Here is a 288,358-nt window from a genome sequence, read left to right on the forward strand (position 1 = left end):
ATCATTTCAGATAAATCCAAACCTAAAAACCTAAACTAGAGTTCTCGTCATGGTCCCACATTGTCTGGAGATGCTTCCAGAAGAAAAATTCCTGGAGCATTTGTTTCAGGCTCAGCTGCCGCCGCCGTCGACCCTTGTGTCTGAAATTCAATTCTGAGGACAACTGCTGCTGGTCCCTCACACACACACACACACACACACACACACACTGAACCAACATCTATAAAGAGACCCCTAAGCGTTTCCGTTCATCTTTCTTCTCCTCTACTGGCCGCAGGCAGGAGTCAGCTGCAGTCAGGATGGCAGAGTAAGTTATTGATCACACTGAGGGATGACTTTCTGAATCCACAAAACTCACAGACAAACTCTTATCGTTTTCCTTCTTCTTCTTTTTTTCTATAAAGAAAAAAGATGTCGACGTGCCGGAGGAATCATCTCAAGGTACAGTAAGATGATGATGATGCCTCGAGTTTTTAAAGTTTCAAATTTGTGTTTGGTATGTTGCTCTCCTGTTATCAGTCTGAAATGAAATATCATCATCACCATCATAAATTAAACATGGTATTTTATTAAGAAAAATATGATATGATAATAATGAGAAACCCACATTTTTTCCTGTACATACAAACCATTTATTTAGAGATTTACCATTTATTAAACAACCAACCAGATTAAGGAGAAAACAGCAGAAAAAGACTGTCAACATTAATACACTGCTGCTTTTTTTCATTAAACTGACATTTCTAGTGCAACTAATGAATAGATCATGAAATATACAGTATTACTTTTTGCCCTATCAGCAGCTTCTCTGATGATGTTGATCAGTTGTTCATTGGTTGTCCAAAAATTTGGTTCATATAAAGGCATTTCCCAAATTTATATATACAGTACTGTGCAAAAGTGTTAGGCACTAAAAGTGGAGTGAGGAGGCTTTTAAAAATAATGCCATGAATAGGTTTTATTTGTCAATTAACTACAAAGTTGAGTAAGCAGAAGAAACCTAAAGTAAATCAATATTTGCTGTGAGCAGCTCGGTTCACCTGTACGCAGTGTTTCAGGTACTCGGCAGGTCGGTTGTTCCTGCATTTCGGAGAACTTGCCACAGTTCTTCTTCTGTGGATTTCAGTGTCTCAGCTGCTTCTGTCTCTTCATGTTAATCCCAGACTGACTCCATGATGTTGAGATCAGGACTCTGTGGGGGCCGAACCATCTGTCGCCTTGTTCTTCCTGTAGCTGAAGATAGGTCTTTATGACTCCGGCTGGATGTTTGGGGTCGTTGTCATGCTGCAGAAATACATTTGGGACCAATCAGACGCCTCCCTGATGGTGCTGCATCATGGATGAGAAACTAAACATCTAAAGTGCCTAAAACTTTTGCACATTATTGTATATGTTCACCGTCCTCAGAGGATTATTCCCCCTTAAGTCAGAAATGTGTTTTTCTTCTTGTTCCTTCAGTTGGATGTTTGAGCTTCACTGTGCAGAATGATGTATGCATAAAGATTATTTTCACATTTATCTCCTGAAAGTGGAAAGTTTCTCTGTGTTCCACGTGAACCTATGAGCATGGTTTGCTCCTCTTCCTCCTCAGAGCTTGCTGCTGCAGATCGGTGAGGCGATGCTGAAGGAAGAGGCAGAGGAGAAGGAGAAGGAGAAGATGATGTACATGGAGGAGAAATGCCCTGATCTCTCCATCCCTGGCTGCATGCAGGAGCTCCAGGTAAACCTCGACCACCTGGACGACAGAAAAACACTCACGGATGTTCACTAAACCCTTCACACAAACATGACTGATGTAGTTGTTGGCAGGATGAGTGTTGTGACTGTAGAGCTGATGTACAGTTTTAGTTCAAGTCAACTGGGTATGTGCTGTACTTATTCTATTCTATTATACGGTATTTCGTCTCAAGGCCGTCCGTTTTAATTTTTTCTCCTTTGATTCTGACAAATAAAGTTTTATTGTCAGGTTTTAATAACAGAAGGCTGAAGGAAGAGCATTGTGTTGTTGGCAGATGCGGCGCGTTCGACTACTGTTTCGGACTTTCTGCCATCAAAAGGTGTTTTATAGCCTGTGATTGTAAAATGTGAAGTTGCTCATTTAATTTTATATTTCCAAGAATATGTGGCTGAGGATATTTAATATGAAGTCATCTTCCTCAATTAATATTGAGCCACGTCATCCAAAAAAGCACTCCACCATAAAGTTTTACCTGTGAGGAAGCTTTGTCAGAGACGACCAAATGAAATCAAGCAAACTTACCTTAACACAGCAGCTATTGTATTGGTATATCAGATAAATAGTTACATTTTGTGTTTAAAAAGTCACTTAAGCATTTTATTGTGAAGTCCTTGTTAACTTGAATAATTAGGAATTAGGACTGTAACACGAACTAGGAAATGCACGTGCCCTGTGAACTGGGGCATTGTCATCCTGGAAGAGACCACTCCCATCAGGATACAAATGTGTCATCATAGGATAAAGGTGATCACTCAGAATAACTTTGTATTGATTAGCAGTGACCCTTCCCTCTAAGGGGACAAGTGGGCTCAAATCATGCCAGCAAAATGCCCCCCACAGCATAACAGCAATCACACAATAATAAAGATCTGGATAACAATAGTGTGAATCCTGTCGAGGAATATTGTGTTGTATGTAAATAGCTTATGCTATATTCAAACAAACACAGAGAGCAGAAGATATATGTCCGTAACACAAAATGTTCAGAGAGTGAGTCCCCTGTTTAGTAAGTTGGACATGTTTGTGAAAAAAGTTTCCATCAGCAATATGAAGACTCATCTACTGTCTCTGTTTCCTGCCTGTCACCCCACCAGGAGCTGTGCCGAAAACTTCACAAGGAGATCGATCTGGTGGACGAGGAACGATACGACATGGAGATCAAAGTGAACAAGTCCAACAAGGAGGTACGTCTTCTAAAGTTTGACTTCCTGTCACCTGTTTGTTCATTTAAATACATATAAACTGTAAACCCAGTAAGTTATTCTTCACAGTCAGTTTATTCTGTCTGTTTGTTTGACTCTCACTGATTGTGACAATGTTTTACACCATGTTTTATTCAAACTAGAGCTCATTTGAATTAGAGCAAATTGTCTTTTTCTTAAATTGTGCATTGTGTTTCTGGACAATGAACAATATAAAACATTAAAGCTAAAAGGTTTTACAAGGCGACACAACCCGCCTCATTTAAGCCGATCATAGGTGTTTAGACATACACACTTTCCTACTACAGATAGTCTGAGTAACTGTCTTCTCCGACAGATCGACGACCTGAAGTTGATGGTTCAGGATCTGAACGGGAAGTTTAAGAAGCCGGCCCTGAAGAAGGTGCGGATGTCGGCTGACGCCATGCTGGCCGCCCTGCTGGGGTCCAAACACAAAGTGTCCATGGACCTGAGAGCCAACCTGAAGCAGGTCAAGAAGGAGGTGAAAGAGGAGGTGGGTGATTCAGATTTTTTACATTAGACACTGAAGGACAGTTTCAGCATGATTACATTTGATGTTTGACGTTTTCTGTGTTTTTATCTCTGAAATCAAAGTTTAAGATAAAACAACAAGCCATAATCGTCATTATCGCCACCTCATATGTGCTTTAAATCTACCTGGCTCTTGTTTTTGCTCATGTTTCTCTCAGGAGAAGCAGACCGCCGACTGGAGGAAGAACATTGAAGACAAAGCCGGGATGGACGGCAGGAAGAAGATGTTCGAGACAGAGGCCTGAACTCCAGTGTGTTGATCTGCATTATTCATTTCTGTGTATTACTGTGCGTCTGTGTGTCCACATTGTTGACAAATTGTATAAATAATAAAAAAGAATAAATCATGCAGTGTTTTTGTGTTTCATGGTAATAATTCAACAGAATTTAATTTAATTCATGACTGAAATAACATGTTCTACACAGGTAAATCAAGATACATTTCAGGACTACAAGTGGTAACAAGGAAACAAGAGAAATCAGATACTTTAAAGTAGAAAAATTAAATGAAATAAAACAAGATTTAAAGAAGGAAAAACAAACAAAACAGATCAAATACATCAGAACAATAAAAATATAATTTAAACCATAAAAAAGGCCTTTATAAAGAGTTTTGAGAAGTTATTTACATATATGATGAATATTATTATTAGTATCATTATCATTATGTAATAATAGTAGTATTTAGGGAACACTTGAAAACTGACATAAAGGTGAGTTTGCAGATTTAAGCTGGCAAATAAAACTCAATTTTATTCATTTCTGGCTGTTAATGATAATATTATTATTTTAATTGAATTTAATGTTGTGTTTTTTTAGTTAAGTTAACGGCAAACTTTTGTTAATTGAGTATGTTTCTTTTTTATTGCCTTGTGTGAAAATCACATATGTGCACATGACATTAAACAAACAAACAAACAAACAAACAAACAAACAAACAAAATGTTTACACATTCCTGCAGTTAAAGCAAAATGTAGAGTTATACATTTAGTTATATATTCTGAATAGTCAAATGACAGAAATGTTAAGAAAAATAAGATCACAATGAGGAATGTAGGCTCTGGATGTGGGAAACAGCAGTTTGGAGTTGAGGGAAGATGTCTTGGGCTTGTTGTGCAAAGTGTTTGCTTAACATGTGGGTAGTAAAATTGTGCAACCCATCATTTTATTCTTAATAGCACAGCTGGATCACGAGTAGGAAACTGTCCTGAGGCCCTGAAAACTCCAGTCTTATCTCCAAAACATTCATTTGTTTGTCCTTTTTCATTACCAAAATGTATTTATTTATTTATTCATTTTCTGTTTAATCATTAGTATCAATGTCCTTTTTGTAATTACATTATAGTTTTGTTAAATGCTGTTACACATATTCAATATTGGTGACTGTTTGTCATTTCTTCCCCTTTTCAATAAAGTTTTAGGGTAATTTCTTTTTTCTTCGGTCACGTGAGGACGTATGACGACATGAGCTAACCTGTGATACTCTGCTGAAAGCACTTAAAGGAAACCACAGCAGCAGCAGTAACAAAAGCAGGTTAACTAGTAAAATAATAGAAGTAACCTGTTTATCACCTTTTTAAAGAACAAGACAAGGCGCTGTGTGTGGCGCTGCTGGCCGCTGATTTTACCCAGAAACAGCCAAAATGACGGCGGCGGTGTTTTTCGGCTGCACCTTCATCGCCTTCGGCCCGGCCATCGCTCTGTTCCTGTTTACCATCGCCCGGGAGCCGCTGAGGGTCATTTTCCTCATAGCAGGGTGAGAGTTAACGTACCTTCATCACAGCAGAGTGACAGGAAACTTATCTTTGTCAAAATGGGGCGATAACAACACTTCCCTTGTGTTTAAATGGGTAAACGGCAGTGTTTACCAGAGCTAGCCTGCGAGCTAACAGACCGCTTCAGTAGCGAGCTATGCTCTACTTCCATTATCGGACAATGTGTTAGTATACTTCATTTCCTTCTTATTGTAAACCCGCACAATCACCCAGTCAAAGGTGTTCAGACCTTTATATAAAGACACACACATATATACATTAACCATTCGACAACTTTAGAGTCCAAATATTTTGTGATCATAGCTTCCGACTGAAGACATTCTTCCTGATGTTCTTCCGATCCTTTTATCAGCTGGTATCGTAAACTGATCTCCTATTTAGTTATGATGATGTTATTTTAGAGACAAGGAACAATAATGAAAAGGGCCAAACAAGCACTATCATGGATAATGGAACTCCGAGAATGTCCGATAATGGAACTGTCTATGACGAAGGGTTTGAATGGGTGGCACCGATTGTCCGTCACTTACAAACAGGCTGAACTTAACTCCACACTTAAGTAACCTCAGCTGCTTTGACATTATAAAGACAAATAAACGATCGTTTAATAAACAGTACAGAATCAGTACATTAGCTCATTGTTTTTTCTGACAGTGTACACAAGCAGAAGAAATTAAAGCTGCACACACAAATTGCACAAGTGGTGTTGAACTTGAAGTTCAAACGGCTGTCCAAAATTGAAGACAAACAGTCATTTGACAATAATATAAAAGATGGGTTTGCAATTTTTCAAGTCTGTCTTAATACAGTCAGGAGCACAAATGAACATGTAATCATTCCTCCTGTTCATACTGACCATTAGAAGATCCCTTCATAATGCACTTACATTTTAAGTGATGTAGGACAAAATCCACAGTCAAGTTTATCTGAAGCTAATATGAAGCTTCAGCGTCCAAATGAGTCAAATCAGGTAGATATCTTTCAACGTTACAGTCTTTTAGAGCCAAAGTTCCTCTTATTGTTACTATACTTCCACTGCAGCTCAACAGGGAAACACTGTCCTTTAATGCTTTCCAATCTGTCAGTGGTCAGTAGTGGCCTAAAGTGGGTTTGTTGGAGGTTGCAGGTTCAATGACCAATTCTTAACTTTAAAGCTCTCTGCGTACATAAAGAGTTTAAAATGTTGAGTTTGGTGACACTGTGTCGAAGAGGTGTTGATTCAACTCAACTCAGAAGGTGTTTTACCTCCTAGACAGCGTGAACGAGGGGTCGAAGATAAATATTAGAAACACCTGAGATTTAAAAGCTCATCCTTGACCTTTATAAAAAGCAGTTGACAACACAGCCTCAAATCAAGGTCCGTTTAGTAGCTGCTCTGAAACTTTCTATCATTATCTTGATTGGCAAATGTGATTGAAAGTTCCAGAACAGCTACTAAATGGACCTTGAAGTGAGTTTGTTTTGTTCAGTTTTGTTTTTGTTTTTTTTTCTTATTATTATTTGGTGCTGAATGGAGCAACCTGCCATTCAATGTCAAGGGTGATGAAATTAACATTCATGTCCGGCTGTCTTGTGCTCAGTGAGTCGTAAAGGACACTTCTGCCTGGTTTTGTACCTAAAATAGACAGCCTGTTGAAAAGTGAATGCCCTGTGTGAATTACTTACCTTAGAGCACTTATTTAGACAGTGTAAGACAGTCTGTCTATGTAAATATACATAGAATCAGGCTGACATTATGCAAAATAATACATTCAGGAACTCTCTTTTTTTCATATAATTAATCATGTATGTTATGTGTGTTTTTTTTTCCCTGTCAGAGCGTTTTTCTGGCTGGTGTCTCTGCTGCTGTCGTCTCTCGTCTGGTTCATCTCGGTTCAGATCAGTAACAAAGAGAGCGCATCGCAGCAGAAAGGTCTGCTCATCTTCGGCGTGGTGCTGTCCGTCCTGCTGCAGGAAACCTTCCGCTTTGCTTACTACAAGCTGCTGAAGTAAGTCACGGCTTTCACAGCTGTTTGATGGTTTCACACACTGTTGTTCTCAATTATTCAGATTATATTCACTCTGAGCCTTTTACCATCATAATGATTGTTATCAGGTTTCCATCACATCCTTTATGACAGAAATTTATTTTCAGAAACTATTAATTTAATCTTTAATATCTTGTTTCTGACAGGTGAGTTTTTACTGCTTGTATTTAGAGCTGCAACATTTAGTTGTTTAAGCGATTAGTTGATCACCAGAAAATTATTACACAATTATTTTGATAATCAAAAAATCATTTTTAAAGAAAAATGCCAAAATTATACTGGTTGCAGCTTCTCAAATGTGAGGACTTAAAGGCTTTTTGTGTCGTACATGATAGTAAACTGAATATATTTGGATTTTAGACTGTTGATGAGACAAAACAAGACATTTGAAGACGTCGTCTCGGGCTCTAAGAAATTATATCGGGCACTTTTCACAGTTCTGACATTTTATAGACAAAACGATTAATCCAGATAATAACTGTCAGATTAATTGATAATGTAAATAATAATAAATAGTTGCAGCCCTACTGGTGTCGACATGTCTGTGAAATAATGACCATCACAAATCTGACTGAAACATGAACAAGCTGTATTTATTAAAGGACCGGAAGCTACTAGATCAGCTGAGATCAAACATTGTTGTGTCCCAATTCCTGTTTAGTAATTATATACATTATATTCTACATACTAATCTTTATAGTTATACAACAAATCAACATACCTTAATATTTTACTAACAATAAATTATGTCATACATGTGTGAAAAATGTCTTCTAAAGATTATTGTCTTGATGAATCTGTTATTGTTTTGTCTATAAAATATCAGAAAATAGTGAAAAATGCGCTTTCTTAGAGCCTGAGGTGACATCCTCAAATATCTTGTATTTCTTATCAGCGGTCCAAAAAATCCAAAGATATTGTTCCCAAACTTTTGACTGGTTCTGTGTATGACACATAAAAACTTCAAATCCCCACATCCAAGAAACAGAAAATGTTTGTGATTTTGACTTATTAAAATAATTATCAAAATAATTGAAGATTAATTTTATGTCAGTCGACTAATAGTTGCATCCAGCTCCATTTCCTTTGTGCATTGCATTGTGGGACAATAGTGTCCATCGACAGCAAAGTCAAAAGACTTTTTTCAGGAGCCTTAATTGTGTCATTTTTCCAGTGTGGACACACGACACACTCGGACCAGCTAATCAGCAGCTACTGGAGGCCTCTACAGTTTTAATATGTCTGAATGTCTTTGCTGCCTAAAAAAACAACTTATTTCAACACGCAGAGACTTGAAACTTATTTGAGTCATGAAATCCATGACGGTGCAGAGAAAAACCTGTCTGATGCCAAAACTCTGAATTTTATAACTAAAGCAAGTTTCAAGTTTGTACAGGAAACCAGTGGAGGAGCAGAAGGATGCAACAAGTGTTTAAAACTGTAAAATGCTACAATATTTCTACAGCAGTAGAAAGTGTGGCTTTGTGAAAAAACATGTAAAATGTCAGCCATGTTTGTTTAAAGGTCAGTCAGCTGACTGCAGTGTCGAGACAAGGCGTCGATTGTGTGACAGTAAAAAAGACACAAAGTGAAGAAAACAGAAGAAATTCCAAACAGTTCACTTTGTTGTTACAGAGTTATTTTTCCTCAGTCAAAAATCTGATGGACACAATGACACATTGTCAAACAAATTAAAACATTTTTTGTTTAGATTCATTTATATTCAACTTTATTGTCATTGCACACAGTAAATACCAGTAGCAAAAAGTATATATAGAGATATATACATATAAATTAATGCACATAATTGATTATAGATCAGAGGTTCTATATGATAGAAATAATAGATCTAATTGTGATGTATAGAAAATAAACAAAACAATATACAAACATGTAAAACAACTGATATGTACAGTAGGAACAGAACTTAATAAATAGTATTTACACTACAGTAATATATAAGTAAATTTTGCACACACTTCTGTACTCACTAATCATCATCATCATCACAACTTGAGGAGTAGTTTCAGTGTTTTTATCTTCTTCGGTGTCACAGTTCGTCCCACTTTTCCCGCCTTTCATCTTTTTCTTTAAAGGCTCATTGTTGCAGCTCGTGTCGTCTTCCGTTCGCTGACATACATGTTTCCTATTGACGCTCTCGTTTTACGGCGTCACAGTGACACTAAAAGCCGACATCATGATGTGTGTGTTTATGTGTGTGTGTTTGTTTTCCTGCAGGAAAGCCAATGAAGGCCTCCTCACTCTCAGTCAGGAGGAGACCATGCCCATCTCCATACGGCAGCTGGCCTACGGTACAGTTTGTCTTCATATCTGTTGCTTTAGAAAAAGTTTTAATCCAGATTTTCAGCTGCTGAACAAGATGATTATATTTTTGTTGAAACCATGACCATGGTTCACCTGTCGTCTCATCACCTTTGATATTTAGATTAAAGTGTTTAAAAAAAATCAGTTTTTGAGGGGGAACTCCAGTGATTTTGCACATCTAATTCAGTTTATTTGTCATGGTCGCACTAATCAGCCTGTGAAAATATTTGTATGATGTCTTTTGTGGTTCTTTGTCACATCTGAGAACATAAAACTGAAGATGTCATCGGGGTTATTTTGGTTTGCGGTTGGTGACTTTAATGGAAAGCCTGTGATATAAACTGGGGGACTGGACTTGTGGGTATTTACCAGGCAGAGAGGATCTAATGAAATGTGCGATCAAGATGCATCATGGGAAGCGTAGGATGAAGGTTGTTTGGAGTTTAACTAGAGATTAAAAGTCAGGATATCTCTGTCTCTGCTGCAGTTTATCTTTAAGCCTCCACGCTGAGGCCGGAGGATTTATGTTATCAGGTTGTCCGTCCGTCCCGTTCTCATGAACGTGACATCTCAGAAACGCCTGGAGGGAATTTCACTACATCTGAAACAAACGTCCACTTGGACTCAAAGATGAAGTGATTAGAATTTGGTGGTCAAAGGTCAAAATCACTGTGATCTCACAAAAAATGTTTTTTTCGCCATAACTCAAGAATTCATATGCTAATTATGACAAAGTTTCACACAAATGTCTAAGACGATAAAATGATGAAGTGATAACATTTTATATCAAAAAAGGTCAAAGGTCAACTTCACTGTGACATCATAATATTCTGCAAAAACACTTTTTTGCTCATTATTCATAACACCATAACTCAGGAACAGAAGGAGAGATTGTGACCATATTTCATATTTGATCAGATACTGAATCAGTGACACTGATCTCGGTTCTCGGTTCTAATCTCGGCTACTTTGCAGCAGTGTCCGTATCTGAAGCAGCGTCAGGCTACTGTCAGCTTTATTGACCAAACATGTGAACACATGCAAGGAAAAATACACTTAATACCTTTTTATTAAATCCCTTTAAAGTCTTCACAACAAATATTATGAGTCTGGACAGACATGGACGTAAACTGCATGTTGACTGGTTGGTGGAGGTAGACAGGTGGTATTTGTAGTCTTTTTTTTTAATCTGTCTCACTCACGTCCCCGATATTATGGAGGAGCAATACTACCTCACTGGAGTAAACATAAACACATAACATACACAAACATGTTGATATAATTTGGTTATTCAGTTGTTCTCTGGTGGACAAAGTATGTTTCTAAATTACCTTCAACACATCTTTAGCATTTCTGTTGCTTATTGTGTGATATAAACACTATGACTGATATTGTGATAAGCTAATGTCAGCTGATAACGCAGCTAGAGCAACAATCACTCCATCGACAGAAAATTAATTAAATCAAATCTGAGGATTTGATGATTTCTTTGTCTCCTGTGACAGTAAACTGGATATTTTAGGGTTTTGAAGATGTCGCCTCAAACGATCACAAACATTTTTCACTATTTTCTGACATTTTACAGCCAAAACTAGTGATTGAGAAAATAATTGGCAGATAAATCAGTAATGAAAATGAACAGCAGCTGGACTCTAGTGTTAAATGTTCCTCTGTTTTTTTGTTCTGTCTCAGTGTCCGGCCTCGGCTTCGGCTTCATGAGCGGAGCGTTCTCCGTGGTGAACATCCTGGCTGACTCTGTGGGGCCGGGGACCATCGGGATCCACGGAGACTCACAGCACTACTTCCTGTCCTCAGGTACCAGTTCCCACAGAAACTTAAAGCTCCTGGAAAGGCAAATCCATGATTGGCTATTAATCATGTAATTTGGGATCTAATGTGCATATAGTAAACACCTAAATAGTATGAGAACAGCCTTTGACATAGTCTATGTAATTCTTTAGAAAGTTTCTCTCCCTTCACTTGTTAGTGGGTTGCATTTAGGCGGGGCTAAACTAGGGAATTTATTACATAATAAATACCTGCCCAATCATATTTAAGATAAAGATGATTGACGTGGCTATCTGGCCAAGCTGACTTCACAACACTCTCATCTCTCCCATGAGAAAACAGTGCAGTGCACTTTTCTTTGCTTTTAGCTAGAATGAGAATTCAAATTAGCCTGATATGGTTTGAAAGTTACTGTGTTAAGCTAACTAGCAGACTTGGGTACACCATTAATCACTGAGTAGATAAGTAGCTCAAAAGTGTAGCATAGCAATGCTAATGCTAACCCTTTTATGTAAGTGAATGAAAGATGCTAAAACACTTAGCTTTGTAGTCTGGAAGGTATAGTTCAATAAAAACAGATATGTGTCGTCTACTCTATTCTGCTAGTTAGCCAATTACTCAAGATAACCAGTAGACCACTGGGGTAATTGATAATAAGCTCAAAAGTTTTGAATAGTAAAGCTAATGCTAACCGTTTCATGTAAGTGAATGGAGAATGCTAAAATGATTAGCATCATACTCCGGGAGGTATAGTTAAATAAAAACAAAGATTTGGTTGGTCTAACCTGTTTTGCTAGTTAGTCGATTAGTCACGCTTTCTAACCAAGTAGGGTCCATTTCATAGATTTGGTATTTTATTCCATATCAGCAAAACGTTTTAGTGAATTAATAGAAAATAAAACGGTACTTGAGCTGAAAGTGAGCTGTCAATCAAACGTGATCTGAAATGGTTTGAGCAGCCAAATGAGCTGTTTTTGAGCTCAGTTTTCTAATAGTTATGAATGTTTATTTTCATTCAGATTTTTGCGGATGCTTAATGAGACACTCAACTTTGATATCATATATGTATTTTTATGATTTCAAGCCACGTTTCAAGAGGCTTTAACGTTTTTTGGACAAAGCCGAGTCCATCAGCTATTAGCTACTCTATGTACTTTGCCATTTTGATGGGAGTTGTCAAAAGGCATTCTGGGAAATATGTTAGATGAGTCCTGCATGTAGCGCTACACTTTTTTTTATTTTTAACTATTTGTTTTTTCAGCTTTCATGACCATGGCCATCATCCTCCTCCACATGTTCTGGGGCGTCGTCTTCTTCGACGCCTGCGAGAAGCAGCGCTGGTGGGCGGTAGCTGCTGTCGTCATCAGCCACCTCATCGTTTCTTGTTTGGTGAGTAATGAGGGGGGGGGGGGGGGGGGGGGGGGGGGGGGTTAGGGTTAGGGTTAGGGTTAGGGTTAGAAGAAACAAAAGCAAAAGGCCGTGCTGGTGTGGTTGTGAGGCTTGTTTGGTGTTGATTTCTGTTTCCTGTCTTCTCGTGCAGACCTTCCAGAACCCGGAGTACGTCGCCAGCCTGGTTCCCACCTACGTCATCTTGTTCCTGATGGGCGTTTGGGCGTTTTACTCCGCCGGCGGCTCGCTCAGAAACCTTAAACTCTGCCTCACCTGCAAAGACAAGGACTTCCTGCTCGCCAACCACCGGCCCAGATAACGCAGCACGCCAGGCAGCGTGCAGGACTCTCTATCCAAAGATCACCGAGTTCACACACACACACACACACACACTAAACACAGTTAAGGAGTGTTAACCCTCTGTTAATCTGCTTTTTCACTTTACACCCACTGGGGTATTTCATCATCTAATGTCCACAAGAAAAAAAAAAACAAAACAGTTAAAAGCAGTGAGTGTTTCCCGGAGGAGAGACGCAAAGATGGAGATTATTTTTTATCTCTGACAGTGATTCATGTCTAGTTCAGAAGCTCATTTTGTTTGTATGGATTTAATTCAGATCTGATGAAAGCGTTTTATTCAAAAAATCCAAAATGTTTGGGTAATAACAAGGTGAACAAACTGGCAAAAGATATTTCAACTCAGTCTTTAATTATTAAACATATTCCAATGTTTTCAACTCTTATCAAAGCTCATCAAAGCTTTCTTCTTTCAAATGTGTCATCTTTCAAAGGGTGGATTTATCATTCATGAACAAAACTCTTTGTGTATATATTTATGCATTTTTAATTCCCTGATATGTAGATAGTCACAGGTTTTCACCTTTTTTTTTTCCAAGTTGTGATGCATCATCTTTAGTCTTTGACTTTAAATGAACACAGCAGCTGAGAGGAGACACGACTGGTATTTATTATTATTATTTTAATCCCAGTTAATTTGAGATCTTCAGGACATGGTATAGATTATGTCATCATGACTTGTTGTGGTGAATTATTTTGATTCTAAACTGGACTATTTATCTGCTAATTTGAAGGCTAAAATGCTCAAAATTTCCATTTCAACAAATGAAATTTGCACAGTCATGGACATCACTATGTTTTTTTAAAATACTGTTCCAGCAGATAATCTGAATGTCAGCACAGTGATCACAAGTTTTGTCTCATTCTGAGAGGCAAGACGTTCAAACTGGCAGTGAAGATAAAGTGGAAACAAGCAGAAGAGGAATTAAAAAATTGGAATTGGTCAAGAATTCAGATTTTACCTTTGAAAGGCTCCGACACCTGCAGCTTCTGTCATTTACCTGACAGAAAATTAGCTTTTTTATGATGATTGGGAAAAGATAAATGTTTAATATCTCCAGGTAAGAAGATAATAAAGTCTTTATCTAAAGGTACCCAGAGTCAAATAAAAGCTCTTGGCTTCTTTTCAGATTAGCAGACGGTTTTTTGTACTTTGTTTTTCCTCACCATTATAAATAATATACACCATCATAAACTCATAAATAAGAACATAAGCTGATGAAGGTGATCTTTGAATGTTCGATTTCTTTGTTGCCTTTTTTTTTTATGTTTTAGCTGTTTGTGAGCGAGCGCAGGAGTTGATGTGACATGTTAGTCATTCCAAACAACGAATGTTTTTCCTTTTGCACCTGATTTTTGTTGTTTTTGTGTGTCGTCGTCCTACTTGTACAGTTTGTGTCGGTTACAATCTGCCGTGTTTTTTAAATGAGGATCGGCCGAGTTTTAGCGACTAGTTGTGTGTTCAGCGTGTCTTCGGGCTGACGATTAACTCCAGACGGAATTGAATTTGAAGTGTTAACACACGTAAAAATTGATATATGATTGAAGAGAAGTGGCATATATATGTATATGTGGCGTGTGTGCAGGCTAGTTGTTGATCATTTTTCCCACAATACATCAGTGAATGATTGATGTGGATCTTGTATCTTTGGTTAACTTTACCAGATGCACTCCAAATATTTACATCTTAATTTAAAGAACAAATAGACCTCTGAGTTTGCTGATCTTGTTGTCATATTAAACAAAACCTAGTAAAAAACCACCTAATTCTGGTTAGTTTGGACTTAAACCTTCACTTTCCATACCCTCATTTCCCATCATTCTCGGGGGCTCGTCCATGCTGATCACACAACCTGCGTCTTTAAACTCCACACAGTTTGACCACTTTGATTTTTAGGCTGTTAAAGGATCATTCCAGTCATCTTTGGTTGTTCAATTCTTAAATAAATCAGATTTTTTTTGGTGTTTTGGTTTCTCCTCATGTTTTTACTTAGACATGAATGCCTGAGAATAAACAGGAAGTATGTAAGAAATGCATGTACTGTAAATATCAAACTGACTGTTGTAACTGAATTTTTATGATAATTGATCAGTTACCTAAATTGATTTAACTGCAGAGTGAATTTTGTTGGTTTTTTTTTAAAAATCAAGATTGAATAAAGAAAAAGTTAAAATAATTGGAATGATCCTTTAAATCAGACCTTTAACAGTGAGAGAGAGAACATGTTTGTTGTCTTCTTATGTTTATATCTTTTTATGTTTAATGTCTTTTAATCTAAACATCACAATCTGTTGATTTCATGTTGCTGCACACAAACCTGTTGAGAGGAAAAAGCTGATAAAGTTGTGGTCATGAACTATTAAAAATTAAGTGAAACAACAGTTTGGATCTACACACAAGCCTACTTTATGATTTATAACTTTATGTCAACAAAGACTCCATGAAACTCTTATTTAACTCAGCAGATATTCTGGAAATATGTAAAATACTGATTAAATAGAAGCTTCATCATGAAATACAGTTTTCTAGAAACTGAATCGAGAAAGGCGAGTTCATATATTTGAGCTTCTTTCTTAAATGAATTTTTCTGTTTGTATTCCTGAATCATTAAATAATCATTTTGAATGTTGGGTGTTATCAGTTCTGTGTTTAAAGAGAAATTAATGTTCAGCCAGATGCAACTAAATGTTAATTAGCTTGTATCTTATCAATAGTTCATTAGTACATTTAAACAATCATTTCATCCGAATTTAACACTGTAGATGCAGAGTGAGGGTCTCTGGCACAACTTCACCTACTTCCAAGGTGCACGGAGAAGGGAAATAAGTCTAGAAAGATGAGAACTCCTGCAAAACACCTGTAGTATGAGGGACAACTTTATTAGTTGACCGACGCGTTTCTGCTTGTGGCCTTCATCAGGGTCATCATAAAACATAAAACACCATTTAAATAAAGTAAGTTGGGTATGAAAAAAGGTGAAAAAAAAATATAAAAGACAATCAATCATATACAAATAGACACATATCAGCCAATGGGACATCTACATCTACTTTGTAGAATATTTATCTCGACATCTACTTTGTTTATGTCCCATTGGCTGATATGTGTCTATTTGTATATGATTTCACCTTTTTTCATACCCAACTTACTTTATTTAAATGGTGTTTGTAATGTGTTTTATGATGACCCCGTCGAAGGCCACAAGCCGAAACGCGTCGGTCAACTAATAAAGTTGTTCCTCATACTACAAGTGTTGCGGGAGTTCTCATCTTTCTATCCAAATTTAACACTGTCAGATTTTTATCAGCTTTATTTATCTTTGTTACATCCTTGTATAGATTATTTGTTTCAATTTCATGATTTTTGACTTATTTTTCTTTTGGAAAATGATGTAATATTTGGGATTAGGAAAGCTCACTCTGGTTCTACTGAAACCTTCTTTTCTTCTGAGTTTTTAAGTCGAACCACTTGTGTTATTGTCATTAAACAACCCAGCAGTCCAACATAAAACCACTGATCTGAATAATTAATGCAGCCCTTAACAACAACGTTTCTATCAATCGTTGTTCTGCAGCTCAACAGCTTCATATTATTTTAACATAAACTTTTAAATGCATTTTTGCTCAAAACGAAGCTTGTGCATTTTGTCCTCCATCATTTACATTGAAAGCACATTTGAAGAAGAAAACCTGTTTCAACGCTCATTCGGACACCTGACTGTTGTATTAAGGCAGACTTGAAAAATTGTGAACTCGTCCTTTAAGTCCTGCTGCAACATCTCATTTGATGCAGAAACACATAAACTACAACAGAAAAAAAAAAAGTTCTCTTCATGTCATTTGGGACCTTTAATGAACAGTCTGCAGGGCACAAAGCAGGCGCCAGGTTTCCAGCACTGTGTATGTATGTGTGTGTGTGTGTGTGTGTGTGTGTGTGTGTGTGTGTGATGGGACAAAACCTTGCATACTTCAGAGAGATGCTTGCTTTCACATCCGTGTAGACCAGGAGCTGGAGAAGAAGGTGATTAAGACACTGACAAGAAATAAGAAATTATTTTAACTTCTTTTTTTTTTTTTTTAACTTTGCTTCCTAAACCTTCCCTCCAGTCTGCCCCCCTCCCCCCTCCTCTCCTGGTCCTGTTTCCATTTATGAAAGCAGACACCTCCCGGCTGGGCGACACAAAGCCTGTCGGGGTCTCTGAGGGCTCCAGTCAGTCAAAGGCCTTTTTTTTTTTTTTTTTTTTTTTTACCGGGACAGCAGACAGACAGACAGGCAGGAAGTGTTTCCTCTGCCGAAAACCAGACTTTCACATGCCGGTGACACCGGGGTCACCTCCGCGATATTAAAGGGGGTTTTCTCCTGAGATTTGTGTTTCCTGTCAGGTATTAGGAGGCTGTATGCTCGGGTTCAGATCAGGTCGTCATGGTCTGAACACGAGTTCACCTGATGAGAGATAAAAGAGAAACAGATTAAGGGTTTCCCTTTGAAACGCTATTATGGAAAAGGTTTCTCCCTTGAATATCTAAAATGATAAGAGAACAGGAATAAAAGCCAAAAAATCCACTAAAGGCCCCCAGAAGCTAAATTGTTCATTACATCAAAAATGCAAATGTTGCAATGTTGCAGCACATAAACTGGGAACAAAAAGATGATTCAAATCAAAGTGAGCATCTTGTTCATCACTGAGCAGGTTTCTAGTTTGCAAAGTTGATGTTTTAGCCTGCAGGTGGTGTTAGAGGAGAAGACGGATAACTGAAATTAAAGATCCTCCCCAGACATGTTTTAAGATGTATAAAATACTCTGTTTTTAATAATAATGTGTCTTCTACTTCACTGTAAAGTCTGTTCACAGTGTTTGTGTGCTTGAGGCTTCAAGTTTCCACATCACACTTGTATAAGTTGCACACTGGACCACGATTGGCTCCAAAATTGTTGTGATGTCACAAATCAGGCTCAAAGGTACACGCCTTAAAACTGTGAAACAACAGCGATGGTGTAAGGTTATTGTGTGTCACATTGTGTGAGACACTTATGATAAACTCTTGGTCACAGTCTGTGTCAGACTATTTGACATTAGTTTGATGCTGTCAGACTGTGAGATGAATGTATAGTGAATCATAGCGCTACGATGGAAATAGAAAAAAGTAAATGAAAGCAGAGAAGCGTCATCAGCTCGTCATCCGTCTGCAGCTCTGATGTTTTGAAAATTCAGCAAAGTTTGTGGACGTATTTAGACGTATGAAAGGTCATGCTGTCTACATGTCATGTTGTGTTCTGATTGGTTGGTTTGTAGATGTGGGTCATAGCAGCAGCCACGTTGTCACAATTTTGCTTCAACATGTTGTTGGTCACCAAAGCTCCAAATCCGTCGTCCGTATACGAGTCTCACAGTGAAATCTACGACACTGTTTTTGATTGACAACCAAAGATTTCACTATTTTTCTTTCACGATTGTCAACTTTCTTCACCGACAGCCCAGAATCACACAGTGTTCAACAAGCACAGAACATCAACTGAAGGAAGCAAAACACATTTATGACTTGAGGGGGACTTTAAAGACTCATTTAAAGCTGTAGTGTGGGACTTTTGTCTCCCCCTTCTGGCAGTGAGAGTATTTACAAAAACACTGTTGACACGTGTTTACGTCATCGGCTCTGCTGTAGTCTACTCCGTCACTACTGTAGCGGCTGTAAAACAGTGGATAAATCGTTTTAAGTGTCACACAACCCCCGCAAACGCCTCACTATCAGAATTTGAACCATTCGGTCCGATAATATTTAGAAAGTCTAGAAGAGCTGCATGATTAAATTAGTTTATCCCCATTCAAGTTATCAGAGGACTAACTGGAAGTTAGCTGGCTCAGCTGGCAGAAGTCTGCATTCATGCATTCATCCGACCGGAATATCAAACCTGATAACAGATTAAAATATATATACTATATACTGTGAAATACAGCGAGATGTACGTGGTGGTGATTGGTTTAATCAGCATTGTGTGAACTCATTTGGCAAGAGCTTGAATGTAATGGACGTTCATTTATATGTAAAAGTTCTTTGTTGCATTTCATATTCATTTTTCATTCAATACATTAGTTAACTTTCTAATGTGCTGCAAACTGTACTATGCTTTATTGTATAATATTCATGTAAATTTTAAATTAAATTCTTATTGTGTGAAAGAAACACTTTTGTTGTGTTTCAGTCTCAGTTCATCCGTCACATCAGAGTCACATGTGCAGCTCAGGAATAAGAAAAGAGGATTCATCTTGTGAAAGATGCAAAATCTTGTTTTTATCCTGAAAATCCTTCTCATTTTCATTCAGTGTGATAAGTTCCAGTCCCTCCACATGCTGCTGTAATGCTCCACTGACTGCAGACCACAAGGGGGCGATATTCAGTCCTGAACAATTACACCTGTCAGGTTCAGGTGCTTTGAACACGTTTCAATACAGGTTTGTGCGGTTAGATTCAGACTCAAACTGATATCATCTCACAGGTTTAGGTGTTTGGTTAGTTATATTTGGAGTATGTTGAATTTTAATGGGAATTATATCACAAATTGAAAGTTGAATCTGGAGAGGTGGTTTCAGTTTCAGTTGGTGGCTGCAGTTTTTTTCTGCAGCAGTATAAACTCATCATAGCAGAACACCTATCTGGCTCTCTGGCCCCGCCCATCTGCGCGCTCACCTGCGCATATTTTATGCTAATGAGCAGGTGCAGCGGTTCTTGAGGCGCGCGGCGGGCCGCTCGGGGGTGAGCCGGATGGAGCAGCGCAGGGAGCAGCGGGAGTCCAGCCGGAGGGTTTTCACCAGGTGATGCTGTCCAAACCCGACTGACTGCGGATCCGCGAAACACGAATGGATCCCTATTTAAGAGTTAGCTGGAAAAGGCTTTTTCACTTATTATCTTTGTATTTTATCCTAATTTATCAAGGTGAGTCTCCTCTGAGTGAAAACCTGCACACGACTCTGATCTGCTGTTTACAGCGCAAGAAAAGTGAGCTGTGATGTCAAAGTGAAAGTGAGAAATACAGAGATAAATTTATATTTATTGTTACATAAATTTAGACTAAATTAGGAAAATTAGATATATATATATATCACTTTATGTGGCAGCTCAGCCTGCAGTTTAAACTGTTCTCGTTGATCTTAAACTGGGTTTGCTGTTCAGTCTGATTCTGATTCTCTTTATTTATTTATTTATTTATTCATTTATTCCTGTATTTGTGTATTTATTTATTTATTTTCCTTGATTTCAGCGCAACTTTCCTGGAGTGTTGAGAGAGTGAACGTTTCTAACTGGGATGAATTTAATAAGTGAGTTAATTTTTACTATTTAAATAACAATAGAAATGTGTTTTTATAATTTTATTATATAATTTTATGTTTTTTGATGTTTGATTTATATAGTATGATGTTATGTGTATTATATGGCCTATATCCATACATCTATATCTATATCTATCTATCTATCTGTATATAGTCAACACTAATTTTTCCTGCCTTGCTATTCATATAGTTTTTAATTTAGAATAATTTATATTTATAATAATAACAATATTCAAGGTACATAACTGTAAACAGAGCTGAAATTATTAGTCAATTAATCCATTAATGACGTAGTTGAGCAACAGAATAGTTATCTGCAAAAATGTTGATAACTGATTAATCTTTTAAGTCACTTTTTAGGAAAAATGACAAATATTCACTGGTTGTTGCTTCACTAAAGTGAATATTTGCAGTTTTACTGATTAATTGATTAATTATTGATGACCTACTGTTCTGTGAAAGTAAATTGAAAGAGGATATTTGTCTTTTGGATGCTTGGTTGCACAAAACAAGCAATTTGAATGTGTCAGCTTCAGAAATAGCAAAGGTCATTTTCCATAATTTTCTGACACCTTTTAGACCAAACAATTAACTGGTTAATTGAGAAAATAATCAGCAGATTAACCCATAATGCAATTTTGTTAGTTGCAGCCTTAGTCCCTACTTATGTTTATTTCAAGGAGCAGGCAGTGATTGTTTGGTTGGTTGATAGTTTGTTTTTTTGGCTGTTTGGTTCTCTGGTGGTTTGGTAGGTTAATGGTTGGTGGTGGGTTTGCGGAGTCAGGGGGGCAAAGCAAGAAGCAGGGACAAACCTCTCCTTGTTCTCTCTGTCCCAGCAGCGGGAGCAGCGGGATAAAGCAGCAGAAATGGGACACCGCTTCCCAGGGAGGGCAGGTAGGCAGCCGCATTGATCATTGATGCTGACGGAGCTGCTTCGGGCGGCGAACACACAGCCAGAGATCACCAAAAAAGCTGCGACGCTCACGCCAAAACACAGAGCCAGAGAAAAGAAAAGAACTGTCGCCTGACAGCCTCTATTCACATCATTTTATTCCCAATGTTCCAGTATTTCAAGTAAAACTTCCAAGATTTTCACTATTTTGTTTACAGATGTAGATTCATGCACAATAGATGAATTAATTTAAATATAAAAGTATGTAAATATATAAGCATAAATAGGACAGTGTAGCTGTAGATGTAAATTGTCATGTTTTCTGAATTTTTCACAAAATTACACCTTAAAAAGTGGCAGTGATTGTTTTTCATATTAGTTTAAAATGTCTCTACACCTGCTATGTATGCTTTGTGTTTTTTTGGACTCTGTAAAATTATTTTGGTTATATTCAAATTAATTTATATTTAATAACTTTATAAGTTTGGGTCATTTTCACTGTAAAAATCCAGGCTAGTAGAGTCCAAACAGCCTGTAGTTTTTCAGATTAGACAAGTGTTATAATAATATATAAATATTTAATATAAAGTATAAGTATAATTAGGTATAAAGTAAATAATATGAATGATAAGTATACATGTACAGTATTCCTGCACAAAAAAGTACACATTTCCCATAAGAGCTGACTGACACTGTACCTAGATGACACATAAAGAAGACAATATATGACCTGAAAATCTACTTTGTTCCCTACTGACGTCCACTTTTATTCAAGCTCCTGTAAAACCTCAGCATAGTGAAAAAGTGAAATAGCTTCACAGTGACATTTTCCTCTCAGAAACAGACATGTGATGGAGTCCCAGCAGGAATATACAGTAGCTGCTCTGTTGTCTCGCTTGTTCCTCTATGAGAGCCTCTATCAGCCTGAATGCGGTCGCTCCTTTTGTCCGGCTTCCCTTCAGAGAGGCGTGAGAATCCGGTCCAAACTATAGAAGTTTGTAAACGAACAAAGCAATTAGTAGCACAGGTCACAGGTCACAGGTATAGATAGCAGATCTATCTCATGTCAGATCTCTGAACAAAACACTTCACTCATGGTTAAATCATCGTATCTTGACGTCTGGATTGACTCTGCTTTATTTGTGCTTGACCTGCTCAGTCTCGATATCTCTGATACTGATCGGTGATTAATAATTCATAGCCATCCACCCCCTGAACCCCCCTGCTCGTCACCTTTGCCATCTGCTTTGTTCCTGCTCTTTGAGATGAAAGCCTTTGGTTTAAGAGCTCAGGTATCCAGGGAGGCTCAAAGTGTAGAAACAACATTTGACTGAGTGCTGATGTATTTTTAAACCAAAGCTTTTATTACTATTTACCTAGTCAGTTCAATATCTGATCTACGGATACGTTTTCATTGCTGAACATACCAGAAGTCAGTTTTATTCTTGGAAAACCCTCTGAAATCTTCATAATCCGTTCAGCCTAGAAAAACTTCCCCACGCTGCTTACAGTATCTCGTAGAACAAAGATCCTCCTCCAAAATGAGAAAACACACAGGGTGGAGGCAGAAGAGGTGGTGTGGGGGTGGTGGAGGGTAGGGTTGTCGACCTGGATGGGAAAGCTGTGTTGGAAGTCACAGAGGAGTCATTAATGAAGGTTGGATGACAGGTCTTTTCTCTCGAGCCTCTTCTTTTCCCAGCGCTGCCTCGGTTCCATCCTCACCAGTCAGGACTCTGGTTCGGAAACAATGAGCGTAATTCTGGGAGGAATTTCGCCCTAACAAAACGCAGAATTGTAAAAGTTTAGGGTGTCCCACGTTTTAATCAAATCTTTATTAATCTGTCACCTGAGAGCTGAGCTTGTTTCTCAGATTTGCTTGATATTATATTAAACTCCTGGAACTTCAGTGGGATTAATTAAGAGAATCAGACTGCGTTACAGACTTAGTTTTGGTTTGCTGAAACTGGCTCCTCGCTTACCTTGTCAAACTGTGCCAAAGCCCAATGTGAAAATGATTAGATTTAATATATTTAGCTGGAAGAGGCTCTGAAACATTGTTATGTGGTATTAAGTTGAGTTGGTTGAGTTGGTTGCAACTCTTGCATGAAATACCTGTTGATGTGTAAGTTTCTCTTCTTGAAGGACCTTCAGATAAAAGCTGCTGTATTAGAAACCAACTCATCATCCTCCAGTGGATCACCAGTCAGCCGGACCCCCGGGTCCAACCTGGCGTCCTACAGCTCAGAGAGGCCGCCGACCTCCAGATGGAGCCTCAGCTCTGACCAATCATCTGCAACCACAGTACCGTCTAGTAAAATATCATCAACAACAGCTTCAGCCATCCAATCACCAGCTAGCCAATCATCAACCACTACAGCACCAACCAGCCAATCATCAACCACTACAACACCAGCCAGCCAATCATCAACCACTACAACACCAGTCAGCCAATCATCAACCACCACAACACCAGCCAGCCAATCATCAACCACTGCAACACTATCCAGCCAATCATCAACCACTGCAACACCAGCCAGCCAATCATCAACCACTGCAACACTATCCAACCAATCATCGACCACTGCAACACTATCCAGCCAATCATCAACCACTGCAACACCAGCCAGCCAATCATCAACCACTGCAACACTATCCAACCAATCATCAACCACTACAACACTATCCAGCCAATCATCAACCACTGCAACACTATCCAGCCAATCATCAACCACCACAACACCAGCCAGCCAATCATCAACCACCACAACACCAGCTAGCCAATCATCAACCACCATAACACCAGCCAGCCAATCATCAACCACCACAACACCAGCCCGCCAATCATCAACCACCAAATCACCAGCCCGCCAATCATCGACCACCAAATCACCTGTCAGCCAATCATCGACCACCAAATCACCAGCCCACCAATCAACACACACCAAATCACCAGTTAGCCAATCAGCAACCACCAAATCACCAGTTAGCCAATCAGCAACCACCAAAGTACCAGCCCAACAATCGTCAACCAAGACAGTGCTCCCTAGCCAATCACCAATCAGCAAAACATTATCCAGCCAATCAAAAACAAGCACAGCACCATCTAGCCAATTAACAACCAGTGCAGCACCAGGCAACCAATCATCAATTAACTCACCAGCATCCAGTCGATCACCAGTCAGCAAAGCACCAACCAAGACCAAACCTAGCCAATCACCATCCCGCCAAACACCACTGAGCCAATCATCAACCAGCTCAAACACATCAAACAAATCCTCACTCTCCTCAACATCTTCTAACCAATCACCAACCACTTCGATAACAGCTAATCAATCCATAAGCAGCTCAAAATCACCACACCACTCATTCTCTAGCTTTACATCTCTTAACCAATCACTGTCAAATTCAGCACCATCTGACCAATCCTCGACCAGCTCAGTGATACAATCAAACCAATCATCATCCAGTTCAGCATCACCAGGAAACGCAGCCAACGGAGCCTTTTCACCAAATGAGCGTCCAGTTAATACTTCATTGCTCACCAGACAGACGAAAGAAGCTCTGAGGTCGTCGATTCGTAGGATTTCAGGTAAGTTTAGAGAAGTTCATATGAATACTGAATGTGTGTATTTGGTTTGGTACAACATCACAGGTCTATATGCCTCAGACTTAAATATGTTATAGATTTTATAAGCAATTTCAGCATCTTTCAAATTGTTCTAACTGCATATAATTTTGTTGTTAAAAAATATTACTCCTGGGGAAAATTGGTGCAATCTGTGTATTAGTTTCTATAAATGAAGTGGCTTTAAAAGAATGGCTAGACATTTTTGGAAAATAAATAATAAGACGGCGCCCATTTATTCCTATGAAAGTTGCTCAGTGACACATGAAGCCAAAAAAGTCAGATATAATAATAATGTGTCTCTTTAAGACTTTCCAACTTTTATAAGACCAAATGGATAAAAATCTGAAAATAAAGCCAGTAATTTTGCAGGGGTCATGATGCCCAGAAAAAATGTATTCACTGTTTTACAGCTGTTACTTTTCCAATGATTGTGTGACAGAAATGTTTTTTGGGTAAATGTGCATCACAAGATGGACCCGGAAGTTGTAATTACATGGTTTGGCCACTATGTCAGCCCAGCACTGTTCTTGGGGGCCTGGTCTGTGCACTAGGTTGTGTCTATATGGTAACCCTAAATTTGCAAAACTCTTGCAAGATTTGTACGTGTTGTTCCTTCATTGTGTGTGTTGTTTGACACTGTACAAAATAATGATGTTTTATGATGTGACAACGCTGTGGTTAAGGTCTGATTAGGTTTAGGCACCAAAAATACTTGGTTAGGTTTAGGGAAAGATCATGTTTTGGGTTAAAATGATCACTCACGCAAGATCCTTCGCAAATCTAGGGTTACTATTGAGACACGACTGTGTACTAAGTAGAGCTATAGCCAGAAGTTGACAGCTTAGCTTAGCATAAAGACTGGAAGCAGGGGAAGCTTGGTTGTTAAAGTTCAAAAATACATTTAGCAACACATCTGAAGTTCACTAAGTAACACATTGTATCTTGTTTGTTTAATCCGTACACAAAATGAAGTGCAAGATCAACAAGTTGTGGTTTTATCAGAAGTTAAATGCTGGAACTACTTTGTGATGAACAACAGCCTGGAGCAGTGACTTGCTGTAGTGTTGTTGTCAGCATGAAGCTATACCAGGCTGGTAGCAGAGACTTTAGGTCTCTGTGCCTCTAGTTACAGGACGTAACACCCTATGACCACAACTTGTTATTTTTACATTTCTCTTTGTGTATGGAATAGAGAAATTAGATATGACATATCCTATAACTTAAGAGGAGAGTGCCAGGAAAGCTGTTCCCCCTCCTTTAGAGTCTTCATCATGTTAAGCTAAGCTAATCTCCTCCCAGTCTTGCAATACCAGACAATCCAAGATCTCCACCTACTGAGGTCTGGGGATTTCTAAATGCACTGTGGTTGCTTGAGTGGCGGCAAGAACAGCTGCTTAATAAACCTACGGCCCTTACATTTTGACAAGGACATGCCTTACTGGAAATGATGCTCTCCCCCCATTCTCATAGCGAACTGCGTATCACCCCACCAATATGAAGGGCCTCCCTAAAGACTTTGGATCGGTTCTGCAATGCAGGTTTTTTTTAAATTGTTGTTTCCACTCAGTTTTAACAACGAAACCTGGGAGATTGTCCTCAGTCTCTGTTAGCAAAGGGTTTAGAGACTGACGTGTGAATCTAATCCCCTCCTGACTCTAGCTAGCAAGAAGGCTAATAAGTGAAAATATTGTAGTTATGGATACAAACTAGCTAACATCATTTGCTTGTCTGAGATCGGATGCAAACTTCAATGTCTGTTGTCAAAGTTGGACCGTTTACCCACCGTCCACCATGCAACCTCCATGGCCTTACTTATCAACATGCAACATAAACTGCACACTACTTCCTGTAGAGTGTTTGGTTGCAGGATCATCTCATGTCAACATATTTGGTTGATTGGGCTACACTAAATAGAAATGAGTTGCTCTGTTTGCTCTTTTACCTGTTTTGTTTGTGTAAGGCATTAGAGACGTGACATCACTCTGCAGGAGTTGTAGATAAAGAGGTCTAACGTTCTCAAACGGTTACCTCCTGATGCCATTTTCGAAGCGCTACAGACTGTGTAATGTGTCTTTAAACAGAGCAACAAGTAAGCCCTCTGTTTTACTTTCCCCCTCAGAGTGAACAGAAGGAAAATAGCTTTTATCTGATTCATTAACTCCCCCCCCCTACTCACCCATCCTCTGTATGGTACCTGTGCTTGTGTGGGACGTGGCTGACTGGGCAGACATGCTGTAAGCCCACTGAGCAGATGGTGTTACTGCAGGATGAGGAGCCATCGGTCAGTGACTGGAACATTTGTTGGGGCCCCACAGCTCCCTATGAAGTCTGACGATGTAACCTGCAGATACTCAGAGTCAGTTGTCTGTATCAGTGGTTCTTAGCATGGTTGTTCAGAGACAGTTTTGTATTTGACAGCGATTTTGTGGGATATAAATGTATTAGCTTATCAGTTCTTTCTTACTGTTTTTCACCTGTGAATTACTGAATGAAAAAGAAAATGAAAAAGAAACCAGAAATCCTGCATATTGCCAATCATTTTGTTTATTTAGTCACAATGTTTCAGTCAGTAGATCTTTATTTTTCATAGTAGGTTCAGGTGAAATAATGAATGATGAAATTGGTGAAATTGGTATCAGTGAAACAAAAATTATAAACAGTTTTCCAGTGTGAAGAGCAGCTGTGTAATTGTTTGTTTTCTTGTTTTTCTCTCAGCGGAGCCATGTGTGTTTCCCTGCCTGAACGGAGGACAGTGCGTTCAGTCGGAGTCATGTGACTGCAGCTTGTATCAGGCCACCGGACGCAGATGTCAGACAGGTAAACCGCACAGCTGTCATTCCTCTTTATTGAGTCTAAAAATGTTGTGAATGAGAAACACAATCATTAACCGGTTCAGATTTATGTTCTAACACTACATGAACAACAACGTCGGGGCTTATTTTTACAGCATGAAATTAAAGCTTAATTAAGGTTTAATGAAAAATTGGTTTCTAAACTGAATTAAACATAAATTAGTTTTTAGTTTGTTTCTTTTTCTTGAGTTTATCAACATTATTTGTTTCCATGGGTAAGAATGTGTCACAGTGCATTAACACTGAACGTTACTCACACTTGTTTTGAAGGAAATAATTTTGTTTACGTCCTTTTATGAGTTATTATGAGACCAAATATGAGTTTCCAAAATTAGAATTCATTTTGTACAAAACAAGGCAACAAGGAACTAATTGTATTAGTTATATAATAAAGTCCATTATAGGATGAACCAAAATATTATCTAGTAACACAAGTCAAAAATCTGCTATAACTATCTTATAATAAGATATTTTCTTTTTAATATAAATCAACTTCAGTGTTGTTTTTAGTGCTGAGATCTGTCTTATTCTGCCTTGTTTAAATAAACATAGGTATTAGAACTGAATTACAATTCAGTTAATTGAATTATGCTTCAAAAACCTCTGATATTTATGTTTTCTCTCCTCTGACTCATCTGCTCAGTTCCAAATCCCGGCTTTGAGAGGGAGATGACGTGCAGGACGTGGGGTCAGTACAACTTCGAGACCTTCGACGGCCTCTACTACTACTTCCCCGGTCGATGCACTTACACTCTGCTGAAGGACTGTGAAGAAACCACTCAGGCCAGCATCGTCGTCCAGGTTAGTTCAGACTCAGCTGCACCGGCACGAAATAAATCCTCCTGACTAGAAGCTGCCCAGAAGGTTTCGGTCCGACGCCTGCTTCTAGTCGGGGAAAGTTTGGACTCAGCGGCATCCTGATCCAAAACACACTCTCCTTCTTTCTGACTACTGTGAGGTTCAGTCTCAGCCTGAGGAAAAGATTTGCTCTGAAGATTAGTGAAAGCTATCTGGTTATTAGAGTCAATTACCATTAAATACTGCAATTACCCACTATGCCTTGAAAGCATCTGCAACAGACCGGGACTTTGTTCCCCTGAAAAGGCAGCAGATACCGTATCTGTGTATGGGAAAACCAAACAGGGAACACAAAAAGATCCAAATGCATTAAGACCACTGATAGTAATTTAATGATTATAATGAAAAAAACATGTTATGGACTAAAATAAAATGTAAAACAGGCTGGAAATGTAGAAGCAAGAGCTTGTTAGAAGGAGGTAAGATGACATTTTCTTTTTTAATGGATAAACCTGAACTTTCTTCAAGAATGCTGTAAATGGCAATCTGAGATGGGTAGAGCCGGCTACAGAAAGGTTTTCTCTTGTATCTTTTTCCTTCAGATTATTTCTTTTTATCTTTATACGGATCCCTAGTAGAAGGTACAGTACATGCTGCTCTTCCTGTGGTCCACAGAAAAGACATTACAGACATAATATGGTCAAAATAAAACATGTAACTCAACCCTCCTTGACTCAAAAGCTGAAAAAACTCTCTCAGACAGGTAAAAATCAGGCATTTTTTAAAGAGTTAAAAGGATGAGGCTGGTGTTGTTCTACATTTTTCTAAATCTCATGAAAAGACCCAAAACAACATGTGTTCGTCTGTCTCTCATGACTTTCCTGCCCTTTCTGAGGCACTCAGCCTTAAGCTAATTGGTTCCTCCAGAAGACTTAAATCTTTAAAAACAGCACACAAACATATAATTAAATTCTTAAAAAGGCTCAGTAGTTTCCTAAAACAGCTGCTCACTGTAACTTTTAGCAAATGTTACTACAACAGGCGGAACTAGTGAATTTGTTGGGGACTATTTTCAGCAGCGGATGAATACACATTTGGTGCTCCAGTGAGTATTTCTGGCAGCAGGATGGTGTGTGTGACATTAAGTCAAAACAACTACAGTGTGTTCGTTCATGGTGATGAAGAACATGTCACCCAGTGCAACAGTGTGGCTCATTGATGTGTTTTTAATAGTTTTTTGGACAACAGTTGAGCTTTAAACAGAGGAATAAGATATATCAGACTTTGGATACACACACAATACTTGATAATAGAATCAATTTACTGTTGGTTTTTGGGTCTTTTTGTGGGATTTGTTGAGAATAAGAAAGATGTAGAAGAAACACTTTATCCTTTAAAAAATAAAGTAAATGTATCACTGTAACTTTCACTTTGAGAACGCCAGACTGACATTTTGAAACATTTCATATTAATACATCACATTCAGGAACACTGAGCAAACTGATAAAACATAACAGGATTATTTTCAGTCCCTTGCTGGTTCTTTTAAAAGAAATAACTTAAAGACAATTTTCTCTGATAGCTGTGTGAATGTTCAGCAGTCGACTGTCAAATCTCAGATGTCACAGCGTCCTTGAATGCAGCAACAAGGAAGAGCAGGGACTGTTTAAACTCTCTGTTTGAGATTTGATTTATTGAACAGGACAGCGTGTGCAGTATTAAGCATAAATGATGCACTACACCAGAGTTAGCTTGAAGCTAATTTGCATCTGTAGTCCATCACAATCAAAACATACAACAGCACAACAACAAACAGTACAGAGTTAGAGAAATTATAAACACCATTCATCACCATGAACATTTATTCCCTTTTATTGTCAAAGTTATGTTATCACTGAGCCTAGTTTACATTATTAATTTTTAATTGACATTGTGGGTGTATGTGCTTTTCATGGTGTACTGAAATATCTAAACTGGAATGCTTAGAAGTGAGGAAACCAGTCAAAAAACTGTGTGGAAAGTGGAAAGTTCTTTGTTGTTTTTTTAAAGATTTGTAGTTAATGGAGTAAAAAAAACATGAAAAACCATCAGTATGATGCTTTAAAAGGTACAGAGCCTGTCACTGCTCCATTCTGACTGTTGGAGCATTTAAACACAAACTGTTTATTTGTGCACCACTTCAATATAAATACACACATTTTGATTAAATGTTGCATCTTGCTATTTGCAGGTCCACAATGACCCGGGCTGTAACTCTGCTCCTTATACCTGCCAACGGTCCGTCAGCCTCTTCCTTCCATGGGAGGGTGAGGTCCGACTTCACGCCACCAACGTGACCTTCAAAGGCCAAAGGTCAGCAGTATAAAACAAGACAAAACATCTCTTTATATAAAAATATATTGATGTTTTTATTGTTTCTAGATCCTCTTTCTCTCCTTTATATCAGGATTTTTTATTTGACATGTATGCAAGACGCTCTAAAAGTTTATTCATGCATTTTTAAAATCTATACTTATTCTTCATTTGTATAACATTTGTTGAAAAGGAGCTTAAAACACTATATATCAGCCAGTCTGAGCTCTTTACAGAAGACAAGTTGGTATCTGTATCATCGTGGATCCACTGTCTCTGTATCCAGTTTGCAGCTGCCTCATCACATCCACGACCTGCAGCTGGAGCAGATCTCCCAGTATGTGCTGGTGACGCAGCAGCACGGTTTCACGCTGGCCTGGGAGGGACGCAGCGGCTCCGTCTACATCAAACTCAGCCCAGAGTTTGTGGGCAGAACCTGCGGCCTGTGTGGGAACTTCAACGCAGACGTTCAGGACGACCTGAAGACCAGCTACGGTACGGTTTTGTGTAAGCGGTGCTTTGCAGGTGTTGTTCGACAGCGTTTCGACGATTAGATTTCAACGTGTTGTAAGAAGCTGTTTCACACTGAAACACAGTCATCTCAGTGCTTCGAACGATTTCCAGCAAGTTACTTAACCGGGTTATCACTCGGAAAATCTGATAATGAGGTGTGAGAGCCGCCCAGCTTGTTCTAAAGTTTCGGGTCACCTGCGTGAACCTGGATTTTAGAGGACCAGATTATAATCAGAGAGTACTTAACCACAAAAGAATCCTGGTGTAATCACATCCAGATAGATTGTAATCTGTGTAGAGAAACCTCATTAACAGAAAAATGTAAATGCAACACAAACAGCCCACTCACAGCAGCTACAATGACAGACATCAGCTTAAGTGTTTTGATTGAAACAGGAAGCTGAACAAACAGGCGACATGGACAGTAGCCATGGATTTGTTTTAATAAATCAGATATTCTTTATTCTTCATCATTTTCTCATTTCCTACCTTCCAGTTGGCAACATAATCCATCACAATCATGAGCTGTGTGTCTGGAAATCACATGCTGAAGATAAAGAATAAGAAAAAACATAAAAATGTTGATTCTGAGAAAAGATTAAGTTTAATTTGGTTGTTTCTTGCATTTGAAAGATTGCTGGTCAGCAGAGTAGTCTCAGTTATCAGATTTTGACATGTCCATGAACGCACCAGAGTATTTAAAAACATGCATTGCATTACTACACAACACATCATAACTTTGATCTAACTCATGCAATTCAAGCTCCATGTACTGAACTAAAAACTTGGGATAAGCTTTGGAAAATTGTCAGCTGTGATGTAAAGTTTACACAGCATAATCTTTTTTAGACATTGATGATGTTTTTTAATGACACACATCCTGTTCCTCTCTCTCTCAGGTGTTCTGACTCATGAAATAGAAATGTTTGGGAACAGCTGGGTGGAGTCGGAGCCGCATCAGACCCGATGTCCGGCGGTGTCTTCTGGCTTCTCTTCACCTTGCGCTGCAGTGGATGCTCACGTCCTGCTGGTGAGCTTCTGATACAAACTGTAGGCTTCTCTGCTGCAGAAAAACCTCAGTAAACACAACACAAAACCTGACTCAGCAGGTACACATGTCAGTGACACAGCAGGTTAATGAAGTGATCAGGAAACGTTGAAACAGTTGAATGTACTTCAGTCAAAGAGTGAATTGTGAGATAATGTTTCTTCTTTCATTTTATTTATCTTTCATCAAATTTCACTTGTATTGCTGTGTATGCTTGAGATGTTTTTGCAGTTTTTTAACAGTTGTGAGTGAATGGTTTTTGTATTTATTGGATGATAATTTCTTTTATCTCTGCACTTGTGTTCTTATTTATTGTGTTCTTCTTAAATTGTTCTTATGATGTGGTTTTTGCAGCGATTCCTTTTGTCCAAGACGAATTTCTCCTGAAGGAGACAGTAAATGTGACCTTGACCTTGACCTTGAGTGAAAACTTTGTCTTTGTGTGTTTTTGTGGCTGCAGAAAGTGGAGGAGGTGTGCGCCATGCTGCTGGATCCGCCGTTTCAGAGCTGCCACGACTTCGTCAGCCCGCTGTCCTACATGGCCAGCTGCTCCAACGACCTCTGCATGTAAGAACAACAGACTCAAATTCCTTGTGTTCATTTTGCTGTGATGGTGGCCTTCAATGAAAGGTCAGGAGGTCACCAAAAATCACAAAGGTTAATCTGCTGTGGACCATGAATATCCACAGCAAGATTTGTAGAAATCTTTTGAGCTCTTATTGTCCAATTAAATAAATAAATTAATTGTCCAAAATGAAAAGGATTTATCCTCAGGGGAGCATGGATGTGATGAGTTAATGACATGGTGAGTTCTTGAGATATTTCTTGTGCACAATTGGAAATCACTATGGTTTATCTTCTGGGGACCATGACTATCATTTCTACACTTCATGGACATCTGGCATGTAGTTGTTGTGGACAGTATTCTGTCTCGCCTGCCGCTAGTGAGACAAAATACTTCCTTTATCTTGCCAAATATATTTTAAATGCATCAGGAAGGTGTTTGAAATGGATTTCCAAAATGGGAGGACATGTGAGAGCGTATTTCTGGAAAATATTTCAGAGACAGAAATACATTTCAAAGACCTTTTTTAAAATGCAACTACATCATTATAAAAAAATCTATTTGAAATGTGTTCAAAAGTAGATAATTAGCATATCTTTCCTTTTCATTTGGAAGTTCATGCTGGACACCTGATGCACCTGATGACCCCCCGCTGTGTTTTTTTCTGTTCTTAAAAAGGAGAGAGGAGAGCGTTTCACTTCCCCTCAAGTGTTTTCCTTCACTGACTCAGTAGGAAATCTGAGTCGGACAGACGCGGGAGTGCTGCACCATCTCCGGGCTCTGATCCAGCACTTTAAACTGGCATCTAGAGCTTAACTTGTGGTTGCACAGGAAACACTTAGAGTCAGCATTTATTCAGTAGTGAAAGATGCGCAGTTAATCAATATTATTATTTGTTTGTCTTGCAGTAATTACAGCCGAGTTATGGTTCTCTATTATGGGTCATGCTCCAAAAATTTGTTCCAATGCCAAATTTTTTCAGCTACAATCTTTAGCTTAGTTGGAAGATTTTTTGTCCTCCATGATGGAGACACAGCTGGTGGGTAGTTGTCCAGTCTGATAAGTTTAGCGTATCTGGCTCTGTGGCCACACCTTTCCTGGCTCCACTCAAAAAGTCCTTCTCTGTTTGTTCCTCCTTCCTTGAAGGTCGGGTCCCAACGGTGATGTGGTATGCCAGGTGTTCAGCGAGTACGCCCGGGCCTGCGCCCACGCTGACCACCCACTGCACGACTGGAGGCGGCGCATTCCTCAGTGTGGTACGTTTCCTCTCAGCCAGGTGTTTGGTACCTTGAGCCATGAAGGACTGAAAAGGTTGTGAGTCCAATCAAACAATACACTGGCTGAATTCCCATTTCCCTGTTTCTGTTTTATGGAAAATGCAACAATTCTGGATTTTGAAACAATGAAATACAGTTTCCGCTCTGTCAGGGTTGTCAGATTCGTCTGCTGCATGGGGAAATCTTTTGTGTCTGTCTTCACAGTAGAAAGCTTTACGTTTTTTGACGTCTGTTTCGTGTTTCATTTTTGCGACCAGCGAAGCAGTGTCCTTTAGGTCTGCATTACATGGAATGCATCAGCTGCTGTCCGGCATCCTGCAACCTGGAGCGGACGTGCATCGACAGCAAGCTGGCCTGCCTGGATGGATGCTACTGTCCTGATGGTGAGTTTGTAATCAGGCTGTGTTTTGTTGTGCACATTAACCTGAAACATCTTTCTGTAAATACACTTTTTGTCATTTTTCCTGTTTTGTCTTTTATGAAATATCACCAATTAACGACTGATTAGACACGAGAAAAAAACACATTCTCCATCTTGCCTGTATTCTGATGTTTTCAACTCTATCCTGCCTCTAAATCTGTCTCTGTTGTTGTCTCTCCTCAGGTCTGATCTATGAGGATGGAAGCTGTGTGACGCCCTCCGACTGTCCCTGTGAGTACCACGGCATGTTTTACCCATCTGGACAAACACTGCAGGAGGAATGCAACAACTGGTGAGCAGCATTTGACCTCTCTGTCACTTCCAATCCCATTGTTGACTGTGGATGACAATATTTGATCTGTTACCACTGTGACATCAACCTGAAGAGGAAGTTCTGCTTGACCTGTGCAAGTACTGTTCTTTCATCACATAAAATTTGTGAAACAACGAGGAGCTTTATGCTTTTGCAGTATTCAAATAACATCTCTGACAGCACTCAATCACAAATTGACAAACATGTACAAACCTTATTTTCCCTAATAACTGTATTTCACTCCATTTGGACCTTAAATGAACCATTAAGACCATGCATTACATGTCATCATCATGCATAAAAACACAGGATATTATCCTTTTAATCTTCTCAGATCTGACCACCTGGATCTGTGTGTCCAGTTTCTGTCAGTGATCCTGCTGATTAGTTTAGCCTTTCATGTTCCCAGAGCCACCTGTGGACGTCTCTGCTTTCTGTTTCAGCACATGCGTGGGTGGAGTGTGGAACTGCACCGACTACAGCTGCCCAGGTTTGTCTGCTTGTCCTCTGTAGGTGGTTAAATTTTTACTCAAACTGCACTGCAAGTCTCAGCAAAACACTGTGATAGGTGGAGATTATTTTGTTTCAATCCAAAGATGCTCTCAGGAACTCGCCTTTGCCTCAGGCTTGGTTTCTAAATCTGAAGCTTCCTACTTAGCGAACTAGGAAGGAGAAAATGTTTCCTACTTTTGGAGCCAAGGAGGTAACGTTTTCTAGTTAGGGATGAACGACAAAGGAAAATTTTGCCTCGCCTGTAGGCTGCAGCAGGACGAAGAGACAAAAAGCTGCAGACATAATGGACAGGAAATCATAGAAACATTCACATCCCATTAGATCAAATCCTGATTTGATAAAATGCTGTCAGACCAATTTATTCACCTTTTACCCAGTCTCCAATGATTGTTGTTTTAATGATTTCTGTGGAAGAAAGGTTATCCGTCATGAACCTCAATCAGTAGTCAAAATAGGAGGAAAAGCAGGGACACAAGACTCTGGTTAGATCAGATTGGTCAGATATTTAGACTGTCGGGGCTTCACACCTGTGCAGATGTTTCTTTAAGAATCTTCACATCCCACTTGCTACCTAAAGTTTTATGTTGCTTCATAGAACTTACAAGAATTAAATATTTCTCCTTTCTGGCTCCCTAACTATGATAGTTCTGCTGGTTCTCCCTTCCTTGCGGTTTTATTATAAGCTCCTTTGAGATGAGCCCGGACTCGTTCAAGGGAGCAAGGACTTCTTCCTTGTTCCCTCCGTATGGTGCAAGGAGATAGGTCATGAAAGGCCAAACCTTCCTAGTTCAAGAACAAGGAAGATGGAAGCTTCCTTGGTAGGGAGAAGGAAGTTTAAGGACAGAGGGGAGAGTATGAAAAGAACAAACTTCCTAATTAGGATGTAAAAAGCTGTCCTGGACCAGTAGAAAGGAACAAGGTTGCTTCCTAGTTAGGGAGCAAGAAAGACTGAAGAGACATTCACATACTGTAGTCATGAGTTTACTGATATTATGCTTAGAGACTTTAACTCAGGAAATCTGGCTTTGGCCAATCAATTAGAAGAGCTCCCACTGATTGCTGGTGAAGTTCTTGTGGGCAAGACACGTGTTCGATCGTTCCAAGTTGTAGTTTTTCTTGGATAAATGAAGACCATGTGTGAGAAATGTCTCATCCCTCTCTACAGGCGAATGCTCGGTGACTGGCGATATGTATTTTCAATCCTTTGACGGGCGGATCTACACCTTCCCAGCTACGTGTCAGTACGTCCTCGTCAAGAGTCGTAACTCAGGGAGGTTCACAGTCACCATCCAGAACGCCCCCTGTGGAGCTGTGAGTCATATTTAATCTGCGTTATTTTTGTTTTATTTTAAAGATATGATCCTTCTTGTTGAGTTTAGATTTTTTTTTTCTCCTTCTGCCTTTGAAAAAAGTGTCCCTACATTTCGGAAACTCTTGAACAACTCTTCCACTTTAGCCTCTTCAATCAAACTATTCATGCTAGCTTGGCTCACAGGTTTCTGCAATTTGTCTGTCATGTAGATCATATCATAATTTAAGTGCTCGCTAATCCCTGCTGAGCCCAGGTCGTTTTTGTTCGAGAGCCACATTGCGACTGAGACGGTGCGCGGATGAAAGCGTCTAGGAAACGTCTCGATCAACCCTGGACAGATAATGAACATGAAAAACGACAAAAGGCTGAGAGCTTCTTTTCCTCTCCCCTTCTCTATAAGCCTCCAATTTCCCAGCAGCCTTTGAGCTGCTCAGCAAACAGGGGGGGGGGGGGAGCAGGGGAGGAGGCGAGATATAAAATGTCCCACTCATCAGAGCAGAGGCCCGAGACCTCTAACAGCCAACTGAACAGGATTACCTTATCTGGCCTGACTGACAGAGCTGTGGACGGCTTTGTAGTGAAGAGGGAGGTGAAGAGAGGCACTGGAGGGGTGGGGGACTTGGACAGAGAGAAGGTTATGCAAAAACAAGAGGTGAATGATGGGAAGAATAGAAGAAGGAGGGGAGCGGGGAGGTGGGTGCTAAAACCTTTCGGCTATGGGGCTCTGCCACTTATGAAAGAGACGATTCATAGAGGCAGATTGCTTACTGTCAGCGATGCACAGCGCAGGCGTCCTTAGTTTGAAAATATCAGAGTGGCTGAGCTGGAAAGTAACTAAGAGAAAGTAACTAATTATACTAAGTGTTGTTTTGAAGTATTGCCGAATTCTTTGAGTATTTGCATTGCATTGCATTCAATTGCACATCACTGTACATTAAATCTATTTATCTGTCTATTAGATGAAGAAATCAAAGTAGATTTGATATTACATACATTTATCCTCATATACATATAAAAATATAGCTAAACTTCATTTATATATACATATATATATTTACTGATACATTGTACCAACAGAACAACAGGAAATTATAGCTAGTCACAGAAGATAAAGTAAGCTAATCATCTTTAATTTTACGTCCCCCAAAGTCCATCTTTTTTCAAATGCATCCACCATATTTTTTATTTTGTGAGTCAGTTTCTGACCTCTTGAATAGTGCTTTCCCAGCTTGTTAAGTCTGGCTTTGTGGTCTTTTATCACCCTTTTGTGATTTGCTTCAATCTTCTAATATTCATGGTTGCTGGAGAATGAACCCTTTGTGACTCCTCCACCTTTCCTCTGGTGCTACATTCAGACCAAATTTCCATGTGCACATAAGACAAATGTAATTGTGCCGATTGCCATTAAGTTTGCTGAACACATTCATGCTCTCCAGAGAGTGAATCCCTTTGTTTTAAATGACCCTCAAGACAAACATTTCACTTTTAGTCTGACTTCTGGTGGTGCTCATCATTCTGGAGGTCGTCCTCATTTTTCATGGTGTGTTCACACCAAACACAAAGCCAATTTGAATTTTGCATCTATTTGTGTCTTTGCATTGACTTTGTATGTATTCTCGACGCGTGAAAAATTTGCTTCAAATTTGGTGTGAACACTCCATGTTGCAGCCCCGCGGTCCGCCCTGCCCCGCCAATCGCACAGCCGGTACACACAGCTGTTCAGAAAGTCGCTGGTGCTGCAGCTTGATTGGCTTTCTTGATGTGAGCATTTATCACAACAGGAGGAGGAAGCGCTGCATGGTTCTGATGACTCATGCAACAGGTGCTCTTTAGCAGAGCAGGTGAAAACACACAAAAAAACCCAAAATCCAGGAAGACTTGCTGAATATTTGTCTGTAAGTGGCACAGACAACCATGGAGAAAAACTAAGGAACTCCATCTTCAGGTGAAATAATATAATAAATATATTCTTTGAGCATAGACAATCAAACAGACCAACGAGTATCGACTCTAAGACCCCGACGAAGACTTAGAGTCGATACGCGTTGCGCCACTTAAGGACAAATATTCAGCAAGACTTCCTGGATTTTGTTTTTTTTTTGCTTGTGTTTGAATTTTTGAATTCGTCCCGCCTTCTCGTAGCACCGCCAGCTTGGTCCACGTTGCCAAGTATCCCAGCGTGCTTTGTGCAGCAAATTAGTCACTTCCCATAGACAATGAATGAGTGCGGATTTTGTCGCCAGTCAGTTCGCGTACAGTGGGGCGCCACCATAACAGTTTTGTATTGTGTGGAGTATTGCACATTGCAGCCTCTTGGGGCTACTGGTGATGCGTTCATTAGGTTTAAAAAAAGAGAGATCTGTAGTAGTTTTTCCACCACTGCACACTGTTAATCTGACAATAACAGTTCATCATACGTCATGAAGCGGATGATTTATTTGAAAGGTAAATTGTTTGTATCTTCCTCCCGCTTTTTGTTGTCTTGTCTTTCCCTTTCTTCCCATTATTTCACCCTCATTGTGCGTCCTGTTATGTGTCTGAATTGCTGCAGTTTGGGAAAATTCCAGCGTGCTTTATCAAGCCACTTTGTCTCAATTGCAGAATTTGGACGGGGCCTGCATCCAATCAGTTAACCTGGTAATTGACGAGGATCCAAGAACGGAGATTACACTGAGTCATGTTGGAGAAGTCTTCATGGCCGGACAGTACCGCATCTCCCTGCCCTATTCGGACGGTAACCTCCTCATCTTTTATCACCTTCCAACATTGTTCACATCCGACGCTCATCTCCTTTCAGTACTCTACAGGTTATGGCAGAGAAGGATTGAATGACAGCTGATCTATTGAATGGAAATGTTCCCAATACTTTACTGGGTTAGCGCTTCTATTGTGTTGCACAAAATACCTTCCCTCTGAGTATTGCTCCTTTTTCATACCAGTGTTTTCATCGCTGTGGTATTCTGTTGATGGAGTCAACAGTCCTTTGTGTGTTTTGTGCTCAACTGTGTGAGAATGATCAGATATTTTGGTACCTTAAGGAATACAAACAACACTACCACTTACAGCACTTTATGTTCTGTTACAAACAGGTTCTGACAAAGTACTTTGCATTCCTGACTCAATGTAATTGTTCTTCCTGACAATACAAACTACTCACAACAAATTACAGACATAAAGAAATAAAAATGAAATGAAATCTTGAAGTACAGACCCAAACAGATCCACAACTTGTACTGAAAGTTGATCAATTAATCTTTTTTAGCAGGAAATTAATTGTGTAAATTGTTTAAACATTTATCAGTCCAAAAAATGGCAACAAATTCACTAATTCCAGCTTCTAAAATGGAGGATTTGTTGATTTCCTCTGTTTAACATCATTTTGGTGTAAAACAAACAAACAAACAAATAACCCCAAAAAACAAAGACACCTTGTGCTGCTGATACTTGCAATATGCATTTAACCTTCCTGTTGTCCTCCCGGGTCAAAATTGACCTGACTAAACTTTAACATATACCAGTCTGCCATAATCCATCAACATATTTTCCTCTGATCTCAACTATAGTTAAAATAATTCATAATTTCTTAGTAAGGATACTGTTTTGAAACCATTTCAATTTTTTTGATGGCAGCACATAATGACACCTGTCGTCCTCCCGGGTCAAAATTGACCCAAGGACAACAGGAGGGTTAATGAGCTAAAAGATTGACTGGTTAATTCGAGAGATAATTAATAGCAGAAATAATAATTAGTTGTAGTGCTATACCCAAGACACAATACAAGTCACTGTAAAAACAGAGCAGGAAAAACACAATTTATAAGTTGATCTGATTGTCTGTAAAGGCTGGTTAAGTGGACATGGTGATGTCATGTTGAGTTTGAAAGCAGAAACTATTTCAGCGATCTGAAACAGTAAACCTTAGATTTTCTTTAGATTTCTTTCCATCTGCTCAGTCAGCATACAGAGTGAAATCATCTAACCTGAGGCGCCAGATGGTTTGTTACACAGAACCATCTGAGAAGTCGTCCTTGGAAACTGTTTGGAAAAGGGCGGGCACTTTCAAAAAAATACTTGGCAGATGGTTGGATGAACCTTCTGTCTATCACTTTCTTACCTTGTGAGGCAGCTGGATTTGCGGGATCACGTGAGAATCCTCATAGGACGCTGATTGATGCCTGAAAAGATGGATTCTTGCGTGATGTTGTGACCGTGTTAATCCAACTGACTCGCAAGGTAAGAAATCAACATCCATCAAATATCCAGGACAGTGTCCACTTCCTGTTGAAGGTTTTTGACCACTACCAGCAATGTTTTTATGAAGGAGTCCTCATTTTGTTTGTATCATCATGCACATGCACATACACTTCTGTGAAATGTTTTCCTCCTCCATCTCTTACAGACATCTTCCACATCCAGGAGCTTTCGTCCATGTTCCTCCAGGTGAAGACGGCGTTCGGCCTGCATCTGCAGTACAGCTGGAAGGAGTTTCGTCTCTACCTGCAGGCTGACGAGCTGTGGAAGGACGACACCGTGGGGCTGTGCGGCACCTTCAACGGCAACATTCAAGATGACTTCCTGTAAGTGTGCGCCGACTGACCATTGAGCCCTCCCGCGCCCTCCGTTAACCCCACCCGAAATAATAAAAAGAAAGAGCATACTCCTGTTTCAGAGGCAGAGAGAGAGAGATGACGGTGAAGTACTTTCTCTGTCACACTCTCTCTCTGAAATGCACACTGGTCAGGCGGCTCGGCATCAAAAGCCTCGCTTTCTGATCCGCTCTTTTAAGCGGGCCAGATGAGCGCCCGACTGGACGCGCCACTTCAACAAGGAATTTACTGTTAGTGGAATAGGGGCTCCACTGTGCCATATCGCAATGGCCAGCTAAAAAGGGCGGATGTTGTCTTACAACTGTAAATGGATATACGTACATCACAGTTGGTGACTGAAGTGGTCGTACGCTACCAGAAAGAAAACTCACTTTGCCTGAAGCTCTCCAAAAGCAACTATGACGACTTGTTGATTCCTGTCTTCTGACTTCTGTTGTGTTTTTCAAATTTTGTTGCCTTAAAGCTGCAGTGGTTAACTTTTATCGATTAATAGGGTTTTTGTACAATAATAGATCAAATTTGCAGAAACAGAGGTAGCTCCTGTCCTCTGCTATTCTCATTTCAAAATGAAATATGTGGAAACCATCTGACCAATGAGGACAAGGCTGAGAAGGGAGGCAGGTCAGTCACACTTAGCCTGTTGGCAGTATCAAAGAGTTTGCTGCAGTATCAAAGTCCATCTGCCTGCTTCATCAGACTGCAGAGGGGGATTTAGTAGAGAGATGCTGAGATGGCAAAACTAAATTTCACATTTATTGGCAAATGTTCCCCAAGTGTACATAATCTTCCACCCTCCCCCTTGTTTGTTGGGTTTGGTGGAAAATTGACTTTTTCAGGAACATTTCAAGATGGTGCCACAATTATCATTATTATTATTAATATGTTTGATAAGTGTGTCTGAGCCTTTGGAGTCTTGTAACAAAACCCATGTTGACAACTGTGAATGGAGGTGAATGAAAAAGTCAGTTATTGTGACTATTATACAAACCCTGGCCTATAAAACCTATTTTTGCTTGATCTGCATGATAAAATCTAAAATTAGCATGTAGATAAAAAGTAATACACTAATAACTGCTATTGCAAGTGAGCAGGTATATAGCTGTATATAGTATATGCACAGGCTTGTACATTTTTAAATTGTTGAAAAAAAACATGCAGATTTTATTTAGGAGGATTATTTAGGAGGGTAGTAGTAGCTACTGTTGTGTTGGATATAGCTAGCATTAATGCTAGCTGTGCTGTTGTTGCACTAGATATCAGCGTGCTCACATTTGTTCTTTCACAGTGGAAATTTTGTGAAATATGCTGCAACAGCTACCTTTCAAACACAACAATCAAAAGGTGGCACATCATTCACAGGGGTAGCTGGTGTAGTATACTTGACAGTAGCAACCTTTGATCGGCTAATCATCAGTTTTAATGTCGGGAACTGAAAGAGAGTTTGTGTGATGCATCTATTAAACTGCTCGCTGTTTTCAAGCTGGTAGTGAAGCTGTGCTCTTGTCTTCCTTCAGGTCGCCATCTGGTATGATAGAAAGCACTCCTCAGCTGTTTGGAAATGCCTGGAGAGTCTCGTCAGCGTGTTCTCCCAGCCTGAGTACTCCTCAGCTCGACCCCTGTGACACTCACCAGCAGGCCGGTCAGTTTCTCCTCTTCCTTTAACTTTTCCTGTGTCAACAACTCCCATCTGATTGAATGTGAGTGAAGAAGAAGACGATGTTTTAAATGATGCTCGTGTTTATTATCTTTAAATTTTACTCTATTTATATCCCCAAAACATTCCATATGTTCAATGTTACAGTAATATTAGGTAGAAAAGGAAAAGCTTCTCAATTAAAGCTATAATATAAGATATATGATATAAAAATATACAATGAATGAAGCATGTTTTTGATATTATGGTGCTTATATGAGACATAGATTTACATTTTTAAAGTTTATAGTAGCTTTGATTGTGAATATTTAAAGTATAAATCTTGAAAATGAATAAATTGAATTGGTTTAAACCTTTATTTCCACATTTTGTACCACATTTTGTACCACTTTTTTGGATCATTGATTGAGTAGTAAAGTGTATTTATTTTCAGCATGTAAGTGTCTGCAGCTGCTTCATGGTAAACTTCTCATTAATTCATGCCTTGCTTTCTTCAGCTTCCTTTGTGAAGCAGCTGCAGTCAAATGAATGAATAAAATCTGTCTAACAGTGGACAGGTAGGCAGTAGATTATAACCTGTTGTGCTTCTCCCACTGAATCTCACCTGTAACGTGATGCCGACCTGCTCTCTTCCCTGCTCAGTGGCCTATGCCTCAGAGATGTGTGACGTACTGAACCAGGATCTGTTCTCCGCCTGTCATGAGTACCTCAGTCCGACGCCCTTCCATCAGCAGTGTCGCTCAGATACCTGTAAGTGTGGGACGCCCTGCCTCTGCTCTGCGCTGGCCCACTACGCTCGCCACTGCCGCAGATTCTCCGTCATCGTTGACTTTCGATCGCACGTTCCCGACTGTGGTGAGTGTTCAGCACATTCTACCATGCTGACACATTTTGTCTGCAGGTTTGTTTGTCCCAGGATTCACAAACAACTTTTACTAACAGCTGGATTTATGAATTTATTATGATGATGTGTTCAAAGACGGGATGGATCATCGGGGGCCTTCCTTGAAATCTGATTAGCCATCCATGGTGCAGCTCGCTCTGTTGTTTTGTTTGTGTTATTGTGCCCAATATCCCAGCTCACTGTCGATGTTCACAGTTGAGTTTCAGAACATCAACATATGGGGATTTTGGGAGCACCATCGTAAAATCAGAGAGCATATCTTTAACTCAGACTGACCAGAAATCATCTGAAATGTAAAATTACCTGTTTTATAATAATACTTTATTTATTACCAGATGGGAAATAAGTTGTTACAGGAGAACTAGATGGTGACCATAAACATATTTTAACAAAAATAGGTTTAATACCGGGTGTTACTGATGCGAATTAGCATCTTAAAAGTTTACAGCTGATTAGATGTGAGGTGATAGTTTAGCTAACAGACAAATGCAAACTAGTTGTTTAGCCGTGCAGAGACCAAATTACAGGTGAACCTCAGTCATTGTTAAACATGCACAGAAGAACCTACAAGCAGACAGACACAATGACAGTAATAGAAGTATGTACTTTGCATTTAGTACAGATAAATTGATGTACAGTTGTATATGTTCATGTATGTTTGTGTGTGTGTATGGAAGCAGAGAACGGACGGACTTGCAATTATTTCTGCAATGCTGTTATCTCAAGATCACAAGTTAATTATTTTGTTATCTTGAGAAAACAGGCCTTGTGATCTTGAGATAACGAGATAATCAACCTATTATCACAAGAAAACAAAAGGTTGTTTCCTCTTATTACTTATAATGTTTATCAGAGATCAGGAGTGCCATGCCAGCATGCATAGATGGTGTCTTGACAACTGTGGCAACTAATTTAAGCTGAAAATGTCAAATCAAGGAGTACCCATTATTGATCAATACATCAGACTGTCCTTATATCAAGGTCTAACACAGGCCTGGCTCCATTAGGGTTCTTAAAGGGGCTTAGCCCCCTCTGTTGTATTTTTTGCCCCCTCTATTTTAGCTTCATGTATCTATAGAAAAATAGCAAAAACAACAAAAGTAGTGGCCGAGATATATGTAACTATTGCTTAGCTGCTGTTGTTTCAGAACCATGGACAGCGCTACTGTTTGTTGTGTGTTGTGTGTACTGCACATCACATGACAATTTATTTTGTAAGAATTCTGCTGGTTTGGAGTGTCGGAGAATGACTTTGCCGGTATAATTTTAGGCTATTTGCATAGGTGTATGCTTGGGCCACACTGTCCATAGTCCTGAGACGGATTGGAGGAGCCTCAGTCAGTTATGAATCCTGACAGGTCATGACAGTGATCTTGAAGGCTGAAATCAGGTGTGATCAAATGGACCTGTGATCTTGAGAAAACAAATGTTGTTTTCTCATGATAAATTATCTTGTTAGCTTGGGAAATTGGCCTTTTGTTTTCTCAAGATAACAAGATAAATTAACCCGTTATCACGAGAAAACGAGCTTTGTTATCTTGAGATAACGAAATAATTAACTACCAGTAATAATTAATTATACCAGCTAAACATCAATATGCTAGCATTATCATCGTGAGCATGTTTGCACGCTAATATGAACATTTAGCTCAAGTTCAGTCTCACAGAGCAGTAAGCATGGCTGTGGATTCTTAGTCTTGTTGAAGTGGTAACATTTCACCAGTGAATCAACGATTTAGCAAAAATCTCTGCTTGAAATTGTTAAACCTGTTAAGGAAATTAAATGTGAAGATGTCGAGACATTAGAACAGAACATCCAAGTAGCTTTGTGTAATAAGTTAATCAAACTGAGCAGACTTTTGCCCTGTAGATTAATGAGGTAATATTGAAATCTGAATCTCACATTTGAGCAGTTCTTGTGGTTCTTGCTAAATCTTTCCGTTGACGCTGCAGCGGTCACCTGTCCTGCCACCATGCAGTACGGCACCTGCGTGTCATCCTGCCAGCGCCGTTGCTCCGCCCTCTCCGTCCCGCAGCACTGTGGGGAGGAGTGTGAGGAGGGCTGTGTCTGCCCTCAGGGATCCTTCTACAACCACCGAACACACACTTGTGTGCACAGGTAAGGCTGGCTGAGGGGGTGGGGTCGCCGAGTGGAAATAAATCAAGAAAAACAAATCTTAATCAACCTTCATTTACATTTTTTGTGCAAAATAGCAACACAAGGAGAAACTTATAACACTTGTCATTGTAAATGAGACTTTCCTATAACATTTTTTAATGTAATCAGACAATAAAATTTCTGTTATTTTAGTGTTCAGTACAGAAAGCAGGTAGGAATCAGTGACCAGGTGTCCTTGTTGTGTATCGGAGTAGCTCCAGCTCTGCCAGCTGCGGTGCTGTGGAAGGTTATGAAGCCCGTTAAACGACTGTCTGGCTGGAGTCGCTCCACCAGACAAATCCTCTCAAAGTGATATTTGTATCTGCTCTGAAGTTTAGGTCAGCCTTTAAGTGGAAAGCCTTGTATCGTTCCTGCAGACGTTATAGAGCCAGAGGACCTCGGTAATTGGGCTCTGCCTTTCAGGCGGCTCTGCTCTAGAAGACATGCGGCTTAATTCCTCTTAAATGTCCCAGGTTTTTACGTCCTAGTGCAGCGCGGTGCCTTACTTACCATGTGATAGAGTTACATCAAGGAATTCACCGTGAAACCCCCCTTTCATTCCCACTCGGGTTGGGGACAACACAGATATCTGATAACCAGTGAGAAAGAATTTGTAGTACAGAGGCCGATGTGTGGCGTTGGCCTATATGTTACAAAGGCTTTCAGCCTCTGCTAAACAGTTTTACCGCAGTGTAAATCCTTACACTTACAACTTTTTTATTTTTTTAATGTTTAGAATTTTGACTAAGCAGAAGGAGGTTTAGTTATGGATGCAAGCATGCTTATTTGTCCTTTATCCACTCACCTGTAATAATCTGCTTAAAGGTATACTATGCAGGATTTTCCCCAAAACAATGTATAGACTCATACAAAAGTAATCCCTCTCAATCATCACTTATGACCCACGGGAAGTGTGTGGCGGTGTATGTATCTACAGGGACTCTGCCCTCTGCCTGTATTTTCTTATTTTCTTATGATTTTGCTGTGTTCGGGACGTTAGCCAATAACAGTGTGCAGGTGTGAGGTCGGGACTCGTAGCGTAGTGACCAGGTTACATCGCTGTCTCCGTCTCTCTCCTCTCCTCTGCTCTGCTCTCTGCTCTCTGTGTCATGGATGTATAAAGAGCTGCAGGTCTGTGTGTCTGCTTGTCCGAGGGCGGCGCTGAGCTACACACACGCAGAGCCGAGAGGCCACAGCAGGACAGGATGAAGCTCTGCATTCACACCAAATCTGGCAATGCAACACCTTCCTGCAGGGTTGTGCAGAGGTGTGAACATAACCGCTGTGAAACAATCAGAAATTTTTATTTCTCAGATTCACGGCTTTGGCTCTTCATTCACTCTCTAGCTGCTCTCTGAACCGGTGAGGAGGGGCCAACTTTGAATGCTGTGTGTTTACAAACACCAACTGACAAATCCTGCATAGTATGCCTTTAAGATAACACAGAGCCCGCTTTAGAATAATTAATTACACAGTAATGAACAAACTAAGCAGCATCTGGTTTACATCGCCAAAAGCCTGATCCTGACATCTAACAAACAGATGTTGCATCTCTCACATTCATAGTGATATTCTCCGTTGAAGTCACATAATTGCATCATTGATAGTTGGTCTTGTGTGCGTTTGTGCATGCGTTGTTTTTGTTTACTGGTGTGTTTTTCCAGGAGTGAGTGTCCCTGCAGTTTCCTCGGGGCCGATTACGAACCGGGAGATGTGATCATGACGTCAGCAGGTGTTCAGTAAGATCCTCCTCTCCATCTCTGTCTCCCTGATCTTAACCCTCAAAACATTCCTACATCTTAATGGACAATTTCAGCTTTTTGCTTTCTTTCACATTCCCCAATCCATTCATGCTACTTAAAGATGACGATTAAAGACATTTTTCAGTTACTTCAGGCAACTAAGTTAGCAAACCATTAGAGACAGCTGAGAAAGCAGCTAGAGGCTGTAATTCAGTTAGTTAAGAAAATCCATTACTGTGGTTGAGAAGCTACAATCAGAGCACTGATTAACAGCACAGAGACAAAGCTGTCTACTGCTTAAGTTTCTGGTTCACTGTGGGTCAGATTTCCTTGTGTTTCTTCAAATAAAAAGGCTCTGTGGTTACAACCCAGACATGCAGACAAAGTACTCCTCCTTTTTTATTAGGGGGAACTCAGCACTTGCCTCAGAATATTTACTGTGAACAAAGTAGGAGTCTAAAGCTTCACTAGCGCTCCCCTACTGTAGGAGCTACAATATCTGTTACACCCCACAAAATGAAAGAGTTAGATAGTGCAAACAACATCCTGCTGTTCTGCAAGTCTTATCAGTCATGTAGGGAAAAAGGTAAGTCATAAAGATGGTGCTAGAGAGAAAGAATAATGAAAAAGAACAAATATTTCCAATTGTGAAAAAAAGATGTGATGAAAAATGAACACAGACTACAATCACACTGGAATCGCCCTCAAGAGATCATTCTATTAAATTTAATGTATATTAACGTATTAACTGCCCATGTAATTAATGTGTTTACCTTCATTGTGTTTCATCTGTGTTCCCTTGTAGACTCTGTCTGAACGGTAAACTGGTGTCCCAAACATCAGACAGTGGTAAGTCACTCCGATCAAAAACTGTTTTTCAGTTCATTCTTGTTATTTCTTAAGCTGATATTCAGCAAGAAGATGCTTTGTTCCACATTGTCACATTATCATGTAATTATTCTATAATAATTATAAAATCCATGTTCGTACGTATTTGTCTGTGTGACTCAGTCTTTGAAAGTAACAACCATGTAAACAGGAGGCACATCAGACCTGCCAGTCAACACTGACCTCCTCCGTCTCTTTCCCACTCTTACACCACGATTAAGTACAACCGCAGATATACACTGAACCACAGAAAAACTATACTAGTTTTGTAATTGTTTTCATTCTTGTATTTAGTTGACTTTAATTACAAGAAGCTTGTGGAGCACAAAACACAGGAGGAATGGGAATAGAGCAACACAAAATGTGTCATCTACTGTTTCTCAGTGATACTCAGAACTGCTAAACGCTCATCTTCACTGTGAGTTCTTCTTCTTCTCCTCTTGCAGACAGGTTGTGTCCAGCAGGTCAGCTCTACCAGAGCTGCTCAGAGGGGGAGGACGGCCTCCCGCCGGGAAGGGGCGTGGCCTGTGAGCGCACCTGTGAATCCTACCTGCTCAACCTCACCTGCTCGACACACGAGCCCTGCGTGGCTGGATGTACCTGCCCCCCTGGGTGAGTGACGTTTTGAGTGACTCCTTTCACTTAAAATGACGTTTTCTATTTTTGTGCGCATGATGTATGATAACACATTGTTCCACTGACAAATAGTTTTCAGTGTACTCTTAAGTGTAAAGGCCTGGTCGCACCAGAAAGTCAAACTTTGAAATTAATCTGAGCATCTTCGCAAAATACTTGGTTATAGCAGCCTGGTGTTGTAATGTCTACTCGCAGGGTTTGTTGTTGTATTTTGTTTTTTGGATTGTAAATCATTTTGTTTAATTAAGAGTTTAATTGAAGATTAGAAAAATCTCTCTGAGCTAAAGGGGTTTGTGGTTGCTAACGGGACAATGAGTTCACACAGTTGATTCAACAGACATATTTGTACCATTAAGTCCTGTCTCATAGCGGTCAGCAAGCTTTTCCTCTTTACTCAAATTTTGATTTCAGCGAACACAATCTAAATTTGAATTTCTTTGTAAAAGCAATATCTCGCTAAATTTATCACACATTTTCTCCATGTGTTGCAACCATTTTTTCCACTGACTGGCCCTGAGGACATGTCTGTTTTTTCCTGTTGACTTCCTTTTTTGGGAGGGGTGACATTTATATGTGTCAGTTCTTTAGTTGAAAGTGGAGAAATCACAGGAAAAGAGGAGACAGAGAGAGATTGGGAATGACAGGTCCGCAGTGAACCGGGGATTTTGATAGTCTTGCTTGGCACCTTAGCACCTCGGTCACCATGGTGATTCTACTGTTTATGACCAGAGAGTTTTTGACTCAGAGGATGAAGGATTTTGTTACATAAATACAAAGATCCCCAAACTTCTGCTAATGTGTCACTGAATCTCCAAATGTTCCTCTGCTGATTGTCGACTACTAGCCGACTGTTTGCCGTCAGGTATGAAGGTGTCTTAAGTGTATGAAGGTGATTCATGTTGATGCTGCAAAAGAGCACGACCTTTTTCTTGATAAATAAAGGTCACAAAATGAGTGTAATGTAGTCTTGGTGAAACCTAAAGCTGTGAGTTCACCAGACTGACCGTGTCACTGAAGCTGAGATCAGGAGGAGGTCGGGCTGCAGGCTGGTTAAAGACTCTCAGAAAATGTCACACAAGCCTCAGGGACCAAAAAATCCCCCCCCCCTTCCTGGTGACGCTGGTCACTACATTCAACACTATGTCCTGTGTAATACATGTAGTCAGAGTCTGGTAGTGACCATTTCTTGCTCACTATCAAGTGATAAATCACACATAATAAAATGGCAGACACATTAAATTGTGGGACCATAATGTTTCAGACACAGTAGGCCCCATTCTTCTGTCAGACATTTTAAAGAGACTTAGCTCCATGTGCCAACTATTTTTGCTTCTAGGACTCAAGGGTGTGTTAAGAGAACCGGATACTGTGTTCCTTCCAATGAAGTATTGCTCATCTGCATTGCATGCGCTCGTAATAATTTCTCAGGCCTCTGAGTTTTTGATTTGTAGAGCTCTTGAGTCTTCCTGTGGCTGAACTGGCTGACTTCCTGCTGACTCATGAGTACCACAAGAATAATTTACTGATCCTGGTGGTCAACTTTTATTGGATCTAATGGCTCAAATTCTGATACCACAGAGAGCCGTGTTTGTGATGCTCAAAAAAAAAAAAATTCATACATCATTCAACAGCTATTCTTTTGGTAGTGATTGCTTGGACTGCTGGTCAGAGTGACACAAAGCTCAGTCTGCTCTTGAGCCAAAATGTAAAGCCAAAGGGTATTAAACCATCTTTTTTTTAAAAGGTTTAAATGAAGCTTTCTGACTGCAAAGTCAGGTTGGTCGTTGACTTTAAAGAAACTTTCCAAGCCACGTGTTGATACTTTGAGATTTAAATAAATTATAGCCTTTCTGTTGAGCCTTGAAAATGACAAAAACTCTCCCAATACCTCAAATTAGATTAGATTAGATTCAACGTTATTGTCATTGTACACAGTAGGTACAGTTTAGCATCTAACCAGATAGTGTAAACAGAAGCAAGTGCCTATAGATATATAAATAGATAAATAAGGATAGACTGAACAGTATGTACAGTAGATTGAGTCTATGTAAAGTACAGTGTAAACAAGAAGTAGTTATACACTGTAAAACATGTATATTCCCTTGCCTTATGTGGGGATTTTTTAGGGGTGGTATTTTTCTTGCAGTGTAGTGGTTACATTATTATAAGAAAATAATACATTTTTGTACCACTGCAGTAACATGTCAATCACTGCTACTGGCCATGTTTTTACACAAGTCCTAGATTATCTGTGGGAGACAGAAATCCTTAAAACCAGCAGATGAGGTGGCCAGACATCATCAGGTAGATTACAGTCATCTGATCCCCGTAATCCCTTTTGGCTGTCGGCCTGAAAGGAGGGTTAAGTGGTTTCATTCTCTGACATCAACCAGGAGTCATCCTGATAAGAATATGCACAGGCAGGGGTCAGTTTAAACACGTCCAGGCTTATAACACTTTTGCACAGATAATATATGGTAAATGGTAAATAGACTGCATTTATATAGCGTTTTTGTAGTCTACTGACCACTCAAAGCACTTTACAACACATGCCAACATTCACCCATTCATTCACTGATAGTAGAGGCTGCCATGCAAGATGCATCAGGAGCGATACAGTGGTTTTTATCCACAGTGCTTTACATTGTTTCTAATGCTCACTCAACCATCAATACACACAAACCAGTGACCCAGCCATCAGGAATAATTTGGGGTTTGGAGCTGCCCCCTGATATATCTGCCTGATGGTAGATCTACACCTAACAACAGGAGCATCTTTGGTTGTTAAAGTTAAAGAATTGTGACTGACACATTTTTCACAGTTGAAAAATAAACTTATCGGTGCTCTCTGGAGAAATCTAATGACCACATTGTTTCTGCATTACCTCAAATATACCTCAACATATTTGGCATTTTTGTATTGCAGTTTCATAATACTTACTAAGGCTGATAAGATAAGATATACTTTATTGTCTCAATAGGGACATTTTTCTCAGGCTCAGCGTTACTGCATCACAAAACATTCATCTCCCAAACATACTTTCATACATACATACCCTACATCATTCATACAAAAACAAACAAATAAACACAATAAGACCAATGACATAAAAACCACTACAGCTTATAAAACCAGGAATATAATATATGATAATATCGGTCATGCTGATGTATTGTTGGGATCTTGTCAACACAGCTGTTTTTGTTAGATATGTCTATTGGTTTAAACAACCACATTATATAAAAGTTTATCCCAGAAGAAGTGGGCCCATATTTTGCAACAGTTTGTCCTCAAGCCAGTAGGTCAAAACTTTCAAAGGGATAAGTTCCATTATTATTCTGTAGCCACTATGAAAAGATGTAAAGGTGAACAAAAATCCCCTGAAGCAAAGCCTGGCTTCTAGCACCAAACAAAAGAACTAAAACACATTTTAATCTATGATCAGTTGAACAACACAGGTACAAAATGTCATTTATATTGTCAAATAAATTCTCAATTGAAACCTTCCTCAGGTCAGTCCCGTTCTATAAATAACATCAGTTTTTGTTCATCTATCATCATCAAACACACTGCCAGGCAGAAAAGGTTACTCAGGAACAGAGATACTGCAAGCTCATTTTGACGTCATTTCTGCAGATCTCACCAGCGTGATTCATGAATTCCCGTTCAGCGCGTTAAGCAACATGACCTTTATGGTGACACGAACCCAGCACACTTCAAATCCAGTCATGGGTTTGAGTGTTTAATAATTCCCTGGAAACCTGATAGAAGTTTGCAAACTAATTTTGTGTGTAAACGAACACAAAGAGATCTCGTTCAGCCGGATGCTCCCACAGCTGTATCAAGTGCAGTAACGGGAAGGTGGAGGGGGATTTAAAGGTTTTCCCGGTGATTACCTGATGCATGACATCAGTCTGGAGTGATGAGTTTTTGTTTTTTAGTGGTTGTTTGGACAAAGACAGACTTTGAGTTTGGCTCAGATTGAACAAAAAAAGTTTGAGATACATAGAAGTTTGAATGAAACTGAATAAAGCTAATTATTGACTGTCTAAAGTTGTTTACAACCAGTGAAGAAGTCCAGTGAAAAGCTGCAGCAGCAATTTAGTAAGATCTGGGTCAGAAAACAGTCAGTTAACACACATCAGTGTGCAGTGCCAAGCCCTTCAGGGTTTCATGTGTTAGGGCTGAGACATCCTTTTCTTGGGCTGTTCGTTGGGGATCATTCAGAGACGTTCTCCCGGCTGTTCTTTTGTATACATTAAGTACAACACAATGTTTTACATAATGTACAACTTGTGTGACACTAACTGTTAAAAAAAAAGCTTTTTTCTTCTCTGTTTTGAACCACCTCCTGACAGGAGTTGGATCAACTAAAACATGTTGAGCTTTGGTAGGCGCACACATGAGTTCCTCTGTGAGCCCCTGCAACCAACCGTAACCTTTAAACAGCCGTCTCCTATAAATTACGTTCATATACAACTGAATTACAACAGCAAATATGTTTTGCTAATTCTGGATGAATTATGTTTTCTCTCAACATAATGAAAAAATGTCGTTAATGTTAAATGTTGTTATATTTGGCAATGTTGATATTGAACATATGAGTAACATTTTCAGTGACAATGCAATGCAGTACGATACCTGCTAGAAGAAACTACAGCAATATTCAAGTTTTAAAGGTTGGCAGTGCTTGGTTAAGGTCAGGGAAAGATCACGGTCTTGAGTCAACACAGAAGAAAGTCTGTAACGACTGAAAGCACAACATGTTTATTGACATTTAAGTGAAACCACAGTCTTTCACTAACCTTAATCAAAGTTCTTTGTTGTCCTAAACCGAACCACACATGAGACCTCAAGCTACGAACACCAGTCCCTGCTGTCAGACTCCTGCGTCTTTTACGCCTGCTATCCATCCTGGCGCCCTTCCTCCAACTTTGGAGTGATATATTAAAGAGGTGCTTCATTCATTTGAAAAAAACATTGCCTGTGAACAGAATCCAGGCTGCAATTACATTTGCCAATGCAATGTAATTGGGAAGACAACTTAGTAATATATAAACACAGGGTTGCCTTTAATACCATTCGTCTGTGTAGACCTGCAGAGACATTTACATGTATCTTTGTAGAAACATAATTCTAACCTTACATGTATGTTTTTAGTTGTGTATATAAAAATTCCCACCACAGCATTCCCCGATGAGAGTCTTTACATGAGAAGATGTTGAGGAACTGAACCTGATGGTTGACGAAAAAGCAGATTAAATCTATAAGTAAACATCAGGCCCAGAGCTTGTGTATGCAGACAATGTTTGTGTATATGTGTTGGAGGTGAAATCTGAAAAAATTACATTAAGTGAAAATTAATAGCAGCAGTAAGAACTTTGCAAACTTTTGAAGGAAGCTGTAATGCAAGATTGTTTTTATATGGATGCATTTAGAGAGCCGTTTTTCTCATGAAACAGTCAAAATTATAGCACCTTATTCTTCCCATTGATGATGATGAACACTAGCCAAAGACTTCAACAATATCACAAGATATAAATCCAATAACTCAGCTTTGTTTTTGAGTGTTCCATCTATTTTTCCTTCTATTTTGCCTTCTATTTTGCATTTATGGGACTGCAACAGCATCAATCACATTCCCAGCTTCCAAGTTTTGGTTTACTAAAACAGACAGCAGATGATAAGCAGCTGCTCCCTCTGTCGTACTAATAACTACACTTGGATGATTATCATGAAAACAGAACTCAAGTCATCTGCAAGGTATTTATCTGCAGCAGGACTTAAAAACCTCTAATGGGGAATAATTAGCTGAGGTGCTGACAGAAGAATCCATTGTGTTTCCATTCACAATGGCACACTTTGTTTATGATCAAAATGTAGACCATTCATTCATTCCTCATTCTGTGACAATTAGCCCAGCTGAACTCATATGAACCTGGACTTTGGGACCATACAGCATACCAGAATTTGGTTCTGGTTACAGTGCTTACACACTGTACATAAATCTGATGTGTGCCCAGTTTTTGGACTACGCTGGAGATGTTTGGGGTGTTATAGATAAATACAGAGTGATGCAGTATAGGAAAAGAAAGCATAAGATACCTCAAACCTTTCAGTTAGTCGAGATGCGATTTGGGACGTCAACTGTCAGCTGTGTTGACTAGAAATATCAAAAGCGAGCTGGGAGAACATTTTGGGGATTTGGGTGATATTGGGTGCCACACCAAAACCAGGAAGTATATCTTGTTTTATTTAAGAATTGCAGTAAAAAATGGTGAGAGGAAATTTCAGGCAAACCTAAAGTGAGAACATATCTACAGTATGTCATCCTTTACATGACCGGAGTACAAAGTTTGATTTGTGCCCAATTTAGATCTGGATCTCACATTGCTGAGGTAAATTGGAAGCATTTTTTATTTCAATGTGGATTATATCGTGATTTAAGATATTTTTATACACATTGTCACCTGATATGTGATGGGTGCAGGCTTCTATATGTGTTTTCCAACAACTGATTTTACTTTGGCATTTGGAGCACTTTTTAGTGATAGCCATCCACCAATTGTTGTTTCAGGTATTTGATATTCTATTCTTTTGTGTTGTTTTGCTTGAAACAGTGTTATGTAGTTGATAGAACAATCGTACGCAGCTTTTCTCAGTATCCACATATCATTCATCTATCACCTGTTCATATTGCCGCAATATTTTTGTAAGTTCAATGTTACTTAGATACCTGCCCTGTTAGCATAGTTTAGAAAAGCCAACTTTGGGCTTCAAACCGGCTCCAATGCAAACAAGTTTGAAAATGATCTGGAGTTAGAAAGAAGTGAGGTTACCAGACCTCTGTAGCCTGCTCCTAATCTCTGCTGGACGCTAGCAGCTGCAGGCTACATTAGCTGCTACTAGCATAGCACACCCAAATCTTTGTGACTGAACCGTTGGCGGTTGAGTTGCATTGTGGGTAATATAGGCTCCAGATTTTTTGCGTGGAATAAAAAAGATGATATTTCATCCTCTCTTTCTCATTTTTGTTGGTAGCTTGTCTTTGTGCTAGCAGTTAGCAAAGCCAAGAAGCTGCCTGTTCACATCTTGTTAGCGTATGCTTTATGCTAACAATATGTATATGCTTTTTTTCATGCTTTATAACATAACAGCTTCTTTACAAACTAGAAATTACATTGTAAATACATAAAAAAAAATTTAATGGATTAAGATGATACTAGACACAGGTTTGGGTCAAATAATTCCAACCTTGTGTTAATCTCAAGTATTTCCACAATACAATATAAATCATGTTTACACCAGACACATTTAAACCATGTTTTTGAGTTGTCAGTCTACACCTTCACAGCTTATACTTGCTTCACTTGTGCGTCATGCATGCAACTCAAAGCTTATTTTTATGCTTCAAGTCTGCTTTCTTTTGATTTATGGCCGTACCTACTGTACGCCGACTGTGTCTTCAGCTGTGAGCGTTGTTAAAATAAGTTTGAGTGAATTATTATGAAAAAATCGAGGCAGGAAGAGCCGGGACACCTGCCTCGCTTCTTGCAGGAGTCCTCACTTTTTCTTTCATTTAATATGGGGAATTATTTCCACAGAATGTTACTGATATTATTTGATCAGTTGTACATTCATAGCTGTGTGACCTGTTCCCCTTCTGTGAGCTCATTAGTTTGTACAATGATTTCTGAGCAGGTGTATAAAACCTGGCACAGCACCAGATGTATCTCACACTGCAGGCAACCCATTGCACTGTCTGGCTCGCCAGTCGCCACACTATGCAACTACATCTTCCTCCGGCAGTTTTACATCGTCAGATAGAATTAAACTCAAAATGAGGGCTATGTTTACGAGGATTTATTCATAATGTGCACGTAGGTCAGGAGAATGAATGATTTTAGAATCTTTGATCAGAGTAATTGATACAGAAACTTGGCGAGCGGATAAAGGAAGCTGTTAACACCGTTTTATCTGGGGTGTAACTCTACTCAGATGAACCTGAGGTTTGTGGCGAGACCATTCAGTATGTCACTTCATTGTCTGCAGCCTCGCCAGTGGATATAGCTCAACCCTGGATATTACAAGATAGTTATCAGCTTCGTCTCGCGGAGTGGAAAGCAAATGGAGGGATCCACACAAAGACTGTTTCTCTCTCTATCTCTGAGAATCCTAATTGTCTGGTTTTCTCATGTAGCTAACGAGTGTTACTGCTTTTCATCCACAGTCACCCACCCCCGAAACTCTTTCTCTCTCTCGTTTCCTGGCATCGTTCCGCTCTGGAAGCTAACCTGCCTTGGCTCTGCCTCTGTCGTCCTCTTGGCATAGGACAGTCCTCATATCTTGGTTAGAAATGAAACACAGGAACTTCAAATGATGATTATGTTACAACTTGATGGCATCTTAGTAGACCACAATTCTTGAATAATAACATCCATTACTCCAAATTAGATTGAACTGAGTTATGAGGCTCCATCGTTGGCCTATTGATGATTTAAATCAACAACTCGTCCAGGTGTGTTCTCACTCTGATCGGCTTTACATCTCAGGTGGGACTACTGAACATCTATTGGTCGTCTTTTGTCCGCTGGTGAGAATTCTTTGCTTAAACGTCTGAGAAGTTCGTAGTTCGTCAGTGACTTCCAAAACAAGTGTGTGCCGTGTAACTGTTCCTGAGATTACGTCTATGAGTATTTTTAGACCTGCCATGTTGTGATAATGGTCTGGTTAGGTTCAGCTCTCTAAAACTATTTGGATAAGATGAGGAAAATCTGAAGATGACTGTTGGTAGGAGATGGGATACAAACTCTTATGTCACAGTCACACACCTGACATCCTGGTTGTTGGTTGGTTGCGTTGCGGCCGTATAAAAACGTCAGGCTACTTATGACTAGGGGTACAACAGATCACAAAACTCACGGTTCAGATCATTTTTCAGATCAGCAAAAAAAAAAAAAAAAGGGAGACATATAACTTTGCTTTCCATTTATTCTGTAAAACACTTAAAGCAAGGAACTTTTGCCCATGGTCTTAAATGAAAACAACATTCAAGATATCCAGTGTTGAAATAAATTCTAAAAATATATAAAATATTCAATACTCAGCTGTTAAATTGAAGTGCAATATGAGGCATGAACAGCCTGTGTCCACATTATCAAAACATAAACACGTCTTGTCCTGCAGCTTGTTGTACGAGCCACCAAACAAACATTCATTGCGAACGTCATTTAACAGCTAGATAGCCAATTAGCTGCTCAGCTGCAGCGTATTAAACAGCATGTAAACATACCTGCAGATGTTACTTTGGACCCGTTAGATGCTGTTTAGGTTGTTGCTCTTAAAAATCCCTGTTAGCGACACACTGTCTGTTCATGACTAGCAGCCACAACAGTTTGTTTACTTTGTCTCCAATGAGACATTCAATTTAGCAGTTAATCTTTGGTTCACATGCATGCCGCATGTACAGATCACGGATCAACCACACTCTGTTACACCACTGCTTATAACAGACATTTAAACATACAGTCAGGGTGTGAACTACAGGGGAGCCTGAAGGAGCTAGCTTAATAGGACATGAGTTCCCCTGAAAACATGATTTGTGCAATTTTTAGGGGTCTCTAAAATATTGACAATATGCTCTTTTTGCCATGCATTTCTATTTTTCTGTATAATCATCATCATGGATCATGTGCAAATTAGGCTATTATTGATATATGATTTATGCATGAAGCTGATTCATCACTAATTCGCTTTAATTAAGATACCGGCATGCATGCTATTCCTGCCATCACCACTGAAGCGTGGCGGCGCAATATCATAAACTTAACCCACTTTAACTCAAAGATCAGAAAAAAACAAACTGCCTTAGTCCCATTTAGTACGTGTGTTACTCCACATTTTTCCAAATTGCCATTACTCATTTCTCTTTGTCAGCATATAAATGTCAAAAAGAAAAAAAAAAGTGAGCTCCCCTGAAAGCCATGACGTAGTTTGCACTCAGCTCACAGAACTAAGCAATTTAAATTGTTTGAGCAAGCAACCAGTTTAGTCTTGTGATATCTTGTCATCACTCAGTGTAGACGTGCATTTTGCTGAAATGTTCTTTTAGTTGAACAATATTTTCCCACTAAATGGCAGCATTTTGCAGCAGCCTTTGAGGGCTATTTGATGTTATATAGTTGATGTGTTAAGAGATGTGCAGCATGTTCAGTGCATGTCTGGGTTGTTCAGTCTCTTTTTGATTTTTGATGAGTTTTCCAAGAGAAACTGCATCTTTCTTCCTCTACACTGTGTTTTTTCCTTGGTCCTTGGTTGGATTCTGTTCTCATTGCTAATTCATCTACAGTTCTCTTGTTACAGCAGTGACATAGTTAGCTTTATATATGGCATTGTGGCACCATAATTTGGTGTTTGATGTTATTATTCTCAATAGACAAACAAAGCAAAAGTGAATTTAGCATCTGGCTCATGGATGTTTAAAACAGGATACATCTGAGACCCTAAGACTCCTGAAATAAAGAGCCACAGCTGCAGGCTTTAAAACCAAGAGAAGATATTTGTGCATCATCAGAATCTGTTCCACTTAAACCACCACATCCAGGCTCCATTTTCATTATCAGTAAGTGCAGAGTTTGTCTGTAACAAAATGTGTGTTTGCCCCCAGCTTGCTGAAACACGGAGATGAGTGCTTTGAACCTGGAGCCTGCCCTTGTCTGTGGAAAGGAAAGGAGTACTACCCCGGCGACAGAGTCTCCTCCCCCTGCCACCAGTGGTACGTTCACATGTTCCAGCGTCTGATATTCCACATACAAAATCACATCAAGCTTTCACAGAAGACTTTAAGTTGAATGTCTGGTGTTTCCACATGTTGACGGTACTTTGTACATTCCTTTTTCTTCCTTACTTCGGTGGGTTTTCATCAGCTTTTCCATGGCATACAAATTTGTATTGCCTTCAACAGGCATCCTCCAACAATATCTGTCAGAATTAAGACAAATCTCCAACAATGTCGCTAATTTATCAAAGTCAGATTTTGCCTGAAAGCGATGAATCCTGAGATTGTCAGAGCAGCAAAAGTGGCCACCTGATATCCATAATTCTCTGTTATCACGGGGCAGAAAAAGGCTCGGAAAACAGAGCGGGCCCTTGTATGACTCTTTGATTCCCTCGGCTTCAGGCTGTTCATCGCCGGTGAAAGGAAACACTCTCCCAGTGATCTCAGTCTTTCTCCCATCCTTCAATTTCTTCTTCAAGCCACAGCCAGGGAAGAAGATGTAGATGACAGCCTAATAGTGCAATGAGCGGTGATTCAACCTTTTGACAATTAACTGACCACTTTTCTGCCTGCTGTAAAACCCGAGGCTCTCCACAAAAGGAGGCCATTAGACGTGAAAAAATGTCCTTGCACTAAGTGGGAACAAGTTGATGCTGAATCACTGAAGCTTCGCTGTCTTTGTAGTGTTTGCCAGCACGGGACGTTCCAGTGTGTGTTTCATCCGTGTCCATCCATGTGCACGGCTTATGGTGATCGCCACTACAGGACGTTTGATGGCCTCCTGTTTGACTACGTTGGTGCATGCAAAGTCTATCTTATAAAGGTACTGGGAATATTTAACCAAAACTGTGGTTTAGCATACTTTAACTTAACTTTAACTTGACTAAAAGAGTGCTGGGGGTACACACCTCTCAAAAAACTTATACAGATGCTCGAGCAAAAAACAAACTGAAGGCCAAAATCAGACACAAGATCTGCACACTGCACCGATAGCCCCGACAAATTTAATAGAGCAATGTTTCAGTCTAACAGAATCTTCTTCATTGTCAAACAGGTAACACAAAGCTGAACAAACAATAGACACATTCATCTCTCGGGTGATTGTAATCTGCAAGATTGAGAGTCAATCTGCTCTCAGACTGAACCGATCAGATCAGAGCTGGATAACGCTCTCTGATACTCCCATTAAAGGACAAGACACGCTGCTGAATAAAGGGCAACAATAGAAAAGCATTGAGCAAAATATACAAAAAAATACATCAAAAATTCAGCGTAAAGCATGAATCACAAAAATCATCCTAAGAAGAAACAATTATCACGAAGACCACTAATTGAAAAAAAAAAATACAGTTTTTGTTTTTGGGGTGGAGTGTTTAATCAGTTTTTATTGAAAACAATTTTTCACAGCAGTTTCTAGTTAGCAAGATCCTCTTGTGACAATGACAGCTCAGAAAATTATTGTGGTAATTAAGTGAGGAGAAACATAACATACAGTGAGCAATGCCTCCAGAGTTCCTTTAAAGGTAAATTCTGGTATTTTTCAACCATCATTTTGGGTCTAAGTGACTTTTTGATTTTTTGGAATCAGTCTGGTATTGAGTGAGATGGCTTCAGCTGGTAATCCTTGGGGGCAATTGCGCCCGTCAAAGTACGTCCACTAAAAGTGCTTGTTTTAGCCACTGACAGGCTCACGTTGTTATTATAAGTGTCTGACAATGAAAGTAAACACAGGAACTAGCCACCCGTTGCAGCATTATGGCTAACTACATAGAGATCTATATCTAACCAAACCACCTGCATATTCATCCGTGCACGCCGGTTTGTTTACATGTATGAGGGTGACTGTCATCATGGTTGGACTGTAAGGAAACTAGAAAGTTAGCCATAATGCTACTATGGGTGGCTGGTTCCTGTTTATTTTCATTGTCAGACACTTATAATAACAAGCACATTGACGTTCGCAATTGTCCCCCAAGGATTACATTGCACCTGTTTTGCGGCTGCCAGCTGAGGCGCTCTCAAACAGTACTGAACCAATTCCAAAGCATTTTATCCCCATTAGTCACTCAAAATGATGGGAAAATAGGGTCCAGGTTGAAAATGCTAGAATTTCCCTTTAAGTAAGTAAATAAAAATGAAAAAGTTAAGAGTTTTTTAAATCCAGTTTTCTCCTGGCTTTATGTGTTATTGATTTTTCCCTCATTTTTAAATAAAAAATGCATTAACTGAATGTTTACTGTGATAGATTACCCATCTCAAGCAAGTTTCAATACTGATTTCATACATTACTGAAACCAGTGGAAAATCAATCTAAATAACAAAATGGTCCCCAGCAAAAGTAAGACGTAACTGATTTGTCGGCTGTTTGTTGTTACTGAACTTAAACAAAAAAACATTTTTATGGATCTTTACAATAGAGTACACCAACAGTATAAACTCATTTCTTAAGTTATTAATACCACAAGCAACAAAGTGGAAATTTATGGTCATATCTTTAAAAAAAAGTGTGATAAACTGAAGACAAAGTCACGACCATAAAAAAAGACTTTTACTCTGAAGTAAGTTAAAAACGCTGCTATTAAGTTAAAGGATGGGTTCACAATTTCTCAAGTGTGTCTTATGAACATTGAAACATGTTTTTCTTGCTGTAATCATTCCTCCTGTTCATACTGACCATTAGAAGATCCCTTCATAATCCCTTACAATGGAAGTGATGGAGGACAAAATCCACAGTCCTCCTTCTGTGCAAAAATGTATTTAAAAGTTCATCTGAAGCTAATATGAAGCGTCAGCGTCCAAATGAGTCAAATCAAGTAGATATTTTTCAACTTTACAGTCTTTTTAGTGCCAAAGTCCCTCTTTTTGTTACTATACTTCCACCGCAGCTCAACAGGGAAACACTGTCCGAGGAAACACAAAGAGGGAATTTGATGCTAAAAAGACTGTAAATATGTCAGATATCCACTTGATATGACTAACTCAGACTGCTGAAGCCTCATATGAGCTTCACATCAACTTTTAAATGACTGTGTGGACACACTGTGGATTTCGGCCTCCATCACTTACATTGAAAGCACATTTGAAGGGGATCTTTTAGTCAGTATGAACAGGAGGAATGATTACAGCGAGGAAAAACCTCTTTCACTGTTCATAAGGACACCTGACTGTTGTTTTAAGACACACTTGAAAAATTGAGAACTTATCCTTTAAGTTATGTTAGATTCAGTGTCAACAGCACGTGTTTTCTCTCCTCCACAGAGCAGCGCTGATGTGATGCTCAGTGTAATGGCTGAGAACGTCGACTGTTTCGACAGCGGAGTCATCTGCAGGAAATCACTGCTGATCAATATCGGAAGATCCTTCATAGCGTTCGATGATGACACTGGGAAGCCAGTAAGAGTCACTTTTTAGTACATTCTCTAGATTCATTTAATAATCATACCAGCAGCACACTGGCAACATAATCTTATAAAATGAATATTGAAATTATTCTCCCCATGTAGAACCCATCCAGTGTAGTCGACAGGAAGCAGAGGATGTTCATCTGGCCGGCTGGATACTTCACAGTGGTTCATTTCCCGGAGGAAGATGTCACCGTCCTCTGGGACCGTAAGACCACCGTCCACATCCAGGTTGGACCTCGCTGGCAGGTAGGATTATTGACCACTGCCTTTAACTGACTGACTGGATTGTTATGATGGCTGTCAGTGAAATGTTAAATTAAACGATGTTGGTGATGTGTTCAGGGGAAGCTGAGCGGGCTGTGTGGGAACTTTGACTTGAAGACAGTGAATGAGATGCGGACACCCGACAACATCGACTCCCCAACTCCACAGGAGTTTGGAAACAGCTGGACCGCAACAGAGGTGAGTGACACATCACCTGCATCATCATCATCAACCCTGTGAGGCCTTTTAATCAGTCGCTTGTTGTTTGTTTTCAACACATTCATCATTTATTAATTTAGTTTAAGCCCTGACTTCTTAACCTCCAATAAAAGTTGTAATTGAACACATCTGTGTGTGTGTGTGTGTGTGTGTTTGTTCAGTGTGTGAACAGTCCAGATATCAGACACCCCTGCAGCCTCAGTCCGCTCAGGGAGCCCTTTGCAAAGCGGCAGTGTGCCGTTCTGCTCAGTGAAGTCTTCCAGGCCTGCCACCCAGTGGTGAGTAACGGTACAACAACAACTCTACTCAGTCTGATTGCAAACAGATTATCTTTTAAAGTTAATAAATTACTTTTAACCTAATATAACCCAGATTGGTGGTTTTTGCATCTTTTTGTCTTGAATGAAACACTCACTCCATGTTATTTGCAGTTACCTCATAAAGGACAATATTTTTTAGATAATCAATATTTTAGGTAAATTAAATAAATCCACAGATAAATAAATAGATAATATAAATTAAATAGGTTAGATAGATTTTCATTGGAGTATCAGTTTAAAAGTCCTTTGTGATTTATTTTGACCTTCAAGGTTTGTGTAAGAATGGAGAACTTTTATACTAAATGATTGTTTCATTCTTAGTGAATGCTGAACAGTGTTTGTTTTTCTTTGTGCTCAGGTGGACGTTACCTGGTTCTACATGAACTGCCTGGCGGACACGTGCGCCTGCAGCCGAGGAGGCGACTGCGAGTGTTTCTGCACCAGCGTGGCGGCATACGCCCAACGCTGCTGCCACCAGGGCGTTCCTGTCGACTGGCGCTCCCCTTCTCTGTGCCGTAAGTCAGAAAGAAAGGAGTGAAAAACCTTCATTATTTCTTAAATCTCTGTTTCGAGAGATAAATCTGAAGCCGATAACCTATAACACCAATTAAACATTCATCATTAATAAACCCATTAGTCACAGCTCATAAACCCTCAAAGTGGTGTACAGATATGAAATACCAAAGTATCCCAGAGCTCATTGTCCTTGTCCTGTCATTTTGTCTTTCCTTTTCTATATGTTTTACTTTTTCTATGACTATTCTCTGCTGACTGGTGAACTCTTCTGTTCAATTTGTGCGTTTCTTATTGTAACTTTTTTCTCTGTGTTTTGATAAATCACATTTTATATATTGGTTTAGTTTTTGTTTCTTTTATAAGTTGTTGGGAGGTCTATTGACTAAGCTTGTGGCTAGAAAATAAATATTTTCTTAAATATGAAGCATTTTGTAACTTCTATTACAACCATCACTATTGTTATTAACTGTCTCTCTTCGTCTCTCTGCAGCCTATGATTGTGAATTCTACAACAAAGGTACGACTGTCTCTCCACTGACCTAAAAGCTACAAGACAAACTACATCACACACTCAAACACCAACGTCTATACTTACTGAGTTTAGATATATAAATGATGTGCACAGCGCTTACAAGGTATTGATAAAATATCCTGAGCTGAGTGTTGATGTGATGTCAGAGGGATTTGGGCGAAGATTTATTCATCAAAACATCAACGGTATTTTTTTCTGCAAGCATGATTTAATACCACTGTGAGATATAATATTGGTGCAGCAAGAACATCTGTGATTAGTCAATGGGTTGTTATTGTTGATTGATTATTTATTAGTGTGTAATGACCGTGGGAAATGTTGTAGTGAGTAGTTATGGGAGATAGTTAAAAAGTTATGGGAGTGTGTCCAGGAATGGAAACTGGAGACATTTGGACTCAATTACTGAAATTTAAAGGACACTACTCGTGTTTTTACAAGTTTAAGCTACTTCCTTGGATGTTTGTGTTTGTGGCAGCCAATAGTTTTCAACTAAAATGCATTACCTGGTAATTGTGTGGCGTAGCGTGTTGTTTAAGTGCAGATTAACTTAAAAGGTGTGTACTTCACACCACCATGTGATGATGGTGTAATAGATAATAATGCAGATTTTCGTGGAAAATTAAACAAAAGTCTCAATCCAGGCTTCTGAGTTGAAGACTCCTTAATCACATGTCTCTGGGATGCATTGTGTCACTGCAAACTTCGTAGAATAAATGCATCATCAGTAACTCATATCGCATATTTGTGTCTGCCTGCGACCAGTGACACTCCATGTCACTCTCACTTCCCTTTCTTTAACATTGACGCCTTAGATTCGGGGTCATTGTGTGTTTCAGATGTATTTCGAAATTTGCGACTCTCCCTTCACAACCCACAAGACGCACATTTACACAAGACAATTATTGCATAAAAAGGTCATAGATCATAAAATCTGCGATTGAATGACTTATTTCAGTCTAACAACAATGTTCACTGTGATAGATTACACATCTCAAGAGTCAAGAGTCTGCTAACTGATTTTCACATGATACATGACATGAATGGAAACCACTAGCTTCTTATAGTTGCAGGAAAAATACATCCAAAATTCAAAACTGAGCGGTAACGGTTTGCACAATGGTTATTTGTGATGTAAAGTATATGGGATTTGTTGCATATGAGCTAAAACTGCATTACTACTCTGTAACAGTAATCTCTGCTGAACTAACATGGCCTCCTGTCTGCAGTTCTTGGTAAAGGCCCCTTCAGGTTGATCCCCTTCAGGGATCGGACATCGCTGTTGGCAGCCGCCAGGTCCGGCGGCTCCGTGTTTGTGCAGCGGGGAAACATCACCACCGCAGCTGGCTTCCTCTCGCAGTTCATGATGACGCCGGGCCTCAGCAGAGCCCGACCTCATGGTGAGTTTGTTTTATTCGAACTGCAGGGTTCAACTTAATTTACAGAGCAGGAGTCATTTCAATGCAAGAACTTTCCTCTGTGCAGCACTGTCCCTCCTCTCTCTGCAGTCTTCTCCTCCAATTTTGCTTTGGAGAAGATTTTATTTTATGTTTTTCAGCTGCCAGAAGTCACAACTTTTATCTGATAATTAGATAATGTAAAAAAAAGTGCACAAATTGTCCTTAAAAGTTTTATAGTGAATGGCCTTGAAAGTTTGGAACCTAAAATCAGGTTCAGGTAATGAATGAATCTCTCCCTGAGATCATTAACACATCAATTGTGTTACTGGATTTCATCAGTATTTCTTGATTGACAAGATCAGTAAAAAAACAAGTACAAAAACTGTTTTATTTAACCCCAAACATGTCAATTATTGATTCTTTAAATAACTGCAAATCAAGAATATTTCTTATTCAGATGTATCACAAAGGAGTTTAACATCATGCAAAAGACTTCATTCTTCTCAGTCTTGTGGTAGTAATATTACTCTCTATATGAATATTTATCAGAGATCTTTCTTTCCTCTTAAGAATTTATATTCTAGCGAAGGCCCACATGGAAAGAAGCACCAGATGTTACAGCTAATTGAGAATTCATATTTAAAGAGCTGTATGCATGAATTTCCCGAAACAAGACCTCTGCAATCATGGAAATGTCCCTGAATTTAATGTCTAAGTGAGTGTGGGAACCCTGTGGTTAGTTGAGAGGCTTCATAGTTTTATTTTACACTCATTTAGTGTCACTGTGGAAAAACAAAGTGTATGCATTACTAATGCAGGATACAATGGAAGCGGTATCAGTGCATGAAAGAGAACGTCTGTAGTGGAGTTTGGGAAAGTTTGATCATTGTGTAGATACCAGTGATATGTTTTCCTGTAAGCAGAATACAAAAGGCTGCTGAATAAAAAAAGAGTCACACAAGACTCACAAAAGTAGTTTGACTCCTACAACTTGACTGTATCCCTAATGGACTGTGAGAAATCAGTGTCTTAAGGAATCTCTTTAACCACAAGTTATCATATCTTAATGACAAAATAGGCTCTTTCCTTTTAAAATTGCCCAAATGAGCGTTCGAGAAACACTTCATATCAGAGTTTTTTGATCCTCCACCTCTATGGCTGAGGTCTGGTTACGTTTAAGCAATTAAAACTACTTGTCTCCAGTGTCAAAGTCACACACTTTGTACATCCAACCATCCATCCAACATCTTCTTGTGTTGGTATAACTTCTGCTTCTTCCGTAATTGCAACCAAGAGAGGACACGCATCATTCCCATGATTGCAAGTGGTTGCTTGAAGAAAACACAATATATAGGATGTTTTAATGCAGTATTAATAGTTTTTTTGGCTACTTGCAGGCAGTGGAAAAAGCTGAAAACATCAACAACTTATTAAGTTGTGATGGCCTATCTAGCTGCAGGGAGTAACATTGTTTTGGTCTCCACCAACTCCTGCGAAAAATATCAGACCTTCCAGCTAGTGGTGAACTTTGTCTGTCTGCCGTTGTGTCTGTTGGTGTTGTGCAGGTAATGCACAGCGAATTTATCAGCTGCTTTCTGCGGCTCAAAACCAAGTTAATGAAAGAAGTGAGACTGAACCAAAAGAGTAAAGTTTCCAAACAAAGACAAAGAGCTGAAAGACACTAAAACACTCCATAGAGCTGAGGGGAACTGTCACATTACACACAATCATTTGATAAATTGTTAATGTACAAATTTTGATAGATGCAGCTTTATGTGTAAAACATGACCGATGTCTCCAATGTTAAAACGTTCAGTGGTTCTGTGGATCCATATGTGTCTGCAGTAGAGCCTCTTATAGATGTGAACAGTAATCATTAAATTCTTTACTTGATCTGGACCTCAGTAGTGAGATATATAATAAGAAATTATTAGCTTGTGTGTAAAAGTACATTCTGTTCAAGAGGATTTTTAAAAATGTCAGTTAGCATTGATGATTTCCATAATGTAACACAGAGCTGCCTTCCTGTGATTTTGTGAAAAAAACATTTTTGTCTGATCGACTGTGTATCGTGGAGGCCAGTCAATATTGAAAAATCATTGAAAAGTACTTGAATTTGATGTCCAGGTAATTTCCACCAAATATCAGGCGTTGACATCCGGCTCCTCACTGCATCATACAGCAGACTCATTCTGCTCTCTTCCTGTTCGATGGCTTCTCCTCCTCCAGTTAATCACAGAATCAGAGAGTTTCAGAGTTTCTTCCCGCTCCGACTGAAACTCAGCCTGCCGGCGTTCTCCTCTTCCACTATTTCCTCTGCGTTTGACATTATTTTGAATGATTTGTGCGTCCCAGTGAAAACATTGACGTGGGAGATGGACGGCACAGTGGCAGACGGGTGCAGGGATCAGATTGCCAAATGCTAATATAGCAACCTGAGCTACAAGTCGAGGCGAAGGCCGGTCAGCAAGCCAAGACTGGAACAAGCTGGTCGGTTTAGTGTATCTGAGATGTGATATCTGCTGCATTCAGGCTCATTCTCATAACAAATGAAGCTACAGTTTATACTATTAAGTCTAATATAACATTTTTGCTTCATTGTTTTCTGAGAGTTACCAGAAGAGAATACACGGTCATTTAATGCACCATTTCCATTAAAATTAAATCAGTCTGGGAATTCTGTGGGGTTGATGGTTTGATCCCAGCTCCTCCTGTCCATTTGTTTTTGAGCTCAGTCAGTTCTGTTACAATCTGTATGATCAGTAATGGAGTGTGTGTGTTTGGGTGAAAATATATTAAATATCTCAGTAGCCGTCTTCTGAATGCTTCCCTGCTTTCTCTACACAGACACATCACGGGTTTCCTTTGAGGCCGCGGACAGACCCAACTACTTCCTGTATGCAAGCCCCAGCGGCCAGGTGAGGCTGGCCAAGTGGGAGGAGAGCGAGGCATTCTGGGACGGAGCCACCTTCGTGCTCCACAGGGACACCTGGATCTCCGGCTACGACTCGCTGGAGTCCCACGCCAAGCCCGGCTTCTTCATGCACGCCACCCTGCCCCGCCTCCACCTGCTCAAATACCGACACACCGACAGCTTCCGCAAGGCCACTCTGTTCAGACTGACAGGTCAGCAACACTGATATGACCAATGCGCAGTGAACGCATCACACACTGCTGTTACTGGATTCCTGAGGATTCCCTCACACTGAAAGACGCAGTGTGTTGTCATGATAGCAGAGCTGCCAGTCACCCATAAAAATCTGATTCAACAGCGAAACAGATTAAAGTAAAACTGGATTTAAATTCATTTTTAAATTCATCTAAAACATTCAGCCTTTCCAAATGTCTTCTGCAGCCTCAGTAGGAACTGTTTGCTTCCTTTACGCAGAAATATTTGCAGAATTGATCAGCTTAACACCAAGAGAAAAGAAAAACAACACAATAAAATCTCATAATTACAAAATAAAGGCTGTGTGATTAAAGAAGAGAGGAGATGATCTTATCATTTGTACATTTGCTCAGGTATCTTTAAGGAAAATTCATGCAACTTGGATCTTGTTTTCATAGTTTTGTCCTCCACTTATTACACTTTTATAATTCATAGATTTCTCTCTCGCATTAAAGAAGTCATCATTTTAATGAAGTCAGTTTTTATTTATATACTGTAACCCAATATCACAAATCCCAAGTGTACCTCAGGGGACTTTACAATCTGCACTGCAGCATACAACATCGTCTATGCTTAGACCCTTGATTCGAATAAGGTAAAAATTCCTTAAAAAACCCTTGAACAGGGAAAAATATGGAAGAATTCTCAGGAGGAGCAACAGAGGAGGGATCCGTCTTCCAGGACGGACAGATGTGCGATAGATTTTGTGTGTACAGAATAGACCAGATAGAAAAATTACAGTGTGGAAAAACAGTATGACAAAATGATAGATTTTTAATGATAGATAGTTTGATAACATACGTATATGAAGAGTCTGTTCAAGTTATCATAAAGAGAAAATGTTTACAATTGTTTTTTTCTTTGGTGAATTCAACATACATCTGTATCACATTTTATTAATTGGCAAAGCTGGAGTTTTACCTGATGAGAGTTAGAGATATTGTCATTAAAAAGGCATGTTGAAGGTTCCACACTATATTTTTAACTTCACTCAGCCATCAATAAGGATCCAGGAGGTTCAGCTGGTCGTCAGCGCTCCTCTCCAGGGTCAAAGGTCAGCACTTGTCTGCCTGCATACTCAGCTCAGAGAGCAGCCAGGATGATCACTGCTGCTAAAAATAAGAGAGCATTTGTTTTAGTTAATGGAAAAGGCATAGCAGCCAATAGCGGATTGAATTTCTTGCTGACAGCAGTGAATGCTGTACGCGCTCAGAGCAGGAGATCGGAGACGTTAAGCAAACACTAATGGCTTTCTAAATTCATCACATAACTGTTCTATGAAAACATTTATGGACCATTTTTAGCCGGCCCATATTTGTAGTGTTATATACTTGTTTTGTTACCGCATCAAATTTTCCTGCAGATTGAGGGCCATCAAGATGATTTCTCTGCTTACTGTATGAGCTGTTTTATTGAGACTATAAAGTATATTTTAAGTGTTGACACCGCTGCAGCTGACAATACTTTCTTTAAAATTCCAAAGATACCAAATATGTAAAGATGAACAACAACTGTAAAATGTGAATAAATTGATGCATGTAACAGAATATTTTCCATTTGATGTACTAATGCAACCATTAAAACTTAATGAGAGGTTTGGATTCACCTGTTCTGCTTTCATTTTACCTCTGAGATCAAATCAAATTCTAACGTATATTTCAGTATCATGCAGTGTTATGCTTCTTGGTGCACAGCAGTAACACATAGCTACACCTGGTTCTGAGAGAGAGTTTTATACCTAACTCAAGGCCAATTTAGACAAGCATACAATGCTGCGGTCATGTGATGTTGAAGTGAAATTGTTAACTATTTGTGTGATTTTTATCAGGCCCCGGCCCGGACGTCCCGCCAGGTCCTCGGTGTCAGTGGAGGTACGACTCCTGCGTCACCCCCTGCTTCAAGACCTGCAGTGACCCGACAGCTGAAGCCTGCGTCACCATCCCACAGTGAGACCTTTGACCTTCTTAACACAAAGCTACTCTCTACTGGACATAGAAGAATACATCAGACCTTAAATTAAACATCAGATGTCATCCAGCTCTCATCTGGTTGGATCCTTGTGTTTGACTACAGCTGCAGTCTTTTTTTTCTGAAATTTTCATTTCAACTATGTTTTTTATTTAAAGTGAGCAATGCATCCTGGAACCTCTTCACCTTGTAAAAAGGTTGTTTGTTTCATTCCTCGAGTCAGAATTATTAGTTTCAGTAGTCAACACTGTATGGCATTTTCTTTCTGGTACACAGAGATGATGGAGGACTCAAGTGCACGACTCTGGAGACAGTTCAGTTGTGAGATCAAATGTCTTTACTCAGAAACAGGGTTCGGTACACAAGAAGGCAGTCGGTCAGGCAACAATCCAGAAAAAGGGCTATGCAAAGACGAGGTCAAAAACACGTGCAGAGATCTAGAAAACCAGGAACAGTAAACAGTAGAAAAATGCTGGAACGCTTGACACTAGGGATGAAAACAAACTGGCACAAGGAACTGGGAGCACACAGACTAAATACACAAAGGAGGCAGGTATAATTGGACACAGGTGAAACACATTAGGGCGGGGGCAGACGATCACAGGGGTGGGAAACAAACGAGGGTAGGAAGTAGGGATCTGAAAAGAGAAGAGAGGTGAGTAACACAAAATAAAACAGGAAGTCAAGCAACAAAAATGTGGAACGAAGAAAACATAACTTGAGACACTGGACGAGACATGACATACATGTTTTACTATTTTCTCTTCTCTTCTTACCATAAATCTGTTACAATTTCAAAACAAAACAGAAAACACTGAAAACGTGTAGCTGATGTTTAAGATGATTGAGGCTGAAGCTCATTCATAGCTAATGGCTTCTTGACGTGACAGAAACGAAGACATCTGCTGTATTTTTACATGGATATTACATGTTTAGACTAACAGAATGATGCTAATGGTAGATAAGACTAAACATCAAGTTTTACAGGTTTGTTTGGATAAGACAGTTTCCTATGGGGTTCTTCATAGCTGTGTTTGGCTCTCTGTACAGAATTGAGGGCTGCCTTCCTGTCTGCCCTCCACACATGGTCCTGGATGAGGTCACCCGCCGATGTGTTAATGTTGAAGACTGTGAGTATCCCCCTGACTGATTTCAGTGGTGTTCTGCTTCAGTGATTTCACAGATTTGTAATTAAACCAGGATGTTTTGTGGTGGGATTGTTGGAATAGGGAGGTTACACAAGAGATTGTTTGAAAGTAGGTAGGGGTTCAAAAATCTGTCAACATTTAATTCCATGCAGCAGATTCACCATAATGACCAAAAATCACCAGAAAAAAACCCACTGTATACTTTCCAACAGATATCACAACTTAATATCAATCCGAATTATGACACAAAATGTATTCACGCTCTACTGGCTGATCAAGAACAATTGCAATCAGCAAAACAATAAGAGTTAAAAAATGAATGAAGCAAAAAAAACATTAATTTGAGGTTGGAAGACTCTTGCATGGAAATCCTTGCAGGCAAAAGTTGCAGACAAAACAATGCAAAACCAGCCAAACAGATAAAACAATACAGAGAACAAAATTAAAACCTGCAAATTAGCAAAAAAACAAACAAACAAACAAAAAAACAAACAGAAACAACAATGAATACAATAAAATTTTAGTCACCTTGATTTAGGCCAAAATCACACAGTTTACATTACTACTAACTAGCTGACTTACTTCTGCTAACTTCTGCATGTGTTCACAAATTTCAATCAATCAATGTCATCAGGCAAAGTCCAAGAACGTCCGAAACATGAACGGGCGCGTAGAATCTAGGAGACACTGAGCTGCATTTTAAGAGATTTCCAGTTACCTGTCTTAAACTTAAAGTTAAACATAAAGTCTTAAACTTTGAACAATCTACTTTTGTTTATAGAGTTTAAACTGTTTTTGATGTTATTACTTATACAGAGTACAACAAAGCTGCAACATACAGACAACTACTCAGTTAACAAAATCTCAGGCGATCATTGTGTGAAGTCATTTAACTATATTTTAGCAGTAATAGTAGGATTTCAGGAAACATTGTTTATTATCATATTATTTATGATATTTTTCCTACTATAATTGTAGCATAAAAAATTGATACTGGCACATCTCTACTGCTAACCCAAAGCATTCATAATCTAAGTCTGTCGAGCTCAGCCCTTCTCTAACACGCTTTTTTTTGTTTGGGTTCAGGCATTAAGGTCCCAGTTGCTGTAAAGCCTGTAACACCATCCATTCCTCAGCTGACATCTGCAGCTGTCACCACTGCGACCATCACAAGCTCTGCTGCCTCCACCACACCTCCCAGCACCACCACCATCACCACCACCGCATCCTCCACCCCTCCACACACAGCTCCTACCACTAAAATCACCACCACTGTTCCTGCCGTGAGCACACAAACAACTTCGTCTAAGGCACCACCCGCCCCTGACAAGGCAACCCAAACAGCCACCACTTCTTCTTCTGCAGCTCCTGAACTCTCCAGAACAGCAGCAACCCCACCTCCTCCAACAGCACCCCCTGCTGTCAGGCCAGAGGTGGTGGAGCTGCTGTCTACGGTCAAAGTGACTGAAACCCATCCCACAGCTGTAACAGGTACAACAGATTGGACGACCAGTGCTTTAAGCTCCACTATCAGCCCCTTCAGCCCCAGCACGTCCAAGACGAGCAGTGCTCCCTTTGCCATCACTGCGCTGTTCTGGCTCATCTCCTCCACCAGGCCAACTGACTCCTTAAAGCCACACTTCACCACCACAGCCACGACCCTGCAGCCATCTACCACCAAAGTACCAACCACAAGCTCCATCGAGGGGCCAACCACCATCACTACCCCTCCCCCTGTGGTCGTGCACCCAACTGATGAGATCACAAAGGCTACAACACCTTCAGCTGTGGTTATTCCAATTGTAACCGCTTCTAGTCCAGGCCCAGTTGAGGTCTCAGAGACTTCTACAGTTACAGACAGAACTACTGTTCCCAGAGCAACCACTACCACGGTGTACACAGACACCAGCACAAAGCCTGTAACAATGGAGAAAGTTCCTCCAACAACGACTACACCCATCCCTCCTGGTTTACCAAGCACATCCTCCACAACCACTTCCCCTCTCCCGACCTCACCTCCTGTCGAAACAGGAACTGTAACTCTGCCTACAGTCTCTTCAGCAAAGACTACAGAATCAGTCACACCAGTTGCACCTTTCACTACCAGTAAAACAACACAGCACATGAGTCCGGAGACAACAATACCACCTGTAGCTGTGGTTACCACAGAGAGGATTGTGCACACCACCCCTACTGAACTGACAACCTCCACAACAACTGCTCCTGAGTTACCAACATCAACCCCAATCCATGTTGCACTGACTACAACTGCACCGCCTGCTACCTCAGCTACTACAGACTGGCAAACAACAACAACAACAAAAGTGACTATACCTGAATCCACTGCGTCTAAAATACCTACGGCTACCACAACAACGGCTGCACCTCCACCTCTGAAGATTACAGACACCACAATGCCTCCTACTGTGTCCATCTCCACAACCTATACTGAGAGGACATCTTGGTCTGCCGCCATCCCAACAACAGCAAGAACCACTCCGACCACAACCTCAAGACCTCCAGAGGTTCCAGAAACTTCCACAGGTTCTCCTGCCACAACAAAACCAACTGTACCACCAGTGTCCCTTACAGAAACTACTACTGTACCACTATCGACAACAGCAGAAAGCTCCACCCGTCCTGTGTCTACCACACGGACCTCCCAGCCGTGGCGACCACCCCATTGGGAGACCTCCTCCACCCCGGTCTACAGCCCCACAGCTAAGACTACACCAGAGCTCACCTCTGAAACTGTCATCCATGTGGTCAGTTCCACTAAAACTACTGAAGTGCCTCGCCTTCCAGCAACAACAAAGCCGGTCATCACCTCTGCCACATCAGCTGCTGCCACAACCACCACTGCCACAACTACAGCGTCTCATGAAATCTCTACTGCAGAATTTACAGTCACCACAACCAGGAAAGTAGTTACACCCCAGCCTCCACCTGTGCCTGGTGCTCCTGAGACACCGCTCACCACAATCCCTACAAGCGCTCCACCCAGCGTTGTCACCACCACGCTCAGACCTATCACCGTACAACCAATCACGGAGACAACAAGCCCAGTGACAGGCAGAGTGGAGATGTCAACAACAACAGCTACAACTACACCGCCTCCATCTTGGTCTCCGCTACTCACAACTACTTCTGCTGCAACTCCAAGACAAACAACTTTTGCAGAGAAAGTCACCACCCGGTTGGTGTCAACCGCAAGAGCTACACCTGCTCCAACAACTACCACCATCACACGGACAACCACCCTCAGGACGACACCCAGAGTTCCTGTCACAACAAGATTTACTCCCAGAATCACGTCGACTGAGAGGTCAACCATCCGGCCAGTCACGGCAAGGGTTACCATTGCAACAAGACCCCCAACAGTGGCTGTTAGATCAACCACTCTCGGCTCACCGACTGTCACGCCAAGCCCCGGCACAACAACAGTGTCAGAAGTGCCATCTACAACTGTTGCAACATCTGCTGAGCCGGTCACTACAGTGAGCACGACTGAGCGTGCCAACACAACCATTGGAGCTCCCGGCACAACTACCACAACTGCCCCAGGTCGAGTGCCTGTTCCCACGCTAACGACAATCACAGTATCTACAGCTGTGCCAACAACGGCCACCAGAGAGTCAACCACATCTGAGAAAGCTGTGACAACCAAAGAGACTGAGGCATCACCATCCACATCCCAACCAGTGACTCCTCCACCTGATGTGCTGATCTCCTCCCAGCAGCCTGGTATCCTTACTCCCACTACAACTTCACTCCCAGCAGCCACATCAGTCCAAACTACCACTCCAGACACAAGGGGTTATACCAGTCCAGCGGCAACGACTCCTCCTTCACCAGCGTCTCCTTACACACCACTGGAAACGACCAGACACACAACAGAGGGCACAATGTCCATGGCTGTATCACCTACAAGGATATGCACAGTGGGTTCTGTTACTTTACATCTTCCTTTTAATCTCATAATTCATAATCAGTTACAGGACAGCTCTATAATTTAATAATATGTCCAAGTTCTATATGTTTCCCACCCATTTAATGTTAATTCTGACTACATGTACATTTATTTGTGGACCAAAAAAAGCCGCAAGGACAAAGAGATGTTTTGAAAGCTAAAATTTAAAATAAGAAAATATATACAGCAGCAGCCACTGTACAATGTCTCTTTCTTGTGTTTTTCCAGCTTTAGTGTAGCAGACATATTTATATATACTATTTCCTGCTTACGATTACCTCTGTGCTTTATTTTTCATTTGTGTGACTTCCAGTTTTTTTTTATTTCTTTCCCTCCAGCCTCCATATGCAGAGATCGTTGATGATTGCACCAAGTACATCTGCGTCAACAACCAGCTCGTCCTGTTCAACAAATCCCAAAGCTGCCCCTTCACCCCCGACCCGCCTAACTGCGGCCTGCTTGGCTTTGCCATACTGGTCAATGGAGACAAGTGCTGCCCTCAGTGGGACTGTCCATGTGAGGAAAACACACAAAAGATTTCACTACATTCTATGTATGAATTTCCAATCGTGTGCCAATTAAGATCAGAGAAAACCCAGTTCCAGTGTCAGACTCTGTTCATAAGCCTGCTTTAAATTTGACTGGACTGAACAAGCTCTTGTTTTTAAATTTGTGCAGACCGATGTTGTTTCCCAGAGAGGTATGGTTGTGTCAGCTTTTCATCGTCATCTCTCCTGTATGTTGCAGGTCGCTGCTCGGTGTTTCCAGACCTGAATGTGATCACGTTTGATGGGAACAGCATTGCCATCTACAAGGCTGCCTCTTACATAGTGACCCAGCTGCCCAATGAGACTGTCAGTGTCCTTGTTCAGGAGTGTCCTGCTGACTCTGAGTCACCAGTGAGTCAATATTACACTCACAGGGGTTCCTTTAGTGAGATGTGAATGTAAGTCACTGATTTTATTTGTGACTTCAACTGACTTTCTTTTCCTTTCCGAAGCTCCTCTGGAATTTCACCAACCTGTGTCTGGTGGCGCTCAACATCACCCACAAATCTGACCACATCATCATCAACAGGCTGCAGAGGAGGGTAAGGTAGATTTTTACTTCTGTCACATGAGCACATTAAAGCTTTACTACTGATAAATACATCTGATAATGTTGACTTTTCTCTCTCTCTTTTTTTTGTTCAGCTCTACGTCAACTCACGCTATGCCAAGCCTCGATTCAAAAAGTTTGGCTTTGAGATCTACGACACAGGCAACATGTACCTGATCCGCAGCCCGGCAGGTCTCAAGCTGCAGTGGTACCACAGCACCGGAATGATGGTGATCGACACCGAGAACTCCAGCAACAAACTTCCCACCATGGGCCTCTGTGGTACGAATAGTCTTGTAGTCCTGCACTGGTATTAGTTGTTTTTTGCATTGTGCATAACTCTTAAGTGCAAAATCATTGTTTTCCCATGGTTTGATCATTTGTGTTAATTTTTTTATTTGAAAGTGGAGCTAAACATGGAGCCTACAGTCACTTCAGCATGTCATTTTGTTTATGAAGCCAAATTTCTCTACATTTTCTTTGTTTGTTTAGATTAATTGAGATAAGAGCTCTAAATGAAAAGAAGGTGGGAAAGATAAGTGCGTAGTTGCCTCTGGGTTTTGATTTCCTTAAGATTGAATTGAATCTTGTGGAATAGATAACTTTAAATAAAGACTGATTGGTAAATTTAGACCTCTGATTTACAGACAAACAACAATTTGTATAGATGTTTACAAAAATATCAGTGAGAACTGCGATATAGACATCGGGTTCCACCAATATCCTGCTGATAAGTGTGCAGCAGATGGCAATATGGTGACCATTACCATTACTGGTCAAAGCCTTTTCATTCAGGAAAAATGTGTTTTAATGAGAAGATTAAAAATACATAAAATTAGAAGAGAAATATTTCACTTGACTGAGATCATTTCTATCTGTGTCTTTGCGAACCCCCTCACACCCATCCAAGGTTTCTGTGATGGAGACCCAACCAATGACCTCACTTTGGCCAACGGCACCACGGTGGGTGGGAGCGAGGATCCGGCTGTGTTCATTGACAGCTGGCAGGTTCCCAACACCACCAGCTACATCAGCCACAGCCGCCGCCGCGAGCTCAACTGCTCCACCAGCGACTGCTCTAGCTGCCTGGTCATGCTGCAGGACCACGCCTTCTCCTCCTGCCACGCCTTCGTATGTTTAGCCATCTGTGAACTTGTTTCCAGGTTCCTTTGCATACAAAGGGACCAGTATCTTAGTAGTTTCCAAACTAGCCAGAGACTGTGTGTGAACCCAGACAGGATGTTGTTCAGGTATTAAAGGTAATACAGATTGTATTTCCTGGCAGGATGAAAAGATTTACTATAAAGACCTAAATGTATTTTCAACCAATTATCAAAACCCCACTGATGTATTTACTTTATCAGCATTGTTGCTCTCTGACTTCTGAGTAAAAGATGAATCAGTCAATAGATGTGCATAATTTTAAATCTCCAGCATGACATATATCAGAATAATTAGATTACTTAAGAAGAGCAGAGCTGTGGTGGTGAACTGCACTTCACTAGTGTTTCCTAATATATAATGATAAGATTACTATTAATGAGTAGCTTTGAATACAATTTATCTGATTGTTTTTTGTTTCCAGGTCCCACCGAGCACATTCTGTGAGGTTTGGGTACGAGACTCGGAGTATGTCAACAACCATTGTGTGGCGCTGGCTGCTTACGTTGCTTCTTGCCACAAATTCAACATCTGCATCAAGTGGAGGAGTCCAGATTACTGTCGTAAGATTTCCGGCTGCTGTTAAAACATTCAAGTAGTTGCAGTTTCTCTTTGAGTAGGAGAGAAACAGTTCTGTTTACACAGCCTAAAATAGAGATTGTTCAAAATGTTTAAAAACAAAGCTTTTAGCCGAGTTGTAGTTGACATCTGTGAGAACAGCAAAAGTGAGTGGTTAACATGTAATGTGATTTGATTGTACTGTAATTGGAGCCAAATGTACTGTATTTACATACCTATTGAGGCTGCCAGCACTTGAATAAAGTGCAGGATCACTGAATCTTAAAAATACAAAATCAATCCATCAAGCTGGAACCAGACAAAAACGTATGCAGCGTTAAAGCCACTGTCCTCTTCTCGGGACTGTGTGGGCATGTACAGACCATTTTTTCAATCAGCACAATCCAGAACATCTGCTTCCACCATTACTTTTTAAAGTAAAAATCTAGTAGGTAGTAAGTAAGTAATGTGTTTGAGGCACTGACAGCTTTATCTCTCTTCTTGCAGCCTTCATGTGTCCCGACACTCTGCGATATCAGGCTTGTCTACCTGCCTGCACATCTCAGTCCTGCCCCAACCACGACTTCGACTCGGACCCGGACCAGTGCTCGGGCCTGACCGAGGGTTGCGTGTGCCCTGAAGGAACGCTCCTCCACCGGCCATACTCTGCCCTCTGCATCCCCCCCGACAAGTGTGGTAAGAACACATTTTACCTGTATATACAGAGCAGGAGGCATCATAGAGGGGCATGAGGTCGTTTGGGCAATTTACATACCTCAATCGCCATGACTGTAAAGTTTTTGATTAATGCTTTAAATTTGATAGAACTTGAAGAATAGATTCTTAAAGAAACCAGCGTTGCAGAACGACGGCCTTATTTTTAAATTAGACAGTACCTGTTGTTGTTACACAGCATTTAGTCCCTCAATACTGTCAGCTCATAACTAATGAACTAGATAATCATGGTTGTATGTGTGCATGTGTTTGTGTGTGCAGCCTGCACCGACAGCTCTGGCGTTCCTCGTGCACACGGCGAGGTGTGGAAGGCCTCGAAAGACGCCTGCTGCATGTACCGCTGCGACAACGACACCATCGTCCCCGTGGAATACAACTGTTCCAGCGTTGCAGCACCTGTGTGCCGTCGAACGGGGGAGGTGATCATTAGCCTGGCCGACGACACCAGCTGCTGCCCGCACAAAGTCTGCGGTGAGTAACTGATTCAGCTTTGCGGTCACATCAGCAAACCTGATTGATTATCAAAACTGAGGCTGAAGCAGATGTGAAAAAAAAAAAAGATAATGAGATGATTTGTGACTCTGCAGTGTGTAATCAGACCCTGTGTGACCTCCTCCCTCCTGAGTGTAAATACGGGGAGAAGCTGGTGTCATACTACAGACAAGACTCCTGCTGTCCAGACTACGCGTGTGGTGAGTTTCTGTCTGATCAACACACTCGCTGATGTGTAAACTCTCTGAAAAATAGACTCTGATGACTTTACCCAGTGTTAAAACCTCCCTGTATTAAAAAAAAACACAAGGGTCTACATTGGTGGAGGCATGTTGTTTCAGATACCTGTACAAAGATGAAATACAATCCACTAAGTCCATTTTTAAAATCAGTATTAGTAACTTTCCTAATCACAAAACACTACAGTCTACGAGGTGAACATCAGTTACTTTAAGTCAAGTGTAGAAAGCATGTTCCTTAAAAGCTCCCCTGTAACATGTGGACTGTTACACTGATGCAAGTAAAAACACGTTTTTGTAATATTAAGAGGAATCATCTTGAATCATCACGGGTTAGAAATGCACAGATGTTAAAATGTTAAAATTATACATTCAAAACTGGATGGTCATAGAAAATTTCCCGAAAATAAATGAAAACATAATTAACACCATCAGCTTTCTTAGACGGATAGAGTTAACTCCAAATTCAAGTATGTGTACAGCTGTGGACTTACAGGAAACTGGACAACCCAAAAAGTCACGTAATTGAAAAGAGATGTTTCACACGATACACAAAACAAGCATCCAGTTTGCTTTTCTTGTGCAAACGCAGTGGTGCATAGAGTCCATATCTGGCAGACATTGACAAAATTTACGTCATGCGTACCTTGGCTGATCCTTGATTTGTCCTTTTAGATGAGAATATAAATAGCACTCTCATATCTGTCTCTTGAATGTGAAGCTATAGGTAGCAGACGGTTAGTTTAGCTTAGCTTAGCACGAAGACTGGAAACAGGGGGAAAACAGCTGGCCTGCCTCCGTCCAGCAGCCAAAGAATCTGCCTACCAGCACCTCTAAAGCTCACTAATTAACACATATATCTTGTTGCTTTAATCCCTAAAACGAACAAAGTGTAAAAAGAACAAGTTGTGGTTTTATGGCAGGTTATGCTGTGCTACTTCTTGGCCGGGAGCAGTGACTAAAGGGAATCTCCCGCGGCTGTCTGGCAACAAGAGACCAGGAACTCACTGCATCTGGCCAAAAACCACTCAGGCACCACTATTCCCTGTAAAACCACAACTTTTTGTGGTTTGGACACATCATTTATATTTCACGGATAGACATGGATGTGGTTTCGATATTCTCATCAAGAAAGCAAATAAGTTTATTTTGTTGAACTCTTCCTTTAATGTTTCTGTTTCTGTTGTGTGTGTGTGTGTGTTTTAGAGTGTGATCCTGAGCTCTGTGAGTCAGAAGTTCCCGCCTGCAGAGACGACCACACTCTGATTGCCACAAGAGCCGACGGCAGCTGCTGCCTGGCCCACATCTGCAGTCAGTTTAAAAAAACCAAAACTATCTTCTGTAACCATTTAACTGTCAATGAATCATCAGCAGGTTAACTTAAATATCGTCAGTGTGATGAATGAAGTGTGTGTTTCCTGCAGTGTGTTCTTCGTGTCCGGAGACGCCTCCTCTCTGCCAGGACGGGGAGGTGCTGACGGTGGACAGTAACACGACGGACCGCTGCTGCCCCAACTACCAGTGTGGTCAGTGCACACACACATGCACCCCACAAGTTTGTGCATCTATCCTTGTTAGGACCTTGCATTGACTCCGTTCATTTTGTACTGCCTAACCCTAACCCTAACCATAACTCCTAACCCCTAACCATAACCCTAACCATAACCCCTAACCCTAACCATAACCCTAACCATAACCCTAACCATAACCATAACCAATTCATGACTAACCGCTAACCCTAACCCCTAACCCTAACCATAACCATAACCAATTCATGACTAACCCCTAACCCTAACCATACCCCCAACCCCTAACCATAACCCTAACCATAACCTTAACCATAACCCCTAACCCTAACCATAACCCTAACCCTAACCATAACCCTAACCATAACCAATTCATGACTAACCGCTAACCCTAACCATAACCATAACCATAACCCTAACCATAACCCTAACCATAACCCTAACCATAACCCCTAACCCTAACCATAACCCTAACCATAACCATAACCATAACCATAACCAATTCATGACTAACCGCTAACCCTAACCCCTAACCATAACCATAACCATACCAATTCATGACTAACCGCTAACCCTAACCATAACCATAACCATAACCCTAACCATAACCCTAACCATAACCCCTAACCCTAACCATAACCCTAACCATAACCATAACCATAACCATAACCAATTCATGACTAACCACTAACCCTAACCCCTAACCATAACCATAACCATAACCAATTCATGACTAACCCCTAACCCTAACCCCTAACCCTAACCATAACCATAACCATAACCAATTCATGACTAACCGCTAACCCTAACCCCTAACCCTAACCATAACCATAACCATAACCATAACCATAACCAATTCATGACTAACCCCTAACCATAACCAGGACCTTAGAAATGACATTTTTCTGCATTAGGACCGAGCTTTGGTCTCCATGAGGACCATTGGTCCCAATAAGGACAGAAAAACACGTACACACACACACACACACTTTTTTATATTTTAGCTAATTTTATCAGCGGTTATTACAAACTTGTACCCTCTTAACTAATCAACCTCACAATGTTTTTAGTTTTTCCCCCATGTCTTTTCACTTTTTTAAAAACATTTTTTCAGTTTTATATTTTTACATTTACAGTTGTCCATGTATTAGTCTTGTCCCTGCAAATGTTCTTTTATGTGATATGTCTCTGGGATAGACTACAGAGGGATTATGAGATGGTAAATATGTCATTCATCTTTTCTCTTTCTTCACTTCTTTTTTGTATTTTTCCTTGTCTACTATACTTATGACTTATGATACCTGAAGGGTGGGCTGGACTTAAAAATCTGATTTCTTAATTCTTTTTTTTGTCTGATGAGGGGAGAAATTTGAAGAATATTTGAGGAACTGTTCTTAACATACTCTTTTTCAATAAAAATATAAAGACACAAACAGCATACAGTCATACAGATGAAAACACAGCTTAAAACAGCTACGAATACATAAATGACTGGCATGTTTTTACTTTATGTGTGTGTGCGTGTGTGTGTTTTTGTGTGTGCGTAGTGTGTGAGCCCTACAGATGTGCTCAGCTCAGTTGTCCTGTCGGGATGTCGGTGATGTCCGTGTCCAATCTGGGTCGCTGCTGTCCCAACCAAACATGCGGTACGACTCGTAAAACCACTGAAAACAGCAAACATGTAATAATATGATATGAAATGATGCGTTTGTGTCACGTTGGACGAACCAGAACCGCCTGATTTCACCTCACTTTACTTTAATGGCCGTGTGACCACGTTTTCAGTACAGCATAAAAAAGAACACTTTGTACACAGTGTCAACAGCAGAAATAACATATTACACAATAAATAATTATCACAGTATTTCTGGATAATGGAGATTTGCATGTAACACAATACAAAATGCAAGAATTATCAGATTGTCTCCATTTGCTTGGTCTTGAAAAGTTTGTTAAAATGATTCAAACTCATATTTTTGTTTTTAAATTAATGAGATCAGATCCATTTCAATATAAAAAGGAATTTAAATAGCTAAAATCTGATTTTTTTTTGTTTCTACTGATATAGAAAAATGTGTTGGTTGAAATATGGAGATGATGATGATTCATGTTTTCTGTTTTCAGAGTGTTCCTGTGACAAAATCGCCTCCCCTAAATGTGATTTGGTACGTCCTGACTTTTAAGATTCAGTTTGTTTGGACATCTACAGTAATTATGTTTTTTTATATGATATATGATATGATATACGGAGGAACTCTCTGGGTGTGTGTGTTATTATGTATATCCTGTCAGAGAGAACTGTTTCTGGTGGTTTTCACCTTCGCACACTAATCAGAGGACATCATGTTTCAGCTGAGAAGGCCTTTCTAAAACTAAATACACAAAAAATGCATAAAAAACTGACAATAAAGCTTTAATCTTAGTTCCAGACATAACTGACATCCTTAAGATAATACCCAACAACGCAATTTAAAAGTGACTCTATGTACTCTACTGTGTTTTGAATGCAACTACATGAAATCTCTATGAATTTTCTCTTTAACACTGCCTCTCTGTGTGTTTTAATCACATTCTCTGTGTATGTGTGTCCCTCGTTCTCTGCATGTTTTCATGTAGTTGCTGTATACATGTGTCTGTGGTTCTCATGTGTATCTTTATTGTTTCATATGTCTTTTTTTCTCCATTTCTGTGACCCTGGCTCTGTTCTCTCTTTGTGCTCTGCAGGGAGAGGCCGCCCAGCTGGACCGGGCCTTCCTGTCCGACCCACAGAACCAGTGTGCCTGCAAAAGATACAAGTGTGGTGAGAACTGCTGTTTGTGTTACTGGCAACAAAAATAATACTTAAAGAAGATGTTAATTGGAAACCATTGTAGATATTTTTGCCAGTTTCCAAATAACCCTGTGTAAAACCCCTGACCTCCACTGTGTGTGTATGTGTGTGTGTGTGTGTGTGTGCAGTGCGGGAGGCGGTGTGTGTGTACGGCGAGCGAGGAGTGTTGCGGCCGGGTCAGACCCTGGTGGAACACGGTGATGACGGCTTGTGTCACAGCAGACAGTGCAGCCGCAGCCTCGACCCATCGAGCGGCTTCCACCTGCTGCGCACCAGCAGCACCAACTGCTCCGCCCACTGCCAACCAGTAAGACCACAACTCACACACCAGTACACCCCGACAACAGATCCAGGCATGAAGTGCTTGAACTTTTATAGACCAATTTTGTCTTTTTCCTCATCCTTTTCTTCTATTCCTTCCTCTTCCTTTTCTTTTTCAATAACACTATCTGAATTTAGAAAAGAACCACAGCAGCCAAATCTCCTTCACACACAAGTAAACTCTCACCCATTATTCAGGCAACAAAGATTTCACCATTCTACCAGAGGAATGTGCATGATTGATTGAAGTTTCAAGCTTCTGCAAGTTAAATTTCTAGGTAGAAAATAAACCCCAGGCTCTCTAATTTTGTGCTTTTGGTACATACATGCACCACATTTGTTTTGTGATCTGTATTTGTATGCCTTATAGAGGGAGGAGTAGTGTCCACACCTTCTGAAATGTAATCCTCTTCATCAAACTAATGCCACAAAACTACCAAAAATATGTTGGACACAAACATACTATGTGATGTTGTGCCTTGATCCACATTGACGCAACACACTAAAGGAATGCGTGTCTGCATCCACAAAGGCACTTCTACACAACCAAACATCTAACTCATGTAAACATTTTTTTCCCTCATTGTTCTGTTCGGTCGCTTTCTCTGCTTGTTTCTGTTTTCTGATTTCAGATTATTTTATTTTTTTAACTAACAAATCCAATCTTGAATGTTTGTGTGTTTCAGAATCAGATCTACATCCCTTCCAAGGACCAGTCGACCTGTTGTGGTGTTTGTAAGAATATTTCCTGCCTCTACGAACATGAGAACGGGACGACAGTTCTCTATAAGGTAAGACAAGTCGTTCTGGTTTCACATCTGAATGACATAATATACAGTTTATATATCATATATACAGTATTAATTGAACATTTATCCTGAATATTGTCTGTACTTTTTTAACCCGTGTAACCTGTATTTTCAACAAAGCTACCTTCCAAAGTCAGTCTGGTGCTAAAGACGTCTTAAAATCATTAAATAAATGTTTTTGACAAAATACTCCAGTTCTACTTACTATTTTTTCTGGAGCATTCAACCACATCTCATGGTCTTCATCAGCAGATGAAGTTGTGATAATGTAACTCAAGTAAGGAACTTTAGCCATGTGACCCCCACCTGTATACGACCAGCTGTTATCACAACTGAACCGTCTCCATCCACTTAAGAAGACCATTAGATGTGGTTGAAAGCTCTTGAAAAAAAAAAACTAGCAAGTGGCCTGTTTCTAAGGTCAAGAATGAATTTTCACATTCAAGAAAACTGTTGTGAAAATGATCTTATTCATTAGTCATTGTATATCCAGTGTATGCTATTATTTAATTTAATCCAGTACAATATTTTGTCATATTTATCAAATTGTATTTTGTAATTTGATCACGATTAGCTAAATTAGCAAATGATGCTTATTCAGCTCACTCCAGTTGATACATGTTTTAGTTTCAATATAGATGGATGAATAATCCTTGAATCTGAAAATGTTTGTTTCCAAATGATGCACTGCAGTTACAGTAAAGACATTCTGGCTCCACAAGCTGCAGACTGTCCCTCACTGTGGTTTCATTTCTCATTGGTAACTCTGAGTCGGAGCCGTGAGCAGAGCTACTGTCTAGTCTTAATTGCAGCACATGTTGTGTCTGCCCGGTGTCTTTACAGCCAGGGAAATCGTGGGTGTCAAACTGCATGAAGTTCGACTGCACAGACACTCTGTCTGGACCGACACTCATCTCCTACTCCTTCAGCTGCCCGCCCTTCAATGAAACTGAGTGCATGAAGGTCAGCATGAAGCAACACACACACACACACACACACCAAGGCACGTACACATAAAGAGACACATACATACATCAACACATGCACACAACAGGAAGTGAATGGGATTAGTGTCTCACATCGTACTGATTTATTTAAGAGCTCATGAAACAACTTTTAAATCATTATTCTCATCCATAGTTTGATAGTTTTCATACATTTGGGCAGAACAAACACTAGATGTCAGAACAATGAGTTTGTTTTTTATGCTGTGTGATACTCTTATGATACTTATAGGACATACAAATACATTTATATTTAAAAGATAAAAGTTTTATGATTGTTCTTTAATGCTGTAGATAGACCTGCTTACAGGTTTTATAAAACACTGCAGGCTGCTAGAATCATCTTAAGGTCTGTTATGAGGTATTATTTATCTTCCATAAGAAGAAAAGAGCAGAAATTTGTGACGTATTTAATATGTAACGATAGTGATAATGATTTTTTTTTTGCACTGCAGTTGTTACATGATGGTCTAAAAGGTGTTTTTAGGGGTTTAAGTCCTGAACACTCAAATGTGTAAATTATTCAGAACTTAAAGATATCGAGTATTTGTCCAAAATACCAGCAATCAGGGACTTCAAACAAAGAATATCAGCCTTTAAAAAGCATATTAGACAAACTCTGATGCACACAAAGACAGAAAAATCTACTAAATATTTCACATAAAGGAAAAGAATAACTTTTGCAGTGTAAAGAAACAATGTTGCTCCTCTTACACATTAACATTTATATATTATTTTATTTACCTCTTCTTCCCATTTAAAAAAAAAAGCTGTATTTGTGTATTAATATTTATCTATTTTTATTTCTTCGCTTCTTCTTTAACCCATGATAAATACTGTGATAATGTCGTATGTCATGATCAAATCAGATCCTTTGCAAGAGAGACCTGAAAACATACATATTAAATATACTGAAATCATGAAACAATCATCATACACACTCATACTAACACTAATTAAAACACAAACATTATGAAGAATATCAGCTATTAAAACTTTAAAGTCCCTCAGAGGAACGATCGTCTCTAACTTCAAGCTGTTGTTTAAGTATGAAAAAATAATAAAGGAGAATTTCTTTCGTTTAACATTTTGACTTCCGTGTGCTCTCAGATCGGTGGAACTGTCGTAAGTTACATGGACGGATGCTGCAAGACGTGTGAGTATCTGATCTGAGCGTAGCGGCAGTTTTGTAGTTAGAAGTAGAGCTGTAGGCTGCAGCTGACACTGAAGAGCGCCTCCACCTGCCGCTCAACATGTATCCAACATGTTTGCCCTTCAGTTTGTCCGTTTCAGTCCAAAATCTACCTCGATCACGTTGTCTGAATTGGCGTCTGTTGTTTTTTCTATTACATTTGTCTTCTGTTTATTCAGATTAGTGAGATCTGTCAGTGTGCTTTTCAGTGAATAAAAGACTTGTGAGTAAAAAAGGCAACGGATAACCTTTTCAAAGTGCCAAACGACAGATGTAGCTGTCACTGAAAAGCATCTGAAGACATGCAAGTGGCTTTGTGGTTTATGTGCTGCAGCTTACCATCATGTACCAATCCCACCAGGTACTGGATTCTCTCTGTTCCCTTTCCCCGTTAGCCCCTTGACTCCCACAGTTAACACAAACTGTGAAAGAGGTACCAAAACAACAAGGCTTGTCAGTGCTATTGTTGATATTCAACAATGTACTCCCTCCAAAATATTATATTATATAAAACACACAGGAAACCCCAAAGTCTGACTGCAACCTACTCCCCTCAGCAGGACAGTCCTCTCAACTGCTGTCTCATTTCAGGCTCTAATTGAGAAAAGAAATCTGTAGAAATGACTTTCAACAAACCCAAAACAGGCTACAGAATTAAAATTAGATTTGTAACAATTATGGTGCTGATGGTGCACTGTCCTCGCTTCATAAAGCCTTTACATTCTGGCTTGTGAGTTTTCTTTTTTGTAAGTTAAAAAGAAGTTAAACAATGTAATTTAAATATAATTTTACACCTTTAAACGAGGCGGGGACCACAATCCTTTACGTAGGCCAAAAAATGATGTCACACTTGAGAGGACAACAACAAATATTTACTCCCCGCCCCTCCCTGTGGATCACCTACATCTACATAATAAACCTTTCCCCATTTAGCACTGTCTGGGCAGTGCATTGTTGATTGCCAACAATGTGCTGTTGGTAGTGGCCCAGTAGTCGGGCTTAGACGTCTGCATGTGTCAGTAGATACTGATGTGGGTTGGTGTCGGGAGTCTTTCGCTGAACGTTATAGCTGCTGTAGAGGATCTGCATGCTGCTGCACCACAGCTGCCGTGTTCTTCCGCCACCATGGGGAGCTGTGTGGGAAAACTGAAGCTGCTATGTGAAGCATTTTACCATCAAGAATTATCAGCACAAACAATAAAAACAGAAGTGTCAGTAAATTTATTCAAGGAAATGGGAGTTATTTTTGAGTTTTCCTGAAGGAAAAGAAACTCTCCTGGTTGAATCATCACTACAAAAGATGAGCACTGTGTTAGAAAATATCTGTTTTTTAATAAAAAGTTAAAGCTACAAGCCTGTAGACATAAAAACTGCGACTCTCAAGGAGTCTTTCCCCAAGAAACATGGTAAATGGTAAATGGACTGCATTAATATAACGCCTTGCTAGTCTTCCAACCACTTAAAGCGCTTTTAAACTACATGCCACATTCACCCATTCAAACACATACGCTGATGGCATCATAGGCTGCCATCAGGAGGAGTATATTCATTCACACACAGACTCACACACTGATGTCACAGCCTTCAGGAGCAATTTGGGGTTCAGTATCTTACTCAAGGTCACTTCGATATGTGGACTGGAGGAGCCTGGGATCAAACTGCGATCTTCCGATTAGCGGACGACCCGCTCTACCTCCTGAGCCACAGAGCTTAAAATTCTGTTAATTGCAGCACTAATCGCAGGCTGAAGCTAAAGATTTGACAGAAACCTGATAAAATATTCAGCATTTTAAATTTGTTCACTTTCAGATTCTCTTTGATCACTTCAGCCACTATCATACAATGTTTTGTCCTCAACTTCAACAGCAAAACGTTCTGAATCTGCTGCAGCTCTGAGTTCGTCTTTTGACTGGTGTGTTAGCCTTAGCAGTAGCCACTGAGGCTGATGGGTACTGTAGTATCTGGAGCCATTCTGCAGTTCTAATCCTGGTTCAACTATGTAAAGCACTTTGTAACTTTGTTTTGAAAAGTGCTGTATAAATTAATTTATTATTATAATTATTAAACTGATGGCCATAAATAACATAAACCTATCGTGTTTTTGCTGTCCAAGAGGTTCCTCTGTTGCTATATTAAGGAACATTGAGGATGTTATTAAAGGATCAGTGTGTAAGATGTAGTGGCATCTAGTGGTGAGGTTGCAGATTGCAACCAACTACCCCCTTCCCCCTCCCCTTTCAAGCATGTAGGAGAACCTATGGTGGCCACAAAAAACGTGAAAGCCCCTCTGTAGAGCCAGTGGTTGGTTTGTCTGTTCTGGGCTACTGTAGAAACATGGCAGTGCAACATGGCGGGCTCCGTGGAAGAGGACCCGCTCCATATGTAGATATAAATGGCTCATTGTAAGGTAACGAGAACACTCCAAGTCCGTCATCATGACATCATGAGGGTTATCAGGGTCTCAGACCAGAGCCAGAGAGGACATTATACATTTAACCGTTCAATGACAGGAAAACTGATCTTGATGTGTAAAATGCCAAACATACTGTAGCACCTTCACTTTGCTTGTTTTGTTTTCATTTTTTGTCAACTGCCAGATGGCACAAGGGTTAACGGGGCATTTTCTGGTAAACTGGTTTTGTGTTTTAATCATCTATTCACACATTAACTTTCAAATGCTAAAATTTTAAAACAGATTTGTTTGAAGCCGTTTTATGTCCACGATGAAAGCATCAAACATTATTCTACAGTTGTTGTTGTTGCTCTCTGCCTGAGAAACTTCCTCCTTTGCTGCTTTCTAACTATTAAGCTATTTTCTGTTTTGTTTATTTTCTACTTTATTCCTGGACTTTATTTCTTCTCTTCCCTTATCTAACTCATCCATCCACTATAACAGCTTGTCAGCTTGTGCATGATCAGCAGCCTTGGTGCTTTCTGTCCTCTCCTTCCTGGTGTTTGCTGCGTTTTACAGCAGATTAGATGTTTTGCTCTGGACGTGTTATGTGAAGCTTGTAGCAGCTGATTTGATTTGTTTGTTGTGAACAGGTAAAGAAGACGGGAAGTCGTGTCAGAAGGTGACGGTGAGGATGACCATCAGGAAAAATGACTGCCGAAGCAACAGGCCGGTACGTTTTGTGTGTGTGTGTGTCTGTTGTGATTTGCTGTTGTTCTTTACTGTTTGAAGTAACTTGAATTTTGAATTAGAAAAAAAAGGAAATCTTATGTTTTGGTCCAACACTAATTGTGATTCATGGTCATGGTGTGGTTTCATGCAGGACATCTGCAGGTCATAAAAAACACTTCCTTAAAAAAAATGCCTTAGAGGGTATTGCGAAATCTTAAACTTAATTTACAGAATTCCTATATTTTGCCTGCTGTAGACAGAGTTAAATGTCAGTTATAAAATGTTTTTGTATTTATACAAAGAGAGACTTTTGCAACAGTGGATTGTGCTGCAGGAAGCTGTTTAATCCTATTTTGTGGAGTTTCAGTCAGCAGCATCAGACCTGCAGCAAACATGATCACTACGGATAACTACAGCAGCTCATCCACTCACAATGGACAAAAGAGCAAAAACTTAAATTAATTAAAATGAATTCATAATTTTTCATTGGTTGATCCATCTATCTATTTTCTGCTGGTTGTCTGGGTCCAGATTGCATTAATTTAATTTAATAATTTATGAGGAATTATTGTTTTATACTGTTGGGGAGTACTGAAAAAAATGTATATGATAGGCCGTATCATCCTTTCTGGTTTCACATTATGTATCATGCAAGCATTAAAGTACTCTATATGTGGTATTCAAAAGGTCGTAAAAAGTTTAAAATTTAACTCATTAAACACCTGCAGAACGCTGTCATGGTGTCTCGACTTTGAAATTCAAGAATAATTCTTTAATTTTTACAACCTGGGTGTGTTATCTTTTTCTATCTGTTATCATTTAATTTAATTTAATTCAACTGCTCAACTACTGAGATGTGGGATTGCAGGAAGTCAGTTTTACAATGAATCCACAGCAGCTTGAAGTGCAACACACTTCAACTGCAACAAGGAGATTTGCACTTGATGCTCATAACACACACTGGAGGAGTCATACTTATCCCTGGATATACGTATCCAGGGATAAAATATAATAAAACTGATGCCTTTCTGGAGAGTTCTTGCGAGTTGACGCTGGGAAATAGAACAGTCATGCATCCTGACAAAATGACGTGCATCCACCTGTGACGACTGTGTGGCTGATGTAGAAAAAAAAAAGTATATACGTGAGATAAAAACAGTATGTAGTGTAAGAGCAGGCTTTCACATCCACCAGATTAAGAACAATAAAAAGCAGGAACATTTTATATGGAATAACGTCTACTTGAATCAGTGCTTTTTGCAGCCCTGCTACCTTCTGTACTGACTGTCTGTCCTGCAGGTGAATATCGTGTCATGTGACGGGAAGTGCCCGTCCGCCAGCATCTACAACTACAACATCAACACGTACGCTCGCTTCTGCAAGTGCTGCAGGGAGACGGGGCTGCAGCGGCGCTCCGTGCAGCTCTACTGCAGCGGCAACGCAACCTGGGTCAGCTACACCATCCAGGAGCCCACCGACTGCTCCTGCCAGTGGTCTTAGACACAAATACTGCAAACACACACACACACACACGCACAGATAAACACACACACACACACAGTGTTCAGATCTACATCCTCTAAAACCACAAGACACAGAAGATAAGTAAGAAGAAACCTCAGCCATGTTGCTACAGGATGTTGGGAGAGTGGAATACTGAGCTGTGATTGGCAGGTCTGATGCAGGATGTGTAAAGGGCTCCGCTGGCAGTTAATTATTGTACAGTAAGTTGTTCTGGCGCCTCTGCTGGTTGGGAGATGGTACTGCAGAGCAGCTGAGCAGGTCATTTATTCTTACTGACCACTGACCTTTGACCTCTGACTTCCCTGGGTTGTGGAGAGGGATATTTCACCCTTCAGGTGAAGTAAGTGACGAGAGTCATGACACCACATTCAAGAGAATTTAGATTTATTGGAAGAAATTTCTGAGGCTGCAAGATTCAAAATTACTTAAAAATAGTGGTAATACTATTATAAGTTGTTCAGTGTATCATTTTAACATCAATATATCATAAGGTTGGTATTCTACTTTAAAATAAGCCTATTGTGAGAACATGGTGGACATAATTTATAACCTGTAATTCATACTAGTGGTATTAATATAGTAAAGCTAATTTCTCTGTAGAAAAGACCAGATTTCCCATCAGTCACTCACACAAGACGCAAAAGATGGTGTCTTGTTTGTTTTGGGCTAAGCCTGTCATCTGCAGTCCATTCAGTTTTCAGGGTTTACTTTACAAGTATACAATATGACGTGTTTTTACAGCTGTCAGCGACTGAAAGATTGTTCAAATTATTTATATGGAAGTAAAAAAAAGGCTCACAAAATCTGTTTCAAGATCAAGATTTTATTTTATAATAATTTTTTGTATTTTTTTATATATTTATTTGTCTCCATGGTGAATTTTATTTTGGACTCCACACTGCAGTCCACAATATTTTTCTTTACAATTCCACAATGTAAATTCACAAATAATCACTACAGAGCAACAACACGGGCAGTAACAACACATGAAATAAGAAACAGTAGCACACATTAGCTTTAAACCACCTTTTGTTTAAAGTGTTTAAAGTCCTGATACAAATATATATGTATATGCAGTAGTCAGGTCTGCTAGCATTTTTGTTAGCATTATGATACACTATGAAAAATAATTAAGATTATGCAGATTAAGATTGTGTATATTTGTAAAATAAACTATAAGAGCACAAACCAAGCAGCCATAAAAATGCTGACGTTTTGCTGACGTTTTAACTGGCATTGCATTTTTTTGTCCACTACAGCAAACATGCCTGATATTTTCACAAAGACCTTTTTTCCTTTCTTTTAATAATAAAAAAAACTATTAACAATACATAAAAAAATCCACTTTGATATTATTTTCGACTGCAAAAGGGAATGAATAAATGTGATTTTAGTTGGACTATAAAGGAAGTCATTAGGCTTTTATTACCAATCTGTCATCACAAGAAACCATTTTCTCTGCAGCAGAACGGATCCCTCTTCCAGTTTCATGTAAGAAACCCAGTAGATTTATTATCCACCATGTGCAATACAAAGTTGTAGTTTTTCTGTTGTCTCTCAGTAATGTGCTTATAAGTTAATGATGTTGAAATGATACATGAACACCTTTAAAAACGCGTCTGTAACGGGACCACAGATCATTTTAGGCGTTCTGCTGTATAATGCTGCTGCACTGCCGCCTCCCTGCCAGCCTGCAGAGAAGAAGAAAATGTTCAGTGAAGGAAAAAGTTAATCGATCTTTGGTTTTTGAGTTGGACCTCGTGTCTCTGCTTGTTTTTTCAGAGCGCTTCTGTGTGCTGCGTTGGCCAAAGAGTAACACAAATTTAAAAATGTATTTTTAAAGCATACTTTTTTTTAAAAAAGTGGTTGTGATGCATAAAATCAGGAAACGAGCCCTGAGGTGTGATTGTGTTCAGAAAACACCTGGTTCAGTGGTGGTTGAGTCCATCATCATCATCATCATCCATTTGATATATCAATATTTTACCCAGAATTCCTCAAGTTGTGCCTTGTTTTTTGTAAATAAGTCAATTTCCTAACTTTTAAATGATTTGCAATATCAAATTCGTAGATATTTCACTTGTAGAAAGACGACAATAAACTGTATATTCAGTGATGTGAGATATACTTGGTATAATCAATCCTAGTGAGGTGTATTAAGTGATTTAAATCCAGCTGTATGTGGAGCACTTTATTTATTTATTGGAGTTTGATAGAGCACAGACACTAAGAGAAGAGAAGAAGAACAAACAAACCAAATTGGATCCAAAAACTTTGATTTGGTTTTATTCCTGATTTACAGAGAAGTGTGAAGGTGAAGTAAATATCAGGAGAGCACATCAGCTTTCACTCCAGAGGACTCAGCAGTGTCTCTCCGTGGACCGAGTTCTTAATGTGTTTGTCCAAATCACACAGACCCACCTGGATAGTCGAGTTAAAGAGGATTTGTATCATACAAATGTACATTTGCATTTTCAATAAATATTTCATTTGGAAAAAAACATCTGTGTTTGATTTGTTTATGAGTCAACAGGACAGTGTGCAGTAAAAATGATATTTTTACTTATATTTTTATTGCGTCAGCTTTTGTCCACTTTTTGTGTGTGATTCAAGTGATTAGCTGTGACAGCTGTAACATCAGAGGGTTAAACATAACTGAGCACAAAGCTGCAACAAAAGACAAAGTATGCGCATCAGTAGTTCCTATCACACATGGCATTATAAGACACAGCTATATATATACATATATATATATATGACAGAAAATATGATGCATCTTCCAGTAACACATTACAAAACCAATATATATATATATATATATATATATATATATATATATATATATATATATATATATATATATATATATATATATATATATATATACACACACACACACACACACACACACACACACACACACACACACACACACATATATATATATATATATATATTATGTACAAAGTTTCTAATAAAATATGTATTGAATAGCAGAAGGAAGACAGAAAAAAACTACTATGGACTTTTTTCCTCATTTCTCTTTCTCCAAGTAACTGACTAACTTAAATGTTTCATATGTGAAATGTCAACTCAATCTTGTGTTTTGATGTTTCTGTATATTTTGATATTACTATACTGTGTTTTAAATGGCACAGAGCAAGTTTGAGTAAATGTAATAATCAAATACAGTAATAATTAATAAATCAGACAAAATCCTTGCTTTGAAATTTTGATCTCATGGATCACTGATTTATAATTGAGACAAATTAATGACTTGAAGTGCCTCTAATCAATATTTTATAATAATGCATGAACTGACAGTGTGTAATGTGTTGGTTGTGGCTCGTAGTGATGAACCTACAGAGAATTATCAGTGACTCTGCAGCTCCCCTCGGCTTTTATAGTGAGTTTCAGCCCATTGTTTATCTGTCCAGCTGCAACTTTACTGTTTTGGTTCACTCTCAGCGCTTTAATAGCATCATTTTGGGCTGCAGCAGACAGCTGTTTTCAGAGAAAAAGCTCTAAAACCCCACTGTACACTACCTGCTCAGCACCAAACAGCAAACAGACACAGTTAGCTGTAGACTAGCTGGTGAACATAGTGGAGCTTTAGCAGCTAAAGAGCCAGATATTTCCCTCAGGAGTTGGTAGAGAGCAAAAAGTACTAAAAGACAGTGAATATTGGACTTACATTCACCAGGTGGACAGAAACACGACTCCAAATGAATGATAATGTTGCTCCATAACTGCTGGTATGTGGAAATAAGAAACTGTTTGCTAACAAGTTCAACATAACTTAAAAAGGTGATAATATGTCAGTGTTGTTAAAAACAAATGGCCAAAAAGTCAGTTACTGCAGGTTTAAGATCTAATGTTTGTACATTTAAGACATTTTAAAGATGCATGCAGAGTGTCAGTTGTGTGACTTATCATCAGGGAAATAAAGTTGCCTAGTTAACACACTGAAAGTTTGGGTTTGGTATTAAACTCTTTATCAAATCATGTTTCAAACTTTGCCTTTATTCTTAATATTAAATACATATATTTACTTCTCTCCTCTCTGCTGTCTTATTTTTCATGTCATTACACATATGAAATTATGGTGATATCCTTATTCTTACTTTGCAAGACTCTACAGCAGATGTGAGAAAGCAAGATTTGGGACTGCTGAGACCATATGAGAACATTACAGTTGCTTCTTTAATTTCAGAGAGTGTCCAGTATCAATCAAGTGCTTAACCAGATGTGTAAAGGAGGATACCCAAAGGAAGCAGGGCCAGTATATCTGCTCTTCCCTCAGATTGGTGTTTCACAGCCTGCTCAGACTCCAGACTCGCTGGCTGGTTGGTTAATTACATGGTGCAGCGTGTTGGCACGGGCAGACAGGAAAATGATACTGAGCTTTGAACCCACAAAATCTGGGGGACAGTTTATAGCACAAATGTAAGCCTGGTCACCGCCGTTTGTATCCGATTCTGTCCTGAGACAGAGCGAGCTGCCAAGAGGAGATCAGGCACAACTGAAACTACAAGCTGTGATGTCAAGAACAGGGCGACAATTTAGGTGTTTTGGTTTCAACAACAATCTAATATAACAATACAACATAATATCAGACTTTGTAGGGTGATAAAGTCATGAGCCGTTTGCACCAGATGTCTGTAAGTTCAAACAGCCTCATTATGACAAAAGTGTTTACTAAGTGCAGATTTAGGCATCACTAAATTAAAACCAGTTGCACAACACAAAGCAGTTGTTTGGAAGAGATTGGTTGTTACGAAATATTTACAGCTCCTAACTGCTGGGTGGAACTGTTGCTAAGCTAGCTGAATGAACCAACCAGCAAAGCTAATGTTAGCATGATAATATCTGACCTTTAAACACAATTTCACAGAAAAAACACCTCAAATTACAAAACTTTATGCCAATAACATTTGACATATTTCTCCAAATATGCTGTCAGTCACACCTACGTTCACAAAGAATTGGCTGATAAGTTTATTTTATCATTTAGCCCCTAAAACTGTTATATTTTGAAGTTATGTTACAGCTTGTGATGCTACAGTGACTTCCTGTTTACATAGTTGGTTGCTTCTTATTGCTCCAAATGTGATTCAACGTTATCTATAGCACTTTGGTTAGGGTTAGATTGTGGTTTCACTTAAATGTTAATACAATTTTCTGTATTAAACCAAGACCATGATCTTTCCCTTAACCTTAACCAAGTTCTGCTAGTGCCTAAAGATAAAAAAGTTTAATAATGATGGAGTTTACACAAACGGATATTGTACCGCAAGATCGGATGTTTTGGCGGTAAAAAAAAGAAAGACGTCACTGAACTTATTCTTGTGTGTTCAGTATTAACATTTTTGTGACCAGCTAGATACATTAATTTACAACATTTTCTCATAATGTTGACAGAAAATGTAATTTTGCCGGTGTTACGTTCCCTTCAAAGCTAATTGCTAGCTTGTGCAATTTAGTAGCTGATAATGTCAGCTGACCAGAGTGTCTGACCTGAGCTCACCCAGTTACACCTCTCCTGTTAGCCTGTACTGAGAAGGGCACATAGTGATTGTCAAAGTGCAGATGATTGCTGACGTCCAACTGGTTGGACGGCCTCCCATAACGCTCCTGATGTCACCAAACATGCACAAAGAAAACGAACTGAGGCTCATATGTTCAGACAGGGTCAGGAACGCACGATGGGTGACATATTCATACAGCAGTGTTCTGCTGTTGCTGCCTGAATTTCTAGATGAAGTCATGCTCTGTTTTTACTCTCTCCAACGCAACTGCTAACACTTTGATTCTGGACATGTTGATTAAAGAAAAACACTCGTCTGATCACCAGTTAAACTTGGATTATCCACAATAAAAACCGACTAAGGACAGTGTAGACCTCAGGGAACCCAAAGTGCGTAACACACAGATTTTAAACATTGAAATACAATTTAGATGTACACGAATGAACCAGTGAGTAGATTAGACTGAAAAAAACAACCCAAAAACAAAAAGTAAGTCATTTCAGACACCACTCACCACCAGTGTTGTGTTATGGGTGGAGGGGGGGGGGGTTGTGGGGGCTGTGAAGGGTCGACTCTGGTCACCCTGATAATCCTGCTACAACAGCTGCACCCCCAACCCCCACCCTTTAAGAGCGTTGATATTAAGGTTGTCAACCAGCAATGTTTCAGCACTGCAAAGCCTCATAAAACAAGGAACTGACAGAATAAGAGTCAAAACAAAAACATGAAAGAATGTAACATTCCTGCAGCAAATTCAGATAGCGACTGTACTTACAGCACAATTTCTCTTGAAGGAGTACACTGGTGGTTTTCCATGTTTTATGCCATTTACTACAAGTCTCATATACTTAACATCAAACACACTTCTCAGCTAACCATTATGCAAACCATGCTGTTGTTTTAGAGGTTTAAATGTGTATTTTATTTACTGTTTCCAGCATCTGTTGGTATGAAAATCTATCAGAAGATTCTTGAAAGTTGACTGAGTTGTGTATTTCTTCACAACAAACATCAAGTCTGCATTAATTGAATTAAATTCATATTTAGTTGCATTACTGGGGAGCCCTGAGAGCCTTGTGATTAAGACGCATACTGCAATGTCTGTGGTTCAATACTGATTCTGATTCTGACCTTTGTTGCATGTCATACCCCTCTCTTTACCCCTGTTTCCTGTCTTTGCACTTTCCACTACTGAATAACAAATAATAATAATAATAAAAAGTTACATTATTGTTCTATGGTAAGACCAGCCAGGTGAAACAGAACACACAGAGACTTCAGCACGTAGATTAAAGCACAAAAAAATGTTTAAAAAATACATAACATGTGTACATCAAGTCTGCTTATTGATTTTCATGACATACGGAATTGTACAGAAACAAATGGATCTCTGGAACTGTAGGAAAAACGGAAAACAACACCATGAGAGCGCTGAGAGTGAACCAAAACAGTAAAAGTTGCAGCTGGACAGATAAACAATGAGCTGAAACTTGCTATAAAGCTCCGTAAAGCCGAGAGGAGCTGCAGAGTCACTGATTATTCTCTGTAGGTTCATCACTACGAGCCACAACCAACACATTACACACTTTCAGCTCATGCATTGTCATTATTAAAAAATATGAATTATAGCTGCTTTCAAATATGGATTTAATAATAAAATAGTAATGAAGTGGTGATTAAATATTTGTAAAAGGCTAAAGGATAAAAGGAAAGGCTCATATTGTACTAAACTGGTTTGAATCCTTCTTAAAGGACAGAGACTACTTTGTGTCTATAGTTAATTACACATCTGAGCCGACAAAAATGACCTGTGGAGTTCCCCAAGGCTCCATTCTGGGGCCTCTTAAGTTCAACATCTATATGCTCCCACTAGCTCAGATTATGGAAAACAACAAATTATGTTACCATAATTATACTGACAACACACAAATTTACACAACTATATCACCAGAAGACTATAATCCCATACATAAGTACTGAGTAAGTGTATTGAACAATCAGTGATTGGATGTGCCAGAATTTTCTTCAATTAAACAAAGATAAAACTGAAGTAAATGTTTTCACAGCCAAGGAAGAACAATTAAAAGTCAGCACTCAGCTTCAATCGATAATGTTAAAAATCTCAAACCAAGCCAGGCATCTTTTTGTAGTAATTATTCTATTTTAGCTTATTTTTTATTTCCAATTTAATACTTTTTAATTGTATTTAAATGTCTTTTTATTTTGCCCTGTGGTGCTTTTATATTCTGCCTCGATGCCTTTTACGCTCTATGTAAAGCACTTTGAATAGCCTTATTGTTGAAATGTGCTATACAAATTAACTTGCCTTGCCTATTGACCTCTGGTATGTATATGAAATTTTCACCCAATAAAAACGTTAAGATTTTGGGATGTCCCTGCCAACACGCTCATTAGCACTCTGCATGTACCAGATCTCCTTCCCACTACTGAGCTTGTCAGCAGAGTCCCTGCCAGAGAGAAATGCATCATGGGTTAATGCTCACAGTGACATCACTGGAAAAGTGACTGTCAAGCTTGACAAGCTCAAAGCAGCTGCAGAAACACACACACACACACACACACACACACACACACACACGCTCTGGTGCAGAGATGAAGGAGGGTCTACATACTCCACTAAAAACTCACTTTCCATCGTCGTCATGCTCTTCATCATCAGCAATCAGCTGCAGCAGAGTTTTCTGCATGTAAAAGATTCTGATATTGTGTGTTAAATATGAGTTGAGTCAATGTGTTGTGCTTATATGTATATTCCAAGTGAAATATTGTGAAAGGAAAGGATGTTTTTGTTTATTTTTATCTGCCTCCATCTATTACTGTTTGTATCTATATATTTTCAATAGAGCCTTTTTTTCATACTGTCCTTTAATATACAGTATGTTCTTGTTTTAAGTTATATCTACCGTTCCAGGAGTTGCAAAAGTAATTTTGTTGTGCTGGAAATGTGCAGTGACAGTAAAGGCATTCTGGAGAGTTGAGAAGTGTGAGGGGCCGCTGGTTGTGGAAGTGTTTTTCCCCCGTTAAAATTTTTCCTGAACAATATCCTCAATTTTACTTAACACAGAAGGTAGGTTTATACTATGACCACCAGTTTCAATTATTTCCACTTTTCTGTTTCTGAGAAATCACGTTTTGTCTGTGGTTTTGGTGGACGGGTAGGAATACTACAATACCCATGAGCCTCGACTGCTGTTGCTATGGAGAAGAAGCCGTTGACACGAATCAGAGCATAATAAATTCACTTTGTCACTGAAGTTGCTATAGTTGCTGATTTCACTCAAAAGTAACCCAGAAATTAAAAGTGACCTAATTCATTCTGTTAATTGTAAAATCACTTTTCTCAGCACCGTAATGTTTAGCTTCCGCTCACCGTTAGCGGTCCGTATTTTAAGCTCGGTCTTGTACCTTCGACTTTCTACTGAAGAACAAGATATTTTCTAACACAGTTGTTCAAATTGTGTACTGATGATTTGACCGGAAGAGTTTCATACTGATCAAAGCCGTAGAAGTGCTCAAACTGGAAAGTCATGTAACGTTGTCTATGGGAAAAATAAATAGGGTTTTAGATTTCTGGGACCAGGGGCGTCCAAAATAACTCCACTCACTTTGCAACCCTATTTTCTTCTATTTTATTACAGTGAACGTCAAGTCTGTGTACATTTTTGTCAAAATTGCATCATTGCTGCTCTGTAATGCAGTTTAAGTGCAGATTAATTTGAAAAGTCTGCACTTTTTAATGCAACTAAAACTAAAATACTAAAATTATGCAGACTTGATGTTCACTGTCATGAATCACATAACTTAGGAAAGTTTCAAATGTCTGCAGGGTTTCTCATATTCAGTCTACCTTAATTCATATAAATGGGATGGACAAAATATTAGAAACACCTCTCAGTATACAGCAACATCTCTCTGCATATATACTGCAATAGTTTTATCAGTGTACCTAAAAAACTGGGTATATTAGTGTTTCCAAACTGAGCTCAGGTGCATTTTTCAGGGGGCCAAGACTGATATTGCAAATTAAGATAACACCTCTGAGGTAAAAGCAGACAACCTATCCAGTCAATGTTCATGATATCAAAATGCCAAATGAGATGCTGAATGGTCTGTTGGCATTTCATCCTATCACTGGATGTGACACTACCAGCCAGTTCACTGGAACAGGAAAAAAGATCACATGGAAAGTGTTCCAGCAGTGTGCTCATCTTCTCCACAACTTTAGTGAAGATGAATCACTGAGTCCGGTAACTCTATCCTTGGCAAAAATAATTATATACAAACTGTATGACTCAAAATAAACCAGCAACTCAATCCATGTAGTTCTCTGTGCCCTGTTTCAGAAACTGAAAGCCAGTGTTGATACTTTACCACTAACAAGCGATACCTTGACTCAGCACATCATGAGGGTCCACTATCATACAAAGGTTTGGAAAGAGTCACTAGTGTCCCATCCATTAATTGTGGTTCGCACATGGTGGATGACATGCTAGTCCCCCAGCTTTTAACTAAGGAACCTGTACAGACCAGAGCTGACAATCTGTGGATGCAGGGAAAGTGGAAACCAGTGCAGAACCAGGCATTGTCTCTGTCGCAGAAGAGGAATGTATTGCAGTGGGGCATGTGGATGTGCAGCTTGGTGCAATAACTCATTTGACAATGAAAAAACTAACTACAAAGAAATAGACCTTGATCAGGATTAGTAAAACTCACAGAGACGTTGTGTTAAATGTACACAGAAATTGCAATACATTTGCTTATTTTGTTTTCAAATTTGACTATAATATAGACTGCAGAGATGCTTCATATAGATTACATAGCCATATCAGTATTGACTGTTGTCACGTTATATCCATTTGTATTGTTTCAGCCTATTTAGCATGACAGTGTTCTGAATGTTCGTATTATCAAAGTTTTGTCTTAGGCCTGTGTCAATCCTGTTAATCCTGTTGGTGTGATGCATCTTCTGCATTGTGTAAATTAATGTAAACTCAAAACAAAAAAACAGTAAACAATCTTTTTACGTCAACACCACTACCATAATGTTTGCAAAAATATTGTAATAACATTCAAAATAACTTTCCTTATTAATCTTTTATCTATGTCCTTTAATATAAAATAAAATAAAAAATCAAAATGAAAATTTAAGCACATGCATATTAAGTTAAATTCGACCATTTGACCATGTAGCATGAATTGAGTATTTGAATATTAAAGGGTTTATAAAAGTCACCAGAAAAAAAATGTCAACAACCCTTTTTATAGAGGTCCCTCCAAAAAAAATATATTGTCAGCTTTTACCCAAATATGCTGACAGACAGATTCAACTGATTGGATATCATTCTGAAAGGTACACACCTGTGTTAATAAGGTCCCACAGTTCACAGTGTTTGTCAGAACAAAAAATCAGTTTAATCCTTAAAATCAAATCTAAAACACAACAAAGTGTGAAACAAACGAACAGGTCTGAATTCTCTCTGAAACACTGTGAAACGTTGACAAATAAACTTCTTCAGTCCTTTTGTAAAGTGATAAAAGGACAAACATGTGATATTATCGCTAAATAATTTAGTATCTTTGCATCAGAGCAGTCACTGTATTTATACTTACTATATTTATTTTACTACAACATAATTGCAAATCAAGATTTACATTGTTTTTTCATTTAATGTGTTTATTTTTTATTTTTTTGCCTACTATCTATGTAGTATCTAAATGTTTGTTTGTATCCAGTAAATCTTCCACGTTCATGCTTCACTGAAGTCCTGCTGGACTTGTTGAACTTCTCTCTCAGACTGTTTTCCAACCTGCTGCCAACTGTACAGTCTGAACGTTGATTACGAGCACATACAGTAATATGATATGCGGTCTGCGGTGACTGCAGTTCATTTTTTCTTTTGCGAATGAAAGTGATCTGATTCCTTCACGTGTCCAGTATCCGTGCTCCAAGAACTCTGACATGTGAAAGATGAACTTCAACTCTCCACTGAATGTGAGAGAGAGCTGCACTGAGTTATTAGTTTACCACTGAAACAGTTTTATTACTTATAGTTAATGAGCCGGAGATGGAAAATCAACTGTAAGTAGCATCCGCTGTGATTATGAATCTCCCAGAAATTAATAAATATCATCAGAGGCCACGGACAAAAACGAGTGTAGTTATAATACAGTTTATGTTTTTACTCTTGTGTTGCTCACATTTTTATATTTGCTTTTATATAATTTCTTCTTTGCTAAGTAATACAGGTTATACATTGATAGATAATCTGTTATTTCCTCTTATATACTTTGCACAGGAGGGAAACATTTCACTGTCATTGTTTTATATAATGTGTATGTGACAAATAAAACTTATTTTACTTACCTTACCTTATATATTTTTTTTAAAATAGGGAGTATAGACACATATTTGGTGACCAATTACTAATTAGTTGAATGCAGTGGTGGAAAGTAACTGAGTATATTTACTCAAGTACTGTAGTTAAGTACAATTTTTAGGTACTTGTACTTTACTTGAGTATTTCCATGTGATGCTACTTTCTACTTCCATTCCACTACATTTCAGAGGGAAATATTCTACTTTCTACTCCACTACATTTATTTGACAGCTTTAGTTACTTTTCAGATGAAGATTTGACACAATGGATAATATAACAAGCTTTTAAAATACAACACATTGTTAAAGATGAAACCAGTGGTTTCCAACCTTTTTGGCTTTTGACGTCTTACAAAAAGCAGTGTGTAGTCGGGGTCACATTTCACATGTCTATGAGTTGTTAACAGCTTCATTAATTGATTTTTCCCTCTAGACTTCTCACATGCTTTCATTTCAATAAATCTTCAAATGATCCAATATTTCACCAAACCCCCCCAAAAAACTAAGTATGAATAATCTAATGATGTCATATATAATAATATATTAGTCAGAGGGACCAAACCACTAGTTTTACTGAAATACTTAAACTACACCAAGCTCATAATACTGAAGTACCTTTACTGTAGTAGGATTTTTCATGTAAGACTTTTACTTGTAATGGAGTATTTTTACATTGCCTTATTGGTACTTTTACTTAAGTAAAGGATCTGAGTTTACACTACAGAGCTAGTTCATCCAGTTCGGACTATTTTGTCAGAAAGTTGTTTTAGTCATTTTTGTCTGATTATTAGTGGATTCGAAGGCTCAGTATAAACGCATCTTATGTCATAATAGGTATTGTATAATGATTGCTATTATTTATTTATTATTACAAAACACAAAAAACTGTCTTGTCAACTTTTATCTAAATTTCTCTTCATGTACTAAGATAGTTTTGGCAAAATTAATCTTTAAATGAATAGTGCTGAAATTATTTGTGGATTACTTGATTAACAGAAAATTCATCTTCAACTGTTCTTCCGTTTTATATCTTTGTAAATTAAACATCTTTGGTTTTTGGACTTTTGGTTGAAACGTAACAAGCAGTTTGAAGATGTCAGTCTGGGTTCTGGGAAATTATGATGGCTGTTTTCACTATTTTCTGACATTTTATAGACTAAACATGTTATTGATTATTCAAAGAAAGAATAAAAATATTAATTGAAGATGAAATAATAAGTTGGAGACATGAAATATTGACTCACTGAGCCTTCAATCAGACTCTGCAAGAATGTTAATGAGACTCTTTTTTAAAAACATCTGATATTTGTTGTATGTGAATATAAACCAACCTCATCACCATAACTTATACAGCTTTGGAAACAAACCTTTTGTCCTGCCAGTAAAGCATTTGACTATATGAATTTGTCTGTGCTAGTCAACAAGTTAACAAGTAGTTTTTCTTGATATTTATTTAGCCAGATAAAAAAAAAAACAAGAGCAGATTTTGACTTTGACTGATGAATCCTTCCTGTTCAGGTCACATGCTCATAAAACATGTCAGCACTGTCACCGCTTCAATCGCTGCTCCTTTTGTCACCGTGTCTTTGAACAGGACAGCAGTGTCGCTCTGATTTATATCTGTGAGGAGGAGGAGGAGGAGGAGGAGGAGTGAAAAAACATCCCGACGTCAGAGGCTGCTGATGACAAGGCCAGACCCCGACCAGGGCCAGGTGACGTCCCGGGACAGAGAAGGAGAAGGAGAAGGAGAGCTGGACATTTGTCCCCTCTACAGGAAGTGACCTGATGGCTTTGTCACAGCAGGAGCAAATAGAGAGAACAGGTTGAATTGATTTAACCTTTGACCCCTGAGAGGAGAGAGATGGACCTGATCTGTTCTCAAGACTGAAACACAGTGAGGAGTGTTGGGAGAAGACAGTTTGACGCTGCTGCTTCCTTCAACTATGAATCAGGATTATTAGTCATTAGGTTATTCTGTAGTGGTGGAAGTAAAAGAAGAAATATACTACTGTAAAAATACAATACTACAAGTGAAATATAAGCAACACAATGTACTTTAAGCATCAAATGTAACAGAATTGCCCCTTTCAGGATATTATATTAGCCTATTATATAATTTAAATTATTATTATTAATGCAGTAACATGTATGGAGCATGTTCATCTTGTAGCTGGTAGAGGTGGAGCTCATTTTAAATATTTTATATATTGTTGGGTAGTTCAATCTAATGAAATTAATCATATTTTATAAGATGTGTTTTGTATGTAAAATCTAAATGTGTGAAGTATGCAGTAAGTATAGCTAGCAGATAAATGTTTAAAAAGTAGAACATTTCTCTCTGAAATGTAGAGAAAATTTGAATTCAAAGTACAAGTAATTATATTTAAGTATGTATAGCATATTCAAATATAGGGAATGTGACCGATTTTAATTTTTGGCTGGAATCGAAAATTCGAAATTTGAAGAAAATTTTGGTCATATTAGTGAAACTGAAGGATAAGTTTAAATGTGTCATAAAAGGTATATGGGATAGTAATTTAAGTAATTAAATTTATATACATTTTAATTACAAAAAAAGAAGGTTTTTAGATTTATAAGAGTGTCTTCCCACTGTGTTTGTTGATTTTCAAATAATTTCCCTAATTTTTGAAAGATATGCCATGATAATTTTGGAAAAATTCATCATATTATTATGAATTTAATCTTTTTAAATGCATCATATTTTATAAGATGATCACTTGTTTTATATATAAAACCTAAGTATGTGAAGTAATGAGTAACTATAACTATTATTTAATGTATGGACAATTTTTAATGTATTTTATTATATTATAATAAGTGATTATACTTAAATACAACACTTGAGTTAATTTTCTTTTGCTTTATAAATAGTGATTATGAATCGTCACGTTCTTCTGTGCCTGAAAATTTAATTTTGACAGTCAGTACACTTTGGCAAACATCTGTGTAACCATGGTAAGAAACACATTTCTGTGGTTTTCTCTCAGCTGTGGTCACTAACAACGCCACTGTTATTTCATAACAAATGGGGAGGACCATGAGAATTTTCAGGAACAATGACTGGAGATTTAGTGTTGTTCTTTTTTCACAGAAAACTGAGGAGTAACACATGAGTAATCAGAGGAGGATGTCAAAGCAGGGCCAGCAGCAGCTGCTGCTGCACGTTGGCCTGCAGCCGAGATCAAACACTGTTACTGTCTGCTCACTGACTGTATGTGTACCTATACTGTAGTGTAAAATACAGTAATACAAACTACATTACACATACAGTGTGGTTACAATAATACAACATTCACAATGCCGCATTACACATTTTGAGCACAGTTACAGTGCTTAGTGAACATTTACATCTTGGGGTTGTTTTTACTGTGAAAACAGGAAAATGAATCAGATCTTCTCTCAAATACTGCTGACTGGCATTTGAACTATTATGACATCTATGATGACATCTTGACAGCATTGTTTGCAACAGTGATTTAAGGTGCTTTGAAGTGTTTGTTCACCACTATAGTTACAGCACAGTTACAATATCTAAAAGCTGCAACTTAAAAACTTGTTTTTTACTAGTTTTTTGCTACAAAGAGCTCCAGAAGTGAAAAAAACTCATTAAAAACCACATTTGTGATATTTATAATTATGTATTTGTAAATCCCGACCCACAACTTAACCTTACTCAACAGTACATGATGCTGCTTTTACTTACATATATCATCTGCATCCCTCCACCACTGCTCAATATAGAAATAACATAACAATGCTGTAGGTTTATAGTGTGTTATAGCCACTAGTTTAAATTTCAACATCAACTTTGTTTCTGCAAAGTCACGTGTTCTTTTTTTCATTAGTTTTGGTGGAACTAACTAAATATGATCCTCATAATTTTCAGTGAGTTCCTGTGTGTAGTTTGTCCTCTTCCCAGGTCTCCATGGTGATGGAGGTCCTATTCTGTTTTTTGCGGCACCTGGAATTGGCTCGACGTCCTCCTGATCAGATTCTTCATATATGTTATAAATCCGTTATAATTTTGTCTTCCTGTTTGTCCATGCATCACTGTTATTTGGCTTTCTTGGTTCTGAACACACATCTATATCTGTCTGTCCTCTCTCCCTGAAGTTTCTTCCGTTTTTTCTCCGCTAAAGGTTTTTTTAGGGAGTTTTTCCTTATTCGAATTGAGGATCTAAGGCCAGAGGATGTTGTACAGTTTGTAGAGGTTTCTGGGGGAAATTTGTGATTTGTGATATCTGGCTATATAAATAAAAATTGACTTGAGACCACATTTCTCAAACTCTTCTCCCACTTTTCTACTCTTTAATATTCTCATCATGCAACATATAATGACTGTTACAACTGAAGTAATAAACCATAAATACACACGCATAAAGGATTACACTCTCAAAACATCACCAAATCTTTTTTTAAAGTTTAAAACCACAGACGAGGTTCAAATTCATAGATACCTTTGCAGATAAAATCGTATGTGATGACATCAGTGATGCATTGATACATACTGTACAGAGTGAGAAGGGACTGAAGGATGGAGGCATGGTTAACTAATCTGTGTGTATGTGTGTATGTATGTGTGTGTGTGTGTGTGTTTGTGTCTCAGCAGGCTGGTCACATCCTATTAGAGCAGTTAGTCGCACCAATCACTGTGTGTCCAGAGGTCAACCACCTCACCACGCAACAGGAAGTAGTAATTCACCATCAGCCAGCAGCAGCGTCACTCAACCTGTCCAGAGAGAGAAGTTGTACACCTGTCAAACTCCACCTTCGTCGTCACATCACTACGACTTACAGCAGCTGCCTCCATAACGGTCGAGCAAACTTGAAATGTTGTTTCGTAACTGTCGTATTAGGAGGCTCTGATTGTGTCTCCTCCTGCTCTGTTAAGACAAAGAAAAATCTGTGAAGAGCATGCTGTCATAAGGTTAGTTTCCACTGACCTGTTTTTATCTGCATTTGCAATTTGTACATGAAAATAACGAGTAGATAATGAGTGGAAACACACAAAATTCTAAATAACTTGACTGAGGAGGAAAGGTTGGTACATCGACAAAAGCAAAACACAACAAAGTGAAACGGAAACAGATTTAGAGATTAAATCATGACGTAACATGTGACTCAAATTAACACATGACACAAAGAGAAACGTGATATTTCCATCATGTTTTCATTATTTTCCACTGTCTGAGTGTTTGACTGAAAGTTATCTCTTTGCACTTGTTTTTTTCTGAAATGGGTTCATGACCCCGACTGGAAAAATAGCTCCACTTATCTTGATGAATCAACTCCAGATATTCTCAAAACAACAGTGGATGGAAACATAGATTAATTAGAATTTTCTTCTCTTTTCTATTCTGGAAATTCTGTCAAAATTTGGGCTAAATTTGGATGGAAACTGGTATATTGACACATTTTCGATATAGTCTCTCTTCATAGGCTTTTCATGGTGTGGACTTGTGGTTGCACGCTTGAAATCTAACTGTAGAAGTGAAGAATGAAAAACAGAGTTTGAGAGAGACACTCACACTCATCCTAATGTCACACCTACACACCTATGGTAGCAAATCACTGTAAAATGGCCGTAACTGTCAAGTCGTCTGCCAGTTACAAGAAAAGCAGGAAGCTGCTCGCTATAGTTTCCGCCATCTGAAGGAGATATAAGACGATAGTGATTATTTAATTTGAAGCAAACTGTATGTGTTCAGTGATTTCTTACTGTTGTGTTTGATTGAAAATAACGGGAGAAGGAGTAAAAAATCAAAAAGGGTGCTGAGAATCAAGAGGAGTGAAACACCTCGTAACCCAGACGATGGTCAGTTTGTTGTGACAGTTAACAGGAGTCGTAAAACTGAGGAGGGGGGTAACGGTGCTGTGTACGTGTATGTGTGTGTGTGTGTGTGTGTGTGTGTGTGTGTGTGTGTGTGTGTGTGTGTGTGTGTTGGAGTCGAGCTACGATCCATCTGGAATCCACATCCAGCAGGTCCGGCAGGATGTCACCCCGTCCTGTCCTGCGTGTCCCAACACGTCCGCTCACAGAAGATCAGATCAGATTGAGGTTTCATGGTTTCCTCGTTTGAGCTTTGATGATGATGTTGACGACAGGTGACGGGACGGAAGATTTACTGTTGTTTGTTTTCATTTGAAAGAATAACTAGAGCAGCAATTGAAATAGATGGACCAACATTATTAGTTAATTATTGATTATATTGATCAGTTTATAAAGTACAACTACCAAACATTTAAAGCTTCAAAAATGTACAGATTGGGTTTTTAAACATTACTATTGTTTTTTAGTTCTTTTATTTTTTGGCTAGTCCTCAAAAGGTCAGCGTGGAAGTAGGTTTGCACATATAAGGAGTTTGCCTTTGTGTTGTGGTGCGTAACAGTCAAATAGTAGAAGGAAAGAGACAACTCAAGTACCTATACAAGGTAAGAGAACAATACAACTACCACAAAAGACAGGTGTAAATATCTGAATGAAGGTTACAATTAATCTTAAGTTATCAGAGAAACAAGCTGAGCAAACGTTAGCAGCAGCTCAGCTAGCAGCCTCTACTGGACGTCCGTTGCCAGCTAAACAGCATCAGAGAAACACTGATTTTTTACGTGAAACAGCTTTATTCAGCGTTTCTGTCTGTTTTATTCACCGGGTCCGTTTGTTCTGGAGAGGAGGAGACCTCTGCGGATAATTCGGCTCCCAGTAAAAACATCCTGAACGATGAACGATGGAGTAATCCTAACCTGAAGAAGCTGGTTGTTTAACAATGAAGACAACAACTCCCATGATCCCATGCTACTTCACCCCATCATCACACTCTGTCTATTGTTATTGTTTTGATTGAGAGACCACATTTGCAGTGCTATAGTTTTAATCTGTGGCTCAACTGGAATATTTTTGCATGATTTACATTTAAAGAAAAAACTCTTCCCACCACTCTCGAGGCCACGTCAACAAACCATGAAACAAACTATAGCAGTAGGATTTCACTTCTTTTTCTTTCGCTTTATTAGAAATGTCAGTTTCTTAATCCGATCTGAAATATAACAGTACACAACACAAGCAACACATGGAAAAACCTTAGCAACGACCTTAGAAACCAAGAAACAGATGTTTATGTGTATGCATGAGTAACCAACATCAACAATTATCAGCAAGATAGAAAAAAACATCACAAATGGACAGTTCAGAGCAGGTGAGAGCAGAAGCCCTGGGTTTTGACTTGCAGGCCACATTTCTACATATGTTCACCTCAACTTTTGGAACTTTGACCATGTTTAAGATAGATATCTGACATTATAACAGTATATAAATAACAGAATAACAGTTTTAAATAGAAAACATATTTTGGAGCATTCATTTGCCATTTTACAAACTGTGATAGAATAACCAATCGTGAAATATTTGTTAGTTAAATAGGAATTCTTCTGCTTTAGCAGAAATTTTGTTATAATTTCATTAATGTTCCTTCAATTGAATCCAGTTTTGTTCCATTGTTTATTGTCTCATGATAAAACCTCATAACAAATCTCCACAATTTATGAAAAAGACACAGAATAAAAAATATATCAAATACAGCAACAACAGGAGATGCTAATCCAATGTCCCAGCACCAACAAGTGACACACATACCCACACACCTTCAGCATAATAAAAATATCCTCGCCTGGTACCAGACGCTATAAACTGATCTGGCATCAGTCCCTGGTGGGATATCAAGGGCCCATATGAAATGTGAGACGTTTGCTGTAACACTGAGCAGACGGAAATGGGATTAACAGCTTCAGCCAAACTCAAAAAGCAGAGAAAATCTGGATTAAAGAAGAATGGTACGATAATACTGCCAACTGGGAAATTACCTTGCTGGATCTCTCTGTTACTTTTTAGTCAAAAAACTCTGTTCTAAAATGGGATTTCCGTCATTTTTGCTATTGACATTAAAATGGAAATAGTATTTTTTTTTAATCAGTGATTGATCTCCTTGGTTGTTCCCCCAACAATTTCCTCATGGTCTAAAAACATGGTGACGGTGGCTCTTAATAACAAGTAGGTGTGAATGTGGTTGTCAATGTGTTAGCCCTTTGACAGAGTGGTGATCTGTCCTCAATGTTCCCTTTCTCTCATCCAGTCCATGCTGAGAAAGACTGAACAGTCTTCAACAGAACAGAAAATGAAAGAATGGATGGGATCTCTTCAGGCTTACAGTTTCTATATTTAGCTGCTGATATGAGCCATTAAACGAAACCCAAAGTCGAGTTTGAGTCACTTATGTGAGCTAAGGCACGTCTGATGACTTCCCCACCTCCCCTTCTCTGGTAGCTTACCATAGACTAATGTTACGTTGCCTTTATGTCCTGTCCTGTTAATAGCTTACCTGTAGCGAATTCTATGTTAGCTTTGTGTCCTGCTTATTTATGTTGAATTTGCGGATGCATTCCACACATGCGCAGTAGATTGGCGTCTATGGGAAGATGTATGGATGGTATGTTGTGAAATTGGAGGTACATGGATGTCTGCACAAAGCCTACATGTACACCCTCTGATGATGAAATTTACGTCACGCAGACCCTAGTGGACCGTTGTATACTTGCGGACACAGAAAGTATAATTGCTGTTTGCGGGTGCAACATAAACTAGCAAGCCACACCTGAGCTTGTTGGTCTGGACACGTACCTGATGTACAATATTACATAAACTGTTATTGTTCTTGTACTGGTTCGGATTTGCTGCATGAGGTTTCACAATCAGAGTGGTCCCCCACAGCTCTACAAGGATCTCCATTTTTTAATACAGACAATAAACTAGTATCCTATTATGGCCATCATCATAATCTCACAGTTTGAGTTTAGATGTTCTTAACATTTGTATCTCCATTGAAACTGTTTTCACGTCTTAAGATGACTGTGTTAACTTTGTTGACTCCAAGCTAACTAACACATGCCCAATGTGTAAACACTGAACTTCCCACATATCTAATGTTTAGATGTGTACACTATAGCTTATGCAACATGCTGATGGAAGGAGTGCAGAGGAGTATTGTTCTCACGCATCATACTCATACATGTATTTGTTTAGGATTTTAAAGAATCAGGGAGGAGCGGGCTGTCATTCAAAAGCAAGACTGAAAGTTATCCTTCTTAGGAATCAGCAGAAAAACACTGACATACCAGCCGAGTATCACAAGATCAGCAGTGACTCACTGAGAGTTTCGGTCTGACAGTGTTACAACAGATTACAGTAATAAACACTTAATGGGTGAGGTTAAGAGAGATTTTTGCTATTTTTCCAGTATCTTGGTTTAAAACAGTCCCATATGAACACTGAAACAGCTTTTGCTTGCTGTAATCATTCTTCCTGTTCATGCAAACCATTTACAAGATTCCTCCTAACATGCTTTTAATGTAAATGATGGGAAATTAAATCCACAGTCCCCATTCTGTGCAAAAAATGTTCTAAAGTTTATCTGAAGTTTGGCGATTCTGAGTTATAAACCAAATGATTAACGTAACACAATATAGTTCAAAATTCTCTCCTCTTCGTTATTATTCCTCATCCGCCACAGAAAAACTGTTCATTTGGGCACCTGACTATTGTTTTAAAGGACCAGTGTGTAGGATTTAGTGGAATCTAGTGGTGAAGTTGCAGATTGCAACCAAACGAATACCCCTCCCCTTCCCAAGCATGTAAGAGAACCTACAGTGGTCACGAAACCCGTGAAATACGTGAAAGGTCCTCTCTAAAGCAAGTGTTTGGTTTGTCAGTTCTGGGCTACTGTAGAAACACGGCGGTGCAACATGGCGGCCTCCGTGGAAGAGGACCCACTCCCTATGTAGATATAAAGGGCTCATTCTAAGGTAACGATAAGGTAAGGTAACAACATTTCTTATTTTCATGGGATTATACACTAATTAAAACGTACTTATGAATATTATATTCCATTTCTGCCAAGTCTGTTCTGCTATAGGTGCCACTAAACATGTGATCCTATCCTCCCTAAGTGTAGTTTTAAGGGAATTGTACCTGTTTTTTGGAGTATTTTATATTTTGTTACTAAATTTTTGAAGGAAATTTTGTACCTTTTTACTCCACCACATTTACTCAACAGCTATATTAAAGTTCACAACATTTTACGTTCAAAACATATGAATGTTTAAAATATGATCCGCTGTTGTAGATTTTTTTAAAAACTCAACAGCATAGTAGAGGTTAAAATTTGGCTCAGTCTAAGGTAACGAAAACACAACGATTCTTATTTCCATGGGATTATACATTAATTAAAACATACTTATGAATATTATATTCCATTTCTGCTAAGTCTGTTCTGCTAGATGCCACAAACCTTTACATTGTTGTATTGCTGCTTTCACTTGAGTAAAGGATCTGAGTATTTCTTCCACCTCTGTGATCTCATTAGGCAGATTTTGTTTTGTTTTGGTTTTTTTTGCATGACACGCATTTTGTCCACTATAAATTTTGTATATTTTGTTGCAAAAAATGCACCTTGGAGCATCTGAAACTGTCAGTCTCCATTCACATGACTGCATGTTGTGCAACATGAAAAAGATGAATTTGGAATAATTATGACGTAACATCATTTCACTACTTACACTATTAACAAATCGGACTTCATTGCACATTTTATGCCACAAAATACTTCTTTGAACTATTTATTTTGTTATTTATCATGTGAACATGCTCTTCTGTGAACTGTGTTATTTAACGGAGCTGGAAAAATTCTAAATTATGCCAAGAGTGACACCTTCATCGTAGCAGTTGATTCCTCTGCTCTCAGGTTTCTGTTCTTTTGGTTCATTTGAATGTGTCCCAGGAAAAAGAGGGAGCATGTGGGAGTTGGGGTTATTCCAAAATAATACCCGCTTCAGCTAGAAGGGCACTTGTCTTAGATTTCACAAGCTTCTAAATTTAACGCACTGCCTTCCCATTAAGCTGTGAGGAGTCTGAGATGTGAGCTGTTTGGTCTCTGAAGCTGTGAAGAATCTCACATTTACAAGACAAAAAACATAAAACAAGTTACATAAAAGGAAATCCGGTCAAAAAGAGCAGTTCAGTCTGAAATTAGTATGATACCTAAAAAATCCCCTGATTTTTACTGTCCAACAAAAATACACAAATTCTCAATATTGTATGACTTTAGATTTGCATCAAATAATGAAATTGCCATCACACATTCAGGTAAGTTTTTGCTCAGTTTTTGGCTTAAATTTAAAATAAAATTGATTATTTTTACAGTTATTTTAGTTATGGTTAGGTGAAGGGTTTGGTCAGAGTGTCATAACTAACATTAAAAAAAAAACAACATTTCTGGTTGACACCACTCCTTCCCCAATTTTTGATATCAGTGGTGATTTGTCTTTGTACTACAATTAATACAAATTTCATAAGATCAGGCCCCATTAAAGAAACATAATATTCTATCTATTTCCACTCTAACTCTTAAAATACACAAAGACAAAATATATAAGAGAAGAAAAAAAAAAACAACAGACGACCACTTCAAACAAACCTTACAACAAAATCAGTCTGTCAGCGAGTTGAGATCATTTCATTTCACCTGTTCGCACAAATTGTCTTAAACTGTTGTCCAGTAATGACCCTCACACACACACACACACACACACACATACACACTCTCCTCAGATCAGAGACCTGACGATCTCGTGACCTTCTGACCTCCTCAGCAGGACAGCAGACTGAAGCACTTAAGCAGCCACGTCTCTCTGTCACTGTCCAGTCTGATGTAACTGTGAACAAACACAAATATGGATTTTACATCTGATCTCCTAAAATACTGCAGTTATTTTCATGTAAAAAGTACAAATTAGTAAAAGTGAAAGTATAATCGTTGGAAATTGAACTTTCCATCTTGCTGTAAATCTAAAATGTATTATAAGTTCCCTTAAGTACAGTAAATACACCCTGTCTGAATAATTAACAGCATAGTTTAAAAATCTTTGATGTTTCTTTTTGTTGAACTTTTAATTACAGCACGATTAAAGACACTAAAAACAAGAGAAAATCAGTTTTCATCATTGTTTTGGTTTAAACTGTCAATGGCCAAGCAAATAATTTAAAAAGAAAAGAAAATATGGCTATATTTTTTCTATTCCATCAGTGCGTTATCCAACATTTTTACTACTTACAGTAATAATGATAAAAACATTGCAGAATAGTACATTACAAACTGCAATGTCAGCTTGCAGTTTGTAATCTGATGCTTTTCTTTCTTACCAAGTTGTTTCAGGATGGATTTTTATTTAAAAATATAACCTTTCCTCACATACACCTTTGGGACATATTTTTGCACTTACAAGTACGGCAGCACAGAGCTGCCACTTTTTGTAAAAAAAAAAAAAAAAAAGAATGTTATAACAAGAAAACATCTTGTTTCAACAAAAAAACATTTTCACTTTCATAAGACAGGTTTTTGTTGTTTTAATGAGGAAATGTTTTTCTTACAATAATAAGGTTTTCTCGTAAAAGTAATTTCTTTGACTATGACAAATACATTCCATTAAATTTCAGAAACCACCTAGTTCCCCACTGTGGTTTTTTTTCTAATGAGATGTGATTGGAAAATATGCATGCTGCTAACAACCCCTTCAAGACCCTAAGAGCAGAATTTCATTGTGTGTTTGCCCTAAAAGAAAGTAAGACTTGATCAATTCATTCAAACATTCACATACCTCCATTTCATTTATAACAAGAAAACTGTTATATTTTCTCGTTAATCGAGCAAATATATTTTTTGTCATGGTGACAGCAACACGTTAACTTACATAAGTGTTCCTTGAAAAAATAAAATGAAATTAGAAACTGTGACAGATTTAATGTGTAAGTAAAGTAGAGAAAATGTAACCAAAAATTAACAGGTGTCTTATAAACACCCTGTGTGAATTGAAATTTTAACATCTTTAGTAAAAATGTGAAAACTTTCTGAATTTCACATGAAAGCTTTAGTTTGGATAATAAGCAAAATGTACTTAAACTGCAGTACGACATGTTCAAAAGTTGTTCCATGTATCAAAATGATCTCTCTAAACATTTGATTTATCAGTATCCAGTTACTTACTAAAATTTTATTTTTACTTAATCAGAAAATAAGAAAGTAATAGTGCCATAATGGAAACAGTTTGACGTTGTTTTTTTTTTTGTTTTTGTTTTTTTTTACAGCAGATAAACTGATTTCCTAATATCTGCCTTGAAAAGAAACTTGCAAATTGAACCCACTCAATCCAGAATTTTATTTCTTGATTTAAGGAAAAAAAACTTGGTGTTAAATCAGTCAGCAACATTTATTTATGTATAAACATCAAAACATCGGACTGAATGATTTGTTAGGATGGACTTGATTGCTTTTTTATTGCTTCCTTTTTGTTGCTGAGTTTCACTTCTGTGACCCTAACACACTCTACACACACACACACACACACACACACACACACACACACACACACACACACACACAATCACACACCACACCCCTCAGTCTATTGGTTACTCACATCACAGCCCCGCCTCCACAGTGGCTGACTCCTTTATAAACACCAAACACCGAGCCAGAGCAGCTGAAGTTACACAGACTGGCCCTTTAAAAACACTCCTCTACTCTCCTCTGCAGACCACTTCTACTTTTTCTACTTTTTCACGCAGGTCAGCTGACTTTGACAGGAGACTTTACAGAGAGACCTTTAATTTTTTTTTGCCGTTTTCCTTTTTTTTTTAAATATCATTCTCTGTGTAGTTTAACAGACAGACGCTGTTGAGGAGACATTAACTGTTTCAGTCATCAGAGAGAGTCTCGTGTCACTCAGAGGGAATCTTCTGCAGAGTCCGATGGATCTGTCCGACCTTCCCTTCCCTCTCTCCTCTGCTGATGACCTCTACGATGACCCCTGCTTCAGCACCAGTGACATGAACTTTTTTGATGACCTGGACGCCCGGCTGATGCACGCCGGCCTGCTGAAGTCCGAGGACCATCACCATCATCATCACCACTACCATGTCCCCATCGCAGAGGAGGAGGACGAGCATGTGAGGGCCCCCGGGGGCCTCCACCAGGCGGGACACTGCCTGCTGTGGGCCTGCAAGGCCTGCAAGAGGAAGACAACACACGCAGACAGGAGGAAGGCAGCAACGATGCGAGAGAGGCGACGGCTCAGTAAGGTCAACGACGCCTTCGAGACCCTGAAACGCTGCACGGCCTCCAACCCCAACCAGCGGCTGCCAAAGGTGGACATCCTGCGCAACGCAATCAGCTACATCGAGTCCCTGCAGGCGCTGCTGAGGGCCGGCCGGGATGACGGCTTCTACCCGCCGCTCAAACACTACAGCGGGGACTCGGACGCCTCTAGCCCCCGCTCCAACTGCTCTGATGGCATGGTGAGTCCAACAACAGCTGAGCAGTTCATGTGCTGCCTCATGAAATGTGAGGAATGTGTTTCGGATATTTATTTTTGGCCTCAGTGCTTGAATACAATTTCAACGAGTTGGGTCTTAAAAATGCACTTTAAAAGCACATTTTTGGATCGAATCCTTTTTTGACTGTGAAATGTTTTAAAGCTTGATATATGAACTTGTTCTTGTCAAAGTCAGTCAGCTTTAAATACTTACATTAATACTTAAAATTGACTTGTTGGACATTTGTGACAGTTTTGAAAGACATTTGAAACCAAAATACAACATTTATTTTGTGAAGATTTGGAAAGATAAATGCATCATCTGATCTTCTAAATTTTGGAAAGCATTTATGTCAGATACACACCTGAAAATATATTTATCAGTTATTTTAATTCAGAATATGTTTTGACCTGTGCCCTTGATTTGTTCATGTTTTGTTACACAGGAAAGTTCTGATTTTGGTTTCAATATGAATTAGCAGCAAAGATGAGTAGATAAACACTGAAAGTCAGTGTTGCTTTAAACATTTGACAGGTTCTTATCTGAAACATCTGCCTTTTTGATCTAAGATATGCTAATAACATGTTAAAATGTAAAATGAAGAGTTTCACTGACATGTGCACAGTGCAAGAAACTCTGCAGGACAAATATTTACTGTTAATTTAACATTTATAAAACCTAGATTAAGTAATTAAATGATGAAAAGTACATGTAAGTGTAATATGGCTCTTCTTAAACATACTGTACATCAAGAAATTTGAGCAAAAAAATTGCATCACTTAAATTTCACAGCTCTGTGAGTCATTTTCATTCTGGGGAGTTCCTCTCTTTAAACACCGTCTGATCGATTACATGTTTGGCTTGTTGACTGATTGGTTGATCTTTTGTGTTCAGATGGATTTCATCTCTCCGTGTTCGACCAGAAGTGAAAACAGTGACGGTTCCTACTGCGGCCAGACATCAGACGGTCAGTTTTACACTGAGTTCCTACTTAAATATGACCTGTTTATACTCCGGTAGAATTGATCGTTCTCTGCATATGACTAGTTTCAATGTCTGCTGCAATATGACTCATTTCTGGTATGTTTCTCCTTAAATGTCTGCTTTCATTTTTAATGAACCTAGTTTCCTTCATAGTTCAAAGATGATGATGATGATGATGATCATATGACTAATGTCTCTTAACTATGACCACACATGATCGGCGCCTCTTGTTAATATGACAAATTTCTCATTATCCATTATTTTTTCTTTTTCTTTTTTTTTACAGACGCTAGTAGCAGCAAGCCGTCACTTATTTCCAGTTTGGACTGTTTGTCCAGCATTGTACAGCGGATCAGTACGGACCCGGTTGTGGCCCCACCAGGGGACAGCGTGGTCCCTCAGGGCCCTGGATCTCCTCAGAACAGCCCTGCAGTCTCCAGTCCTTCTGATGAACCCAACAGCATCTATGAGCCACTCTGAACCCGAAGGACCCGAGGACTCGTATTCCACAAAAAGACAAACCTTTTTTCCTACATTTTAAGGGAGGAAAGTGCAAGTGTAATATTCCTGTCTTCTGCAGTGAGTCACAGAAATATGGGCTTACAACATATGGTAACATTGACATTGACATTTTTGTTTGGGTGAAGACTTTTCCACCAAAGTTTGAGTCACACTGGTGCTCCAGTTTTTAACCTCCTGGATGAACTGAAGGCTGCTGTGTGTTCCATTAATATCAAAAGACAAAAATGATAAAAGGAGAAGAAATTTTCTTCGTTGGTTGGAGGACGGTGGACCATTTTGTACAACTGTAAATAAGAGCTGCTTGTTAATACTACACATACTGTATGAAGGGATTGTTGTGTCAAATGTTTCTATATATTATTTATGAGTGAATGACATTTTAATAAATAAATATTTATATTGTGACTTCCTCTTCTCAATATAATCCTTCAAAGGCTTTCATCTGCTCTGATATTTCATTAACACAGCCTGTGTTATAAGTCTATATAAACTGAAATGTTTCCCTCTCCTGCAGACCTGCTAGCATTATGAGCTCTCTATTTGAATCCTCTAAACCTTTTCCTCCTTCACTGACTCAACTTGTGACTTGAAAAACAATAACTCTGTGTGTTTGTAACAGTAGAAAGGTATGGGATAACATAACACAGAGAAAATTGTGATAAAAATAAATACTCTTATGTATGTTGGCCTCTGTATGAACACACAGTTATTTAGAGGGCTGGAAAAGTGCAGACCAGCAGACAATATTGGAAATGATTAACTCCACAAACCATCCCATAATCTATACACACAATGTCCTCAAATTTCAGAAAAAAAATCAAATCTTCCATAAAGCAATAACGTGATGTTTGATCGCAGGCAGAGCAGACGTCACACTGAGCCTGATTGCATCCTGCTACACAACACAAGGGCCACAGACTCAACAACAACCCACATTAAAGTCTAACATCATTTAGCAGGCTAGATAGCTACTCAGCTGCAGCACATTAAACAGCAATATGCAATATTGTATATATTCTTTATTTAAGCTAAATTTCATCCAGAAAACTAGAATAAAGGGGGTCTCTGACAGCTATAGATTTATTGTGATGTTTCGAAAGAAAATTTGTAAAAATGTGTTACTATTCTGATTAACATGTATGCTGAAATAACTTACAAGATGCTCTCAAAGTGCTTCTTCTCTTCCCCTAAGTAAAGATTTGAATGCAGGAATTTTACTTATTTGTGAGTGTGGTATATAGGATAGTTTTCAAGTACTTCTTCAGACTGAAAATAAGGCATGACAGAAGCCCCATGCCAGAGTTTGCCTGGGGTCCCAAAATCACAAAAGCCACCTTGCACATGAAGCTAATTAATTATATTGATCAGATATATAGATACATAGATAGATAGAGCATTCAAATTAGGGCATACATCTTGAAGGATGAATCATTTTGGCATTTTACTGTCTGAACCATCATATCATATTTACACAAACACATTGATGTAAAACTTTTTTATTTCTTTATTGGAGTTAAATTCATCCAGAAAACAATTTCACTCAATTAAGCAAACACAGGCGGTAAGACGTCCAGTTGTTGCCGTGGTACCGGAGCTGCAGGTGTCTCGGTGGTCTGGGCCACTGCCTTGGCCGAGGAAACGAGCCTCCTGTCCGGCCTGAACGGCACCGAGGAGCCGCTCACTTTCTGCGGCGTGAGGCGGCTCCCTTCTTGCTGCTGCAAGGCGCAAAAAGCGCAAAAACAGAGTCAGATCTGCAAATTGATCCTTTACAGAAAAATACCAGAATATCAACACATCAGGGGTTAAACTAGGCCGCTGTAGCAACACTGAAGGAATATTTGATTCCTTGAATATACTGATTTTCCTTTGGAGCTACAGCGGCCTCTAGTGTCCAATCACACTAATTAAAACTTTGAAAATACAGAAAATAATTGATAACACTCTAATAATAACCAGGTAAATCAAAGTCAGCTATAAACAGGATTACACCTGGTAACAAGGAGAAAAGTATAAACAAACTAGTAAATAAGACACAAATAAACATATAAAGAAAGTGATTTGTTTTCATTCAAACAAGTTTTTTAGCAGTTAGTGTTTTAGATATTAAACAGAGCTGGATGATGCTTTATTTTACATGTAATTTCTGGATAATTTTCTCGACATTTCCAAGGAATCTCCTGAAAAGAATTATGTAATGTTGCTACTTATATTGACAACAGGAATATCCTCTAAAGAAAAATTCAATTAAAGTACTTTTTAAAATTTATTATTGGAGACATATTTTTTACTGTATGCCTTCTTGGGGACTAATTTCACATTTTTGCTTGTTAGGCTGAGCTGCTCACTGACTAAAATACTCTCTAGATTATGCAAACAAGTATTTGGACACTGTCTCTATTTTCCCAGTAATTAATATCAAATGTTCTTTCAAGAGTTCTTTCCAGGACATGTCTCGGAAATTATTGTGAAATTATTTTGAAATATTAGAAACCTGTAAAAACAGAGTTATCCGAAGCTGTTTTTTGGGGGGGTTCACATAAACTGTGAATTTTGTATGTACGTTGTGATTTTTTAAGTTTTATTTGATGGTGAAACTAGTTTTCTCTGATGTTGTCTGCAAATGTCGTGGTGTCAATACTCACTGTTTATCTTTATTTTCATATTTATGAGAGCGGGTACTTACTGTTTCTGCAGCTCATCGATGCGGTTTCTGAGAGAGATCACCTGAAAGACAGACAGTTGTGATTGAAACTGACAGATACTTCTCACCTGAGTAGCACTTCCAACACAATTCTAAACAAATTTACCCATTTATTTACTTTTTTCCTTATAGTTTGACTTTTAATGTCAAGGTTAATATTATATTGTATTAATATATATTCTTGTGTTTCACTTTTTTTGTATTTTCATCCATTTTTCTCTCGATGCATTTGTTTGTTTTCTTGTTGTTGTTGTACACTGGCAAATGCTTGTGATACAAACTTTGACACAGATATAAATGTTACCATACACACCAGATAGTCTCCCAGATAGAGTGTAAACCAGGGTGGTTTAAGTGATTCACATCGTCATAATTGGATTAGCCCTTTATGTAAAGTTTTAACCACCTACTGTATGTTTAAGTTGTGTCACCTCACAAAATGTAATCATTAATTAACCTCTTAAAAGGGATATATAATGCTTGTGATTATCAGTTATTTTTATACTGTTAAGATGTCAGATGTCTATGTAGTACATAGTAGATATATCATAGTTCATAGTAGAGTTCCAAAACTTGAGGTGAATGTAAAAATCCTTCCTAAAAGTCTTCAGCCTGCTCTGATACACCTGCATATTTTGGATCAGATTCGGGCTCAAACATGTACAGATGTATTTGAGAAGTTTCTGTTTTGAGTAGGGAACGAGAAAAATACATAAAATTCTGCCACTACTGTGTGTTTATGTGGCCTCCAGAGCTGGAGGAACCAATCAGAACAGAGTGGGCTCATCGGGAGGGGACGGGAGCTAAAACGGCCTGTTTCAGACAGAGGCTGAACTAAGGGGCTGCATAAAAGGCCAGTATGAAATGAATAAGGAGTTTTTTGAACTGTAAATCATACAAAGATATTCCAGTAGAGCCCCGGAATATAAATATAGAGCTGGAAATGGGCAAAATATATCCTCTTTAATTTAAAAAGTCTATAGTTATTTAAATTTTTTTTTAGATATGATTGGTAGTGAGAGGGAATATCATGTTGTATGTCACATGACTGTCCATTCTGGATGATTTAACCAGAGAAGAATGTGAATGTACAACATCAAACAGAAACTGACGCAGGCAGATGTGTCACTGCCGATAAATCAAGCAGGAAATGCTCCGACTGTTTTCTGCAAACCACACCAAACTATCTGTGTTACCAGGGGAGAAACAGCCACATGCAGGAAAAGTCATTACGAGATAAATACATTTCACACTAAAGTAATCACACATTCATCACTTCCTTTGTAATTTTGAGCATAGTGTGGTAGTAAATCATGAGAAATGTTCTTATCAAGGAAAATGTGGTAACTTAAATATCTAGATATACTTGTTCCTAAGTTTCAAATGAAATGGGCAGACCAAGAAATGTGGAGATTGTGAGTTTGTTGCAGCACAAAATATACAAAATATCCTCATATCTCTTTCTCACTGACCTCATATCTCTGTCTCTTGAGCCTCTCGCAGTAATCGTACTTAATTGCCTCCAGGTTGTGCAGCCATGACCACAGCTCCTTCGCCTTTTCCCTGACAAACAACACAAACCACAAGCATTCAATAGGCAATCTCTGAATGCAGCTAGGAATAAAATGTTTTACCCTATGATTGAGTCTTCATCTGAACCCAATTATTTTCCTCATATTATATCAAAATTAGATTAGTGGAGCAGGTAGCTTTGAACATAACACATGGATGAGAAACCAAATGATTACATTTGGCTTTAATTTGGTTGAAAGGCCAGCACTTTAACACCTGAACATGCTGAACAATACCTCAAACATATCATAATGAAAGGGTATAAATATAAAGGGGGGGATGTGTCTACTGTTGTTATTTTTAGCTGTGCTAGCAGCATGACTCTAGGAATGGCATTCTGTTGGTCAGTCCTTCACTTTGGTCCAGACTGAAAGATCTCTACAGCTGCTGGATCGATTGCCATGAAATTTTGAAGACGTTCATGGTTCCCAGAGGATGAATCCTAAGCACTTGGTGACTTTTCTGTCAGCACCACCAGCCGGTCAAAGTTTTCACTCTTTCAATGAAATATCTCAGTATCTACTTGATGGATTGGAACCAAATTTCAGACATTCATCGCTCACTGACATTATACTGTAAATGACTTCTGTGACCCTCTAGTGCCACCATATGGTTTTGTAGTGTAATATCTCAACAACAGACATTTCATGACCTTATCATGACATTCATGGTATTATCATTGTGAGCATGTTGATGATAGCGTTCAACTCAAAGCACCACAATGCTCAAGTACAGCCGCTAGCATGAGAGTAGACTCTTGTTAATTTATCTTTTTTTGAAAAAGTTGCAGGAATAATTTAATGAAACATTCCTGTAATTGTCCTAAAATTGCCAATCAGTAAAATCTTATCAACAGAAAAAGATAGATTATTGGGGCAGAGCCATCGTCCTTCCTCTGACTTCATTGTGGAGAAGATTTTAAATAATTCAATATTTCCTGTACTGACAGCTGAGAGATGGCAGATTTTCCCCCCCTTTTTTATTCTCATATGTAAACTTAATAATGCATGTCCTCTGTGGTGTCACTGCTTTATTATCTAGACTGTGACTTGTCTTTTCGTTCCCTGCCGTGTGTTACTTCAGATTGTCCTCGCTGAGATTGTCGATAGTCAGGGGTTTGAGTCTCTCTGCCAGAATCTTCTTCTTCTTTTCTCTTTCAGTCTGCTTCTTGCCTCTCCTCTGTTCAGCCTACAAAATTCCAACCAGTAAATCAAAACAGGTTAAAAACCTCCATATTTATATATTTTTTTCACTTTGATACCTGTTTTGTATGAAGTTGAAGCAGACATCTGAGAAACACATTTAAAATCCCAACAATAAAAAAAATGATGAAAAGTTACCCTCTGCAGAAGGCCGCTGTAGCCGGACCCCATATTTGTCAGAGCTATCTTCTTCTTGGCTTCATCCTCAGCCTTCCTGTGGGCTTCGGCATCCTCCTTTCTCATCCGTTCAGCCTGCCAAACGAATTTCGAAGATTATCGTGATTCGACACCATGACAAGTAAAAGGACAGCATGAGTGTGGTTTTATTTTTTCCTCTTGCTAGTAATGTCCACAAACAGTTTTAGGAGTAACTTAACAGCAGCTAAAAACCTTGTTTGTGCTACCCTCCAGTGGTTGAAGTTCTCAACTTCCTGCAGCGATGCAGAAATGCACTCTGTGGTCAGTACACTGTGACATCACTGCCAGGTTTGGTGAGATGTGCAACATGCTTGAAACTGTAACCCAGATGTTAGTGAAACACTGCTTTTCAGCTTGATGTTAAATTACTCTTCAAATCCACCGTCTTTACTGAAAATGACGACCACAGATGGATGTTTGTAAATGTGGATCAAATGAATCAAATCAATTCATCTCTTTGAAATGCTTCACCAAATGTTGAAAGAACAGAAAGAATAAAGTCACAGATTGAGGTTGCGACGATATAAGAAACAGGAGCTGTGTACCTCCCGCCTGGCCTGCCGCTCTTTATCCTTCTCAGCACGAATCCTCTGCTGCTCAGCTCGCTCAGCGCGGCGCTTCTCCTGAACACGCAAACCAAAAGACAACATCGCAATTAAACAGAAATTAAGATAATGCTGTAGTTGTCTTGTTTATTTTCATACATCTGGCTTTAATTGATTGGTGATCTTCAAAAAGTTATCATTTTGCATATGTAATCAATGTGTTTTGAGCAAAATCTCACAATTCTTTCTTTGAGAGCAATGAGCTCCTCTTCTTCCTTCTTTCTGCACTCAAAGTGAGCATCGATCAGCGACTGCAGCTCGACCAGGTCTTTGTTTTGACGTTTCTTCTGGATGTCCTGCAAGAAACAAACAGAAGACAGCAGTTACCAAAAGATAGTTGCTGTAAACACTGTGTAAACACTTTCATTTAAACCTAGCCAAAGTGCAGATGAAGAGATCACAAATCTGATTGCAACCTGTCTTGACTGAAATGTATTCTGTCTCATACATCAGTGATGAATGTTATTTTGTAAGTTTTCTTGCAAACAGAGTAAGAATGTCATATCCTAATGAAGATCCTTTGTGTGACCATTGTGGGGTATTTCCTGCCTCGTTGGGGCACACGTTCTCGCAATGCCCAAAATTGTCCAATTTTTGGAACTCCATATTTAAAACTTTGTCTGATAGCCTGGGACACATGGTAGAACCGGAGCCAGTGTTGGTTGTATTTGGGGTACCAGGAAAGGAGTGTTCCCTTAGAGGACTCACTTCTTCTGTGGAAAGTTTCATAACCCTTATAGCACACAGATGAATTCTACTGAACTGGAAACAGGCACAGCTTCCCACCTACACTATGTTGATCGAAGATGTTACGCAACATCTTAAACTGGAAAAACTCAGAGTCACTTAACAAGTTTCCGCTAAGTAATCCCATGAGACTTGGCAACCCTTCATTGATTATGTAGAGGCTACGCAATAAATATCCTATTAACTCTTTGCTACAATAACAAGGCTAATGTAAGATGTCAATAATCACCATGTAAAGCAGCTTTGTACCTTGGTTAATATTTATACTGTATATGCACTGTCCTATTGTTTTTACGTGTCTGTGTATGTAAATTCTGCACTGTTTTTGTATTTCCTATAATTTGTATACAATTTGTACTGCTTGTTTAACTAAAATACCAATAAACAGATGTAAAAACTGTTGTATGTCATGATATATTTATACTGTATGTGCACTGTCCTTATTATTTTTATCTGTTTGTGTATTTAATGTATTTTATGTAATTTGTATACAATGTGTACTGCTGGTTTGTTAACTAAAATACCAATAAACAGATGAAAAAGAATGTTACTGATGTATGTCATGACATGCATATTATTATAGTACAGAAAGTGTTCTGACTGGACGTCGGTTGCTGCCACAATTTGACTGGAACTAATCTCAAACCACCTTGTTGTGGTAGAGGATTTGGTTTCTTGGTTCGCATCCAAAGTATGAAAGAGGGCTGTGTCTGAAATTCCTCTCCATATACTAAACAATACACTATATTTAGCCTCTGCCATCTGGTGTGTAATTTTATCCACCTGTGTATATAGTGCACTCAAAAATGTAGTATGGCATGTGCACTGCTTTTAGATAACAATCCCACAGTGCAATGCGTTGCATTTTACAGATGCAGTTACCGCTGTGTGACTTTATTGCTGTGATGACGCAAAATGATCATCAGTGAGTAAATGTCTGAAATCTCTATTTACCGCTCACTATTGAGTAAACTACTGAGTGTCTATTAGTCTTAGTCACACTAAGGAATGTGTCACCCAGTGCGGTGGTCTGGCTCATTGACATGTTTTTACACAGTGGAATAAGATATATCAGAATTTAGATACACATAATACTTGTTAGTAGGATTAGTTCATTGTTTAAAGGCTACACATTCAGTTATTTTTTCTTGGATGAGTATCAGTTGACAACCTACATCAAAGTCTACTTTCTCGCCATCAGGGATCTTCGGAGCAGAGGGTCTATTGAAGGAAATAACATTCATATTATAACTTACACATGTCACCGGTGTGAAAACATGATGTTTCAGTCAGAGAATTTAGAGAATTTACTCACTTGAACTTTGGCTTTTCCTCTGGTAATTCAGCATCAGCATCAAAACAGCAACAGGGAGAGAAGAGAGAGATCAAACTGTTAGAGACACGAACGTGGAGAGAGACGCAGTCTAAAGAGCTGCTGGTTAATTAGGGGGGATGTTCCATGTAGACAAGCTGAGTTACATCTGAGGGCTGCAAGTTGTTTCACACTTCCAGTAGATCATTGTCGTGTGAGTGTGAGTCTTTCTAACATCAGGGGCCTGACTCCTGTATGTTAGCCTCTCCTTTAAGTACTGTAAGTACACAGTGTTACCTGATTTTTCTTTTTCACGGTGTTAATTTGTTGTGCATTAGTGTGTAAATCAAACCAATATCATCTGAGTCGTTTCAAGTGCTAATCAGGATCAGTAAACTGTGCCATAAATCACTACGGAAACTATTTAATAGTTTAATTTTCCGAGCATACTTACACACACACTTTTGACACTAAGTTTGACTGTGTAATTACTGTTAATTGATGTGCAAGGTAAAAAAAACAACAACAACAAAAAAAAACCAACTAGGATTCTAACAGGAACAAATAACAAAGTTTGTGACCCTCACACTAAAACAATCAACACGGGAAGAAAATGCAGGCAAAGAAACAGCGACTCAGCAGGAAATACAAACTACCATCTTGATCTTCGTCCTCCACTGGCAGGACACAATTATGCAAAAAAGAAAAGAAGCAGAGATGAGCAGTGAGGCCCGTAACCATGACCTCAACCTTTTCCTCCACGTCACCTCCGTTGGCTAACTACATCAACTACATCAATAACAGGTTTAAAGGGGACACAGGAAGTGTGAAACAAACAAATTGTTTGAATTGTTCATGTGTGAAAGACTCACTGGCCAACAGAGAAACAGATAAAAGGTCAAAACAGAAGAACACATAAGAATCCGGATCAACATACCTTCTTCTTCATAGGCCTCTGCGTGCAGCAAGCATCCAAAGCGAGGGCAGAACAGAAATCATTAGTGATTGAACTCGGCGCTGGAAGCCTGTTCCTGTCCTCTTTATGATGCACAGCTTACGAAGCACATTTACTAAACTGGGGTGTTTATATCCTTACTGTGTAGTGTAGTGGCAGCCACTGCACAAGTCCCATGTCATGCATTAATACTGCATTAATACTGCAGACTGCTCTTTCTTTCCTAATGTTCCTTTTCTTTGGCGAGAACATTGCATGTTCCTCCTGACTGCATGTTAATAAGGACGTTCTGGTGAACTTCTTTCAAAATCTAATAGCCTTTCAGATCATCTTTATTGGCTTTATTCCTTAGTTATTTTCTATACTATAAGGACTGATTGAGAGAGAATGAAACTGATGAACGTGGCACTGTGCAGAAAGAGTGGTTTTACTTGTGTAGCTGTTCTTCTCCCATACAGAACACCACTCTCATGCTGTAATCAATTAACATCAATGGTTGACCAACCCAAGAATAAACTGACACTGTTAGATAACCAATGGTAGTATTTGTTATTTGTTTAAACCATGGTTAAAAACCTTAAAATGACCTGTGTTTTTCTGCCAAGTGCCCTTTTGGGGTTATGACTGCTGAGAGTAATTACTCTCCAGTCAAAATAGCAAAGATGGACGTAGCGTATCCTTGTTAAACCTTCGTAAAACCTCCAGTCGGTAGGTCAGGTTGGATGATTCTGCCAACAAACTGAATGACTTTGACACCGGAGATGTTGGTTTACATTCTGCCTCCTACAACAGTAAATGCTGATTTCTTTTAAAAATGAAGGCAAACGATCCCTAACCTTAATATAGCTCATAAGTGTAGACAGGCACTGCAATTCAGACGGGTGCTCTGCCTAAAAAAAGTGGCGTCTATATTGTAAGTCAGGAAAAAAGAAACACTCCATAGTTTAAAAAAAACCAGCACAAAGAATCATCTCATGTATCGGTCTATGAATTTATTCACAATCAATAGGCTGACACATTGAGAATAAATTCATCTAAAAGACCAATACATCATTCTTTTTGCTGTTTTTTTTCCTTCCAACTATAGAATATGCCTTTTTCCTGACTTTGCTCTGGAGAATATAGACGCTCTGTAACCTTAACTTGGTAGTTGTAGTTGCGTCAACCTAACTAGACCTTAACCATAGACGCAGCAGATCAGAAAACACTCGATGCAGGCACAGCACGAGTAAACTACCTATTCTGATCTCTTAACTTATGTGAACTTATTGACTAAACCTAGTGAACACTGGTCTTACATTCAACATGTGGTGAGAAAGTAAATTCCAATGGCTGTTTTCGTCTTGGTTCTGCTCAATGTTAACTAACTAGACACGTTTTTGCTAACATAGTACTAACTAAATTAGCAAGTATTTCTGCCATCTAGTGGTCAGCAATTGTTAAACGCTGATTTATCAACTGTGTACCAGACTTGAAATGTATCAAAACTTGATGACTTCCAATCTGACACTGCTGAGGCAGCGACATTAAAAGATTAGTTCAGTAAGCATACATTAAAAGCCTGGGACTTCTGCAGTGACTCCACTCTGTGTGAAACAGTTTGCACAGATAATAAAAGCATTTGAACAAAATAAACATTTCCTCTTTATACTTGAATAGTCAGGATGATTACTTTGCATCACAACACCCCACTGTAAATGCTTTAGAGCAGTTTGCCAGTGTCACTCTTCATCTACACACAGAGAGAAAGATGCTAAACATGGTGTGAAGGGAGGTGAAGAAATTGCTTTTACATGACTGGGAATTACCCATCATCCATTCTGTTACAGCCTTAAAGATTGGTTCATGAGCATGCCAAAAGGCAGTCATTAACAACAAGATGAGACATAGGAAGGAATGTTTCAAGGCCTTGGATGAGACAGTGTTGTAGATTCATGTAAAGGCAGCTGTTTTTCTTCTCCCTTTCAACATTTATATGCACATCTCATATTCAAAACACACATGTGGCATTGTGCAATAATGCTGGAAACAGGACAAAATGTTTTATTGTGATCATGTGTAAGCTAAAACTGATGCTGATATGATGTAAAAACTGTGGACATTGTATAAAGCAAAGCTCAAATGTTCAAAGACACTAAAAGGCACTAAAGTGCAACGCACACTGGCCTTGACGTGCCCAACGGATCCGGGAAGCGAATATGAATAATTAAACCAATGCTCTCCTGGAAAGTCGATGTGCGTAGATGCTGGACAGAAGGGCGGTGATGTATCCAGAAAATGACGCAGATGTTATTTGTGCTAACACAGAATAAAATGAGCCCATGTGTTTTGAAGCATTATATACGGGCGCTGTGTGTTCTGTGACCTTTCGGATTGACGCAGTGACCTGAGGTCTGAGGTTGGTCTAAATGGATTAAAATGTGTTTTCTGGCCTGACTTTTAAGATGACTGTTCAAGTCTGACTTAAAACAACAGTCATGAGCCCAAATGAACAGTGAAACATGTTTTTCTTGCTGTAATCATTCCTCCTGTTCATACTGACCATTAGAAGATCCCTTCATAATGCACTTACAATGTAAATGATGGGGGACAAAATCCACAGTCCTCCTTCTGTGCAAAAATGTATTTAACAGTTTATCTGAAGCTAATATGAAGCTTCAGGCATTTTTGTTACTATACTTCCAGGGAAACACTGTCCAAGGAAACACAAAGAGGGAATTTGATGCTAAAAAGATTGTAAATATGAGGAAAACCTCTTTCAGTGTTCATATGGACACCTGACTGATGTTTTAAGACAGACTTGAAAAATTATGAACCCGTCCTTTAATGTGACTTATAGTAGATACTGGCAGTGAATTAAAGCATTTGAACTACTAAGTTCCACTCCAAATTTTGGAGACATGTGGATTTTGTGTTCTTGTTCTAGTTTATCTAAAAATCTAAAACTAAAAAAAGAATCTGTTCCTGCTGGGAGTGCATCCTGAAAGTTCACAAATTCTGCAGATTTACAACTTTTGTAATACTGGGCAGTTATGAAGAGGAGGTAATTAAAAGGCTGAAGGGTAACTAGAGAATTAGTGAACTGCAAATATATCAAACTTCACAAGACAAAGATTTTCAAAACTATTTTAGGATGATTCGAGTTTCTGCTCATTTCCTCCATTCCCTCACAGTTATAAATCACTTTGAAACCAACATATCTCAGAGTTATGACAAAATGTCTAAATATTAGCAGTTCCTCCCAAAAAAGAAGCAATATATGTTTATGTACTTTGGTAATATACAAAATGGCAGATGGTCGAGAGATTCCAGACCTCATTTATAGGAAAAAAAACAACACATTGGTTCCAATAATGTTACTAGTTAAATTCTAGTAACACCAAATGCAGTCTGACATAAAACATCGAGCTAAATATTGTAATTTCAGCAGCTTTTCCTCAACACTGACTGTCAAAATCTTAAGTTAAACTATAATGTAAAATTTCAGTAGATTTTCAACAGTTGCATAATAGAAGATATGTTTGATTGTCCAGGAGTCCAAGACCAGCTGCAGTTTGATAACAACATGCAGCAAAGACAGGAATCAAACTTTTCAAAAGCTGGCAGTTACATTAACAACATCACTCTTTCTGCGCAAGTTACTGCCATAAAGTTAGAAATTTGGGGATTTTGGTGTGTCAAACAGACCCAAATTTTCAGTAAATATTGTGCCACAAAGTGATGACATGGCAGGAGTTTAAAATCTATTCAAACTATCAAACTATGTGAGAAAATCTTCCTTCATGTCTTTCCTCAGACTGTGGGTGGACTCCTTCTTTGGTTATTCTGAGGTGGAGCTTAATAAAAAATGCATTTCCTAAAACACATTGAAAAAGAAATTTAGGAAATCAGAAGTGCAACATTGCTCTCAAGTGCAAGACTGTCCAATATCTCTCGGACCAAGTGCAATAATAGACCATCCTACTGAACTGAACTCCATATTTCTGGGACTAAGTGCAATACATTGACTATTTTTTATCAATTAACTTTTAAAAAGAACTTGTTTTATACTTATTTATGTGTGTAGTCTAAAATATGCAGTGCATATGTTGCAGATTCTGCTGCTTGTGTTTTGTTTTTATATATATTGTATGCACCAGTCAGGGGAGGCACTAAATTTCGTTGTACAGCTGTGCAATGACAATAAAGGCATCCTATTCTATTCTATTCTATTCTATTCTATTCTATTCTATTCTATTCTATTCTATTCTATTCAAAATATAATTGTGTGCTTCTACTTCCTTTACTGACTGAATGGAAAGACTCCAGTTATTTATTTTCTATTATATTTAGTATTGTAATAGAACAAATTGACTTTTGATATAGAAATTAGATTTTTTTTAGGAAATGTACTGGAGGAATGTAAAATTTAAAATATGAGCAAAACCTCAAATCATGCTGAATTGTCCTTTTAGACTCGTTACTTTGACTTGTCAAGCAGGATATGTTTTGCAGCGTGTTGATGTCGACAGACCTGACTATCCTATAGAGTGCTGAATGTCCTGCAGGAGAAGGGTGAACAGACTGCCCATGCCACGTACCTTCCTCCTCAGGTTCTGGTTCTTGTTCTGGTTCTGGCTCTGCTTCTGGTTCAGGCTCTACTTCTGGTTCTGCTTCTACCTGGGCCTCCGCCTCAGGGGCTACTTCTACTTCTACTACCTCCTCCTGGGCTACGGGCACGCAGCATGCACCAAAGGGTGTCGGAGAAGGCCGTTAATGAAGACCACAGACATGACAGAGCCATTAGAAACCATAAGTGAGAGATTACTTTAGTTACAGAGATGATGGATGGGTGAGCGACGGACAGCACTGCTGGAGAACAGAGAGAGAGAAACAGGTGATGATGAGACAGAGTCATGTGACCTTATTCACACAGCAGCGGAGGTGGAGCTACCTGAAGCCAGTTATGTGCTGATGTTACGTACAAAGATCATACGAACATTTCACCAATTCTGTTTGGAAACCTGTTTAAATGAATGGTCCTGATGAATCCAGAGTATGGAAGCCTAGAGCGGCCATAAATTGAGATAGGTAAACTTTGTTAAGTAAACGTTATTTCAATCATTTTGTCAACTATTATTGACAAAACTTTACATTGTGAACAAAAAAGATCATAAATATTTAGCATTTGTATATTCAGCAGAAATGTGACATGGAAACTAACAAGCACAGGAGCATTTACAGAAATTTAATGGCTTCTGCTACAAAAAAGTCAGTCTGAAGAAAACTTGATATATGACTTTTTATATGACAATAAAATCTTAATAAATATTAGCAAAGTATTTTTGCTCCGTGCACAGAGTATTAAAAAAGTGCCCTCGGGTGCTAACGACAACAGGACTCATGTAGCAACAAAAATCAACACAGAAAACTTGATGAAATATGTTGTTCACACAGTATTGTGCTTGAGTTTTAATAAATATGAACATACTGTATGGGGAATATTGAAACACATCTCTCAGCGTGTATTCTTTGACACTATTCATTCAAAATTACATTGAAATTTATAACTAATACTCAACAGTATTTTTGTATCTTTGCAGCTAAAACGTTAGAAAGGTGATGTTAGAAGACAGCGTTGGTGGATATCATAGATATGGGAGAAACCAACAGTTATAATGATGTAGGCACAACACACTGCAGTGCTGGAAAAAAAATGAGCCATGTACATTTTTTTTGAATGCTTAAAAATTAACTTTTTAACTTTGTTAAAAGCATAAAAGGTTCAAATTCTAATTGGAAATAGATGCTAATTTTAGCCTTTTATTAATGTTCAATGTTGCTCAATGTTGTTTCCAAATTGTTTTATTTGTGTATTTCATTGTTTTTATCTTATTTTATTGTATTTAAGTTATTTTATTACTTTTTTTGTTATTATCTGCCGGCTTTTATTTAATTGTGGCACTGATTTGTTTTTGTTTTTTTTTTCTTTGTAAAGCACCTTGTAGGCTAACACTGTTTTAAAATGTGCTATATAGATAAAGTTTATTATTATTTTTGTAATCAGTATTAATTTATCTTTAGAATATAGAAAGGAAACTCCAGGAACACATTTCACATTTTCAGAAATACCAATGATAGAAAATCCAAAATAAAGAAGCTACAGAAGCTGCTAGAACAGCCGATTGCTAGCTAGAAGAGTTTTAAATAGCTAGTTGTTATTAATACATCTCATTACAGCTACATTACAGCTAGCTAACATCTTGAAAATGTATTCTATCTTCAGTGAAGTCTCTTGTGACTTTTGGAGTAGCAGCTCCAGTTTAATGAGAATTATCCACGTAGTTTTCCACCTCCACTGTTTAAAACACTGCAGTTGTGTGAATGAGGTCAATGACAGTTATACTGATGTGACATTTACAGATGACAATGTGAACATGTCACATGCCAAGAAAATAAATGTACAGAGCGTAGAAGCTCGGTCACATTTTCCTCTTAACCATGTGAATCAAAAAAACATCACTCAGTCAGAAAAAGTTACCCTTAACTTAGAAGTGTTTGACTGACAGCTGCGTGTTAGTTAGCTTTCTACCGACGTAACTATAAGATAAACATCTTACTCATCTTATCTTCCTTTTTGCACAGAAAATTAAATAGATCACTGATTGGACGAGAAAATGACGAGCAAAAACGTCTTCATAAAAAAGGCATTTATTGATAAAATAAATCGATAAAGGCTACTTTTAATGTAACCGAGGGTGAATAAAGCAACGAGGTAGATGTATTCAATCAATCTCATTGACATTTATCACCTTCTAAACCAAAATAAGGTTTTCACTCACTTTCGGCTCTACTTTTAGCAAACCCTGCTTAATAAACTTACATCTGTGTGAGTTTACAGTCTGCGTAGAAACCAGATGTCAGTGTCAAACACTTTAACTTAAGCGTAAAACCCAGAAGCTGACAAAAGTGCAAAGGAGATAAAAATCGATTCAGTCGTCTTTACCTTCCTCGTCTTCAGTTGTGGAAAGTGGAGAGAAAGCATAGAGAGGAAGAACAGAGACAGATAAATCATGGTGTCATTTTATAATTACATGTAAACATCTCCTCTGAACTGACTTTGACATATATTATCTTATGCACAGTTACATTTTTAAAAAATTATGTAAAAATATGTATGTGACATACTTTATATTATGTACTTCTGAATGTGTACAAAATATAAGGCAAAAAATATTAATATGTATATATTAACAGTGCATTTCAAACATATTTCCAGTGTATTAAGAAGAAAATTTAATTATTATAGGAAGAAGAGCAGCTTTTAGATGACATGGCTACTTTTACCAAAATCAAAAGCGGTGACACAAGAGCTAATTTTGTCAGGTCAAAGGTCACTTTCATGTCTGTTGTGCACACAAAGCCTTTCAAAGTCACTAACTGGGTGAGGTGAAACTAAAATAGTACATTTACATACAAATAAAAACATATTAAATCATTGTGTGTCATAATTTTGGATAAAGTCTTATAGCCTGATTATTTTGTTGTGAATAAATAAATCAAACATTTCTGAGTAATGGTCACTTACCCTCGTACTGATCCCTGAAATGTAAAAAATAAGAAATTCAGAGATCAATCAGACATGAAATCCTTGCTGACGGTTTCTTTTATTAATGTTAAGACTCATCAAACCACATCAAACAGCAGCGTGTGTCGTTACTGACAGAGTCGGATTCACTTACACTTCCTCAACGTCAGACATGGTGACAGCAGACTTCACACCTGAGGGGAAAGACAAAGAGCCCGATGAGTTGACAGGATTGAAATAGCAGCAGAGAGACTGTGTTGATATGAAAAGGTTAAGAATTTGATCCACACAGAGACAGTTGCTGCCAGTTCACCTGCTCCAGTTTACTTGTTATTTCCATGAAACTGTACTTAGAATAGAAAAGCAAAGCAAAGACTTTGAAGAGGGAGGATTTGTTTTAGATGGTTTCTGGCAAAAGTTTCTGCACAGACAACAGGAGGTTGGATCAGTTTTATTTCATAGTATTTATATTTGATTCCAACATAAACTTTTACACAAAATATAAGATACAATTTGCAGTATCATAATACACCTGCCCTCTTCTCCAAATAATAGCATAAATAATCTAAGACAGTCTGCCACTACTTTCAACAATCATTTGAGACACACGTGCACACATCAAAACACACTCACACACAACCAGAGACAGAAAACTAAACATTGACATTACTCATTTTATTCATATTGTCCAAATATGTGATTTCTATACATTTTATTAAACTGAGTAATACTTTAACAACAATTGAAATGATTCCCCAGAGAATCTCCACACTGACACACTGAAGTACACATCCGCTTTAATCCTACATGCATGAGTTTTAAAATAAAATTTCCCTCTGTGATCTTCATCACCTGATCGAAACACAAGCAGCATTTGTAAATTTTCAGGCAATAATCTGTCACTTCAAGGCTCCGATTGACATGAATCATCCTGGTTGAATCATCAATACAAAACCTGAACAACTGTGAATGAAAAGATTTGGTTATTTCATGAAAAAAAAGTAGGTAGGTACAAGGTACAAGTCTGAGTATGTAAAAAGTTGAGGAGAGAAGTCAACCACAACTCCGGAGGCAGTTTGGTGAGATCTTAAAATTGTTTTTCATGCACCTTTAATGACAAACTTAATCTAAATATTACACTTTGCACAAACTTGATAAAACATTCAACAATTTACATCTCAGTGTCTGTTTCTGGGTCAGTTTTGCATGGATTTAGGTGTTGTGTTTATTCCCATGTGCAATGACACATCGGCCTGAATTTGCTACGGCTCTGACTGGCATCTTTGTCACAGCAACAGCTGCTGAGGCTGAAACCAAGCGATACTCACAAACTCTCTCTTAAATTGTTTTGAGGATATTAAATGCTGGACGGCATGAAAGTAAAACAGCAGGTCTTATTTTCTGTCCTGAAAATGTCCCTACAGCTATAACAAATTAACTAGAGTCTCTGTTCTCAAATCTCAGTACCGATGCTAGCAAGGCCCCTTTACACTGTGTGATTTTGGGCTGTCTGAGATGAAAGTTGACAATCGTGAGAGAAATGTAGTGAAATCTTTGGTCATCAGTAAAAAACAGTGTCCTAGATCTCACTGTGAGATACGTCCAGCAACAACCAGCCAGGAGCTTTGGTGACCAAAAACAGGCTGCGGCAAAATTCTGACCGAGTCAGATATTTAGGACCAAGTTCTGTGACTGCTGCTGCCACCCACATCTACAAACCAACCAATCACAATATGACATGAAATGATAAAGAGTATACTGGGCAGTGTGACATTTTGTGAGTGCAGTTTTTTGAATAAAGTTGGCTGGTGTTTGGACGATAATCTAGTCCTCAATGTCGAAGGAGGTGATTGCCGACTTCAGAAGGTCACAGCCTCAGAAAACACCCCTCAGCATCAGTGGCTCCAAAGTGGAGAAAGTGGAGAACATCATGTTCCTTGGAGTGCAGGTCTTGGGTAGACTCACCTGGTCGACGAACACCACCAGGATTGTCAGACGGGCCCAGCAGAGACTGCACTTCCTTAGGAAACTAAAACAAGCAACACTTCCCCCCAACATTCTCACAACATTCTCCAGAGGCACCGTTGAGAGTGCGCTGACATACTGCATCTCCACTTGCTACTCCAGCTGCAATAACAGTGACACTAAAGACCTGCAGAGGGTAGTCAGGGGAGCTGAGAAGATCGCTGGAGTCTCCCTGCCCTTTACTCAGGACCTCTACCAGTGCCGACGCCTTCACAAGGCAATTAACATCGTCAGGGACCCCCCACACCCTCTTCACAAACCTCTTTGATCCTCTACCATCAGGCAGGAGGTTCCGAAGTATCAGAGCAAGAACCACGAGAACGTTAAACAGCTTCCTCCCATCCCACAAGCTATCAGGCTGCTGAATAACCGATCCATCTCACTCCGACTAACAGCAGCATAACTTCATATACTCTTAATTTGCATGTTTTTCGCTGGATACCCGTACTGAACACTTAAGTCTTTTTTATACTGTTTTCATACTTACTCTACTATTGTTTTAACTATTTTAAGTTGCACTCAACACATCTTAGATATGCGGGCTCAGGGACTGTGTTGCATAAATGTTAGTGTTTCTTGTATATAATGTATGGTAACAGAGATTTATGGTAAAATGACAATAAACTTGAGTTGATTTTGATTTGATAAAGTTTAGGGAGAAAACACACTTGACTTGATTCCATGACACACACAAACCAAATCAATTTAAAAGAAGTTTTTGTGACTTTGCTGCATTTTCAAAACATCAGAGCTACAGATGGATGACGAGCCGATGACACGTCTCTGCTATCATTTACTTTTTTTCTATTTCCATCGTAGCTCTACGATTCGCCACACATTCATCTCACAATCTGACAGCGTCAAACTGACACACAATCTGACACAGACGTTTTATCGTAGGCATCTCACACAATGTGATACGCAATAAACTTATACGATCGTTGTTGTCGCAGAGTATAAAGGCGCCTTCAGCACAACCTCAGCCTTGTAGTCTTGTTCTTTTTTTGTGAGTAGTTGTAATGAAAACCATTAACAGCAAACCCTGTGGATCATCCAGAGGAAATTTTTCCAAATAAAACCCACAACTAAACGCAACATTAGATACCTCTAGGGTTTAATATAAATCATATAATTATGTTTTGGTGTAATTTGGATGAACTGACCCTTCAGTGTGACATGTTGAAACATTTATATCACTGGCTCACCTTGATTTGAAGTGAAACCATGACTGCTTTCCTGGATTCAACAGCAGCTTTCACAGATCATAAAAGTTTCAAAGAAATACAGGGAAAACCCCTCTAATCAGCCGGAGTGTGAAAATGTTTCTACAGTGTATGTTGAAGCTCAGTAAAAGTCCCAACATCATTGCCAATTAAGTCCAAGGGGGTGAGGAGCAGCTCTGTTGGAGCCAAAGTGGGAGGATTTCTACTCACTGTATATACAACTATATCATATTTGATATATATAAAGTGTCTTTGGATGACTCCTTCACACTTTGTGGTGGGCACAGCTGCAGAGGACTCAGAGGATTAGTTCTAGATCGTATTTCTACCCATCAGCTGAGGAACGGTGTCCAAATAGCTGCTTTAATCCCTCGGCTCGGTCCAGCGGGAGGATCCTCTGCACCCCGTCAACCAATCAGCATCAACTTCCAACAAATGAGCTCTTTGATCGACTGACAGCGGTCTCACCTCTGTGCATCCAGCGTTCACTCAGTGCATACCAACACTTCATCACTCTGTATATTTAGTGGATGGTCACTTCATTTCTTCAGTATGAGAACACTGAATGCTGAGAAGTGTTTCTGAGTACTTATGAAACTAAAAACTCGGTGCTGAAACTGAATGACTGATGAAACAGGTGAAAAAAAGCATCCTCAGCCAAACGAAATCAGATTTAGATTGAAATGATAATATGAGACGGATTCACAAGACCATCAGTGTGATCCAGAGAAAGAGAAGGTGTTAGCTGGATGAAGGATGGTTATTCCACTTCTGACAGCAAACAGACCCTCCTGTATCATCACTATCTCTAAATCTCATGTCTCCAAAATGTCAGACTAGAATTCAGGTTGAGCTTTGCGGGCGTATCAGTTTAAAGTTCAACATACTGACAAGAGGTTACAGGAAGAAAATGTCTCAAGTTTTTTGGTTAAGATTTCATAATTTGTATATATTCATATAATAGTTAAAGAAAAACATTTAGAGGAAAAGGTGATGCAGTTATTGTGCAGGAGAGGCCACAGGTAAAGCAGAAATCTGCAACATGATGCTAAATCTGTGAAGATGCATGGACGTCATGTACAGATGTTCATATACAGCTGCCAACATACTAATAAATAAATAATGTTAAAATGTACCATACAGACAGAGTCGAACTTAAAAATACAGAATATGCAGGAGGCAAAGAGGAAGAGAAGCCAACTTTCAACCATGGAAACAATAATAAATATCAGAAAAGATCAAACTGTGTGGTTTCATAATCAAAGAATTAGTGTCTTTTGTTTTTTTTTTTTGTTTTTTTGATTGAAGACCACAGATAAGGACAACTTGTAGTTGTGCTCTTGGAGGAGTGCACATTGACTGCCCATCTGTGAGCTACCAGTATAGTGTCCCCAAAATTATATTCATATTGCAAGAGATGCTTTATATCCAGTGCAGCTATGTTTAGTAATAAAACAGGAGATGCTATTTGGAAGTGAATGTGAGTGAAGATTTTGAGAGATTTGTGTAAACTGAAAAATTGACTTTAAAATAAATAAATCAAATTATTGTGAACTCTGTTAGAAACAATATTAAAGAGGAAGGAAAACATAAAAAACTAAGTTTACCGGCAGAATTTCCATTTATCCCTGAAATTCAGAGTTTCCCTTGGTTTGGACAGTCTGAGCTGAGCATCAACATCACATAAAGTGATTTAAATTTATAGAACATTTGGCATATTTCATATACTATCTACTAATATTATTACTATGTACTATACTGTCTCATATATATATCTGTTAAACCTTTGATTGATGAAAAAAGGCTCCTAACTTTCACTACATCTTTTCAAATGATGATCTATGTCTTTAAAGAGTCCATAAAAATGTAACTAGTCATTTTAATTTGAAAGCTTCTTATTAAATTACATTAACTGACATGTTTATTAACCTGTTAATCAAACTGTGGTGACGAAACCGGACACCTGCTTTTCAACAAGACTGTTAACCATCCCGAACATAAACTACACATGTTTGACACGTTCAACCGCAGCAAAACATGTCTATGTATATTTCAAAGTCCCTCCTGAGGTTACAGCCTGCAGCGTCGGCTAAAAGACGCTGATCTGTGTTTTCTCTCTTACGACACCTGATGCACACAGATGCAAAACAAAACAAAACAAAAACAACTAAATCCTCAACCAGAATCTTAAAAAGAGAGACAAATTGTCAGAAAGATGTTGTTGTTGTGCTGAGGAGTGATTTCAGGTCTGTCGTCTTACCTCAGAGAGGAAGAGAAGTTCCTTCAACGATGAAGATGAAGGTCTGTAAGAATCTGCAGGCTCTGCTCAGAGAATAAGTCCTTGTGTTATAGTGAGACCTGAGCTCATCAGTCCCTTATTGGCTGTGGGATGAGAGAGGTGTGCGTGTGTGTGCGTAGTATATATGTTTGTGTGTGGAAAAGGTGGGGAGAGGAGGAGGAGGAGGAGGGTGGGGGGTTGGTGAGGGGTTGTGGGGGGGTTAGTGATGACCCTGGAGAAGGAGATGGATGAAATACTGTGGATGGAAGAGGAGGGCTCAGGTTTTGGAAAGGAGCAGCTGAGAAGCTTCTGTTGCTAAATTTACAGTGATAGAAGGCTGAGAGGGAGGGTTACACATCAGCTTGGCATCCAGACAATGGAGGGAAAGTGTGTGTGTGTGTGTGTGTGTGTGTGTGTGTGTGTGTGTGTGTGTGTGTGTGTGTGTGTGTGTGTTTGTGTGTGCCAGCTACATCATCAACCAGTGAGTCAGTCAATCAGTCAGACACTCAGTCAGTATAGTGTTGTAGAATAATAGATTAATAATAGAACTTGACTAAAAACAGGATTGTTGCAACCAAACTTTATTTTAATGTGACTTATGGATCAATAGAAACAGACAAAAACAAATATTTATTGAGATCTGTTTGTACAAACCAGTGCTAGCTTCATTTATAGCTAACAAGTCTGACAATTGATCCAAAAAGCTACAACAATAATTCTTGCTCTGTTCTACATCCAGAATGGTCAAAATATACAGAGTTGGCCTGACTGATAGTGGTGTGAAGCTCTGGGGTTTCTGGAGCAGTTTTCACATACAGTTCAATTTACAATTTCACTTTTCATTTAGCAGATGCTTTCATCCAAAGTGACGTACATCTGATAGTTGATACAACACAAGCAAGGACCTAGTCAGTAGAGAACAATGTGAGTGAGCCATAAACTAAATTCAACTCCGATAGGATGTAGGTGCCAACGGGCAGTGCACAGAGGCAGATTAGAATAGTACCAGTCAAAAGTTTGGACACACCTTCAAGATTCAAGATTCATGATTTAGTTTATTGTCATTTTCTTGTTCATTTGCATACACAAAAACAAAACAAAATGCTGTTCCTCCCAGCCCACAGCAGCGCAACAACAACAGAAAGGATAAAGATATACTGTATATCTAAAAAATCCCTTTGACTGGTTGGTCTCAACTTTAGCAGTACCAGTCAGGTTCAGTCTCATTTGGTCTTAAAGTAGTGGGTTTAGGCTGGACTCAGGTCTCAGTTTCAGGCCTGTGGAGGACTAGTTTAGCCAGTGAGCAACACTGCAGGCAGATTTTGCTTCACTTCAGCAGAGAAGATCTAAGGATTTGCTAACAGACTGTAAAGGATTAAAATTTTGTGTGTGTTTGCTACTCCAGCTGCAGTGGTGTGTAGAGATTGTAAGAATCTGTATTTTTAGCAAATACAAACCATTATATATTTCCTAAGTTACAACATTGAATAGTACTTAAGGGGACACATTCTACATCATCAAACAAAACCATAGTGCCAATTTGCACCAAATTCTGCCGACACAGCTGATTTTCTTTTTTTTTTTTAACCTTTATTTATTCAGGGGAGTTTCTCGGAGAACAATGCTCAGGAGCACCCTGATCACATTCATACAGTTACGCATTCATATCTGGAAGCTGCACAGTACAACCATAGTCTCAGTGAGCAGCTCCACTGGAGCAGCTGGGGTTAAGGGCCTTGCTCAAGGGCACCTCAGTAGTGGTAACGCCCACCAAGATTTATCCTGCTGGGCTGGGGGTTTGAACCTGCAACCCTCTGGACATGAGCGCGCTTCCCTAACCTTTAGGCCACCACTGCCAACTCCAACAAATCCTTCAAATTAAATGACAAAATATGTCAATAATCCAGAACAACACACAGGATGACATCATTTTTGTCTTCCAAAACCATTACAAATCTACAGTCACCCTCAAGGCTGGATTACCAACCAGGCAAAGCAGGCAACTGCCCAGGGGCCCCAAAAACATCAGGATTATTCCATATCATTTTGGTCTATATAATCTGATTAATCAAAAATCTGTTAGAAATTTGCACCACTTAAGTACAATATAAATATGACAGGACCTCCATCCTCCATCTTGTTGTCCTGGTCTTGAAGAGAGACTCTGTGTCAAAATCTAGCTTTAAGACCTTAATTATTTTTAAAGTTTATATTGAGCTCATTTGTTGTTCAGTTGTGTTTTAGTGTATAAAATTTCAGAAAATTCTGGAAAATGAATCATCATTCCTAAGATCATTATTTACTGAAGCTCAAGTTAACATATTCAGATGACTTGTTTTGTATGACGAACAATAAAAAACCTAAAGATGTTAAGTTTACTATCAACTTGGAAAAGAAGCAAATATTCACATCTGAGAAGCTGCTACCAGAGAATTTTTTTGCATTTTTGCATTAAAAATGACTTAAATTATTAATCAGTTATCAAAGTTGTCGCCAGTTTATTATCTGTCAATTGTTTAATCATCTAATCGTTTCAGCTGTAGAGTACTACCATGTATAATCAGGGTTGGTTGGGGCGCAACAACAAACTTGTACCCCAGGGCCCCATAGGAGGTTAATCCGGCCAACTCCTAATGAATGTTAATGTTGCTAATTGTTTGCTAACATGTTGCATCCATTAACAACTTTGAAAGTTGGTGGCAGGGCTGTTGGCTGTTTCTCTGTCAGCTCATTTGAGCATTTTGGTGGCCAAAATTTATTAATACAGCTTTAGAGATACGTTACATGTAAACTATCTTATTAAATGGTTGATGGACTGTCAAAACACCAAGGATGGAAATAGAAACCTCTGACAAAGTCTGATATGTTGCATTTTTGAGTGTTGTCAATAAACCTAAACCATTAACATTTATTAACTTGATACAAAGGAGCATAACTTTCTGAACTTGCAGACTGCTCTCAGATTTGTTGCTGGTGTTTATTTATAGGGGTGTGCCCAAATACAAATACATTATTCAGCAAAGCACAAATAGTGGGTTTTATACGCATAGTTGTTTCATACAAATATTTTTAAAATTATTTGTTGGGGGTGTTCCCCAGAGATAAAGCTGAGCTACTGACACACGTGAAGTGCTCCCAAGGGACTCTCCATAACCTGTTGTTTCCCTTCTCCTTTCCACAAAGTTAGGGTGGTAAAAATAGGCAATAAATGAAAAGTGCAAAGCAATAATCGCTTTTGAAGTTCTTCCCTACACGTTACATACTGTGCTGTCTCTGTGTTATGGGTGTATAAATAGGAAGAGGTCTGTCTGCATTGAGACGATGAGTTAAGTTTTAGCTCAGTAGTCAGTGCAGTCCTCTATGATCTGGGAGACTCCAGTTCGAGACCCGGTGTGGGGACCTCCTTCGTAAGGTAGTTTATTCATGAACACCTATTGTAACACTATAATTTTCTAAAATTAAAAGTGTAATAAAAAAAACAAAAACAGAATTTTTAAGCCTCTTTCCACTTTTATTTGAATACAAATACAAATAATTTTTCTGCCTCAACAAATACAGACACAAATACAAATACTGGGCCCTCTGCACATCCCTATTCATTTATTAGCTGAGATACCACCTGATCTACCTCCAGCTAGCTAACCTGTCAATAGTTTAGTGCAATAAAATGCAGTTTTATTCAATACAAATGACAAAATTCACAAAACTATGCTACACCGTTACATATAGTTGAAGTAATTCTTATCTGCTGCTCCTGGGAGCTGACAAGTGTAGCGAAAGTAGTGATTATCTACTTCCAGGCCCACTTCCTGAAGCTGCCTCCACAAAAATAAATTCCCAAGGTAATTAAGTTTTATGAGGTAAAGTGACACTGTTTGCAGAACAGACGCTGCATGGATACACACGTTAATAGCAGCAGTTAAGAGCGGATATAACTGAGATCAAATTACAAGTGTGCACTATATGGACATCATATCAAGTACTGTATAGGTTCATAGTTTTTCAAGTCAAACCTGATTAAAATGTTGTATAATTGTACATAGAACAACTTCAATTTATCTATCATTTTGTCATACAGTTTTCCATACTGTAATTTTTCTATTTTGGTCTAATCTGTACACACAACATCTACTGCATGTATGTCTGTCCTTACTTTTCCTATGTCTTCCTTATTGGAATCAAGGAATCAATCAATTGGAATCAAGTCTAAGGATAGAGGATGTTGTACAGATTGTAAAGCCGCATAATGAAATTTTCTGTTTTATGATATCGGGCTATATGAATAAAAATTTACTGACCTGACTTCACTATTAGTTTTGGTTTTGAGAGACTCACGATACTCTTGCAGCCTCTCGCTGGACTAAAACACAGTCTAACGGACAATTGTTTATGCCTTCAAAAGGTGTTTCAAATCACCTTTTAGGAAACGAGAAGCTCATGATATAGTCACACAAATGCAACTGATAAAAAAGACAATCTCAAACCATGTTTTCAGGACTATTTGTCTTAGCTACATCTGCAGAAGGCCCACACAATCTGACTTTGTGGTTCTTTGTGGTTCTTTTCTCCAAACCAAATGCATGATGTTGTGCATAATTAACGATTATGGCAAACACCAAGTTTAAGGTCAAAAGATAGTGATCCATCCTTGTGTGCTAAATGTGTGGTATGAAGGGTCTATTTGTCTTATCTGCTTACATAGTGGATGTCTCACCGCTGAGCTGCTGCCGACAAAGGCGGCCACCTTCCCACAGGTAGAGGTGGCTGCCGGCTGCCTGTAGGGGCTGCACCTCAACCATTTCCAGGTGGCCTGGAAACCCCCATCTGCCCCTGCAACGCGCACTGAAGGCAACAGTTTTATTTTTGGAGTGACCACGGGCACTGTGGCTCACTCCCTAAGGCTCCAGTTCACTTCAGGATGAGACGGCCCTGTGGCACTCTGAGCTGGGATTAACAAGCAGAGAGCAGTTTGTCCCAACAGCCGCTCGCCGAAGGTAAACCAGTCAAACTCAGTGTCTGTTGATTGACAAGCTGGTGGTACTGCAGCGTGTTCCTGACCAGACGGCCAGGCGCTAACCTGCAAATGCTGCATAGGATTTGATATTGGAACGTGCACGATCTGAAATCTTAAACGCATGATGCATATCAGACATTATATCCATAAGAGGAAAAGCTTGTAATGCAGTGTTTACCATGTTGTGTTATTGCACAATTGTGTTCTGTTCTTGATAAATGTAAGCATGAATCAGCGATAAAAAAAAATCTGTACACCAGCACACTGATTAAACTTTCCCCCCTCTTTTTGTGCTGTTTGTCCACTTTTAGTTATAAATGGTAAATTAATTCATTGTCTCTGTACCTCCCTCTTTACACTGAACTGTTATTCTTTGCAGCCTTTCGAGCAAAACACTAGCAGCACCTATTTCCACCTTCAGGTAAGTGCTCCCTAAATTTATCATCTAGCAACCTGATGATTAATAAAGAGTTCTGCCTCCATTTTGTGTGATTGAGATCTTTAAATCTAGATTGGATGAGGTCATGGCACAGTTTTTATTGCAAAGCTAATCTTATACTTTCCTCTTTTGAGCTGCTCCAGTGGAAGCCTCCCAGATATCCAACCCCACCGCCTTAAAAGGGGGACTTCTCATATGTCAGCTGGCCTACATGTCACTGTGACTGTAAGAGTCACTTTGACAACGGGGATTCATGTTTACTCAAAACCAAACAAACATCTCGCAGTGTTTAAATTTCATGAGAGAGACAACCATTTCTATCATGCTACTTCTATTCTTTCCTTTTTCAAGTCAGAAATTGAGAAACTTTTATAAAATACCTCATTAGGTGTAATTATCCCGCTTCACTTGGACCACGCTGTCTTGAACATGACATTAATAAACTTTTAAGAGAACCATTGCTCCGAAACATGAGGCTAAGCTCACTGTCGGAGCAGCTCTGAGAGGATTTGGGCCTCGGATTGATTTCCAGCAGACTGAGGCTGTTTCTGTGAGTGTAGGACAGCAGGCAGCAGGTGTGCGGTGTCAGAATGTTTGCTCTTATTTCCCTCAGACTAAAATTAGACCATGGACCTTTTCTAGTGTCACCCAAAGATACTCCAATATTCAGGCAGAAAGGAAACAATTTAGCTAGACAACCAAGGACATTATGTAGTAAAACAAAACCAGTTACCTACTAAAAATGTGATTACAATTGAATATTAATTATCTTTTGTGATAAAATAATATCATGTAAGCTTTCATTCAGTCTGTGCCTCAAGTTCTTTCTCTTCTCTCCCTGCTGAACACATCTAATATAATCCTAGGTGCAGGGGAATGTATGTTACATTTATTGTCAGTTAATTATGCTTCTGATCTCTGACCTCTTTCCTTTTGTTTGCTTGTATTGTCAATGACCAAGGGATTTAGACCCAATTTACTGCTGATCACATTTTAATGTACTTTGAAAATGAACATTAGTTAAATGCTATCACCCCTCCTGCATGTGTGAACCTGGTTACCCTCCTGTATGTGTCAGTCAACTCCGTTTGGGTTTACTTATACTGCCTGCAGAGGTCATTTTTAAATCTGACAGTCTCCTTGAGATACTATTTTCATAAGTAGTTTGTCATCATTTCAAAGAAGCCTTGCCATAAGCAACAGCTTTACATGCCTTTCTATTTCCAAATGTGACGCTTCTTGTAGCCATGCAGCATCTTCAGGACTCAATTAAGAGTTTTGAAACCTGCTAATGAGCCCGTTGTCACGAGAGCTCATAGTTTCTAAAGCCAGCTGCAGACTTGTTTCAGAGCCATTAGCACCAGTTAAGTCAATGCATACAGTAAGCAGCTGAACACACTAAACTAGGAACACAGTGGTAGATGATGAGCTCACCTACACAGTAAAAAACAATGGAAGCAAAGACCAAAACTTCATGACAGGATTGACCAGAAATCCTTTTAAAATTGTTTTTATTTCATTGTATTAAAAGATAAACTACTACTGAAATACCTCAACATATTATTCACAGGATAAAATATGTGTCCAGTAAACAGGGAAAGGTTTTTGTAAAATTATGACAAAGAATGACAGAGTCATTTGTAACCTAATGATTGAAATACAGAGAATGATGAAGTGATAGTGGCTAAAAGTTGTGCAGTATTAAAGATTTCCTTTTTCAAAATCCAAAAGTCCAGCATGTATTTTACAAATCCTCATGGAACTGTCCATCTGAAAAAGAAAAGAAAAAAAAACATTAGCATTTTTCTTGTCATCTAAACAAATATACTGTATATTACACTCATTATTATTTTTTAAAAGCATACTGAGTGATTATTTGGCCAGCTGCTAGCATTAAATATCTACTTTCTAGCCCGACTTTTTTTTCACAACAAAACTCTTGTGAAACAAGATTTCCAGCTGCTCAGCAATTGAGAACATCACACTAGGCGAGCAGCATCTCATCAAATTCCTGCTCTGAAGTCTAAATAATCTAGTTCCAAAGCAAATGCCAAAACAGTTTTATCATCAAAGTCATTACCAAAGTGATGTGTAACCTCTTCATTAGACATTCTGTTGGATTTAACCTTTGATTTTCTCTTTTTAGGGAAACTAATAAATTACTAGTATTGACGTCATATAACGTTAATGTTTGTCTTGTTATCACTAAAATATGACAGGCCTCTTTTGATGAGTAATTTTACTTTTTTAAATCTGCTTTATTGTTATAAAAGTCACTTTTTGGTTGAAGATAAATAGACTGATCTGTATCATTCATTTTGCAGAAATCTGTTATGCTGATGGAAGTAAGCTACAGTAACGGGCTAGAGCCTGACCTTTCCCAGCAGTATCCTCCGCCCTTACTGCCAAAACCAGGCAAAGACAATGCAAGGCTTCAGAAACTCAAGAAAAAGAGAGCCAGGAGAAAAGGCAGCCTTTCTCAGACACCCATCCCTTTTCGCTCCTGTTTGTCACCTGTCAATGAAGCGAGCACAGACCTTGAACACAGTGACGAGTCCAGCCCACCAAGGACACCGGATTCAGTCTATGTCGCAGACTCTTCAGTGTCCAGTTTCCCATTTGGCTCCCTATACAATCACTCTAAATCAGCATTCCCTTATCCTCAGAGCAGCCCCTATGAAGAAACTGGCAGCTTTCCCTCTCAGACCTGTACAGCTCAGATCAAGACTTCTGAAGAGAAGGTGGCTCCACTGTATGAGTACGATTGCTCCTCGTTTTTATTTGATGATGCGACTCCTTTCATGATGCCACCTTCAGCTTCACCACCCCCATCATCACCTGAGCAGGTCCCAGTACCAACTCCTCCTTCTGCTTCCAATGTAACCATGACACCAAATTCCCATGGGTCAGTCACAACAGTCCCTCCAGTCACTGTGTCGCAGTCCAGCCCTAAAATATCAACTCACAGCATGACTCTATCCCCAGCCGCCCCCAACTGCGGCCAAATCCCGGCACCTTCTCAAGTTGCAGACTTACCTCCTGTACCAGTGCTGCTATCAGTTTCAAACACCCAGACGCAACCTTTTATTCCCAGCCAGAGGGAGACAAACGCCAGTTCAAAGGACAACCCTCCAAGCCAGACATCATCATCTTGGACTGCCACTAATGGCAACTTTGTTCCAAGCCAGATGTCCCCTGATATAACAGCCTCAAAAATATCACTTGTTGAAGCAGTGAAAGAGAGAAGGCTCGATGCCCCACAGACCAGGATTTACACGTCAAAGGCAACTTTTTATGAGATCTCTAAACCTCCCTCCATGCAGGAACTCACAGTAATAAACCCAACCTGCCAGGAAGCATCATTATCGGCTGTAAACCAGGAGAAAACTGCTTTGTCAGTGGTGAAAACTGATCAGAAACTATCTGTGTCCAAGACCCAATGTGGAAGATCTAAGACTCCCCCTTGCACACCTTCAAGAGTATCCACCCCCTTCATTGAAATATCAAAACCTAACCCACTTTTATTTGCTTCAAGTCCTGCTTTCAACTGCTTCCCTGATTTACAAGCTTCTTCTACTCCCAATGAGGCTCCTAAACACAAGCCAGTAATTCAAACTAGCGGTATAAGTAAACCCCTTGCTGCTAAAGAAGAACTGAAGTGGACTGATGCTAATCACATTACTCCCATCAAACAAGCTAGCAATTACAAAAAGAAAGAAATTCAAAATATTCAAAAGAGCACATTAAATTTAAGCTTTGCTAACACTGAGCTGTCCCCCAAGGAGAAATTAGCATCAAGCATTACTGAACCCGACTCCGCTGTCACTAAACCAACACTAATAGAACCTGTTACCCCAAACCTAAAAACAGACCAAGTTCCAGACAGTGAGGCTTCACATTTGCCAAAGGTTCCATCATTTCTCTCTACTGTACCAAAGACTTCAAATCTTAGCCCTACAAAAGTGATTGTACAAGCACCAACGAGCCCAAGTCCCCTGTCATCCACCTATCGTCCGCCTGTGGTCAAGGCACGCAAGTCCTTGTCATCACTATTGGAGACTCAAATGTCATTAGCAACCTCAAAGTCCAAATCCCGATCAACGTATTATGGGCTTACTCCAGCCGAGTATGCTGCCTACGGTGGGATTAGGAGTATCGCATCACATCACAGCCCTGTACCCTGCAGGGTCAACGAAACCTCTTCAAACAAAACACAGCCAGATATAGCTGTAGATGTCTCAAAGTCTGATGCAACAAAACAACTCAATGGACATCAAGATCTTCTCTCTTCGATGGAGGTGTCTGCTGCTCACATTTTACAACCTCTGTCATCTTCAAAGGATTCAGAGCTTCCAGCAGAGCGGATGGTCAAACATAGCAAAGATGTGTTTGAGGAAAGTCGGTCTGAAGCTCACAGTATTGGAATGCAACCGGTTAAAACATCTAGTGTGGACTCAATAAAACCTGAGCTTCCCCTTGGCTTGGTACAGAAAAGTATGCAACAATCCACAAGTGACGTATCCACATCAAAAGCCTCATACTCTGAGGCTCCAGTACCAATACCTAAAGCAGGTGAGGTACACACACAGAGTGTGGCACTGTTTCCTATAGAGACAGCTCTAAATACAACTCAATGTCTGACCAATAGCAGTGGTCTGTCTAGTTTTTCCTCACCATTAGTGAAAGTAGATTCAAATGCAGAAACACAGCATATTGCAAAAGTCATAGATGTCATAGAGAATGGTGACAAACTTGAGAAAACATCTACTATTTCTCAACCTAATATAAACTGTAAGGGAGAATCCAATGTCACAAAACTAGAGTCAGGAAAAATAGAGACAGCTCCGATCCAATCTTACCAAACTGCCAGTGGTGTTAGTCTGTCAGTAACCAATGGTCTCAATGTTCAACTCACTGCCAAGCCTGTAAAAGATCTAGTTGACGGCAAAAACCTACTTGTTCAATCTCCTGCCACAGAGTTAAAACCAGTGCAAAATGGTGCAATCATTTCAGGAATACAGCAATCCATCAAACTAGTTTCAGAAACACCATTGCACTGTAAAGTGGCTACTGAAACTGTTTTACACAAACAAAAGGAAGAGTTTAACCAGCATATCAAGGCAAGCAGTGAGGTTGTTCTACCCAATAAGACAAACATGGGGCACGTTTTGCCTTTTATGAGTGCTAATAAGGAACGTATCCTTGACCAAACAAACGCTGAGCCCCAAGTCTCAAATAAATTCTCTAAAAACCAAATTATGACTACCACAGGATATATGTTGCCACATGAGCCTGTCACAGCATCTATATGTTCTGCAAAATCCAATATCTGCACAGTGTCTTCAGATGAGCAAGGCAGCAAATTAATGCAACAGCTCAGCACAGAAACTCAAATTTACAGACACAGTGAAAAAGTAGACAATAAGATCTTTCAAAAATCTTCCCAAGCCCCAGTTTTACCAAATCCAACTGCTGTAAATACTGTCTTAATAGATAAACCTACCACAGAAACCAAACTACCTGACCAATCCATCATTTCAACCAAATTACCCATCGTTTCAGACATTAAATTCCCTTTAGGGACTGACTCGTCAAACTTAGAGACAGACCAACAACCAGCAAAAGAGCCCCCAAAGATACACAAAACTAGTGACAATGTATTTCCAAACAGCAGCATGCGACCCGGTTTCAAAGATAAACTTGTTCATGAAGTAAGTTTCTACCCAAACAACAGCAGAGCTGTAGTAGAGTCTCCACGAGCAACTGAAAATAATCCAAACATCCCTGTTAAAGATGCAATACTGTCGAGCCAACCAAATATAGAAACCAAACTCCCAACTTATAATAATACTGACACTAACCGAGTAAGCAGCTCAACAGTAGACAAAGAAGTGCATCCACAGCCTACCACTGGACGAGTAGGTTTATTGACTGGTAAAATACCAACAGAGTGTCTTCCCACCATACCTATTATAGCAGAAAACATTCAAACTAAATGTGTTATTGAAACGAAAAATGCTTCTAATCTTTCAAATGGAAACACCATACTGAACATACCTAGTAGTGAAACCAAACTATCCAACAAACCATGTGCAGGATCACTTACTGTCAGCAAGTCTTCCACAAACATGGTTTCACCTGGAAAACCAGGAGGTGTAGACACGATTCAACATGGCAGAGCAGTTAAAGAAACTGCACAGTCAAACAAATCAAATTTGGGCAGCAATGCTCACAGTATTATTGCCACTGAAAGCAACCCCCCTAACAAGCTTTACACAGAGGCTGTTCTGCCAATGATGACAGACCCAACAATGAGCGGTAAACCATCATTTAATACTGCACAGGTGCCGTCAAGCCCTACCATCAGGCGGGTCATTCCAAAAAGTCCTCAGCTGAGATCAGAGAGACCTGACAGTCGATCTGCAACAAAGCCAGTCATCGATGCACAATTGGTTTCTGGCTCCGTTGCCCAAACAAGATTAAACTCAAGAGCAGGCATTAAACAGATTGACCCTGAAACATCTGCACCTCAAATTACTGCTAAAACTACCGTAAAAGAACAATCCTCTATCAAGTCAATTATAGACAAAACAACTTCAACAAGTCCCCACACACAAACTAAAAGTTCTGTAACATCACTGACTGAGACTAGAATTTCCTCCTCTTCTGGCTATGTTACGGCAAACATACCTGGTATCAGTGTACAACAGCAATCCACTGCATGTCAAAACACTTTGTCTGGAGATAATGTTCAAACCTCTGTGGATTTAATTAGCTCTCAGACTGGAGTGAAACAGATAAGGCAATCTGTCACTGAAACAAGGAAATCTATAGACACCACTGTTCATAGTGCAAATGCTCAAACCCTCTCACACACTGCTTTAAATAACTATGCTGCTACAAATATTCATCCTCTTGCTGAACCCATCAGAGATGTTAAAGCCCCTCTTAGCCCTCCAAGAGAAATCAGACACTTAACCAGACCTTGGGCTGCAATAAGAGCCTCCCCACTACCAGAACCAAGAGTGTGTAATACCCCTATACAAACCTATACTCCAACCTTACCCCAGACCTCTAAAACTCCTGTCTCTTTTAACCATACCACAGAAACTAAACCCTCTTCAGTCATAATGAAAGACCACACACAGATTCCTAACACACCTACTAGCACTCAACCCTCTGCTAAGTTAATCACAGAGAGTATTTCAAAACCAGAATTAAAACAACCCACAACTAAGGACACTTCAGTTATGACTAACAGTGCTGGCATAAAAGTACATTCCCAAATGCAATACGTAAAAACAAACCCAAATTCCAGTGCAGAAGGAAAACTCCCCTCACTGAATACTAAAACTAGCACTACCATCCATACTACTGATCCTGTTTTAACCAGTAAACCTGCTCTTAAAGCACAACCTCCTACTAAGCAGGTAGAAACAAGACCATCCTCTGCCACTGTAGAAACACAACCCTCAGTTGTAGAAACCCCTGATCTGGTACAGATTAGGTCGCACACCAGTAATGTTCAGCCTTCGACAGAGCTACCAATAGAGAGCACATCTCCTGCAAAGCCAGCAACAGATACTGTCATGAAACCATCCATAGTTAAAGACGCTGTGACTGATTCTGCCACTCCTGCCTCTCTGCCTCAGGCCTCAGTCTCAGTCAAAGCTCCATCTCCAAACAGAGGAATGTCACCGCCATCTCAGCAAAAAACTGGACTCACAGACAAGGATGTTCTGAAGATCAAAACTACACCTGCAACGACGGAAGCCCCGGCAGTCGAACCCTCCACGAAGTCAGCGACATCAACTGCATCTTCAACTGCTGACAAAAAGGTTGTTACAGCAGAGAAATCCTCCTCATCCACTGAGCACAAAGGAGCCCTGAAGCCGAAAGGCCTTAAGGGTATGCTCAGCGGATGGACACGGCTCAAGAAACACATGGTCGTTGAACCAGAAGAACCTCCATTTCCAGAGCCAGAGGCCAAATCTCAGGATGATTCCAGTGGCAGCAGCGAAAAAATAGATCAAGTTGGTAATGATAATTTGTTAGTAGACCAGTGTGCCAATCAGGAGGTTGTTGATAACAAAGATAGTCCCAAGGCACTGAAGATGTGGGACGCCCTCCTCTTTCAAATGTTCTCCACCAAAGAGAAAATCATGCACCAGATAAACACGGTCAAGAATGATTCAGACAAGAAAAAGGTCCCAAAAGAAAACCAGGCAGAAGTTCCTTCTTTTGTCAATCGCCTGCCAGTTTTACTTTACAGCCCCCGATTTGACGCCAGAAAGCTCAAAGAGGCGGCAGCGAAGCCACTCACAAAAATAGCAGCAGTGTTTGAAAGGGGGCTGCTGAAACGTAAATCTCAGGAAGACGAACAAAAAGACTTCAACAGAACAGCCAGAGGATTTGGCTCGTCAAAAACTAAAAACATGTAACTTAGACTGATACAAAAGTATGTTTGAGATTGATAAATGACATGTGATTTGTAATTCATTCTCTTGATGAATTATGTAATTCATCAAAACCATTTATGGATTACTGCAACAGAAAAACTGATCTTTAGGAGGTAGATTATACTTGAGGGGAAAAAGGATTAAAAGTGTTGATTACTGCATAATCACCAACTATTTGACCCAATAATGGAGCTAGAACTTTTCCATGTTCTTTAAATTTAAATTTATACTGCAAAGAGTGTACAAAGTTTCACTCTGTAGTTGCTCAAAGAAAACTCAACCCTTTACCATAAATATATATTGATCTGTCTGATATTTTCATCAGTTGTGGTTATTTAAGTTGTATAAAATAGTGTTAGTTTTGGTAGGTTTTAGAGGTCAAAAATATTAATATAGATGTAATACAAGGGTAGCATCTTTGCACTTTTCATAAAATCAAATGACAAGTATGTGATTTGATAAAAAGTAAAAAGTTAAGGCAAAGAAAGAAAGGAACACTCTGCAACTCTACTTGGTTAGATCTTTTTTTCATTTGATGATGGATGTAGTGTTGAATGCATGTACTGAAGATACTAAGATTGTTTCATTTGTCATGCTCTTTTTCTATTTTTCTAAACAAAGTAAGGTTTAGTGTTCACCGCTGGTAGGAAGTTTTTAATCTATGTAATATATAGAGCTTTTACATTCCTGGAACAACAAGGCAGGTGGATTTTGAAGGAAGGAAAACAGAAATGGTGAAGGTCTAGACAGATTAAATAGCTTCTGCAAGTCAGGTATGGATAGAAATGTAGCAGGGGATGTCTGGGCTCTCAATCAGGGCAGGAAACTACAACCACACAGGCTGGAACATCCTGGGACTGGGCAATATGGAAAACTATAATGGTAACTATAAGACCTTATTTTAATGTCAGTACATATGACTGCGCAGTATCAGATTTGTTCTAAAGGTATTTGGTTGATGATCAATGTCAATCTGTCAGTCAGTCGGTCCACCTCTTTGGTCCAGACCGAAATATTTCAGCAACTATTATTGAAATTGATTGCAATGAAATCTTTTACAGATATTCACGGTTCCCAGAGGATGTATCCTAATGCCTTTAGTGATCATTTGACTTTTTGTTTTAGCGCCACCATGACATTCACATTTTAGGTTTTGAGTGAAATATCTCAAGAACTATTGGATGGATTGGCATGAAATTTGCTATGAATATTCAATATCCCTGGAGGATAAAACCTAATGACTTTGGTAATTTTCTGAATTTTCATCTAAAGCCTTCAAAATTCAAATTTGTCCCCTGCTTTTGTTTATGACCAAAAACTTGCAAAACTAATGACTTTCCTATTCCCAATTGCACTTTGGCCTTATTGCTAATTGGCAAATGCTAGCATGCTAACCAGCTACACTAAGATGGTGATTCCAATAAATATTACCTGCTAAACATAAGCATATTAGCATAGTCATTGTGAGCATTTTAGTATACTGATATGCTAACTACGTGGCTGTACACCTTTAATCTGGTCTCCATTCGCTTATGCAGTAATAGGAAGTCAAACTGCATTCTCAAATGTTTTGAAAACTGACATTATAATTGCTTTTTTTACCATCACATCATACATTGCCTAGCCCTAGTGCAACTAACTGGAACAGAATTTACAGTATTTTCAGTTTTCAATAACAAAACATCATCATCAAGTTATATATTGTTCCAGAAAGTTGAAGATCCATTATTTTCATCCAGCAGTGATGATATGATGATAATATTTGCAGACAGTTTAACAAATAAACTTGCTGACTTGCATTGCTCTGCTGGTGGTAATTTCCTGCTTTGTGGTGGATAGTCCAGGACTTGTCAACCGTATTACTGAGTTTAGATTGTAATTTGGAGGTGAAAACGAATGAATGATGATGATTAAGGTGATGAGGCCATTGTAGGAACACAGACTGAAGGAAAATGGAGTGATAGCTGGAGAGGAAGGACAGATGTTAGATGTGGTGTGTGATGTCTCACAGGTTTGGAGGATTTTGCTGCTGCCACAGCAGGTGCTGTAACTGTTTTGACCTTTTTGTCTCAATACTCAATTTTAAAAAGGATTGTTTTCCCCCAGACAACCATCATGATGTGGAATTTCTTTTAGGTTTAAGCTAGCTAGCTAGCTAGCTAGCTAGTCACAGCCACATTTATTACACTGGTGACTGTAATGACATGATTGTAACATGTTTTTCTTTACTGTGTGATTCTTTAAAATGCATAAATTTGAATGTGAAACTCTTGTCTCTCTTGTTTTGTTTTGTTTGTTTTTTTTTATAACAATGCTTCAAATTCTAATTCAAAAACTTAAAATTCAGCAATATTTCCAACAGAAGTAGTTCCAACTGTAGGTTTAAAAGGTGACACATCATAGACGATAAGTTGTTAAAAAGTTAAGGATGGTGATAGTTGATATTTTTGCTATTGTCAACAAATCCCATGAAAAGACCAAAACCAACAATGTGTTAGTCCATCTTTCAATACTTTCAGATCCTGTCTGTGATGCTCATGTAAAACATTTTTAAAAACAGGTATAGGTACAGATATATAGTCTCTTTTTTTCAAAGGCTCAGTAATTTCCTAAACCAGCTGGTCACTGTAGTTTTAAGCAAATGTTACTCAAACAGAAATGGTGTATTTGTTGGGAACTATTTTCAGCACTGGATTAATACATATTTTGGTGTCTCTACTCAGTATTTCTGGAAACAGGATGATATATGTGGGATTGAGTCAAAATAAACTATAGTCTTATACAGTATATCTTACTGAATTGAATTCTCTCATTTTAGATGAATAAAATGAAACTTCTCACCAGTTTAGCACATTTATAAATGGGGTTAGAATCTAGGTTTTTGAATGCAAGCAGAAACTAACCAGCATCAGTAACAGTAATTCTTCATAATTACAGGGATTTTGTGAAGATAAGGCACATTTTTTCTATCAGTAATGTTAAGATAAGTAAGTAAGTAATAATAATAAAATAAAATCTTATCCTAAATGATTGTATTTGTCCTTGTTTTATTGTGAATGCTATGCTATTCTTTACTTTTATATTAAGTAGTTTTTGTTGTATTTTATGCATAAATTGTACTATAGAAATGAAGTTTATTATTATTATTGTTACTATTATTATTATTATTATGATCATTAACAGTAAAAGTTATTTATAGCTAGAGAACTTTTATAATGGAAATACAGCTCAAAGTGCTTTATAGTAAGAGGAAAAAATGAAAACAATTTAAAAGAAACAACAACTTAAAATAAGACAAAAAACAGCAACAACAAAAACTTCCTTTATTTTCCTACTTATGATGGTTTGTCGAGTGGATGTCTTACCTGACTGGCAGTTTGCATCTTCACCGCAGTCGTCAACAGAAACCTTCTCGTACTTTCCGTGACCCGTCACCACAAATTTGTATCTTTTACCAGCAGAGCTCTCCTGAAATTAAGTTGATAAAACAGTCTTTGTCATAGAAAGCTTGACCGACATTTACACTGTACTTTCAGTGTTTCTTCATTCAATAAGTGTTTCACGATGCCGCAGTGTTTCAATAGTAGTCATGCCAACAATTCAACTTCACAATTAACTTCCAGTGTGATTGCAGTTTTTGTTCATCTTCTGCAAAACCTTCCTGTTTTCATCATTTTTTCCAGATTTGATTATATCAGCAAATATTGCTTAAAATTACAACTTGCAGTAAATAAACAAGCAGCAGTTTAAAGCTATAACTGTGTAAAATGCTTTTGTTAATCTGTTTGTGTGATGGATTTATTATTTATTTATCATTATTCATTTTCTTATATCAACTCTCATGGTGTCCCTTGAATGCAACACATTTATATGAAATTATGAACAAACCTTCTGTCAAAACATTCAATTTAGCCTAAGTTAACATTAAAGGGATAGAAAACGTAAAAATGATTGTGCTTGTGGCATCAAAATGAAGCTGTGTGACTCCTCTCTTGGATTGCTTCAATATAAAGTTTTTACAGGCCTGATGAGGTAAAAGTTTCCAGTATTACAGAATAACAAAGAACATTTGTGCAAGTATAATACATATAAATAATAATTCTGTGGTACAGATGTTTTCCCCTTCAATCCTTTAGTGACCCTGAGATTAATTTTAGGGCCCACTGGGGGGGTTCCTGACTGGCTGGTTGAGTGCCACAAATTTAAATTACACTTTAAGGACTAATGTCTTTTGCAAAAGTTCACTGAGGCTATCAGCTGAATGAGGTTGTGGTCTCTGGATGGAGGAAATATTACAGCATCACAAATTATAACTACCCCAGTTAAAAAGTGGAAGTTGTCTCATGGTAATAATGTGCATGAAGCAAAAAATATTAATATAAAGTTGTGCGTCTAACAAACTATTCTTGAGCAAGACCCTGAACCTAACATGCTCACTTATTGCATGACTGTGGAAAAACAGTCATCCAATAATGTAAAGAGCAGATAAATTTACCAGCATCATTCGACAGATTTTTGGCGTGTGAATGCATACTTTGCCTTCCTTTCCAGGGGATAAAGTGTCAGTGAGACCCTCCCATAAGTTCTTCTTGTTTAAAACATCACCAGGTTTAATGTCCTGCAAATATAACAAAGCACAACACACATTTGTCTCTGTTTGAATGATCTCCATGTGAATGATGCTGCTGCTGCCACAAGAGGGCAGACTTCCACTGACTGACTGCCAAACTGAGCTGAGATGATTTACATCGAATGAAAAGATGAAATGAAAAGAGGCTGGGGGTGTGGTTGAATGACGCAAAGAGGAGCAGTGAATAATGCTGATTGAAAACAGTCATGAAACATAAATTACCTCAGATAAAGTAAAGATAAGGAACTGATCAGACAGATAGATGAGAATGGAGAAAAGAAGGAGATGGTAAATTCTGACTTACTGCTGGTTTGGAGGGTGAGCTGCACCTGCTTCCATCTTCTCCTCCTTTCACCCACTGGTTGATGAGATCAGCCACTCCGACTTTTAAACCATCTGCATCCTGAGACAGTAATGAGGAAATATTTATCTTTACAGTGAAAAACAAATATCTGAATTTATGTGCCACAACAAAGTCAAATTACATCTATTTCATCAAGCCTGGAGATGGTTCATTTTTTAATGTTATACGCAGCCAATAAGAATAGAAGGACTCATGTAAATGCATCTCAACCAGCTTGCATACCTGTCCTTACAGTTAAAGTCCACACATATCGACCCTGATGCAGGACAACACTTTACACAAAAATGTTAGTGGCAGTGAGTGTGTTTGTCATGGAGTTTCATACACTCTGTGGTGCTCAGTGCATACTTTTTAGAGACTGAATGAAAAGTTACTTAAACTTACTTAATACTCTATGAAAGAATATTGTGAAACAGCCATGCTAGCAGCTCTGTGGGGCTGTACAGTACTTAGACATAGCAGTGCTATGAGCTAATGTCTGCATGCTTACGTGTTAAAAATAATAGATGTAATGTTTACCACATTTACCAAATTTCAGCATGCTTTTGTTTGTCTGGCTATATGTGTTGTATAGTATGTCTTTGTCCTTGTGTTATGCTTGGCTTTGCTTGTTTTCTTTCTCTCTGCTGTACTCAGGTCTCAATGACATTACCTGATTCAGTAAAGGTTACATGGACACAAAGTCCCACTGAGGCTGATGGGAATGCCATTATCTGTGAAGGTATTTGGCCATAAACCAAAGTATTAAACAAACTGAAACTTTGACCTGATGATGGAGCTAGATGAAAAGTCAGGGGATCACAAAAGTTATTACATTTTGTCCAGAGGGGAACATGAACATATGTACTTAAATTCCTGACACTCCATCCCATAGTTCTTGAGACATTTAGCTTAAAATCACAATGTCAACCTCATGGTGGTGCTAGAGGAAAAGTCGGGGCATCACTCGAAGGATCCATCCTCTGAGGACCATGAATGTCAATTCAATAGTTGCTGAGATATTTCAGTTTGGACCAAAGTGGACTGACAGACAAACAATCTCTAGAGCCACACTGCTAGCATGGCTAAAAAATAACACTCTAAAAACACTTTAACAAACTGATTAAATTTCTGGTCCTGTTGACCTTAGATGGCGTGACTGAGATGGCGTTTTGATTCCAGGCGTCTCCGGCCTCAAACAGGTTCTTTTTGGAGGCGACGGGTTCGGTTGGACTCATCAGATCCGTCAGCACCTGAACGCCTGATCTGCCTTCCTTTGAGGAAAGCTGTGAAAAATAAAAGCGAAGTGCAGAAAGTTGATAGTTTGAGTCAAAGAATTTGAGGATTTTTTAAGGATTCAGTTCAGTAAATACTCAGACAGACTTTCAGACTGACAGTTTAGTCTGTTTTGAAGATCAGAAATGATGTAATGTTGAATCATCATTTGTGGAGGGACTTTCACAATTAGTGTGTACTGCTGAAGACAAAGAAATAATAAAAAGGGTCCCAGTAATATGGTTTTACCTCGAGAGCATGTGTGTACTGCTCCAGTCTCTTGTCAATCTTGGAAACAGGGACAGGTGGTGGCGTTTTCTTTATATTGCTGGTGCTTTAGAAGAATGGATAAAAGTCCAGATCATTAAAGGTATATTTCTCTGATACGTCAAAGAAAAATAGATCAGATAATCAAAATACAAATCTAGTTTTCTGCTGCAAGTCAGTTCAGTCATTCAGAGGAAAGATTTATAAATAACAGACGTTATGCTTTATTTAGGCAGTGTGTCTGTTTGGAAAATGTGAGTGTTGCTTCTGAATCTGAACACCACTGCAGTTATATGTGTATGTCTGCAAAGAAATATTTAATGAGCAGAATAAAATTTTATTCTCAAAACATTCCAAACATGTGGAACACCACTAACTGTTGAGTAAAAAAAACTGTGAGCAAGAACAAAGAACAAGTTTTCTGCAATTATAATGTTATATAATATAATGGTATATGATGTAGCATGTAAGGCTAATTCTGTTTAGCTATTCTTTTATGTCTTTTATAACACAGACTCACCTTTTTCTCAGAGACTCTGTTCGCTCTGTGATCTGAGGAAAGGATAAAGACAACACATGATTAAAACCACAGACTGTTTATACAGTCTATGATTAAAACTCACAGGAATTCTCCTTCTAACACTTTGGAAATTACCCAACACACTTAATACCGAGGCCGGCTGCAGTTCAGACCTACGGGCTGACAGAAGGTTGTGAGCCAACTGTCTGAAAAAAAAATTTAATTGTGGATAAAATCATTAGCAGATACAGTGTTTGTTATATTTGCCAAACAGCTGGTGAAAGAGACTTGGTGTCTATTGGCTTGACTGAGTTTTGAATGACATAAGGTGGAAGAACAAAAGACAATAAGAAAAGCAGAGAGTGGTAACGGTGACCTGCAATCTCTAATCTTTAGGCAGCTGCTGACTTTTGACCCCGACCCTTGTCTACATCAGCACTCACCGTGCATTTACCGTCTGTTGAGACTCTGCTGTTCACTTCATCCTGTAAAGAGACACAGATTAGTGCAAAGCTCTGTTACACTCGGCGTGTTTACTATCAGCAGGAATAACGGAAATGAGCACTCTCTGTTTAATGTGAAAGGTTGAGGTTCCATAGTTTGAATCTTAATCTTTTTGGTATTTTAGATGTTACACACTCTAAAATGTTGTAAAAATATGTCTTGTTTTAAATGCATTTAGTGCAATAACTAAATATGAACTTTAGGTGAAAAAACTTTACTTGTCATTATTGCAAGTAGGGTTTTTTTGGGTTTTTTGTAGCAGATATCAAGTCGAGTGATAAATTATAGCACAGAAACTCCAAATGCTGCTGACGCATGCATTGCACGGTAAGCTTTATAACAAGTTACTGGCAAACAAGTAATTAAGTTATATATACATATATATAAACTTAATGATTGGGAACTTAAACACAAAAATTGACATCCAAATAAATGGAAATTTGGAAACTCAAGTTTTGCCAGAAGTTTATCTATTTGCTGTAATAACTACCCGAATGTGCTGTACTTTACTAATATAAAGAGATAGAAAAGATAAAAGATTATGAAATTCACTACTGTTTACTCTCTAAACTGTTGAATCAGGACATAAACAAGCATTATGTGAAACACAGAAAAAAATGAACTCCATCCCATCACAGTACAAATCGTAATCTTATATGTTCACGGTACTTACTGGGTAAAACTGAATGAGGAGTTTCTGGTGGAGCAGCATGAAAGAGACAAAACATTTTAACAAGGTTAACATGACGCAACATTAAATCATTTTATCATTGACAAATTGTTGTATGAATTTAGAGACAATGGTGACACCATCACTGAGAAGACAAAGCAATCCAAAACATTTTCTGCATTTTTAGTCAAAATCTAACAACTGCATTATCGTAAGAAACATGAGGAAGATGCTATTCTTCCAAAGAAAGCTGAGAAAGTGGCAACATACGTATTGCAGCAGGGTTTGTGGGGGATGTTTGTGTTTAGAGCTGCAACAATTAGTCGATTAATCAATTAGGTGACAACTATTAAATGAATCACCAACTTTTTTGATAATTGATTAATCGCTTTGAGTCATTTTCTGAGAAGAAAATTTCCAAATTCTCTGGCCCAGATCCGGCCCACACCCAACACTTTCAACACTTTCATCCAGCCCACATACCGCAGGGAATGATGACACATGGGAGGTCCGCTCCTGTTTCCCAGATCTGGACCACAACCAATCCATAGCAATGCCATATGTCAGCCAGGAACAAACCAGATTAGCCAAAACCGGCCCACACCCAGTGAGAGCACCGCATCTTTACCAAAAAAGGCCCACATTTGATTTGGGATATTTGGGCCATATTTGGTATTTTATATGTGGGCCATTTCAGACCCACAGGCCCACTACAGGCCCACTTCCGTTGGGACAAAACAAGACATTTGAGGAAGTCTCCTTGAGCTTTGGGAAACAGTAAACAACATTTGTTTTCTCAAACTCTGAATTTTTTCCAAACTTTATTGAACTTTAATTTTGCACTGTTCAACTGTGTTATCAAGGAAATAAGTATCAGATCAGGGTGTGGTATCTGTATTGTTTACTTCATCTGTATCTGCTTCAGTTAGTCATTGAAAAATTAATCACATTACTTTACGAATTACTAAAAAGCAACAGTAATTAGTTGCATTACTCATTATTCTACTTTAATTCCTCAGAAGAGCTCATTTAAACCCTTGTGAGGCAAATTTGTGATTTGTGATACTGGACTATATAAATAAAAATTGACTTGTGACTTTAAACAACTCCAAAGCCACCACACATCACATATTCTGTATTTAACGTGTGGAAATAGAAAACAAGATATTGGTTTGACAAGCAGTCAGCATGAGGTTTGGAAGTATTTGCGGAGAGTCAAATGCGAGTTTAACGTTAGCTTACGTGACACGTGGCACACAGCACTTCGGACTCGGCCCTGTCCTGACTGTAAAGCTACAGGTTCGCACAACCTCTAACTCTGAACAAACTGAATCTTGGGTGAACTTTGGAGTAGTCTGAGAGTCTAATCCCTCATTACCAGGAGGCACATTTCTCTTCTTTAACAGACGCTGACCACCTGCAGCCGCTGCGTCAAGCTAACGTTCCACATCGGTTTGTCCATTGAGACAAACCTGAATCCTCCACTTAACTCCCAGAAAGACAGCCAACAAGTCAAAGTGTTGAAGTAATGGGGCGTTACTGAGATTAGTAACTGTAAAAAAACTCTAACATGTGCTTCAGTGATGTATTACCAACCAACAAGTAAGAATCTAATTTCAGTGGTTGAATTTTGGTCGATGTGGAGTTGCGTTATAAGGCAGAGAGTTTTTATCAACTGAGAAAATCTGGTCTATTATATTTTATTATCCAATTCTGCTGCAAATGGTTTCGATTTGGAGGAGTTGACACTAAAGCCTGATGCTTTATGGCATTTTTTCCTTCCATTTTGACAAACAAAAGCATTAAAAATACAAGTGGAGTGACATAGAGGCTGCCAGTTGTCAACACCAGGTTTGGTTACCATATTTAATCTTAAAAAATGAAACGAATGGCCTATTTTCCTTCTAGTTGAATCTGGAATACTTTATGGTGTGTACATAACATTTTTGTTATCCACAGGTACCTTGAACGTCGGGCTCATGGGACCGTAGCAGTTTAATGGCTCCTCGCCTGCTGCAGCTGCTTTGCTGCTGCAAAGAGAAGCTTCAGACCCCCTGTTCACCTCCTCAGTTCTCCGGTCTCTGTCCTCCATTGACCTCTGGACAACATCAACATACAAATCAACATAATGTCTCTATTTTATAAGCAGGTTTGTTCCTAATTCTGCTGCTGTGGTTGTGTGGGTCTCAACACTTTCCATCATCTTATAACTACGTGGGTCCCAGTAGCTGTTCTTTCACTATCATTTCTATATATTTTTAAAAACATGTTCGCACTGCTTTCTGTTATTGTGTAAAAAGTTTAATGAATATCTGGCAAACAGTTGGTGCTAAAAGTTGGAATTTGTTGAAATATATTGCATCATAGCTGCTTTCGTCAAGCTACATGCCTCATTTCTCCACCCAGCGAGCCAAAGCTGCATTCTTTTCCTTTACAGCTTTTGACTTGGAGCCAAATTCTGCAAACTGCGTGTTCTTTAATAAGCGTGCATGTGTCTAACAAAATCTCTTATTAAACACTACGAGAAACACGGCATGTTTGGTGTTATGTCAGTACGCTACTAAGTGTTGAAGTAGAAGTATGGAATAACATGAATAAAAATCCGTAAAAAGCAACCCTCTATAACATTCCACAATGTTTAAGAGTTGGACAGAGCTAACAACATCTGTTTTAGAGATTCAGTGAGGGGGGTAAAAATGTAGTCAAAGGTTTTCCCTAATGGCTTAAATTGACTCACATTCAAAAAGCATCAACTTCTCTCTAGAAATACTAAGTCATTCATTTATTTCAACAAGCCATCATGGTCAATCGCTAAAGTCAGACCCTCTAATAAGTGTGCCGGTGGTCATTTTGGAAATGATTGCTCCGTTAATAAGATTTGAAGACTTGAAGTAGCTTTGATGTCTTCAAACCAATGGGTGATGTCATGTTAGCCTATGTTTTGACCTGACGATGGCGCCAGACTAAAGTTCAGATCTCCAAATTAATTAGGAATCATCTTTTAGAGAACATTAATTTCCACAGCAAATGTCGTGACAATCTGACCTGCAGTTGTCAAGATATTTGGTGTGGATGGATAGAGAGAGCCACCAACTTAAAAACGTCCTTAGGTTTGCACCAGTAGTAGTACGAGTAATAGTAGTAATGTAAGTAGTAATATAAGTAGTAATAGCAGTAGTAGTAATGGAAAGCTGACCTCATACAGCATCCTCTGCTCTTCTTCTTCCTCCTTTTGTCTCTCCTCTGTCATGAAGTGGAGATCTTCCTTTTCTTCATGTGTGAAGCTCAGCTCTTCTTCCTCCTGGTCGTCCTCATCTGTGAGGTCCTTTCGGGTCTCTGCTGACCTCCACACTCTCTGCACAGCTGCCTGAACCTCTTCCTGCTGCGCCTCCTGCTCCTCCTGCTTCACCGCTCCGTCCAGCTGGCAGGCCCCTCCACTTTGGACAAGATATCAAAATCAATCAAAATCAAAACAACTTTACTGTCCACATTTGTTGCACACAAGTAGAAATTCATCTTCAGCTTGCGTGACATTCAACACCGATACCACATTATTTCATCATACATTACTAAAACAGTAACACTATATTAGATATTGGGTAACACTTGACCTCAGTCACCCTATTTAGCATTTATAAGCAGTATATAATATATAGTATAGTATATAACAGAATATAACTGTGTTCAGACAGAATGCAAAGTGAATTTTAGTGTGCACTGTGATTATATACAAAGTCAATGGAAAGATGAAGTTCTGAACTGAACACAAACACACAGAAACAACATCTGTTACCAGCTAACTAGTCTGTTAGCTAACTAACAGACAGTTGGTATTTTGACCGTTTAGCGTGAATAAACAAATTGAATACCTTATTTTTTTACCTTAAAATTCTATTAATTTACCCAATAATAATGATGGAATAAGTTATTTTTCATGGACTTTTAAGGGGATATTTAATGGATAAATTAGTGGATATAATAATTAAGATATTTTTCAATGGATTGATTATTTGTACAGATTACGGGTTTTTTTAATGGGTAAAAACCCTTTAATGTGTTAAACAACACTATCCCACCCGTGGAACACTTCAGCTTCTGTAACTTTTGTTTATGATCACTTTTACTCATTCTGACTTTTTGGTTGTAAAATTTAAAGAGCTTTTTATTTTGGGTACATTATTTTCAGGGTTGTGCACAAAAATGGGCCAAAAACCATGAAAATCAAAATTCAGGGGTGGTTTTCATGGTCTTTGGTCCATTGTAATTCTTTTTTCATGGTGGGTCCAGAAGTCAAACTTGATGCGAATGACGTGAGGCAAAAATTTGCTTCGCCTTCTGTCTGAACTCACCATAACTTCTGTGGGCATCTATAACTGGAGGCTGGTGTATAAACAGATAGTAAATGACAACATAGTAAAACACAGTTGTAATATAATATAAAATATGTCTTCCCAGGAGAAGTTATTATGGCTGACATATATTGTACATTAATAACTACATCATAGTGTGTTATAAAACATTTATTAAATTTTTATATACTGCTTATAGATGATGAATAGGGGGACTTGAAGTGTTACTGGTTAGGTTCCTGGGAACATGCTACATATAAATAGATAATGAGTGGAGGACACACCGTGGCTTCATCGTCCCTGCCACCAGGTAGGTTGTCCTGTCTACTGGTTGGCCGGCGGCGTGCTGTAGTCTGGCATCCTGCGGCAGGAAGACCGATGAGCTGTATGATGTCCTGACTTCCTTTTTGTTGCTGGACAACTAAAATGAACCAAAACCAAAGTATGAATGTGACAGAAGTTATGAAATAACTGCTAACTCCAACTGAAAGCCCCAGTATTGATTAATTGACTGATCAGTTAGGCAGTGTACCTTCTCTGGAGGTCTTGTTGAAGCTTCCAGGGATCGGCTGCTTCGCTCTGGCTCCCATCCTTGCTTCTCTTCATCCTCCTGCTGTTTCTCCTTTTTGTCTGGTTTCCACTGTAGTGTTGAAGGTCTCTGCTCTCTGGTCATGCTGTCACATTGCGCCTCCGACTCGTTACGGTTCTCCAACCTGTGGCTCCAGTCGCTGAAGCCCTCGTCCTCGTCCAGAACCAGGCAGCAGCTGGGCTTCAGCTCCTCGTCCGACCTGAGAACCAGCGGTGGAAAGTAACTAAGTACGTTTACGCAGTTTTAAGATATTTGCACTTAACTTGAGTATTTCCATGTTCTGCAACTTTATACTTCTTCTCCAATGCAATTCAGAGGCAAATATTGTTCCTTTTACTACATTTATTTGATGATTTTAGTTACTTTGCCAATTCAGATTGATAATGCAAAATATAATTAATAAATAAATTATGATGTATTATTATATCTTACAATAAGACTTTATTGATCCCTGGAGGTATATACCAGCAGTATTATAATACATTAATGCAGAAATAATTGTAATCCAATAAAATAATAATTGTTATTCTGCATAATGAGTACTTTTACTTTTGGTACTTTATTTTGATGCTAATACTTGTACTTTTACTTATTGTACATAAAATTTTGCAAGCAGGACTTTACTTGCAACAGAGGATTTCTACACTGTGGTGTTCCTACTTTTACTTAAGTGAAAGATATGACTACAACTTTTATTTTAAAGACATGCAGATGTAGGACGATCATGTCAACGGCTTAGAGAATTGATTTAATGTGTTTTCTGGCTTGCATTAGTAAGACCAAAACCCTTTATCTGGGGCTGGATGAACCCTTGAGCTGAACGTTTGAATCCCAGCAGCAGACACATAAAACACTCCAAGAACTAGGCATGTAAGCTGCTGCACTCTTCTACTGCGTGACACGTGGGAGGAAATGTAGACCACATGTAGAGTATGAGTATGATTGTTCGACTACAGATCTTTAATAGTTTGTTTTAAAAAAAAATAGGCATATTCTCTCTAAACCTGCATTAGATGATTTTTTGGCCACTTGTTTTCAGCAGAAACAAGTAGTGAACACACACTGACATATTATCACCTTTTAAGTTGATATGTTGAACTTGTTAGCCAACATTTGCTTATTTCCACATGCAGCAGTTATGGAGCAACATTATCATTTATTTGGAGTTGTGTTTCTGTCCACCTGGTGAATGTAAGTCCAATATTCACTCTCTTTTGCTTTTGCTCTTTACCAACTCCTGAGGGAAATATCTGGCTCTTTATCTGCTAAATGCTCCACTATGTTCACCAGATAGTTGCTAACTGTGTCTGTTTGCCATTTGGTGCTGAGCAGGTAGTGTACAGTGGGTTTTTAGAGCTTTTTCTCTGAAAACAGCTGCCTGCTGTGGCCGAAAACGACACTACAAGAGCGCTGAGAGTGAACCAAAACAGTAAAGTTGCAGCCGGACAGCTAAACCCGAGGGGAGCTGATAATTCTCTGTAGGTTCATCACTATGAGCGACATCTCGCACATTAAACACTGTCGTTTCATACATTGTTATTATAAAGATATATATATGTTATGGCCACTTTAAAATTGTTAATTGTATAAAGTACCTGTAATACTATTATTGATGTTTCATGACATCATTTTAAAGTATTTTGTATGTGTAGTATTTTGAAAACTTGTATTCTGTTATAACCAAACCTGTGTTGTATACTTTATGTCAAATACGCATGTTTGCGTTTTTTTACATACTACCTCTCACAATCCCACAATTTTTTCTTGATGTGTGTCAATTAATCAAGCATTTAGTTTGTTTGCTTCAAACATGCTAAACCCAAACCTGACTGATGCCACTGACATGTTTTTCTGTTCTCTGTTGTCTACAGTTTTGTGTTTGAGGAGGCTGCTAACAGCAGCACAGGGAGGGAAAGTTTATCTGCAGTTTCTGCTGACGAGTTGTTTCCCCACCAGGTGACCAGGTGCCTTTGATGTCACCCATAGGTTTCCAACAGGACACAATGTTAAGCCAGGTGGCAGGTGGCAAATGGGACCTGCAGCTTCAGGCTCCATGGAAACAGAGATGGTACCCATGGAAACATCAAACAAAGAGGCACTGCTGCCTCCTGTTTCAGGTCAGCTCAGATCAGCAGACTGAACCTCATCAGAACTAACAAAACTGCTAAAAAATTATGTTTCTATGGAGGATAAAAAAATGACTAATTCATCAACATTGAAATGAATACACAAATAAATAAATACAACACAAATCTATATTTGTGTGTATGTGTGTGCTTATGTTTTCTGCAGGTAAGAGTAGCGCAGCCAGACAGGTTTTTTATTTCGTCTCATTTGGCTCACAGCCACTGTGAGTCAGTGGGGAACTGTGGGGTTGGGAAGCGAATGTTTGGTTTTGTTTGTTTCTTTGATTTGGTGCCTCCCACAGCTCTTTTCCTTTTGTTGCTCACCTCATTTGTTTAACACTTGATTTCTGTTGATTATTTAATGGTTATATATTGAGCTGTAAGCTTGTAAAATGTGTCACCAAGGCTATAAACAGGAAATGGCTGTGCTTGCCTGACCACATCAAAGAAAAAGTAAAGACATATAAAAATACAGAAATAAATGAATTTAGATTTGTAAAGATGTAGAAATAAATTACATGTATGTATTGATTTAATTTATTTATTGATGAATAAGCCATTTTTGTCCTCCAGAGTTTCCTTCAGAAAATCTCCGGTGGTTGATAAATGTTTGTTTCAGCCTTGATTAAAAGCTCAAAGGAAACATATCACGCACAGTCACACTTGCTTATGGCTGACTGTTAGTTGATCCGTTATTATAAATATTATGACTTCCATTAAGGTTATATTTTGAGCTCTGTTTGTTTGTCTATTATTTCAGGCCCCATTGGGCAAATAAAGTAGCCTGATTTTTTTGCAACTCCCCTATCCTATTATTACTGAACCACTGACCCACAGTATACAGTGTTTGATGAGTGAACCGCATTTGAATTCACTGTGCTGTAAATGAGTCTGTTCAGCAGTGCACACTCTGGTGATGGGGATGTTTTCTTTGCGAGACCTGCTCTGACATCACATCGCTGACTAATCAAGTGGAAACTGATGGTACAGCAGATTTCTCAGCTCATTCACCTGCGAATTCACTGGACAAGTGCAAGTGACATATATTCCCCTGTAATCAGCACTGCAGGTGATGGAGACTCAGCTGTAAACATCACAGGCAGTTTTACATGTAAATACAATACAATCCAAAACACGGCACTCAAATCTATGAGTCCCAAAATGTAGTATAACATGAAGTGGTGTGACAGTTTGCGTACTCACTCTGTGTTGTGAGAGAGGCTGTTGTTTTGGGGGGGCTCTGGCCAGGAGGGGCTCCCCTCTCCTCTCTGCTTCTCCCTGGCTCTCCTCCTTCGCTCCCTCTCCACCTCCTCTGCATCCTCCTGGCTCCGCTGGGCCGTCACCCTGCAGCCAGCATCAACACCAACAGAGTGTCAGCACACCCTCCTACACCCGACAACACACGCGGTTCATTTAAGAACCTTGCAGGAACCAGTTAAAGGACTTGGCTGGTGATTTCTATATTTTTCTTATTGTCAACAAATATAATGTGCAGAGCTAAACACAAAATGAACTTATCCTACCTAAAAGTATTGTGTATCAAAAGACTATTATATCTTATACCTCTGTACCGTGGACCTCCGTTGTTGTCCAAAAACTATTAGAAACATGTCAATGAGCCACACTGCTGCACTGGGTGACATGTATCTTCAGCCCTGAAGATAATGGTTACCATAGTTTGTTTAGAAACGGCTCCAAAAAGTAAAAACAGGGACAAGATTGTAAACCTCAGACATGAGGTTCCTAGTATGGCAGATGCCACTGTGAGCTTTGCTTGCTTGTTGTACTACATATTACAACCTCTTGACTTTGTACTATATTATCTACATTTCTCAAAGAATTTCAGTACAAAGTTACAATCTTATCACTGTTATTAGTCTTTGTGCCGTTTCTAAACTAACTGAAGTAACCAAGTTTTTGGACAAAAATGGAGGTCTATGGCACAGAGGATTAAGATATATCAGGCTTTGGATACACATAATACTTGTAGGTATAATAAGTTCATTGTTGGTTTGGCTCTACACATGAGTTTTGTTGACAATAAGAAAAATATAGAAAATCACCAGCCAAATCCTTTAACATATTAAAAGTATAAACTAAGGATAACACCCTAAATAAAGCATTCCTTAAAGAATCTGTATTTGTGGAAAGTTTGCAGTGGCACCAGGGTTTTGCAAAGTACCTTTGCATGTGTGAAGAAAAGATGTATAGAGACTTGTCTCCAGAGGGAGCTGTGTGAAATCTGATAGTTGCCTCAAGTGATGTCACTTGAGTCATTTGGGGCTGAACACCACAAGTTTGAAACTGAATCCGGGAGTATGGAATTAGAAAGAAGTGAGGTTACCAGACCTCTGTAGCTCCTAATCTCTGCTTCAGGCTAGCAGCTCCAGGCTACATTAGACACTACTAGCATAGCACCCAAATCTCTGACCGTCCACCAACTCCAACTTTTGGCAATTGAGTGGCATTGTGGGTAATGTAGGCGCCAGGTTTCGACAAGGAAGAAGAATGTATGGAATAAAAAAGAGGACACCTCTGGTTCTGCTGCGTCGATTTTGATACTTTTTTTAAAAAAAACCTTTCCATCAGGATCCAACATGTTATGGAAGTCCAATGCTAAATCAGCTGAGTACTCTTTAAGTAGCTTTAACGTCAGAAAACATATCTTATTTCACACTATCTGACAGAATCAGTCTTGAGTTTGAATGTTCTTATTGATTACTTTCTTATGGATGACGCTGAAATTGTGAAAACACTTTGTGAAATACAGCAGCTTGTGGAACAGAGGCTAGGCTGGATGTGAAGTCATGACTTCAGCTTTATATTGTCTGAAATATTATTGTAGTACTACCCAGACCAGCTAACCTCCACTCATGGGGCAAAACAGAGGCACCAACATGCCCACTGTGCTCAGAATGTGGATCACTGAAGCACATACTGCGTGGCTGCCCAAAAGCAGACAGGAGATATCAATGGAGCCACAATCAGGTTCTGAAGGTCATTGCTCAAACCATCAACGAAGGACTGGAGTCGAACAGGTGTACTTGCTCTTCTAAGCCCATCAACTTTGTCAGAGCTGAGGAAAAAACAACACCTGCCACACGTCCTGGTCTCGGCAAAAGACTGGAAGTTGTCTTCCGACCTGGGGACTCAGCTAAACTTCCCCCAGCACATTATCTCGACCACCCTACATCCAGATGTGTTCTCTGGTCAGACTCCACCAAGCATGTCATCCTACCGGAGCTGACGGTACCATGGGAGGAAAGCCTGGATGAAGCCTATGAGAGAAAACTGGCTAAGTATGAAGATCTAATCAGCCAGCGCAGAGAATCAGGATGAAAGGGGAAGTATCTACCGATAGAGGTCGGATGTCGAGGATTTGCTGCCCGTTTACTGGCCAGAGCCCTCAGCATACCAGGCATTGGAGGAAAAAAGAAGAGAACAGCCATTCGTGAGACCACCAGCACAGCAGAAAGAGCCTCTACATGGCTATGGCTGAAGAGAGAACAACCCTGGGTGCAGGGTCAGCCTCTGCTGGGTCGCCTGGGAGAGGGAGTATGATGCTGAAAGACTTGAAACTCCCGATGAGCCCAGCAACATCACTGATAATGTGTCCAGCAGCATCAGTACACAAAAGTGCACAAAATTATGTGCACATGGGTGCATATAAAGCAAGTTGATATGATGAAGATGGATACACCAAGAAATGAACATAAAATTATACATTTGTCTGCTCTATTAACCACTTTGGCACCCAACTACACATGATCCAGATTTGTTATGTGACTGTATGTGTGGATTCAAAAAATCAGAGGAAAAAATGTGTTGGTGTGCTCTGTCATAGAAGGCTTGTTCACTTCTTCTGTTTGATCGGTTTTTGGTTCCTGTGGGCAGGACTTGATAACAATAACTCTTTTTATTGTTGAAGCACATCTGGTAGAGTTTGAGCCAGCTGCTGTGCTGTTTCACTTAATTTTAATCTCTGGAGAGAAACAAAGCGCGAGAGGGAGGAGGTGAAGAGCTGGAGGAGGAGCAGGATGGAGGAAGGAGAGAAACTTAAATCCATCTCGTCATACTTATGGAGGTCTGGAGAGAATCTTGTCAAGAAATTGGAATACAAAGACATTTGGAAATCTTCAGGCAGCCATTTGACTGGCTATGAGATTGAAATCACAAACAAGTTTTCCATTCTGGTGTCAGTGGTTTTAAAGGATAATTACATTTTTTAAAAACTTGGATTCTATTTTCATAGCTTTGGCTACCATTTTAATCCGTTATGATAAAACGCTGTGCTCACCAAAGTAATTGCTGAGTTCTGGGAACACAGCAATTGCTAAAAAGAAGTTTGACAGGCAAAAAAAAAAAACACACAAGCAGTCAGATGATCAGACAAGCAATCCCCCAGGTGTGCTAAACTTATATGGAGGAGAAAATGAAAGCAAAAACTAATATTATTAACCAAACAGTTTGGTATAAACGTCCGTACGGTTAACAGATTTCCTTTTCATCTATGACCTGCCATTTCAGGTGCGCCCACCTTTTACTTCCAAAAAGAACTGTAAGGGGACATATCATGTTTTTTGTTCATTTTCTGTCATTTATATACTGTTATGATGTCAGATGTCTATGTTAAACATGGTCAGTGTTCCAAAACTTAAGGTAAATGTATGTAAAAATACTCCCTGACAGTCAAAAGCTGGGGCTTCAGCTACGTAAGGTTGTTCCATTGGTTATTCGCATTGTCCACTCGCATATTTCAGTTTGGACTCGGGCTCAAACATGTACAGATCTATCTGAGAAGTTTCCATTTCCAATAAAGAATGAGAAAAAGAAGTGAAATCCTACTTCTGTTGTTTGTTTACATAGCCTCTGGAGCTGGCGGAAGCTTCTGGAAGCTGACCAATCAGAACAGAGTGAGCTCATCGAGAGGGGCCCTTAACGAGACAGGAGCTAAAACGGCCTGTTTCAGATAGAGGCTGAACTGAGGGGCTTCATAAAGGGCCAGCATAATTTAAAATAAGGAGTTTTTTTGAACTGTAAATCATGCAAAGATATTCCAGTTGAGTCCAAGAATATAAATATAGACCTGGAAATGTGCATGACGTATCCCCTTTAAAATGTCTTAAACTAAGTCTGATTTTATAAAGGTACAACATGGACAAAGTGCAAACAAAACACAGAGTCTGAGAATCTAGGAAATAATCTGGATAAATAGTTTGCTTTTCTACAACTTGTCTGATCATCTCACCACTTATGTTTCTTTCCCTGCTCAACTTTGTTGTAGCAATGTCAACATATCCCCAGATTTCAGTAATTACTTTAATGAGAACAATGTTTTCATAACTGATGGGCTTGATGGCCAAGACTGTATGGAAATATAGTGCTTGTTGGAATAAACCAGACTTACTCTTAAACTCTAGCATACAGTAGCACTTTTCTTTGATTGTTATTGTTATTTGGGCAGTTTTATGCTTTAATCAATAACTGACAGTAGAGAAATGACAGGAAATGAGGGGAGAGACTGAGAGACTGAGACTCCCCACTCTGTTCTGATTCATCTAATTTACCACCAACCCTTTTGGCAGGTAACCATCTTTGTTTGGAGGTCTCAGAGGGGAACCTAATTGACTGGTAAAAGCAGCCTTTGAATTTTGTGATGATCCTGGCTCTGCAGCAGCATCATGGAACAGAAACAAGCCAAAGCCTCAAGCTTGTTGGTTCTCATTAAGAGAACACATAAAACATGCAGATTTTGTCTTTGTATCGGCCAATTGAAGGTCAATGCAATACAAAAAAGGCCTCTGAGAAGCAATTAATTTTCCCAACATTTCAACCCCTCAGCCCATCAAATATTTGGCTGAATGAGATCATCACAAAAAATATCTCTAAAGTACAAATATGAAAGCCTGATGTCATTGGTTAAGTCTGTTGGTGAGGACACTGGCCATGAGCAGTTGTGAGTCAAACATGCTGCTGTCATTATTATGTGGGAAAGTGACCTACATAAGATAATATTCACTAGAGATGCAGTGGGAGCCATATTGGCAAGAGTCAGTCTTTAGTTTGCTGTAAATCGATTTGATTTAGTGTCTGTGCTGTTTTTTTCTCCTCAGTGAGGACACTTTTTCGGGGGAAAATGGGTCAACTGGGGATAAGGTTAGATTGTCTGGACCTCATCATTGCTGCGTGAAATGCAACAAGGGGAAAGAGTATGAAATGCTTAAAGGACCATATCAGTGCTGTTGCGTATTTTGGCCAAATAACTATGATTCACATTCACTTTGCAGTACATCAACAATTTTTCCAAAGCATAACAGTAGTTTTTAGATTGATTCAGTCGGTTCCAGTTCTGTACAGTAAGCCATTAAAATGAAATTGCAGAGACTTGCTGGAGAAAGATAATGAATCACAGTGAACAATTCTTTGATTTTACTGCATGCATCCTGTTTACACTTCATGTGTCTTGGGTGGATAACTATCCAATATAAAAAAAACAAAACAAAACAAATGTAAATACAACTGTGAAGTTTTAGAGATGGACTGAAAATCCAGCATCTTGCCAAATGTTAAAAAGCTCTAAATGCATCTGTCTCTTCAGTACGCATACATAATATTTACTCCACCCAAGTACAAACAGTCAGTAAATCATGCATCTGTTCCCTGTGGTAATGGCAGCTGAAGAGACACTGAAATTATGCTTATAACATACATGAGGGAGGCAAAATATTAGGAACACTTTCCAAATTAATGCACCCCACTACACCACCACCATCAGCCATAGCCATGTATCTGGATTGTACCTTTATAATTATATTTGTGGCTGCAGCTGATGATTGTTTTAATTGTTGATTAATCTACCAATTGTTTGCTCAATTGATCGATTAATTGTTAGGTTCATAAGATATCAGAAGGAAATTAGGAATGCTCATTGTGGATTTTGTGATCCAGCAGAGATGTATAAATGTGGCTAAGTATAAATGAAAGTTTATCTATCACATCTGGATTGTATCCCAATTTGATCTGAAATAACACACATATCTATCTATCCAAATCTATCTTTGGACATTAATGCTGTTGTGAGCAGGCAGCATTGTTAAACTTTTAAACAAAAGAAATAATAGATTAATTTAGATTTTTATTTTGTTTCAGAATATTTACTATGAAAAACAACTAAGATGAAGGAAATACTGCAAATATCTCCTAACCTGTAGCTAGAAAACTTCAGTGATGACAAATGACCTTTATATCAACCCCACAGCTGGAGGCAACAAGTCACGGCTCCCTCTCCGAAGGTTATCAGAAGGGGAAGTGTAGAAAATCACCTACTGTGGTAGATGCAGACGAGGGACGTCTGCTTAGTTTCATTCACACAGTTACAGGGTATTATCACCGCAGGTCATTCTGTACTTCTAGCTATCTGCAGAGTCTGCTGGGACAGCGAACGTGATGCTGTGGAGCATAAATGTGAAACGAGCAAATTATGGAGGAAATCGGTCTAATATGCATCACTTTTTCCACCATTTACACAATGAGGCAATGGAGGCCTGGGGAACGGCATTTTCTTTGTGTGGGTGTTGGTGTGCCGCTGAGCAGGAGGGGGTTCAGGAGTCAGCCAGATGATGTCATGGCCATTAAGGAAGTGCAGCTATAAAAGAGGCCATTGAACTCGGAGTACAGTGTCATTTTCAGTGAAGTCTCACAGTAATGTTCCACCGATCACAGAGGCAACAAAAACCTCACTGACAATGATGAACAGTAGTTGGAAGAGAGCCTAAAATATAAAAAACAACACTAGGAACATAAACAAAGGAGACTAGCAAGAAATGAAGTCATGATGGTGTTGTGCTTTTAAAGGAAATAAATCACAAATAGACTATCAAGTGGTGAAATGTAACAATAAAATAACTGTAAAACCAAAAAGAACAGAATATAATTCAAATATATTCAGAATAATAAAGCAAAGCAATATAAATGGATTTATAATTAATATAGAAGATTTTGGATAACTTAGTATGCTCTTACCTGTTTGCTTACATGAACGAGAACAATATATATATATGTGAGATTTTAATCTAATTTCAGAGCTTCTACCCTCTTTCATAAAAGTACTGCACTGATTTAGCATTGCACTCTAATAACATTGGACAGTTCTTTTTTTAAAATAAGGATCAAAGGATCTTTTTTCCTTGTCAGAACCTGGCACCAACATTACCCACAATGCAACTCGACAACCCCCCTACCCCCCACTCCACCCCAGCACTATTATCACTCACTGAATATAGTGTAAAGCTTACTTTACAGTTAATCTGTTCTATGGCGTTGTCAAGATATCAAAATGCTGCAATGACATTAGAGCTAGTGATAAATTACCAAAGAGCTGCACAGATCAGAAAGCAGTTGCACCACAGAGATAAGTTACAACAAAACTGAAAGCAACAGCTAAATATCTACACACATGGTGATTTACCATGTTTACCTACCCTAGGTAGGTGTAAATCATAAAATGTCACTGAACTCACTTAAGGTAAAACCGCAGTTTTTCTGCCACACAGCATCATTTCTTCATTAATTGATGCCATTTTACAACAAGGTAATCCAGTAGAGACCTAATTTATTGATATAACATTTCAATATTGATCCAATGTGCCATGATGTCAGATGGCTCATGCTTGCTTTCACATAGCTGGTGCAACATAGTGCAGTTTGTCGGATCAGCTGACATGACCAGCTGATGTCTCCCCAGCTAGCGTCTGCAACCAGCCAGCTGGTGCAACTTTCCAAATAGGTGTTATTTGGATAAACTGACCATATACCGTACTGGGAGTCTACATGGTTACTTTCTCACCTGAAAAAATATTAAAACTTAATAAAGTGACATATTAATTGTCCTACAGAGAAAATTACAACAGCATTCAGCCTGGCTGAATGTATCCTGTAGTACATAGTGGTATTACAAGACAGCTAGCTGGTTCGCATGCTAACTCCAGTAGATATCTCTGTAACACAACACATACAGGTCATTGACATGAATTCAAAACACACTCTGTTGATAATTTTAGTTAATTTGGAAATGTTGTAAACTAAACTCCTGGCCAATTCTTACACATTAAACCTTTAAAGAAGACTCCTTACTCTGCTGGAATTGTTGATACTACAAGAGCACGCAGTCTAATGGCAACAACAAACAAAACAAAACTGAGAGAGGAAGCATCTTCCCTCACATCTGATCTTTGTCTAATACAGACAGCAGCTCACACAGCACACTTCACCCAGACAACAGACTTGTTTCACTTAGCGTTTGTTAGTATCTCACGCCTTTTACCAACAAAAGCACGGTCAGTGCCAGCTAAACTAACTGCTGCTTGAATATTGGCATTGATCTTGGCTGATAATAAACCAGCCAAAAGGGTGGTGTCAGGAAGGGCATCCGGTGTAAAACCTATGCCAAATCAAAATGTGGATCAGAAATCAGATTTCCATAGCAATGGCCACCACCAGTACTGTTGACCAGCAGGGTACTGGTGGAAACTATGTTACTGTTTGGGTAAAGGAGGAGAGGGGGAAGGCATGTCCGGAGGAAGGAGAAAGGGTAGAAGTGTGGAGGTGAGAGTCAGAACTTTGAATTTCGGCACTATGACTGGTAAAGGGAGAGAGCTGGCTTATATGATGGAGAGAAGAAAGGTAGATATACTGTGTGTGCAAGAGACCAGGAGAAAGGGGAGTAAGGCCAGTAGCATCAGAGGTGGGTTCAAACTGTTCTGCCATGGTGTGGCTGGGAGGAGAAATAGGGTAGGGATAATCCTGAAGAAGAATATGAGTGTTGGATTGAGTGATGAGTATGAAGCTGGAAATTGAAGGTGTGATGATGAAAGTGGTCAGTGCATATTCAGTAAGTTGTGTGTGAGATGGAAGAGAAAGAAGAATTCTGGAGTGAGTTGGATGAAGTGGTGGAGAGTGTACCCACAGAGGAGAGAGTGGTGATAGGAGCGGACTTCAATGGGCAAGAGAACAGGAGGTGATGAGGAGGTGATGGGCAGGTCTGGTGTCAAGGAGAGGAATGTGGAAGGACAGACGGTGTTGGATTGTGTGAAAAGGATGGAAATGGTTGTAGTGAATACATATTATAAGAAGAAGGAGGAGTGCAGGTTGATGCATAAGAGTGGAAGAAGGTGCACACAGGTGGACTATGTCTTATGCAGGAGGTGCAGTCTGAAAGAGATTGGAGGCAGCGTCACATGGTGGTCTGTAGGATGACTTTGTAGACCAAGAAAAGGAAGAGAATGAAGTCAGAGCCAAGGGTCAAATGGTGGAAGTTCAGAGAGGAGTTAAGACAGGCGTTGGGTGGTAGTGAACAGTTGCCGGATGGCTGAATAACTACTGCAGAAGTGGTGAGAGAGACAGCTGGGAAGGTACTTGGTTTGTCATCTGGACGGAGGAAGGAAGACAAGGAGACTTGGTGGTGGAATGAGGAAATACAGGAAAGTATATGGAGGAAGAGGTTGTTGAAGAGGAAGTGGGACAGCAGGAGAGATGAAGAAAGTAGACAGGAGTAAAAGATATGGCCTAAGGTGAAGAGAGAGGTGGTGAAGGCGAAGGAAAAGGCGTATGGTGATTTGTATGAGAGGTTGGACACTAAGGGAGGAGAAAAGGACCCGAACCTTCATTCTCCAGGAGCTAATTTCACTTGTTGTAATGTGTTTTTACAGAAACAAATTGATCCATTAAGGAGATATTAAGACTCACCTCCTCAAAATAAATGCCACATTGCCAGTGACAACTGTTTCAGTCGACCGATCATTATCCAAACTGAAGCTCATCAGGACCCAACTTAGAAACAGATGTGGAGAAGGAAGGCTCTCAGATCTTCTGCTGTTGTCCATTAAGAGGGACATTTCGATTGACCATAACGAGATCATTAACATTTGCAAACTTATTGAACAAAAGAATTCTCCTTTGATTTCACATCTTGCTTCTTGCTTCCTTGACAAGAATGCTCAAATCAGCTAATTCTCAAAGTGTTTAATAGTTCCATGTTTTCACTACAGATGTGTTTGAGAAATAAACATTTAAAATGTTACCCATTCCCTCTAAATTATATTACAGAGATGTTTGCAAAAATAAATGTCCGAAAAGTCAATCCTATTTAATACAGGGGTGTTGTTTCTTTATATTCTGAATCACCCTATAAAATGTAAATCTTAATTGGGGATGTAACCTTTTACCAAACATGCACTGTTGTTCTCTGCTGATGGGGGACCACTGAATGTATCAGGTGCCCTTTATATTTTTTTGCCCCTGCCCCTCAGACAGTCTGAGTCCACCACTGGGTTATTTAATACCATCCATCCATCCATTTTCCACCACTTATCCGGGACCAGGTTACGGCGGCATCAGACTGAGTAAGGGAGCCCAGACATCCTTCACCAAAACAACACTCTCCGGGCTCCTCCTGCGGGATCCCAAGGCATTCCCAGGCCAGGAGAGATATGTAATCCCTCCGGCATGTTCTGGGTCTGCCCCGAGGTCTTCCACCAGTTGGACGTGCCCGGCACACCTCCAGAGGGAGGCGTCCGGGAGGCGTCCTAACCAGGTGCCCAAACCACCTCAGCTGGCTCTTTTCAATGCAAAGGAGCGGCAGCGTCATGACTGTTATTGTCAGATAAATGTAGTGAAATAAAAAGTGCAACATTTCCATCTGAAATGTAGTGTAGTAGAAGTAAAAACTGAAATAACGGGAATACTAGAGTGAAATACAAGTACCTCAGAAGTGTTTTTACTCACTTTAATTAATGTAGTTACTTTGGTTTATTCAGGTTTTGTTTTATTTTGATGAAGCTGTAAATCAATCTGTTTTCCTGAGAAACAACCTGTTTTTAAATTCCCTGATATCACCTGACAGTCTATCAAACTCCCCCGAATACACCCCTCAGAAAATTACAAATTTCATCCCGCAGGTACAAATATAAAATAATAAATCCGTGACCATCATCTGTTGAAGTTTTTCTCTCACCTGATGAGGTTCAGCAGGAGCTGTTTGCTGGAGCTTTTTCTTCTGATGGAGTCTGCCATGGTGGACTGGGCTGCTCCTGCTCCTGCTCCTGCCCCTGGATCTGGTTGTATTGTAGCCTCCAGTCTTGGTCCTGGTTCTGATCTTGGTTCCAGTTCTGGTTCTGGAGTCTGAGAGACCTTTCCTACAGCTGCTCTCTTGTTCTTGTGTCTCTGTCTCTGTGGCTCATGTTGGCCTCTCCCTCCCTCTCTCCCTCTGTCTCCCTCCCTCTCTCTCTCTCTCTCTCTCTCCCTCCCTCCCTCTCTCTCTCTCTCTCTCTCTCTCTCTCTCTGTTTAGTCGCGGCTCTCTCCTCCCTCCATGTGGTTTTCATTGAAGCATTTTGACCCCCCCAGCCCCCAAACCCCCTCACCCTAACGCCATGTGACTCTCCCAAGAGGAAAAGTAAGATGATATCATTTGAGTGGATCGGTGACAATATTATATGCATGTACATTGTATATATTTATATTGTGAGAGGAGTGTCATGGTGGGAGGGAGCGAGTATAGTATTGTGTTTATATACAGTCATTTTCTAATCGCGTGAACAGCTCTATTATGGAAAACTATTATTAAATTAGAGTCTATTCTATTGTAAAATAAATTATTAACTCTCGAAAAATACAATGGTAACTATGACTTGGAGTTTCAGCCTTTACTTTGTTATTTTCAGAATTAAAAACACATTCGTCTGTGTTTCCAGACAGTAATCAGTTTGGAAAATTTCTGAGAAATAAGCCGTTTCTCTGAATTTTACAGATCAGAATCTGGACTGTTACTTTACCCACAGTTCTTCAAAAAGCCTGATAGTTGGTGGACGTTTCACCTTTTAACGAACCCGTCTAACATGTCCAGTAGATGCACAGGTTTTAAATATTATGGATCTTTAATTTAACCAGTAAAGAAAATAAATAACTGGAAAAAAAACATTTAGAAACAACTTAAATTCACTGTAATGTGCATATGATGGATGAACATTTTGTTTCTCAGATTTCTGTGTTTCTCAGACTCTCTGTTGTTATTATAATTACTTTCAAAAGCATTTAGCAAAAGAAAAAATAGATAAAATTAAAAGGGATCTTAGGAGGAAGAATCCTCTAACAAAACAAAAGCTGACTTACTTAGTAAATCTGATTTTTGAAAGAATTTCTGGAAGAATCCTAAATGATTCTGGGAATGAAAGCTGAAACTAAGGAGGTTGTTCAAGTTCAGTAAAAAACATATAAGCAAATGCTTCTTGGATGTGGCGACAAAGTGACACAAAACAGGTGCTCTTGACGCATGGATAAGCAATCAGTGTCAACAAAAAAAGAGGAGTGATTTCCCGAAAACATCACGGCACACTGCTGCGTCAAGTAACAAACTTAAAAAGCTTTTTTTTATTATAGATCAAAACAAGACCAATGCACATCGACTGCTCTTTGTGAAATCATCCCTCTTTTTTTTGTGGACACAGATAAAATTCACGTTTGTTCTCTGTCTTTACGGTCTCAAACGTTAATTGATCATCACAGCTTCAAATGAAAACACCATGTTAAGACTTTAGATGTGCATAAAATTAGAAACAGAAAAATGCCTTGAAATGAACAGAACTTTAGATCATAGAGGAAGCTGTTGTCTTTGTTCAGACTTTATAAAACTCAAGATATGAGCAGCAGCCTGAGAAGCTGAGGGAGTAACGACGGTGTTGGATCTGTTTACTGTTCAGCAGGTTATGAATAAGATATGGCAGCTCAGAACAGGAGCAGCTGCTGGAGGCGACAAGCCGATCGGTCCGTCTCTGACTACCGAGTCACAGGGTCACATCGCTGTTCATGCCACCGAGGCTGCTGTCTGTCTCTTTGTTTGTTTGTTTGTTTGTTTATATATATTTAGATGAAGATAAAGCACTCTGCTCTCTGCTTCGTAGCACAAAGACAAAAGTGGAACTTTTCTCTTTAAAAACTCTCTGCGTCTATCAGTCCAACACACACAGATGTGCATTAGGTCACTCAGGCATTTCCAGCCAACACTGATTTACACACACACACACACACACACACACACACACACACACACACTCACACATACTGTTGCCTGCTCACCCACCCCCCTTAAATCCCACGGGAGCTTGAAACACTCACAAACACTCCACCAAATGGTTGCCACAGCAACACTCCCACAGCACTGTTTCACAGTCCGACTGTTGAAACAACTCTGCATGAGGCTGATGGGGACGGACAGAGCCGCCGCCCCGACCGCCAACTTCCACACTTTCTCCAATGTTCCCCCAAAGGAGGAGTTCAGTTTAGAGAAATAAAGTGCAAAAAAACCCCCCCAAAAAACCCATAATACAGCAGCGGTTGGCAAACTGAGGCCTGTGAGCCAAATCTGGGCCTCCTGCAAAAATATTACACCCCCAACACCAATGAAACCTGAAGTATTGACTTTCATAGTTTAGATCAAAACTTCTACATAACTGATCACAAACAATAAACAATTTATTAACATCTATTACTGCAGACTTTAGTTACTTTCATCAATGACTTATTAAATATAACTGCAGATCTGATGACTTAGAAGACGTGAAACAATAAATTGTTAATAAATGGATTTTCCTGCAGATGCTCTGCAGCTCTTTCCAGAAGGTAAGTGGTTGAACAGAACATTGGAGGTATCTTCCTAAAGAATGACATAAAGCAAATGTTATGGGGGTAGGCTATAGAAAGGATGGATTTTTCACAACCTGGCAACCCAAAAATTATGCTTATTAATGGCTTATAAATTAGTTCTAAAGCATTATTAAATTAACCATTAATTAATGCTTATAAACCCTTTATAAAAGGTGCCTTATCAGAAAGTGGTTAACACCGTTTTAGTTCCACAAGCTCAGCCTGTTGGACCAGAACAGGTTTGTTTTTAACACAGGTGGGCGTCAGTCCAACAGAAATGGTGTGTTGATGCCATTTTTCTCTAAGGAAACAACAACAGCAGCAGACTTCCAGTCAACGATAAATGAAGCAGAACGCTGTTTATCAAGTGCGAATAACCAAGTACGTCTTCAACTTTCCAAGTGCAACACAGAACATCGATTCACCAATGAGTTGTTTTTTAACCAAATTAAATTAAAATAAGCTGTAACTCTGTTTTTCACTTACTAAAGGGAAAAATAACATCTGTCCTCAGATACAATCCTAAACAGTGTTATAAATCAACTCTATTCTTAAATAAAGAAGGCAGGATGGGAGGATTTGACTCCATCTAAGTCTAGTTCTTTTCACCTCTGACTAAACAAATTTCCTCTTTTGGATAGTAAAGTGGAATTTGATTTGATTTGATACTGCTATATTTATTACTACTATATGTTTTCTGGTTTCCATAATGATGCCATAATCACAGTTTGTAGTTAAATTAAGACATGAGGGATATTCCAGAGTTAGTAACATTATTAAAATGTGTTTTAGATGTGCATATATTTTTATTACAGCTCAAAAAACAAAATCCAGGAACTTGGTAGCTGTGGTCTTTACAATCAATAAGTTTGAGATCAATTTGTTTGATAAAATAAACAATGACACAAACCTCCTGATGGGAATTGTAAATTATAAAAATGCACTTTGCAGCACAAACCTGCTGTTTGTTTACTTGTTGGAAGATTTTCATCTGTTAGCAAAAGTATAATTGTTCTCACTGGTGGTCTGTTGATCAATTTGTTGACCAATCTGTAGATGGATGCCAGACTTGAGGTTGTCCCATTGAGTTTTTTTTCCCTGTTTATAAACAAATAAAGTTATATTTACATTCAGTGTTACTCAGAACGCGTGTGTGCATAAGTACGGCTCAACTCATTTAAGAGGGGCTGGAGGGTTGTTTATAGTCAATTATTAATTTCAAATTGCCGTGTCCTTGTTGAAATGGAGTCATTGTGTGTGTCTGGTTGAGTCTTACAGTTGATGTCACAAACAGGGTCAGGATCAGTTTACACAATGTGTAGAAATTCAGCAAACAGGCTAAATTGCCTCTTATTTTCTTGCATCATGCAAACTTCTCATGAAATTGAAACATTCTCAACTCAAGCAGATGTGTCTCCTCAGTTCACGTCACCTGGAGTGAACCTGCCTCTGCTCCCATCATTGACTTTGCATCGTAACATACAGATTATTCATCACTCTTAGTTTTTTTGTCACACTTGTATATGTTACTGTTTCATAACTTTATTATACAATCTAAGAGGGTTTCAGCTCTGTCCTCCCCTCTGGGCCCAAACACCCATCAGTCTCTCTTACTGCACAAAACGTTGCCAGCTGTCCCGTAAAGACGGCGTCACGAAGAGGAGAGCAGCAGCTGCCGATCCGCTCCAGACTGATGAGGGAATGGGTTCAAGGTGAGTGACGTCATGCAGGAGCATTCAACAGCTAATCCGAGAAAGGTGAGGTGCTTGTTGGAGGTGATACGCAGCTTGGAAGGGAAAATGTCTTTGTTTCTCAGGCTAATGTAGTCAGGCATCCATAAAATTTGTTGCAGGAAGTGTTGAAATATGAACTCACAGGATGGAAAACAAGCTTCATAACGACTTGTGTAAAAAAATGATTTCAGGTGGGTGAAAAGAACAAAGGATTTGATTTTGCATGGTTTCTATTGACTTTCATGAACATCACCCCCTTTCTTTCAAAGTAATCCATGTTTTTTGTTACTTTTCACCTGCCTAAAATAGTTTTAAGCCATGCTAGCGCAAACACAGATTGGCCATCGGAGGTACTGTGGTGCCAATGGTGAGATAAATTTTTTTTTAAAAACAACAAAAAAACAGAGAGAGAGAGCACAATTATAGCATTTGATATGTTATGAACAGTTATGTTAATATATTATCATTTTATCTGTTTTGTGTCTTTGCTTGGTTTGTGCTGCCTACTTTATGTTTGCTTTTGATTCTGTGGTTGCTTGTTTTTTTTGTGGATCACATGACTTTTGTATTTGCTTATAATGCATAATGAGGTGAGATTACTACCATTAACCTCAAGGGTTGTTCTAAATCTCACCTGCACAATTTGCCTCTTCTCTTTTGTTGTTGTGTTTATGCTGCTTTGTTTTTACTGTGAAAATAAAAATAATCCTAAAAAAATAATCCTGAATTTTACACTGTATGCAGATTTTATTTTCATGTATCGTTCTACAAATTATAAAATTATCAAATTCTATTTGCAGCTTAATTCTAATGGTTAGTGGTGTATCTCCGATGTCTGGGCAGATTTTTATTCCCACTCTGCACCTGTGCTAGCAGCTTTATATGACAATGTTAGTCTGCTGGACTCAGCTTTCTTTGGTCCAGACTGAAATAATAAATATCTTGAAAATGTTTGGATGGATTCACCCAATTTTACTGACTTTTCCTCACCAGCATGAAGTTGATTTGTGGCTCAGAGTGAAATAACTCAACAACTATCAGATGTTTGAATAGTAATAACTTTGTTGATCCCTTAACCTTTAATGTAGGACCACCTTCAGGTTCAAATTTCAATTGTCTAAAATTTTAGGTCATGAACAAATATCTGCAAATCTAATGGCATATACTTTGTGTTTTGTGCTAATTAAGCATGCTGAACGAGATGTTTATCATTGTAAACACTATGTGTAAATACAGCCTCATTGACCGTAGACTCCTGTTTACATGTTATCAGTTGCTAAGACGATAAAGAGGAAGACCTGGTGAGATCATACGTTCAACAGTTCTCCTGTAATAAATTGTAAAAAAAGTGACTGAAATAGTTGGGTTTTCCCCTGACAGCGATCCAGGACCAGGATATGTAGTCTGAGGGTCGTGGATCAGGGCTACAGAAAGGGCTCTCTGTAACATCACACAGCTGTAGCCTCCAGTGTCTGTGTCTGCATTCATCCACAAAACAAAAACTCTGATCTCAACTTTTCCAAAGGTGAGGGTGAGAATGAGTCATGTTGGTTCCCTCCGCTACGTAGTCAATAATCCATTTTAATCTCCTCTTCACTCGGAGCTCTTTTTCTTTTTCTTCATCAAAGCTCGTGTAAAAAAAAAATGCTATTAAAGGATTTGGCTGGAGATATTTTGTATTTTACGTTTGTCTTATTGTCAACTAATCTCACGTGCAGAGCCAAAGTAACGATTAATTGTTACACTTACAAGCACTGTGCCTTTATCCAAAGTCTGATATATCTTATTCCTCTGTGCAGTAGACCTCTGTTGTCCAAAAACTATTAAAAAGACATCAGTGAGCCACACGGCTGCACAGGGTGACATGTTCCTTCATCATGAGGTGTTTGGGCAAGTAAACAGAGCTGTTATTAGTCTTTGGAGCCGTTTTTAGACAAACTAACATGCACAAACTCTTCATTATGAGGGAATATGTGAGCCAGTGCAGCCATGTGGCTCACTGACGTGTTTTTAATAGATTTTGGACAACAACAGAGGTCCACAGCACAGAGGAATAAGATATATCAGGCTTTGGATACACACACAATACTTGTTAGTAGATCAATTCATTACTGCTTTGGCTGAGATTTGTTAACAGTAACAAAAATATAGAAAATCCCCAGCCTTATTAAGATAGTATAAAATTATTTGGCTGAAATCAAACTTAAATGTCAACTGAATGTCAAATGAATCAACAGCTGTATCTGTTTTGCTGCTAACAATATAACCACCAAGTTCTACCAGTGGCACGATATACTGTTGGTCGTAACTGTTTGAGCCAACTGGAAGAATCAGGGTTCAGGTTTCTCTTGATGTTGGCTTCTGGGTTTGAGTAGTAAAAGGTGTTTCTTTTGGTTTTGTGCTCAAAGTTTTGGGAGCATTATATTTATTAGAGAAGTCAAAGATATTTTCACCGTCACATCTCAACAACAGAGACTGCAGCATTGTAAACACGACCTTTACTTTCACCAGTTGGGTGTAGTTTGGTATTTGCATTTGAAACAGGCCTTTGTGTGTGTGTTTGTGTGTGGGGATGTTTTTGTGTTTCAACAGCTTGGCAGAAGCTCAGTGTCTGCCACCTGGTGAGTATCTGACGGTACTGCATGCTGCCTGGAAACTGAGTGAGCTGATGTTCCTTAGATCAAAGATCCAAAGTTGTTTTAATCATAATGAAACTATTACTCTGTTCATTCAAACATGTTTTTTTTATTTGAAATATAGCTGAAATAAACATCTGAAACACATGTTCATGTTCTTGAATGAGCTGAATACATCTGACAGGAAATTTGTGAGCAGAGGTCATTGACCTGATGATGAAAAGTTCACTACCGGCATATAAATAATGAGTCATAAGAGCAGCTACTTAGTGGACTAAGTGTAGTGAGATTCTTTTGCCAACTAAGGTCTTAGTTCTAAGTCCGTTTTTGAAGTTAATTTCATCCAAAGAAGGAAACAAACTAATGTAGGATCACAAACCAAACAAAACCAACCAAAACTATTATCAAAATCTGTAGTGCCCTGTATGAAACACAAATAAATATGATTTGCATCCAAAATCTAAATGAGTGTAACTGTATTGATGTTTTAATCTTTTTTGTAGCTTATTCTAGTTAATTTTGTACAAATGATGTGCACCTGATATGACTGCTGATCAATTTCCAAACCATAGTCTTTTCAATTTTTTATGTACTTTTCTAACTTTGTCAGCTGTTGGTTTGCATTAATTTCTATGTGCCATGAATAGGTAATTGTTCTCAATGAAACATCCTGTGTATTACTTTAAATATATTATTAACTTTATTAAAGACAAAATGTAAAGAAAACATGATTTCTAAATTAAACATCTGACACATGTTCATGTCACTGAATGAACTGAGTGTTATTGTTAGCTGTAACTTTGTGCATATAAATAGTTTGTCTCTCAGAAGGCAGATGGTGATATAATGCTATAAAACCTCTCAGGGAGCTTGAGGTGGGCAGTCTGGCGAACAAAAGATCTGACTGACATAGAAGAAATTATTTCATTTTGTAGATCCATCATTATATTTATTTAATGTTATTGTGTTTATCTCATCTTGAGTTTTTAGGAGCAGTATCTGTATAAGCTTTTAGCTTCCTACCACTGTTTGTATTTGTTTACTTTAAAGGATCACTGTGTAGGATTTAGTGGCCTCTAGTGGTGAGGCTGCAGATTGCAACCAACTGAGTACCACCACCACCCACCACCCCACCCCCCTTCCAAGCATGTAGGAGAACTTGAAAGGCCCTCTCTAGAGCCAGTGTCTGGTTTGTCTGCTCTGGGCTACTGTAGAAACATGGCAGCTCCGTGGAAGAGGACCCGCTTCCTATGTAGATATAAAGGGCTCATTCTAATCTAACAAAAACACAATTCTTATTTTAAGTTTCTTATACACTAATGAAAACGTAATTATGAATATTATATTCCATTTATGTCAAGTCCATTCTGCTAGATGCCACTAGATTCTACTTGCTGCACCTTTAAGAACCAGTGTTCTTTTATCAATAACCACAATCGTTCCATAACCTGAACACAAGCAATTTTTGTGTGTAAATCTAACCCGACCTTAATTGTAGCAGATGGTGGCAGATCAGAAATAGTTTCATGAATGTGTTTTGGAAAGCAACAAAGTTTAAAGTTTAGTTTAGAGGACTTGTTATTTGTGAAATGTTGAGTTTTTTTTGCTTTTTTTTAATTAGTTTTATGAATTGTTGTCTGTTATTACAACTCCAAACAGCTGTTTTCTCTAAGCTGATTCAGAGACAAAACAAATTCATATAATTTTCATAAACTACCGACTGGACTGAAACGAAAGAAAATCTCAACAGTTTCACACAAAAAAAATGATGTGTTTTGTTCTAAACAAGATTCCAAAAAGTTCACACTCACACCACCAGCATCGCGTTCAGAGAGACCGAGCTTCTATCATTCTACCCGAGAGGTTTTCCATCACTCTCTCATAAAGAGCACATGACACATCTGTGAAACATTCATGATTGAACAGCTGCCAGCTTCGTTAAACACAGCGAGGGATTAAAGAAAAATACAATCTCAGTAACTCCCAACATATACTTTGTCCAGCTTTTAATACTTTCCAGATCTCCTTGATCTTGTTTTAATTTATTTTTTATCCGTTTCCAAAATTAGAATCCAAGATCTTCTCGTCCATCTCAGACTTTTCACTCCCAAGATAGCTGGACAGGAATCCCAGCAGCTTCTCGGCACGCTGACGCTTCTGTTATACTAGACAAGCCTTGTGTGTGTGTGTGTGTGTGTGTGTGTGTGTGTGTGTGTGTGTGTGTGTCTGACTTATCCTACTTTCGGTGACACATTTCAGATTAGAGACCAGTTAATTGGTCATTTTTCTGTGTCCCCAATTGGTAAAATGCTGATTTTTGGGTCAGTGGTTATGGTTATGGTTAGGGTAAGTCTCCAGGAAGTGAATGTAAGTCTATGTAATATCCCCAAAGGTGACCCAGGACAATGTGTGTGTGTGTGTTAGCCTGCCAACACTGAAACTCACTCATCCAACTGACTGCAGTGATTTACAGTGAATATGTTTCCCTGCGCAGCAACACTCTGATCACTGGCAAGAATCGGTTTCTTCCAGTGTTTCCATTACAACATGGATACAGTTCACAGTGAGTTATGGGTGAGTAACAGGTTTTTGGAGTGTCTGTTTCCATGTTCCACCACTCCATCCATCTCTTCTCTTAGCAAGCAAAACAGCGTGAAAAGCGAAACATGGTAACAAATGAAAAATTACAAGAGAACAGCTGCTTGTAGAGAGTTTGTTTTATCAATCATCAGTTCTAATTTTAAATAAAGGGTTAGTTTATGAAGTTAATTTCATCCAAATAAGGAAATGCAAACAACCAAGCAAGCAACCCAAAATTTACTGCTCAAATTTGAAACATAAATAAACATAATTTGCATCTAAAATCAAAACTTAACCGTTACTGTCATTAGTTTCTTACTTTTGCTCTTTGTATTTATTGCACAAACCTTCTTGGGACAGAGATTCTGTGTTATGTCACATTTCTGCCTTTTTATTGGTCCTATAAAACACAGGAGGAAAATTCAGAAATATTCAACAGCAACCTGTCTTTCCAGAAATGAGTCCCAGTTACTTTGGAGAATAAACAGACCTCTGTCAGCAGGTTTCATGGGGACTATTTTAGTTTTCCATGAAAAATGAAAACAGTGAGGAACAATGAAAGAATGTGTTTTTTTGTAATTTGCATGAATTAACCATATCCAAAAGGATGAGTTCACGGTTTTTCCAAGTCTTTCTTAGAACAACAGGCAGGAGCCCAAATGAACATTGAAACATGTTTTTCTTGCTGTAATCATTCCTCCTGTTCATACTGACCATTAGAAGATCCCTTCATAACCCCTTACAATGGAGGTGATGGGGGACAAAATCCACAGTCCTCCTTCTGTGCAAAAATGTATTTAAAAGTTTATCTGAAGCTAATATGAAGCTTCAGGATCCAAATAAGTCAAATCAAGTAGATATCTTTCAACGTTCTGTCTATCGACTAATCGATTAATCTACTAACTGTTGAAGCTTTAGTAATGAACCAGAGATTTTTATCACAGTTGATCATTATGTTTTAATTAGTACTTACAAAGCTGAGCATTATAATTAGTAGCCGATATATAAATAAAATGTTTAAAACATTTTAAGGAGTTTACAGAGATATTCTCATATTATCACAAAGCTGGTCAAACATTTGTAGCGTTATTACATATTATGGGACATATTATAGTAATGCATTTAAAACCTTTTGTATACCAATCATCTAAAGAAGCTGTGTACCACATTTAGTAGCATGTGAACATAAACCTGTTGGATGGAGGGATGCTCCACCATGATGCAGGGTAGTGATGTCATTACGTCCATCCATAACACAGGAAGTTCCTTTTCTCTGTACAGTCTCTGATCTCCAAACCGCCCATCTCATTCCTGGAGAAGGCTCCACATTGCTGCATCTTGAGGGGGCAGAGCGGCAGGTCAGAGTACAACATATCTGCCCCGTTCACCCACAGCCAATGACCGGCCAGGAAACGCAGGCCTGCCCACACCTGGGGAGAAGAAACAACCTCTGAGACTCATGATATTGAGTTTTTTTTTTTTTTTTACCTTATGTGGTCATCTTTGTTGCTCAGTGCCCATCATTGTTTAAGATTTTGTTTGAATTTAGGATGTTCAAGATTACTGTGTTTGCCTTGTGACAAACAGGCAACCTGTCCAGGGTGGACCCATGTTTGTTGGGATAAGCTCCAGCCCTCCTGCATCCCTGCAGGTATAGGTAATACTACTTTCCGACACTATAAACAAAACGATTAATGGAAAAAAAATAATCTGCAGATCAATAAATAATGAAAATAATCGTTAGTTCCACCCCTAGAGCAGAGAATTGTGGAGATTGTAGACGTAGCAAGGTGTGACATCACCCGTTGATTTGCATTGGAGTTGGTTCGAAGCCCAGAGTTGCAGCTTATGGTCGGCGCCATCTCATCCATTTGGAGCCAGGACCTTCTAAATAAGGAGTGTGGGGTGTTTCCTTTCATGGTCTGGAAACATGCCTCACTACCTCGGACCCAGGCTAACACTAGCTTACTGGGAACACACTTGGGCTAACGTTAGCTACTTGAGCTAGATTGTGCTAACAGGGCAGATATCATAATCAAGTAACACCAAACTTAGTGAAATATTGCAACAATAGTCCAACTCAGTTCGAGTCCCGAAGCCAGGGAGAGCAGCAGGCAAGCCAACTGTCAATCACAGCTGTCAGTCAACGTCCACATGGGCTACATTACAGCTACTATAAGTCTTCAAATCATATTAATGGAGCGATAATTTCCAAAATCACCACCAGCACAGTTAGATTTAGCTAGATTTAGAGATTGAGACCATAATGACTGAAAAAAAATGATAAACTTATTTCTAGAGAGAAGTTGAGGCTTTTTGAATAGGAGTCGGTCGGAGCATCTTTAAGGTAATTCTGCCTCAAGTCATGTTAGTTGTAGTAGGTAGCTGCTGCTCGACCTCCACATGTAGCACCTGTAAAGTAGATTTCATGCCAGCATTTCTTATAAGTGTTGCAGAATATGAACGCACCCTCTCAGTGACGGCCTCCTTGACCTTGTTCATCACATAGTTGTTGTCCACTCCAGGCTGCACGCTGACCAGGTCGTATCTTTGATAATATAACTTCAGGGATCGGCAGTGTTCCAGCGCCTCCTCCCAGGTCTTGTTCTCCTTTACCAGGACCAGGTTGTCTGTGAAGCAGATGGAGGGAAACCGGGCAGCACAGTTTTGGGTGGCCATCTTTTTGCTCACAGAGGAGATGGAGACGCAGTCGCCTTTGTTCCCCGGCTCATTTACTGCCCAGTTTCTGTACTCAGACAACCCTGAGCTCCATTTCCATGCCTTACCTGCAGACAGATGTTGAAAGTTCAGCAACACAGATGAGATGGTTTTCTTAAGCTGAGTTTCACATGTTTTTCAAAAGCTTTCTTTATGAAAGAAGTGAAAGAGACTACTTTAAAAGGCTATATTTTTTTGAAATAACAATACATGAGCTGAGAATTATCAGCAACTCTGCAGCTCCCCTTGGCTTAATGGAGCTTTATAGCGAGTTTCAGCTCATTGTTTAGCTGTCCAGCTGCAAGGTTACTGTTTTAGTTCAGTCTCAGTGCTCTCATAGCATCATTTTCGGCTGCAGCAGGCAGCTGTTTTCAGAGAAAAAGCTCTAAAAACTCAATGTACACTACTTGCTCAGCACCAAATGGCAAACAGACACAGTTAGCTGTAGACTAGCTGGTGAACAAAGTGGAGCTTTTAGCAGCTAAAGAGCCAGATATTTCTCTCAGGAGTTGGTAGAGAGCAAAAACAGAGCTAAAAGAGAGTGAATATTGGACTTAGATTCACCAGGTGGACAGAAACACAACACCAATGAATGATAATGTTGCTCCATAACTGCTGGATGTTTAAATAAACTAACAAGTTCAACATCTCAACTTAAAAGCTGATAATATGTCAGTGTTGTGTTCACTACTTTCTGTTTCCACTGTCCCCAAGTGGCCAAAAAACTTGCTAAATTTTGTGTCATATTGAATTGATTGAATTCTCTGAAAGCTCAGATAGATCAGACTTGGTGCTTCTTAGTACGGAAGTTCCTGAAAATCAAGCAAATGGGGAAGCCATTCAACAAGATTAAACCCACATTTACTGGACATGGGGTTATATTGTCAATGCACACTATTTTTAACTCTCACTCAACCAACTTTGTAAACATACAACCATCTTGAGTTGTCCTGTTACGTGAACGCTCGTAGGCTGTAGACATGGGAATCTGTGTCTCTACCATCCATCCCATATGACGTGAATGCGGCATTCGCTATTTGAGATGGTGACTTAACAGATTTGGTGCCATCCTAGAAAAAAAATCTCACTAATGGATAAATTACTGGACTGAATACAAAGTAATATTTCATAAAAACATATTAGGCTGCGACAGTGTGAGTCTTTACCATCTTTGTATAGTCCAGTCCAGACTGGAAAGTCCATTGATTTGAAAGCTGACATCAATTTGTCGTAGTCTGAAAAAGCTGCCAAACCATCATAGTCTTTCCTGCAATAATCCTGGGCTTCAGACCACGTCTTCGACTGTGGTATAAATGTGTACTTGGAGTAGGTATTTTGGAGCTTTTGACAGAAGAAGAAGAAATTTCCTTTGCAATTGGTGCCGTAAATCCTTTCAAGAGAAACATAGAAACATGAACAACAAAACAAACATAAAAAAATGTGATACATAAATCCACTTTGTCCTTTTTTTAAGGAAAAACATTCCAGTGTTGACCGTGTTAATCATTAAAGGAACATACCAGTGTTTTTGTTGTTGTTTTTTTTTGGCCCATTTACTACAAATATATACTTTGCACTATTGCTATTGCTTTTGATTTTTGAGTGTAGTCTATCCTAAACCCTACTACTCTGTGGTGGCCGAGAGCCACAGCTTAATGCACTGCAACTTAAGAAAATACATGCAAATAGTCAGAACACAAGCAAATTAAGAAACACGTTCACAAATCTGACAACACGTAAGGACACTCCACAAATACATCATTCTGCACAGTGAAAAGAACTACATCAAACTGGAAAACAAGAAGCAGAACATATTTTTGACTGGAGTGGGACTTTAAAATGAACATAGAAAAATGTTAAAAACTTGTGTTTTACCTATTTGCTTGTGTTTTCTTACATCCCTATCCATACCACTAAATATTCATAACTAAATAAGCAGCAATCAAGGTCAAAGTTCAGAAACAAACTTCTGTAGTCAGTTTAACAGAATTTCATACTCAAAAACAGAGCTAATCTGCTTCATCATATGTGGGTGTTGATCAGATTTGATTTACAGTAGCCACAACTGTCAAAAGATTTAGAGCTCAGACAAAAAGACAGATAAAGAAACATCAATCTAACCATAACTGTTCTAACTTTGGCAGATAATGTGTTCATGTAAGAAGCTAATTGAGAAAAGTTTTCAGGGTTTTTAAGATGCACCTCGAGACAACCATCTGTTTCCATTCATTTCTGCATGTTATAAAAATCAACTTAACACATCTTTAATAACAATAACAGCAGATAAAAGCGTTTAATTGTAAAGAAGAGAGTCCAAAGGCTGCTTGGAACATTTAAAAAGAATATCATGAAATATAAAACATGACAGCATGCTTATGAAAAATATTCACCAGTAATACAAAGTAAATGTGATTCGAATTAAATCTAATTAACATGTGAAAACACAGTATTAAACAGTGTAAAAACAGTCTCACATTACCGTCTGCCCTTGTGAAAGGCATAAGCACAGACATCAGTGCTGTCCGGCTCACCGTACGCCCATTTGATGGAGTAATTTTGTCCGTCAGACCAAATCCACTTATTGTGAGTCGAAGAAGAGGTGTCCGTGTCTTTATGAAGGCCGATCCATGCACGATAACGTCCCATGTTCGTACTGTCTGCATCTGACTCCGTGTAGAAGATGGCCAAGTCAATGTAGTTGTTTCTATTTGGACATAAAAATCAGACACTTTATTTGCAAAGTGATCTGTCAGAACACATAGAAGGCAAAAAAAAGAATAAAAGGCAAAAATGCCAAAAGAACAATCTTTAATAAATAAATAAATAAATAAAATAGTACTAACAGGAGAAGATGTTTTGTGATTTGTTTACACTGTGTGTTACATTGTGGGACAATATTGTCCACCCACAGCGAATTCAAAAATTGATATCACTATTGTATTTAATGTACCAATTATACTATATTTAATATATGTCTGGTTTGGGTAAACTTAATTTTGTCACTTTTCCAGCGTGAACACACATTTACGCCACTGTAGCACTAAATGCTAACGTCATCACTCTAACATGCTCACAATGACAATGCGGATATGCTGATGTTAGGTACAACTGTACCTACCGAACATCAGTGGTCACCAACTTAGCATCTTTAGCATGTCAACATGCTAACATCTGCTGTGATGGGAATGTCAGTTTTGTATGTGTAAGTAATGAACACACATACATTTTCAGTAATTAAAGCAACTTAAGTGATAAAAAAGAGCAAAGAAACTCAGCAGGAAATGCAATAGTAAACCTGTCCAACAGTCAAATTGTGAAAATGATATAATTTCACTAGATATCGGTATTGTCAGTCCACTGTGTAGCTTGTAGTTATCACTAAATTATAGAAATTTGATTGGTTTTAAGTCATCATGATTAGGGCTGCAATGATGAGTCAATCACCAGAGAATAAATGGACTGCACTTATATAGCGCCTTTCTAGTCTTCTGACCACTCAGAGAGCTTTACGCTACATGTCAGCATTCACCCATTCACATTCATATGTTGATGACAGAGGCTGCCATGCAAAATTCTGTGACTTCAGCTTCTCCAATGTGAGGATTTGCTGCCTTTCTCTGTTTTATATAATGGTAAACTGAATATCTTTGGGGTTTGGACTGTTGGTCTGATGGAACAATACATTTGATGACACCACCAAGGACATAGGGAAAATATAATGGACATATTTCAATAATTTGATATTTTATAGACAAAATGAATAATTGATTAATCAAAAAAATCATCACCAGATTAAAATCGATGATAAAAGCCGTTAGTTGCAGCCCTGATCATGTTTATCCCACCAAAGTTGAAGTGCCTGCAGTCGGCCAGTCCAGCTCCGCTCACTGAGGTTTGAATTTTAGGGGCGATAAAGTCGGTCGGGTGCAGAATGAAAACTCAACAAACGTGTGATGGATTGCCATGAAATTTTGTACAGACATTTATGTTTCTCAGAGGATGAACCCTACTACCTTTGGTGCTCATCTGAATTTTCCTCTGGCGCCACCGTGACATGGACATTTGTGGTTTTAAGTTAAATGTTTCTTCAACTATTGGATGGATTACCATGAAATTTGGTACACACATTCCTTTCCCCCTCAGGATGAATTCTAATAACTATGGGGATCTTGTGTTAAGTTTTCATCGAGCGGCATCATCAGGTCAAACCTTCAGCTTGTCTAATACTTTAATATAAGACCAAATACCTGCAAAACTACTGACATTCCCATCAGCCTCAGCTCTACTTTGCAAAATGTTGCTATCATGCTAAACTAAGGTGGCAACCATGATGAACATGACCTGCATAACATCAGGATGCTAATATTTCCATTGTGAGCATTAGTTTGCTGGTGTTAGCATTTGGCTCAAAGCATTGATGTGCAGACTAACAGAGCTGCTAGTGTTGCTAAAGTGATGAAGTGAAATTGTTCTGGTTCACATAGGTGATTTCTGTGTGATGCAGATTATAAGTTATGTTTTTGTTTATTTGCATCAGTCAGGATGATTCTACAGTTTTTAAATATTTACTTTTATTTAATGTAATGCCAAAAGCTTTACTTTGTATAATCATAAATAATAACTTCTAATAGCTACTGATGATAATGTGAATAAAGAGTGAACCCAACCTCCTGCAGAAGCTTTGCGCCTCCTTCCAGGTTAAATGATTTCGGAAGACTGTATACTTTTTCCACACCACTGATCCCAGTCCAGACACAGTACTGCTGAGGAGGAGGAGTAGGAGGAGCAGGAAGGGTCCTGAGAGGCAGCTCTTCATCATCATCATCATCATCATCATCATCCTAATTCTGTTGTGCCAGTAACAGAAAGCATCATAGTTAACCCAGAATAAACTGACTTTTTAAACATTACTGAGATCAATGCAGTTATTCATATTTGTGAGCATTATAGTTGCAGAGATTTGACAGTTTTTACTAAAAACGAATGGTTCATTACTTTTAAAATTAACTAAAAACTTTACCAACCACCTTAACAACCAATAACCAGCTGAGTGTTGTTACCTGTCCTCATGTGTTGTAGTGAGAAACACCTGCTGCTGCGCGATGAGCCTCCAGATTCCAGCTGAACTTCCACTTTAAGTACCACATATCAGTAAAATCATTTGACTAGCAAACACACTTAAATTAACTATCAGCTCTCCGTCACTGAATCTGCAGAAACCATTTGACTATTGGCAAATGAAGGAGGGATTTACGTACAGGCATGAAAAAATGAAAGATATATTTTGTCCAAGAGACACCAGGAAGCAGAGGGATAAAACTACTGCGTTGCTGCTGCACTGTCAGGACATCTTAAACATCCTTAAAATACAGTTCTGTTCTGAATTACCGTGCAATATTGAACTAGGTTAACCATAAAACTTGTTTGTGGTCACAGTGCTTTCTAAGAGAGATGAGTTTAGCAGACAGAGGCTAAGCAGACTTACAGTAATGGCACTGCATAAAAATAACTACATGTGATGAGATAATGTAATCCAGAAGGGCCAGTTTGAGTAACACATCCATGAGTCTGAAGACTTATCAGTTTATAATATATAATACTATCTCTGTCCCGTATGTGTGTGTGGTTTCTTGTCTCTCCTCTCCTGTATGTGAATGGTGTAATGTGATTTTCCACTGTGTGTTTGTGTAGTCTGTCCTCTTTCCAGGTCTCCATGGTGATGGAGGTCACGTCGCTCAGGTCTTATTTGTTTTTGGTGGAACCTGGACATGTTATCAGTCTATCTTTCATTTTTTCATGCTGTATTTCTGTCATTTTACTTTGTCTGTTTTGTACACACATCCATTTCCTGTCTGCCCATCCTGGAAAAGAAAGGGTTCCTTCCTCTGTTGCTCTTCCTGAGGTTTCTCACATTTTCCCTGTTAATGTTTTGTTTTTTTAAGGGAATTTTTCCTTATTGAAATTGAAGGTCTAAGGATAGAGGATGTTTTTATTGCTGTATTGATTGTAAAGTCCTCTGAGGCAAATTTGTGATTTTGATAAAAAAATTGACTTGAGACAAGATTTTACAACTGTGGATAGTTACATCACATTATAAAATGATTGTTTTGACATCTGTCATCACAATCAAAAAGGTTTATGTAACAAAATAATCTACCAGGAATGTGCACTTGCACATATTTGATCAAAGCAGCACCTTGAGAACAAGGCATTGCAACAAAAGTTGAGCCAGGATCAACTTTTTTGCTGAATTATCCTTTGTTTGTTTGTGTCTTTTTGCCAGAGCCCTCTGCGTTACTGGCACCCTAACTTGACAATGCAGGAGACAATATGTGACATGGTGCTAAAGTTTGTCAACTGTCAGCCAGCTGTTGCAAGGTAATCAGGTCTGTCGGCTTCATAGCAGTTAGTCATATTGACATGATGGTGGAAAATCAAGGGTCAGTTTGTTATTATCCAGGTCTGAAATTAGGAGATGAGTGATTTGTTTCTCATCAACAGTGATTGGCTGCAGCCACAAAGGTCAGTGCAGCTCAGGTCAAACAAAGGGAGGAGATGTGCACAAAAGCTGTTTTGTCATGATAATGTGAATAATCCTGCTCCTCTTCCAACGCACCTAGCTAAAACTTTAGCTAGCTAGAAAACGTGAAATGCATCAACAAAAACTTGAGATAACATGTTTGTATAAACAAGAAAACATCCCTCAGTCCCTCATAATAAATATATGCAAACAATCAGCCTTGATTGCGCACGAAAAAGTTTATTAAGGGATGTAAATTTAACTGATGACATCACAGTGCAACTCACCTGACTGCACTATTCTTAGTGATAAATAAATCAAAATTCTCCTCATGGATCTCCAAATATTTACAAGAATTAAACAGAATGAATTTCATCAAAGTAGTAATATAGAACATAATGGAGAAGAAAACATTCTGCATATTAAGATTAATGATGCATCAATTTATTCTTTGATACCTTTTTCAACTGCAATCACAGTGCAAGTAAACTCTGAATTATACCTGAAACAAAAAGAAGACAGTCATTAGTAATAAATATTTTCTGTTTCTCACATACAGCAACTCATGTGGTCAAGTCTTCAGATTTAAAGCATTTTAATTAAAAGCCTTCTTACAGATCAACACCCAACAGTTTGCCACAGGAATGAATTCATGACATAATGTATTCCCCCAAATTAACTAATGAGTTACAGATTGCGGTTAGTCTTTGGAAACCACTGGTTTCATATTTAACAATGTGTTGTATTTTAAAAGCTTGTTATATTATCCACTGATTCAAATCTTCATCTGAAAAGTAACAAAAGCTTTCAAATAAATGTAGTGGAGTAGAAAGTACAATATTTCCCTCTGAAATGTAGTGGAGTGGAAGTATAAAGTAGCATCAAATGGAAATACTCAAGTACAGTACAAGTACCTAGACATTATACATAAGTACAGTACTTGAGTAAATGTACTTAGTTACTTTCCACCACTGTATTCACCTGGGCAGGACATGCTCCTCTCCAGCTGCTTTAAAGATTCTCCTGTCAGCATGCGGATCTCATCCTTCAGCCGGCGCTGGCCGTCCAGAGTCAGGTGCCAAAAGCAGGACTTCCTCTTGCCATCTCTGCACAGCTGGTTGCAGGTTTTGCGGAAGCTGCTGTTGAAGCAAAGGTTGTGTCGAATGGTGTTCTTCCAGCCCTCAGGAGCTGTCTGAAAGAAGGGGAAGTGTTCTCTGGAAAAGGACATGAAGGAAGATGATTGAGGACCACAAGGGAGCTCAAACCCCGAAAACTGGCCGTGATGCTGCATGTTGCTCCAAATACAACTTCATCATTGTGAATGACTAACAGGCCCTTTGAGGTAACAGTCACATTTTGGAAAATACAGAACAAGTATTTGCTATAAAGTACATAGCCATATGAAAAGTTCAACATGTATTTAATTTGTGTGTGACCTATCCAGAGTTAGGTTTAGCCTGGCTTAGCACAAAGACTGGAAGCAGGCGGAAGCTGCTAGCTAGAAATCATTCAGCAACTTTAAATATGTCTATTTGGTTGAATGTTTGTTGTATTATCTCTCGTCATGGGACCTTAAATCTTTGTCTTTAAATCATTGTGTAGTATTTTGCTAAATTATTGAATTCTGACCTAGTGAAGTTATAAATCTGCTGGACTTTGAGGCTTCCGGTGTGGCTGCTCTTAAGTGCCAAAGCGATGAGGATGCAGTAATTCACTGGTGGACGAGGCCAGCATCCTGGCTTCAGGGTCTTACTGTCCTGGAAACATACAGACACCAAGTGAAGATCCATTTGAATCTGATCTGAAATACAGTTTTCCATTTTAAATTTTCCAGAGCATCCAAGAAACATTTGAGGATGTGCTTTCTTGAAAAGGTCCAGTGTATTTAGGGTGCCAAAGCCGAACATCCTCACCCTGACTTTTGTGGTTCTCCCTTTGCGTCTGCTCTTGGTTGATCGACAGGAGGCATCTTCATCCTTTATGCAACAGTCAAGAACAAAATACACACATAAGCACATTGATTCCTGTATTAGCGTCTGTGGTCTTTATGATTTTTAATAAGTACATTTACTCAGGTACTGAACTAAGGTACTATTTTGAGATATTTATACTTCACTACGTTTCAGATAGAAATATTGTAATTTTTACAGCTTTACATACAAAACATATCAATTTATAAACTATGGTGCACTGATAAAGATGAATCTACCCAACAGTTTATGAAGCAGTTATCTACATAATTAAAGTGTAGCTTACAAATTAAGGCATCAACAATAACGATCCAATAATATGATAAACATTGAAGGGGCCATTCTTCATAATGAGTACTATTGCTTTTAATATTTTAAGTCATTTTATGTATTTTTACTTACATAAAATATTGAATGCAGGACTAATAAAGGTGTATTTTTATAGTGTGGTAAATGGTATAGGGTTGCAACTAACGATTACTTTCATCATCAATTAATCTGCATATTATTTTCTCAATTAATCGGTTAGTCTGGAGCAGATGGTGACATCAACAAATGTCTTTTTGTCTGACCAACAGTCCAAAACCCCCAAAATTTCTTTACCTTATTGTAAGACCAAGAAAAGCAGCAAATTCTCACATTTGAAAACCAAAAACCATCAAATGTTTGGCCTCTTTGCTTGAAAAATTACTTTAAATGATTAATCAATTATTAAAATAGCTGCAGATTCATTTTCCTTTGATTGATGATTAATTGACATTAATCACACACACACACAAGCAGGTAATGTGAAACAGATGTCTGCAGTGTATACCAGATACTCAGTGGAGGACACAGAGTGCAGCAGTTTCTCCTGGAGAGGAGCATCATGGGTAGGTGGACGTTGGGTCTCTGCAGATGTTCGGATTTCCTCTGCATGTTCACAGAGACTCAGCTGATCTGCTGCAGTTTGTCCGTACTGGATCGGGCAGGCGATGTTTGGATTCACTAACAGCCACAGGTTTGGCTTCACAAAGGTGTCTGATGGACAGAATAATCATGGCAGACATTCGAGGTGTTACAACAATCAGTTCACTGTAATTTATTTTGGCAAATTAGAAAGAAAGACGTTGCTGTTTTTCCAGAATAAAAAGAAGGTTTTCAAGGTTTCTGGCAAAAAGCGACAACAATAAAAGTTTCATTGGAAAAAAAGAAAAATCAGTGCCAACATATTTATCCTCATCAAGAGGTGAGAGAAGAAAACAACAATACTAATGTGTTAATGATGGCGCTTGATTGTATCTGCCAATCTTTTGTTTTTTTCTTTTTTACCATTCCAACACTAAAGATGCATTTTGGGATTTTCCACACACACCAGTGACTCTATGGAGCAATGTTTTGATAAGCAGGTCCCTGTTGTTTGCATCTTGTCCCTCTGTTCCCTGTTTCTCTGACTGACAGTTGAAGAAAGAAGGACAGTAGCTGATGTAAACAATGCAGATTTTGAAATATTGAAGACTTTGAAACAACATTTTATGAGGTAGGAAATGCATTCAACATATTTGTTAAGTTTTATTAATACAGCTGAATTAAAAAGGTATGGCGGCTATGTGTGTAGACTCCGTAGCTACACTGTAGCTGATGCGCTACATAAATCTAACTACACGTTGGGGCAACAGCAGCTACAGATTAGATTTTCACTTTGCTTATTAGCATCGTTTCATTCAGTTCAAAGATTAGAGTCACTGACTTTGTGGTTTGTTCACTTTTTTCCTAAACTAAGCTGTTGCACATGGACCAACAATCATCGCAGATTCTGACTGTCTCCAGTTCAGTCGTATGTTCAGACTTTTCTGTATAAAACTGGCCTACACAAGCACAGAAGTTTACTAGCTTAGCAGCCTATGATGAGATATCAGATTATGATTATTTCTATAGCTATCACATCCTTCTAGTATGCTTTCATGAGGAGGTGAAGTACTGTGAATCATGGCTGTGCTGACAGCAGCGCTCTCAGTCACCAGTGAGAAGCTCCGCTGATAAAAGCTACTGATTCGGTCAGTGACAACAGAGATTCAGTAAAGCCAGTTCACTTTGAAGATTCATTGATAAAGATTTGTTCATTCATGTGCTGAACACCTGTACAACAGATGTGTGATGTGGGGACCAAAAGAACTGTGATTGATTAGCACAAGCTGCCAGTGTTTTCTCTCTCTGTGTGGAGGCTGCTGAGATTGAAGACAAGATGAAGCAAACTGAGAAAAAGCGTCTTTTCAGTATCACACACGATGATTCATCCATTTAGTGTTGCAGTGGCGCTCAATGGGAGGCATCGGACATTTACCTTTAAATGAAAACCTACACCGTATATCAATGGCAGGAATCCCGTTAACCACTCACATCGATCATAAGTGCAGTTTTAGGCCTCAAAGATAAACAATACATTGTGACATTCTCAACTTAATTTCATTGAAGAACTTGATGTTTTTCCCTCCACTCACCTGATGTTTTATCGTACCAAATGAATTCATCTTTTCTTCTTGAGGCTCGTGCAGAGGGTCTCTGCACCACGTATTGATCACTCAGTTTGTCATCTGTCATCAGTGAGAGAAAAACACACTGAGAAACTGCACTTTTTGCACTTTAAAACAGTCAATTCAACATTCAGACGCCATTCAAAGTTCCTGAATATAAAATGAAACCTTAAATGGAACTTGTTTCTACTGGGGAACGTTTCTCTCGTCATTATTTATGTTCTAATTAAAGCATCAATTAAGTCTTCAGCTGTTGTCTTTGTTGTTTGGAGTGAATGAACCTGACAAATTTAATTATCGTCCTTTAACTTAAAGTGAAGCCAAACAGCAAAGAGGAAAAGACAACTGTCACCGTGATAAAACTGGTCGGTGGTTGTTGCCAGTTTCAGCTCCTTGTCCATGTCCCAGTCCGTCAGGCCGACAGAGCAGTGCAGGTCAAAGAGTCGAGCTTTGGTTTTCAGCTGTAAAGTCATGGCTGGATGTGTGTTACAGAAGCTCTGTGATAGTTGATGCAGGTCGACTGACGGACCTGCAGCAGCTGGACCTGAACGGCCTGATTGGACTCAATTAAACCTAAAGAGAGTTCAGCTTGTACTGAAACTCTTTACAGGTAAATATTTGTACCTGCAGTTGACAAAGTTGAATTAAATAGATCTGAATTTGCTTCAAACATTGAATTTAGTAATTATTATGAAACTCGTATGTAAGATTCTCAAACTGAATTGAGTTTGACCATTTAAATACACTCACCTGTTGTCATGTGATTAATGCTCCGTACTTAGTTAACATAACTGAGCTATCTCCATGACAAGTGAGCAAACTCCACCCGCTGAGGAAGACCATGAAAAACCATTGAAACCGCCAGAAAAAAGCTGGTAAGTGAGTCTTGATTTACGTTTTAGTTTTTCTAAATGAAAAACAAAGTTCAAACAGGGGTGGCATAAACTCTTTCAAATTCAGATTGAACTTTCTGAGACGCTATCTGAGGGTTTTTAAGTGGTGTTGAGCTCTTGAGCAAAGCAGTGAAACAGCTCTGAGTGGCTTCAGGGCATCATGATTGTCATTTGATTGTTTTATAACCTCTTGTTTCTTTGTTCTGTTTTCCTGTGTGACCAAAAACTTTTTGTTTGTTTGTTTGTTTGTTTGTTTGGTTGGTCGGTCCATCACTTTGGTCCAGACTGAAATATCTCAACATCTTTGGATCATATAGTTTTATACAGGCATTCATGGTACCCAGACGATCATTCCTACTGATGTTGGTAATCCTGACTATATCTTGAGTCCCACCATGATATTTTAATTAAGTGTTTCATGGATGGCGTGTCATGAAATCTGCTACAGACATTCATGTCCTCCTCAGGATTAATTGTAATTACTTTGGTGATTTGTTAACTTGTTAATTTGTTAAATTTAAATTTGTCAAACCCTTTGGTTTATGACCAAATACCTGCACAATTAATGACATTCCCACCAGCCTCAGCTGTACTTTGTGTTCAGTGCTAATAAGCTGTTAGCATGCTAAAATGCTCAACTTGTTTTTAAGTTTTTTTTAATTGAATCCATTTTATTGGTTTTATTATATTTTAATCATTATTTCTTCGTCTCAAATTGTTTCTGTTTGCATCTGTATTTCCTTATCAGCTTGTCAGTCATCTGTAAAGCACTTTTATTGCACAAACCTATACAACAGGTGCGATACAAATAAAGTTTGAAGATGGTGAACGTGGTAAATATTATACCTGCTAGACATATGCATGTTAGCTTCGCCACTGTGAGCATGTTAGCATTTAGCTCAAAGTACTGCTGTGTTTTAGTGGCCTAAGAGATCTACTAGCATGGATGTACTTTTCTTTTTGAGAAATAAATGAATCTTCATCTCATTGACACTTGGATCACATTCATATGTTCAGACATTTTACATTACAAAAAGTTCTGCTTGCTTTATGTACAAAAAAAAAAGCAAACATCTTACTATTTCAACTGTGTTTTGGGTTTTTTCACACTTGCTAATGTAGAAACTAGTTTCTCTCAAGTGTAGTCCACAACAAAAACATTTACCACTGAGTAAATATTTAAACCACTTCTTCCTATTAGCAAAAAATTACAAAATCTCACTCTCCAATCACACACATGTACACAATCATACAAAAAAAATATTTCAACATCGAAATCCCAGTGCAGGTCACTCGCTGACATGTAAGAGCTGTCTACGTCCAAGTGAGACATGTACTTTTCTCTTTATATGCACTGTGCTGCTAACTGCTTATTCTTTTTTTGTTGTTTTTTTCTCTCTTGGGATTTATGTTTTTATCTTTTTTTTTTTTTTAAAGGGAATTTTTTAGATATAAAGTATATATCTTTATCATTTCTGTTGTTGTTGCACTTCTGTGAGCTGGGAGGAACAGCATTTCATTTTTTTGTGTATGCAAATACACATAAAAATGACAATTAACTAAATCTTGAATCTTTTACTCTTCTGAAAATTGACTATTTTGCTGATACATTTCTGTTTACTACATCTGTCACTTTAATAAGAGAAAATGATCATTTCAAAGCCATTTTTTAGTTTCTCCAGAGCTGCATCAGTGCAGTTTAGTCTGTTTATTTTTTTCACATTTACAATACACATTTCACAAGTAAGAAACAGATCAAAACAGCAACAAATCAATTTGTACAGCATGAGAAAAACAAAATCATATAGTCATCTTTAAATATCTATATATCTTTTTATAGTTTAAACATTACGTCTGTCATATACTCACAATATTTTGCCTCATTCCAGAGATCAAACAGGAGCAGTGACGGACAGAAAACTCCTGTTCAGCTGGATTGTATTTTTAATATCCGACAACAATCTAGTTAAGACAACAAATCGGGCGGGGCTCACACACATCTCACTCGTTAGTTTTTGGGGAAAACCACAGTAACAACCAGACATGCTGACAAAACCTAGCACTAAAACAAAAATAAATACAGGTTATATAGAGCCTGGTGGTTCTGGTACTGAGCAGAGGAATGTTTTCATGTCCATTTGGAGTTGGACAATCTGAGGGTCAGAGTTGGGACGTTAATTTTTGTCTTTTTAAATGATTTTGATACATGATAAATCCAGAAATAAATATACTGGACCTTTAACTGTTTCATTCGCCTGGAGATGAACATAATCTCAAAAAGGTGATTAGTGTTTATGTGCTGGAAGTTCAGGGGAAAAATGAATTTAAGCTTCACCCACTCCAAGGCTTTGCTGTTGCAAACTCTTCTTCTGGTTTATTTTACCAGCTGATGTGTCAGGCGGACAGGGTGTGCTTCAAAACACAACACACTGAGCCTGAGAACGTTTAGACAATAGGAGTTAAGTGTTTTGAAAGTCAAATGAGTTGATACCACAGCTTACCTGGGGAGCTGGTTACAACATGCCCCAGCCACCTTTCTTGCACCAGATTTATATCATTCTTTTCTTTGAGTTAAAAACTTAAAGTTGGTTATGTTTTACACTTTGTAAGCAATAATGAGCCTGACTGGAACTTGCTTTACAACAACCAACTCAGGTGTCGAGAACCAATTTACACCACCGAGTAAAGAATGGAAGAAATTTAGCATCGAGGCGTCAGGATCTTTAACACCGAGGTGGGATTGGAGACACTGTTCAAGATGTAGGACTGAATGAAATGCCGATGGGATGAAGGAGAAGGCGGTGGTGGGGTGGGGGGGGGGGTTTAAAAGATAGGAATGTAGTTGTCGATCTTGGCGCGGTGCCGCTGGGCGATGCACTCGGCGATCCAGACGATGTTCCTGCACTCCTGCTCCTTCAGCTTGACGTAGGCGTAGAAAACACTGAAGTGGAACTGGTTGAGGAAGGCCAGCTTGTTCAGCTTCACCTGCAGGCGAGGAGGAGGAGGAGGAAGAAGAAGGAAAAGATATAAGAAGAGACTGATGAGTGTACAAACATCACAACACCGGTAATGACAAAAACACTCATTACTTTATAGGGCAACACGTTTATTGCAAAAATGATCATCTTGAATATTTTTCTCCATTTTTGGATTATTATTATTATTGTCATGATTAAAGAGTAACCTAAAGAACACCCAAATGATTTTAAACAGAAGACGTATCATCACTGGCCTCAGAATAAAACAATACTAGTAATTTTATCAAAAGTTAAACACATATGTGCCAGCAGAAGTAATAAATTTAATAAAAGTCTGGCTCAATGCGCCACCTAGAGGATGAAACTAACAGAACCTGTTAATTTTGAAATGTGAGCATGTATAATCGTACCGAGACATGTCATTAAGAAAAAAAAGAGCCCCTGTAAAAGCAGATTGGTGAAGATCTGTCCGAACACTTTGCAAGATCATGATCTGCTCTCTTCCTCACATTGAGACGGATCAGATTTTGATGAGTTGATCTTTGGGTTTTAGCTTACAGCTTTAAGATAGCTAAAAACTGTAGAGTATAGAGTTATTAATCCTAAAGGAAAATGACAAAGTTACAGCAGCCGCTAAACATAAATCACAATAAAAAAACAATGAAGTAGGTAAAAGAAACAAATACAATTAAAGGCTAAATTATGTACAATAACTAAATAGACTGACTCAAATATAAAAAAATAAACAAATAAAAACAGAACAGACTAGAGATATCACCATAACTACAATATACTATTTGCTGAGTAAACACTCTTCAATGACATTAATACGCTATAATACACTGTACATTAGTGTAAGTCAGGTGGATATTGCTAAGGTAGTTAGGTGTATGATTGTGAGAATTAAGTGTTCATTGATGCATGAATAATTTACATTAGTATATACTAACAGTACTTGAAAGATTATATACAGATGGATCTGAAATAGAACAGATGTGATGGAAAATGTAACAAGTCGTGTTTTCCATTCACTGTTTATCAGTTCCGAGTGGCTTTTGCACTGTTGCTTTGCCAGAACTGCGGCTCTGAACTGTAGTTGGAGACTTGTGTTTCTAATTTAGCCTCCTAGCTGTCATGTAAATGGTAACGTTAACAAGCCTTCATGGACACTTTTGGAGCGATGGCTACGGACACAAACAAGTGATTTATTCATCCTCTGGGGCAGTAAACACAACACTTTGGACCACTGCTGAATGCAGAGCTTCACTTGATATTCAGGGCTGATAGACAGTAACGTTAAAGCGCATCAACACATCAGGATACGGCACAGTCATGTCTGCCCAGTCTCATCCTGGAAAGCAGCTGTTCTGTCAGATTCACTCCCTGGGTCGGCACGTCCTGGCTGACTGTACCTTCACTATTACTTCCATTAACGCAGTGCATCAGGTGAGCGACGCTGCATGATGCCGCTGGGCTACTTATTGACTTTTGGGAACTATTTTCTGAATTGAACAATTTAAATGTTATAAAACACCTTCACGCCCTTTAAATAACATTCCCTGCAAACTGTGTTAAAGCAGCAAGTTCGAGTAGTGTTCAAGTAACTGTAAAAGCCAACCATATACGTAAGTAAGCTTCTCTGCTTGGCTGTGTGTGTGTCACCTCGTGCTCGAAGAAGCGATCCTCCAGTGTTTTGTCTCCCGGGTTGCTGCCGGCACCTTCAAACAGCAGTTTATATTCCTGAGGATGACATAAGCAAACAGGTTCAGACACTGACAGGAAGCTGAATAATAAACTGCAAGTTGAACTTATTGAAAGTGTTTCACAAAAACAGTAACAGACACAAAAAGCGACAAACTGGACAAAAGACATTTAGACTGAAAAGCATCAAACAATCTCAAGAGACAAGTTAATAACATTTGAATTATATTAATATACACACATAAACAGTTCACTTGCATTTGGACTTACAGGATAATAATCAGCCACAGCCTTGACCTGCTCGTAGTCATCAGCCCGGGCCAGCTGAGCAAGGCCTTCTGGGTAAAGCTTGCCGCAGTGGGGGAAGAGCTTGGCACGGTCCTCCTTAGACAGCTCTGTGCCAAACGAGTTGATGGTGATGATGAAGGCTCTTCTGTCGGCCTCGAACTAGAGCAGAGACGGGAAGGTCAACGGAGAAACATCAAGTGACGGAGCTGATATTTTAATCAACGGCCACAAACACTGAGCTCATTTATATTAACACGAAAGAGTCGATGTGAAAGACCTTTTCAAGCTCACACTTACCTCACTAAACCCATTTTAAGTACAATAGTGCTCCAATATAATGAACCATACTTTGTCAACAGTTTATGTAATGTTTGTTGTTGTTACAACAAACATTACATAACATTACACAAATTACGTGTGTGTGTGTGTGTGTGTGTGTGTGTGTGTGTGTAAAACAGCACAGACTCACCTCCAGAATAGGACACATGGTGTCAGCCGTGGTTCCTCCCAGGTTGGAGCAGAACTTATAGAAAGCCTCCAGATAAGCCTGAGAGGACATGGATCAAAATGTCTTTTAGGCAACCAATAAATAAACAAAACACATAAACAAAATCATCTCAGGTCTTGATTAAAATATTATTAGTTTAAGAAAGACTATTAATTAAATGACATATCAAATTGTAAAGTAAAACAAATCATCTCACTGTATATTGTCTTATAACTTTCAACAAAATGTTTGATAAAAGTTCATCTTTTATCATTTTTAATCTATTTGCTTCTTTTCTCTTCATTAAATTTACTTTGTTGTATCTCTTGCTGTCGTTTTAGTTTATCCTGTAAACACTTCCTTTTTAATGCACATTTCAAGAGTATGATCATGATTTTAATATGTTTTACCTTGTAAAGTGTGTTACGAATGATTTCAATGTTCATTTCATCCAAGTCCTGTTCAGATATACAGTCCTGGAAGAATGCAGCTGCAAACAAAAGACACAATCTACATCAAACCAACAGAAAGTAACATTTGGCACCATCTCCTGTTCAGTAAGACTCATTACTATTTAGTGTTCACATCCTCTTTGGTTTAAACTGCAGTTTATTTAGAGGTACATACCAAGGGGTGTGTCCACCAGAATGGCGTTGTAGAGCTCGGCGGGAGTCTGAGCGATGTTGACCGCCTCCATCTGCTCGAAGCTGCCCAGCGGGTGGCACTTTGGCACCAGTTCAGAGATGGCCCGCTGGTGCAGGGTGCCCGTGATCAGCAGGATGACGTTATCGATCATATAGCTGTACCTGAGGTCAGCGGGTAGGAGGGGAGAAGTTGTCATTACAAAGAGAAGAAGTCAGTTTATCTCTATGCGATCTGTCTGTCACTAATTTGACCATTTCCTCTTTTTGTTTTTTGTTTAAATGATTGTTTAGGTTCTAGAGCATCATTTAACCCATTAATAGTACATATACACATTATATTTTCCTTTACTGCTGACTGTTTTTAAAGCATAACTTATCATTTTAAATGTAGAAAAAGTAGAAAGAAAAATCAACCTGCTGAAACATGAACTTTGCCAGAAATAAGAAATATATGAACATTTAATCAACTTCACTGTAATGTAGGGCTTTGGCAACATCTGGAATTACTTTGATTAATTCAATTTTTTTGTTTTTGCACTATGTGTGAAACGTCTAAGTTGTAAAGTTGAGTTATTACAACATGCACAAAAAGATTATTTTTAGTGAAAAAGTAACTAGCTGCTACATAAACTGTTTGAGTCACGTCAGCCCTGTAAACTGTGAGGTGATTAGGTTCACCTGCTGCAGTTTACGGGACTCGTGGACTCCACACACTGATCTGTGCTCCTCAGTTTGTGTTAGCTGATGAGGTATCATCTCTGGTTAGGAGAGGTGAGGCGCTGGACAGGAACTGAACAGTTTCCAGACGCTACTCTGTACAAATTGTCCTACCTGCTGGGTAGCTAACGCTAGCTAGCAGCAGTCTGCAGATGTCTTGTAAAGAAACACAAACCACAGCAGATTTTTTCTAATTGTCTATTTCAGCACAATCTATTTTTGCTGAACCTGATTATCAAACTTGATGTGATCTGATTTAAGGACTACTGGACAGCAATATCTTTAAACCAAGAATATCTTCATGTGTACTTTTTGTGTTCTGGGTTTGTTTTTTTTCCCGGCAACGTACCTCATCAATGCATTTACAGTAGATGACTGTTCTTTTTATTCTCTCTCATTTTTAGATGTCAGAGTATATTTGAATGCACCAATGAGTTTCTACAACAGTCCACGCTTTCAGCTGCAGCATCACATGACAATATAAGTTTGACAAAGAAAAAAGCAGACTGAATATTCACTGCTACTTCAAACAAGTTTCAACTATATCCAAGCTGACTTCATCATGTACTTATTTGTCTCGTGGGTAAGAAAACAACCGGAAAACTTATGGTATGCTTTGAAAAATGGCTGATCATGAGTGTTAAGTATGTGCAGCGTGCATTTAATGCGTTAAAATATGCCAAAAACATCCGTACTTTCTTCATTTCTCTGACTAAGCATCACAGAGCTTCAATGAAGTTGGAACAAGTAGCATAAAACAAAATATGTTGTATTTTTTTTGCTCAGTACAGAAAAAGAATTTATTGCAACTTTAAAGCTACATACAAGAAAATTAACAGGGAGAGTCATGGTTCGAGAAGTTAGAACTTATTTTAAGACGGCGTTTTTTTTGCTTACGTGATGAAATCCATGAAGCTGGCCAGCGGCTCATAGGACTGGTTCCTCATGTGGCGAAACTCCACCACCATCTTCTCCTTCAGCTTGTCGTCAATGACGGACACGGTGAGAGGAGATGCCTCGTTCGCCAGGAAGCTGCCATAGTCTGTGCTCTGCAGGTGGAGCTTCAGGTCTACAGAGGAGAAATACAAACAGAGAAAGTGTAGACGATTAGAGAGCCTCATTCTCATAAGTGTTACTAAGTGTTTGCATGGAAGAAACATAAAATTAAGATGCAAGACAAGTAAAGAACGCTGCTCATCCTACTCGTCAACAGACTTGTGTATCAGAGAATGACTCTGAAGGGCCTTATTGCTGTGTTTTACCCAATATTCTACATCATGTACACTTCTTATTCTCCAAAACAAGCTGCAGTCTTTTTTTGGGTGGTTTCACTTCTTTCCCAATTTGTAATGTCCAATTCTGCAGTCCCAGTCGCTGCCAACCCCACTGTTAACTTGGTGAAGACTGTAGACAGACGTTGTCTAGGCTGTCTATGTGAAACAAAGTGCTACTTTTCACCTAATAATACCACATAATACTTAGGAGGTCCATGCTGTCCCACCATTGACTTTAATCCCTTCTGTTCATGTTTTTCTTTAAAATAGAATAACATCTCTTCAGAAGGTTTAATACTGACAGCCACTGGTTTTAAATTTACTATGGTATGAAAGCAATTTGTTAAGTTTTTTGTCTGTGTGTGTGTGTTTGAACAGGCTTTTTATATGAATCTGCACTTCCAACTGCAAAAATACAAAACATAAAACTAACACTAGTGATTTAGGTAAGACTGAGGACGAAGTCCATTTCATGTTTTATTGCTCATTACATGATGATTTAAAGGCTACACTATTTAGTAAAGTGTCTCATTTCTGATGAATTTTTCCGAATGAATGATTATAAAAAACTTGGGCTGTGTTTCAGGAAGGGAAGCTTTAATGTGGCTGATTTTATCTGTTTTGTACAGAAGACAAAGGTCTTTGTTTGCAGTGTAATGTAGGAAGTTTTGTTCTTGTCTGTTTGACAAATGTTTCACTGCCACAAATGTATTGTGGTGTCTTGTAAGTCCATGTGTCTGTATGTTCATGACACAATATCTAACTGAAGAGAATTTTCATTGTGATGGATTGTGTTATCTTTCACTTTCTGATTTTGATGCTGCACAGAAATTAATAAAACCACCCAGAGAGTAGTAAAATAAAGATGGTAAAGTACTAAAATATGTTTTTGAAAATGGTCCACAACAGTGTGAAGTATAATTTTTTGTGATCAATCATTTATTGTATAAATAAAGAGATACAAAACTGATCCAGAGAGACGTAACAGGTGCAAACACGGCATATAACAAGCCCCTCCAACCTCCAAACAAGCAAACAAACAACAACAGAAACAACAAAACAACTCTGCCAAGCAAGTAATGTTTTGCGGTTTTGATGCCATTATTTTATCAATAATAAATGTGGAAATTGTGAATGTGAAGTTATTTATGTGATCTTTTACAGACCCTTAACCCATGTCATATTTCTGCTTAGCTATGAACAGGAGGAATGGTTACAGTGAGGAAAAACCACTTTCACTGTTCATATGGACACCTGACTTTTGTTTAAAGACACCCTTGAAAAATTGTGAACCCGTCCTTTAACTCAAATTAAATGTCTGAAGAAAACAAGTCGCGTTTATTGCAATAAAATATCAGTTAAGTTACATGGAGGGTTATCACAAAACGGTCATTAGCAGTCCGTTAAATCGTTAATTACCATACTAAAACTGAAGGAGTGTCAATGCAGTAGAGCTAAATATGTCATCATGGCAAAGCTGCAGTGTGTAACGCAACAGCGTAAAATCTCAAGCAATTTCACTTCCTCTAAAATCCAATTATTGATCAGTAGCTACATAAAATGAACGCTCTTTGCCTAGCTTGTCAGCACTATGCTATTTAGCTAAGCTACCTAAGGTTCAGAGGTGAATGGTATTTCTCCTTGAATTTGAATAAAGTGGCGATATAGAAATTAATGACAGGCACTGGGTGACAATAATTCAAAATGGAGCGATGGCTTGTGCAATAAAAAGGGATATTATTGTTAATATGAGCCGAGCTAAGTGGCTCAGAATGACAGCTAGCATTGGTGCAGCTAGCCGCTATTAGCCGTTAGCTATCTTCTGTTTCCAACTCACCTTCTAGGGTCTCGCATTGAACAAGATTTAGATAATCCGCTTGGGACAGTATCCCCGCTTTAAAGCCCCTGACCAGCCCCTCCAGGTAGCCGTTATCGACGTTAAAATACAGCTCGGAGAAAGGCATCCTGTCCGACCGTCAGATCCTTCTCTACCGCAGGAGAACCGTCCGTCCGGCTGGTTAGCGTCAGCTGACTGAACCATGTGACCGTCATCTGATCAGTCATCTGCTGTGTGTGTGTGCGTGCGTGCGTTTGTGTGTGCGTGTGTGTGGGTGTGTGTACACTTGGTTTTAGGGTTAAAGGACACGTTCACAATTTTTCAAGTGTGTCTTAAAACAGCAGTCAGATGTCCATATGAACACTGAAAGAGGTTTTTCTTCGCTGTTATCATTCCTCCTGTTCATACTGGCTGTAAAGATCCCCTTCATAATCCTCAGTGTGTCCACCAGGGGCGGCTGTGGCATAAACTACATTGAAGGTAGCCTACAGCAGTAGTTCTCAACATGGGAGTCGGGACCACCACAAGGGGTTGATGGATTAATCTAAGGGTTTGCAAAATGATAGGACAGAATAGGACAACAGAAAAAAAACATGTATCTGACACATAAAATTATTATTATTATTATTATTTTCTCATGCTTTCCTCTAACTTTTGCTTTATGTATTGTGAATTACTGTATTTTATCTAATTAAGCCTCTAAAAGGTATTAAAATTAAACAAAATAAATCCTCTTTCATTAAAATGCAGCGTGTGATGAGGGGTCCCAGGTAGACTTTGTTTTATTTTATGGGGTCACAAGCCAAAAAATTTGGGAACCAAAGGGCTATGGCAGCAGATAAGGGAGGGGGCACTAAGTGAGTGGGACATGTTTTTCTTTTGTTTTTTTCTTGACACCCACTTGCCTTTTTGCCCAGAGGACTGGGAGAACTTTGTCTGGGCTGGAGGTGCCATTGTTGCACGGTTTTGGGGGCTCCATTCTAAAATCTCGCTGACGACCCCAGCATAGTCAGAACCAGCCCTGGTGTCCACAGTCAGTTTGTGCATTTAAAAGTTTATCTGAAGCTTGTATGAGGCTTCAGCACAATTACTGAAAGTGGCATGAATGAACATAGTACTTTCCAAAAATTCGAAAGTAGGTTGACAATTTACAATCTTTTAACTCATTTTTTCCCTATATACAGTATAAATATGGGACACTCTCATACATTTTTCAGTGTCATGGGAATACACAAAGACATAAATAAGGCCTTTTTTAAGATATAGGGAGATTCAGCCGCCCTCTTCACCCCAATTATATTTGTACTCTCTTCAAGGTCAAGTGATCATAGCTGAGTCAGAATTGTTGAATTCACTTTATATCATTTGAAAACCTGGAATTTAAATTTGCAAAACCCTCTTTGAAAAAAAACTGAATATGAACTGCAGCAAGTTACATTTATTTTACTAATGTGACTTCAAGAAAATGTCACTGCAAAGAGAAGATATGCAAATCTAAATGTGAGCCTGTTGAGTTCAAGAATGAGCAATGCTAAGAATTAAAAACGTGAGTTTATTATTGTTTGATTTAAACAGCAGTTAGAGGCCAGTATTTTGACTCAATTCATTATATAAAATCTGCATTTGCAAAGGAATTACAAATCATACTGAATTTGGATCACAGAGAGTAAATCAGTCATTAAACAGGTGTTTATTGTTTTTTGACTGCAAGGTTATTGACAGTCAGCATTGTTTTGGAACAAATCTATTTTCTACACAGGTTAAATTACTATTTTTGGAAGTGAAGTAATCTATGAATGAAGCTTAGATAAACGTTAACATTAATGACAGTTTTGAGTGATATTTGAGCAATTAATATTTGATGTACACTCTGTTTCCAGTTTATTAAGGATACACTTACATCAAACTGATGTAGTGTAATAACTCCTAATTTCAGCACAGTAATAATGTTCAGTTTTTACTGAAACTATTTGAAAGAGGTCACCATTTCAGTGGTGTTTTCAATATTTTGACCACATTTATATCAATGAGGGCAGAATGTTTTGTCTCGGTATTGATCATTTGACCCACTTTAGGAATGACACTTGGTTTTGGTGTTAAGGTTTGGTCAGGGTTAAAATATTAAATTAAATTATTTATCTATAACATTCAACATTTGTGACTAAATAAGCAACAATAAAGTTAAAGCTTTGGGTGAAACAATATTTTTAGTTATCATTAATTAGGAGTTTAACCCTCATCAAGACTGTGTGGGTGTGGTATGAATTGATTCACAGCATGTGACATCACCTTTTTCCAACTGAGCCCACTTCAAACCAGTAAGAGGAGCACAGACAAAAACAGAAATTTCTCATATGAAAACCAAAACCTCTTCTAACCTTTGAAATTGTGTCTTCATGCTGGACGTCATTGCTTATAGGTTTCATGACCTTTAGGACTACTATAGGTCAAAGTTTGGGCTTTGGCGTCTAACATTTGCTGTATGTTTGAGGTTAGAGTAATCAGATGAGGTAATTTACCACCATCTAGTGGAGAAAATGTAGAACAACATCTTGTGATCTGATATTTTGGCCTTTGCCTCAAATTGGATTGGTTTGTGAAATTGAAACTAAAGTTAGGAGCATATAACAAAGAATTCAGATGTACACAGATAATCAGGGATAAGGAGGGAGAACGATGAGTATTGTCAGTTTTTATGCTTTTTTACAGTATTTTTAATATGATCTGGATGTGAGTGTGACAGGTAAGAACAATACTGGAAAAATTATAAATGTATGATGAACTGTTTTAGACTTTAGACAGAAATATTGTGATGGTACTGATATTTTCTATTTGGTTCATGCTGAAGATATGAATATATTTCCAACATTTGTCTCATAGTTTGAGATTAATGATTTAAAAATTATTTATTCACCTTCCTTACTTTACTCAGGTAGAATCAGCACCAACTTTTCTGTTTGAAAAGAAGTTTCAGAACTGGTCAGACAGCTTGGATGAGGTTGACTGAAGTGTACTTTATGTACTAATAATACAAATAAGCAAAAGTCAACAATATCATATGAATACAAAGATACACTTGGTTTCATCAAGCTCGCTGTTAAAAAGCAGGTGTTTCAGTGTTTTGTATACTTGATGTGTGTGTGACTTCTGATACGGGTGATCACATCCACTGAGGTTTAATGGAGTCCTTACCATGACAAATCATTCAGGCTTGTTTCTGTAAAGGTGAACACTCTACTATGAGTGTGTCTGAGGAGACAGAGGACGGGGTCTTTACCTCTAAAGCCGATCTGTCTGGGCAATATGACAGCCAGACTGAAGCTATGGGGTAAGATAAACATCTTTCTGATTGTCAATTACTGTTCACTATCTCAGAGTTCAACTCTGAAATCAGCTTCTACGGTTTTTGTTGTGTTAAAGCCCAGTGAAGCAGAAGAGACCAGACTCATCTGTACCCAGCTGTGTGTCCATGACAAGCGACCAGTCTAAACGTGAACCCATTGAGTTCAAGCAGGGAGCGCAGATTGTGGAGCCAAGGTGAGAATTTAAAGCACATGAGTGTGTTATTATATGAGTCTGCTGACCTGCAGTTAGAGGTTTAGAGATTACAGCAGAGCTAAAATATGAATTTTGACATTTGCTTTTATTAAATTTTGATTCATGTCGTGAAATTTGAATGTTGATTGTTTATGTTGTGTTGAAGCCAAGTGAGTCAGAAGACACCAGACTCACCTGTACCAAGCTGTGTGTCCATGAAAAGTGACCAGTCTAAACGTGAACCCATTGAGTTCAAGGATGGAGGGCAGATTGTAGAGCCAAGGTGAGAATTTAAAGCAAATAAGTATATTATTGTATAAACCCCAATGACATTTGCTTTAATGCAATTTTTATTCATAACCTTGATGATTGTTTATGTTGTGTTGAAGCCCAGTGAAGCAGGACAGACCAGACTCACCTGTACCAAGCTGTCTCTCCATGAAAAGTGACAAGTCTAGACATGAACCCATTGAATTCAAGGAGAGAGGACAAATTGCTGAGCCAAAGTAAGAATTTAAAGGGTTTTTATTATTAGTCATTGTAGGAATCCGTTGACCTGCACTTAGAGAGCAAGAGATCACAGCTGAACTCAAGTCAGAAATTAGATTAGGTTCATAGTTTTTCAAGTCTGTCCTAAAACAACAGTGAGGTGCCCAAACAAACATTAACACATATTTTTCATGCTGTAGTCATTCCTCCGGTTCATACTAGCAATGCAGAGATCCCTTCATAATGCACTTACAATTAAAGTGATGGGGGTCGAAATCCAGTCTTCCATCTAGTTTCCATCCTGGTATTATTAGCTGTGAATGCAGCGTTTTATACCATTGACCATAACATTTTAATTGAAAGGCTTGAGAAGTGGGTAATATTTTGCCCCCTGAAGTGTACAAAATATTAGGAACCCCTTTCAATATAATGCACTCCAGTACACCACCACCACCCACTACGACCTCAATAATAAACATAAAGTAGAATTGTCACCCTTCAGACAATGTCAACAAAAACTGAAAATGTAGAAGCTTCATAAAAGCAGAATTTATGGCAAAGCTGTTGTACTGGATTGCATTTGATTGCACAGGTGTACCTAATAAAGTGCGCATGTATGTACATATATGAGTGTATGTTTTTGGTGTGTTTAGGTTTTTATCTGTCAAAGTTACAGTATTTTTAGTGACCGGTCCGAAAGTGAACACCAAGTTCAAGGTTTGGCTTTGGGTAAGATTTAAAAACATGAGAGCTTAGAGCAGAAGTATATTTTATCTAACTCATGTGACTTCAAGGAAATGAACTGCCTGGAAAAAGAAATGCCAGTCATTCATTAAACAGGTGTGTATGTTTTTGGATGGCACTTACTGGCACATACCTGTTGGACAACATTTTACTGAAACTGGTCTATTCTCTAAGCTGCTATTTTTGGGAAGGAAATTAATCTGTAAAAGTGTAATTATAAAGCATAATTAAGACTTTGCCTGATTGTAACAACTGACCAGCTGGTGACTCCCTGTATGGAGTTTGCATATTCTTCCTGTACCTGCGTGGTTTTCCTTCCACAACGTTAGGTTGTTACTCTAAAGTGCTGTAGTTGTGAACTGGGCTCAGCTCCAACTACCTCAAACGATAAGCAGGTATACCGTAAACAATGGATGGATTCATTATGACAATGAGATGTTATTTCTCAGTGCAGTTAGAATGAAGGTGGCAATTATTCTAAACTGAAATCAGTGACTTCGAAAATGTCTACTAAACTCATTTTCCCCTCAAGACATCACATTCACATCATCATAGTCTGTGTGTATACTAATCTGTTTACACAAAGTCAAATTATGGGGACTCATCTTGTATTTGGAGAAAAAAGGACAGGTTCACGACTTTTCAAGTCTGTGTTAAAACAACAGTCAGGTGTCCATATGAACAGTGAAAGAGGTTTTCCTTGCTGTAATTATTCCTCCTGTTCACACTGGCTATTAAAAGATCCCCTTCAAATGTGCTTTGTAAATGATGGAGGCCAAAATCCACAGTGTGTCCACACACAAGATGAGTCACCATAATTTGACTGTGTTTTTAAAAGTTTACCTGAAGCTTATATGAGGCTTCAGCAGTCTAAGTTAGTCATATCAAGTGGATATCTGCCACATTTTTAGCATCAAATTCCCTCTTTGGGTTTCCTCGGACAGTGTTTCCCTGTTGAGCTGCGGTGGAAGAATGATAACAAAAAGAGGGACTTTGGCACTAAAAAGACTGTGACGTTGAAAGATATCTACTTGATTTTACTCATTTGGAGCTTCAGATAAACCTTTAAATACATTTTTGCACTGAAGGAGGATTTTTTTTTGTGGATTTTAGCCCCCATCACTCATTATGAAGGGATCTTCTAATGGTCAGTGTGAACAGGAGGAATGATTACAGCAAGAAAAACATGTTTCAAAGGTCATTTAATCATTTGACTGTTGTTTTAAGACAGACTTGAAAAATTGTGAACGAGTCCTTTAAGACTTGGTAAAACATTGGCATGTAACAATTACAGTTAAAGTAAGGTTAAGCCTCCAGGGAAGGATGATGTAAGTCAATTAAATGTTCTCATACCATAGTGAGTTTGTTGTGTGTGTGTAAATACTTGTATTACTCCTGTTGTGGGGACATACGTTGTTTTTACGTATTGTGGGGACCCACCTCTCTTTTGGAGAGAAAAAGCAAGTCTTAAATGACTTCACATTTTCTGGGTCCACAGACATCACCGAAAGAGGTCCGAAGTTCTCAGTGGTCGGCCTGCCTGGAAGCATCAAACAAACTTGGACTCAATATTCATGGTATGTAAAGTACACCAGCGCTTTTTACATCATACAGTGCAAACAATTAATTTGTATGTGCATTAGTGAAAATGAATGTTGTTTATTTCTGTCTGAATTTATTACAGATTTAAACACACTCAAAATTAACATTGTAAAAATTCTAAGACAACTGAACTTTCTGCATTAGTCTTGGAAATGTTTTCCTCTTTCTCAAACCCTCTGGAAAGCACCTCTCATTCAAACCTGTTTGCTCACAACTTGATGTCACATGATGTTGGTTACTGTACATGTATTTGCTGAGCTGCAGGTGATACACTTTATGTAATAGTCGAGACATCAACTGCAAGTGTCACACAAGGAGGCAGGTGTAATGTGCAGTCTTTAACAGCTGATAAACAACAGTGGTTCCCCCACTTTACTTGATTATGACCAAACTGGTCATAATCAAGTAAACTGGGGGAACCACTTGTTGTTTGCTAGGATAATCACATTACACCTTTGATAAAGTGGTTCCGTCTTTGATTCACCTCGACCAAATAAGATTTGTTAAAGGTATAAAAGGTTCCTCAAACAACATGAGAAGGCTCTTTCATGCAATGTCCAAAGCTGCTACCCTTCAGCATCCAACGGTAATGTTATCCCTGAATGCTGAAAAAGCATTTAATAGAATACAATATTTATGCTATTCTATTGTATTCCTTCCTTTTCAGCTATCTAGGTCTACTATAAAAAGGAGCTTAGTTTCACCAATTATTTTCATTTTAGCATTAGAACCTCCAAACCCCCTAAACTAACGAGAAAACATTATATAAATCATAAAAAAAATTCTATCATTTTTTTCTCTATCATTTTAATCAAAGTCTAAATACCACATTGTGCTTTTCTAGCTGCTTGAAGAGAACATCATGACTTTTGTGAAGAATGAGCTGAAGAAGTTCAAGAAAGTTCTGAGTCCAGAATGCTCAGAGAGGTTGAGAGGAGGTGATGAAGTCATGGGTGGTGAAGAAGAAGAGCAGAGCAGCAGCAAAAGAGAAGCCTTTCTGAAGATCGTTCTGCATTTCCTGAGGAAAATAAAGCAGGAGCAGCTGGCTGACTCTCTGCAGAGCAGTAAGATACCTTTAAGAACTATATATGAACTCCAGATTTTAACTACTTTAATTAGTCTGATGTCTGAATAATTTGATCAAAATATGAAGTTGTTAACGTGGGGTCAAATTCCTGAATTACCTTCATTTGAAGTAAGATTTGTCATGAACACTACTCTTTAGTGTTCATTAAAAGTCATTACTTCAGATTAAGGCAATCAAGATGTATTTGCGGTGAGCAGAACCAGAGGGTTGAGAAATGTATACATTCATCAGGTCAACATCCACTGACTGATTTTATCGTTTGTTTCCTCAGAAACTCTGACTGTGGTTTGCCAACATAAACTAAAGTCTAACCTGAAGAAGAAGTTTCAGTGTTTGTTTGAAGGGACTGCCAACGCAGGAAACCCAACATTTCTGAAGCAGGTCTACACAGAGCTCTACATCACAGAGGGAGGAAGTAGAGAAATCAATGATCAACATGAAGTCAGACAGATAGAAGCAGCATCACGAAAACCATTAAATTCAGAAACAACAATCAGATGTGAGGATATGTTTAAACCTGTACCTGGAAGAGATGAACCAGTCAGAACCGTGATGACAAAGGGAGTGGCTGGCATTGGGAAAACAGTCTTAACACAGAAGTTCATCCTGGACTGGGCTGAAGACAAAGCCAACCACAATATACAGTTTATCTTTCCATTCACTTTCCGAGAGCTGAATTTACTGAAAGAGAAAAGCTTCAGCTTGGTGGAACTTCTGCATCACCTCTTTACTGAAACCAAAGAAGCAGGAATCTGCAGGTTTGAAGATTTCCAGGTTGTGTTCATCTTTGACGGTCTGGATGAGTGTCGACTTCCTCTGGACTTCCACAACAATGAGATTGTGACTGATGTTACAGAGTCCACCTCAGTGGATGTCTTGCTGACAAACCTCATCAGGGGAAAACTGCTTCCCACTGCTCACCTGTGGATAACCACACGACCTGCAGCAGCCAGTCAGATCCCTCCTGAGTGTGTTGGCGTGGTGACAGAGGTGAGAGGATTCACTGATCCGCAGAAGGAGGGGTACTTCAGGAAGAGATTCAGAGATGAGGAGCAGGCCAGCAGCATCATCTCCCACATTGAGACATCACGAAGCCTCCACATCATGTGCCACATCCCAGTCTTCTGCTGGGTCATTGCTACAGTTCTGGAGGATATGCTTAAAATCACAGAGAGAGCAGAGCTGCCCAAGACCCTGACTGAGATGTACATCCACTTCCTGGTGGTTCAGACCAAACAGGGAAATGTAAAGTATCACAGCAGAGCTGCAACATATTCAGTCTGGAACAAAAAGACCAAGAAGATGATTCTTGCTCTGGGAAAACTGGCTTTTGTCCAGCTGGAGAAAGGAAACCTGATCTTCTATGAAGAAGACCTTAAAGAGTGTGGTGTTGACATAAAAACCGCTTCAGTCTACTCAGGACTACTGACACAGTTCTTCAAAGATGAGCGTGGGCTGAGCCAGGACAAGGTATTTTGCTTTGTCCATCTGAGTGTTCAGGAGTTTCTGGCAGCACTCTATGTCTTTCAGACATTCATCGATACTGGTGTCGATCTACTGAAAAGAAGCTTGGCCTCTAAATGTAAACATCTCTATCAGAGTGCTGTTGACAAGGCTCTACAGAGTCCAAATGGACACCTAGACCTGTTTGTCCGCTTCCTCCTGGGCCTTTCAATGGAGACCAATCAGATTCTCCTACTAGGCCTGCTGAAAAAGACAGAAAATAAACCACAGGTCAAAGAGATGCTTGTGCAATACATCAAGAGGAAGATAAAGGACAGTCCCTCTCCAGAGAGAAGCATCAATCTTTTCCATTGTCTGAATGAGCTGAATGACCATTCTTTGGTAGAGGAGATCCAACAGTACCTGAGATCAGGAAATCTCCCTGATAACAAACTCTCTCCTTCTCAGTGGTCAGCACTCGTCTTCATCTTACTGTCATCACAAAAAGATCTAGACGTGTTTGACCTGAGGAAATTCTCTGCTTCAGAGGAGGGTCTTCTGAGGCTGCTGCCAGTGGTCAAAGCCTCCAAAACATCTCTGTAGGTGTACAGATAACTGGAGGCATTAAATATGTTCATTATGATCATTTCTATGTTAGAGAACAAGGAAACATTTCACATTCAAACTTATTTCTTCTTCTTCAGGCTGAGTGGCTGTAAGCTTACATGGAGAAGCTGTGAAGCTTTGGCCTCAGTTTTCACCTCCAAGAACTCTAATCTGAGAGAGGTGGATCTGAGCAACAATGACCTGAAGGATACAGGAGTAAAGCTGCTCTCGGCTGGACTTGGAAGTCCATGCTGTACATTAAAGATTCTCAGGTCCATATTTGTTTAATAGATTTCATTTAAATAGATTAATAACAAGTTGCAACCACTCACATTGTTCAAGGATATCTGACCTCTTTGGGGTTCTGATCTCTGGATATCAAGGATATGAAGGAGAGGATATTTCATAATTTCCTCTCCTTTTTGGTAATGGTGATAAAACCAAAAATACCACAAAGGATTTATGACAACTGAGCAAAATGAGGGTAAGACAGAGAATGTAATTGACAGATTTTTGTAGTCATGTGCAGTGTTGTACTTTACTGTTGTGGTAAAGAGTCAGTCTTTCTGACAGTGCCAGAAATTTAGGACCAAATTCACACATTCTGACTGCTGCTACAACCCACATCTCCAAACAAACCAATCAGAATGTGGCATGAAATGACTCAAACTGATCTGACAGTCTGTGATCGAGATTTTATTACCGATGTCTCTCACAGTGTGACATGCAATAAATTTAAGATGATCGCTGTTGTCGCACAGTCTAAAGTCGCCTTTAATACCTTCCCAACATTTCATCGAGGTATAAGGTGATAGCTTGCTTGGAATAGTATATTATGTCTGTTTTCTCCACAAAAAATGTGCACATCTAATGGAAGGAACAAGAAAAAACATTTATGACATTTGCAGCAGCTAAAACCAGTTGTGCACGGTCATCTTGTTTCAATAAAGTTACTTGAAATTGTCAGTGCACAATAGTGGCTGGGGGATCCATGCTTACGTTCAGTGTGAGCATCACGTTGTGGCCCGTCAATTGATCGGTACGTTGTGAGCATGAAAGTTGCCATGTAGAAAGTGTGAGTTAACACAATATACAAGATTAATAAAAGCACACAGTGTCTGTCCAACCTAATGGGTGATGCACTTTGAGGTGTGAATAGAGGTTTGATGTCTTACCCTCCTTTGCCACAATTTTCTTGCAGAAAATAGTGTACACAGCTTCATCTGTCCCAACGGCTACCTGCCTGCACCTTCATTTGCCTATATCAAGACCTCTGGTGGCAAGTGTTGTGCACCACAATACCTCACGTTAATAGAGCATCTCTGTGTCAGTTTAATAGAAAAAGGAGCACATGTTTTTGACGGTATTGAAAATAATACCTTCAGGATTTCTAAATACCATTGAATACCTTAACATTGTGATACTGCCCAGGCTTATCTTTCAATGTAATGTTTACTAATGCAAATGTAACTCTAACATGACACTTTTGTCTATGTGTTCAAAGGTTGTCAGGCTGTCTGGTCACAAAGGAAGGCTGTGCTTCTCTGGCTGTAGCTCTGAGCTTCAACCCTTCCCATTTGAGAGAGCTGGAGCTAAGTTTCAATCACCCAGGAGACACAGGAGTGAAGCTGCTGTCTGCTGGACTCAAGGACCCACACTGGAAACTGGACACTCTCAAGTAGAGTAGATTATATTATTGTACCGATACATTATACATTACGTCTGTGTTGATATGTCTGTTCACTGACACTTCTCTACCTCTTTCACAGCTTTGACAATCATGGAGAGTGTCGGTTGAAACCATCTCCATTTAGGTGTAAGTTGTTTTCTAATGTCAAGGTTATACACTGTAACTCTAGTTCTATAAAGACATGCAGAGCCCTCTAATAGTCCTGAATTGGGTTATGATTTCAGTGTGGTTGCAATGCCCACAGTATTAACATGGATGTGTGATCTCATTGATACTATATCATATCCTACTGTATCTAGGGGTGTAACAGTACCCAAAAGCAAAAGATGCACAGAAGACAACATTTTTATAATTTATTTTGAAATATGTAATGCTTGCTGATTGGCCATAGGTTTCACTGTAAGAATTGCGGTCATATGTACCAAAAACTTCAACACATCAATGAATTGTAAAACAAGGCCTGTATTTCACTGTCTGTGTGAAGAGTGAAAGAGGGGGATGCGTTAATGACTCCTTATGTCCACAAGATCCAACTGTGTCGTCTTCTGGCTGCACTCTGGCTTACTTGCTTGTTTTAATGTCCACTGGAAACATCTCAGAAGCGAACTGTCTATTCTTCAGTAGCCACATACAGTATCTAATATAGTTCAGAGTTGTTTTGCCAGTATTTTTCGTGTTTCACAAGCATGTTGAATACTTGTTTGCAAAAATTCAACAAATATACATGTTTTTGCTTTAATAGCACACTGGATAAAAAGTTAAGAGATCATCAAAGTTTTTAGAGTTCGTCCTGAGGGGAACATGAATGTGTGTGCCATATTTCATGGCAATCTATCAAATACTTGTTGAGACATTTTAGTTTGGACCAAAGTGAATAAACACCAATAAATGAACTACTGGCAAACAGAAAAGGTGTATTAGATTATAAACCACTTGTTTTTGTTTTCTCCATCAGATGCTTGTGAGGTTTCACTGGACCCAAACACAGCCCACAGAAATCTCATTCTGTCTGAAGACAACAAAGCAGTGATGGTGGGAAAAGAGAAGCAGCCATATCCTGATCATCCAGAGAGATTTGATGAGTGGAAACAGCTCCTGTGTAGTGATGGTCTGAATGGATGCTGTTACTGGGAGGTACGGTGGAGAGGAAGGGTTAATATCGGAGTGACATACCGAGGAATCAAGAGGAGAGGAGACAGTGATGCCTGCTGTTTTGGATGGAATGATCAGTCCTGGAGTCTGTTCTGCTCTGACAAGGGTTACAGTGCCTGGCACAATTACACAGCAACAGACATATCTACATCCCCGCCCTATGACTCTAACAGAGTCGCAGTTTATCTGGACTGGCCTGCAGGCACTCTGTCCTTCTACAGTCTCCCTTCCACAGTCTCTTCTATCAAACACATCCACCTCCACACCTTCCACTCCACATTCACCGAACCCCTCTACCCTGCATTTGGGTTTGAACGAACGCTGGAGTTTGGGTCTGACTGTAAATTGTTACCATCGTCTGTTTATCTGTCACCAATCTAAGAATCAATGTAGCCTCCCATGTACAACAGTGGGTTTGCTAATATATGTATAACAAGATTTATTTCCCTTTTTTCATCTTCTGTACATTTTTAATGATGTTTCACCACAAAAAATGGGCTTACTTTTTTAATGTATCAAAATGTAAGAAATAAGCCATTAATTACCTTATTAAAAACTGTTATATATGCAGTTATGCGACAGCTAAGATGATGACAGTGAGGGTCAGTCTATGGTGGATAACAACTGATTTGTACATGTTGTGTTTACAGTTGTTCCAAACAGCTATACTTTAGCTGATATTGTCTCATTAATATGCATTTAAATATACCCATAGTATCAAAAAATCTTTATGCAGGCTGTTGTATGGACTGTGGCACTGAAGCATCTGTCAGAGCAAGTGAGGTGAAAGATTTATCTCTGTAATAGAGTGCAGAGAAATTCTGACACACATCAGCTCTCAACATGGACTAGGAACGATATACCTCACCCTGACAAAAGAACTGCAGACTGTACAGTTAAAGCTGCTTGGTGTCAGGCTTTCAGTGAAAAGAGGAAGCTAGCTGCCCCACAGCGAATGCATGTGCAAAGAAAAACTAATGTGGCAATGAGTAAGCTCAAGAGGCATCTCGAAACAAAACACCACTGTGGCAAAGAGATTGAATACTAAAGGTTTGTTCGGACGAAAGCGAAGCAAATTTTTGCCTTGTGTCATTTATGCAACTTTATCTGGACTGTATCAGCCAACGTGCCAACTGTACATTAGCTAGCAATGGACACACTAACCGTATCTGTGGGAGTGTGTCTGTGCATTTGTGTGGCAGCTGAGACTCAAAAGGAACTCCAGTTCTTCATGTTTTTTTTCCTCTAGCCTTTCCCCTTTGTCCTCTTGTCTCTGTATGTTTATGAAGCAGATTCATAACAGTTACAGACAAAGTCTTAGCTCAATCTGAAACATTTTCAACTTGTATGGTCTTTGCAAATGTACAATGTAAGCCAATTTTACATTTACATTTTTTTTTTTCTCAGCTGACCCCAGGGGGGCTCTGTAAAATATAGACCTGGAAATGTGCATTGTATGTCTCCTTTAAAATGACGCATTGCTGTGAGTTGTTTGGACTAGAATTAATATATGGAATAATATATTTCTCTTTGAACCACCACTGTATATGTGTGTGTTGTCCTTGAACAGTAATGTGCTAATTAATATAACATACAGTCAAATCTAACAACATTGGGTTTTATTGGGATATGGGCACATTCTCCAATTTATATCTGGAAATCACAAAATTATTTAGCTGTAGTATCTCAAACAAAAACTCCTGACAACTGGTCATTAATTCATTGTTAATGCACTAGTTCCAAAAAGCATCACCTACATCAACAAATCTTCAATTAAGTCTTAAGTCTTGTTGATGTTCTGCTCTTCGTCTCCATTGTTGTTGTTGTTTTCATGACAGTTGCAGATATTTACTTTACTGTGTCCAGAATCACATATAAAGGTGATCTAACTTCTTTTTTAGTTGTGATTTTCCTTTAACTAAAGTGCTTTATACTGTTTTGGCCAGTAGAGAGCAGGATATGCTCATTTTTGCTATAATATTTTGAGGGCATCAACAAAGCTGTTGTTTCACAGGGAATATGTTAAATTAACTCAGGTCATCTAAAGAAATAAAGAATAAAGTATAGGACAATTTTACCAACTTCAAATTTAGTATCTTCCTGTTATAACAACAGATTTTTGTTCACATCAGAACGAGACAATATATCACATGTACATGAGTTACACTTGTTTCCTATATATTTTCTGAGTATACAGAAATATATAAAGTACTACAATGTTTATACTCTGATTCAGGTAGCGATCATTACTGAATACTACAAAGATTGAACACTAAACATTCACAGATGTAAGAGTTTATGTTCACATCAAAAAGTATTAATGAACATGACAAATCTCGTCTATATGATCGACATACATACAGTATAATAGAAGGGCTGGGTACTGAACTTTGATACTTTCATGGCACCAACCAAATTGCTTCGATACTATTGAGTATTGAAAAATGACTTGACATTCAGTACCAAATTTCGATACCTAAGGAGTGCGCAGGTGAGTGGTGGTGCATACTGCAGTTGCAGCAAATAACACCGACCTGACCCACGGTGATGGGCCAGCGTTGTTGTGGAAGTGTAGCACCCACACTCCGATTCCCCCCATGTTGCTCCGGTGATGCTAACCCCTACAGCAACCCCTGTTCGCACTGTTAGCTCTGTTAGCACTGTTAGCCGCCTCCCTTACAGCTCGGCCACTTCCGTGTTTACATGTGATGTCGGAGGTTGGAGTCAAGTACATGCTATCCTGACTAGCCTGGAAGATGGTGACCAAAACACAGTGGAGCAGCATTCTAGGCAAAACACGGAGTGTGTACAGCATCATAAGTTAGAGGCGTGTGCCTCGCCTAGCCCCGAAAACAAATTTTTCAAGCTGTCCTCCACAACCGGCTCACCGGGGGACAAAGCAAGGGATCCTTGCAGCGAAAGTATCGTTCAGGAACCGGTATTGAAGTCAAGTCAAGGTATCGGTACTGGTACTGGTAATGAAAGTTTTTGAACGATACCCAGCCCTATATAATAGCTTACAAAGCCTACAATGTTGTTGTTATTTTAAGCTCATTAAGCTCACTTTAAGTCAGATTCTCTGCTCAGACTCATTCACAAATCACACATCAACAAGTGGCTGAACAACCAATAAATTAGCTGCAACAATTAGTTGATTAATCAATTAGTTGATCAAAAGAAAATTAATCAGCAACTATTTGGATAATTGATTAATAGTTTCAGTCATTTTTCAAGCAAAAATGCCAAACATTTGTTCGTTCCAGCTTCTCATATATGAGAGTCTGCTGTTTTTCTAAGACTGGGTTGCACCAACAATTAGATTAGATTAATTTAATCTAAGATTAGTTCTAATCAGAGTTGAGCAAAACTAGGTTTAAACTGAGTAAATCCAGATTTAAAATTAAGCAGAACTCTGTCGCACAATTGAAAACTAATCTCCATTTAGCAAATTCAAGTTTATTGATTTAAACCAAAATGAAATAAAGTTTAATCAGTATGGAGATACTTGCTTACCCAAATTAAATAAATAAATAAGGCTAAATAAATTTAAAAAAAAGTAAATTTGCATGCTGTCTGGATCTAGTAAGTAAAAAAGAGGGAGGGGGGACCGTTACAATCGTTAACTTTCAACTGCTCTGTATTAACGCTCTATATGCTATATAAACGCTCTGTATAAACATTACATTGTTTGCTAACTAGCTAAAAAGTTACTCATGATGGCTCTAGAGAGAAGCTCTAATTTCTCCTCCTTTAAGAAAAACTGTAGAATCCAGCAGCTGTTTGCCCTGATAGAGAGAGCCAGATGTACTGGTTCTTCAGACTTGCTATTACCCTAGATACCCTGCCGACAATTCGGCAGAGAGTGGAGTTGTGTTGGCCAAATAGGTCCCCACCCACCCTCTGGAAACATCCGGTGACATAAAATCTCAAAATCTCTCTCTTAAGGGTCATGAGGATTTGGAGCATTGAAGGTACAGCTGCATTTCTTTCACTGTCGTGTTTGATGGTTGGTCCAATTTTCCTCCTCAGCTCCATAACAGTTTTCTTGCTGAACTGGTATTTTGAAAAAAATTCAGCAGCATCATAAATCTCAGTTGGGTTGAGTCTGTCCCTTAATTTTCTACGAGGAACTGGATTATTTTGCTCAATCCATCTCAAAAAGGCAGCCATTTTAAAAGTTAAACTTCCTCAAGTGTTAGTTTAAAGTTAATACTGGATCACATTTTAAATTTGAATTGAACGTTTTGGTGCAACAGAATAAAATTTAATCTAGGTTTAGAGTAAAAACTCAACTGATGTTTAAAGAGAGATTTAAATTGAATCTTTCTTAATTTTCTCAGGAGTTGGTAGAGAGCAAAAACAGAGCTCAAAGAGAGTGAATGTTGGACTTATATTCGCCAGATGGATAGAAACATGCCTCCAAATGGATGATAATGTGGTTCTGTAACTACTGGATGTGGAAATAAGCTTAAGTTTGCCAACAAGTTCAATATATTAACTAACGAGGTGATGATATGTCAATGTTGTGTTCACAACTTGTTTCTGCTGCCCCCAAGTGGCCAAAAAAATCAGTTAATGCAGGTTTAACTGGTAACTGTTTAATTAAAGGATGCCAACTTCACCTTTCTTCCTTTTGGTAGAAATTGGTTAAGCTGCTATATCATGTTTGACTACACACTGGCTGACAGTTAGCAGCTGTTAAAACCCAGAGATGTGCTGTTTCACACATTTAAGGAATCTCAATGAAAAATTGGTAGGTATACCCGCAACAATTAAATAAGTGTCTATTATTTGACAATCTTCTTTGTCAAATAATAGACACTACATTTTATGGGGGCTGCAGAGGGCTCCAGGCTTGCTACAGGGGCAATGGCCCCCTCTGCCCCACCCACTGCTCCCTTATTGATTCTACTTGTCCTTTTATGTGTTATGAGACGCACCCTAAATATCACAGTGATGTGTGAGAAGTTAGTTGTCAAAACATATACAACATGATATTAAATTTAGTATTCATTTTATGGATGAGAAACTGAAAGATTAGTAATATCTATCTAATAATAAACAAGTAACTACGCACCAGCAGTATTTGTCTGTTTTCACAGTTGTTTGTCAGTGGTGGAAAGTAACTAAGTACATTTACTCAAGCACTGTACTTCAGTACGATTTTGAGGTACTTGTACTTTACTTGAGTATTTTCATTTGATGCTACTTTATACTTCCACTCCACTACATTTCAGAGGGAAATATTGTACTTTCTACTCCGCTACATTTATTTGACAGCTTTAGTTACTTTTGAGATGAAGATTTGACACAATGGATAATATAACAAGCTTTTAAAATACAACACATTGTTAAAGATGAAACCAGTGGTTTCCAACCTTTTTGGCTTTTGGCGTCTTACAAAAAGCAGGGTGTAGTCAGGGTCACATTTCAGATGTCTATGAGTTGTTAACAGCTCCACCAAATGGTGATTTTTCCCTCTAAACTTCTCACATGGTTTCATTTCAATAAATGTTCAAATGATCCGATATTTCATGTAAAATCAAATATTAGAGAAAAAGTCAAAAAGCTGAAAACAGATTTGTGTATCAGAACTTTGTTTTTTTCTTCTTTCCTCTCCCATTAATCATCTCACCACCCCTCAGATTTATCTGGCGACCCTTTGGAGGGGCTCGACCCTTAGGTTGGGATCCACTGGACTAAACTAGCTAACTGTATATAAAGTAGTGTAAACTAGCTCCACCTCCAGCAGCTACAACAGTAACATGCTGCTCTAACACTGATGCTTCACTATTAATAATCTAATTATGTTATTAACAGTGGAAACCGCTTATAGTGATCATGGTTACAGTGATCAACCGCTTATATGGATCAAAAAGCTCAGGAAAGAATCATTCCTACACAAATGCTGTTTAAATAATTTGCTTATAGTGATCAAGTAGTCCACTTACAGTGTTCATTTTGGGTCTTTTCATATATGAAAACATATGGACACATTTTTTAAAACTACGGTAATTCTGTTTTTCTTCCATGATACATGTATGATATGCAATTAGCGGCTGCGGCACCATTATAAGGAGTTGCAGCACACGTCCGCAGTACATCAAGTACGGGAAATTAAACACAGACATCCTTTTGTTTGCCAAAAGGTCATGCACAGACAAAGAAATGAACAGTATGTTATCCTACATGACGTACTGTGTTTTAGATTTGGGAAGGGTAGAGCTAACTAAAGTCTACTGTTAGCATCAATCATAGATAAAGAGCATATGAAAATTAATTGTATTAACACGTTTTCCAGCTTAGGTCTCCAAAAGCCCAAACAGAAGTAACGCTTCTTTTTCATCAGTTCAAAATCATGTTTATAAGCAATTATCATACAACACAACACACAATGCCTTCACTTATACTCTTTCATGGTGTGTTGTCTATGATTACTTGACTTTCAATTGATTTTTATCAGACTATTATCTGTATATCGGTTATCCACTATGTGAATCTTACTTGAGCAGTAGATCCAGCACCCGCCAACTCAGACAACACAGATGAATCCTGCTCTATGTTTGGCTTGTTTGGTAGCAGGCTTGCTACAACTAACCCTGCAGTTACATTTTATATCAATGCCACCACTCACCTCTCCTTTGGACGGCTCTGGATGCTTTCAGCTAAGTCAAAAAATTGCCAAACTGATCTCCAAACTCTACCAGATCCAATATGAGCGACCCCTGGACTTGCTGGCGGCAGAAGCCTCCCACATTCCCTGAGGTTTGTTTATATAAATCTCTGACAGACTGCAATATATTGTTTTTCATTTTTTAAAGTCTTTTAATCAATGTTCTTTGCTTTCCATTCAAAGCAAAACACTTTTGAAAATTATAATTAGCATTATCAAAACATTGTCAGTGTATGTAACACATTTCTTAAATTCTCGCTGTCAACTATGATATGGTGACTTTGTGTCATGGTTATGGCAAATAAAATATGTTTAAGTTGGGGTTAGGTAATTAAGGTACTTGGGTAAGGTTCAGGAAAGATCCTGGTTACGGTTAATAAAAAAGTGATGCAAACAGTCAGACATTCCACATGCTTACTGGGGATTCAGACCAAAAACCAGTTTTGATAGGGGTATGTTGTTTAAGTTACCAGTGAGACATGAAATAAGATCCAGAAAGTCCATTTGGAGAAATAGATTGATGCATTTGAAGGTATATGAGACAGCAGAACACTGCATGTAATACCACCAACAGGATTTTACAACTCTGGAAAGTTATCAGAGCAGCAACTATCTTGCATCACAATGATTGCAAGATTAACAGTAGAAATACAGCATTCACATTAGAAAATAATCCATCATGAATGTGCCGTTGCATGTATGTGACTGGCCAATGCAGTGCCTTGTCAGATGATGTCACATTGCGTTGCTACAAAAATTGAGCCAGGTTCAACTTTTTTGCTGGATGATCCTGCATTGTTTTGCCAGAGCGCTCTGCTTTGGCACCTCTGCTGGCTTCATTCAAATGAGAGGGGTGCATTTTTTTACACAGGGATGAAGTCAGTCTGATGGTGGCCTTAGTTTCTTTTTTACTGTCTTCAGTCATGTTATTGCATTTTTATTGTGTTTATGTTTGCCTTGCTGCAAGAATTCACTCTTGTGCACTTCAAGGTACTTCTGCATTGGCTTCAGAAATGTACATAAAGTCTTGATCTTAGTATTTCTAAAATCCTGGATACAACGCTGGTGTGCAAACAAAACATTAACAGTAACATGATGCAGGGATGATGTTATTATTGTCCCCAAATGGACAATAATGACAATATTGTCCCCAGAGGGACAATTATCATATTATGTTACAGCCTGTCAGTTCACATTCCGAAACATTTACAAACCACAACACTGAAGGTGCACACGATACCTGGTATCATGTACACACAATACCAGCACCTAATTATACAAGAGAGCAAAACAACTCTGGGTTCTGACACAATATGTAACAAATACATATAAGAAGCATAAAGATCACCTCCGAATGTGGTCTGAGCGATCGGATCTCATTGCGTCCTCAATGCATCTTGGGTGCAATCACACCTGTACTTAGAGCTTGTGATCGGATCACCTGATACACATGTTAATGCCAAGTGTAAACAGGGCCACTCAAGTTCTCATGTCAGTTACACACACCTAGTCATTTTCACACACTGGTATTCATAATCCTGTGCATTTAAGATGTACTGTACTGTGAAGACAACTGTACATGCCGAACATTGTTGGCTTATCCAACGTGTTTTAATCACTGCTGTAACCTGCTGAGCCAGCAACATCACCGCAGATTATGACACACGAGAAGCTTTTCAGATGTCTTTTTGGAAGTGAACACACTTAACCCTTCTTCAATGTCTGGTTGAATTGTAGAAGTTGATGTTTAGTTTTGTTTAGAGTTTCACATTTGCTTCTTCAGATCATACCCTAAGAATAAAATACACAGTACAGGTTCAACTTTTTTGCTGGACGATCCTGCATTGTTTTGCCAGAGCTCTCTGCATTGACACCTCCGCTGGCATTGCATTGGCACTGAATGTTTGCACTGGAAGAAAACAGGAGGAGAGTGCTGCACCTGTAGTGACAAGCAGCACTTTTACTGTCTTCTATCTTATTTTTGTGTTTTTATTGTGTTTATGTTTCATGGTTTTGTGTTTTTATGCTACCTTGCTACAAAAAAGAATTTCCTCTTGTGGGACAATAAAGATCTGAAATGAAATGAATAAAAACTTGCGCTTTTTCATTCTTTGAACTGTCTTTATATTATATTACTGGAATTGGTTTTATCTGTTATAAAATCTGTTTATAATAAATTGAATGATTTTATTAATTGTCCATTTTAATTTTCTGCCTTTTGTGAAGCACTTTCTAGTATAATATCACGAGGCGCAGAAACATTCAATATAGACATAACTCCTAGGGATACTGGGCTATAGTTTGTTAGTCAGTGAGCACCTGATCTGCCACCTCAACAGTGTGTTTAAGGTCTGGTTAAGTTCAGCCAACTACACTTAACTAAATATTTAAATAAATATTTAGTTAAGGAAAAGATGTTGTCATGGTTAAAAGAAACCAACATCAACTGTTGGTAGCAGAGGAGAGACAATCTATATTCTTCTGTGTTTCATTTACACACTTTGTATGTCCAACCATCCACCCTGGACCTCCTCCCAAGACTTTTGTTGTAGCATTACAATGTTATGTTAGTTTTGACTTTGCTGCTGAGATCATTGTTATTTGCAGGGCAAGAGGTCAAAACAAATGATGTGTGTTGATGATGTGTTGCTGTGATGCTGTTTTTCTGGTTTGAACAGTCTGTCTATAAAATACAAGGAAACTCCTCCTTGTCAAAGACTGTTTATATAACAGTCCTTACTGGTGCCTTATTTGACTTATTTATAAACCTTATTTGAACCAGCCGGTAGAAAGATGATTTGTGTTTTACTGCATGAGAGAGGGGTGATTAACTCAACAGAAAAATGTTTTTTTTGGTATGAAAATTGAAGCATTACAGAAAAAAAGAGTGATAGCACCTGTAGGTAAGATTCAAGATGTTCATTGTCACATACACTTGTGTGAAATTCTTTTGTTGGGAGGCTCCATTACAGAAACGAGAATATAACAATATATAATATAATACTATATAATATATATAAGGCATATAAATATAAAAACGAATAAAAAAGTATAAAAGCAGTAAAAGGTATAAAAGGTGAGTTGTCCTGACACCGCTGTTCCAGGGCACTCACCTCATATTGGGAAAGAAATCCTTTTATGACCTTGTCACAAGCTGAATGAAGACAGATCTCTACAGCAACACCCTGCTGTCAGACTGGGGTATTACAGCCTTCTGCTGATGATGACTGACTCCAGTCATCATCAGCAGACTCCAGTACTGGTTAGATCCCAGTATAATCCAATGAATCTCCTGTTACCCAGACTTTAAAAACCATGTATTTGACACTGTGTTTCACTTTGATTGCTCATATATCATTCACTTGGCTATAGAGGAGATCCTTGCATAACATTAATTTTCCACTCCCAATCATTTAGCTTGGCAGGATTCATTATGTGGATTTGTGATGGGAAGGTGCACCGAATTGCATCGGTGCACCGGCATAAGCGTTCTCAGTGCAATTGCAATTGCAAATGCAAAAGCAATTTAGGATGAACTTGCCATGCATCATTTCTTAACATCTTTGCATCTGTAAAATCCAATTTATTTATAAATAACTATTAGTAGAGGCCCTGTGAATTTATTATTAGAAATGTGACCAATAATATGTGACAAATAATTTGATATTTAGATTCCTCCTCTCTAAACTGTCTCTTAAGTGCACTAGCATGCTACAGGTAAGTGGTGCGCTGCCAAAACACTCCAGGTGAAAGTCAAGCTTTAGAATTATTGTTCCGCATATCTGAGTAAGTGGATTATTAAACTATTTTGATGGTAATTACTTGGTTCACGGAGCGTATGCATGTAAACTGGAGACAGAGAACACTACACTGCAAAGGACTTGTGAAAGGGCCTGTTTGTGAAAGGTTGTTTTTTTAGAGGTCAAAAAGAAACAACATAAATGAGATGCTTACTGAGTTGCAGTACTAGAGAAATAAATATGTAAAGTAAAAATGGCACCTTTTTAGTTATTTAAGATTTGCTGTATGCTTAAGAAATACAATCAAACTCTATCATATTGAATTGTATTGCATCATTCTTTTGCATCGCATTGAATTGCATCATATTGCGTAGAATTGCATTGTGTAAATCAAATCTTGTCAAATCGCACTGCATCTTAATGGGGTGAATTGTATTGTATCGCATTGGTAGTGGTTTCATATGTATGGATACATATCTAGGTTGAGCTCTGTGTTTACCTTTTTGTTCTTTCACTTTTTGATGCTTGAGACTTTGATGTCTTGTGCCGTGCTTGGTTTAATGCATGCATCTCAGTCATCTGAAATAATCCCTCTACTAAAGGAAGAAATCTCTGTATGTACTGTATGTATGTACGTACAAGATGTGGCCAAAAATATTGGTACCGTTCCACCTTTTTTAAAAAAAAACTAAATGTTCTCTGAATTAAGTTGAAATGTGAGTATATGGTATCCATCGTTCTTCATTTCACATTGAATATAACTGAAACTTTGCTTTTATTTACAACTTAACATATGATTTAATACAATAAAACAAATGAAAATGGCATTGCCAAAAATATTGGCACCCATAATTTAATATCTTGTAGCACAGCCTTCGGAGGCGATAACTGCAGTCAAAAGCATTCTGTAACTCTTTCTACACTTCTTCACTGGTAGTTCGGCCCACTCTCCTCAAGCAAACTGCTCCAGTTCTCTCAGGTTTGATGGGTGCTGTCTCCCAATTGCAAGTTTCAGCTCTTTCCACAGATGTTCAATGGGATTCAGATCAGGACTCATAGCAGGCCACTTCAGAACAGTCCAACGTTTTCTTCCCATCCACTCTTGGGTGCTTTCTGATGTATGTTTTGGGGTCATTATCCTGCTGGAAGACCTATGACCTGTGACTAAGACACAGCTTTCTAACACTGGGCTGTATGTTCAGCTCCAAAATGCCTTGATAGTCTTCTAATTTCATTGTGCTCTGCACAGATTCAAGGCACCCAGTGCCTGAAACAGCAAAGCAACCCCAAAACATCACTGAGCCTCCTCCATGTTTCACAGTAGTCATGGTGCTCTTTTCTTTGAAGGCTTCATTTTTTCTTCCGTAAACATAGGGTAGGTGTGATTTACCAAAAAAGCTCTAATTTAGTTTCATCTGTCCAAAGCACATTCTCCCAGAAGGACTGTGACTTTTCAACATGCATTTTGGCAAAGTCCAGTCTGGCTTTTTTGTGTTTCCCTCTTAGAAGTGGGGTCCTCCTGGGTCTTCAACCATGGAGCACCTTTTCATTCAGACAGCAAGAGATGGTGCGACTTTAAACTATTGTATCTTGAACTTGAAGATCAGCTTGGATCTGTATTGTTAAGTTTTCCTTGGTTCTTTCTCAATCATTCGAGCAATCGTTCTGTTTAATCTTGGGCTTGTTTTCCTCTTGCAACCACACCCAGCAGTGGTCACAGGAACATCAAGCTCTTTGGAGATGGTCTTATAAGCTTTACATTAACCATGCTTGGCTGTTACCTTTTTTTCTGTCTTCAGACCACTCTCTAGTTTTCCTTCTGTTTTCCATGTTCAGTGTGATGCACACAGTGGCACAAAACATCAGAGTGAGTAATTTTCTCCTTTTAAACTGGCTGCGTGGGTGATTATAAGATTGAAAACACCATTGATACTAATTAAAACACACTAGTAGCTTAAACTATCATATCATTTCTTACAACTCCTAAAGAGTACCAATAATTTTGTCCAGACTATTTTAGAATATCTTTGTAGAATAAGCATGAATTCAGTTATTTTCACAACTTTTTTGTTTTGTTCCATTGCAAACCAAACATAGACATGCATTGATAATAAAATGTCTTTTAATTTTAACACTGTTCAGGGCGAATGGTGTATTATTTTAATAAAATGCAAGGGTACCAATAATTTCGGCCACGTCTGTATGTCATTCCTGTATCTCTTAAACTGTTCATCCGATCGACTCCACACTTTGCGGGTGAATGGCTGAGGTACAGAGGGAGTGCAGTTTCAATTTTGTGTAATTTCGATACAATTAATATTAATAAACTTTGAATAAACCAGCAATCAGCAAGCCACTTTGCTCTGTGCAGGGACAGGGTGGCGCTTCAGGGATCTGCCGACTGACTCCAGCATGTCAGGGCGAGAACAGAGATGAGGCGTAACACGAGTCAGAGAAAAGTGCTCTAAAACGAGAAAAGTAGACCGCGAAAACAGAGCTTTTAATCAAGAATGGATACTCTTACCCTGTGTCTAGACAGAAAGTGTAGTGTTAACAACACGTTTGGCAGATTAGCAGTGAGCGTTGACACAGGAGGCGTTCATGTATAGAGTTGAGCAAAGGTCACACAATGACTCGAGTTAAGCGTGTAAAATGAAGGAAATACTTTCCACAGGGAGTTCAAAACCAGTTTGTGTCCTATGCTCCGTGACCGTGGTGAATGTGAAGCACCACTACAGACAAAGCACAAATCTTTGGAGCAAACATACCCACTCAAATCCAAACTGAAGGCACAGAAAATAGGAATGATCTAAGAGCCCAATATGATCGATCCACTTTATTTTAGGATGCATATTATTTTATTTTAGGCTACTTGAAATGAGAAAAGAACATTTATGTACTATTAGAGTCCTTAAATAACATCTTTGTATAATAGAATGTTAGTTTCTCTCATGTTGTTGGTGTATATACTCATTCTCACCTCACATCAACTGTATTAACTTTTCTATGCGTTGAAGTAGCGGCCGGAAGCAAAGCAGTTGGTCCGTTTTGAACAGGCACTGCACTAGTTGCTAATAAGTTCAAAAATATGTCAGGGCTTGCTGTCTGATTGTGATTTGTGTGTGAGGATGCCTCCTCTGCCCCGCTGATATGAGAATCAAATAACTCATTTAGACTTAAAGGGTCACTGAGTATGAGAAACATGAATGGTCACACTCTGTTTTTATTTTATTTGTTTATTTTGTCTCTCTATTTCTTTATTCTCTGTGCAATGCTGTTGTGTTTTTAGGATTGAAATCCCATTTATTTTATTCTACACTTTTATTAATTTTCTCACTGATCCTCATAACTTTGTCTGTGTTTTCATTTGATTGTATCTCTCAGTCTCTGTGAAGCTCTTTGGTCGTCTTTTGTTGTTTTTACAAGTGCTCTATAAATAAACTGACTTGACTTGAATTTGCGAAAGATTTTCTGAGAAAGGGGAGTGCTCTTGGAATATGTCAGAGAAACAGATGTTAAAAGTGAACCAGGAACTGAAACAGCACGTAAATACAGAATTCAAGACTGGGTGGAATTTACAAGAAACTGTAACTTCCTGACATAAACTTACTGAAACAATAAAAAAAACTTAATTACTATAAAAACTTACACAGATCAAGATAGATAGATAGATAGATAGATAGATAGATAGATAGAGTACTTTATTAATCCCAAAGGAAAATTAAAGTGTTACAGCAGCCACTTGACATAAATGAAAATATAAGAACAATGAGGTAGGTAAAAGAAACAAATACAATTAAAGTATAAATAATATATACAAAAAATCCATCTGTAAACACAAGAAATGGTTGATCACTGATTGAAGCGCCAGTTATACAACTGTACCCACCAACAGCTGCCTTTACACATTAACAGCGTTGGCCTACACTGGCTACCTAAACATATCATTGAAAGAAGAAAATCTCTTTTCCTACTTTTTTCTACCTACTTTTCACAGAGACAATGTTGTTATTATAATTTTCCAATATTCTCACATATTCTATACAATATGTGGGAGGACATGTTAATATGATTGATGGATCTGTTCATAATATCACACAACTCAAGCTAAACCATCTCTTTATATGTGTAACAATGAAACAGTATTGAGTGTGCAGGAGCTACTGATGACTCAGCAACTGTTAAAATAACATGAAGGAAAATGAATCTGTTCTAACAATAGCAAGCTAGTCTGGCTAGTTCCTTGCATTTAAGCAAATATTCAGACACTTTTATGATTCATATTAATAAGGATTGACAGAACTCACAAACTCATGATGGTGCTGATTAGATAATTTTCCCACAAAGCACCTGGATCAGCTGCTCATGTTACTGTGATGCTGACTGGTCACAATATCTTGGTATTTGTGTTTTATTATCATTAAAACACAAATACCAAGACATTGTATGTTTTATTATCATTAAAACACAAATACCAAGACATTGTGTGGTTCTTTTGAAAAAGTGTAAAAATATTCACAATTGTTGTTGTATCCTTATAGTTTATATTTTCTCCCACAAAAGTGATCATTCAAATTTTAATTCAACTTTGCCCTCATAGGAATGGTCCATTAATTTACAAACAGGTGCAGAGACAAAACACGTGCAAAATGAAAACACGTTTTCTTTCATTCCAGCACGTGGAGGCCCTTTTTAGGTGATTATGTAACACAAAAGTCCTGAGGGGTTTAATTACAGATAATAAATAATTAATTTCATTAATCAGGATAATCTTTCCAGTTGTAAATCAACGTGCACTGTGTGCCAGTGTTACCAGTTACTCAAAATTTTGCACTTCGGTCCATGATATAAACAAACTCAGAAAATTAACTCACTCCTATAAACTATACCTATCTTTTATGTACTGCATACTACTTTTCTCTCTGATTATAATTTGTACCATACAATATAAGTACAAGTAGTCATTGTCCTCTCCACAAGAACAATTGGACAAGTTACATCTCAAAAAATTTAACTAAGGGGCCCATAAAATAAAGCTCCACTGATCAATTCTGATTTCTTGTGCGTGTCTTTGTAAGTTATGCTGTAGTAGTGTACGTGTAAACAACAAGGTAAACTATAGGTCACACAGGTGGACCCAACAACATGCAGCCAAGCTACATTCCCAAGTGATTCGGAGAGCATTTTGTCTGCCAAACTTGAATGTCAATTTAAAGTCTGAGTTCACTTGCACTGCAGTATAATTGCTGTGATGCCCTAAAGCTGCCAGTAATCAGACAACTTTATTTATCCCAGAAGGGCAATTAAGTTTCACAGTCTACCCAGTTCACATAAATAAAATAAAATAAAATACAATAAAATAAAATAAAATAAAGGGTATATAGGTAGACTGCTGGGTCGCACACTGTGAAGTGCCCCTGTAGTCAGTTTCCATCCTAACCCTGCTGTTTCCAACCTGTACAAGTGACTTTGTGTAATAACAACCTGACACGTGTGCTGATGTAATTGGGTTTTGAGTATCAAAACATACTGCACCTGTACATTTTTTCAGACTAGTCATATGAAATATTCTGGAAGTGATGATTCATCTCTTCTCAATAAGAGTTAATTTCCTGGTGAACAAGTTTGGTTGAAGCTGTTGACTCTACAACCTCACTACACCTCAATAATATACTACAACCTCAATAATAAACATAAAGTAGAGTTATCACCTTTCTGACAATGTCAACAAAACCTAAAAATGTTTAACTGTCGTAAAAGTAGAATTTATGGCAGAGCTGTTGCATTGGATTGCGTTAGATTGCAAAGGTGTTCCTAATAAAGTGCTTGCTGAGTGTATGTTTATTTTGTTTTTTCCAAAAAGTCATTAACAGACAAACAATAACTGTATGATATCCTATTTATTTTTGCTTTAAATGTTACACCTCCTATTCACCCCTACCCCTCCACTCATTCAGCACCAAGGGCTGGCAGTCACTGAACTCCAACAACTCCAGAGTGTGTATTCTTCAGAGCAATGGGCCTTCGGAGCAATGGGCGTATGTTTTCAGGATAACAATCCGTTGGACTAATAGGCTTTTGGTCCAATGGGACATTTTTCAAACTATTTGAATTTTGGAATAATGGGCCTTTGGACCAATGGGTAGTGCCCACAGTGCTTCACAGTCAAATAAATAAAACAAAAATAAACAACAAATAAGACACACAAGGGGAAACAGACATAACATACAAGTTAAAACATAAAATACCACATGCTACGTAAATGTCTTTCTGAACAGATTGGTTTTTAACTGGTTTGTAAAAGAGTCCACAGAGTCCAGAGACCTCAGACTTATTGGGAGACTATTCCAAAAGTTAGGTGCTGCCGCCTGGAAATCATGATCTCCCCATGTCTTAAAACGTGTCCGAAGGGTCACTTAGAAGACCCTGGTTAGAGGACCTGAGAGCTCAGCTTGTGATGGTTTGGGGTGCAGAAGGTCCACGATATAATGTGGAGCTTGGCCATGTAGGGCTCTATAAGTGAGCACCAAGATTTTAAAATTAATCGTAAAATTAACAGGAAGCCAGTGCAGATAGGTTGAAGATTAGCGTCTCCATTTCAGCTCTTGAGGCTGGAGTGGTCATAGATTGGTCAAAAATCACCCCAAGATTATGCAGATTAGACTGAGAAGACGATAACGCACAAACGTTCTGCCTGATCACTGAGTGTAGGTAATCAGTAGCAATAATCAAGACTTCAGTTTTATCTACCTTTAACTGCAGGAAATTATTTGCCATCCAGTTCCCGAGTGCATATATACAGTTGTTCAATACAGAAAGTCTATCAAGCTCATCAGGTTTGAAGGAAAAATATAACTGGATTTCACCAGCATACAAATGATAGGAGATGTTGCTGAAACTACTGATAATCTGTCCTAGTGAAAGTATATGGAAAATAAAACAGGCCCCAAGACTGACCCCTGGAGGACGCCACATGACAAAGCAGCAGTATCTGGCACAAATTCACCTCCAGAGACTGAGAGTCCTATCTGTGAGATTGGAGGAGAACCACTCCAATGCAGGCCACCAGGTGTTTTAGCCTGTGGATTTATATGGTGTTACCGATATCAAATGCAGCATGAATGTCCAGTAAAACCAAAACTGAACTCTCTCCAGCATCTGAAGCCATTAAGATATCATTTGAAACCTTAAGGGGAGCCGTTTCAGTGGAGTGTACTTTATGAAAACCAGACTCAAATTTGTCACACCCTGTGCAAATCTGGTGTTTGAACAAGTTGCTTTTCAACAACCTTTTTTCATTTTAGAAAAGAAAGAGAGTTTAGAAATAGGTCTATAGTTCTCTGGAAGGAAGGGATTCAGGTTTGGTTTCATCATCACAGATTGCTTAAGATGGCTTAAAATAGATGGGGACACATGCTGGTAAAAGATAGCATAATGAGTAGTAAGTGAATATAAGTAAGCTGTAAGTGCTTCCTTGTTTTCACACCAACCCCTAACAATGGTGAACAATAAGCTATTTGTTTGCTTGTCATTCACATACATTCTTCTGTCTAGTCAATTATCTTACCCAATGTTGACTGATGAAGGTTTTTTATCTTTACCCTGCTTATCTTTACTTTGGGTAAAAATATCCTCATATCCAAGAAGAGTACAAGTTTTGCATTTAGAAACATGTACGTTAAATATGCTGAACTCAAATACTTTAAATGTTTCTAAACGCATTCCTTCACTACCCAACGCTACAAGCAGTTTGTCATAATGGTTTTTTTTGACACATTCTTCCCAACAAGCCCAAGGGCTCATTCTTTTTTTTTTTTTTTTTTTAAAGTCTTGTCTATTTCTTTTTTCTTGCTTTTATTCTAATTTGCATTTCTTCATTCATTGATATGATGTCTTGATATCTTCACTGTGATGTGATTTCCTCCCTGGGAGATCACTGGCAGTTCAATTGTTCTATTCGAGCAGCCTTACATAACCAAGTATTTGGCTGATGACAGATCTCGACAGATATTGGCAGATCTTCTGCCACACCTTGGGCGAGCTGCCTATAAAAAGCGAGGAGCTGAGCACCTGCAGCATCCAGCATCAGACTCCTGGTACAACAGGTAAACTTCACTGATCTCCTTATATTTACTTTTTTGGTCTTTCTGATTTAGCACTTATATATACCAAACTTAACTTATTCCAAACTACCAAAAATGTTAAGATTTTGACTGTATTTTCAGATTGAAGTTTAACTGGAAAAGACCTCCATCATGGTTCCAGCTTTCCTCTTCATCCTCCTCCTCTCATTGACGGCTGTTCCTCCGGTCAGACTGACAATTTCAACACTGGCATTATGATGTTACACATCATGTGAAAATCATGTATCTCCAAAATGGCAACTTTCAGTGAACTAAAAAGGGGAAAAAAGGGTTTTCATAGGTTTGGTGACAGAGCATTTTTGAGACAATCATTTAAAAAAAAAATATTTAAATGTAGAAGTACTGTCTGAACACATAAAAGAACATGTAATTCTTTAACATGGATTTTTCTTTTAATCAACAAATACTGTAAATTTTGAGATACCTGGTGTCACTGCATAGCAACAGCATCATAAAATGGTTAAAAAAAAACCCAACATGATTATAAATTGTGCATTCTTGTGCCTCTGTGTTGCAGGGCGCAACTGATGATGGAGATGAAGCAGGTGAGTTGAAGTTATTGAACTTTTGATCTTTTCCTCTCAATTCACATCTGACATATGGATAATAATGCTGGTGCTTGTTTCTGACATTCTACTTTGTCTCTTTTTTTTTTTTTCTCTCCAGAAGATTCTTTGGACGCCTCTGAAATCATTGCAAGAGCAAATGCTAACATACGTAAGAGAGTATAATTTTATTTAATTTTTTAAAATGTCGAAGATTATGACAATTTAACGAAGAATAATTACAAACAATTGCTGGTTTCAGCTCGTCATATGTGAGGATGTGCAGCTTTTTTTCTCCGATATTGTATTTTGGATTTTGGACTGTTGGTTAGACAGAAGCAATTTGAAGATGTCACCTTTAGGTCTCGGAAATTGTTTTTTTTTTACAATTTCAATTTTCTTACATTTACATACAACAACTGATCAAATTATCTAAACAATGATGGACATATTAGCTGATTAATTGATCAGTTGAGCCCTATATAAAAATGTAAACATCTAGCAATCATGTAAAATTCAAGATTCACCTTCCTGCTTTGAATATTTATATGACTGTCTGTTTGTTTTGCAGCAACGAACCTGATTCACGGTGACATTGTCCCAAACATGAACAGGAATGCAGACCCTTGCACAGCCCGAGGCTGCAAATGGCCTAAATCTGGACCCTTTGTCATAGTGCCTGTCAGTATCTCCTCCTCCTACAGTAAGTCACTTTTGACCCATAAAAACCAGTCTAGTCAGTATCAGGTTTGTGTGGTTCCAGTCAGAACTACTAAAGTTTCATTTAAGTGAAAAAGAGATTATTTTATAAAAACAAAAATCTGCCAGCCATACGCAGAAATACTATCTTAACATATATGTTGTTTATAGTAGGATTCACTTGAATAAACAATTGGAGAATTGAAAAAGACTCAAAAGCCTTGGCATTTGAGTTTGTTATGTATTGTTATGTAATTCAAGAAAGAAAAGACAAGGAACTTCTTTAGATAGATATCTAAATAGACTAACTCAAATGTAGGACTAGTGGAAGTGTAGAAGGACTAATGAAATGAAGATAATAACGACACTATAAACTTGAGGGTATAAATGATAAATCAAGGGAATAATTTAAATAATTTGAGGGTTTAAATTAATGAACTGAGTGTCAATAGCATATTGAGCACACAGAGGGAATGATTTATAATTTGAGGACACATTTTTTACAAAGGTCTGTGTTTACCAGCTGAGATAAAAGGTGCACTTTTGAATTGATGAAGAATGATTTCAAAAAAATTGAATCATCCTGAAAATGTGAGTTGGGATGCTTGAAGGAAGTGTAGATCACTTCTAAACAGTCTGTTCTTTGTCTCTGCAGGCAGAAATGAGCGCAACACCATCATTAGAAGCCTGTTGACCTTCCACCGCACCACATGCATTCGCTTTGTCTGGAGGCGATGGCATCGTAACTACCTCTACTTCTTCTCTGGCAGTGGGTAGGCAAAACATATATGTACACAAATACTGTATGTTACCATGAAAAGAACAGACTCATGAAAAGACTTTCCTAGAAACTTTCGTAAATAAATCTCATCAATCTGTGATTGCATTTCAAGAGTTAATCTGTGTTGCGGGTTACTTTTTTGGTCCCTTTACTAAGCCAATCTATGTACATCTACCCTCATTTTCTGATCTATGTAGGTTGCCTGTGAGTGTAGAAACTGTTTTCCCACCTATCGTGTGTCTTATTTCCTCCCAAGAAAATAACAGCATTGGTTGTTTCAGCAAATTTCCAAAAAACAACATTATGTTAAGTTCAAGATGTCCAGCAGTCAAAGGAATTATTGTCAGTCAATAGCAAAGGGCTAAGTAGTGAGATGCTGTTATAAAGCCACAAAGTCTACAGAGGAAGGAGGTTGGAATATAACCAGTGATGTTGCATCTTAACCACTAGGCTGCAGGGCACCCCATCCATTTGGCCAGTTAACTTCAAAATTCCTCAATCAACCCAAGAGTCCAGGAATCCATCAACAATAACTGTTTTTTTTTTTTTACTATGATTTCACTGTTTGTGTGTGTGTTTGTGTGTTTGTGTATCAGGTGCTGGTCCTACCTGGGCCGTCAGTCAAGAGGACAGGCGATCTCCCTGAGGAAGAACGGTTGTTTGTACACGGACACCATACAGCATGAGGCTCTCCATGCTCTCGGCTTCCATCACGAGCACGTCCGCTCCGACAGAGACAGATACGTCAGAATCCTCACTGAGAACATCATGTCAGGTCAGCTCACCCACCAAAATGTCATTTTACAGCTCTGGTTTTATGTTTTATACAATGCTGAGAAACATGGGGGGTGAGTTTATAATGTATACTGCTTGCATTCATAATTTTGTGATGTAACTAGAGTGTGATGGGCCTTTTTGACCAAACACTCACAGGTAATAACCTCAGGAAGTAAAAATATGTATACCTTTAGCTAATTAGCCATGCTAGCAGCTCTGTTAAGCACATCATTGCTTTGAGCCAAATCAGCATGGTAACATTCTTACAGTGACAATGCTAACATACTGATGCAAAGCAAGTATAATGTTCACTAGAACATGTTCACTATCTTAGTTTAGTGTCTATAATATATTGATTTAAATTACTTGGGTGAGACACAAGTTGTGTTTATTGTCACGGGATGATTATTTTTTTGCTTTTCTTAAAGCAAAGATAAAACACTTTATCATACATACAAGACCAGCTACGTAAATTAGTGAATAGATTTATAATATATTGATTTACAACAATGTTTATTAATGTACTTTGTCATGGCATTCAGCTTTCAGCACCAGGTTGCATTGAAAAAAAAAGAGATGCAACCACAGGCAAAATATGAAAATTTAAAAGCTTTGTTTTTATATTTTGGTCTGTTCTCTCCTTCTGTGCAGGAAGGGAATCAAACTTCGAGAAGGTGGGGACTAACAACCTGGGTACTCCCTACGACTTCAACTCTGTCATGCACTACAGCAAGTGAGTGCACACAAATGTTTTTGAATGTATAGTATATTTATATATCAGTTGTTTTTATTGTCATGGGATGGTTGTTTTTTGTGTCTTAAAGCAAAGATAAACCATTTTATCATACATACAAAACCAGCTACATAAATTAGTGATTGTCTGAATTGGTAATGCTTAGATACTTCAGGTCAAACTTCAAGAGTCTGAAAAAAACACCTAATTTGCAGTAACATAATTGTGAAAGGGGAGCTGGTGTGTGTTTATGTGTTTGTGTGTGTACAGCTGTGTCTTATATACTAATAATAATGTTGTCTTTGTGTCCTACAGATTTGCCTTCTCCAAAAACAGGAGGCCTACCATCATTGCCAAGAGCAATCCTAACCTTTCCTTCGGACGCGCCAGAACGATGAGCGCCAATGACATCGCCCGCGTCAACAGGCTTTACGGATGCAGTGAGTGAAAAACGAATTTTACTACCAAGTCGTACTGTTGTTATTTGTGAGAACACAGCATATACATCCCACTACTGATTGGGTTTCTATGTAACATCAGCAAAGTAAAATATATACACGTATATCTGATTGTCAATAATCTATTAATCACAGTCTCACTGTTTTCTTCCCAACCAGATTGAGAGGGTCGGCCTCCAGATTCTTCAACTCTTGGCCCGTCATGATTACTGAAGTAGATTACTGTTCTACTTCAAGAATATTAATAATTAATGAATTAATTTCTTCTTTTTCGTGGTGTTTCAATTTGGGATTTCTCTTTACTTTGTTTAAATCCTGGAAATTTATCCAGTTATGATTCATAACCAATTACTTTGTATTCATTTCTTCAATGAAGTGAGACATAAATAAAAAAAAGCAATAAAAATAAAGGTGTGATGTCATTTTTCTGCCAAAAGGAGGCAGTGTCCCTCTGTCATTTTAACAGGAGTGTACAGCATACAGTTCATCAGTTTAAACTCAGTTTGTCAGTATAAGCATTTAATATCAATTCACTGTTTTAAATGGCACTTCCCACAGACTTGAGTGACAGAATAAAACTAATGCTCAGTTTCAGTAGCTGTTCTTTGAACAGTATGATGCACACAAAAAATCTGACATGTTTAATATTATAGTTTTTCTATTTGTGGATTTAGTTTTCCTGGGTGAATTGTATTTTTTTCATTCACACATTTAATTTCCAAAAAAATGTCTCCTGCTTGTTCAGCCACTTTTAATCCAGGCATCACACCGACTCATATTTTGTCACCTGCAGGTTACAGACACGACCGTGACTCACTGGTGTCAGGAATAGCAGTCAGGAAGACAGTACTGTATCAGCTTGGCTCTTATGTCTCAACTGGAGTGATAGGTTTTTTTTTATTTTTAGATGCAGTAATGGTGGGTCCTGTGATCAACGCTGTCTGTGGTTCAGTTAGAGATTTGAGTCACTTACCTTTGTCTGATACTGATACTGATACCTTCTATTCTTATTTTACTTTATGTTGGGTTTAAACAGGAGTTGGTTTAAATCTAAATAGATGCTTATAGTTGTCATAAAGCTTCAAATGGAATGTATCAGGTGACTGATGTTTACATAAATAGATGGAGATGTTTTTAAGTTGTACATGGTCATTCATGGAGTAAAGATGAAGTAATGATAGCATTCTAGTTTTAGCAAGTATACAAGCTAGACGCCCATTTTTTGTGTCTATTTGAATCAAGAATTGGTTGTGTTAGCAGGAGCAGGAGCGAAATATTAAAACCTTTAACAAACATGCCAGATTCTGTACAAGCAGTTCAAGTTCAGCAGTTCACTACAAATGTGACCCTCATAGTGGTGATAGACAAAATGTCAGGGGATAACCAAAAGATGAATCATTTTTACATTTTCAGAGTGAGTGAAAGAATTAGGAGAGAGGAGGCAGGAGTGAGGAAGAATTGCAGGATGTAATGGTGTTGAAAGAAAAACAAGGAGAAAATAAAAAAGGTGCAACTGACTCTAGATTGAAAGAAAATGTTTAAGGTAAATATAAGGAACTTCCCCCTGTATCTAAATGAATTAATGTTCTGGTAAATATTTTTAAAGGCACAATCTGTTATCCAAATGTACACTAAAGGGCATCCCCACTAACCTCATATAGTGCCTTTCTAGTCTTCTGACCAATCAAAGCAGTTTATATTACATGCCACATTCGCTCATTCACACACATTCATCCGCTCATGGCAGAGACTGCCATGCAAGATGCCAACCTGCTCATCACTCAACTCACACACCGATGGCACTGCCTTCAGTGTGCCTGCAGGAGCAATTTGGGGTTCAGTATCTTGCCCAAGGACACTTCGACATGTAGACTGGAGGAGCCGGGGATCAAACCGCCGATCCTCCGATTAGTGGACGAGCTCTGAGCCACTGCTACCCCACAGCAACTGACTACTGCTGAGAGAGGAGACCCTTTTCATAATGTAAACATTATGGTCAGGTAGGATCCTGGATCTCCCTTATTTCCAAAGCCCAATGTTGACAGGTATGAACTCATCATGTCAAAAGAATAAGCGTAAGATCAAACATTTTCATCAATGAATACAGTGAAGAACTCACTAATGGACAACTACACCTATGACACTGGCATCACAACATTGGTGTCCAAGTTTAACGACTTGGTTACACAACAAAGGTGTCGCCTCTCACATTAATAGAAATGTTGTTCGTAAGTCTGGAGTTTTTTTTACTGAAATATCATCATATAATGCACCCTTACTCGATGCAATGGAAACGTATTAAGCAGACCTCGAAGACTTGTATTTCGGTACCCCTGCACTAGAGGCATAACCCAATGACACTATTCACACACAGGGAGAGACAGACAAGAGATGAGGGTGAGTCTCCTTGAGGACAAAGATCCAAATCCAAGATCAACAGCCAAAGGGAGAAAGACAAGTCCCAGGATGGTCAATGGCCCAATGCAAAAAAGCCTTGTTACAGGAAACAAGAGGATGAGGGAGGAGATACCCAGCTTGAAGACTCATGGGCTCATTGCTGTTGGACAACAAACAGAGAAATTAAGTCTTTTTCAGAAGGTCTACAACATTCTGGTCAGCTGGACCATTTATCAACTCAAAACTGGATTTTTCTGTCACGATGAAAACACTTTGGCATATTTAGAAAGCAAAATATTCTCCAACTGGCAGCTGACATCAAGTGCAGGGACAGTCCACATAAACAGATAATTTCTCTAGCTTTTTCTGGTCTCTGCTGTTTATCTGACTGAAGTGACTCATCACTCACTCAGTAGCGCTGGGACTCGTCTCCCTGCTTAGCAGCGTACTCTCATTTCCCTGGCAAAAACAAAAATTAGGCAAAATTTTAGCGCCAGCAGTTAAGTGTCTCTCCACAAAAAGCTTTATTTTGAGAAGCATCCCCCTCATCTATGCTGCAGGCATTCACATGCATATGTGTACAAAACACCAGTAATCCCTACAGTGTCTGACTGTTAGTGTGAGCAAGAGGCAGAAAATTTTACAGCCTTTAGCTGCGTTCACATGGATTCAGGCAGACGGTAGACAGACAACACCTTCTGATAACACAAGAAAAACAAACAAACAGTCTGACAGAATAGCAGGATGGCAAAACGAAACACACCACGACTATATGTTGCTACAGTGATGTCGTATTGTTTACAAAGAATGGAATAAAATATATTGACCCTCCTGTTGTCCTCCCGGGTCAAAATTGACAGGTGTCATTATGTGCTGTCATCAAAAAAACTGCAATGGTTTCAAAACAGTATCCTGACTAAGAAATTATGAATTATTTTAACTATAGTTGAGATCAGAGGAAAATATGTTGATGGATTATTGCAGACTGGTATATGTAAAAGTTTAGTCAGGATACTGTTTTAAAACCATTTCAATTTTTTTGATGACAGCACATAATGACAGCTGTGGGTCAAAATAGACCCAAGGACAACAGGAGGGTTAAATGCACAATATGTAATTTCTGCCGCTAGGGGTCTCTCAATCAAAACAATAACAATAGACAGAGTTTGATGACGTTGTGAAGTAGCATGGGATTATGGGAGTTGTCGTCTTTATTGTTAAACTGAATAAAAGTCAATCTATGACAGTTTCTGGCAGACAACCACAACGCTGATGTATTATTTTGTATGTGTGTAAGCTTTGGTAGAATTGGTAAAAGCTATGAATTACACATATGATGTAAGTCAATTTATATCACCATAAAAAGTCCCCTGTTTTAAAAAATTACAAGCATAAAAATAGTAAAGTACCATTTAGTTTTGAAATTGCTCAGTAAACTACACAACATACGTCACCAACATGACACACACAAATGTATCTTACCTGATGTGTTTTATCCAGCGACTCCTGGTCCTTTTATCAGCCGTGAAGCAAAAGAAAGAGTAAGACTTGTCACAAGCATCATGTTAACGTTAGCTTCAGTGGCTCTGGGTAGCTTCTGGAGAGAGAAAGTTATGATGTTACGTCACGCAACTTTTGGGTGTGTAGTCTTTCTAATTATGTATTTTCACAGTCTTATACTTCAACAGTTTTACGACAAACTGCTACTTTCTTGAATTGCAAAATAATTTTTTAAATTGACGTGTGCAATTCATGGCACAATTCAAACAGGATCAAAAAATGATTTTTCTCTTGCCGTTGACTACTGTACATATTATTTCTGAAATAAGTTCCCATTGTTGTCCAGCGGGAGGGGACAAACTTCGCCTCTCTCTGCCACCTACCGTTACCGTTGCTGTTATTCTCTACCAGCCTCGCCTAATTTTACCATCCTGCTAAAATGATATCCAGTTTGCCATCTACCATCTGCCTGAATCCATGTGAATGCAACAATAGTCTCGCAGTGAATATTACATGACTACTCAGCCAATGTGATCAACAACAACATGAAGAACTGAATGATCATCCAACCAGTGCTGTTTTAATGATAATGAGTAAAACACATTTTGTTGACTGTAAACCAAATGCTAACTGATCTGATGACATTCAGTAAATTGTTTTTTAAAGGGTCATTTGTTGAAAATTACATATAATGTCATTTAGACACAGAGAGAACATAGATTTTCCGCAGTCTTAAATAGGATAAGCCTGTCTATATTGTATATTTTTCCTATTGTCAACAAATCCCATGAAAAAACAGAAACCGGCAATGAAATGATCTACTAACAAGAACAAGTGTGTGTGCATTCAAAGCCTGATCTATTTTATTCTTCTATGCTGTAGACCTCCATTGTTGTCCAGAAACTATTAAAAACCCATCAGTGAGCCACACTGCTGCACTGGGTGACATGCTCCTTCATCACCATGAACACACACACACACACACACACACTGTAGTTTCTTTTGACTCAACCCCACACACACCATCCTGCTGCCAGAAATACTCACTAGATCAGCAAATGTGGATGAGTCCACAGCTGATATAGTCGCCAACACACATACTCCTGTTTGAGCAACGTTTGCTAAAAACTATGTGTCCAACTTTTGCCTCTGTAGGAAACGAAACTACATATTTGTGACCCATTTTTAAAGGTACACTTCATTTAGCCAAAACACAATCAAAGAGAAACATAATTGTTGTCTGGATTTTGTTGGGTTGTAACGTTTTTTCCAAAGAAGGAGGTACAACATTTTTGTACCACTCACAGCTTTGGTGCATAGTAGACGTACAAGATGCAGGACTTTAGTACCAGAGGCCGGGTTCACGTCTCAACAGATATTGAGCATCGTCGACAAATATCTCATCTTGTAAAATGTCCGGTGTGACTGCTAACACTGGTGTTGTCACAAGTTTATCAGCTGGTGGTAATTTCCTCACTTTGGCATCCCTAACTCCTATCAGCCTCAACTTTAATATATTAATTTGCAAATGTTAGTATGCTAACAAGCTACACTACGATTGCAAACATTATATGCTAGTCATTAATATGTTAGCATTGTCATTTTGTATATGTTAGCATTTAGCTTTGCCTAAGTACAACCTATGAATTTGAATCTAAGTCTTGTTATAATGTGTATTAAATTGATGTTTGCTTTTTTTTGCCAAAACTGAACTGAGGAAGATGTACATAGACATATTGTTGTTTCAAAAGTCTTACCATGTTGTTCTCTTTACAGTCATTATTTCAGCTTTCAAGGACAGCTGAAGCGCGTCGGCTTCTACCGACTACAGTAGACGTACCCATGGGCTTAAAAGATCTAGTAGTAAATCTACTACTGTACTGTGTTATAAAATGTGAAATCTTAAAACATTATTCCATCAGCATTCAACAAGAAGCATATCTCATGGGTGTCAGCTGCAAGCTGCTACACTGTCAACTGTGTAAAGAGTTGTGGGATGTAAATGTTGGTGTTTGAAGTGTCTCAGTTACTCTTGGGTCAGTCTGATGCTCTTGTTTAATTTGTCTCCAGGTTTCAGGAGGCTGGAATGTGTCTGTAGGCGAGTGGGAGGCAGGAGGGGAAAAAAAACACCTTTCTTCCTTTTCAAACAGTGACCTTTAAGGTGGCGAATGGGTGTGGAGGTATGATTTACACAGAGGTATGTGTGTGTGTGTGTGTGTGTGTGTGTATGTGTGTGTGTGTGTGTGTGTGTCAAGAGTAGTCAGAAGGGAGAAAAGATCTCTCTCACACACACACACACACACACACTGGGCTGGTTGTGTGTGGAGGAGTAAAGATGAGCGGCTGGTATCTTAGCAACAGCACGTTAACGGAGGAGAGGGGAGAATGCATCAGTGAAGGTGGATGGTATACCAAACTACTGAGACTCTGCACACACACACTCACACACGCTCACACATGCTCTCACACACACATTCATGTCAAGACTCACCACTAATGGGATAGTTTGTTTCTGGAGCCCCTGGACAGCAGACAAAAGGTTTTCTGTTAAAGCTACCTGATGTTGTCATATGAGTTATGGAGAGTTGTTCAACATTTTCACTACTATGTTTTAAAGCTGATACACATTTAGACATTTGATAGACATTTTTTGGTCAAAATATACAGATTTTTTCCCCCAAAGTTAAAAAAATCTCTAATTCTGACAACTTTCATGCCAACATGTTTCAAGTTTTTACAGCAAAATGCAAATTTTCTTTGCAATGTTTTCTCTAAAAGGTGTAGACTGACATTGTTTTCCAAAGTCTGGGTTGCAGACCAAAGGTCATAGGTTACATACTCCACATTTAAAAAAGAAAATTTTATCTGACGGCATCTGTAAAATCTGCATCACTACTGTGTCAGTGAAGTATAATCATTAATACTTAATATAGTAATGAAAATTACTAAATAGAAATAAGTTGTTTGTGGAATAAGCCTATTAACTCTCTTTTAGGCAATTAAAATCGCAGTTGAATTTGAATATCATACCGTGCGTGTTCCCTGTTATATCTTGAATTTCTTTGCAATGACTTCTCTTAAAGGATTAGTTTGATATTGAGTTGTTTTCCTGCTGAGAGTTAGTGAGGTTGAACTGTTCTTTTAAACACAATTAATATCTACTGATTTCTATAAACGCATCAATATCTATTGACGTGTTCCAGATGGTTTTTCTGTCACTGTGTTTGAGGAAGGAACCTTGTCAGTGATGCACAGCGTTGATTGACTGGCCAACAGTCAGTCTGATATTTCTGCACATCATTACACACCAGTCTGTCTCTAGTCGCACAGAGAGAAAAAGGCTCCAGGTGAAATTTAAAGGATAAGACAAATCTCATGTGCAGAGCCAAACTAACAATGAACTTGTCCTACTTACAAGTATTGTGTGTATATCCAAAGCCTGATCTTATTCCTCTGTGCCATAGACCTCTGTTGTTGTCCAAAACCTATAAAAAAACATGTCAATGAGCTGCACTGCTGCACTGGGTGACAGGTTCCTTCATCCCTGAAGACGGTGGTTACTGTAGCTTGTTCAGAAACGGCTCCAAAAAGTAAAAATAGCGATAAGGTGTAAATAGAAGGATGAGTTCATTATTGGTTTGGCTCTGCACATGAGATTTGTCAACAATAAAAATATGTAGAAAATCACCAGCGAAATCCTTTAAATATGAGACTACCGTTGTCTTACTCTTTGTGTGTCTCCCTCAACATCTATCAAATCCAAATCTGTATCTTGTGGCCCACCATGTTTTGATGTTGCCTCTTCACTTCTCTCTCTCTCGCTGCCTGCCTCACTTCCTCCATCTCACACCCTCACACACTTCTAGAAGGTGTTTCTGTCCTTGATGGGTGTGAATGGGATATAATTCACCAGGGACAAGAAAAAGGTGCATGGATGGATAAATGGACTGATATGGGGGGGTGGGGGGGGGGGGGGGGGGGGTGGATGCACTTAAATAGGTAGGCGGTAGGTGCCAAAAAGTGAGAGTGTTACTGTGTGTAGAGAGGACGCCAGGTGATGGATGGAGAGAGTGTTGGAGATGGAGATAGAGAAAGAAGTTTTCCATCTGGGATACCACAAATACACCTAAACCAATGCACAAATACCATGCTCTAACAATGCACAATAAATCATTACTACACTTTAACTTCCTGCTAGATCACTAATGTTCTGTTACTAACAGGACAAAGTCTCTTATTCAAATCACATTCATTGTATACAAAATCTCTTTTAACGTGACTGAAATTAATCTCTGCTGCTAAACATTTGAGAGTACCAAACTTTTAAAATTAAAAATGGCTACACCATTTTCCTACATAGCTAGCTAGCTACTGAGCTACATCCATGAAAAATAGCGACAGAAAAATGAGGAGATGGATGAATCTGTACAGGTTCGTTTCTCTAAGACTTTCAGAAATAACAACTCTTAAAGGACCAGTGTGTAGGATTTAGTGGCATCTAGCAGTGAGGTTGCACATTGCCACCAGCTGAATACCCCTCCCTTCACCCTGCCCTTCTAAGCGTGTAGGAGAACCTACTGTAGCTGCGAAACTTGCGAAAAACGCGAAAGGCCCTCTCTAGAGCCAGTGGTTGGTTTGTCTGTTCTGGGCTACTGTAGAAACATGGCGGTGCAACATGGCCGCCTCCGTGGAAGAGGACCTGCTCCCTATGTAGATATAAAGGGCTCATTCTAAGGTAACGAAAACACAACGATTCTTATTTTCATGGGATTATACACTAATTAAAACATACTTATGAATATTATATTCCATTTCTGCTCAGTTCAGTCTACTAGATGCCACTAAATCTTACAACCTGGACCTTTAAATTGACAAAAAAAATTTTATCAAAGAGAAAAATGTGTGCCTTCTTGTTCCATCAGTTGGATGTTTTGAATTCTCTGTGCAGAATGATGTATGTGCAGAGTTTGAAACTAGAAGGCTGTTTTCACATTCATCTGATGAAAGTGGAAAGTTTCTCTGTGATCATCATTCATCAAAGTAGAGTATTTTATATGCATCTAAAAACATTTAAGTTAACTGCTACTATAATTTAAAAGATATATCAGCCTTTGGATAAAATACTAATTCAGTTTGTATCACAGGGTTTCAGATAAAAATGGAAAGTTTCTAAAACCCAACTAAGATAACTTAACACATCATAGTATTTTGACATATGACTAATATACATTGAAAGGGGCGTTTTGTGTATTCATTGTGTCAAAATCCCTTTTTTCTCTTGTTTACATTTACTAGAGTGCCATAGTTGCAGTCTAACAGCCCATTCAGACTTAATTATGTATTTGTATTTTATTGATTTATTTCTCTAGGGGAGGTGGGGAGATTTTAACATTGCTTGTGATGGTCAGTGATTTTCCTCCAGTCCAGAGTGCACCTCAGTAATAATTACAGCTGTAATGACCTCCTGTTTTGTTTTGTTGTTGTTTTTTTTTTGGACTGCATTTTATCAGCTCACATCAAAATGTTTCTGCTAATCTGATAGATGGAAACATGTTAACACCAACATAAATGCCAATTTGGGAACAAATACAACGATTTTGCTAGTCCTGCTGAATGTCCATGTCCAGAACAATATGTTAAATTACTGAGCTTTAGTGGCTGAAATGTATTCAATTTCCCACCTCTTGGTCCAACAACATGGTTGAGGGTGGTGTGAAAGTCAACAGAGCGAACAGAGGGTTAGCATCCAGCTCCAAATCACTTAAATCCTCCAGAGACAAGTCGCATCCACTGTCAAGACATCAAATCCCTCCTGAAATCATACCATGGCTACTGCCGTTTCACTTGGAAATATGTTATGTTGCAGAAGCTAAAGATGAACTAATACTGATGTACTGAAATGTCTTAAAAACAAGGGCATGTAAGGAACAGGTTTTGTTCTAGACACTGAGCACTTTAATGCACCTGCATGAGAAATACTACATCTGCAGTTTTTTGTCTAAATCTGTTCAAAGATGTGCTGTGTTGTAAAATCTTTTTTTTTTTTTATTCTCAGCAAGAAAAGTGATGTCTAAGGCATCTGCTAACAGGGATACGAGGAGGGGGAGGGGGTTGTCGGTTAGACAGGAAGGGGTGGTGAGAGAGATGGAGGGTGAAGGACAGAGTGACAGTTCATGTAAAAAATATATCAAAGTGAGGTGGAAAGGTGAGGAAGGAGGATGACAAGCAGATATGTTCAGAGAGGAAGAAGGTCCTTGGCAGTAAGCAATATCCTTCTCCCATTGGGTGTCATTACAGATCCAGAGCCTCTGATCAGTAGCTTTAAAGACTCCCCAGGGCCTCACACTGCTATTATTAAAGTATTAAAGCACATCATTTTTTGTTCCCTTTCACCTGCTGCAATTTCCAGCCTACAACCTTCAGCATTTTGACATTTCTGACAGAAGAACCCTGCTAGAACAAAGCCAGCTTTCAAGGTAATTTACAATTTCATGTTAAAAAGTTGCTTCACACATTTTTGGTACGAACAGTGGTGATCATTTACTTGAGTAAACTGGGTGGCTGTGGCTCAGGAGGTCGAGTGGGTCATCCACTAATCAGAAGATCGGCAGTTCAATCCCAGGCTCCTCCAGTCCACATGTGGAAGTGTCCTTGGACAAGATACTGAACCCTGAATTGCTCCTGAAGGCTGTGCCATCAGTGTGTGTGTGTGTGTGTGTGTGTGTGTGTGTGTGTGTGTGTGTGAATGAGCATTAGATCAGATCCTGATTAGCAGGTTGGCACCTTGTATTGACGTGTTGTAAAGCACTTTGAGTGTTCAGAAGAGTAGAAAGGTGTTATATAAATGCAGTCCATTTATTATTAACCAAAAAAATGTTCTTATTGTCATCTGATTTTGATGTTTGAGCTTCACTGTGCAGAATAATGTATGTGCAGAGTTTGACTCCAGAAGGTTTTCACATTAATCTTCTGAAGAGGGAAAGTTTCTCTGTACTCAACAAAGGTCTGAGTTTAAGGGGCAGGGCTATGAACATGATTTGTGACATCATAAATAGTTTGGACCCAATCGTGGACCAATGTGCACAAGTGTGATGTTGAAAATTGAAGCCTCCAGTGCACATACACTGAGAATGGATGTTACAGAGAAAAATGAAAATGAAAAATATTAGCATATTCATAAATGATTGATTTTTAATGAGGAAAAAGGAATAAATGTAATTTTAATACATTTTTATTAGTTAACAGAACATTTTGAGGAAAACTTTTCGTCTTTGGAGACAAACTACTATAATCATAATCTTTGTGGTGAATGAACATATCACCCAGTGCAACAGTGTGGCTTCACTTCCAGTTTCCCACCAACAGTCAATATTGGTTTCTATTAACTATGCCCAGATAGCATACGGAAGTGGGCCACTTCAGGCAATGATTCAGCACTGCTGGCCTTCCTCTGACCCGGACAAAATGGATGTGAGCCTGAAATAGCCCACATGTAAAATAACAAATATGGCCCAAATATCCCAAATCAAATGTGGGCCTTCTCTGGTAAAGATGCAGTGCTCTCAGGTATGTGTGTTCTGGATGTGGGCCAGTTCTGGTTTATCTGGCTTGTTCTTGTGGTTGACATACGGCTTGCTTGTGGCCCAGATCTGGGAAACAGGAGCGGACCGTCCAATGGGCATCGTTCCATGTGGTATGTGGGCCGGATGAAAGTGTCAAGTGTGGGCCAGATCTGGGCCACAGCAATTTTTCTATCTGAGTGATCACAATTGTTACCTAACCATAACAAAATATTTATTTTAACCCAAATAGCAATCTTTCCCTAACCCTAAAAAAGACGTTTTTGTGCCTAAACCTAACCAAATCTTAACCATAGCGGCGAAAACACCTCAACTGTTGTCATTTAATTTGTCCTTTAACTGACCTGTAGGATGTGACACATGAACGTAATCCAGGCAGCAAATGGCAAATCATATTAGAAGCTTACAAATTTATTTTGCAGAGGTAAGGTTGATATACAGGTGAAAGAATGAAAACGTCATCTCAGACTATTAAATAAATTCTCCCTTGTTAACTATACATATGATGGAAACTGTGCCAAAGTAAACAACAATGCAGCAGCACAGCATGCCTCGTTATAATTTGAACAAATCACCTACCTTGGTATTGTGTTTGCTTGTGTGTTTCTGTAGTTGTGTATATGTGAGTGTGTGTGTGTGTGTGTGTGTGTGTGGGTGTCAGAGTGAAGATGAGAGGAGGTGGCTGGATCTGGGGCTCGATCTGCAACACAGGCTGTCTGCTCACACAACACACACACTATAATTGGACTCAGAGGAACGAGGAGATACGCCCGCAGGCTTCGGATTATGCTGATATATGGCATATATTGCCAACCTAACATTCCTATCTCATATCTGGTCCTATTGCGGGCCTGCACTTAGTACACTGGCAAAATAAAATAAAGATAGGGTAGAACGACAGCGTGCCCAATAACGCAGCAGGGCCAACTGTCATCTAAGAGGCGATCTGGGATGTCTTGACACAAATCAGCTTCTAGCCTCTTGTGTTTTATTTCTAGAAACATTTTTATATCAAATAATAGATACCTCCTCAGGGGGAAAACACACACACACTCGAAAGACCCATTTATCACAGGCAATTGATTCTGACCGCGCCGTTGATCTTAATTCCTTGATCTTCATTCAAAATCAAAACTGCGACTAAATGCTTGGGAGGATTTAGGAAACCCTCATTAACAAGTGCAGTGGAGAGGGTGCAGAGTCTCAGAAGTGGCAAATGTTGCTAAATGAATAAAAAGTATTTACATTCATGAATAGATAATAGAATGAACTTAATAATTAAAATGGATTGTGAAATAAAAAACAAATCATCTCATTTGCCTTTATAATTTTTAAAGCTCCCCATGGTTTTCCTCCTTCTTATATCTGATATTTCTGGCCTTGTAAGCCCATATTTTCATCAAATCTAATTAGATTTGATGACCAAAAGGTATTAAAGACGACATATTCTGCACATTTCCAAGTCTTTATTTATATTCTGGGGCTCTACTGGAATATCTTTGCATGATTTACAGTTCAGAAAGCTCCTTATTTAACTCATACTGACCCTTTATGCAGCTCCTCAGTTCAGCCTCTGTCTGACACAGGCAGTTTTAGCTCCTGTCTCTTTAAGGCTCCCCGAGGAGCCCACTCTGTCCTGACTGTTTAGCTCCCAGAAGCTGTGGCACCTCCAACTTCCACCCACTCAGGAGTCAACGTCAACAAACAATGAGACAAACTAAAATAGTAGGATTTCACTTATTTTTCTCATTCTTTACTTGAAATGTCAACTTATCAAATACATCCATACCAAAACGCGATCAGAAAAATGAGAGTGAACAATGTGAACAACATGGTAAATGGTAAACAGACTGCATTTATAGCGCCTTTCTAGTCTTCCAAGCGCTTTTACACTACATGCCGCATTAACCCTGCCATGCATCCTGCTCATCAGGAGGAGTCTAAGCTAAATCTAAGCCTCACACACCGACGACACAACCATCACGAGCAATTTAGGGTTCAGTATCTTGCTCAGTAAGGACACTTCGACATGCAGACTGGAGGAGCCGAAGATCGAACTGCAGATCTTCTGGCTAGTGGACGACCTCCTCTACTTACTGAGCCGCAGCCACCCCACAAACACACAACACATAGAAAAACCTTAGCGACAAACCTTAGCAACCACCTTGGCATGTTTATGGGCACGCATGACAGTCTGACGTCAGCTCGTCGGCCGTGTTCACAGCAGGTCAGGTCTTTGGTTGTTTTGTTGACCATCCATCCACCCACCTTGACCTCCCTGTGTGATGTTCGTTGCTCTGTAACGATGTCACCTTTTTACTCCTGTCATAATTACTGGGGCCGCTAGAGGGCGCTGCTATTTGATCGTAAATGCATTTTACATTCATTTTTTTATTCCTTTATTGGGTTATTACCCTAGCTGTATATTTTCATTGCTATTTCATATTTTGTTATTATTTTTGACTCTTTGTTTTATTCAGCATCACTTTGAAACAGTTGATGCTACAGAATTAAATGTTTAATTTTCTACACACCTGATATATTATGCAGGACTTAGACTCTATTCGACGTGATGCTAATGTTTAAGTGGATTCATATGGTGCGAGCTTCAGCTCAGGGCACAAACTGAACACACCAGGTGTTTGATGTCTGAGCGGCTTGCTCTCCATCACGTTCGACCTTTCACTTAGAATTCAAGTCATGAGGCTGTTTTGTCCATTAATTTGTTTGAGTGTGAATGGTGGCGGTGGGGTGAATGTGTGTGTGTATGTGTGTGAGTGTGTGCTGTAGTTGAGTGGCTGACGTGCTCAGTATTCATGCTTTGTTAAGGGATGTAAAGTGTTGCCATAGAAGAGAGCACAATTAATTTGTGCTCATTGTGCAGCTGAGGTGGGCTTGCTGTGGAGCTGTCATTAGCAGCAACTCAGATGGAGGTAATGAGAGAAGTGTTTCTCCTCTACGAAGCTCTTTAAAACCTGAGGGAGTGGGGGTAGATGGGCTCCACAGACAGGCACTTTACCTTGGGACCAAACTGTCAATGGAGATATATACTGTGTAGATATAAGGACATACTCATATACATTCAAGAATAAAAAGTGCTGGTTGCTGGTGCCAAAAGCAAGAAAAAAAATGAGTAAAATCAACAAACTTAACTGTTCAATAATTAGAATAAAAAGAGTTATTGATGAAGCATTTTGGGTTTCTCTGCCCATTTTACTGCTCAGTTAATTTTTTGTCATTTCAAGATTAACTGGCAAAACATCAGCAACCAGAGGTGTAAAATATTTGTGCAACTCTACTACATTTTAGAGGGAAATATACACGTACATTTTACTCCAATTCATTTATTTGAAAGCTGTTACCTCACTGTTTCAGTAGATATATGCTAAACTCAGATAAAATGATGCTAAACATAATGGAGCTACCTAGTAAAAATGCTGTTTACAAGTTTATAATTTCTAAAAGTTATAAAAATTGAAAGGATCCATTCTTCATAATGGTTACATATAGGGTTGCAACTAACAATTATTTTCATTACTGATTAATCTGTTATTTTCTTGATGAACTGATAAGTTGTTTGGTCTATAAGATGTCAGAAAATGGTGAAAAATGTTGATCACTGTTTCCCAGCCCAAAGTGACATCCTCAAATTTCATCTTTTCTCCCGACCAACAGTTAAAAACTCAAAAATATTCAGTTTACTGTCATAAAAAACAAACAAACAAAATATTCACATTTGAAAAGCTGGAATCAGACAATTTGGATATTTTTTTCTTAAGGAATGACTACAAACCATCAATTACTAAATCATTGGTTTATTGGTATTTAATAGTTGGCAACTAATCGATTAATCAACTAATCATTACAACTCTATTTCCATATTAAATTTGCTGCTCTTATGTATTTGTATTTAAAGCCAAACTACTCAATCTTTTTATGGTAACAATGGATCAAATGACTATAAGGGAACAATTGTAATGATGAACTCATGGAGAGAATTATCATTCAGTGTCCTTCAGTTCTGTGGAGCATTTTGGTGTCTTTCAGCTCATTGTTTTGGTTTTACTGCAACTTTACTGTTTTGATTCACTCTCACTGCTCTCTTTGTGTCGTTTCACTAATAATCCCACTTTACACTGCCTACTCAGCACCGAATAGCAGACACAGTTAGCTGTAGACTAGCTGGTGAACATAGTGGAGCATTTAGCAGCTTAAGAGCCAGATATTTCCCTCAGGAGTTGGTAGAGAGCAAAATTTCAATATTGGACTTACACTCACCAGATGGACAGAAACACGACTCAAAGTAATGAAAATGTTGCTCTGTAACTGCTGGATGTGTTTGCTAACATGCCTGAACAGCTTGATAAGGTGATATTATGTCAGTGTAGTGTTTATAGTCTGTTGTGCTGCCCTCTAGTGGCCAAAAAACAATTAAGGCAGCTCTTTGAATGCAGTATTTTTTTGCTGCAATACCGCCAGTGGCCACTGGGAAAAATTGGCTGCAAGGCTGAGTGGCAGCGCCCTATCTACCTCTCATCATACATCCATGGGTTGCGCCCTATCCAGCTCTCATTATACATCCATGGGACCAATATAAACTCCCGCAGGGATAGAAAAAGGACCACAATGCAATGCGACTACAGCCAGGATCTGTTGTCAATAATGTGTGCAATACAATGACCTCTCCAGTGACATTTGAGTAATTAAACCAAAAAACACTTCAGCAACAGCAACAGTCTCTCTACAGCCTCATATTTTGTTGACTCCAACTTATTACTGTATCACTCTCTCCAGCTAAAGCTGCTGTAAAACCCACAGCTGAGTGTTTGGATTGATTATGATGTAGACACAGAAGAGGCAGGTTGAGGGAAATTGGATAAAATAAAACAGTAAACACTTGACTTCATAAAATAACTCCTGGAATCAGTGATGTGATAATCACATGGTGATACCTATAAACATTAGAATCTCCAGGGATAAAGATTTTCTTTTAATTTCACAGCAGGTGTTTGCAAACACCAACTTTGTCAATGATTCCTCTGCTGTGCCTGATTTAGAGTTGATTCACTCTTTAATGAGGATAGCGCTGCGTGAATTGTGTTGGTGGGTGTGGGTTTTGTGTTGGAGCATGCATGCGTGGAGATCAATTTAGGTGCCTGAGAGTCTTGATGACCAGTCAGTCGATAGTTGCTGGTCCAGGAGCTGAGGCTCAGCAGCTTTAGATGCTCCTGTCAGCTCTGATCAGTGTGATGGAGCAGAACGCAGGCGAACAGGGCAGCAATGTGCCACAAGGGTTACTGCAGTATCAGAAAAACCAATATCTGTCTTTGCCAAGTCTCAACTTGAGAATATATTGCTGGTCTCCTGGGAAACCCTTTTAACTGCAGTTTGGGTGATGTTCACGTAATATCAGCTGAAGTCGCCCTGCTATGGGGCGATAAGACTATAAGATCTCTTTGGCTTTCAAAATACATTTTAACTCCACTTGTGAAATTTTAACAAAATACAGTCATGCTAGCAGCCCTGTGAGGCTGTACTGCTCATTACAAAGAAAACACAAAAACATTGATTATGATCTAGGAAGTCCAGTTTGAGTAACACGGCAATAAGGTTTTAAGGCTTATCAGATGCCTACACACGGCACAAAGGAATAAAATACTATAAGAAAGGATTTTACAATTTTGAAACGTTATGACAGCAGCGATCATTTTATCAACTGTCTCAATGATATGATACTGAAGTAATACTAATCATGCTAATGAGTTCTCTGAAAGTACTTCAGATATGGATGTTGCATTGTGTTGGTGCAAAAGTTGAGCCAGGTCCAATCCATAGACTGTATGTAAAGATAGATGTAGCAAGTTGTGACGTCACCCATTGGTTTGCGTTGGAGCCGGTTTGAAGCCCAGAGTTGCTGCTTATGTTAAGGAGTGCAGGTTGTTGCCTTTTACACTCTGGAAACAGGCCCCGCTACCTCGGACCAAAGCTAACGATAGCTTACTGGGAACACCGAGAGCTGCACACTTTGGCTAACTTTACTGCTTAAGCTAAATTGTGCTAACAGGGCAGGTATCATAATCGAGAAAAGTATGAAAACATACATATTACATACATATACTTCCCAATATGTTGGTCAAATATTGCTTTAACTTGAACATCAGGGAGTGAAAGTCTGTTCTCTAAAGTATAAATTTGCTTCAATACTAGACAAAATAAAGACTGTTGAGACAGTCAACAGTCAACATGCATGTTAAACGTTTTGCTTGTTGGTCCAAATCAACTTCATTAAAAAAATCAATTAATGTCAAAGAGTTTTTCCATCAGTGCCAACATATCAACAGCATCATTATGTATCTAATCTGTGTTCTTCATGTACCGTTCTGGTAAAGTGCACTCAGATGTGCGGTGTGTTGTTTGAGGCAATCTGTCTTTGTTACCATTAATTCACATGGTAACATGTTGGCAGTGAGCCAGCCTATCAGGGAGCCTCTGGAGAGCAGCGTGGGAGCTTTGTCTTTACTCAATAACAGCAGACGTGCACACTCCACTGACCTTGAGAGAAAGTGTGACTAGTTTTCTCTGCTTCTTTTTTCTTCCTTTATCCATGTGATTCTCTGCACATTTTCATGGGGTATAAAAGACATCATCAAAAAAAAAAATGTTTCCATTGATTAGTGTTCATTTAAAATGAAGGGACCTGACTTTTCTCAGTACATGGGAGCCTATTTGGAATATCACTAACAATATCGCTTGAGAAATTTGGCACATAATTCTATACTTTAGTCAGTGGTGACACCAGCTGTTTGTGAGTTCAAACTTAACTTAGTTATAACATAATGTGAGTGTTTACTAAGTGTAGATTTATTCATCACTAAATTAAAACCAGTCGCACCACACAAACTGACTGGTACATATGTAGAGATTAGTTGTTACTAAATATTTACACCCACTAATTGTCAGGTGTCACTAAGCTAGCTGAATGAACCAACTAACAGGGCTAACGTTAGCTTGCTAATATCTGTCCCTGTTTAGACTGAAGAGTAAATGCAAAATAGAAGAGTAATATGGTCGACATATCTGACCTGACACTGTTGACACAGTAACATTAGTTATTAACAATAGCTTTTAATGTTAGTTAGCATAATCGGATTCATGAATACTGCTACTACTGGTTGCTCTTCTTCTTCTTCCAATGAAACGCCGCACTACTGCCACACTCTGTTTTGTTACCGATATGACAGCGTTTCTACATTTCTTTCACCACACAAACTACAACACCAAGCAGGCATTTTCAGGTTTACACACTTTAGAAGCCATTTTGGAAAAGCTCTGTTTTTGGAGGAGAAAAAAGGCTGTTTTAGCTCAAAAAAAAATTAGTTGGCTTAGTGTGGACATGGTCTAAAAATTTGGAGCTGCTTTTGTCCTCTTGGTAGAAATCAATGCCCCCGTGGTTACAAAACATACCCCAAATTTTAAAAGTTTTCCACTGTTGTTGTTGGAAACACAGTGCTAGATTGGAAATCTTGACAGGCGTAGCAACAGTAAATAAGGGTCGGCTGATGCATTAAAATTCTTATTAGTTTGGAAAAATACTCAGTGGTCTAATTACTGATTACAGGCATTGTCAACTAAATGAAACAAATTTGACAAAGCGTGATCTATTATTGCTCTGTGGTATTTAATTTTCAACAGAGATAACAAGAGGAGATGAGAGGTGATGTTCCTCTGCATGTTTACAGACACAGTTGTCCTATATGAGGATGTTCATTATCACTCGCAGCTAGTGGTAATCATTCAGACTGTCATTCACAACGTCCTTGGGGAAGTCTGATTGTTAAATGTGCCTGTGCATATTTTCTCACAAGGGACAAAGCATCTGATTCTATTTACCGACTGCAGCTTTTTCCAATCGCTGTGTGGATTTAGTTGCATAGTGATTGGAAGTTCTTTTAATTCAAGGACGCACACCGTCTATTTAAAAATGCTTACTGTGATGCTGTTCAGTCACATTCATTTCCAAGATAAATACAATCAGCTATTTAAACAGCTATTTTTCTTTACATCCTTAATTAATTTTGATTCGTTCAGTAATTACACAATAACTCATCGTAATGATGCTCCCAAACATGCCGCTCGCAATGACATAGCAGGTGACTTCTGTTTACATGCTGTGCGTTTACATCGCAGCTGAGAGGAAAACAGTTTTAATTGCAAGTTAGAAAGTTTCTACTGCTGATGTGATTTCTGAAAATACAGGCCTGCTCCCATTCAGTCACAGTAACATGTTTTTTCACAATTCAGCAGTGTGGAAAATGTATTAAAATACTGTATGCCAGGGTGGCTCATTATAACAGTAGGTATTAATATCCCTTAATTTCTTTCTGTCTGTCTTACTGCAGCTACTTCTCGCTCCAGAGGGAGTAGCGGGTATCACACTAAATGCTATAAGCTATTAGCTATCTGCTTGCCTGGTTACTCTTGGAGGAAAATATAATCAGGTGTGAACTTCCATTTATAATTAAAGGTAATTATAACATTCGGAAGTAGTAAATAGCAAACCCTGCTACACAAGATCAAAAAGAAAGGAGTAATAATGTTTCTTTCCTTTTCTGCACACATTTGAGCATCAACTGGTAAACCTTTTTAATGGAAGTTTTACCATTGGGATGTTCAGGGTTACTTGTTGCCCACTTTTTGTCAGTTGTTAAATAAGTGAGACTGTCAATACTGAAAAAAAACTATGTTGATGTGGGGTATCTAGTCTTTTCAGGTTTCAGTAACTCTCAGGTCTGCAACTTAAGTGGTGCAATACTGTGCAGTTAAAGGGTAATTACACACTATGCTTGGATGAGGATTACAACAAAGTGTAAAGGAAACAGATGTAGCAAATAAATTGTGATGTCAATTATGTGACAATGTCCCTGAAGCTTTCGCACTGCTGGGCAGCATTTAACTGACACAGTTATCAAAACGCTTCCAAAAGCAAGAAGCTGCGATGTTGCTGTTCAAGATTCTCCATTTCCATTGTCCGTTACGCTCTTTGTCACCAGTATTTGTATCACGTTTTCCATCACTTCAGTGTTTACTGTCGCTCTATTAATTATGTCATCATCATTTTGTGGTTTACTTTACTTAGACACACTCAACTATTAATATTTGTAAAACAGTAATGGATAGAAATGCACGTTAATTTGCATTTTCTTTTATCAATTTTTGTAAATTTCGGGTTAAGAATTGTGCCGCATTTGGATGGAAATCTGACTGCTCTATTTTGCATTGGCGCCCTGTTTACATAGGACTATAAATAATGGAAAAGTAATGCACACCAAGGGTTGTAGTGAGGTGCTGATCACCGGAAGTAGACTTGAGAGTGCAACACACACAAAAAAGTGCAACACACTCTGACTCCATATGTATTTTTTGTGTGTGTATGTAGGCCACATCCTAGTAACATATCTGTTCCACCATTAGGGTGAGAAAAACGCTGGTGTGCCATCTTGAATAAGCTTTTGACCTTGTGACTCTGCTTGTTGACCAACTTAAAAAAGATTTGGATCAATTGGAGAAATCAATTGATGCGAAAAAACTGTCTCTATCCCAAGCAATCAGAAATGAAGATGATGAAATGATCTCCTCAAAGCTAATCAAGACATGGAGGAGAAGTTCTCGAGAGAGATCAAAGACATGAAAATCAAAAAATTCAACAGAGACAAAAAGGATGTGAGTGAGGGTAACATCTATTACTGGAGCAACCTCGAGTGAGCCCCAAAAGACGGCACGCAGGACGTCAACAAACTGATTATCTCTCCTCTGACCAGCTCTCATCAGTCTCAAGTTCCAGTTTTTTATCCAAGCATGACAGACAGAAGAAGAAGTCAAGGCCGAGGGAAGGCCGTACACAACCTGGGAAAAAGAGAAAGACCTTGAACCTGCTCCCGGGTCCATCAATGGAGGAAAGGACCGTCTACTTTACAAAGAACAGACTCTGATCATCCCTTACTGTTAAAAAATAGTCTCCTGTTTAGTCAGTTTTGCAGATTAAAACAAGTTTGCCAGAAAACTGATGATTTTGACAGGAACACGAATGAAATGAAAAACAACTTTCAACAAAGAGGATATAAGAAATCTGTCCTAAATGATGCTGTCACTAAAATAAAAGACAGATAATCTCTTAAAAAAATAAACCTACAATGAAATCAAATGACAGTATAATATTTACAACGGAGTATTCTAAGGGTTCAGAACAGATAAAGGGAATAATAACAAAACATTGATATATACTTGAATATGATTCTCAACTCAAAGAACGACCTCTCATGGTATATAAGAGGTAAAAACCTGAGAGATCACCTGGTTCACTCATATTTACCTCCTCTTCACTCAGTACCAGCCCCAGCTACTTTAACACCATGTGTATCTCTGAGGGCACCGCTGTGGTTGTTGTACAGTTTTAAGCATCCTCACACAGGTAAAGAGATTTCTATAAAAGGAGTTATTTCATGTCACACTAAGTCGGTTATTTATCTTATCACTTTCCCTCGTGGTAAGTCATATGTTGGAAGAACAAGTCGAGCACTGAAAACTCATATCACTGAACAGAGAAGCAGTATTAGATCAAAAACATGAATTATTCAGTGGCAGCACACTTTGTTGAATTTAATCATCCTATTTCCTCTCTAAGATACTGTATATTAGTATTGAGAAGGTATCACTCTCCCCAGGAGGAGGTAACTTGGATGATTTACTTCCCAGAGGGAAACACTATTGGATCCACCGTCTGAGAACCGTCACCTTATGGACTGAATATAGATTATGATGAAGTTTTTTTCTGTAATGTACCTCATTTATTGGATATTTACATTAAGTTGTTAAGGATGTTCATCCAGAGCTGAGGTTTAACTTTTTCTGTATATTTATTAGAAATTTATTACAAAATAAATGTATTTTTAACATTTTTGAATATACTTAACTAAAGAACTGTAATGTAAAATTTAAATCTCTTTATATAGTATGAGACATAATGGTTCTTGCCACTTTGTTTAAAGTAATTTGATTGGCTGTAGTTTGGAACATGATTGTCTAATTACCATCATATATGTAACTAGGATGTGGCCTACATAACATACCAGTGCCTGTGTCCTACTATTACTGTTGATCTTGAAGAAGGCTTGAGGGCTGAAATGTCATCTAAATAAAAGCCAGAGTGTTGTGACACTGTTTTCCTTCTCTCTACACAGGACAATAAAACAAAAATGTCACCAGCAGTATCAAACATGAAGATATCTATTAAAATTGAAATGTAAATAAGTAACAGAGATACAGTGGTAAAAGATAAGAGCAGGAGTGATCCTGCAGTAAATACATTTGAGTGCAACAATAAGGGATAAAAAAAAAAACAGCTGTAAGATCGACACTTCACTCAGATCTGACCACATATGGGATTAAATTTGTCATAATAATTTAACAAAATCTCCCAAGAATCAAACAAATAAAAAAATTAAAGTGACAGTGAATAAAAATAAATTGCAACCAGCAGGATCAGTCCTATAAACATAGATGTCTGTGACTGAGTGACTGAGTGATGAAGTTACACCATTGGTCAGCCAAAGGCCTGGTGTCACCACTTCCTGTATCCGTCGTTTCAAATTAAAAGCCCTCTAGCATTTCATACACGGTCCAGCCATATATGAGGTTTTGACCTAGTCTTGTTTAAGATTCGCTGCTGAATTTTTCAGTTCTGACACAAAACTCCCATGTGGGCCGGTGTTACAGCGCTGGGTCCTCGTTGGATAATTACTTTTGGGAGAACAGGTCAATGGTCCGAGGTGCAAAAGTTTAAAAAAATGAAATTATTTCCCCCCACCAACTTGTTTTGTCTCTTACAACTGGCAATCCTAATATAAAGTAAGAGTCTTCTTAATTTTATTGATATTATCATTAGTAATTATAAATGACCATATATGTAGATTCATTATAATACAAACATATATATATATAGATATATATACACTTAATGTTACGTGATGTTACGTGATAACATTGTTTGTTTATGCTGCAAACATAATGAATTTGATGTTAATACAGGTGATCTTTCCAAAAATATACATTATGTGTAAAAAATGTTTTATATACTCAAATGTTACAGCCGCCGCCGAACCCCTGCCTCATGAGTATGTGTGTAATGCTGTTTTTGTGTGTGTGTTTTTTTATGTCTGTCAATCAGCCTGTACTGTCCAGAGGTTCAGCTGTCCCTCCCACTTCCTGGTTTCTTCAATGATCCTGATTATACTTATTGATCCAGCACTCCAATCCCAACGGTTCAATTAGGGAATTGAACCTATAAATATTTGGCCAGCTTGTCAGTCGGGGCAGCTGTGAGCAGCTCGCCACTGTCTCTCTCGAACTGCCTTTACTAGAAAGTGATGACTCTGTATAAGCTCAATTTCAGTGTTAATTGAGGTTCTAGTTAATTACCTGAGGATTGGGCCATGTATAGTCTTCAATGATTACTGATAACTCACTGATTATCTTCTGTGTTTAGACACACTAGGCGCAGGGGTGCTGTTTTAACTGTTTTTGATTTCGGTCAGGTAAGGCTGAGATAGTGAGGTTTTATTTTTGTCTTGGTTTCTTTTAGATAAAGATAATTGTAGCTCTTGTTTAAAGAGCCTTCTTTTGGTTATATTTGGTTACTGATTTGAACAGCACTCACAGGACCTTTTCCTTTGTAATTTGCCTCTTGTGTTCTGGTTTTATGTTGCTTCCCTTTTGTCTAACGAACTGGGTCATAACATCAAAATTAGCTTGTTTCTGTCTGCTTGGATTTAAAAATTCTTGAAAGTGCACTCCCATTATGTATCGCATTTCAAAAATTTCTTTGCACAATCTCCTAACTGAACGTAGAAATTCTCACGGTTAATGTAATGATCCTATAGGTTTATATTATGACCACCAGTTTCAACTATTTCAGCTTAACTGAGAAATCATGTTTTGTCTGTGATTTTGGTGGACAGCTAAAAATACTACATTACCCATCAGCTCTGATTTGAGGGCTTAAATCAGCGTGTAATGAATTCAAAATGCTTTGTCACTGAAGTTGTAAACAAAAAATGGCGCCATAGTTGCTGAAGTTACTTAAAAGTGACCCAGAAATGAAAAGTAAATTGATTCACCAACACAACACCATAAACCTGCATGAATTTTAAGCTCAGTGATTGGTAGTTTCTTGCTGAAATGCATCTTGGGAATTGTAGTTAACTTCTACCCCAAAGGTTTGTACACAGTCTTCTACATTTGACTTTTTACCAAAGTACCAGATTTTTTTCCAACACGTTTGTTCAGCTTTTATACTGGTGATTGATGAGAGCTCAAACTGTGAGTAACACAACATTGTCTACGGGAAAAATGAATGGTATTTTTACATTGCCCGAAATAGCTCTTCCCACTTCCTAACTCTATTAGGCAAGACTCCAAGGTCTATTCCATATATCAGCTGCCACACCTACTATAAATATCAGAACTCTGGTTAACTGTAGCCTCAGTTTGTGCCTCTCACACAGAGCTCCTGGTAGCGTTAGCGAGCCAAGATAAGAGACGGCAGAGAGACGTCATACATTACCAAGAGATTTATTCCTTTTCTGTGGCAGTAAACACAACACACTGGTCTACCAATAACCAACTGTGCTATATTCAGAGCTTAACAAGACATTGAGGGCTGATGATGGTAACGTTAACTGTGATAAACAGCAGGGCTACAGCTGCGTACTGACACTCCCCCACAGACACACACACACACATCATAGAGCCTCTCGTTTTGAGTGTGTAGTTACTCTTTAAGAGACCAGTTTGGTAAAGAAAAGTCAACAGTATCTGTCCTGCATATTCTGACATCAAGGTGAATCACACCTACAGTATAAAGAGTAATAATATTGTTGTATTTTGTTCTGCGATGTTCACAGCACATCTTTCTGTTTCTCTAGTGGCAGGAGCTTTGACATCTGATGTAACCCGGTGAAGTCTGCCTTTAAAGCGCCCCATTTTCAACCGTTTTACATGCGTATCATCGTCTTTTATGAACCCGTCAGCCAGCCGGTGCAGAGCTTCTTCCAGCCGTTTACCATCAGAGAGCCTGAAAGGGGCTACGGGCCATGAAAGCCTGACGCCATCCCCATCTCCTTTTATACCCCTTCATCCCTAACCTCTGCAATGTGACAGCGTCTATCGGTCTGTAAGAGGATAAAGTTGCCGCCACCTCCTGTCTCCCCCCATCGCAGTGGGAGGGAGAAACAACACAAGACAGACTGGCAGGGGTACCCCGGGGAAATATCAGGATCCAACCTGTAAGGAAAAAAAAAAAAGTCTGAGAGGGGTAGAAAGATGAGATGAGGTGAGAGACAGGAAGTAAATGGCACCAAGAAAGAGAGGGAAGGTGTGAGATAAGAAAAAGGAAGTTCAAGGAGAAAGGGAGGGAAGAAGAAGAAGAAGAGGAGGAGGAGGAGGGGAAGGAGGAGAGGTGAGCGGTGATGGCGAGGCAGAGAAATTGCATTTTGATGGAGGCAAATTGAATCAGCTCTGCAATAGAGGCCTCGGGGCAGAGAGACAGATTGAGACGGTCATGTCAGCACCAAGAGATTACTACTACCTGTGTGTGTGTGTGTGCCCGAGTGTGTGTGTGTGTGTGTGTTTGATGCGATGATTGCCTGCCGTCACCATCTTCAAACCTCGCACAAGGGTATTTGCGCTCGCACTGTGACAGCCTCTCCGCCCATCTTTGAGGTGAATGAACAGACACGCACACACACACACACACACACACACACACGCCTTATAATAAAAGCAGGACAGACAGAAACGGGGAGAGAGAGGTGTCGTGGCAGAGGACAGGTATGTGAAATTGTCTGTTTACAGCTGAAACACCATCAACATGTACTAACAGGATTATTGCTGGCAGTCGGGAAAATAGAGCCACCAAAGGTCTGTCTGAGACGACTGCAGCTCTGAATCTAACAGATGAAAAAACAGTCAAAGTCACATTGGAGAAATTTGGAAACTCACTCTCAAACTGTGAGAAGAGCCTATGTAATCTACTTTTAATTTGAGTTTTAAAATAACAGATGAGATAAAATAAACAGCAGATCGCATGTTCGAGGTGAATATATCCATTGTTTGTGTTCTCGGCTGTCATTTATGGCTCATACGGGCTCCCTTCTGTCACAATTATCTTGTTCTGCAGCTCCAGGCAGTTTATTTGCAGGGCAACGACTTCAAGTCACATTTACTTGTAGAGCCAGTTTAGGTGAGACTGTCCTCCCACGAAAAATTGGATCAGTTATTTGAGAATGTGCCTCAAAACAACATATTTTTACATTCGAGTGACGGAAGCCCTCTAGCTGTTGTAGTAATTATGATGAGAGCAAAGGAGGAAATGAGATGATGTATTATAGAGCAACAAAGTCCACACAGGGAGAAGGTTGGGGTGGATGAATGGATCAACAAAACATCCGACTTTAACCCGGGAGTGTGTCGTTCTGGAGTTCAACGACATATTTTGTCATTTAATTTGGATAATTTGTTGGTTTAGATACAACAGGAGCTGACCAAAGTGAATTTAAAAGACCTTCACCTATCAATGTCATCAAAATATTGTCAGGAAAAGCTAAAGACAGCTGGGAAGAGAATAAGAGAAAAAGCTGAATAATAATTCAGAGCTTTGATGAATCCGATTCAAGTCCAAGTCTCAAGTCTGAAGTCACATGCAGCTCTGCTTCAAAGCAAAGACTGAATTATTAAATATTCAAGCTGTGTGACAATGAAGGCTGACAAGTTTCTCTTTTGTTTCTCTATTTTTTTTAATGTGTTATAATAGTTTGTTCTGGGATTTTACCAGGTCAAACCATGTCGACTTAAGTGTTTTTCCTTTTAAGTCTCAAGTAATGTCTTAAAGTCCAACTGAAATCACATTTAGTCATCCCTGTTTGCAGTCAAAAATAATGTCAACATGTATTTTAAATGTAATGTTAATCATTTGTGGAGGTACATGTCGGTGCAAGTGTTTAACAGCAGTTGGCAGGCTGAGCTCAGGCTGCACCTGTAGGGCAACGAGAGACAAAGTAAACAAACTTGTGCTGCATCTTAAATCATGGGCGGACAGTGTTTTGTTAGCAATGGTATTGAAGAGTATAGCCATTTTCCTGTGATATCTGAGTTATTGTAATTCCGAGTTTCCAACTTGCAAATTCATTCACGTCAACATCCAAGACCTTATTATGACTGTGAAACTCAAAGTTTCTTGAAAGCTCTGATATACGGTATGTGAGTCGGCATTTATCAAACAAATATGGATGCCTAACATCCATATTGAAGTCTGACTTTCAGTGTAATTAAACCCAAATTTAATAGATATGGTGTTATATTGTTAATGCATAGTATTTTACCATCTCTGTACTATCCATACCAGCATCTAATCAGACTTACATGACATTTTCAGGTATGTTTAAATGCTGTTTAATGCACTGCAGCTGAGCAGCTAGTTAGCTACCTAGCCTGCTAACTGACGTTAGCGGTGCACTTTTCCCCAGTGGATGTTTGTTTGGTGGCTCGTTCAAGAAGCTAAGGTGCAGGACAAGACTATTCGTGTTTAGATAAGGAATTAGTTACATAAGGAGACTTTAGCAGGAAAGCTAATGTGGGTTTTTGTTCAGTCAGTCTTATGTCGTGTAGCAGGATGCAATCAGGCTCAGTGTGACCGTCTGCTCTGCGTATGATAGAATGACACATTATCGCTTTATGTAATCTACATAGACAAATAACTAACTGTATTACACTGAATTAACACAAAACTAGGGGACACCATGAAGCTGAAAAATATAAAATACAGATCATTTTTGGTTTCTGTATTTTATTTTTTTCTTCTCAAAGGAGAACACAGGAGAAGTGATTTATGGAGCAGATATGTATACTGCAGCAGAGAGAAAAATGCAATTTAATTTCAGCTGGACTTGAAGGGAGTTAAGGCTCAAGTAGGTCATGTCTCAGATTTAATGAAATCTAACTCAAATCTACTGTTCTGGTTCAGACTGAATGTGACGCAAAATCTCACCTTGCTTTACTCACAAATTTGACTGCTGTGTTTTTATCCTTCCTTAACTGACAGTACAAAAGATTGCAAACATACACCAACTCAGTGTTTGTGCAGTGTGTGTGTGTTTGTGTGTAAGAGATCACACAGACTGATTTTAGACCTTGCCAGGAACTCTTGCTGTATCTCTTATTTTCCTCCAGAAAACATGAGCAGAGTTTTGTTGGCAGAGGCTGAAAAACAAGTTGTGCAGGCTTTCTTTTTTTCCCTCCTCCTCTTACATACCGAGACCCCCATTTTCCCAGGTAGTTTTGTTGTGATTTTCAGAGGTCTGGAGATTTCCACCACAGAGATGTCCTCCATCAGTCCATTACATCTAATAGGTAAATTGGAAAGGGAGGCTCTCATCAATTGTTCCGTCAACTAGAGCCAAATATAGAAGCTAAAATACCCCAAAGCTGCTCAGGTAATGGCACCGGGAAGTTGCCATTACCTGGGATGTTTAGCATGATTTAGGAATTACATCTGTCTTACATTTTCTAGTTTAAACACTTGTACATATTTTGGAATTATACTGTATTGGTATTGGTGTTTTCAAACTGTATTTTTCATGTTTTACAAAAGAAAAGATGTCAAGAATGAGGACTAACTGGTTGCTTTGACAAAGTGTACATCTGGTTAACCACCCCGCCTCTGTTAAAGAGCAACACAGAGCTTTTCAGTGAGAGAGCAACCTTGCTCTCCACTGCAGAGAAGCTGGAATCACTCACCTGTTCACTAAAATAACCAGAAATTTATTGGACAGATTCTGTTTTTGTAGTCTGGAGCTACTGGCTACAGTGTCTGATTCTGCGAATGCATACAGGTCATTGATAAAGACTTTGAGTTCCTGAAATGGTTCCAAGGCTGCTGGAAAAGTACCGGTGGTGTAAATGGGCCATATGTATATATGTGTGCACATCCCTGCCTGCATCAAATCAAACATCATATCAACTTTAACTGTCACAGCAGGGGTCTGGTTATTGTTTCCACCTTTAAGTTTCTCAGTTTTAATACACACTTAGCTCTGGTTTAATCAGACTCTTGTGTGTTTTCTCCCTCGGTACATTTTATTGAGGCAGATCTGGACACAGCAGTCGTACTTGGGGGAAGACCAAAACAGAGGAAGTGGTCTTTGTTCATTTGTTTTGGGAATGTGATCCAACCTAAAACTGACATATTGCAACTCAGCTCAACTTTATTTATACAGCACATTTCATACAAACATGCAGCCTAAACTGCGTCACATAGCAGGATTAAAACAACACAGACAACACTGACAAACAAAAATAAATAAAAGCCAAATAGACAAGAATAAATTAAATTTTGCAAGACTTAAAATTACAATAATAAAACAATGAAGCTTTGAAAATAGAATAAAATAGAATAAATATCAAAAAATAAATGAATAAATAAATAAACACCAAGGATAAAATGACATAAAAACCAATGAAACCCAAAAACTAAAGCTAAAGTTTATTGCAAGTTCAAGGTTCAGCTGTATAGACGTTATACAAATACAAATATTAAAGCATTTTAAATTAGAATTGAAAAAGACAAGGAAATTGGCCAAAGTACGTAAAAATAGCACTAACAGAATAAATAAAAAAGGAAGATATATATATATATATACTGTATATATATACGTGTGTGTGTGCAAAATCAATGTCGGGAGAGGACTGGAGCGAACAAATTGCAAGTTTGAAAAAGCCCTTAGCGAAGGTGAATTTAGTTGATTTGTGGTCCGCAGACTGATTCCAGCAATACATCTGAGAGAAATTCTTTCTAAGTAGCTTGTAGTTGAGGAAAACATTGTTCCTGATCCTGACTCATCCACATCACAGCGTCATCAACATCAACAACAAGCGATGGTTTTGTTCTCTGCTGTGTGACTGAACCCACTGTGCTGCTATATTTAGTTTGCCAGCCTGCTCCATAAAAACAGACCTAATGATGAAACTAGGGCAGCCCACAGTGACAGAGCCCCTTGCAACCTGAAGCAGCGCTCTCCAAAGCCTTGATGTTAATAATAACCCCAAAACCTGTAAAATTCATTTTCCATCAACATATTCTGCTTTGGAGGGTAAACTAAACACCTTAATCATTTTTTCTGTTTGTAAGTAGCAGGTTAATCTAAAGACTCGATCTTTTCTTAATTGAGTTTTTCAAGATAGATGAGACAGATTGATGATTTATGGCTGCATGGCAACTGGTTAGTATGCAAACACAGCCCCAAGGAGTCTGATTCGTATGAGGTATGAAGCACGCCTGGCCGCCATCTGTGTTTTGAAAATTAAGGATTAAAAAGAAAGATATGAATCCAAGGTAAGAAAAAGAAAATTATATAGATAGATATATAGATAGATAGATAGGTACAGATAGATAGATCTTCATTAAAGATTAAATACAACAAATCACCACAGAAAATCAAAAGCAACTCAATCTAACTTTAATATATTCAAATATTTGAAATATTCAGGAAAGTGGAAGGCACGACTTCCCTCCACGGAGGTTGAGTTGCAGTCTGAAGACGAGTGTGCGCTCGTGGATCGCTGTGATGAATAATTAACTGGAGGGAAATCGGGATCCCTTTAATCAAACCAGCCAGTTACATCACTGCCGTGGAGGAATACTCCATCATTTACTGATCAACTTACTCATATTCACATTTGCATGTTTCCACAGAGGGAAGTCCAGGCTGAGACAAAAGAAGGTCTGAGAGTACCAGTTTACCACTTAATCAACCAGCACCACAGCAACCCAGCAGCATAGTGGGAGGCTGTTTATGATGAATGTGAAAGTCTAACGGAAATTAAAAATAATTTTTGCCATGAAATCAGTAAATATATCATTGGTGTTTGTTTTGACTTGTGTTCTCGTTCTGACTGACAACGACACTACTGGTGGTGTGAGTGTGATATCTGTGTGGGCAGACGCTAAAAATAGTTAATAACATCACACCAACAGCCACTCAGACAGTTAACTAGCTGGGGCCAATGTTGATAGCTGTTGTTTAGCAGTGGTGGAGGAAGTATTCAGATCCTTTACTTAAGTAAAAGTACCGATACAACAATGTGAAAATACTCCATTAAAAGTAAAAGTCCTGCGTGAAACAGTACATCTGAGAGTACTCGTTTTCCATCACCCAGCGGTTGATCCTCCAGAGAGGGCAAGTGGACCTAAAGCAGCAGACTCACTCTTCAATTTGCTTGTGCTAGTGTGATGTCACACAACGACACAGTTTGGATCTCTGGGGGTGAGGTCAAGTGAGGTCCAAAAAAACCACCTGCAATTACCGCTTTGTTCTCTTTGACGCCATATGGTGCCCTCAAAGAGAACAAAACGGAGATCTTTGAAATTGCCACTTTAAAGTATTAAAGTAGAAATACTCATTTCATCCCTCTGACTGATATATATCATTAGATTATTAATACTGAAGCATCAGTACATTTCAACTACTTTATATACAGTTAGCTAGTTTAGTCCAGTGGTTCCCAACCTGGGGGTCGGGCCCCTCCAAAGGGTCTCCTGATAAATCTGGTGGGTCATGAGATGATTAACCCTTTCATGCATCGTGGTCACTACAGTGGACAGCTATTCAAAAGCCGTTTTCTTATATATTCATGGGGTTTTAATGGTGTAGTTGCACATCAGCCAACACAGTGGACTCTAGTGTGTCATCCCATACGCTGCCATCCATCGGCCAGCCTTTGTAAGTGCAACACAAATTTCTCAAAACCAAGATGGCTGCCTGCTGGCCAGAAATGCTCATCAGCTCAGGAATATCTTGCCAATCCTTCTATAGTAATAGACCTTTGCAGGTAAATAAAATTTTGTAACATCAAGTAAAAACTAAGGAGTAATACAATTGCTAAAATTTCGCAAGTATTGATTTTATGTTGGGAGAAAATGACAATTAATCTTCTGTCCACTAAGTTGGACAAACTCCTTGAAAAATGTGTGTTTAAAAAAATGAAGTTCAAATATTTTTTTTCATGCCTAAAGAGGAATAAAAACACTTAGGAAAAAAAATCCTGACTGAGGTTATTATAATTCATGCATGAAAGGGTTAATGGGGGAGGCGTTGACATTCAGAATAACACAAATAACAAACAAAACCGAGTTACAATGATTTTCACAGGAGCTGTAGTTTTTTTGTGTGCTTGCTAAGTAATCGTTGCTTAACTTTAAAATCATGAAGGTTTCAGTTTGTAAGGGCAAGTGGCGTGATGCCAATTTGCTTTAGAATATGGAAAGTAAACAGCAAACATGCCTCATTTTTCTCAGAAAGACAGATGAAAGAAATGCTGAATGAGAGATTGCATTGAGTTACAGAAGCTAGTGAACCAGAAGGTAGTCTGGTTCACTAGTCGTCAGGACTTCAGCGCTCTGTAGTTGCTTTATCATCATAGTTAATATTTCTCAACATAAAAAAAGAGAAGAATTCAAATTTCAGCTCGACTTTAATTTACTGCACTTTTTTCAAGCTGAAAAACAAAAAATGTTGCAGTTAATTAAAAACGAAAAGTCCAGGGAGGCAAAGATCCATAATCCACAGACACAGTTTGATCAAACATTCGTTCTAGATTTTTAAAAATGTGACTAAAATGGATAAAAATGACAACCTCTACTAGGATACCCTCTTTCATCCATCGCCCTCCTTATCTGCCTCTGGCATCATTTTTCAATACACCTCCCCCCCCCCCAAGTCTACCCATCTTGTCTTCTCATCCATGCATCCATCCATCTCTCCCTCCATCCATCTGTCTCTGCGGGTGGCATGGAGCAGTAATAAAACATAATGTCAGGGAGGATGAAGATGTCATGTTGCAGGCTTATCACTGTATTTCCATTTCCACAGATGAGATGGTGCTTTGTTATTAACAAGGTTGCCTGGAGCTGCCTACGCACCGCGTCACCTTCTATCTGAGGAGAAGTCTTAATTTTAACACTGGGGAAAATAAAAAATAAGACTGCTGTTTGTGTTGATGATGAAATATCCCCGTCTCTCCCTCTTGTTGTTTTTTTTCCCACATCCTCTACCCTTAAAACTGGTATTTTAAGAGATGACATTTCAAAGGCTCGTGGACTAGCAGTTGCATTTGCAGCAGATGCTTTTCTCGCTAATTAATGCCAGAAAAGACAACTCTGACATTCGCTCACCAAGAGCAACAGAAACACAAACTCGCTCTTTCCCACACTCACAGTTAGAAAGAGCAAGGCATCGGTGCTGTTCATCTCTTGCTCGCTTGGCACATTTACACCGGCTATAGGTTAATTGGCTAATCCCAAGAGGATAAAGGGATTGATGACCATGAACAGGCAGAGAGAGAGGGTGTAGAAGACTGACAGCAAGGTGGAGATGGAATGAAAATGGCAAGGGGGGA

The 288,358-nt window shown here is 38.7% G+C and overlaps 12 protein-coding genes and 3 long non-coding RNA genes across 23 annotated transcripts; 9 read left to right on the top strand and 6 right to left on the bottom strand.

Moving 5' to 3' along the window:
* Positions 1-299: 299 nt before the first annotated feature.
* Positions 300-3,782, top strand: LOC121898476 (troponin I, fast skeletal muscle-like). Its single transcript, XM_042413567.1, has 6 exons — positions 300-307; positions 405-441; positions 1,592-1,720; positions 2,833-2,922; positions 3,278-3,454; positions 3,651-3,782. The coding sequence occupies exons 1-6, from the start codon at positions 300-302 to the stop codon at positions 3,735-3,737; spliced, it is 528 nt and encodes a 175-aa protein (XP_042269501.1). The 3' UTR covers positions 3,738-3,782.
* A 1,153-nt stretch (positions 3,783-4,935) lies between these two features.
* On the top strand, positions 4,936-15,331 carry aph1b (APH1B gamma secretase subunit). The gene is made up of 6 exons (XM_042418569.1): positions 4,936-5,249; positions 7,086-7,256; positions 9,534-9,607; positions 11,313-11,435; positions 12,670-12,797; positions 12,949-15,331. Exons 1-6 carry the CDS (start codon positions 5,137-5,139, stop codon positions 13,114-13,116), a joined length of 777 nt encoding a protein of 258 aa, XP_042274503.1. The 5' UTR covers positions 4,936-5,136; the 3' UTR covers positions 13,117-15,331.
* Positions 15,332-19,961: 4,630 nt separating this feature from the next.
* Positions 19,962-95,706, top strand: otog (otogelin). The gene is made up of 56 exons (XM_042409643.1): positions 19,962-20,087; positions 20,413-20,470; positions 21,319-21,376; positions 23,517-24,963; positions 27,718-27,819; positions 28,498-28,655; positions 30,883-31,004; positions 31,291-31,499; positions 32,417-32,547; positions 33,026-33,132; positions 34,277-34,386; positions 34,665-34,790; positions 35,012-35,120; positions 35,585-35,631; positions 36,820-36,965; positions 39,568-39,700; positions 41,366-41,543; positions 43,088-43,212; positions 43,870-44,082; positions 46,085-46,250; positions 47,954-48,028; positions 48,837-48,880; positions 49,366-49,531; positions 60,223-60,330; positions 61,018-61,156; positions 63,592-63,726; positions 63,837-63,983; positions 64,080-64,199; positions 64,382-64,498; positions 64,899-65,055; positions 65,547-65,573; positions 66,815-66,985; positions 69,833-70,111; positions 71,983-72,100; positions 73,173-73,252; positions 74,357-77,211; positions 77,579-77,756; positions 77,988-78,139; positions 78,241-78,330; positions 78,434-78,620; positions 79,249-79,469; positions 79,924-80,062; positions 80,565-80,753; positions 81,054-81,263; positions 81,380-81,484; positions 82,730-82,834; positions 82,948-83,049; positions 84,597-84,695; positions 85,174-85,214; positions 85,774-85,849; positions 86,008-86,186; positions 86,887-86,991; positions 87,853-87,972; positions 89,124-89,169; positions 92,251-92,330; positions 93,629-95,706. Exons 1-56 carry the CDS (start codon positions 20,012-20,014, stop codon positions 93,827-93,829), a joined length of 11,184 nt encoding a protein of 3,727 aa, XP_042265577.1. The 5' UTR covers positions 19,962-20,011; the 3' UTR covers positions 93,830-95,706.
* A 16,042-nt stretch (positions 95,707-111,748) lies between these two features.
* On the top strand, positions 111,749-122,094 carry LOC121904367 (myoblast determination protein 1 homolog 1-like). Of its 3 annotated transcripts, none has more exons than XM_042422093.1 (4): positions 111,749-111,904; positions 119,563-120,200; positions 121,113-121,185; positions 121,489-122,094. In XM_042422093.1, the coding sequence occupies exons 2-4, from the start codon at positions 119,655-119,657 to the stop codon at positions 121,680-121,682; spliced, it is 813 nt and encodes a 270-aa protein (XP_042278027.1). In that variant the 5' UTR covers positions 111,749-111,904; positions 119,563-119,654; the 3' UTR covers positions 121,683-122,094. The 3 variants fall into 3 exon arrangements, with proteins under 3 accessions (XP_042278027.1, XP_042278019.1, XP_042278012.1); XM_042422085.1 differs by lacking the exon at positions 111,749-111,904 and adding an exon at positions 111,915-112,231; XM_042422078.1 differs by lacking the exon at positions 111,749-111,904 and adding an exon at positions 119,257-119,471.
* A 1,110-nt stretch (positions 122,095-123,204) lies between these two features.
* Positions 123,205-140,598, bottom strand: LOC121896749 (troponin T, fast skeletal muscle isoforms-like). Its single transcript, XM_042410763.1, has 15 exons — positions 140,549-140,598; positions 138,738-138,777; positions 138,584-138,597; positions 138,002-138,010; positions 135,597-135,725; positions 130,999-131,016; positions 130,065-130,083; positions 129,925-129,970; positions 128,182-128,298; positions 127,943-128,020; positions 127,338-127,451; positions 127,076-127,185; positions 125,898-125,988; positions 124,408-124,448; positions 123,205-123,439 (listed from the first exon to the last, which is right to left on the bottom strand). The coding sequence occupies exons 2-15, from the start codon at positions 138,755-138,757 to the stop codon at positions 123,403-123,405; spliced, it is 843 nt and encodes a 280-aa protein (XP_042266697.1). The 5' UTR covers positions 138,758-138,777; positions 140,549-140,598; the 3' UTR covers positions 123,205-123,402.
* An 8,340-nt stretch (positions 140,599-148,938) lies between these two features.
* LOC121895160 lies at positions 148,939-152,091 on the top strand. Its single transcript, XR_006095704.1, has 3 exons — positions 148,939-149,103; positions 149,503-149,544; positions 151,887-152,091. It is a non-coding gene; the product is annotated as an uncharacterized LOC121895160 (long non-coding RNA).
* Positions 151,057-185,527, bottom strand: LOC121895143 (lymphocyte-specific protein 1-like). Of its 3 annotated transcripts, none has more exons than XM_042408032.1 (15): positions 185,305-185,527; positions 174,498-174,638; positions 171,112-171,367; positions 170,864-171,000; positions 169,427-169,667; positions 168,194-168,328; positions 166,234-166,257; positions 165,500-165,541; positions 165,057-165,088; positions 164,519-164,603; positions 164,140-164,280; positions 162,956-163,054; positions 162,556-162,639; positions 161,387-161,489; positions 151,057-151,332 (listed from the first exon to the last, which is right to left on the bottom strand). In XM_042408032.1, exons 1-15 carry the CDS (start codon positions 185,361-185,363, stop codon positions 151,307-151,309), a joined length of 1,605 nt encoding a protein of 534 aa, XP_042263966.1. In that variant the 5' UTR covers positions 185,364-185,527; the 3' UTR covers positions 151,057-151,306. The 3 variants fall into 3 exon arrangements, with proteins under 3 accessions (XP_042263966.1, XP_042263960.1, XP_042263974.1); XM_042408026.1 differs by lacking the exon at positions 185,305-185,527 and adding an exon at positions 175,477-175,499; XM_042408040.1 differs by lacking the exons at positions 162,556-162,639; positions 185,305-185,527 and adding an exon at positions 175,477-175,499.
* Positions 152,106-160,785, top strand: LOC121895138 (mucin-3A). The gene has a single exon (XM_042408012.1). It carries the CDS (start codon positions 152,364-152,366, stop codon positions 158,001-158,003), a length of 5,640 nt encoding a protein of 1,879 aa, XP_042263946.1. The 5' UTR covers positions 152,106-152,363; the 3' UTR covers positions 158,004-160,785.
* On the top strand, positions 171,312-173,424 carry LOC121895155. Of its 2 annotated transcripts, none has more exons than XR_006095702.1 (2): positions 171,312-171,395; positions 173,040-173,424. It is a non-coding gene; the product is annotated as an uncharacterized LOC121895155 (long non-coding RNA). The 2 variants fall into 2 exon arrangements; XR_006095701.1 differs by lacking the exon at positions 171,312-171,395 and adding an exon at positions 172,607-172,646.
* A 10,349-nt stretch (positions 185,528-195,876) lies between the features above and the next one.
* On the bottom strand, positions 195,877-199,205 carry LOC121902999. 2 transcript variants are annotated; one of them, XM_042420023.1, is made up of 4 exons: positions 199,177-199,205; positions 198,823-199,046; positions 197,408-197,724; positions 195,877-196,368 (listed from the first exon to the last, which is right to left on the bottom strand). In XM_042420023.1, exons 2-4 carry the CDS (start codon positions 198,875-198,877, stop codon positions 196,177-196,179), a joined length of 564 nt encoding a protein of 187 aa, XP_042275957.1. In that variant the 5' UTR covers positions 198,878-199,046; positions 199,177-199,205; the 3' UTR covers positions 195,877-196,176. The 2 variants fall into 2 exon arrangements, with proteins under 2 accessions (XP_042275957.1, XP_042275956.1); XM_042420022.1 differs by lacking the exon at positions 199,177-199,205 and having other exon boundaries at positions 198,593-198,913.
* Positions 199,206-202,323: 3,118 nt separating this feature from the next.
* Positions 202,324-209,246, bottom strand: foxr1 (forkhead box R1). 2 transcript variants are annotated; one of them, XM_042420020.1, is made up of 7 exons: positions 209,012-209,245; positions 208,627-208,719; positions 206,961-207,166; positions 206,090-206,152; positions 205,806-205,933; positions 205,158-205,390; positions 202,324-202,503 (listed from the first exon to the last, which is right to left on the bottom strand). In XM_042420020.1, exons 1-7 carry the CDS (start codon positions 209,130-209,132, stop codon positions 202,493-202,495), a joined length of 855 nt encoding a protein of 284 aa, XP_042275954.1. In that variant the 5' UTR covers positions 209,133-209,245; the 3' UTR covers positions 202,324-202,492. The 2 variants fall into 2 exon arrangements, with proteins under 2 accessions (XP_042275954.1, XP_042275953.1); XM_042420019.1 differs by lacking the exon at positions 202,324-202,503 and adding an exon at positions 204,599-204,678 and having other exon boundaries at positions 209,012-209,246.
* A 1,965-nt stretch (positions 209,247-211,211) lies between these two features.
* On the bottom strand, positions 211,212-219,697 carry LOC121898686 (V-type proton ATPase subunit d 1). Its single transcript, XM_042414039.1, has 8 exons — positions 219,479-219,697; positions 217,265-217,436; positions 215,634-215,812; positions 215,417-215,496; positions 214,989-215,066; positions 214,502-214,678; positions 214,193-214,270; positions 211,212-212,537 (listed from the first exon to the last, which is right to left on the bottom strand). The coding sequence occupies exons 1-8, from the start codon at positions 219,603-219,605 to the stop codon at positions 212,376-212,378; spliced, it is 1,053 nt and encodes a 350-aa protein (XP_042269973.1). The 5' UTR covers positions 219,606-219,697; the 3' UTR covers positions 211,212-212,375.
* Positions 219,698-219,775: 78 nt separating this feature from the next.
* On the top strand, positions 219,776-233,969 carry LOC121898679 (protein NLRC3-like). The gene is made up of 12 exons (XM_042414026.1): positions 219,776-219,958; positions 222,704-222,806; positions 222,899-223,015; positions 223,182-223,298; positions 223,405-223,521; positions 225,747-225,825; positions 226,695-226,914; positions 227,209-228,979; positions 229,085-229,258; positions 230,491-230,664; positions 230,756-230,802; positions 231,632-233,969. The coding sequence occupies exons 1-12, from the start codon at positions 219,835-219,837 to the stop codon at positions 232,207-232,209; spliced, it is 3,621 nt and encodes a 1,206-aa protein (XP_042269960.1). The 5' UTR covers positions 219,776-219,834; the 3' UTR covers positions 232,210-233,969.
* Positions 225,498-227,499, bottom strand: LOC121898694. Its single transcript, XR_006096542.1, has 3 exons — positions 227,461-227,499; positions 227,250-227,332; positions 225,498-225,788 (listed from the first exon to the last, which is right to left on the bottom strand). It is a non-coding gene; the product is annotated as an uncharacterized LOC121898694 (long non-coding RNA).
* A 16,295-nt stretch (positions 233,970-250,264) lies between the features above and the next one.
* LOC121902544 (low choriolytic enzyme-like) lies at positions 250,265-254,788 on the top strand. Of its 2 annotated transcripts, none has more exons than XM_042419899.1 (9): positions 250,265-250,346; positions 250,467-250,550; positions 250,903-250,930; positions 251,052-251,102; positions 251,502-251,633; positions 252,285-252,402; positions 253,007-253,185; positions 253,839-253,920; positions 254,236-254,368. In XM_042419899.1, exons 2-9 carry the CDS (start codon positions 250,497-250,499, stop codon positions 254,366-254,368), a joined length of 777 nt encoding a protein of 258 aa, XP_042275833.1. In that variant the 5' UTR covers positions 250,265-250,346; positions 250,467-250,496. The 2 variants fall into 2 exon arrangements, with proteins under 2 accessions (XP_042275833.1, XP_042275842.1); XM_042419908.1 differs by lacking the exon at positions 250,265-250,346 and adding an exon at positions 254,538-254,788 and having other exon boundaries at positions 250,395-250,550; positions 254,236-254,360.
* Positions 254,789-288,358: the final 33,570 nt, after the last annotated feature.

Source organism: Thunnus maccoyii, chromosome 1 (genome assembly GCF_910596095.1).
Source record: "Thunnus maccoyii chromosome 1, fThuMac1.1, whole genome shotgun sequence".
Classification (NCBI taxonomy): Eukaryota; Metazoa; Chordata; class Actinopteri; order Scombriformes; family Scombridae; genus Thunnus; species Thunnus maccoyii.

Bases quoted from the DNA above. Each gene is read 5' to 3' on its own strand.
- LOC121902544 (XM_042419899.1), top strand. From the start codon at position 250,497: ATGGTTCCAGCTTTCCTCTTCATCCTCCTCCTCTCATTGACGGCTGTT. The intron at 252,403-253,006 runs GTAGGCAAAACA...TTTGTGTATCAG, and splicing joins TACTTCTTCTCTGGCAGTGG to GTGCTGGTCCTACCTGGGCC. The intron at 253,186-253,838 runs GTCAGCTCACCC...CCTTCTGTGCAG, and splicing joins CACTGAGAACATCATGTCAG to GAAGGGAATCAAACTTCGAG.
- otog (XM_042409643.1), top strand. From the start codon at position 20,012: ATGGATCCCTATTTAAGAGTTAGCTGGAAAAGGCTTTTTCACTTATTA. The intron at 80,063-80,564 runs GTAAGATTTCCG...CTCTTCTTGCAG, and splicing joins GAGGAGTCCAGATTACTGTC to CCTTCATGTGTCCCGACACT. The intron at 81,264-81,379 runs GTGAGTAACTGA...GTGACTCTGCAG, and splicing joins CTGCCCGCACAAAGTCTGCG to TGTGTAATCAGACCCTGTGT.
- LOC121895138 (XM_042408012.1), top strand. From the start codon at position 152,364: ATGATGCCACCTTCAGCTTCACCACCCCCATCATCACCTGAGCAGGTC.
- LOC121904367 (XM_042422093.1), top strand. From the start codon at position 119,655: ATGGATCTGTCCGACCTTCCCTTCCCTCTCTCCTCTGCTGATGACCTC. The intron at 120,201-121,112 runs GTGAGTCCAACA...TTTTGTGTTCAG, and splicing joins CCAACTGCTCTGATGGCATG to ATGGATTTCATCTCTCCGTG. The intron at 121,186-121,488 runs GTCAGTTTTACA...TTTTTTTTACAG, and splicing joins CTGCGGCCAGACATCAGACG to ACGCTAGTAGCAGCAAGCCG.
- aph1b (XM_042418569.1), top strand. From the start codon at position 5,137: ATGACGGCGGCGGTGTTTTTCGGCTGCACCTTCATCGCCTTCGGCCCG. The intron at 5,250-7,085 runs GTGAGAGTTAAC...TTTCCCTGTCAG, and splicing joins GTCATTTTCCTCATAGCAGG to AGCGTTTTTCTGGCTGGTGT. The intron at 11,436-12,669 runs GTACCAGTTCCC...TTGTTTTTTCAG, and splicing joins GCACTACTTCCTGTCCTCAG to CTTTCATGACCATGGCCATC.
- foxr1 (XM_042420019.1), bottom strand. From the start codon at position 209,132: ATGACTTTACAGCTGAAAACCAAAGCTCGACTCTTTGACCTGCACTGC. The intron at 208,720-209,011 runs GTGACAGTTGTC...CACTGATGACAG, and splicing joins CACCGACCAGTTTTATCACG to ATGACAAACTGAGTGATCAA. The intron at 204,679-205,157 runs GTGAATACAGTG...TTTTTGTTTCAG, and splicing joins GAGGAGCATGTCCTGCCCAG to GTATAATTCAGAGTTTACTT.
- LOC121898476 (XM_042413567.1), top strand. The intron at 442-1,591 runs GTACAGTAAGAT...CTTCCTCCTCAG, and splicing joins GCCGGAGGAATCATCTCAAG to AGCTTGCTGCTGCAGATCGG. The intron at 2,923-3,277 runs GTACGTCTTCTA...CTTCTCCGACAG, and splicing joins TGAACAAGTCCAACAAGGAG to ATCGACGACCTGAAGTTGAT.
- LOC121898679 (XM_042414026.1), top strand. From the start codon at position 219,835: ATGAACACTGAAAGAGGTTTTTCTTCGCTGTTATCATTCCTCCTGTTC. The intron at 219,959-222,703 runs GTAGCCTACAGC...GTTTCTGTAAAG, and splicing joins TGGCATAAACTACATTGAAG to GTGAACACTCTACTATGAGT. The intron at 223,299-223,404 runs GTGAGAATTTAA...GTTGTGTTGAAG, and splicing joins GGGCAGATTGTAGAGCCAAG to CCCAGTGAAGCAGGACAGAC.
- LOC121896749 (XM_042410763.1), bottom strand. From the start codon at position 138,757: ATGTCTGACGTTGAGGAAGT. The intron at 127,452-127,942 runs GTACACAGCTCC...TTCGTTTGGCAG, and splicing joins AGCGGCAGGCCAGGCGGGAG to GCTGAACGGATGAGAAAGGA. The intron at 125,989-127,075 runs GTAACACACGGC...GTTGTTTGTCAG, and splicing joins CTCAGCGAGGACAATCTGAA to GGAAAAGGCGAAGGAGCTGT.
- LOC121895143 (XM_042408032.1), bottom strand. From the start codon at position 185,363: ATGGCAGACTCCATCAGAAGAAAAAGCTCCAGCAAACAGCTCCTGCTG. The intron at 168,329-169,426 runs GTCAGCTTTCCA...GATGTTGTCCAG, and splicing joins AGCAGAGGATGCTGTATGAG to AGGTCAATGGAGGACAGAGA. The intron at 162,640-162,955 runs GTAAGTCAGAAT...TTATATTTGCAG, and splicing joins GCTCACCCTCCAAACCAGCA to GACATTAAACCTGGTGATGT.
- LOC121898686 (XM_042414039.1), bottom strand. From the start codon at position 219,605: ATGCCTTTCTCCGAGCTGTATTTTAACGTCGATAACGGCTACCTGGAG. The intron at 215,813-217,264 runs GTAAGCAAAAAA...CGCTGACCTCAG, and splicing joins AGCTTCATGGATTTCATCAC to GTACAGCTATATGATCGATA. The intron at 215,067-215,416 runs GTAAAACATATT...ATGTCCTCTCAG, and splicing joins TTCGTAACACACTTTACAAG to GCTTATCTGGAGGCTTTCTA.
- LOC121902999 (XM_042420022.1), bottom strand. From the start codon at position 198,686: ATGCCGCATTCACGTCATATGGGATGGATGGTAGAGACACAGATTCCC. The intron at 197,725-198,592 runs GTTGTATGTTTA...ATCTGTCTGCAG, and splicing joins TAACAGGACAACTCAAGATG to GTAAGGCATGGAAATGGAGC. The intron at 196,369-197,407 runs GTGCGTTCATAT...TCTTCTCCCCAG, and splicing joins AGGAGGCCGTCACTGAGAGG to GTGTGGGCAGGCCTGCGTTT.